Source organism: Pongo abelii, chromosome X (genome assembly GCF_028885655.2).
Source record: "Pongo abelii isolate AG06213 chromosome X, NHGRI_mPonAbe1-v2.0_pri, whole genome shotgun sequence".
NCBI lineage: Eukaryota > Metazoa > Chordata > Mammalia > Primates > Hominidae > Pongo > Pongo abelii.
In genome coordinates this window covers 49686839-49972941 of record NC_072008.2, presented here as the reverse complement: position 1 = coordinate 49972941, position 286103 = coordinate 49686839, and the positions used below count along the sequence as shown (strand labels likewise).

General features: G+C 45.7%; 13 protein-coding genes, 1 non-coding gene and 4 pseudogenes across 16 annotated transcripts in view; 7 read left to right on the top strand and 11 right to left on the bottom strand.

The window, feature by feature from the left end:
- PAGE1 (PAGE family member 1) overlaps window positions 1-12373 on the top strand; it is a 12438-nt gene extending 65 nt beyond the window's left edge. Inside the window, exons 1-6 of the mRNA XM_002831642.3 lie at window positions 1-50; window positions 1141-1211; window positions 1714-1816; window positions 4542-4667; window positions 10273-10398; window positions 12257-12373. The exon at window positions 1-50 is cut by the window's left edge and continues 65 nt beyond it. Of these exons, the coding sequence (XP_002831688.3) occupies window positions 1149-1211; window positions 1714-1816; window positions 4542-4667; window positions 10273-10398; window positions 12257-12279 (441 nt within the window). The 5' untranslated portion in view covers window positions 1-50; window positions 1141-1148 and the 3' untranslated portion in view covers window positions 12280-12373. The remainder of the gene's footprint in view (window positions 51-1140; window positions 1212-1713; window positions 1817-4541; window positions 4668-10272; window positions 10399-12256) is intronic.
- A 12527-nt stretch (window positions 12374-24900) lies between these two features.
- On the top strand, window positions 24901-25872 carry LOC129052856 (V-type proton ATPase subunit G 1-like; annotated as a pseudogene).
- A 4982-nt stretch (window positions 25873-30854) lies between these two features.
- On the top strand, window positions 30855-34495 carry LOC129052855 (sal-like protein 1; annotated as a pseudogene).
- Window positions 34496-66662: 32167 nt separating this feature from the next.
- Window positions 66663-68438, top strand: LOC100937949 (voltage-dependent anion-selective channel protein 1-like; annotated as a pseudogene).
- A 14493-nt stretch (window positions 68439-82931) lies between these two features.
- LOC129052927 (G antigen 2D) lies at window positions 82932-110428 on the bottom strand. 2 transcript variants are annotated; one of them, XM_054544553.1, is made up of 5 exons: window positions 110323-110428; window positions 109198-109286; window positions 108610-108730; window positions 105653-105778; window positions 82932-85480 (listed from the first exon to the last, which is right to left on the bottom strand). In XM_054544553.1, the coding sequence occupies exons 2-5, from the start codon at window positions 109276-109278 to the stop codon at window positions 85458-85460; spliced, it is 351 nt and encodes a 116-aa protein (XP_054400528.1). In that variant the 5' UTR covers window positions 109279-109286; window positions 110323-110428; the 3' UTR covers window positions 82932-85457. The 2 variants fall into 2 exon arrangements, with proteins under 2 accessions (XP_054400528.1, XP_054400527.1); XM_054544552.1 differs by lacking the exon at window positions 82932-85480 and adding an exon at window positions 103650-103766 and having other exon boundaries at window positions 110323-110427.
- On the bottom strand, window positions 85356-92472 carry LOC100434123 (G antigen 2D). Its single transcript, XM_002831638.5, has 5 exons — window positions 92368-92472; window positions 91244-91332; window positions 90656-90776; window positions 87699-87824; window positions 85356-85480 (listed from the first exon to the last, which is right to left on the bottom strand). The coding sequence occupies exons 2-5, from the start codon at window positions 91322-91324 to the stop codon at window positions 85458-85460; spliced, it is 351 nt and encodes a 116-aa protein (XP_002831684.2). The 5' UTR covers window positions 91325-91332; window positions 92368-92472; the 3' UTR covers window positions 85356-85457.
- LOC129052928 (G antigen 2D) lies at window positions 94675-101375 on the bottom strand. The gene is made up of 5 exons (XM_054544554.1): window positions 101343-101375; window positions 100219-100307; window positions 99631-99751; window positions 96664-96789; window positions 94675-94791 (listed from the first exon to the last, which is right to left on the bottom strand). The coding sequence occupies exons 2-5, from the start codon at window positions 100297-100299 to the stop codon at window positions 94769-94771; spliced, it is 351 nt and encodes a 116-aa protein (XP_054400529.1). The 5' UTR covers window positions 100300-100307; window positions 101343-101375; the 3' UTR covers window positions 94675-94768.
- A 2201-nt stretch (window positions 110429-112629) lies between the features above and the next one.
- LOC129052925 (G antigen 2D) lies at window positions 112630-119407 on the bottom strand. Its single transcript, XM_054544550.1, has 5 exons — window positions 119303-119407; window positions 118178-118266; window positions 117590-117710; window positions 114633-114758; window positions 112630-112746 (listed from the first exon to the last, which is right to left on the bottom strand). Exons 2-5 carry the CDS (start codon window positions 118256-118258, stop codon window positions 112724-112726), a joined length of 351 nt encoding a protein of 116 aa, XP_054400525.1. The 5' UTR covers window positions 118259-118266; window positions 119303-119407; the 3' UTR covers window positions 112630-112723.
- Window positions 119408-121609: 2202 nt separating this feature from the next.
- Window positions 121610-128302, bottom strand: LOC129052926 (G antigen 2D). Its single transcript, XM_054544551.1, has 5 exons — window positions 128270-128302; window positions 127146-127234; window positions 126558-126678; window positions 123599-123724; window positions 121610-121726 (listed from the first exon to the last, which is right to left on the bottom strand). The coding sequence occupies exons 2-5, from the start codon at window positions 127224-127226 to the stop codon at window positions 121704-121706; spliced, it is 351 nt and encodes a 116-aa protein (XP_054400526.1). The 5' UTR covers window positions 127227-127234; window positions 128270-128302; the 3' UTR covers window positions 121610-121703.
- A 2274-nt stretch (window positions 128303-130576) lies between these two features.
- Window positions 130577-137350, bottom strand: LOC129052923 (G antigen 2D). The gene is made up of 5 exons (XM_054544548.1): window positions 137246-137350; window positions 136121-136209; window positions 135533-135653; window positions 132580-132705; window positions 130577-130693 (listed from the first exon to the last, which is right to left on the bottom strand). Exons 2-5 carry the CDS (start codon window positions 136199-136201, stop codon window positions 130671-130673), a joined length of 351 nt encoding a protein of 116 aa, XP_054400523.1. The 5' UTR covers window positions 136202-136209; window positions 137246-137350; the 3' UTR covers window positions 130577-130670.
- A 2202-nt stretch (window positions 137351-139552) lies between these two features.
- LOC129052924 (G antigen 2D) lies at window positions 139553-146332 on the bottom strand. The gene is made up of 5 exons (XM_054544549.1): window positions 146228-146332; window positions 145103-145191; window positions 144515-144635; window positions 141556-141681; window positions 139553-139669 (listed from the first exon to the last, which is right to left on the bottom strand). Exons 2-5 carry the CDS (start codon window positions 145181-145183, stop codon window positions 139647-139649), a joined length of 351 nt encoding a protein of 116 aa, XP_054400524.1. The 5' UTR covers window positions 145184-145191; window positions 146228-146332; the 3' UTR covers window positions 139553-139646.
- A 2201-nt stretch (window positions 146333-148533) lies between these two features.
- On the bottom strand, window positions 148534-155323 carry LOC129052921 (G antigen 2D). The gene is made up of 5 exons (XM_054544546.1): window positions 155213-155323; window positions 154088-154176; window positions 153500-153620; window positions 150537-150662; window positions 148534-148650 (listed from the first exon to the last, which is right to left on the bottom strand). The coding sequence occupies exons 2-5, from the start codon at window positions 154166-154168 to the stop codon at window positions 148628-148630; spliced, it is 351 nt and encodes a 116-aa protein (XP_054400521.1). The 5' UTR covers window positions 154169-154176; window positions 155213-155323; the 3' UTR covers window positions 148534-148627.
- A 2061-nt stretch (window positions 155324-157384) lies between these two features.
- Window positions 157385-188122, bottom strand: LOC100435258 (uncharacterized). Its single transcript, XR_008518057.2, has 12 exons — window positions 186046-188122; window positions 184877-184965; window positions 184301-184424; window positions 177407-177567; window positions 175349-175481; window positions 171859-171947; window positions 171247-171370; window positions 168331-168878; window positions 162840-163137; window positions 160504-160591; window positions 159512-159637; window positions 157385-157635 (listed from the first exon to the last, which is right to left on the bottom strand). It is a non-coding gene; the product is annotated as an uncharacterized LOC100435258 (transcript).
- A 12397-nt stretch (window positions 188123-200519) lies between these two features.
- PPP1R3F (protein phosphatase 1 regulatory subunit 3F) lies at window positions 200520-218587 on the bottom strand. 2 transcript variants are annotated; one of them, XM_002831637.5, is made up of 4 exons: window positions 217137-218587; window positions 206529-206584; window positions 205919-206001; window positions 200520-202204 (listed from the first exon to the last, which is right to left on the bottom strand). In XM_002831637.5, exons 1-4 carry the CDS (start codon window positions 218135-218137, stop codon window positions 200948-200950), a joined length of 2397 nt encoding a protein of 798 aa, XP_002831683.2. In that variant the 5' UTR covers window positions 218138-218587; the 3' UTR covers window positions 200520-200947. The 2 variants fall into 2 exon arrangements, with proteins under 2 accessions (XP_002831683.2, XP_054400520.1); XM_054544545.2 differs by having other exon boundaries at window positions 205919-205998.
- Window positions 218588-221577: 2990 nt separating this feature from the next.
- On the top strand, window positions 221578-237690 carry FOXP3 (forkhead box P3). The gene is made up of 13 exons (XM_054544544.2): window positions 221578-221605; window positions 221755-223393; window positions 229649-229880; window positions 230408-230512; window positions 230611-230749; window positions 231164-231251; window positions 231321-231425; window positions 232327-232414; window positions 232620-232700; window positions 234066-234216; window positions 234931-235007; window positions 236367-236468; window positions 236649-237690. Exons 3-13 carry the CDS (start codon window positions 229671-229673, stop codon window positions 236796-236798), a joined length of 1296 nt encoding a protein of 431 aa, XP_054400519.1. The 5' UTR covers window positions 221578-221605; window positions 221755-223393; window positions 229649-229670; the 3' UTR covers window positions 236799-237690.
- Window positions 237608-253439, bottom strand: CCDC22 (coiled-coil domain containing 22). Its single transcript, XM_024241100.3, has 17 exons — window positions 253195-253439; window positions 251639-251816; window positions 246015-246147; window positions 245171-245277; window positions 244979-245045; window positions 244701-244879; window positions 241241-241435; window positions 240576-240638; window positions 240366-240485; window positions 239824-239943; window positions 239611-239727; window positions 239400-239501; window positions 239210-239317; window positions 238872-238967; window positions 238566-238625; window positions 238409-238483; window positions 237608-237980 (listed from the first exon to the last, which is right to left on the bottom strand). Exons 1-17 carry the CDS (start codon window positions 253431-253433, stop codon window positions 237867-237869), a joined length of 2073 nt encoding a protein of 690 aa, XP_024096868.2. The 5' UTR covers window positions 253434-253439; the 3' UTR covers window positions 237608-237866.
- On the top strand, window positions 253338-255073 carry LOC100432120 (heat shock protein beta-1-like; annotated as a pseudogene).
- Window positions 255074-255573: 500 nt separating this feature from the next.
- On the top strand, window positions 255574-283881 carry CACNA1F (calcium voltage-gated channel subunit alpha1 F). The gene is made up of 47 exons (XM_054544543.1): window positions 255574-255638; window positions 257199-257213; window positions 257580-257685; window positions 257898-258037; window positions 258277-258419; window positions 258514-258666; window positions 260484-260680; window positions 260792-260895; window positions 261804-261994; window positions 262229-262321; window positions 262429-262522; window positions 262688-262714; window positions 262863-263023; window positions 263946-264171; window positions 265808-266015; window positions 266106-266226; window positions 266341-266422; window positions 267874-267919; window positions 268428-268479; window positions 269177-269324; window positions 269483-269612; window positions 269981-270040; window positions 270187-270293; window positions 270380-270467; window positions 270917-271024; window positions 271115-271167; window positions 272411-272557; window positions 273395-273596; window positions 273694-273852; window positions 274667-274777; window positions 275034-275117; window positions 276141-276269; window positions 276628-276693; window positions 276947-277038; window positions 277454-277613; window positions 277843-277970; window positions 278249-278345; window positions 278532-278634; window positions 278891-278992; window positions 279174-279304; window positions 279542-279673; window positions 280263-280432; window positions 281845-281952; window positions 282102-282229; window positions 282334-282446; window positions 283140-283337; window positions 283586-283881. Exons 1-47 carry the CDS (start codon window positions 255574-255576, stop codon window positions 283814-283816), a joined length of 5709 nt encoding a protein of 1902 aa, XP_054400518.1. The 3' UTR covers window positions 283817-283881.
- Window positions 283882-286103: the final 2222 nt, after the last annotated feature.

The window sequence follows — 286103 nt, the reverse complement described above, 5'->3', positions numbered from 1 at the left end:
CTGAGACTCATCTGGTGGATCCGCAGGCCAGTCCTCCCGGGGGCTGAAGTGTGAGTGAGGGTGAGGAGGAGCCAGTGGGCTTCAGGCGGAGCCAGTGGGCTTAGGGCAGGTTCGGTGGGCCCCTCGGTCTGGTGGTGTGTGGCTTTTGAGGGAGAAGGGCCTCAGTGGCCTCCAAAAGAGAAGGGCCTCGAGCTCGTCCTCCTTCTCCTCACAGGCTGCGACGCCGCCATCGGCTTTGTGGTCGTGAAGGGGCCAGGACAGGGAGGAAAGTGGGCCGTGAGGGGGAAGCGGTCAGGGGCTCAGGTGAAAATGGGGCGAGTGCTGCGGGTGCTGTTGGAGGGGTCAAAGTCCCGAGGTGGTAGGAACCCATGACACAGGGCACATTCCTGAGTCCTGAATGGGGCCCTGGGGCGGGAGGTAGGTGGTGAAGATGGCGGTAAAGAAGGGGCCTGGAACCTGGGAAGGCTGTGGGCTGGTGAGCGTCCCCCAGCGGTGTGGAGTGGGGAGTGCCCAAGTGAGAAACACCCGAGTGAGAAGCGTGGCAAGGTCTCACCTCTGCCATGGAAGGTCCGGAAACAATGGGAAGGACTAGGAGAGGCTGTGTGGTCCAACCAAACTTGATTTGAGGGGGGTGAATGGCTCTAGTAAGTGGGAGTGTGCCAAAAGCAGCAGTCACGGGAATTGTGATTCACTAGTGTTTTCATGTGGAGTCCGCTTGTGAAACTAAACCTCATCAGAAACGTCCTCTGTCAGAGGGGCGCAGTGGTGCGCGCCTGTAGTCCCAGCTACTCCGGACGAGGCAGGAGGATCGCTTGAGCGGGAGGTCGAGGCTGCAGTGAAGTGTGATCACGCCACTGCATTCCAGCGTGAGCAACAGAGCGAGATTCTGTGTCTAAAAGAAATTTTAAAATAATGTCCTCTGCCTTTTGCCGCATGCCTTAAGATGACTGCTCTGCCAGCTTGGGGAGCATAAGTGGCTTTGCAAGCACTCAGAAAACGTACACACTTGCACTTAACTCTGGGACTTATTTTGAGAGTATTTTCAAAATTAAAATGACAAGTTAACATTTAGCCATGGAAGTGATCGAATATAGCTATCCTCTCAAGTGCATGTTCCCAATCACGGTTTTCTCTTTTCAGTGTGAAATATGGGTTTTCAAAGAAGATTAATCTATCGGCGTAGACCAATAATCTATATAGAATCTTCTGAGGTAATTGGGCCTATGCTGTTGAGTGCTTTAACGTTAATTCGATGTTTTCTATTAGCAGAAATTAATTTTTGTGATAGTGTTGTTGCATTAGTATAGATACACTAATAAAGGTAGTTCATGCTGATAAAAAAAATGATTCTGGCATCTCATGAAGCAAATATTGATTCAGGAGGATTTTTTTTTTCTCTTGTGTTCTCCAACTTTTGGCCATGACTTCCTTCTCATGCTTTGCTTGTGAATGACACATAGATTATACACATCTATTCCAACAGAGTGTAATAGCTTCCAAAGTCCTTGTGGGTAACTTTTCTCGCAGTAACCTTTCTGTGGGTAGAGTAGCCTTATTAACCATATAGAATAAAGTTGGAGAAATGTTTTTAGGTTCAGTTATGATCAGAAACATCTGTGCATTCTCTGTGTGTATACATATATATTTTTTGACATGTATTAATAACAAAACTTTTTGTCTTTGCACACTCACACACATATTCCCTACCACAAGGAGTCCAGTGATGAGCAACCTGACGAAGAGGAATCACCAACTCAAAGTCAGGATTCTACACCTGCTGAAGAGAGAGAGGATGAGGGAGCATCTGCAGCTCAAGGTAAAGGGAAAGGGAAGAAGAATGCCTGTTGGGGTGTGTCTGTCTCTGTGTGTGTGTGTGTGTGTGTGTGTGTGTGCCTCGTGCATTGTCACATACCAGGAACAGGAGGAATGAAAACCATGCAAACGATGCCTAGAAATTGACTGGAAAAGTGAAGAGGGTATAGTTTGCAGCTTACCTTAGGGAAATAAATCCCTCACTATGATAAAATTTCTCCACTTTATGAATGAGAGAATGGAGGCCCTGGGATTGTGTTTTGTCCAAGAACACTTGACTGGTGAATACAAAATTTGTGTTTTGTTCCAAAGTTTGTGTCTTCCTACCATCTATGTTGCTGTAACAATAGTAAATGATTTTGCTGAAAGTGCTTAAAACTCAAATGCTTTACTGTAATGTAGCTTAGTACTGGCCCAGGAATAGACCCAGTTCAGAGGAGCAGGAGCAACTCCAAAAACTGAGTTGCTGATTGCTGGCCACCATTTCCTTTGATATTTTTATGTGGTAAGTTTGTTGAAAGCTGGAGAATTCAGGATACTGCCATATAGGTAGCTGGTGCAGTATGATTTTTTAAGTGGCTTTTAAGAGGTGATTAAATCCTTTTATGGTTAGAAAAACCAAAAAAAGGAATTATCCTGAGATTAACATGAGATGGAAATAATTTCTCCGAGATAAAATATTTTGAAGCAAAACAATTACCTAACTCAGGTCATGGATTATTCTAAGGATTCACTGTTAAAGGTATCTAGAATAAGACTGACAACAATGCCCATTAATTGCTGTCCACCCATTCCTTTGTTCTCAGCGTGAGACAGTATATTTGCCGTAATTCACAAATAATGTAATTTTTGGTGCTTTGTTCTACATGGGGTTCATTTAGGGAATATTACATTTAGGACCTTTGGACCTAAATATAACTTTATTTGAACAAAGTTAAGTTTCTATTTACCCCAGTAGATAATGGGTGTCGTGACTGTAAGATTTTCCATAGTCCTCAAATCCATCCAGCTAATCAATCCTTCAGAAATTGACATTGTAATTGTAACTGAAATCCTATCCATGATGTAGACTTCAGATTTCTTAGCTGATGCACACTGCTCTTGGTACTCTATGGCTGAATATAAGCATTATACATGTCCTGTGGTTTATCCTTAGATTGTCATTTAGTAGAAAGGTCTCAAACTGGGCTTAGTGCCGTGCAATCATAGTCCCAGCTACCTGGGAGGCTGAGGTGAGAGGATTGCTTGAGCCTAGGGTTCAAGACCAGCCTGGGAAACATAGTGAGACCTCATCGCAAATAAATAAATAAATAAATAAATAAATGTTTCGTTATATAGGAAAACAAACATGTAAAGTTTGTTCTTAGTTGCTGGTAATGTTGCAAACATAACTCCTTACTGAACTATAACACTTAAAATTAGTTACCATGGTAAATTTTATGTTATGTGTATTTTTTACCACAATTAAAAAAAAAACTTCTGTCTTCCTAAAGTTCAGTGTAGTTGTCATATATTCTTACAAGTTTTTACTTTATATATTTTCAAGACATAACATTTGTAGAAAATTTGCAAGAATAGTACAATGAACTCATATACTTTTCCCTAGATTCACCAATTGTTAATAGCTTCTGCTCCATTGGTTTCACATCTCTTCCCTCCCTCTCTTACCCTGCTGCCCACACACTCACACACACACTTATGGATATTATGTTTACTCTTATTAATGCTGCATTGTTCAGATAAGGTTTCAGCTATTATGGCCCTTTACCCTAAGTACTTGAGAGTGTTTATATACCCTCAGAACAAAGAAAAAGTCATTCCTTGGATAATCACTGCACAATGATCAAACTCAGGACATTTAACAATGAGAACCTGCAGTCATTTAATATACAGAGTATACTCAGATTTTGCCAGTTATCCAGATAATTTTCTTTTTTCTTTCTTTTTTTTTTTTTTTTCATATGGAGTCTCACTCTGTTGCCCAGGTTGGAGTGCACTGGCAAGATCTCGGCTCTCTCTAACCTCCACCTCCCAGGCTCAAGAGATTCTCATGCCTCAGCCTCCTGAGTAGTTGGGACTACAGGCAATGGCCACCGCGCCTGCCTAATTTTTTTTTTCTTTTGTATTTTTAGCAGAGCCTGGGTTTCACCATGTTGGCCAGGCTGGTCTCTAACTCCTGACCTCAGATGATCCGCCCACCTTGGTCTCCCAAAGTGCTGGGATTCCAGGTGTGAGCCACCATGCCTGGCTGGCTGATACTGACATTTTTCAAGAGGATAGACCAGTTGGTTTGCGGAATGTTTAGCACTTTGGGCTTTTTCGTGTAGTTTCTGAAGACTGTTTTTTCACTCACCATTTATTGGTGCCTACTCATGCCATATAACTTGCTAGGTGCTAGGAGTCTAAATGCTAATGAGAGACAGGATGTCAGCCTTGAGTCATTTAATATGATAAGGACAATCAGAAATACAATAATAGATAAGTGCAAAGGAGGCAACAAAGTTGTCTGAGGGCAGTCTTCAGAAAGGAAGAGGGTAATATTTGGAAAACCCTGTTTTCCTGTTTTCTGCCAACAGACTCCTGAAATAATGTTCTTGGGATTCTTATCAACACATTTATTATTACAGTAGCTAAAGCTTTTATTTAATAAGACCAAGAGCATGAATATTATTTTCTTATTCATATTTCATGTGTTGCTGCTTAAAATGATAATTTTGTTTTATCTTAAGGGCAGGAGCCTGAAGCTGATAGCCAGGAACTGGTTCAGCCACAGATTGGGTATGAGCTTGGAGATGGTCCTGATGCCAAGAGGGTGTGCCTGCGAAATGAAGAGCAGATGAAACTGCCCGCAGAAGGTAGGTAGTCCATTAAGCATGCAAATTGTAGGGTGTCTGTTTCCACAGTATTATAATTTTCTTTCTTTTTCTGAGATGGAGTCTCACTCTGTCACCCAGGCTGGAGTGCAGTGGCTCAATCTTGGCTCACTGCAACATCCACCTCCTGGGTTTAAGTGATTCTCCTGCCTCAGCCTCCCGAGCAGCTAGGATTACAGGCGTGTGCCACCACAGGCACCTAATTTTTGTAATTTTAGTAGAGACGGGGTTTTGTCATGTTGCACAGACTGGTGTCGAACTCCTGACCTCAGGTGATCCACCCAGCTTAGCCTCCCAAAGTCCTGAGATTACAGCCCTGCCACAGTGCCTGACAAATAAATGTTTCTCTTTTTTTGTATTTTAGTAGAGACAGGATTTCACCACATTAGCCAGGCTGGTCTTGAACTCCCGACCTCAAGTGATCTGCCCACCTTGGCATCCCAAAATGTTGGTATTTAAGGTGTGAGCCACCATGCCTGGCCCAGATAATTTCCTTTGTAGAATTTCTTTTTCTGATCCAGAGTCCAGTTCAAGATCACGTCTTGCATGTGCTTCTCATGTGTTTTTACTTTCCTTTAATCTGTAACGTTTCCTTAATTTTTCTTTGTCATTCAGGATACGGACATTTTTTAAGAGGATAGACAAGTTGGTGTGCAGAATGTTCAGCATTTGGGGATTTTTCATGTATTTTTTAAAGAACTTTTTTCACTCAGCGTTTATTGGTGGCTACTCATGCCATGCAGGAGTCTAAGTGCCAGGAGTGTAAGTGCTGTGAGAGACAGGGTTTCAGCCTTGAGTCATTTAATATGATAAGGACAATCAGAAGTAGAATAACACAGAAGTGCAAAGGCAGCAACAAAGTTGTCTGAAGGCAGTCTTCGGAAAGGAAGAGGGTAATATTTGGAAAACCTTGTTTTCCTGTTTTCTGCCAACAGACTCCTGAAATAATGTTCTTGGGATTCTTATCAACACATTTATTATTACACTAGTGAAAGCTTTTATTTAATAACACTGAGCATGAATATTATTTTCTTATTCATATTTCATGTTTTACTGCTTCAATTGATTATATATATATTTATATATTTTTATATATTTTTATATATTTATTTTTCTATATATTTATGTATTTTTAATATATTTATATGTATTTATATATATTTATATATATTCATATATAAATATATATATTTATGTATATTTATATTTATATATATTATATATTTATATGTATTTTTATATATAATATATATATTATATGTATATATATACATATATAATATATATATTATATATATATTTATATATATATTATATATATTTATATATATATTTATATATATTTATAAACATATTTATATATATTTGTATACATATTTATATATATTTATATACATATTTATATATATTTATATATATTTATATATTTATATAAATTTATATATATATTTCTATGTTTATATATATTTACATACATATTTATATATATTTATATATATATATAAATATTTATATATATATATATTTATATATATATTTATATATATTTATATATATTTGTATATATTTATATATATTCATATATATTTATATATTTATATAAATTTATATAAATTTATATATATATTTCTATATTTATATATTTACATACATATTTATATATATTTATATATATAAATATTTATATATATTTATATATATATAAATATTTATATATATTTATATATATATAAATATTTATATGTATTTATATATATAAATATTTATATATATTTATATATATATATTTATATATATATTTATATATATTTATATATATTTGTATATATTTATATATATTCATATATATTTATATATTCATATATATGTTCATATATATTTATATATTTATATATATTTATATCTATTTATATATTTATATATTAATATATATATTTATATATATTTATATATTTATATATATTTATATATATATATATTTTTATATATATTTATATATCTATATTTATATATATTTATATATTTATATATATATTTATAAGTTTATATATTTATATATATTTATATATATATTTATATATTTATATATGTTTTTATATTTTTCATATATATTTATGTATTTATATATATTTATATATATTTATATGTATTTATATAAATATATATTTGTATATGTTTATATAAAAATTTATATATTTATATATATTTATATAAAAATTTATATATTTATATATATTTATATAAAAATTTATATATTTATATATATTTATATAAAAATATATATATATTTATATAAAAATATATATATTTATATAAAAATATATATATATTTATATAAAAATATATATATTTATATAAAAATATATATATATTTATATAAAAATATATATATATATTTATATAAAAATATATATATATTTATATAAAAATATATATATATATTTATATAAAAATATATATATATTTATATAAAAATATATATATATATTTATATAAAAATATATATATATATTTATATAAAAAAATATATATATATTTATATAAAAAAATATATATATATTTATATAAAAAAATATATATATATTTATATAAAAAAATATATATATATTTATATAAATATATATATATATTTATATAAAAATATATATATATTTATATAAAAATATATATATATTTATATAAAAATATATATATATATTTATATAAAAATATATATATATTTATATAAAAATATATATATATATAAAAATATATATATATATTTATATAAAAATATATATATATTTATATAAAAATATATATATATTTATATAAAAATATATATATATTTATATAAAAATATATATATTTATATATATTTATATAAAATTTTAAATATTTATATATTTATATATATTTATATAAAAATATATATTTATATATATTTATATAAAAATATATATTTATATATATTTATATAAAAATATATATTTATATATATTTATATAAAAATATATATTTATATATATTTATATAAAAATATATATTTATATATTTATGTATTTATATATTTATATAAAAATATATATTTATATGTTTCTATATTTATATAAAAATATATATATTTATATATTTATATATATAATATATATTTTTTATATTATATAAATAATTATATATATATTATATATATTATATATATATTATATATATTATATATAATTATAATATATTAATATATATTATATTATTATAATATATATTATATATATTATATATTATATATATTATATATATTATATATTATATTATATATAATTATATATATATTATATATATTGTATATATATTATATATATTATATATATTATATAATTATATATATTATACATAAATATATTAATTAATATAATATATTAATATATATTAATATATATTTCTTAATAATATATATTCATATAAAAATATATATATTCATATAGTCATATAAAAATATATATTTATATATTTATATAAATATATATTTCTATATATTTATATAAAAATATATATTTCTATATATTTATATAAAATATATATTTATATATTCATATAAAAATATATATTTATATATTTATATAAAATATATATTTATATATTCATATAAAAATATATATTTATATATTTATATATTTATATAAAAACTATATATATATATTTATATATTTATATAAAAATATATATTTATATATTTATATATTTATATAAAAATATATATATATTTATATATTTATATATTTATATATTTATATAAAAATATATAAAAATATATATTTATATATTTATATATTTATATAAAAATATATATTTATATAAAAATATATATTTATATATTTATATATTATATAAAAATATATGAAAATATATATATTTATATAAAAATATATATTTATATATTCATATAAAAATATATATATTTATATATTCATATAAAAATATATATTTATGTATTTATATAAATATACATTTATATGTATATATATAAATATACATTTATATGTATTTATATAAATATATATAAATATATATATATGAATATATAAATATATATTTATATATATGAATATATATTTATATATTTATATATATTTGTATATTTATATATATTTTTATATTTTTTAATATATTGTATATAAATATATATATTTATATATTCATATATAGTTATATATTTTTTATATAAATATATATATTTCTATATTTATATAAATACATTTAAATATCTATAAATATATAAATATATACATTTATATAAATATCTATAAATATATATAAATATAAAAATATATAAGTATATATTTTTTATATATTTATATAAAATATATGTATATAAAATATATATAATTTATATAAATATACATATTTATATAAAAAAATATATTTATATAAAGTATATATATTTATATATATTTACGTATATTAATATAGATATATTTACGTATATATTTATATATTTATATAAATATATATATTCATATATTTATGTAAATATTTATATATATTGATATATTTATATATATATTTATATAAATATATATTTTTATATATATATAAATATACGTTTATATATTTATATAAATATATACATTTATATATTTATATAAATATATACAGTTATATATATTTATATATTTATGTAAAAAATATATACATATATTTATATAAATATATATATATTTATATATATTTATATAAAAATATATTTATATATATTTATATAAAAATGTATTTATATATTTATATAAAAATATATATTTATATATTTATACATATTTATATATTTATATATTTATATAAATATTTATATAAATAAATATTTATATAAATATATTCATATAAATATATTTATATATATTTATATGAATATAATATGTATATTTCTATATATATTTATATAAAATAATATGTATATTTTCACATATTTATACATAAATATGTATATTTTTACATATTTATACAAAAATATGTATATTTTTACATATTTATACATAAATATGTATATTGATATATTTATACATAAATATGTATATTTCGATATATTTATACATAAATATGTAGATTTCGATATATTTATACATAAATATGTAGATTTAGATATATTTATACAGAAATATGTATATTTATATATTTATACATAAATATGTATATTTATACATAAATATGTATATTTATACTTAAATATGTATATTTATATATACTTATGTATAAGTATGTATATTTATACATATTTATATATTAATATGTATATTTTTATATAAATATGTATATTCATAGATATTTATATATAAATATGTATATTCATAGATATTTATATATAAATATGTATATTCAGAGATATTTATATATAAATATGTATATTCAGAGATATTTATATTTAAAATGTATATTCATAGATATTTATATATAAATATGTATATTCATAAATTTTATATATAAATATGTATATTCATAGATGTTTATATATAAATATGTATATTCATAGATATTTATATGTATATTTATAGATGTTTATATATAAATATATAAATAAAATATTTATGTATAAATATATATATATATATTTTTTAAGGGCCAGAGCCTGAAGCGGATAGCCAGGAACAGGTTCACCCGAAGACTGGGTGTGAGCGTGGAGATGGTCCTGATGTCCAGGAGTTGGGCCTGCCAAATCCAGAGGAGGTGAAAACACCTGAGGAAGGTAGGCAATCCATTAGGCATGCAAATTGTAGGGTGTCTGTTTCCACAGTATCATATTATAAGAATTATTATTTTTTTGAGACAGAGTCTCACTCTGTCAACCAGGCTGGAGTGCAGTGGTGCCATCTCGGCTCACTGGAACTTCTGCCTCCCAGTTTCAAGTGATTCTCCTCCCTCAGCCTCCCAAGTAGCTGGGATTACAGGCGTGCTCCACTGTGCCCAGCTAATTTTTGTATTTTTAGTAGAGACGAGGTTTTGCCATTTTGCATAAGCTGGTCTCAAACTCCTGATCTCAGGTGATCCACCCACCTCGGCCTCCTAACTCGGCCTGCTAAAGTGCCAGGATTACAGGCATGAGCCACTGCACCTGACCCAGTATTATGTTTTTAGTAACACAGGGGTAATAATACTGCCTCTTTAATAATAGAGTTCTTATATAAAGGTTATTTGAAACGTAGTTCAGGTCCCAGCAGCCAACTTATAGACTGTCAGATACAGAAACAAACTGAGTCAAAGCCATATTGAATTATAACTTTTGAGTATAAATCCTTAAACCAATAGCTCATGATTTTCAGATGCTTTTGTAAAGGTCTGCTTTTAATAAATACATAACACATTTGTAACACCCATCAGTTGGTGTGAAATATGCTGAAGCACTGATGCAGGTTCTAATACCAGCTCTTACAGCATTGGTGAGATTCTGAGCAAATCCCTTACCTTCTAAACCTATCTTTGGTCTTATAAAAATAGTGAGTTTAAGTCAGATATTTTAAAATCCTTTTCCATTCTGGTTCTTTCATACTTTGATCCTGTTGCGTAGAATGCATAGGATACAGAGATCATCTGTTTTACATGATTTGTTTATCATAAATCATCAAACCCTGGCCTAAGTCATCCGAAAACCTCCTAATTGAGATTTCATTGCTACTAAGAAAGGGAGCGGGCACTCTGCTTCGTGTTAGTTTTTCTGTGTGGAGACCTGAATTCCTATTCTTAGGTACTGTCAGTTTTTGAATTGTCACTCTGACAGAGTGACGAGTCTCACTCTGTCACCCAGACTGGGGTGCTGTGGTGTGATTTCAGCTCACTGCAACCTCGGCCTCCCAGGCTCAAGTGATCCTCCCAACTCAGCCTCCTGAGCAGCTGGAACTACAGGCACAAGCTGCCATGCCTGATTGATGTTGTTTTTTTAAAAAAAATTTTTTATACAGATGAGGTCTCACTATGTTGCCCAGGCTGGGATTCTCTGGCCCTTAATTGCTTTTTAAATCTTTCTCCAAGGAAACCTTGAGTGAGTGAATAATCAAATGGTGAGAGACCATTTAGTTTCTATTTTCTGTGGGATGTAGGTCAGTGATGCTCAGCATGGGTGTGAGTAAGATGCCTGTGCTATGCACATTCCCTGCCCCACTGTCAGTCTTCATGAGCCACTATTTCTAATAAGACTGTAGACACATACATGATCTCTAACCATATCAAATGTTGCATGTAGGTTTCAGCTTTTGAGGCATCAGTTGGTAAGATTTGAAGTTCAAAGATCATGACTCCAGTACTTTCTGAGTAATCCACTGAAGTATGTTCTACACGTGTTTTCCAAATTGCTGACTTAATTATAAGTGCTTCTGAATTTAAAAGAAGCACTTGATGTTTACGGAATTAATTACCTTTAAATTCTACAGGTCCACCCTCAAAGTTTATACAGAGGTTTACTTGGCTATAAGACACAGGACAGCCCTTAGGGTTCTATTTTTAGTCCATTTTATAAAACCCAAATTGTAGTGTCCTTTGTGTGTGCCTTTAGGGTCATCTAAATAATCTGCTGCTAAATCATGTTGCTAACAGTTATGCTTCTGTTACAGATGAAGGGCAATCACAGCCTTAAAAGAAGACACGCTGAAATGATGCAGGCTGCTCCTGTGTTGGAAATTTGACCATTAAAATTCTCCCAATAAAGCTTTACAGCCTTCTGCAAAGAAGTCTTGTGCATCTTTTGTTAATTTTATTTCCAGGTATTTGATGCTCTGAAATGTGTATCATTCTTTGACATTTTATATGCTAGCTGTTTGAGCTGGTATGTAGCGGCATAATTCCTACATATTGAGTTTCTATCCAGCAACCTTGTTAAATATGCTTATTATTTCTAAAAGTTTACTTCTAGATCCTTTTCAGTTTTCAACATACAGAATCATATCGTCTTTGAATAAGAACAATTTTGTTTCTGTCACTTTTTTTTTCTGTTTTCTTTTGTATTTTTTGTAGACACATGGTTTTGCCATGTTGCCCAGTTCGTTCTTGAACTCCTGAGCTCAAGTGATCCACCCACCTCGGCCTCCCAAAGTGCTGGGATTGCAGGCATGAGCCACTGCGCCCAGCCTGTTGCTGCCATTTTAAACACTTTTATTTCCTTTTCTCATTTTAGGGGCATTGGGCAGACCCACCTGGTATAATGGTGATAGTGGACATCCCTGTCTTATCCCTGATCAGAAATGGAAAAATTTCAACATTTCAACATAATATTTACCGTACTTTTTTTGTAGATTGACTTCAACAGTCAGTCATTCCACTCTGTTCTAGTTTGCTGAGAGTGTTCATTTTGAATATATGTTGAGTTTCATCAAATACTGCATCTATTGTGATTATCACTGCATTTTTTCATTAATCTGTTAAAGTAGTGAATTAGATTGATAAATTTGTACTTTTTTGTTTTATATTTTTAAAAATTGAGACAGGGTGTCACTCTGTCACCCAGGCTGGAGTGCTGTGGTGTTATCACAGCTCACTTCAGCCTTGACCTCCTGGGCACAAGGGATCCTCCCACCTCAGCCTCCTGAATAGGACTATAGGCACATGCCACCATGTCCAGCTAGTTTTTCTATTGTTTTGTAGAGATGAGATTTTGTCATGTTGCCCAGGCTGCTCTCGAACTTCTGATCTCAGGTGGTCTGCCCACCTCAGCCTCCCAAAGTGCTAGGATTACAGGTGTGAGCCTTGGCCTGGCCACATTTTTCTTATATAGGGATCTTGTCTGTGTAAAGATTCAACTTACCTGTATGTTTGTGCGGGTGGGCTAACAGCATGATGAAATTTATCATTCTATTGATTTAAAGAAAACTATCCTTGACTTTCTAGTGTGTAAGTACATCAAAGCATAACTATAATTATTTTGAAAGCATATATTGTTATGGGCGTTGGGACCCCTGCACTTTCCACTGCTGTGGGAGTATGTCCTTGTAGGTATCTGTATTCTGTTTTCTCAACTGCAAACATCTTAGGACCATGGGTTGTGACTGGCAAGGAATGTGCCTTGCTAATTTCAAGATGGAGTTGATTTTCAAGTGGTTTCACTCTGGCTGTCCTAGGCTTCTGTTTCCCTAACATTTTCACTTCTTCTGTGATTCTGATGCTACAAATGATAGATGTTTTAGTATTTTCTTACAGGTCCACGAGGTTGTATTCCTTTTTCTTTCAGTTTCTTTCTCTGACTTGTTCATATTGAACATTTTCTTTTTGTTTTGTTTTAGACACAGGGTCTCACTCTATTGCCCAGGCTGGAGAGCAGTGGTGAGAGGAGCTCACTGCAGCCTTGAACTCCTGGGCTCAAGGGATCCTCCTCCCTCAGCCTTCACAGTAGCTGACTACAGGCACGTGTCATCACACTCAAGCTATTTTTAATTGTTTTTTGTAAAGATGAGGTCTCACTGTGTTGCCCAGGCTGGTCTCAAACTGCTAGCATCCAGCCATCTGTTGTCTTACTTCAGCCTGCAAAAGTGCTAGGATTAGTGGTGTAAGTCACTGCTCTTGGCCAGATAGAACAATTTCTTTTTATCTATCTTTGTGTTCACTAACTCTTTGCTTGTCTCCATTCTGCTATTGAACCCATTCAGTGGGAATTTTTTCCTTGGTTATCATATCTTCCACTTCTAAAATTTCCATTTGTTTCTTCTTTAAATATTCTTTTTTTGTGGTGGGACTTTCTGTTTTTTCTTGTTGCAAAAGTGTGCATGATTGCTTGTTTAAGCATCTTTATTCATAATTGCCAAAACTTGGCAGCAAACAAAGTGTCCTTCAGTAAATGAATGGACTAATAAACTGTCTACAGATAGCCAGTGGAATATTATTCAGCCGTAAAGTGAAATGGATTATCAAGCCATGAAAAGACATGGAAGAAACTTTAATTTCTATTACTAAGTGAAGGTAGCCAGTCTAAAAAGGCTTACTTGGCTATGATTATATGCTGTATGATTCCAACTATATGATATTATGGGTAGGGCAAAACTATGGAGACAATAAAAAGATCAGTGGTTGCCAGGGGTTATAGAGCAGGAAGGGATGAATAGGTGGAGCATGGAGGATTTTTAGAGCAGTGAAACTACTCTGTATGATACTATAATGGTGGGTACATGTCATTATACCTTTGTCCAAACTTATTAAATGCACAACACCAAGAGTGAATCCTAATGTAAACTATGGACTGTGAGTGATAATGATGGGTCATTGCAGGTTCAATTGCAACAAATGTACCACTCCTTTGGGGGATGTTGATAATGGGGAGAATTGTGCATGTGTTGGGCCCAGGAGTATATAGGATATCTCTATACCTTCCTCGCAATTTTGATGTGGTCCTAAAACTTCTCTTTAAAAAAAATCTGTTAATTTTTTATAAAATTAATAAGTACTGAAAAAATTTAAATATTCGTTCCTGGGCCAATTAAAAGATAGAGATTAACAGAGTGGATAAAAAATAATCAAACCATATGCCATATACAAGAAACTCATTTCACATATGACCACATATGTAGATAGAAACTAAAAGAATGGAAAAACATATTCAATGCAAACATTAATTTTTAAAAAACTAGGAGTGGGCCGGGCGTGGTGGCTCATGCCTGTAATCCCAGCACTTTTGGAGGCCAAAGTGGGCGGATCACGAGGTCAGGAGTTTGAGACCAGCCTGGCCAATATGGTGAAACCCTGTCTCTACTAAAACTACAAAAATTAGCCGGGCGTGGTGGCGTGCACCTGTACTCCCAGCTACTCAGGAGGCTGAGGCAGAAGAATTGCTTGAACCCGGGAGGCAGAGGTTGCAGTGAGCCAAGATCATGCCACTGCACTCCAGCCTGGGTGACAGAGCGAGACTCTATCTCAAAAAAAAAAAACAAAACTGGGAGTGACTGCATTAATATTAGGTAAAGTAGACTTCAGAGCAAAGCAAATTACTAGAAATGAAGAGGGACATCACATAATAAAAAGATCAATCCACCAAGAAGAAATAATGATATCAATTAAGGCAGAAAAAGCATCTGCAAAATCCCACACCCACTCATGATTAAAAAAAAAACACTCTCAGCAAACCATGAATAGAGTGGAATTTCTTCAATTTGATACAGTTCATCTACAAAAAAACTAAAAATCATACTTAATTGTGAAAGACTGAATGTTTTCCCCCAACGCCAGGAAAAAGGCAAGGATGTATGTATCTCACCACTGTTATTCAACATACTACTGGAAGTTCTAGCGGAGGAATAAGACAAAAAAAAGAAAAAAGAAAAGAAAGAAAATAATGGATACAGATGGAAATGGAAGAAATTAAACTATCCCTGTTTGCAGATGGCTATATAGAAAATCCCGAAGAATATACCAAGAAATCCCCTCTATAACTAACATGTGAGTTCAGCAAGGATGCAGGATACAAGATGATAAATACACAAAAATCAATTGCACTTCTATATATTAACAACAAATTTGTGGAAACTGGAAATTAAAAACATAATACCATTTACAATTGCATTAAAGAAAGTGAAATACTTAGGTATAAATCTAAAAGCATGTACAAGATCTGTGTGCTGAAATTTGCAAGAGACTGATAAAAGAAATCAAAGACCTAAGTAAATGGAGTGACATACTGTGTCTGTGGATTGGAAGACTCAAAATAGTGGAGATGTCAAATCTCCCCAAATAGATCTTTAAGTTTAATGCAATTCTTATCAAGTTTTTTGTAGACATAGACAAGCTTATTCTAAAATTCATATGGAAAGGCACAAACCCTAGAATAGCTAAAACAATTTTGAAAAGAAGAATATATTGGGAGGAATTGCTCTACCTGATGACTTGCCATCTAGCTATAGTAACCAAAGAAATTATTACATTGTCCAAGAGATAGACATACATCAATGGAACAGAATTGAAAACCCATAAATAGACCCACACGACTGATTCTTTTTTTGATGGGGTCTTGCTATGTTGCCCACACTGGACTTGAACTCCTTGGCTCAAGTGATCCTCCCACCTTAGCCTTCCATGTAACTAGGATTACAGGCATGCACCACCACATCTAGCTTTTCAACTGATTCTTGACAAAGATGGAAATGCAATCCAATTTAAAAAGGAGAGCCTTTTCAACAAATTGTGCTGGAACAATTGAACATCCATAAGCAAAAAAAATTAAACCTTGACCTAAACCTCATACCTTATACAAAAATTGGTGCAAAATGAATCATGGACTTAATGCAAAATGTAAAACTCTAAGACCTTTAGAAACAAATCATAAGAGAAAAATCTTTGGGTCCTAGGACTAGGTGAAGAGTTCTTAGATTTGACACCAAAAGCCCAAACCTTAAAAGGAAAAATTGATGAATTGGACTTTATCAAAATCAAAGACATTTGTTCTGTGAAAGACCCCTGTTAAGAAGATGAAAAGGCAAGCCATATCACAGACTGGGATAAAATAATTGCCAACTACATATCTGACAAGGGCCCTATAGCTAGAATATATAAAGAACTCTCAGAACTCAACAATAAAAAAGCAAACAATCCAATTAGAAACTGGGCAAAAGGCATGAACATATATTTCACCAAAGAGAAGATGTGAATGGCAAATGAGCACATGAAAGGATGTTCAACATCAGTAGCCATTAGATAAATGTAAAATAAGAGCACGGGGAGATGTCATTATGCACCTATTAGAACAGTTAAAAAGTGATAATACCAAATGTTGATGAGGATGCACAGAAGGATGCATTGCTGATAGGAATGAAAAATGGTGTGGCGACTCTAGAAAAGAGTGGGGGAATGAATAAAAAGAGATAACATGAAGGGATTCTTGTGTGGTGATGAGCCAGTTCTATATCTTGATTGTGATAGTGGCACAGAACTACACCCACACACACACACACACACGAATGCAGTTTTCTTAAAATGGTAGAAATAGAACAGAATAGAGAACCCAGAAATAAATCCACACATCTTCGGTGAACTCATTTTCAACAAAGGTACCAAGAATATACATTGGGGAAAAGACAGTCTCTTCAACAAATAGTGCTGGGAAAACTGGATATCCATGTGCAAAGAATGAAACTAGGCCCCTATCTCTTGCCATTACAAAAATCAACTCAAGATGGATTAAAGACTTAAATCTAAGACCTCAAACTATGAAACTACTACTAGAAAACATTGGGAAAACTCTCCAGAACATTGGTGTGGACAAAGATTGCTTCAGTAATACTTCAAATGCACAAGCATCCAAATCAAGAAATGGATAAGTAGGATCACATCAAGTTCAAAAGCTTCTGCACAGCAAAGGAAACAATCAACAAAGTGAAGAGACAACCCACAGAATGGGAGAAAACATTTGCAAACTACCCATCTGACAAGTTGTTAATAACCAGAATATATAAGTAGCTCAAACAACTCAACAGGAAAAAGTCTAATAATCTGACCTTAAAATGGGCAAAAGATCTCAATAGACATTTCTGAAAAGACCTACAAATGACATACAGGTATATGAAAAGGTGCTCAACATCATTGATCATCAGAGAAATGCAAATCAAAACTAAAATGAGATATCATCTCTCCCCAGTTAAAATGGCTTTTATCCAAAAGACAGGCAATAATGAATGCTGGCAGGGATGTACAGAAAAGGCAACCCTCGTACACTGTTTATGGCAACGTGAATAAGTACAACCACTATGGAGAAAGGTTTGGGAGTTCCTCAAAAAATTAACAATAGAGCTACCATATGATCCAGCAATCCCACTGCTAGATATATACCCAAAAGAAAGGAAATCAGTATATCAAAGAGATATCTGCATTCTCATGTTTATTGCAGCACTATTCACAATAGCCAGGATTTGAAATCAACCTAAGTGTCCAGATGAATGGATAAAGAAAATATGGTAAATATACATAATGGAATATTATTCAATCATAAAAAAGAACGAAATCTTGTCATTTGCAATAGCATGCATAGAACTGAAGGTCATTATGTTAAGCACCATAAGCCAGGCACTGAAAGACAAATGTCACATGTTCTCACTCATACGTGGGAACTAAAAGCTAAAAAAATTGAACTCAAGGAGATAGTAAAATGATTGTTGCCAGAGGCTAGGAAGGGTAGCAAGGATAGGGGAGCAAGTGGAGGGGGGATAATATGGGGATGAGGGTATAAGAATATAGTTAGAATGAATAAGATCTAGCATTTAATAGCACAACAGGGTGACTATAGTCAACAATAATTTATTTTATATTTTAAAATCGCTAAAAGAGTTGGATTAGAATGTTCCTAACACAAAGAGATGATAAATGCTTGAAGTGATGGATACTCCAATTACCTTGATGTGATTATTATACATAGTATGCCTTTATCAAAACATCACATGTACCCCATAAGTATATATACCTATTATGTGTGCATAAAAATTAAAAATTAGAAAAAAAATGTTTTAAAGGCTCATGAGGGTCCCCGCCCCATTCTTTCCTGTACTCAAGAAGCACATGCTAATGAAGCCTTCTGTACATGCCTGAATGGTGGCAATGTGAATCTCCCCACTCTGGGTCTCAGGCATATGACTGATGAAAGCAGACAGTGTTGACCCAGGCCCACTACCCTCTGACTTTTCAGAGCTGCCTTATGTGAGCGGAATTTGATGCCAAAGTACTGAGACTCAGGTATCTCGGCTGCTCCAAAGAGGCAAATCATGGTGGGACCCACTAGATTTTGTGCCCTGCTTATGAGGTAGCAGACCAGCAGGACTTGTTTTCTGGTCACAACCCTGCTGACCAAAACAGGATCTGGTCCAGATGGGATAAAGTGAAGAAACGAGCAGGAACCAGCAGAAGGCAAAAGTGATCTTTAGTTGCTCTCATTGCTCATTGGCGTAAGACACTCCCACTAGCACCATGGCAGTTTACAAATGCCACAGCAATGACCCAGAAGTCACTACCTCTTTCCGTAACAATGGCTTGGAAGTTACCACCCTTTTCTTAGAAAGGTCTGAATAACCTGCCCCTCAATTTGCATTGACTGACCCCTTAATTTGCATGTGATTGAAAGTGGATTTATGTGAGTATTAATGCAGTTGCCAAGAGCCCCTAAGTTGCTGACTCTGGACCACACTGCCTGTGAGTTAGCCCTGCTAGGCAAGGAGCAGTACCATTCAATAGAAGATTGCCATGTAACACCACCACTTGGCCCTTGAATTCCTTCCTGGGCAAAGCCAAGAGCCCCCAGGGGCTAAGCCCCAATTTTAGCAGGGGGCTTCCCTGTCCTGCAACACTTAATACAGGCACAAGGATGAAAAGAAAAATCATCACTATTAAATGAAATAAAGTCTGTGTCTACAACCCTTAACAGCATCTAGCTCCTTAGAGGAAAATAGCCTCACATTTGAGGCTATATTTTATTTAGATTATTTTTGCTATTAGAGATGGATAACATAGTAAAAATAACCATTAGAGGATGCCAAGCTTATGGGGCAAGAAGGATCAGACCATAAGAAAAAGGAAGCTTACAATGTTGAAATGTGGTATTGGCTTGATTAATGTGGGAAATCCACCAACACTTTGCCTGCTTCCTCTATCCCATACTGGCCTCTCTCACTTGCAAAAAAAAACAACCAAACCCAAACAATCAAAGCATCAGACCCAAATAGATAAAGCTCTGGCATTAGAGAAACCAACCAGATACCTAACCCAACATTATTTTCTCCTACATCTACTCAAGGCTGTTGGTAATCACATGTTCTTTCTCTGTATAATCAGCAGGAAATTTGTACAGCTCTGAGATATGGTTTCTATGATGTTTCAGCTTGTGTTCAAGATTTGCACAGCTTTCAGAAACCACATAATGGAGAAGTATGGGTTTCGCTTTTTCCTGTCCTTGATAAATGACAATATATAGTGCAGCCTTTAAAATTGTGTTTTTATCCAATTTTGTAATGAGAGATAAATACAAAACACCAAAGCAACAGAAATTAACTTCTCTCCCTCCCATGTAATAAAACTGAATAATCTCTCCTTAGCTTTACTGTTGCTTGGGCTTCTTTTAAAAACAACAATAACAAACCTATAGTCAATATTTATAAAGTTGAGTTCAACTGTTTTTCAGTTAGCATTACAGAAGTCCTCAAAAAATGTCATTTGTTTCAACATTATTTTATTATTACCTTGATCAGGGAAAAAATCCATTCCCAGCAGGTCTATTGTCTGTGTGGAGTTTGCAGGTTCTACCCATGTCTGTATGGGTTTTCTCCAGTTACTCCAGTTTTCTCCCATATCCCAAAGCTGTGCACATTAGGTGAATGGGTGTGTCTACATGGTACCGGTCTAAGTGAGTGTGAGTGTCTGTGTAAGTGTGCCCTGCGATGGGATGGCATCTTGGCCAGGGTGGGTTCCTACCTTGCCCCTTGAGCTGCCAGGATAGGCTCTGGCCACCTGCCACCCTGAACTGGAATAAGCAGGTTGGAAAGCGAATGAATTCAAATTATTGTAAAATAAAATATTTTTAAGTAGACTATAAGCCTGCAGATGCATGACAATAAATGATGTAGTGCAAAAGCACTCAGCAAGCCCACAAAAAAAAAATGACACATTCTGACACACTTGGTTTTCATAGCGTTAAAAAGCATAGCATTAAAAAGTATCCAAATTGCAAGCTGGGATGATTGGAGCAGTTTGGGATTTCTGAGAGATGTAGGGACTGAGATTTTGACAGAAAAGCAACTGAACTGGATATGGATGTCTCTAAATTCTTCAGCACTCAACAGGCTCCTTCTGCCAGTCTGGATTTTTGCTCCAAAGACACATAGCTTTAGGAGTCACCGAGAAACAGGTCCTGTGCCAAACAGAAGCACACAGCAAACATCACCCCATTTTTCTTGGGGGGTACATCTGAAATGCCCAACATCAAGGCAGGAGAAACCCCATTTGGAGACAGAGACTACTGTTACAACTGAATGCCAGGGGTCAGGGATGTCAGTCTAATTGCTGACACACCCAGTTACCTCATCTACTGGGGTCAAAAACCAAGCCACACAGAATTTGGGGAGGGGACAAGAGTTTGTCTATGAAGATCAACGATGTTGGGCTGATGAAAGGGAAACAGGAGCGTCATCATGAGTAGGAAGGATGTTCTGGTGAGCAATGTTTCTTACACTCAAGTTGCTCTTGAGTTTTATAGAACCTGGTCATGAGGAGATCCTATGCAGGAAACAAGACAAGAGTGCTTGTGAAATAAGGCAAAAAGCTCTGAAACAAAAGATATCAATGGTAGCCTGGACGGACGTACTTGCTTACAAGTGGATGGATGCTTAGGAGTGCTGGCCCCTTCCTTCAACACTAACAGCAAAGTCATTGGTCTTAAGAAAAGGACACAAGAGAGGCAATTATGGCAAACATAATATTCAAGGAGTAGAAAGGATAGCATCAGTGTAAAACCCTGAAGTAACCATAGCCATAGTTCAGTGGAGCTAAGGACAGGTTGGCTCTTAGAAACTAGTGGAGATGAGGCTGCTGGTGGGAAAAGAAGAGAGCATTCAGTTTCTGGTTATGCAAGACTTATCTCCCAGAAACAGCTCAAATTTCCTGCCATGATTGAATTTAAGCCACAATACACAAACGTTTTAATGATAGTCCTTTCTAATGATACTACTGACTTGTAATGTATTTGTGTTGGTTTAGGGTTTAATTTCTGCCCTTAGATTGGCACATGGACGGTGCTTTTAGATAAAATGGCATCTCTCGTCAAAATGTGATTGTGAATTCTATTTGAATGTGTATGTGTCACTGTCCTTGGAGTGTGTCTATAGGGCGAAGGAGAGAAAGCCATCTTATCTGAAGAGAAAGAAGACTTCTGAAGAAGGAGCTGTGAACAGCTCCTGGGGTGAAAAGGTGCTCAGGGGAGAGGAAGGGAAGGGGAGGGGAAGGGAGAGGGGGGAGGGGAAGGGAGAGGAGGGGAGAGGAGGGGAGAGGAGGGGAGAGGAGGGGAGGGGAGGGGAGGGGAGGGGAGTGGAGGGGAGGGATGGGAAAGGAGCCTCATCTTGAGCTCCAAGCTGCTCAAGATGAATGCCAGAACCTAGGGTCCATTTACATGCAGATATGCAAATCCTCAGGCTGGCTCTTGGCCCAGGACCATGCTATAGGATAGGCCAGGGATATCCACTGGTTCTTGGTACCCCTCTTTGTGCCTTTCTTTGTGCTTTTTTTTAGGACCCTCCCATTTTAGGCTTCCGGACTTGTTCTCCAAAGTGTTCTATGGCCTGGGTCAGTGGGAATAGAACATTTTGAACAAACCCTTTCACACTGAGTTAAGACTCAGCATGATTCCTTAGCCCCACTCCCGCCTTATATTTTAACAAGGGATACTGAAGTGAGCAATGGATAACCCAAAGTGAGGTCTAGGCAAATATGCAGTACAGCCCCTTTATCCCCCTGACCCTTAAAATAGACATCTGACTGTTTCCATCTCAGCATCTATTTGCCCTTCTCTGGTAAGAGAACCCCTTTATCCTGCAGAGAACCCAATATTCTTGTAGTTTGTTTAGAATGAAACTATTTGCCCCTCCTGACCATTGGGCTGGGCCTCCTGTGATTTAGGCTAGCCAAGCAGCATCGACCATCCTCTTAAGCAGAGTGTTTGGATGAAAGGAGGGCACATTACACAAATCAACCAATCAGAGTCCTCCCTGGGACCTTTTTTGCATACCAGGGAAGGCACCATGGGGGAGCACTGATGAAGCTATTTGAGCCCCTGGATCCAGCTGTACCCCCAAAGCATAGAACCCTTTTGTGTAAGCCAATAAATTCTTTTAAATTCATATTATACACCTTGGTGTATAATAGGAAGGATCCAAAAGAAGTAATCATAATTACTAACTATATTTTCTTCCTCATTGCTGTGTCCTTCTCTCCAAGTCGCTCTGAGTCTTTGAAAACAAGTAGAAATTGAGGCCCACCCATTGGAGAGATTGGATGGAAATAATGATGACACACATCATCATGTGGGAGACATATTTGGGAGCAGATACTTTCTGTGAATCCCTGGAATTACACCATAAAGGAATCTATCCACCCAGTGCAGATATATGGTCCCTCTATCAATGAAATTCATTTCTGCCTAGGACAAATGCAACATGCATTTAATACAAGAAGGCAGGTGAACTCTTCAAAAAGCAGCAGGGCTTCCTGGCCCATGCTTGATTCAGGAATAGAGATGCTGGAAAGATCATTTTGTCCAGTCTCCTTTGATTTATTGTCACGGAAAATCAGGCCCTGAGAGGTAAAGTAACCAGAAGAAATCATGAAGGGAGTTGCCTCTGGTTAAAACCTTTTTACCGAATCATCTTCTAACAGTGGGCCAGGGTGCGGAACTACAATATCAGAGAAACTCCAGGTTGGATAGAATCAGTCATTCCTTCAAACACTTCACTTGTTTTCCATTGTCCACTACATAAACTTCAACCCCTTCGGCAGGCTTTCAAAGCCTTCCATTCTCATTGGTCTATGTAACCATACTACTTTGTCTCATTACTCACCTGCTTTAATTATTTGACTCATAATTGCCAGAATATCATCTGTGTTTTCCTATTTCCATGACCTTGCTTATGCCACCCTTTCCACCAGATGCCCTAATACCACCTCTATGTAAAGAATTCCTGCCAGTTCTTCAGTGCCATCCCATTTACAAAGTCATCCCCAATCTCACATGAAGACGTCTCTAGCTATTTTTGTGCTTGTACCGTTCAAACGGCTGTTAGCATATACCATCTTCTAAGATGGGCATTCTATAACTGTCTTATCTGTCTGAATGAAAGACAGGAATTCCTCCCTGTATATCTGGAACTCCTGCACTTCCCAGCATAGTAAATCTCGGTTATCTTAAATATCTGATGAATGAATGAAGAAACTAAGTGAATCTGAATTTATGTTGACAGAAAGGAAGAGAACAAATCATAGCAATGCAGTTCTGAAGTTTAGCATGGCTGGGGCAGGCTGCATAGGCCAGAGAAAAAGAGATAAGAAGGAGACTGTAGGGGAACCCATGATAAACTGCACAGTTGTCATGGAGTGAGGAGATAAAAGTAAGATCCGCGCCAGGCATGGTGGCTCACGCCTATGATCCCAGCACTTCCGGAGGCTGAGGCGGGCGGACCACCTGAGGTCGGGAGTTCGAGACCAGACTGACCAACATGGAGAAACCCCGTCTCTACTAAAAATACAAAATTAGCTCAGAATCGCTGCCGCCATGGCTAGTCAGTCGCAGGGGATTCAGCAGCTGCTGCAGGCCGAGAAACGGGCAGCCGAGAAGGTGTCGGAGGCCCGCAAAAGAAAGAACCGGAGGCTGAAGCAGGCCAAAGAAGCAGCTCAGGCTGAAATTGAACATTACCGCCTCCAGAGGGAGAAAGAATTCAAGGCCAAGGAAGCTGCGGCACTGGGATCCCGTGGCAGTTGAGCACTGAAGTGGAGAAGGAGACCCAGAAGAAGATGACCATCCTCCAGACGTACTTCCGGCAGAACAGGGATGAAGTCTTGGATAACCTCTTGGCTTTTGTCTGTGACATTCGGCCAGAAATCCATGAAAACTACCGCATAAATGGATAGAAGAGAGAAGCACCTGTTCTGTGAAGTGGGATTTTAGATGTCCTCACGAATATGAAGCTTAGCACAGCTCTAGTTACATTCTTATGAAATGGCATTAAATTATTTCCATATATTATATAATAGGTCCTTCCACTTTTTGGAGAGTAGCAAATCTAGCTTTTTTGTACAGACTTAGAAATTATCTAAAGATTTCATCTTTTTACCTCATATTTCTTAGGAATTTAATGGTTATATGTTGTCTTTTTTTCCTATGCCTTTTGGCTCAAGCAACATGTATATCAGTGTTGACTTTTTCTTTCTTATATCTAGTTTAAAAAAAAATACCACATAACAATTCTTTGAAGAAAGGAAGGGATTAAATAATTTTTTTCCCTAACACTTTCTTGAAGGTCAGGGGCTGTATCTATGAAAAAGTAGTAAATAGTTCTTTGTAACCTGTGTGAAGCAGCAGCCAGCCTTAAAGCAGTCCATTCTTGCTAATGGTTAGAACAGTGAATACTAGTGGAGTTGTTTGGGCTGCTTTTAGTTTCTCTTAATCAAAATTACTAGATGATAGAATTCAAGAACTTGTTACATGTATTACTTGGTGTATTGATAATCATTTAAAAGTAAAGACTCTGTCATGCAAAAAAAAAATAAAAAATAAAAAATAAAAATAAAAATAAAAATACAAAATTAGCCCGTCGTGGTGGCGCATGCCTGTAATCCCAGCTACTCGGGAGGCTGAGGCAGGAGAATCGCTTGAACCCGGGAGGCAGAGGTTGTAGTGAGCTGAGATCGCACCATTGCATTCCAGCCTGGGCAACAAGAGTGAAACTCGGTCTCAAAAAAAAAAAAAAAAAAAGGAAGATCCGGCCAGGCGCGGTGGCTCACGCCTGTAATCCCAGAACTTTGGGAGGCTGAGGTGAGTGGATCACGAGGTCAGGAGATTGAGACCATCCTGGCTAACATGGTGAAACCCTGTCTCTACTAAAAATACAAAAATTAGTTGGGCATGATGGCACATGTCTGTAGTCCCAGCTACTTGGGAGGCTGAGGCAGGAGAATCGCTTGAACCGGGGAGGTGGAGGTTGCAGTGAGCCAAGATAGCACCACTGCACTCCAGCCTGTGCAACAGAGTGAGACTTGGGAAAAAAAAAAAAGTAAGATCCAGACACTACTGTCCAGGAAGGGAAAGAGAAAACTGAAAAGGCATGTGAAGCCAAGATGTGAGACCTGAAGGAAATGAAGGATGAGATTTCAATGTTCGAGATTTAATATGGAGGTGTCCTAGACACAAAGAAGCAGACAGCAATTGCCAAACTGTTTTGTGTTTGTATCCTTTTTGATTAAAGTTCTGAGCTTTGTTGATAATCGTTCATTAAAAAGAAAAAATATTGTTTGGACCAGGCAAGGTGGCTCACACCTGTAATACCAGCACTTTGGGAGGCTGAGGCAGACCGAGTACTTGAGCCCAGGAGTTTGAGACCAGCCTGGGCAACATGGCAAAACCATCTCTACGAAAAAGTACAAAAATTAGCCGGGAATGGTGGCATGCACCTGTAGTCCCTGCTACTTGGGAGGCTGAGGTGGGAGGATCGCTTGAGCCTGGGAGGCGGAGGTTGCAGTGATCCGAGATCATGCCTCTGCACTCCAGCCTGGGTGACAGATCCAGATCCTGTCTCAAAAAAATTTTTTTTTGTTGGAAGGTGTTCTGTGGAGACATCTCAAGGCCACCAGGGCTGTCAAATGGCAGCCCAGGCAGGGCTCTGGAGCTCCAGCTAACCTCACTTCAAACACTCCACTGTGATGTATCTTGTATTTGGAGGTTTGCCATAAGACATATCTTGAAAAAAAGAACTTGCTGTTTAAAAAGTGTTTTATATGCCCCAGAAATGCGATTCCTTTCATTCAAGAGAAATGAAAATATGTCTGCACAAAAACTTGTATTTGAATGTTCATAGCAGTGTTACTCGTAATAGCCAAAAGATGGATACAACCCACATGTTCACCAACTGATGAATGGATAGACAAAATGTGGTTTATCCATGCAGTGGAATATTATTCAGTCATAAAAAGGAATAAAGTACTCATATGTGCTAAAAGTGAGTGAACCTTGAAAGCATTATGCTATGTGAGAGAAGCCAGTCACAAAAGACAACATATTGTATTATTTCATTTATATGAAATATCAAGAATAGACAAATCCACAGAGATAGAAGATAAATTAGTGGTTGCAGGAGTTGGGGGGATGAGGAGGGACTGTTAATGGGCACAGGATTTGTTTTAGGGAGGGCAAAAACATCCTAAAATTAGACTGTGGCAGTGGTTGCTCAACCATGTAAATACATTAGAAACCACTGAATTGCACACTTTAAAAGGGTGAATTGAATGGCATGTAAATTATATCTCAAGAAAGCTGGGGTTTTTTTGTAATACATGTATATCAGAATATTTTACTCTAAGGCAATGGTTCTCAAAGGGGAGCAGGGAAGAAATTTTGTCCCCCAGGGGAATTCAGCAATGTCTAGAGACTTTTCTTTTTTTTTTATAGAGACAAAGTCTCACTATGTTGCCCAGGGTGGCCTCGAACTCCTGGGCTCAGGCAATCCTCCCTGGGCTCTAGCAATCCAAAGTGCTAGGTTTACAGGTGTGAGCCACTGCACCCAGCCATCTAGAGACTTTTTTTTTTTTTTTTTTTTTTTTGAGGCAGAGTTTTGCTCTTGTTGCCCAGGCTGGAGTGCAGTGGCATGATCTCAGCTCACTGCAACCTCCACCTCCTGGATTCAAGCGATTCTCCTGCCTCAGCCTCCCAAGTAGCTGGGAATACAGGGGTATGCCACCACGCCTGGCTAATTTTTATATTTTTACTAGAGTCAGGGTTTCTCCATGTTGGTCAGGCTGGTCTCGAACCCCTTGACTTCAAGTGATCCGCCCACCTCAGCCTCCCAAAGTGCTGGGATTGCAGGTGTGAGCCACCATGCCCAGCGTAGAGACATTTTTGGTTGTTACAACTGGGGAAAGGATTACTGGCTGTGGTAGGTAGAGGTCACGGATGCTGCTAAAACATCCTACAATACACAGGCAGTCCCCACAACAAAGGATCATCTGGCCCAAATGTCAATAGAGCTGAGGTTGAGAAACCCTGTTCCAGAGTATAACGCTTTAAAATAACGATGATTGTTCCCAATTTTTTCTTTTTACTTTATTTGTTCATTTTTAAGACAGGGTCTTTCTGTCATCCAGGCTGCAGTTCAGTGGCATGATCACAGTTTGCTGCATATTCGACCACCCAGGCTCAATCAATCCTTCCACCTTAACCTCCCAAGTAGCTGGGACCACAGGCGCACGCCACCATACCTTACACATTTTTTCTATTTTTTGTAGAGAAAGAGTCTCACTTTACCAGGCTGGTCTCAAACTCCTGGGCTCAAGCGATCCTTCTGCCTTGGCCTCCCAAAGTGCTGGGTTAACAGGCTTGAGCCACCACACCCAGCCTGTTCCTGATATTTTTATCAGGGTGGTTGTTGTTGCTCTTTTATGGCATTTGCTACCCACCCTCATCCCCTATACACCTGTAGAACTCTGGAGTTGTTTCATATCTTTCATAATTGGCTTCTCAAGGCTAAAGTGGCCACTAGGACGTGTGAATCCTGGTGTCCATGTGTTTGTAGCAGCAGTCAGCTCCTCCTCTCTCGCAGTCATTAGAAATCACTTCAGGATTACAGTCAGAGCTCTTAAAAATATGCAACAAACAATTAATTTTTCAAGGTACTTAATGGTTCTACATAACAGGCAGGGGCTATCTTAACATTCTAAATAAAGTGTCTTCTTTTAGAAAGTAGAGAAACATTTATCTTTTATATTCTATAATATTTAAATCTGTGCTTTAAAAAGAGACCTTACATGCAATGCATACACAAACCAGCAAGTCAACATATATTTACATAAAAGGTACATCATAAAGTTAGGGGATCCTTGAGTCCAGGCAAGTACTTACAGCCCAGATCCAAAGGAAGCTAAATGTTTATGAAGAGATTTTTGCGACAGGCAAGTTGAAGTTCACGGAGAAAAGCCCTGTAGAGGGCCAGCTCTCTACAACATTGGAAGTTCTGAAACATTTGTTTTCAGGAGTTAGAACCTCCCTTGGCTGCTTTATTGGTTTCTCTCAAGGACACCTGTCAGATGCTAGAAGCATTATTCTTTCTAACTTAGCCCTACCAGACTTCTAACAAAACCTATTCTCAGAAAAACAATTCTGACAAGATCTTCACCAGAAAGTGTACATGTCTGATCATGTCTACATTTTACCTTTCTCGAGAGGGCATGTATTATAAAAGCTATCAGAGACTTTAGCCAAAAGAATGAGAGTATAAAATTGGAAACTTCAGACTTACTAGATGGGGCTATAAAGTTAGCACATTAAAGAAACCTTGAAACTAGCCCAAGTTTCCCATAAAACTGAAGCTTTAGAAACTTACATTTGTCTTGTCTGAGTTCCTTTCTCAGGAGACTGACCAATAGGCCCCTAGATGGTGTCAGTGGGGCTGGGGCTTTAGAAATCAACACATCCAGACAGTATGATACACCTGCTGCCTATTGACCAACTCCTCTTCCTTAACCCTCTCTAATTCCTGTTTTCCTTTCCTGCTATATAAACCCCTAACTTTAGTCAGCTGAAGGGACAGATTTCAGACTTGTCTCCCATCTCTTGGTTGACATCACCTGCAATAAAGCCTTTTTTCCTGGACAACACTTGTCTCAGTAATTGGCTTTCTGTGTGATAAGCAACTGGACCTAGGCCGAACCTCTGGTGTTTGGCAACAACATCATGAATGAATCTCAAAATAATTACGCTGCATGAATGCAGCCAGATGAAAAAGAGTATATACTGTATGGTTCCATTTTTATAAAATTCTAGGCCATACAAACAGAAAGCAGTCAGTGGTTGCACGGGGATGGGAAGGTAGGAGGAAGGGATGGGATGGAGGGATGACAAAGGGACATGAGGAGACTTTTGGAGGTGATGCATATGTTCACTATCTTGATTCTTGTGATGGTTTCTTGGGTGCATGCATATGCCAAAACTCATCATATTGTCTACACTTTAAATATGTGTAGTCTACTGAATAACAACTATAACTCAATGAAGTCATAGAAAAAAATTAAGCTGACAAGATTAAATAAAAAGTACTATGCAGGCCAGGCACAGTGGCTCACGCCTATAATCTCAGCACTTTGGGAGGCCAAGGCAGGTGGATCACTTGAGGTCAGGAGTTCAAGACCAGCCTGGCCAGCATGGTGAAGCCTCCTCTCTACTAAAAATGCAAAAATTAGCAGGGCGTGGTGGTAGGCGCCTGTAGTCCTAACTACTGGGGAGGCCAAGGCATGAGATTCGCTTGAGCCTGTGGAGACAGGGAAAAGGGTCAGTCGAGTCTCCCCACTAAGAGCAAGGACACCCACATCTGTGGCCAGTGCTGTGCCAAGTTCTTTGAATTATCACATCTTCTGCTCCACAAGAACTGTACTAAAAATCAATTAGTTTTATTCGTAAATGAAAATCCAGCCACCCCACCCAAAACCTTCTACCCCAGGCTCCCTCCCAATAATCCTGATGAACAAATGAATGAAACAGTTAACAAAACAGATCAAGTGGACTGCAGCGACCTTTCAGAACACAACAGACTTGACAGGGAAGAGTCCATGGAGGTGGAGGCCCCGGTAGCTAACAAAAGTGGCAGCAGCACTTCCAGCCGCAGCCACAGCAGTATTGCCCCAAGTGGCAGCAGCAGCAGCTCCCTCACAGGTACCTCAGTGATCACAACCTCTCTACCTCAACTCAGGGACCTGACAACACTGGGTAACTTCTCCGTGATCAACAGCAACATCAACATCGAGAACCTCCAGAGCACCAAGGTTGTGGTGTCCCAGTTCTCCCAGGAAGTGAGGTGCAGCGGGGCTTCCCGGGGCAAGCTGGCCATCCCAGCCCTCATGGAACAGCTCCTAGGTATGCAGCAGCAGGTCCACTAGCTGCAACTGATCAAATAGATTTGTCACCAAATATTGCTTTTGGCTTCTCAGAATGCAGACTTGCCAACATCTTCTCATCCTTCTCAAGGTACTTTACAAACATCTGCCAACCCCTTGTCCATGCTAAATTCCCATTTATCTCAGCAGCTGGCAGCAGCAGCTGGATTGGCACAGAGCCTCGCCAGCCAATCTGCTAGCATTAGTGGCGTGAAACAGCTACCCCAATCCAGCTACTTCAAAGTAGTTCTGGCAACACCATCATTCCGTCCAACAGTGGCTTTTCTCCCAATATGAACATATTGGTGGTGTCAGTTACCACCCCGTCCTTGGAAAAAGTGGCTTCAAGTGCTGCGGCCTCCCATGTCAGCAACCCAGCTGTCTCATCATCATCCTCATCAGCTTTTGCAATAAGCAGTTTATTAAGTCCTGCATCTGATCCACTTCTACATCAGTTGGCGCCCGCTAACTCAGTTTTCCCCAGCCCTTTGCCCAACATCGGAACAACTACAGAGGATTTAGCCTCCTTGTCTGCCTTGGCCCAGCAAAGAAAAAGCAAGCCACTAAATGTCACTGCCTTTGAAGTGAAAAGTACTTCCAATGAGGCATTCTTCAAACACAAGTGCAGGTTCTGTACAAAGGTCTTTGAGAGTGACAGTGACTTGCAGATCCACTTGCATTCCCATACTGGAAAGAGGCCATTCAAGTACAACATCTGTGGGAACGGGTTCTCCACCAAGAAGAATCTGAAACTCTACTTTCAGTGCCACAAAGAGAAATACACCCATACCCAGATGAACCCTTATCCTGTTCCTGAGCATTTGGACAATATCCCCATGAGTACCGGCATCCCATACAGCATGTCCGTCACTCCAGAGAAGCCAGTCACCAGCTGGTTAGACACCAAACCAGTCCTGGCTACTCTGACCACTGCAGTCAGTCTGCCATTGCCCCCAACCCTCCCAAGCCTCATACTCTTCATCAAGACGGAAGAGCCAGCCCCCTTCCCCGTTAGCCATTCTGCCACCAGTCCCACAGGTTTAGTCAAAAGTGACTCCAGGACCGCCGAGCTGGCCACAAGAAACCTAGGTGGGCTCCCAGAGGAAGCTGAAGGGTCCACTCTGCCACCCTCCAGTGGCAAAAGCAAAGAGAGTGGTGTGGTCACCAACTCTGTCCTGACGGCGAGCAGTAGTGCCCTGAGCTCCCCAGCAGCAGACTGGGGCCCCCTGGGGAAGCACTACCACCTTCACCAACCCTTTGTTGCCTCTCATGTCCAAGCAGTTCAAGGCCAAGTTTCCTTTTGGGGGGCTCTTGGACTCAGCCCAGGCATCAGAGACATCCAAGCTTCAGCAACTGGTAGAAAACATTGACAAAAGGCCACTGGCCCCAGTGAGTGCATCATCTGCCACCCAGTCCTCAGCTGTCAGAGTGCCTTGTAAATGCACCATTGGACACACATTAGGGAGAGGCCTTTTAAGTGTAAGATCTGTGGCCAGGTTTTCATCACAGAAAGGAATCTTAAAACCCACTACAGTGTCCATCGTGCTGTGCCTCTGCTCAGAGCCCAGCATTCCTGCCCCATCTGCCAGAAGTTGACAGACGAATGCTGTCATCCTGCAGCAGCACACTTGAATGCATATGGGAGGCCAGGTCTCCAACACCCCAGTCCCCAGCAGTTACTCTGAGTCCATGGAGTCTGACACAGGCTCCTTCTATGAGAAAAATTTTGATGACCTAGACAACTTCCCCAATGAAAAAATGGAAGACTGTCCTGAGGGCAGCTTCCCTGATATGCCCAAGTCTGCAGACGACTCCCAAGACAGCTTATCTTCTTCGCCTTTGCCCCTAGAGATGTCGAGCATCACTGCTTTGGAAAATCAGATGAAGATGATGAATGCCGGCCTAGTGGAGCAGCTGCGGGCAAGCCTGAAGTCAGTGGAGAATGGGTCCTTCGAGGATGATGTCCTGATCAACGATTCATCCTCAGTGGGTGATGACATGGAGCGCTAAAGTGCTAGCAGCCCAGCCATCTCAGAGTCTGCGTCTTCCATGCAGGCTCTGTCCCCATCCAACAGCACCCAGGAGTTCCATAAGTCACCCAGAGAAGAGGAGAAACCACAGAGAGTGGTCCCAAGTGAGTTTGCCAACGGTTTATCTTTCATTCCAGTGAATGGCGGGGCTTTGGATCTGACATCTAGTCACATAGAGAAAATCGTTGTAGAAGATTCTTTGGGGACCCTCTTCCCTTTCAGAGACCAGGGTAAATTTAAAAACACTGCTTGCAACATTTGTGGCAAAACATTTGCTTGTCAGAGTGCCTTGGACATTCACTATAGAAATCATACCAAAGAGAGACCATTTATTTGCAGTTTGCAATTGTGGCTTTTCCACAAAGGGTAATTTGAAGCAGCACATGTTGACACATCAGATGCAAGATCTACCATCACAGCTCTTTGAGCCCAGTTCCAATCTTGGCCCCAATCAGAACTCTGTGGTGATTCCCGCCAACTCGTTGTCATCTCTCAGCAAAACGGAGATCAATGGCTTTGTGCATATTTCTCCTCAGGACAGTAAGGACACCCCCACCAGTCACATCCCTTCTGGGCCTCTGTCTTTCTCTGCCACATCCCCAGTTCTGCTCTTGGCTCTGCCCAGAACTCCCAAGCAGCACTACTGCAACACATGTGGCAAAACCTCCTCCTCGTTGAGTGTCTGGCAGAACTCACACTGGAGAGAAACCATTTGCTGCACTATTTGTGGAAGAGCTTTCACGACAAAAGGTACACATGGGCACTCACATGTGGAATAGCACCCCTGTGTGACAGGGTAGGCAGCTCTCTGGGGATGGGCCCATGACATTTCTAGGAGGCAATCCCATCAAGTTCCCAGAAATGTTCCATAAGGATTTGGTGGCAAGATCAGGAAGTGGGGATCCTTCCAGCTTCTGGAATCAGAATGCAACACCGCATTCCAACGGGTTGGCGATGAAGGGCAACAGGATCTCTGTCATTCAGAATGGTGGCATCCATCCAATTCCTGGAAGCCTGGACACTGGGAACAGCTCACCTGTTAGTGGGCTGACAGGAAATCTGGAGAAGCTCCAGAAATCAGAACCCACTGCTTCTCTGGCCGTCCTGGGGAAAATGGCAAGCAATTAGAAGAGAACCAACTTCCGCTTCACCCGCTTCATGTAGGACAGCAAAGAGATCGTCGCAAGTTAAAGCAGCTTGGGCTGGAAACATAGCATACATTCCTGTTCAGAATACGACCTGTGGTGGCCTCCTACCCCTTGCCCCCATACCCGTTCCTTCTGGTTTCCCAGATCTATGAATTACAACATCATGAAGATATTCTTTTGTACCCTGTTCAACTTTGGAGTTCTAAGAAAGCTTATTTATTAGCGATACAACCTCGCTTTGCAAACGGAATGAAAGTATTAACTTTGGTCTTAATGTATTTTGGACTAAATACTAATTAGCTAGAGTGCTGTAAATTTGCTGTGATATGTATGGCAATTGCAAGTTGCCCTGCTAGGCAGTTGTAATCTGGCGTTAACTTATTTTTTCTATCCAGTTTAATACGAATCTGGTGTTGATGCAATGCCTCAGTGATGCATTAGATCTCTAATAAAGTCTGTACATAAATGTACACTTTGATTCTGCTGGAAATTTTTATCATCGAACACATTGTCTAATCTTTCAAAACAGATTTAAGGAAAGGACTGAAAGTACAGACTGAACAATGTGGTTGTTTGACAGTTTTGTTTTTTTATTTTTATTCAAAAAGTCAAACTTTTTTTGTTTTGTAGATTTATCCATTTCCTTTTTGAATTGCTATTTGTATTGTGCTTTTTACATGAGTCATCTTCAATATTAATACATTTCTGTAGAGTAATAAGCATGCAGAATTCTTTAGAGAAAACAAACAAGTGTTGTTTTGGTAGTTGAACTGAGACGTAACATTTTGCTGTATAGGTATATACATGATAGAAAATGTGTGCTGGAATTTCACAAGGCTGCTAAGTATAGCATCTTGAACAACATTCAGTAGAGAAAATGTAAATGCTCTTGTATATAAATAAGAAGTATCACTTTCATTCAAATGTACATATGTTCCTTACAAGAGCAAATGCTTCTTGATCAAGAGAGAAGGAATAGTGTTTATTTTGTATTAGGTATGGAAGAAAAAAAATGGACTGTTACATGCACTTTCATGGAAAGTTGAAAGGAAAGGGGAGGAGCTCAATTTCATTTAATACTTATTAACAACAGAGATACTGTAATTTTACTCAAGTAATAAAATACATTTTTTTGCAACAGAAAAAAAAAAGCCCTGTGCAGTTTCCAAAGGGAACTTAAACTTGCAGGTTATAGAGATATCAAAGTAAACCACAAAAATAATAAAATAAAATAAAAATAGGCCGGGCCCTGTGGCTCACGCCTGTAATCCCAGCACTTTGGGAGGCTGAGGCGGGTGGATCACCTAAGGTCAGGAGTTCTAGACCAGCCTGGCCAATATGGTGAAACCCAGTCTCTATTAAAAATACAAAAATTAGCTGAGCATGGTGGCGCGAGCCTGTAATCCCAGCTACTCGGGAGGCTGAGGCAGGAGAATCGCTTGAACCCGGGAAGCGGAGGTTGCAGTGAGCCGAGATTGCGCCACTGCACTCCAGCCTGGGCAACAGAGCAAGACTCCATCTCAAAATAAATAAATAAAAATAAAAATAAAAAATAGGGATGTCAAAGCAAAATTACATTCTAAAAATACACTGTTCTAAACTTCACCATAACTGGAAAAAAATGTAATCAGTATTTACACGGCAAGAGTGAAATGTAGTTCCGCATCTAGTAGGATTGGTTCAATAAAACTGAAGTAAACCTCGGGTGGAGGCTTGGGCCTGTTCCTTCCTTTGCTGGTTCACTGGGCTAACATTGGTCTCTTCTGAACCCGAAATCAGTGTGTTCCTTAAGTCTCTTCATTGATTCTCTGCTCTCTCCAAGATTCTTTATGCTCAGGCTGTGATTAGCCCAAGGACAGGACTACGTTTCTCTCCCAAACTCCCATCCTATATCACTACCTGGATGTTCCCATTCAGATGTCCTGAAATGACATTAAATGCAATATGTCCCCAAATCAGTTTCTTCTACAAAATTCCCCGGTTCCCAAGTTCTGCACACTCCAGTCTACTCTGTCCCCTGTTCCCAGGAGGCCATGATGAACTGGATGAAGATGGGGAGCTGTATAGGACAATGCCTATCATTGAGCAACTACAGTGTCCACAGCACACCTGGAAGGCCATCTGTCACTTATGCCACCTAGATGACAGCCCTGCTGTCTTAAAATCTACCTTCATGATTATCCTATAGATTTCATTCAGGAGGGTGGGAAACAGCAGGAAGAGAACACTGGTTTCAGATGGTAACAGTCTTGAGGCCACTGATGTTCTGGTCAATATACAGTTCTCAGCCCTGCTACAAACAGTTTCAAATGAAAGTAGGGAGTTTGGGGGCCTATTCTCATTTATGACCTGTATATTTGTGTGGTGCTTACCCAGGGCTCAGGGTGGGAGTACTGAGGCCTGAGGCACAGGGTCTCTCAGGCACCCCACTAACATGGGATCAGAAGGGATGACTGCTTTCCCTCGGCATCTGGACATGTACCCCTGTAAATCGCATGTTGGTGTGGGGTCCCTCAGTCTGGGGACAGAATTCCCCACACACAAACTTTTCATCAAGTGAAACAGGACCTTCAATGTCTGCAAAGCACCAGTGGGGCTGTACCAGTTCATCACACAGGCTCCTAGAGACATTTCTAACATTTTTTTCACAAGAGCTGGGGCGCTCCTGGCCTTACCAACAAGGAGCCTGGCCTCTGCAGGGCAGTGGCCCAGAACACAGAGTCTACCGCAGCCTGCAGTCCTGCAAGCATAGCCTTGGGGCTTCCAGGAGCTCTGTGAGTGTTAGGCTAATCCCTGAAGGGAGGGAAGAACAGAGGGAGGCCTCTCAGCCCACTGGTGAGGAGATTGGCCGGGGCAGCTGGCTTCATGGTGCATTTGGGTATACCCCAGCTGGGCCCACAGAAGGCACATTAGTTTATTGATGTATATGATGTATGCCCTATATTACCAAAGTAATTTATAGGTTGTAAAGCATACCATTTCATATATCGCTTCGTCTTCACAAACACTAGTGAAGTTGGAATCATTACTGTGATTTTTCAAATGAGGAAACAGGCTCAGAGAAGTTCAATGGCTTGTCCCTATCACACAGCCTGATGGAGAGAAGTCACGAAAATACCTTTACCTTCTCACTGGCCGATATGCTGATGCTACATTTGGTTCCCATTTGCGAGTTAATTAAATAAGGATAGCATTTATAATTGCACTATCACAGGCAATGAAGAGAAGCTTTGGGGAGAAAGTTGCCTTTCTAGATCTCTCTTTCTTTCCTTCTCTTTCTCTCTTTGCCCCTCCCTCCTCTACTTCCCACTGAACTACATAGCACAATTCGTTTCCTGCCCCAAAGTGCAGGAAACGAATTGTGCTATGAAGTGTTCTTAAATGCAAAGCAGACCTGAAGAAAAGGTTTGTTGGGTAAGGAAAAGGTTTAGTATGCACACAATGATACAGCTTCATGTCTATAACCACAATGCCTGAATTTCCACCATCATAAATTAAGGTCTTGGGATAAGAATTTTACACTGGCCCAATAATGTTATCTCCAGATTCAAAAATTGGTCTTAAAGGCCACATGTTTTCAGATATTATCAATCCCACATAGGTATGAAAGGGCTTATCTGTTTGTCAGCCTGAAAGTTAGTTGCAGAGAGAACTGGAAGGCCATGAGAGAAGGCTATAGCTGCCGGGAGGAAAAGAGAGTTCTAGACCTTGAATCCCAGCCCCAGGAGACCAGGCAGAACCACAGCAGTGGCAGGAGGCCATTGGATGCTGGCAGGCTCAGAGAGGAGAGACAGAGGAGGGATATAGGAAGACAGGTCTGTGTGGGGGCCACAGGCCAAGTGTTGTAGAGAACAGAGTCCACAACAGACCACCCTGAATTCAGGCTGAGGCTCAGTCACTTCTGCCTATGACACAGTCCTCCATCTCCACATCTGTTTCCATAAAGCTAAAATGAGGATAGTCAGTTAGATACTTATGAGGGTTATGGTATGGGTGAAATAAGATGCTATGTGTGGAAGTCATTTGAAAATTGTCAGATGGTCTGGGCACATTGGCTCACGCCTGTAATCTCAACACTTTGGGAGGCTGAGGCAGGCGGATCACCTGAGGTCAGGAGTTTGAGACCAGCCTGACCAACATGGTAAAAGCCCATCTGTACTAAAAATACAAAAATTAGCCAGGTGTGGTGGCACGCGCCTGTAATCCCAGCTACTCGGGAGGCTGAGGCAGGAGAATCACTTGAACCCGGGAGGCAGAGGTTGCGGTGAGCCGAGATAGCACCATTCTACTCCAACCTGGGTGACAAGAGCAAGACTCTGTCTCAAAAAAAAAAAAAGAAAGAAAAAATGAAAATTTTCAGATGCTCTACAAACACACATAGAAATAGTTGAATGACCGGGGCTTGCCAGAAGCCCCTGATCCCTGGTTGTGCATGCGTGCATGTGTGCGTGCGTGTGTGTGTGTGTGTGTGTGTGTTAGAGAGAGCGAGAGAGAGAGAGAAAGAAAGAGAGAGAGAGAGAGAAACTTCCACAGGGACCTGCATGCCATTCATTCCACAAGGATATACAGAAGCTGACCCCTGACCTGCTGGCCCAAGATGTCTGATGCTACACAGTTCAGAGTGTAACTTTGCCTTCTGGTGTGAGACCACACAAACAGCACCGGGCCTTGCAGAAAATACCAACAGGCCCTTGGAGTCACAGTCTCAATAGTTTCAAACACTCGTGCAGTGTGTCCTATGTACTCCAGTTTTAAAAATAGAGCCTTAACCTCTAAATTGGCTATACTAGACCCAGATTAAAGTGAGTGTTGTTTAGAATAAATACTTCAATCCTATCAGGATTGATAATATCTAACAATAGCCGAGGTGCTATAGTTGCAGCACTCTGGGCCAAGGTGGGAGGACTGCTTGAGCCCAGGAGTTGGAGGTTACACTGAGCTATGATCTCACCACTGCACTCCAGCCTGGACAACAGAACAAGACCTTGTCTCTAATACACATACATACATATAAACAAGTGGGCCAGAGGCAGTGGCTCAGGTCTTAATCTCAACACTTTGGGAAGCTGAGGCAGGTGGATCACTTGAGGTCAGGATTTCAAGACCAGCCTGGACAACATGGCAAAACCCTGTCTCTACTAAAAATACAAAAATTTTAGCCACAGGAGTGATGGCACGTGCCTGTAATCCCAGCTACTCAGGAGGCTAAGGCCCAAGAATTGCTTAAACCCGGGAGGCAGAGGTTGCGGTAAACCAAGATCATGCCACTGCACTCCAGCCTGGGCGACAGAGCCAGACCCTGTCTCAAAAAAAAAAAAAAAAAAAAATGTGGTGTGTCAGAATGATGTTTAAATTTTGAGATAACATTATTGGAAGAGTGCAATAATGACATTTGCAAACAATTGTGAGATGAAGTAGCAGGTGGAAGAATCCATGTTTGCTCATTTCTGCTTGCCAGCATAATTCCATAAAGCCCCTGACTCTGTGAGGTTGTGCAGCTCGCCAGAAAGATGTTTTGAAGACAAAACAGGTTAGAGTACATGGCCCACCATGTCTCTTCCCTGAGTCACTATATTCCGTAAAAGATAAGTAACCTCAATCCTTGCCTTTCCCCACACATAAGGTAATGTCTGAAGGAGTTAGTGATTATGCTTCTGTAATCTGTAACCAGATGTACACTTACGCCCAAACCTAGAGGTGATTCTGCTTCAATGTAGCTTCTGAGCAAGTTTGATGTACTCATTAATACATAACCTACTGACATTGAAAAGAACACTGATTTGTTTCTAAATCACAAAGTTTTATGGATTGTCTTGTGCATAAAACATTTTAGTGGCCAGGTGCGGTGGCTCACACCTATAATCCTAGCACTTTGGGAAACCGAGGCGGGCGGATCACTTGAGGTCAGGAGTTCAAAAGCAGCCTGGCCAACATGGCGAAACCCTGTCTCTACAAAAAATACAAAACATTAGCAGGGTGTGGTGGCCCACACCTGTAATCCCAGCTACTCTGGGGGGCTGAAGCAGGAGAATCGTTTGAACCCTGAAGGCAGAGGTTGCAGTGAACCGAGATCGCGCCACTGCACTCCAGCCTTGGTGACAGAGCGGGTCTCTGTCTCAAAAAATAATAAATTTTTTTAGCTTGTATGTTGTCATCTCTAGCCAATGATTGTAACCGCTGTATTGTAACCTCCAATGAAGAAGGACAACTCCAACTGAGAAATCCCCCTCCTTTCCCCTAAACTTTCTTATCAAAGCCTTCCAACTTGTAACAGACTGTTAACAACAACCTTTTGTTTTTGTGTCTTCCCAGGTCAGTCCTCACATTTGGCTTCCAATAAACCTCTGTGAAATTATTTCTGCCTCAACAGCCTTAATTTTGGTCAACACAATTATTATTAAACTGTCAAACAAAAAGAAGACTCCACTTTGTTACCAAAATCAAAATCAAGAGTTAAATTTGTGAGGGGGATGAGGGGAGGGGGGTAGCAGAGAGATCCAGCCACTCCTCTGAGATGCTGATGATGGTCACTGCTAGAGTCTGTACCTGCTGTACCTTTTGTACCCTCTGTACCAGGCGAAAACCAACCATGATATTCTGATATAATAGGAAATGCATATTTAGACTTCATCTCCAGTTCCTGGCACAGAGCTTCTAAAACCCTTTTAATTTCCTGAGTGATAAGAGTGGTAGAAGCGTCTTTTGCTATAATATTTGATCTTAGTCCCAGGTTCCTAACACAAGACTCTTGGAGTCTCTGGAGTGATGTGTCTTCTGTATGCTAATAATATGACTGGTGGCTGAGAGTGCTAGGTAGCTTCAGGATGGACTGGTCACCGGAAAACTATGGCAGGATTAGAGGGTTGGGACTTTCCTCCCCACCTACAACCTCTAAGGAGGAGAGAGGGGCTAGAGATTGAGTTGATCACCAATGGTCAACGGTTTAATCATAATGAAGCCTCCATAAGAACTCATAAAGCGTCACACTCCGGGGACTGTTGTGGGGTGGGGGGAGCGGGGAGGGATAGCATTAGGAGATATACCTAATGCTAAATGACCAGTTAATGGGTACAGCACACCAACATGGCACATGTATACACATGTAACAAACCTACACATTGTGCACATGTACCCTAAAACTTAAAGTATAATAATGAAATTTTTTTTAAAAAGTGCTGGGATTACAGGCATGAGCCAACATGTTTGCATTTATCTAGTTGAGGCTACAGGGAAGTAGGAGGGCCTAGTTGTCCTTGTTGTTTTGTTAGAGCAATAATTCTTGGATGCAAGGGCTAGACAATGGATTAATGTTATTAAGTATTGTTAAATATTAATAAGTTTATTAATCCATTAAGTATTGTTAAATATCAATAAATTATATTTATTAAATACTGTTAAAAAAAAAAAAGAACTCATAAAGCACCGAAAGACTTCCAGGGTTTTAATCCATTTCCCAACTATTTAACTTTGGGCAAGTTGCCTAAACTGTCTGTGCCTCAGTTTCACTCTCTGTAAAATGGGAAATAAAGGTACCTTCCTGACAGTGTTGCTGTGGAGATGAGATGATTTAGCACAGGTAAAGTGTCTGTAACAGAGCCCAGCTGCCCATTAAGAGTTAGCTCTTACTATTCACTAAGGCCCTCGGGACAATGGCTTCTGCCACAGATAGACAGGGTTTGAGCCTTCAATTCATTATCCACTAGTTGAGTGACCTGGAAGCAAGGTCACATATCATCTCTGTGCCCCAGTTTCTTTATCTGTAAAACAGAGGTCATAATGGGCCCAGCACCTCCTCAAAAGATATTGTGATAATTAAGTTAGAAAATTCCTGAAAAGCAGTTAGCACATCCCCAGCACTAAATACCTGAACAACACCAAGACTGTTCATAATTAATTAGCTAAACTGATGCTACCTGGTGAGCCCAGTATCTCTTCTTGGGTAAGTCAATGCTGTTCCACTTGCCTGGTGTCTTAGTGGTTTTGTGTTGCTATAACAGAATACTTGAGACCAGGTAATTTATAAAGAAAGGGAATTTATTTCTTACAGTCCTGGAGGCTAAGTTCAAGGTTGAGGGAGCACATCTGGTTAGGATGGTCTTGCTGGTGGGGACCCTCTGAGAGTCCTCAGGCAGTGCAGATAGGTATCACATGGCAAGGGGGCTAAGTGTGCTAGTTCAGGTTTCTTTTCCTCTTTTTATAGGGCCACCAGTCCCACTCCCATGGTAACCCGTTAATTCATTAACCCATTAATCCATTCATGACGGCAGAGCCTTCATGACCCAATCACCTTTCAAAGGTCTTACCTCTCCACACTACCAAATTGGGAATTAAACTTCAACATAAATTTTGGAGAGGACAAATACTCAAATCATAGCAGTGACCTTGGGGAATTCGCCTGTCCTCTCTGAGTCTCATTCAAATACCCACCTTGGAGGACATCTGTGCATCTTAGCGATGTTTGCAATGTGCCTGGCTCCCAGCCATTCTTCAACAAGAGTTTTCTGAGAATCTGCTATGTGCCTGAGTGCTGTTCTAGGTGCTAGGGATACAACAGAGAACAAAACCAACAAAGTCCCTGACTCACCCCAGAGGCTACAGTAAAACTCTGGGGCCCAGACCAAACGGGTAAAAGGTTAAGAATTCTTCCTGAACTCAGCATCCCAAATTTCCATGTGTAGACTATGGTCAAGACCAGGTGGTAAAAATTTCTCCTCTCCAAGTTTAGATTAACAGGAGAAAACATTTGTGTGAAGTTAGTTCTCTGGGTTTGTGTGACTCTGATCATTTCTTACTGATCCATCTCTCTCTCAAAGGGTAGCCACAATATTCTTTTGTCTCTGTCTTTTGTGTCATTTGTCATAAGAGGAAGAATCATAGGGTAAAATGCAGGCATATGTCCTATAAGCCTGTTGTTCAACCTCACAGATTGGTGAGTTTACAGTTCTCACCGGACCAGTTTCCATTTGAACCAACTTTGCTGTGGGTCACCAATTTTTTAAAAAGATGAGATTTTTCTTCCATCTTATCTTGTGTCTTGAGAGCTTGGCTTGGATCCATTGAGAGCACATTCCCGCCGGTTTTTCTGCTGGGGTTGCAGGTTGTTAGGCTTGCATCTGTAGGTGGTGAGCTATCAGGATGGGGACCCAAGATACTTTGCCTAGCAACTGTGCCAACTCTCAGAGCTGAGTCTGCGTCTTTTCTCTTTGCTGCCTTATATGTGCTAGGGAAATTCCTGTCCCAGTATTGCCTACCTGGTGTCACAGATTAGTGGGTTTGTGATTGAAGGTGTCTCACTTTTGTGGAAGACTGGAGTTTCCTTACCACTTGTGACAATGAATGTCTTCATATTCCATGTCTATCTTTGGGAGTGACCTATTTGGAATCACAGGGGCAACATCATCTGCACCCATTTCAGGGATGTCTCTTTTGGCCATGGTAAAAACTTACTCTCAGCCTGGAAATTTGCCTCTGGGTCTTTCCATCAAAAGGCTTTATGGTTTCTGCCACATTTGGAGTAGGTGTATCCTTCAGAGGTCCTATCCACTGATGGCCAGACACAGATCCTTTGGTTTGACATCTAAAATAATCTTTAGAGAGCTTTCATCCTAAATAAGTATCCTCTTGGTACCTATGGAAAGATCAGATGGAAAGAAGAATAAAAGAAATGGGAGAGTGCATTTCTGGGAGCAAAAACCCCCTTAACAAGATTAGGAGGCAGAGATCAGACTTAGAATAAAAGTCAAGACTTACAAAAGACACTTGGGCAGGTGTAGGACTTATACAAACACTGATAGCCAGCAACTAGCTTTAACAAAGCCACCCAACCTCTGACCCCCAAAAATACACAGCAAGACTGTTTTACTGCCCCTTACTCTATAACCATCAGCTCCAGGCACTCCCATGCAATTCCCTTTGCGGATGCATTTTGGACCCCCACCACAAAGAAATCTGCACTTTAAAAAAACGTAAATAACAATTGCCCTGGGTTTCCAACAGTAAGCAAATGTGCCTTCTCAGAGAAAATTTACAACCTTTCTCTGTCCCTTGGAGTTGTAAATCTTACCATATTTTAAAAATGTAAACATCCAGGCCTGACGCGGTGGCTCACGTCTGAAATCAGCACTTTGAGAGGCCAAGGCAGATTGATCCCTTGAGCCCAGGAGTTCGAGACCAGCCTGGGCAACATAGCGAAAAGTCCATCTCTACAAAAAAATGCAAAATTAGCCAGGCATGGTGGGGTGCACCTGTGGTCCCAGCTACTTGGGGAGCTAAGGTGGGAGGATTGCTTCAGCCTGGAGCATAGAGGCTGTAGTGAGCCAAGATCGCACCACTGCACTCGAGCCTGGGCGACAGAGTGAGATCTTGTCTCAAAAAAAAAAAAAAAAAAAAAAAAAAGATAGATAGATAGATAGCATAAAACATCCAAAGAGATCATTCTTGGCTAAAGCCACCATCTGCAACCACCTGAGACTGAAGAGGGAGAAAGAGGCTTTTGAAAACAAATTGCTACCTGGCATTTCCAGAGAGTCCTTTAACCAAAACTTGGTCTATTGTCATCATAAAATTATTTATCATGGGCAAATGAAAGTCCCAAAAGTCTCTTCCACAAATAGTAAAATTAGCCCTCATTAAACAGGTAACCTTAATTTGCCTATCTGCCAAAAACACAACTTGGATCTGACTATTGTAAATAAACTAGTGAGTTTTTTATTACTATGTTTGCCTAATTCATAGCTAAAAATTTTAAATGAAAGCTATAAGATCTCTATTTGCATTTGCCTGTACATTTGTACATTTGTCTATGTATGTATGTATATATTTTATGTATATGTGGTATTTTCTACCTTGCAATAGTACTGTCAAAATTAACTCATAAAGTCCTGTAAAAGAGCTCTGCTTTAATTGGTCTAAAATAAATTAAGCACTTATGTAAATTAAGTATTCCTAGAACTCTTAGAAAACTAGAATCCAATACAACTTTTTTTTTTGAATTCACATGATCTGGGATAATCTTTGGTAAATAAAGTTAAGATTGCTGAGTTAAGATTTTTGGTTAGGCTGGGTGCAGTGGCTCGAACCTGTAATCCCAGTATTTTGGGAGGCTGAGAAGGGAGGATCACTTGAGCCCAGGAGTTTGAGACCAGCCTGGGCAACCTAGTAAAATCCCATCGATACAAAACATACAAAAATTAGCCAGGCGTGGTGGTGGGAGGCTAAGGTGAAAGGATCACCTGAGCCCGGGAAGGTCGAGACTGCAGTGAGCCATAATTGTTACGCTGTACTCCAGCCTGCACGACAGAGTGAGACGCTGCCTCAAAAACAAAACAAAATAAAACAAAACAAAAAGATTGTTGGTTAAATAAAAACAGCATGTCTTCAGAGTTGACAGCATTAAATATTATACAGACGTGATTTTATTCTCTTGGGTTTACAAGTTAAATAATGTTACATTATCTGTACTAGGTGTTTAAGATTTTAAAATTAAAAATTTAAGCTAAAAACCAAATGTACAATAAAAACAAATTGCTGGTGGGTGGGGCAGGAGGATCACTTGAGGCTAGAAGTTCAAGGCCAGCCTGGACAACATGGTGAAACCCCCTGTCTACAAAAAATACAAAAATTAGCCAGGCGTGGTGGCATGCACCTGTAGCCCTAGTTACTTGGGAGCCTGAGGTGGAAGGATCACTTGAGCCCGGGAGGTGGAGGTTGCAGTGAGCCATGATGGCACCATTGCACTCCAGCCTGAGCAACAGAGAGAGACCCTGTCTCAAAAATAAATAAATAAATAAATTGCTTGTGTGTATGAAGTACACCAGTAAAAACAAATTTGGGGAGCCATGTGTTTAATTTTTCAGGTGCTTTGTTCTGTAATGTTTGATGCTTGCCTAATACACATGTTTTATAAAATTGTTCAGCAAGAAAAATAACTTAAGATGATGGCTAGCTTTGTTTAATGTCTCATGAAATTTTCATGAACAATTCATGCATAATTGTTAATAACAAGTGAATTAAATGAATGTAAATGGGCTAAAAGTTTATAAATGAACTTTCCAACAATAACTATTACATGTTTTATTTATTTATTTATTTATTTTGAGACAGAGTCTCACTGTCACCCAGGCTGGAGTGCAGTGGCACAATCTCAGATCACTGCAACCTGCACCTCCCGGGTTCAAGCGATTCTCCTGCCTCAACCTCCTGAGTAGCTGGGACTACAGGCACCCGCCACCAAGTCCAGCTGACTTTTTTGTATTTTTAGTAGAGACGGGGTTTCACCATGTTGGCCAAGCTGGTCTTGAACTCCTGACCTCAGGTCATCTGCCTGACCCGGCCTCCCAAAGTCTTGGGATTACAGACATGAGCCACCGCACCCGGCCTATTACATGTTTTATAATATGTTTGCTTGAAAATGGTTCCAAAATCTTTTTGGTAACTTGAAGCCCTAAAAGTATACTAAGTAACATTAAATGATAGATAGATAATCATCGAATATCTAGATCATTAACAAATAATATAAAATACTGCAACATCAATTGCTAAACGTAAGTTTAAATTCATCTACTTTTGGCTTCTTAATTTTTACAGAGATACTAAAGATATTGGGACCTGTTACTAAAAATATCCTTTGCCACATCAAAAAATTATACTACAAGGAAGCATATATCTCTAGGAATTATGAAAGGGTGTATCCATAAATTTGCTAATCTACTACAAAATGTTGGTATGTGACAGTTTACACTTCCTTGCTTTCTAATTTTAACTGAGAATGAAGATTGCTAAGGCTTAAGAATTCTAATCAATATATTTAACTACTAGGAATAATAAGGACAAAGGAAAAAATTCTATATGCAAAGTGTGCAAGGAAAATAAGATGTGCTTTGGTAAGAAAAGGTCTGAAGTATGAAGGGTGCATTTTTGTTAAGGGAAAAGGAGAGTAATTTTGTTCTAGTTTAGGGGTTATTTAAATTTTGTTTCAAAATGGGAAAGGGGAAAATAAAGGACAAAAACTGAAATGGATATAAAATGTAAAGAAAGAGACAGAGAGACACAGAGAGAGGGAATCTTATCTCCTGTGGTTGAACAGGCCTTAACCTGTCATTTTAGCGACAATTAAATTGTCATCTATTTTAATTGAATGAGTTTATTATAAGAGTTTTTAAAATGAGATTTAATATCAATAATGTACCTATGCAAAACTATAATTTGAATTTCTTTCTCTGTTAAAATGAAAAAATTGGATTATTGTAAGGGGGTTTTCTTTACCTATTGAATAAGTAATAGAAAACAAAGATTCTGTGTCTTTTCAAATAATTTCAAACATACAATTAGATAAAAGGAACAAGTTTTAGTGTTTGAATACACAGTAGGGTGACTATAGTTAACAATTTATTGTATATTTCAAAAGCAGCTAGAAGTGGCCAGGCATGGTGGCTCATGCTTATAATCCCAGCACTTTAGAAGGCTGACGTGGGAGGATCGCTTGAGCCCAGGAGTTCAAGACCAGCCTGGGCAATATAGTGAGACCTCATCTCTACAGATAATTTTAAAAGTTAGCTAGGCATGGTGGCATATGCCTGTGGTCCCAACTACTCAGGAGGCTGAGATGGGAGGATCACTTGAGCCTGGGCAGCCGAAGCTGCAGTGAGCCGTGATGGCACCATTGCACTCCAGACCGGGCAACAGATCAAGACCCTGTGTTAAGAAAAAAAAAAAAGCTAGAAGATTTGAAATATTCCTAACACAAAGAAATGATAAATGTTTGACATGATAAATGTCCTAAGTACCCTGACTTGAACTAAGTATGCATGTATCAAAATATCACCTGTACCCCCTAAATATGTGCACTTATTATGTATCAATAAAAAATTTTAAAAATAATTTTCTGTGCTTCATATTGTCTTTATCAAGCCTTTGATTATTTAATGAAATGGAATTTTCTCAATATTGAAAGAGCTAAGCAATTTTTTATACATACGTTACTTTCTATATTTGCCTTTGAAATCTTTTATTGTCATTTTGGTTTAAATAGATAACTAAGTATTGTCTCATAGTGTTCTTGATGTTATATAATCAGGTGTTCAAACCTTTCAACATTTTTTTTACAAACTTCCCCAAATGAAATTCTAAATGAAATCCTTTTTTGCCTCAAACTGACTGAGATTTCCCAGAGGGCCCCTGTAAAATCTCAAAGGACTTGTTCTCTCTATCACCTTGTAAAAGAGAGATGCTAAACTAATTAGATGTATTTAATATGTTAAATTATATAGGAATCATTGTGACATGTGAACTGATGCTTAACCTTCTTTAGGTTATATTTGTAAATATCTATGTTATTAATATAAGTGTTTCAGGCCGGGCATTGTGGCCTGTAATTCCAACACTTTGGGAGGCCCAGACAAGAGGATCACTTGAGGCCAGGAGTTCGACCAGCCTGGGCAACATAGTAAGACCTACGTCTCTATGAAAAATTAAAACATATATATGTATAAGTGTTTCAGAAATTGTATAATATTCCTAAAAATTTGTCATTGTCTTTACTGTCTATCTGTTCTGGTGTGATATTAGTCATAATTCCAGATATTATGTTAAAATATCCTATGTCACAGAAATAACCAAATTCCATCATCAATTGCATTATAATTAGTTACATCTTTAACCACGGCTATTTTAAGTATTTTGTCATTCACAGACAATTATTATTTTGGTTTTTATCTTACAATAAATCTTACAGGTTTTATACAATCACCTGTAAGCAAAAAACAAAAGTGCTCCATCTTTAAAAGGATTCAAACAAAAGACTCTGACAAGTATTCCAAAGTGCGGGTTTCCAATATCCTTAAGATCATACCACTGAACTTGGCCAGGCACTGTAGCTCACACCTGTTATCCCAGCACTTTGGAAGGCCGAGGCGGGCAGATCTCTTGAGGCCAGGAGTTCGAGACCAGGCTGGCCAACATGGTGAAACCCTGTCTCTACTAAAACTACAGAAATTATCCGGGCATGGTGGCGGGTGCCTGTAATCCCAGCTGCTCCGGAGGCTGAGGCAAGAGAATCGCTTGAACCCAGGAGGCGAGGTTGCAGTGAGCCAAGAATGTGCCACTCCACTCTAGCATAGGCGACAGAGCAAGACTCCATTTAAAAAAAAAAAAAAAAAAAAAAAGATCTGAGTAAAAATTCCCAGAACTCAGGTTTAAAAAAAACAAAATTCTCATGACTTTATAAAGCTGCTAACCCAAGATCAAGTGGGACAAAAATTAATTACATGGCCCTGAATAAACTGATGAAGATGATTATAATTTTTATGACTTTCTTTTTGAAACATTGTTGGTTCTTTAGTGTTTTATTTTCCAGATTTAAGAAAACCCTTTTTCTCTTTTCTCTTAAACTATTTATAACTTACAACAATTTGTTAGATTATACCTTTGTAAATGAAAATAAAATATTTATTTTTCTCCCTGTCTCATCCTTCCAGAATTCAGAAACTCTTATTAAATATTACTTTCATGGTAATATTGTTATTTGCATATCTTCAGTAAGGATCTTTTCTGTAACAGGATACATGGTAATATAGTTATTTGCATAAGTTCAATAAGAATCTGTTCTTAAAACAGGACAAAATTAGAAACGCTGGTTATATTACCAAGGATTTGAATGGAATGTCATATTTAAAAATAAGGAACATAGAATCAGATAAGACCAAACAGATATAAGGAACTAAGGTTGACTTTATGGAGCCAATGCTTACAAAGCCCTCTTGGAACTTCGGCTTGGTACCTAACTTACGGGATCCCTCTTCTTACAGATGAATAAGCAAGGCCACTTCCTGACAGGTCCAAGAATCTTAAAATATATTGGAAAACTTGCCAATATATTGGCAAGTATATTGGTGGCTCATGCGTGTAATCCCAGCACTTTGAGAGGCCGAGGGGGGTGGATCACCTGAGGTCAGGTGTTTGAGACCAGCCTGGCCAACATGGTGAAACCCCATCTCTACTAAAAATACAAAATTAACCGGGCATGGTGGCACATGCCTGTAATCCCAGCTACTCGGGAGGCTGAGGCAGGAGGATCGCTTGAACCTGGGAGGCGGAGGTTGCAATGAGCTCAGATCGTGCCATTGCACTCCAACCTAGGCAACAAGAGTGAAAATCTGCCTGCAAATATATATATATATTTGGTGCCACACACCTGTAATCCCAGCACTTTGGGAAGCCAAGGCCGGCAGATTGCTTGAGCTCAAGAATTCAAGACCAGCCTGGGCAACATGACAAAACCCATCTGTACCAAAAATACAAAAATAAGCTGGGCATGGTGGCACGTGCCTGTGGTCCCAGCTACTTTGGAGGCTGAGATGGGAGAATCACTCGAGCCCAGGAGGCGGAGGTTGCAGTGAGCCAAGATTGCACCACTGCACTCCAGCCTGGGTGACGGAGTGAGACCTTTCCTCAATCAATCAATCAATCAATGAAAGACTAATTTGAGATTCCTTATTAAGAGATCCAGCAAAGCAGACTTAAAAGAGTCTATATGGTCAGTCACTATTCTTGCTGCACTTATGCACTTATCAGGCCAAGTTTAATGAGACAAGACTTACTTTGTAAGCAAATTAGTCTTCCTTTGATGATCTTTGATAGAAATGAGAGTGATTTTAGAGAGAAAAATTCTGTTCCTCTGAGAAACTACAGCACACCCTTGTGGGTTGTCAAATTCTAGCCATGTTCACTATCTTTGAACATTTTGTTTTGTTTTGTCTTTTTACCTCTTTGTAAACTGGATCCTGCTGTTCTGTGCTTTTTGTCAGTAATTAACATTTCTAATTATTCTCTCACCCCTTCTGACTTGATGCCACTGAAAACTAAGATCTGACTGCCCGGGTCCTTATTGGGACTATCTAAAAAGCCCTGCAAGCTGAAGCTGGATCCGTTCATGCTCTGCTCTGAGAAAAAACCATGACTGTGACACTGCAAATCAGGAAAATCAGTGGATTGCCACTGCCTACTCCCACTCTATCATCTAAAGATGCTTCCAGTCCAGCACCTAAAAGCCTTGAATGACTGCCCTCTGGACTAAAAATCTGGGTGTAAAGTTTTTCTAACCATTAACTTTTTTCTTTTGTTTCCACAGACATGCCACTTCATAAATGCCTATTTTTAGGCAGTTAGGGGGAAGTAAAGAGCTTTTCCTGTATCTGCTGGTTATCAATGGTCTTTAGCACAAAATAATGTATATACCAGAGGCATACTTTGGAGTGGCATATTCTGGTACCCTTCAAAACTTTAATAACTGTGCAGGGGGAAATCCCACAAGAGAGATTTCTCATGTTCTAGCAGTACTCATCCTCCAGTTTCTCTCCCACTTGTAACAGTATTTTCATTTCAGAGGCCAACTCTATTTGACTTTATTGGGCATTCAGATTAAAATCTGGTGGAAGATGAAGCTGTTTGAGAGAGAACCAGAATCCTTGGATGGCTCAGCCAGAAGCCATGGGGGCTCAGGCCAGAAACTCTGCAAATATCAGGGTACTGAGGCTTCCTGCTTTTGTTGCTGATGTTGGAAGATAAAACAAGGGGACTGAAGGCTGTCAGCTTTAAGATTTCCCTAGTCTAGATATCTCACTCAACAAATGAGGAAACTGAGGCACATATGATGTGTAAAGCTTGCTCAATGTCATATAACCAGTTCTGTGGCCAAACTGAGGTTCCAGAGCTATTTTCTTTCTTTCTTTCTTTCTTTCTTTCTTTCTTTCCTTCTTTCTTCTTTCTTTCTTCTCTCTTTCTTTTTCTTTTTCTTTTTTTTTTTTTTTTTGAGACAGTCTCACTATGTCACCCAGGCCGGAGTGCAGTGGTGCAATATCAGCTCACTGCAACCTCCTTCTCCCAGGCTCAAGCAATTCTCATCCCTCAGCCTTCCAAGTAGCTGGGATTACAGGTACACGCCACTGTGCTAGCTAATTTTTGTATTTTTAGTAGAGATGGGGTTTCACCATGTTGGCCAGGCTGGTCTCAAACTCCTGGCCTCAAGTGATCCGCCCACCTTGGCCTCCCAAAGTGCTGGGATTACAGGCGTGAGCCACCATGCTCAGCTCCAAGAACTATTTTCAAATAACCTTAAGGATTCTTTAAATCCTGTGCTCTTACAGCCCATGTCCCCAAAGAAGATGCAGGTGAGTGCCTGAAAGAAATCTGACATCTTTGAACACAAAGAACTGATCATGCAGCCTCATATGAAATGTCTTGGGCTGATGGGCAGGAGAAAGAGAAGGAATCCTGGGTCTGGCTCCACTACCCACCACCACAGGGAAGAGAACCCACAAGCCCCTGTAATTTTCTCTGAGGGCAGCTTGCCCTAACTAGGATGTTCTCATGTGATTAAAGGTAATGTCTATAAATATTCATGAATAATTGGATGTGCTCTGAAACAGAAAGCTCAACTTGGACATTAATGGAATCAGGTCAAAAACATAAATGTTTACTATAGGAGGAAAGAACCAACCCTCACTTATACATCATATACCTATTGTGTCCCTAGGTTGGCAGTACACTGCACCAAGAGGGATGTAAGAAAAAGTAGGGACTTCAACACTATTTCCTGCTTTAAGGGAGCCCATACTCCAGCTGGCATAAGAAGATGAAGGAGCCTAGGATTTTAGGAAGCATAAGCAGGACTAGGTGGTTCTATTTACACTCCAGGTGCTAAGACTATCAGAGAGAGCCAGATGAACCAGAGCGACTATGATGGCAGCAGCAACCCATCTGGAGCAGCTGCTGCCAAGATGCTGGCTACAGCCAGGAGGCACAGGGCTGCAAGCTACAGGGAGCTGTGGGAGCCAGGGACAAGCAGGAGCCGCACCCCTTCCAAGTTGGTGGGGAGGGAGCTGCTGCAGCTGCCCTGCCATGGCTCCAGACCCAGGCCTCCCTGTGCTCTTGGGAGCTGAGAGCAGGCGGGAGCCCCACCCTCCTGGGCATAGCTGCAACCACCCAAGCCACAGCTGCAGACCTGGGCATCTCTGCACTCTCAGGGTCCCGGGAAGACCCCCGTCCCCTCACAGGCTCAGAGGGGTCTGCTCCTTCTGCCTGGCTTCTCCACACTCCCAGTGCCCACTCCAATCTCAAAGTAAGGTTGGGGCCAAGCCCAGGTGCTATCACAGCCTGACCGTGTGTGCGCACACTCTAGGCAGTGCTGACATGCCAGCCCCCTGCCGCCTCAGCCCCCTCCAGACTTTGGGCACTGACCAGCACAGGAGGGAGGCCTAGGGGGTGCTGAGGGCAGCTCCACACTGGCCTACAGGCACTCCTTGGCACAAACAACTTGGGCACCATAGAAAGCCATAAGAGACAGGCTCTGGGGTAGAAAGCAGTGGGTCCCCAGTGAAGCCCTACCTTCAGGCTGGGGAAGGCCTGAAGCCTGGAAGCCAGGCCTCCAGTCCTGCTGACCGGAGGGGGAACTGGTGATGTTTTTCCTGGGCCCACCCATGGCTGCCCATGGACCAATCAGCACACACTTCCTCCCCTCTGAGGCCCATGAGAACCCTGGACTCAGCCAGACTCTGGGAGACATCACCATAACGTGCCTGCAGAGAAGAGCTACCCACTTCAGGGCTTCCTCTCTGCTGAGAGCTGAACACTCTCATCTGAAGGATGACCTGCCTTCAGAGAGGAGCTACCCACTCCAGGGTTTCCTTTGGGCTATTCGGTCAGTCAGTAAATCTCCTCTTCACCTTGCTCACCATCCACTTGTCCACATACCTCATTCTTCCTGGACACAAGACAAGAACTCGGGAGCTGCCAAACAGCAGAGCTGAAAGAGTTGTAACACAAACAGGGCTGAAACACACCTCTTGCTTGACACGTTGCAGGCAAAGAAGGAAAGAAGAGCTGCAGCCCTTCAGGGAACCCAGATGTGGGTGCTCCCTGAGCCAGGTCTGTGACTTCCTCTTTGGGGTCCTGTGGTTCCTAGAGTCTCCAAGCTTCCAGGCACCACTGTTCCCTAGTGCCAGCCATGGAAGCTGCTTGTGGTGTGCCTGGTCCAGCTGCAGCCTTGCAGTGAGCCAGCATATATGCTGGCACCTGGAGCTGCCTGTCCCACTGCAGCAGCCAACATGCTTGACTGTGTGCAGTGGCTGGACCCCATGCTCACTTGCTCACACACCCTTCACTGTTCCATGCCTGGCTTGCCCTTGGCAGGTGTGGGGTCCAGGGCAATAGCATGAGCCAAGCACAGCCTGCCAGGCTGAGTGGGTGGAACCAGCCCAGCGGGCCTGAGCAAAACTTGGGCAAAGGCGCCACTGGCCGCAGAGGTTTCCAGCCAGAAAAGCAACACCCCAGGAATCCTGTGACAGCTACAGAACTAATCCACTGACAAGTTAACAGAAGTGGTTGTGGAGCCCCTTCTTTGGAGTGATTCAGAGATGAGATGGGTGTTGTTGATGAAAAGAGTCAAACTCTGTAAAGTATTTGAAAATAAATATTCAGAGCCAAATATGTGACCAATTGTCTGACACAGCCCTCAGGAGATCCTGAGAACATGTGCCCACGGTAGTTGGGGTACAGTTTGATTATATACATTTTAGGGAGACATAAGACATCAATCAGCACATGTAAGATGTACATTGGTTCGGTCAGAAAAGACAGGACAACTCCAAGTGTGGGGGTCCTTCCATGTTACAGGTAGATTCAAAGATTTTCTGATTGGCAATTGGTTGAAAGAGTTAAGTTATTGTCTGAAGACCTAGAATCAATACAAGGGAATGTCTGGGTTAAGATAAGGGGTTGTCCCGTCTGGGAGGAAGTGAGGAGCGTCTCTGCCCGGCCGCCCCATCTGGGAAGTGAGGAGCGCCTCTGCCCGGCCGCCCGGTCTGGGAAGTGAGGAGCGCCTCTGCCCGGCCGCCCCCTCTGGGAAGTGAGGAGCGCCTCTGCCCGGCCGCCCCGTCTGGGAGGTGAGGAGCGCCTCTGCCCGGCTGCCACCCGGTCTGGGAGGAAGTGAGGAGCGCCTCTGCCCGGGCGGCCCGGTCTGGGAAGCGAGGAGCGCCTCTGCCTGGGCGGCCCCGTCTGGGAAGCGAGGAGCGCCTCTGCCCGGCCGCCCCGTCTGGGAGGAGAGGAGCGCCTCTGCCCGGGCGGCCCCGTCTGGGAAGCGAGGAGCGCCTCTGCCCGGCCGCCCTGTCTGGGAGGTGTACCCAACAGCTCCGAAGAGACAGCGACCATCGGGAGCGGGCCATGAGGACGATGGCGGTTTTGTTGAAAGGAAGAGGGGGGGAAGTGTGGGGAAAGGAAGGAGAGATCAGATTGTTGCTGTGTCTGTGTAGAAAGGGGTGGGCATAGGAGATTCCATTTTGTTCTGACTAGGAGAAATTCTTCTGCCTTGGGATGCTGTTGATCTATGGCCTTTCCCCCAGCCCCATGCTCTCTGAAACATATGCTGTGTCAACTCAGGGTTAAATGGATTAAGGGCGGTGCAAGATGTACTTTGTTAAACAGATGCTTGAAGGCAGCATGCTCTTTAAGAGTCATCACCACTCCCTAATCTCCAGTACCCAGGGGCACAAACACTGCAGAAGGCCGCAGGGTCCTCTGCCTAGGAAAACCAGAGACCTTTGTTCATGTGTTTATCTCCTGACCTTCTCTCCACTATTATCCTATGACCCTCCCATATCCCCCTCTCCGAGAAACACCCAAGAATCATCAATAAATACTTCATAAATTAAAAAAAAAAAAAATAAAAAAAATAAAATAAATGAATAAATAAAAATTTTAAAAATGAAAAAAAAAAAAAAAAAAGATAAGGGGTTGTGAACACTGGGGCTTCCATTATGCGGACAGAATCAATAGAAAGGAATGTCTGGGTAAAGGAGGAGTTGTGGAGACCAAGGTTCCCATTATGCCAATGAAGCCCAGGTAGCAGGCTTCAGAGAGAATAGATTGTAAATGTTTCTTACCAGAGTTGGATCTCTCCTGGATCAGGGAAAAGGCCTGGAAAAGGAAGGGGATTCTCTTCAGAGTGTAGATTTTCCCCATAAGAGACAGCTTTGCAGGACTATTTCAAGATATGGCAAATAAACATGATTTCGGGTAAAATATTTTGATTTATTTCAGGGCATGCTATCTGTCGTGTGATGCTATACTAGAGTCAGGCTGGAATTTGATATCTTCTTATTACAAAGACTCTGCTTTGTCAGCCTTAAGGTCTGTTTTAATGTTAATACTGGTCAGCTGTGCCAGAATTCTAAAAGGGAGGAGGGCATAATGGGGCATGCCCTACTCCTCCTTCCCATCATGACCTAAACTAGTTTTTCAGGTTAACTTTGGAATACCCTTAGCTAAGAGAAGGGGTCCATTCAGATGGGTGGGGGGCTTAGAATTTTAGTTTTGGTTTACAGAGTTGACAAAGAATTACCAGATGGAACAGCATAAATGGTCAATATTAGGAATGACAGAGGTAACATCACTACTGATTCTATTAAAAGGATAACTAGGAGTATATTATGATATTAAAATTATATTCAAAGGTGATTCAAGGGAATATTGTAAACTTTACACCAATAAATTTGAAAACAGCCAACACAGCTTTGAAAAAGAGGAAAAAGGTGGGCTAACACTACCTGATTTCAAGACATGATAAAGCATATTAATTTGTATTCGTGCCATAACAAATTACCATAGACCTTTAAAACAACACAAATTTATTAAGTCACAGTTCCTGTAAGTCAGTAGTTCAGTTGGGTAATCCACTTACAGGGTTATTCAGGATGTTGACGGAATTTAGTTCCTCGCAGTTACAGAAATGAGGTTCTTGTTGCCTTGCTGGCTGTCAGCTGGAAGCCACTCTTTGCTCCTAGAGTCCTCTTTGGTCCTTTCTGTGGACTCCTCCATCGCAGAGACAGCAACAGTGTGTGGAATCTTTCTTACTCTTGGGATCTCTCTGATTTCTCGCATCTGTCTGCTGCATCTCTCCTACCTGACTCTATCGCCTTACCTTTCTGACTTCAGCTGCAGAAAGCTATATGCTTTAAGGGTTCATGTGATTATATTAGGCACACCCAAATAATCCAAGATAATTTCCCTATTTTAAAGTCTGTAACTTTATTTACATCTGCAAAGTCCTCCTTGCCAGCAAGGTGCAGTGGCTCAGGCCTGTAATCCCAGCACTTTGGGAAGCTGAAGTGGGAGGATCGCCTGAGCCCAGGAGTTTGAGACCAACCTGGGAAACATAGCAAGACTCCATCTGTACAAAAAAACAAAAAAAGTAGCCAGGGGTGGTGGCACGTGCCTGTAGTCCCAGCTACTCGAGAGGCTGAGATGGGAGGATCACTTCAGCCTAGAAGGTCGAGCCTGCAGTGAGCCAAGATTGTGCCACTGCCCTCCAGCTTGGGCAACAGAATGAGACTCTGTCTCAAAAAATAAATAAATAAAATAAATAAATTTTTTAAAAAGTCATTTTTGCCAATGTAACACAACAAATTCACAGGTTTCAGAGATTACAGCATGGATATCTTTGGGGAGCCATTCCACCCATAACATAAAGTTATAGTAACTAAAAGAGTGTAGTTTTGACATCAAGGTAGACAAATAGACCAACAAAACAGAATACAGTCAAGAAATAAACCTACACATATATAGATCACTGATATTTCACAAAGGTAGAAAAGAAACACAGTAGAGAAAGGATAATCTCAACAAATAAATGGTAATAAAACAATTGGATATCCATATGTGAAAAAGAGAACAAAGAACCTCAAGCCATACTTTCTACCATGTGCAAAATTACCTCAAATGGATCATTGACCTAAACATAAAACCTCAAACTATAAAACTTGTAGAACAAAACCTTTGTGATGTTGGATTAGGCAAAGTTTTCTTAGACATGACAGCAAAAGAACAAGTCGAAAAGAACAAATTAATAAATTTGACTTAATCAAAACTAAAACGTTTCTGCTTTTCGAAAGACAGGAGAATAAACTGACGAGCCGCAGACAAGGAGAAAATATTTGCAAAGCATGTATCTGATAAAGGACTTTTATCTAGAATTTATAAAGAATGCTTAAAACTGAAAAATGAGAAAACAAGCAACCAAAAAAAAAATAGGCAAAGAATTTGAACAGACACTTCACCAAAGGAGACACTCAACTGGCAAAGAAGCACATAAAAAGATGCTCAACATTATTAGTCATCAGGGAAACGCAAAATAAAACCACAATGAGGTACCATTCTACAGGCACACACCTATTAGAATGGCTAAAATTTTTTAAAAGCTGACCATACTATGTGCTGATGAGGATGTGAAGAAACTGGAACCCTTATACACCACTGGTAAGAATGTAAGATACAACCACTTTGGAAAATTATTTGGCAGCTTCTTACAAAGTTAAACATATACATATAATCCAGCCATTCCACTCCTAGGTATTTACCCCAAAGAAATGATAGTATAAGTCCACACAAAGACTTGTACACAAATGTTCAGAGCAGCTTCATTTGTAATAGCCCACAGCTGGAAACAACCCAAATGTTCATCAATAGTTAAATAGATAAATTGTGTTATATTTACACAATAAAATACTACTCAGCAATGAAAATAAATGACCTATTGAAACATGCAACAATTTGGATGAATCTTACAGTAATATGAGTAAAAAAAGACAAAAAAGAATGCATACTATATGATTCCATTTATATAAATTATAGAAAATGCAAAATACCTATACTGACAGATAGCAGATCTCTGATTTTCTGAGGAGGTGGTGGCAGGGAGGGCCCAGAAGGAGGGATGACAAAAGGGCATGAGGACACTTTCAGGGGTGATGAATATGTTCACTATATTGATTGTGGTGATGGTTTCATAGTGTAAACATATGTCAAAACTCACCAAATTGTACAGTTTAAATGTGTGCCATGTACTGTATGTCAATAAATGTACCTCAATAAAGCTATAAAAAAAATTGTAAAGGACACAATTACTACCCTCAAAGAGCACACAGTGTCCTTGGGGAAATGTTACTCATGGAGGAGATGAAACTGAAACTTGATGGATGAGGAGCATTTGCACGGATACGGAGAATGGGTGTAGGGGATAAAGTGGTAAGAAAATATTGATAGGAAGAAACATAAAAAACTTAGAAGATGACAAATGCAAAAGGTGTTCAGGCCAGGCGCCGTGGCTCACACCAGTAATCCCAAAATTTCGGGAGGCTGAGGTGGGTAGATCACCTGAGGTCAGGAGTTCAACACCAGCCTGGCCAACATGGTGAAACCCCATCTCTACAAAAAATACAAAAATTAGCCAGACATGGTGGCATGCGCCTGTAATCCCAGCTACTCGGGAGGCTGAGGCACGAGAATTGCTTGAAGCAGGAGGTGGAGGTTGCAGTGAGCCGAGATTGCGCCACTGCACTCCAGCCTGGGTGACAGAGTTAGACTCCGTCTAGTTTGAAAAAAAAAAAAAAAAAAAAAAAAAAAAAAAAACGGAGTTTGGAGAATTAGACGTACCATAAGTAAGGATTCACGAAGGGCTGTTCTATGGGCAAGACTACAGATACGACTTTTGAGAGGATAAAGGACGATAAAGGAGCTATACAAGAAATTTCTTCAGATTTCCAAAAAGATTACTTTCTGACTAAGGAGAAGTAGGGGTCCATCTGAGGGTCTACCTTAGCCACCATTTTTGCCTTGGAAAATAGAAGTTTTCTGATAAAAATAGTAAGTTGCAATCACTAGAAAGGAGGCTTAGCTTCAAGGTGATTGCTAAATTTTAAGAAAAGGAGACAAGGAAACCATGGGCAGCAATTGTATTCAACTCTTCAAAGCTCCTGGAAGTCAGTAACCAGTTCCTGACAAAACGAAGATCCAATTCCAAGGACAAATGTAAAAGGTGAGGGGGAAGAGGCTGGTTGTTCAGCACCAGAGGGGGGACGCTCTGCCTTAGAGATAAGAAAATTTATCCAAAAACTTGGAAATAGAGCAAGTGGAGATCAGTGTGTCTTCTTTATTTATTTATTTAGAGATGGAGTCTCGTGCTGTTGTCCAGGCTGGAGGGCAATTGTATGATCATAGCTCACTATAACCTCAAACTCCTGGGCTCAAGCAACAGCATGTCTTTTTAATGTCATATTGGAGCACTGTTTAACAGGCTCGCCCAGGAACTACTGAATTCTGTAGGTAGAATGTGCCTTTCTTTGATACACTGTCTACTATTGATCAAAAGCCTAGACTCTGTGAAGTTTTCTATTAACTTGCAGATGTTTCTCCAGTAGAGAAACAAATGATTTTTGTTCTGTCAGAAAGATAACTCCAAAGGATATGGTTTCATTGCCCTGTGACACATTAATCAGTTTTGTACCTAACCTAACAGTATTAATCTAATATTCTTTTTTATAAAGGATTATATAAATCCAGGTCCTCAAATGCCCTCGGAACCAGCATTACTATACTGCTGTTTCCTCAATAATAAGTTTAATAAAATATTTGACGCTTTGAGGTAAACATAGAGATGCACCACCTAGACCACCTTTCAAGGAAACACTCACTGTGCAGCTGCAGGGAGTGCAGTGGGCAGGCAGCCTCCAGTTGTCAGCTCCATCAGGGTTCGCTCCAGCTGCAAAAAGCTACCTCTCGAAGGTCGTGCCTTTTCCCCAAAACAGGGGACGCTCTACTGCGCTGTCCCTGCTCCAGAGCTCCCCACTGGGTTGGCCAAGGCTTTGTGTGGCCTGCATCCCACTCAGCTCTCCCTCTGCCTGATGCTGTTTACTCACCCCTTCCTTTCATATCAATTGATCCCCAATCTTGTACCCAAAACTCCATCTTAGCAACTGCCTCAGGAAAACCCATCCTGTGATAGATAATACTGGGAGGAGCCTAAGAAAGTAAGAGATGGCCGGGCACAGTGGCTCACGTCTGTAATCTCAGCAGCTTGGGAGGCCAAGGTGGGCAGATCACGAGGTAAGGAGATCGAGACCATCCTGGCTAACATGGTGAAACCCCGTTTTACTAAAAATACAAAAAATTAGCCAGGTGTGGTGGCACGTGCCTATAGTCCCAGCTACTTGGGAGGCTGAGGCAGGAGAATCGCTTGAACCTGGGAGGTGGAGGTAGCAGTGAGCCGAGATTGCACCACTGCACTCCAGCCTGGGTGACAGAGCGAGACTCCAAACGAGAGAGAGAGAGAGAGAGAAAGAGGAAGGAAGGAAGGAAGGAAGGAAGGAAGGAAGGAAGGAAGAGTAAGAGATAAGATGGGCATTTGGAGCTGGATCATTCACCATCAGCTGGCAATGAGGACCCCATCCTTGACAGCAGATGGAGCACAGACAGCCCCTGGTACAAAATAGGGGTTTGGCTGTTAAAGCTTTCACTGCTTGTGAGTTGGGAGGCTATACAGGTGGGAAAGAATGCATGACTGGACAAGATGTATCAGGCGTTAGAGATATATGGGGGAAACAGTAGATGAAAGGATCTAAGGATAAAAGCATTGGATGGCTATTACAAGTACCACTGATGCTTTACAAAAAGATGTTATTCAGACAACTGGACTGTGACAAATGACTGAAAGCCAGATGTGAACACCAGAGGGCCTCCTTATTGCATTCAGAATCACAGCTCATGACCGGCAGCTCCAGATGCATGATGTCTCAGTGCTCCATGGCCAAGCATTCCATCTCTACCACAGCCCAGTAACACATCAGGGCCTTTATATATATATATATATATATATATATATATATATATATATATATATACACACACACACACATATATGTATACATACATATATATGTGTGTATGTATATATATATATGAAACAATGCTCACCATTTTTATTTGTAAGATTCTGAATCTCTTCTTTGTTACCAACTTAACCATTTCCAAGTGTATGGTCCAGTGGTGTTAACTCGATTCACATTGTTGTGAAACAGATCTCCAGAACCTTTTCATCTTGCATAACTGAAATTCTTTTCTTTTCTTTTCTTTTCTTTTCTTTTCTTTTTTGAGATGGGATCTCGCTCTGTTGCCCAGGCTGGAGTGCAGTGGTACGATCTCGGCTCACTGCAACCTCCGCCTGCCTCCCAAACTTAAGTGATCCTCCTACCTCAGCCTCCCAAGTAGCTGGGACCACAGGACTGCGCCACCACACCCAGCTATTTTTTTGTATTTTTGATAGAGACAAGGTTTCGACATATTGCCCAGATTGGTCTTGAACTCCCATGCTCAAGCAATCCACTCACTTCGGCCTCCCAAAGTACTGGGATTACAGGCGTGAGCCACTGCACCAGCTACATAACTGAAATTCTGTACTCATTAAACAACTCCCCATTCCCCACTCCCCTCAGCCCCTGGCATCCCCCATTCGGCTTTGTCTCTGTGGTTTTGACTACTCTAGGTACCTCATTAATATGTGGAATTATATAGTATCTGTTCTTTTGTGACTGGCTTATTTCACTTAGCATAATGTCCTCCACGTTCATCCATGTTGTAGCCTGTGTCAGGATTTGCCTGGGCCTTTTTTAAAAAAAACAATTCACACATTGTCTAGCTATGTTGCCCAGGCTAGAGTGCAGTGGAGTGATCATGGCTCACTGCAACCTCGGCCTCCCAAAGTACTGGTATTACACGCGTGAGCCACCATGCCCTTCCCAGGGCCAATTTTTTAAAAATGTATAATTCTCCACTGTACACGTCATGGGCCTGCTCCAGAACCTCAGAAGTCTGAGCTTGGATATGCCCACTGGGGCTTACTACAAATTCTATACCATCTTTTCCCACCACTGATACTTCCAACACTCTAGTGGTTGCCAGGTCACATGGCCCAAGCAGCAGAGCTGTTTGAACTGCATCCTGAACCTGCTATGAGGCCCTCTCCTGCTCTGGGTTCCATTCAAAGCTGGTAGCCTTCTATGTCATGTGGTATATGGGCCAAAGCAATATTCCCAGGTGTCAAATATGCTGCCTGCAGAATCTGATGAAGCCGACCAGGAATTGTCCCTCCTTCATGGTGGGAGATGCAAGATGCAATCATCTGTCCTTTACTTTGTGGATTTTTTTGTTTTTTTGGTTTTCGTTTTGAGACAGAGTCTCACTCTGTCGTCCAGGCTGGAGTGCAGTGGCGCAATCTCAGCTCACTGCAACCTCCGCTTCCTGAGTTCAAGCAATTCTCCTCCCACAGCCTCTCAAGTAGCTGGGATTACAGGCGTGCACCACCATGCTCGGCTATGGGATTTCACCATGTTGGCCAGTCTGGTCTTGATCTCCTGACCTCAAGCAATCTGTCTCCTTTGGCCTTCCAAACTGCCAGGATTACAGGCATGAGTTACCGTGCCTGGTTTGTCCTTTACTTTGGAGGGAACGTTCTAGGACTGAAATCCAGACCACTGAACTCCTAACATTTGTAGGCACGTGGCAGTTTCCTGAATTTTCAGTGTTCATCTCCCACCCTCTGGAGCCCATGTGTCTTACCAAGTCCTTCATTGTGCTGGCCCCCTCTTACATAATGTAATCGATATCATGACTTGATGTGATGTTCTGTGGGGTATCCAGACTGTCCAGATTCCCTTTTACTAATTATGACAGAAGGCAGGAGAGTTAAAATACCTTTGGGACAAAACTATAAATGAATATTGTCTCCCATTCTGTGTGATTGTAAACTGTTTTTGATCTTATTTTCTGATAGGGATAGAAAAGCATGCATTCGACAAATTGAGGGCCACATACCATGGACCTGAGGCCAGGTTAAGCTTCCCTAGAAATGATACAACATCTGGCTGCCACTGGGGCTGCTGTTATTTGGTTGAACTGTGGCAGTCCGCTGTCAACCTTCAGGATCCAGCCAGTTTCTGAAGGAGCCAGACTGACAAATTAGATGGAGACACGATGAGACTCACCATCCCTGCATCTTCTAGATTCTTAAGGGTGGTGCTAATCTCAGCCATACCCCCAGGATCCAAAATTGCTTTTGATCCTCTGCTGAGTGGTGGGTAGTGTTATGGGTTGAATAGTGTTCCTCCACCCCACTGCAATTCAGATGTTGGAGTCCTAACCCCCACTACTTCAGAAAGTAATCTTATATGGAAATAAAGGCATTACAGATGCAAATTAGTTAAGTTAGGATGAGATCATACTAAAGCAGGTAGGCCCCTAATCCAATATGACTGGTGTTCTTATAAGAAAGGGAAATTTGGACACAGACACACAGACACATAGACACACACACACACACACACACACACACACACACACGCCACGTGAAAATGAAGGCAGAAATTGGAGTTATGCTTTTACAAGCCAAGGAAAGCCAAAGATTGGCAGCAAACCACCAGAAGCTAGGGAAGAGGCAAGGAACAGATTCTCCCTCGTAGCCCTCAGAAGGAATCAACCCTGACAACACCTTGATTTTAGACTTCTGACCTCCAGAACTGTAAGATGATGAACTTCTGTTATTTAAGCCACCCAGTTTTTAATACTTTGTTATGGCAGCCCCAGGAAACCAACACAGGCAGTTCCAGAGGCTTCCACTTAGCCTTCCCCACATCCCAGCTTTTACCCCACAGGCCAAGGAACCAATGTAGGAGTTACGCTAACTGCCAATTTGTCAATCCCAATTATGCATTCAAAGACCAGTAAAATGACAACCAGTTGGGGCCTTGGCCCCATTGCCCCACTGTAAGCACCATAAAGTCCCACTATAAGGTGGACTTGGGCCAGGACTCTACTTATTATCTGGCCTTTGTACACGCCACTCTAACAGAGGGGCCACAATGACACTTTGCGTCTCTAGATATCAATGTCAACTCAGACCCTGTGTCCAACAGTCCTTGAAAAGTCTGGATATTTTTCTTTTCCTAGTGCAGTTGTCTAAGACCAGCTCCAATGGCAAGGGTTATGATTCATCCCACTAATTGCCCTCATTAAGTTACCCTGAAAGAACAGCAGCCCACCAGAATTTTAGAGGAACAGCTCCCTGATTATATGTAGAGGAATAGACCATGCAAACATAAACCCATACCACCCAGGCCCCTTCAAGTTCTTTCAGGGCCTGCCTCAGCTTCAGAGAGCTGCCTGGGCTGAGGTCACATGCTTCCTAGGATGGCCCACAAGCAGTGACTCAGTGAGGCCATGGGGGAATAAAGGGCCGGCCATCTTGGCCCAACACAAGACACTCAGGTGAACAGTACTCACTGCAATGGACTGAATGTTTGTTCCCCTACACTCCCCACTCCACTGAAATTCACATGTGGAAACCCTAATCCCAATGTGACAGTGTTAGGAGGTGTGGCCTGTGAGAGGTCATGAGGTCATGAGGACTCTGCTAATGGGATTAGTGCCTGCTAATAGGATTAGAGCCAGAGAACTAGCTAGCATTCTTTCCACCATGCAGGGACACAACATGAAGTAGGCATGTCTGCAACCGGAAGAGGGCCCTCACCAGAACCCAGCCATACTGGCACCCTGATTTTGGACTTCCAGCCTCCAGAACAGGGAGAAATAAACACTTTGTGTTTGAGCCTCCCAGTCTATAGTTAATGTGTTCCAGTAGCCCAAGCTAAGACACTTACTCCAGAACTCCCGTCCAGATTAGCTGGCCAGGGCTTTGTTGGGCTCTCTATTGTAGTTCCGTTTGTTCCTCTGCCCAGTTATAATTCTGTCCCCTCCCTTTTACAGGGCTGATGCTTACTAAAGGTCTTGTCAGGCTCAGTGGCTCACACTTGTAATCCCAGAGCTTTGGGAGGCCAAGGTGGAAGGATCGCCTGAGGCCAGGAGTTCAAGACCAGCTTGGGCAACATAGAGAGACACTCATCTCTGCAAAAAAAAAAAAAAAAAAAAAAAAAAAAAAAAAATTAATTAGCCATCATGTCATTGCACTCCTGCCTGGATGACAGAGCAAGGCCCTGTCTCAAAAAAGAAAAAAAAATTAGCCGGCCGTGGTGGTGCACACCTATAGTCCCAGCTACTTGGGGGCTGAGGCGGGGGGACCACTTGAGCCCAGGAGTTGGAGGCTGCAGTAAGCCAAGATTGTGCCACTGCACTCTGACCTGGGCAACATAGTGAGACCCTGTCTCTAAATAAATAAGCAAAGTCTTGCCAACAAACCTCATCTCAGCAACAGTTGCCAGAGAATGTACCTTGTGATACATGTTCACTCCATATTTGTATCACGACCACGCTTGTGACTTTTTGAAAAGTGCACTTCAACAGGTATCACAGGCAGCATAGAAATGTTACAAGGGCCCGCCGTAGCCGCCTCTGAGCCCGCCGCCACCGCCTCTGAGCAGAAGATGGCTGTGCCACCCACGTATGCCGATCTTGGCAAATCTGCCAGGGATGTCTTCACCAAGGACTATGGATTTGGCTTAATAAAGCTTGATTTGAAAACAAAATCTGAGAATGGATTGGAATTTACAAGCTCAGACTCAGCCAACACTGAGACCACCAAAGTGACGGGCAGTCTGGAAAACAAGTACAGATGGACGAGTACGGCCTGACGTTTACGGAGAAATGGAACACCGACAATACACTAGGCACCAAGATTACCGTGGAAGATCAGCTTGCATGTGGACTGAAGCTGACCTTTGATTCATCCTTCTCACCTAACACTGGAGGGGAAAAAATGCTAAAATCAAGACAGGGTACAAGCAAGAGCACATTAACCTGGACTGCGACATAGATTTTGACATTGCTGGGCCTTCCATCCGGGATGCTCTGGTGCTGGGTTACAAGGGCTGGCTGGCCGGCTACCAGATGAATTTTGAGACTGCAAAGTCCGGAGTGACCCAGAGCAACTTTGCGGTTGGCTACGAGACTGATGAATTCTGGCTTCACACTAATGTGAATGACGGGACAGAGTTTGGCGGCCTCATTTACCAGAAAGTGAACAAGAAGTTGGAGACCGCTGTCAATCTTGCCTGGACAGCAGGAAACAGTAACACGCGCTTCGGAATAGTAGCCAAGTATCAGATTGACCCTGATGCCTGCTTCTCGACTAAAGTGAACAACTCCAGCCTGATAGGTTTAGGATACACTCAGACTCTAAAGCCAGGTATCAAACTGACACTGTCAGCTCTTCTGGCTGGCAAGAACGTCAATGATGGTGGCCACAAGCTTGGTCTAGGACTGGAATTTCAAGCATAAATGAATACTGTACAATTGTTTAATTTTAAGCTGTTTTGCAGCATAGCTATCTTCAGAATTTAATGTATCTTTTACTGTTGTATGTCTGGGATGCAAGTATTGCTAAATATATTAGCCCTCCAGGTTAAAGTTGATTCAGCTTTAAGATGTTACCCTTCCGGAGGTACAGAAGAAACCCATTTCCAAAAAAGGTCCTTTCAGTGGTAGATTCGGGGGGAATTTGGTGGCCCCTTTGAGATGCCAGGTTTCTTTTTAATCTAGAAATGGCTGCAAGTGGGAGCTGATAATATGTAGGCACTTTGTAAATTCATATTGAGTAAATGAATGAAATTGTGATTTCCTCAGAATCGAACCTTGGTTTCCTAACCCTAATTGATGAGAGGCTCACTTCTTGATGTTGTGTACAAACTCACCTGAATGGGACTTTTTTAGACAGATCTTCATGACCTGTTCCCACCCCAGTTCATCATCACCTCTTTTACACCAAAAGGTCTGCAGGGTGGGGTCACTGTTTCTTTTGTGCCATTTTGGGGTGGAGAAGGTGGATGTGATGAAGCCAATAATTCAGGACTTATTCCTTCTTGTGTTGTGTTTTTTTTTTTTTTTTTTTGCCCTTGCACCAGAGTATGAAATAGATTCCAGGAGCTCCATCTATAAGCTTGGAAGTGTCTGTGTGATTGTAATCATATGGTGACAACACTCAGAATCTAAATTGGACTTCCGTTGTATTCTCACCACTCAATTTGTTTTTTAGCAGTTTAATGGGTACATTTTACAGTCTTCTATTTTGTGTGGAATTAGATCCTCCCCTTCAAATGCTGTAATTAACATCACTTAAAAAAAACTTGAATAAAATATTGAAACCTCAAAAAAAAAAGAAATGTTACAAGGGCAAGCGCCTGGATAGGACAGAGAATCAGTTATTTATTAAGAGCTGTGTGACATGGACGCAGGGAGGGGAACATCACACACTGGGGCCTGTCAGAGGGTGGGGGGCAAGGGGAGGGAGAGCATTAGGACAAATACCTAATGCATGCGGGGCTTAAAACCTAGATGACGGGTTGACAGGTGCAGCAAACCATCATGGCACATGTATACATATGTAACAAACCTGCACGTTCTGCACATGTATCCCAGAACTTAAAGTAAATAAAAAAAAAAACAAGACCTGTGTGAGGTTAATTGATATCTTTACTATTATCTCAACAAAACTGCTATGTTCTGGGTACCCTGCCTTGGGAACACGTTGAGGCTCTCTAACAGTGAAAGGGCAGTGCATACACTAAAAGATGTAAAGGAAAGGGAACGTTCTCAGTAACATTGTAAACAGGGTGTGTTTCTTCAGGGTTTTCCCTTTTTCCTTTTGGCATCCCCTTTGCACTCTCTTCCTTCTCCTCTATTATCCATGCCAATTGCACTGCACCCTGTGTCCCCAGAAAATCTCCAGGACCTTTTCCTCCATCCCCTTCCCCTCTCCACCAAAAGGGACCCATGCTTCATTACCCCTCTGGTAATGTCTCATTCCCTTAGACACTTGCTAAGTGACTCATTCATCTGGTCAATCAGGCTGTTAATAGCTGCTAATAGCACTGTGAACAGTCCCATTTCTATGCTTTTTCCAGGAGAGAAGTATAACATGGGGTTTTAGAGCCATATTAGGGCCAATAGGACAGACAGTTGCAAGTAGAAGCAGCCACAAATCATGACTTCTCAACAACCACGTTGATATGAAAAGACAGAGTTCAGAGTAGGATCTTAGGAAAGGGACAGTGACAAGCATGGCCTTCAGCAGCCAGAAACAAGTGGCCCGGACTACTCCAGGGACTGCAGAAGTGAAGGGACCAGGGAGAAGAGTGAGACTGCTCCAGCTACCTTCTTGTGAGTTCTGACTTGTATTCAGAGGCAATTCCCAACAAAGAACTGATTTAAAAACAGTCCGGGTTGTTTGCTAACAGTTTGCTGCCCTTGTCCTGGAGAAATTTGGCTTCAGGTAAATGTCAACATCCTGATTAAAAGAAACAGGAAGCATTCAGAACTCTTGACAAAAAGAAAATAAAATTGAATAATGAAGGCTGTGCACATGGAGCCCTTCCTCTGTGATAAGACTGACACAGCCAGGAAACTATATTCAAAGTTGTCTGGAAGAATACTTTACCCTGTGGGTTACGGTTTTGATTAAGAGTTAGGTTCATTTGCGTATGCTTGTATTCACTTTTGGGTGTTGCTTTTTTCCTCCCATTTACATTTACTTTTTTTTTTCCCCCACTAGATGGCTTTTTCTCATTTTCCTATGCATCACAAGAGGAAATCTTGGAAACATACACTGCGAACAGAAGAATTTTTAATTGCCTTTAGATAAAGATTTATGTTGTGTAGATTGCTGGGCCTGGCAAGGTGGCTCACGCCTGTAATCCCAGCACTTTGGGAGGCCGAGGTGGGTGGATCACCTGAGGTCAGGAGTTCAAGACCAGCCTGGCCAACATGGAGAAACTCCGTCTCTACTAAAAATACAAAAATTAGCCTGGCATGGTGGTGCATGCCTGTAATCCCAGCTACTCGGGAGGCTGAGGCAGGAGAATCGCTTGAACCTGGGAGGCAGAGGTTACAGTGAGCGGAGATTGTGCCACTGCACTCCAGCATGGGCAACAGAGCAAGACTCTGTCTCAAAAAAAAAAAAATACTAGATTGCTGTACCATCTCAAGATATTAAACCTGGCTCCAGGTCCTTAATGTACTTCTGGAATTAACAGCAAAAAGAAAACCCAAGAAGAGCAAAGCTGGAGGCATCACCCTACCTGACTTCAAACTATACTACAAGGCTACAGTAACCAAAACAGTATGGTACTGGTACCAAAACAGATATGTAGACCAATGGAACAGAATGGAGGATTCAGAAATAACACCACACAGCTACAACCATCTGATCTTTGACAAACCTGACACACACAAGCAATGGGGAAAATATTCCCTATTTAATAAATGGTGTTCAGAAAACTGGCTAGCCATTTGCAGAGAACTGAAACTGGACTCTTTCCTTACACCTTTTACAAAACTGAGCTCAAGATGGATCAAAGACTTAAACATAAGACCTAGGACCATAAAAATCCTAGAAGAAAACCTGGTCAATACCATTTAGGACATAGGCATGGGCAAAGACTTCATGTCTAAAACACCAAAAGCAATGGCAACAAAATCCAAAATTGACAGATGGGATCTAAGTAAACTAAAGAGCTTCTGCACAGCAAAAGAAACTATCATCAGAGTGAACAAGCAACCTCCAGAATGGGAGAAAATTTTTGCAATCTGTCCATCTGACAAAGGGCTAATATCCAGAATCTACAAAGAACTTAAACAAATTTACAAGAAAAAAACAAAAAACCCCATCAAAAAATGGACAAAGGATATGAACAGACACTTCTCAAAAGAAGACACTTACGCAGCCAGCAGACATATGAAAAAATGCTCATCATCACTGGTCATTAGAGAAATGCAAATCAAAACCACAATGAGATCTCACGCCAGTTAGAATGGCAATCATTAAAAGTCAGGAAACAACAGATGCTGGAGAGGTTGTGGAAAAATAGGAATGCTTTTACACTGTTGGTGGGAGTGTAAATTAGTTCAACCATTGTCGAAGATAGTGTGGCAATTCCTCAAGGATCTAGAACTGGAAATACCATTTGACCCAGCAATCCCATTACTGGGCGTATACCCAAAGGATTATAAATCATTCCATTATAAAGTTACATGCACACGTATGGACACAGGAAGGGGAACATCACACACCAGGGACTGTTGTGGGGTGAAGGGAGGGGGGAGGGATAGCATTAGGAGATATACCTAATGCTAAATGACGAGTTAATGGGTGCAGCACACCGACATGGCACATGTATACATATGTAACAAACCTGCACGTTGTGCACATGTACCCTAAAACTTAAAGTATAATAATAATAAAATTTAAAAAAAAAGAATGGATAGGACCTGTGTGTGCCTGCGGGGCACAGGGGGCGAGGGAATGCCTTTTACAGGACAACACTGTAAGCAGGGTAAAGTGGATGGTTGTGTGTGTGTGTGTGTGTGTGTGTGTGTGTGTGTGTGTCCAATCCCAACAGGCTAGTGCCTCATCCCAACAGAAGGAGGGGAAGACAGAGCTTTGTTAACCTGAGGTCTGGCCCCGCACCACTCCATAGGCTGTGTCAGATGGGTGGACTTGGGGAGGGCTGACTCAGGAGCTTGGGAGATGGTAAGCCATCTCTTTTTGCTTCATTTGGTCACTCTTCATTCACTCACTGACAAATACCATGGGCTGACATTAACCTTTATGACTTGGATGAAGATACAATGAGGCTCATTCAGACTGACAATGAGAGGACAAGAATTCCTAGATCCTAACAGTGGGGAGGAGACAGACCTCCTCCAGGGAGCCCGGTGTAAAGTCCTGAAGCCCAGCTGGACTTCAGGCAAGGAAAGGGGGCTCCATATCAGTTCGGAAAGGGCCAACCAGTTCAGTTGGGAGCCACAGGGAAATCTCGGAGCCTGGAGCCGCAATAACAAAAGTGGCATCCAGAATGGAGGAGGGGGACAGGGCTTCTACTAAGGGATGGAGAGTTAATACTATGACTACATGTTCAGAAAGACGTAATGAAATAAGCACAGCAAACTTTGGAGGGTAGTGCTTTTAGCATCCCCACTTTACATTATGTTCTCTTCCCATGTCCCTTCTTGATCTTCCATGGGCTGCATTTCTTTTTTTTTTTTCAGACAGAGTCTCTCTCTGTTGCCCAGGCTGGTGTAGTGGCCTGATCTCAGCTCACTGCAACCTCTGACTCCCAGGTTCAAGTGATTCTCCTGCCTCTGCCTCCGGGGTAGCTGGGATTACAGGCGTGCACCATCACGTCCCACCAATTTTTGTATTTTTAGTAGAGACGGGGGTTTCACCATGTTGGCCAGGCTGGTCTCGAACTCCTGACCTCAGGTGATCTGCAAGCCTTGCCCTCCCAAAGTGCTGAGATTACAGGCATGAGCCACCGTGCCCAGCCTCATGGGCTGCACTTCTAATTCAATGCTTTAAAGTGTTTTCATTAGCAAGCACGTATTGAACATTTAATGTTATGTCAGGACCCATTCTAAGTTCTTCACAAATATTAACTCACCTAATAGTCCTCACAATAACTGAACGAAATAAATAATGTTGTTTCCTCCATTTTACAAATGAGGCACCTGAGAAACAGAGAAGTTAAGTAACCTGCCAGAGATCACACAGCTGGGAAATCATGGAACCAGGATTTGAACCTAGTCCATCTGGATCCAGAGTTCCATCCTCGTAACTACCTACTGCTATGCCTTTTCCTTTTCTTTTTATTTTTGTTGTGCTTGTGTGTGTCAGCCTCCCTCACCAGACTGTGAAACCTGAGGATTTGTGTGATGCTTGTGTGACTGCCAGGTTTCCAGCAGTCAGGATGCACCTGACATTGTGTGGGCATCCTTGGACAGATGCTGAATCAGTGGATTAACTTCTCTCCCTTCCATCCCAGCCTGGGCATCCATCCTCAAAGTGGGCACCATGGGGTGTGATTGTGTATCTGCCCCCAGGAAGGTCCTTCTGGGCAGTTGGGAGAGGCTGAGGGGCCAGGCGTGCCCTGAGGCGTGACTTCAGCAGTGGTTCCTGAACTCCAGTCACTCACTTCCCACCTGAGGGGACTGCCCTGTCACAATCCCATTCAGACTAGTAGAGCCATCTCAAAGTTTCCCTAAGGTCAAATCGCTTTTATTCTTAAACGAAATGTTTTGAAAAGGTTCTATCACTATACAAAATTAGAAACAATTGCCACAGAAGGTAACTGTAAAATTAAACAATGAAAAATGTCCTATTTTATCAATTCTAAAATGTACTTTAAAATATATTTTTATATTATACATAAATATATGTATTTTAAGACAGGCTCTCACTCTATCACCCAGGCTGGAGTGCAGTGCCATGATTATAGCTCGCTGCATGTCAAACTCCTGAGCTCAAATGATCCTCCCACCTCATCCTCCCAAGTAGCAAAGGCTACAGGCATGCACCACTATGCCTGGCTAGTTTTTTACTTTTTTGTAGATATGGGGTCTCTCTATGTTGCCCAGGCTGGTCTGGAACTCCTGGGCTCAAGTGATCATCCTGCCTTGGCCTCCCAAAGTGCTGCGTTTACCAGTATGAGCCAGTGCACCCAGCCTTAAAATATTTTAATGTATCTGAAATCAGGAATGCATCGTACAGTCACTGAGTTGAGAAGCCAACAGGTCAGAGTTCAATTAGTAGCATTCTTTCTTTCTTAGGGTTACCTACAATAAGAGTGTGACACACAATCTATAGCATCTGAGATTTGATGAAATATAGTAAAAGTGTCATGAAGCTTTCAATCTTAAATTTATTTTTTAATTAATTAATTTATTTTTTCTGTGAGCCGTAACAAGAAAGTATCAGTCTTAAATTTAAAGAACACTTTGTTTTAGGTAATCACAGATCTGACTTGCAGTATCCTAAGCCCTTCTTATGTGCTATCTCATTTAATTCCCACTAGGACCCTTGGAAGAAAACCCTGTCACCTCTGTCGCAGATGAGGACACTGAGGCACTGAGAAGGCAGGTCCCTGGCTCAGGCCCTCCAGCTAGGGTGGGGCAGAGCTGGGGCCAGATGCCAATGCCAGGATGACCGCAGTTGGGGCACTCCCTATGCTCATGCTGCTCCTGTCCCTCCCAGGGTCCCTTCTCTGTCCTCACAGACCCAGCTCTGCAGTGTCCTCCCATCTCCTGAGGTGACACTCACCCCAGTGCCTCCTTCAGGAATACCCCCCCACCTCTTCCAGCCCTAGGCGAATTGCCCTGGACTCTCAGTCTGGATCTGGAGTTTCATCTGGATCTGGGAGACATTTCCAGTTCTGCCCTAACAGGGATGTTGTGACAGGCCCCAGTAGCCAGCAGGCATAGGGATTTGGGGAAAGATATAGTGAGGTGTCCCAGAAGTCCTGGTCCAGATACCTGCACCATTCACAGTCTGCTGCTCACCCATTCCCAAGATGCCCACAGGAAACTAACTCCCCCTAACTGCCTCCTGCTGACCTTCAACAACAGAGGCCACTTTAATGGGAGACAGGGCTGTGGGTGTTTCTACACTAGCTGCAGAGTTTTGTGTAAGGCAGGCCGCCATGTGTGTTGAGGGTCATGATTCCCACCCCACTCATAAGTAACCCTGAGTAATAGAGGTTAAACCATGAATATAAGACACCATGGTGGGTGGGTGTGTGTGTGTGTGTGTGTGTGTGTGTGTGTGTGTCAGAGAGAGAGAGAAGGAGGAAGGGGGAGAGAGACAGAGAGAGAGAAAGGTGGAGTCAAACAGCCTCTTTGCAGGTCCAGAAGTGTTAGCTATTTGGCCACTAGCAAATTCCTAAAATCCATCCTACAGTTCTAGCTCCGTAAATGATCCACTCTGAGGAGGCCTCCCCCCAACTCCTCAGGGGTAATGACTTGAGGTAGGGCTTGGGGCACAGGCTACAGAGAAAGTCTGAGCACTAACCCTGGCTCTTCTGCTGCCTGCCATCTGTGTGACACCAGGCACATCATAGAGCCTCCCTGGACCTCAGATTTCTCATTGTAGAATGGGGATGGTGGCACCTGTGATCCCTGCAAAGCGATGGCACATGCCAAGCCTGAGGTAAACGGTAGCTGTTATTATCAACATTGTCATTATTATTATTCCTAGTGGCTGTCAACCACTGCTGTATTTTTCTCCTTGCTATTCACAGAGCTAGGCCCTATCCGTGTCCACCTCTGTGGTCCAATGCGGGGACAGTGACAGTCACTACAAAGGCTTAGGGAGGGAAACGGGGTGTGGTATGAAGAATATGGCCCACAAAGATGCCCATGTCCTAATTTCCAGAATCTGTGAATATATTATCTTACACGGCAAAGGAACTTCGAAGATGTGATTAAGTTAAGCATCTTGACATGGGGAGATAATCTCGGATTATCTAGGTCATAACAAAAATCTAAACAAATTCAAAAGAACTGAAATAGTGCACAGGATGTTTTCTAACTATAATGAAACTAAACTAGAAATCAATGACAAAAATATCTAGAAAATCTCCAAATATTTGGAAATTGAACATACTTATAAATAACCTATTTATAACCAAATAATAAGTAGCAAAGCAGTCTAGAAAATAGTTTGAATTAAATTACACCAAAAACACAACACATCAAAATTTGTGACATAAAGCAGTGCTTAGAGGAAAAATTATAGCATGAAGTGCTTACGTTAGAAATGAAAGCTTGGGTTTGGACAATGGGAAGAAAAAATAGAAATAAAAGCCTCACATCTAAGCTTCCACCTTACAAAATGAGAAAAAGACAAATAAACCTAAAACAAGCTGATGGAAGAACATAATAAAGATAAGAGAAGAAATCAAGAAAATTGAAAATGAATAACAATAGAAAAAAAAATCAATGAAACCAAAAGCTAGTTCCCTGGAAAGATCAATAAAATTGATCTAACTAGCCAGACTGACCAAAAATACAAACAAACAAAAAACAAAGAGAAGACATAAAACCAATATCAGGAGTGAAAGAGGGAGAGAGAAGAGTAAATAGAGAGTTATGGTTTAATAGGTACAGTTTCAGTTTTGCAAGGTGAAAAAGTTCTTGAAAATGATAGATGATGTAAATGTGCTTAATGCTACCGAACTGTACACTTTAAAATGCCTAAAATGGGCTGAGCTTGATGACTTACACCTGTAATCTCAGGGATTTGGGAGACTGAGGCAGGAAGATTGCTTGAGGCCAGGAATTCAAGACCAGCCTGGGAAACATAGCAAGACCCCATCTCTAAAAAACAATTTTTAACTTACCTGGGCATGGCAGCTCATGCCTGTAGTCCCAGCTACTCAAGAGGCTGAGATGGGAGGATCACTTGAGCCTAGGAGTTTAAGGCTGCAGTGAGCTATGATTGTGCCACTATACTCCAGCCTGGGCAAAAGGGCAAGACACTCTCTCAAAAAAAAGGAAAAGAAGAAAAAGCAATGATGGTAAATTTTATGTTATATGTATTTTATTACAATTTTAAAATAAATAAACTTTTAAAACTAATCAATGGCTGTTACCAGTATATCAAAGCAGACAGTTTTGGTGAAGGAGGAGGAGGTGCCACAACTTCTGCAAACACTCATCCTGCGAGTTCTGGAATTTCAGATGCCTGTAGCCCTCATTGACCTGAGACTGTTGGCCTGAGCAGCCTGGTGGAGCTGGTACCTCTCTTCGGAATTCATCGTGGATGTCTCAGTGTCATGACACCCAACAGACAAGTCTGGGGGTGGGGCAGGGTTGTGGTCTTCCTGAGGCCTTCATTCCCTGTGACATAGACCAGTTTGTGTATAATAACTATGTACCTTACCTGGGACAATAATCCCAGTAGCCTAGGTTAATATGTCCTCTGCCAGGTGCCCTGGCTGATGGGGGCTAGAACCTGTCTTCTGCATGGCTTCTGATGCAGCCACACAGTTCCTGACAGAGGTCTGTGATCCAAAGCCTGAACAATAAGAAGACAATTCCAGACACCTTTAATGGGTAGACTGGAGTCTAAAGAAACCAAACCTTATGGGTCTATCTTTTTCTGTAAGAAAAAAAAAAAAAAATCTTCCCACCTTTCGTCATTGCCCACAATTTCCATCTTCCCTTCAAGTGCCTCCACACTCAAATTTCTGAATCAAAGACAATCATTGAGCAACAGGGAGAAAAACAGGCATCAGCCAGTTTCCCTGACTTTCAGTTTGCCCTAAACTGAGCTTAGCTCAGTGAAAGCACTCCCATGTTGATACAACTGAAAAATCCCTGTCTCCACGGGCCATCGTTTATCCTTTTCAAAAACAAAACAGAATAAAAACATTTAGGTTGTTGTCAAGGCTGAGGAATGTCAGGGCATGAAAGTCTATGGGCACCATACAACTCCAGGGCTATGTGAACCCTTCCACTGGGGGAGGGAAACAATGACTTTCCATTATTTTGTAGGAAGTTGCCATGATACTGGTATCAGAACTCAACAAGGAGAGTTTAATTGGGTAAGCTGTACGTCTATGTTTTAGGCATCCATTAAGTCAGAAAAAGTAGAATTATTTTTGCTTTTTATTTTATTTTTACTATTTAATATATTATATTATATATAACTATATATATTATATATATATATAGAGAGAGAGAGAGAGTGAGTCAGACTCTCGCTCTGTCACCCAGGCTGGAGCACAGTGGGACCATCTCAACTCACTGCAGCCTCCACCTCCTGGGTTCAAAAGATTCTCTTGCCTCAGCCTCCCAAGTAGCTGGGATTACAGGTGCCCACCACCACACCTGGCTAATTTTTTTTTGTATTTTTAGTAGAGACAGGGTTTCGCCATGTTGACCAGGCTGGTCTCTAACTCCTGACCTCAAGTGATCTGCCCACCTCAGCCTCCCAAAGTGCTGGGATTACAGGCATGAGCCACTGTGCCCAGTCTTGCTTTTTACAAAGGTGAAACAAAAGTAGATTTCTAAAAATTTCCTGGAAATCAGGTAGTTAATAAAAAGCATTCAATGGGAAGACTTGAAAAAGCCAGGTGAGCAAACCTTCCAGAAAGTTGAATAAATAGGCAAAAGGAGTGAAACAATATAAAAATAAAGTCTTAATAAAAATGGTCTAGAATTAGATTAAGAAAATTTCCTGTAATCCCAGCACTTTGGAAGGCTGAGGCCAGCAGATCACATGAGGTTAGGAGTTCAAGACCAGCCTGGTCAACATGGCGAACCCCGTCTCTACTAAAAAAATACAAAAATTAGCCAGGCGTGGTGGTGCACACCTGTAATCCCAGGTACTCAGGAGGCTGAGGCAGGAGAATTGCTTGAACCCGGAGGCAGTGGTTGCGGTGAGCCAAGATGGTGCCACTGCACTCCAGCCTGGACAACACAATGAGACTCTGTCAGAAAAAAAAAAAAAAAAAAGAAGAATAGAAAAGAAAATTCCCTGGCAAAGAAAATTCCCTGGCTGGGTGCGGTGGCTCATACCTGTAATCCCAACACTTTGGGAGGCCAAGGCTGGCAGATCTCTTGAGCTCAGGAGTCCTAGACCAGCCTGGCCAACACGGCAAAACCCTGTGTTTGCTAAAAATACAAAAATTAGCGGGGCATGGTGACACATGCCTGTGGTCCCAGCTACTTGGGAGGCTGAGGCAGGGAGAATCACTTGAGCCCAGAAGGCAGAGGTTGCAGTGAGCTGAGATCGTGCCGCTGCACTCCAGCCTGGGTAATAGAGCAAGACTCAAGGAAAGAAAGAAAAAGAAATGAAAAGAAACGAGAAAGAAGAGAGACAGAAAAAAGAGAGAGAGAAAAAAATAAAATATGTTCAACGTGTTGAAATGCAAATTAAAACTGCAAGGAGGTACGACTACACACCTATTAGAATGGCTAAAATGTAAAAAACTGGTAGTATCAAGTGTTCATGGAGATGTAGAGCAAATGCAGCCCTCATACACTGCTGGTAAGAGTGCAAAATGTCTCAGCCTCTGAAAAATATGTTGGCACTTTAGCAATAAAGCTGTAAAATAAAAAGGAGCTTTGGGGGCAAGCTGAGCAAGGAACTGTATTTATGGCGAATGTGAATTAAAACAGAAGACAATATTCAGAGCACAAAAAATGCTTATAATGAAAAGTACATGGGTGTTCCAAGAGTCCTAGGTTGAAAATTGGCTGCACCAGGGACTACTGACTTGACCATGAATGAGATACTTATCTTCTCTGATCTCGTTACCTCATCTATAACATGAGAATAATTGAGCAGTGAGATTTTTATTTTTTTAATGAAAAGGGGGATAATGAACAGAGATTAAAAGTTATTTACCGACCTGGCACAGTGGCTCATGCCTGTAATCCCAGCACTTTGGGAGGCTGAGGCGGGCGGATCACCTGAGGTCAGGAGTTCAAGACCAGCCTGGTCAACATGGCAAAACTCCATCTCTACTAAAAATACAAAAATTAGCCAGGCGTGGTGGCAGGTGCCTGTAATTCCAGCTACTCGGGAGGCTGAGGCAGGAAAATCCCTTGAACCCGGGAGACGGAGGTTGCAATGAGCCGAGATCACGCCTCTGCACTCCAGCCTGGGTGACAAGAGTGAGATTCTTGTCAAAAAATAAATAAAATAAAATAAAATAAAAGTTATTTACTGGCCGGGCGACGTGGCTCGCGTCTGTAATCCTAGCACTTTGGGAGGCCAAGGCAGGTCGATCGCTTGAGGTCAGAAGTTGGAGACCAGCCTGGCCAGCATGGTGAAACCCTATCTATTAAAAATACAAAAACTAGCCAGGCAAGGTGATGAGCACCTGTAATCCCAGCTACTCGGGAGGCTGAGGCAGAAGAAACGTTTGAACCTGGGAGATGGAGGTTTCAATGAGTCAAGATCGTGCCAGTGCACTCCAGCCTGGGTGACAGTAAAAATAAATTTATTTATTTATTAATAAATAATAAATAAATAATAAATAAAAAAAGTTATTTACAGTGAAGCAGTACCTAGAACACACATCATCCCCTGGAAGTAGACTCTGAGCTCTGTGATAACTCTTATCCTGCATGAATCATTCCTCGATCCTCAGAGTCTTTTTAGCCCAGAGCACAGAGCCTGATTCCCAGCAGCTGATTCTCAGACAAGTTTTTGTTGTTGGTTTTTGCATTGTTTCGTTGTTGCTGCTGTTGTTATTGTTGGGAGAGAGAGAGATGATGACATGCTCCTTGCTTTCTTAAGTGTAGCCATCATTAAACTAGTAATTTGCTTACTGGAAATAATACATTGCAGATGAGACATCACAGGAAATCTCTCTTTGCAAACTTCTGTTCTCTTAGAGGAGGTTGTGCAGGAAAGGATTAACTCAGCAGGACTGCCTGATAAGAGTGTTTTTTATGCCTGAGTCTTTGGGCCACACTGTTAACAGTGGGATCCAATAAGTTTGTTTAACAATGTGATTTATGGTGAATGTTTGTTTTTGCTCGGGAAGGCTAGAGTCTGAGTAGCTGAGGTCAGTTACACAAGCTTTGCATGCTTACATGACTCCCAATAAAAACCCTGAACACCAAAGTCAGGTGAGCTTCCCTGGTTGATAATACTTCACGTGTTGTCACACATCATTACTGGGACAGTATATAAACGTGTCCCTGTACCACTCTACCGGGAAAAAACACCTAAAATCTTGCCCCCAGTCTCTCCTGGATTTCACCCCATGCTTTTACCTTTGCTGATTCTAATCTGTATCCTTTCACTTTAATAGATTATAACTGTGAGTATAACAGCTTCTGAATCCTGTGCATCTGGAAGATCATCAAGCTGAAGGTTGTCTTGGGAATCTGTCACAGAGGGCTTGTGCCCTTCACCACACACTTTGCCCAGAAGCATCTAGTACCAATGTATTACCTTTTATACTTTTGTATTTATAGTGAATATATAATATTTTATAAATATTAAACACTTTTACATTTATAATGAATCTGGGACACTGCTACTTTCTTAGATCATTTCTCAGTTAGGGGCAACATTGGCTAATTTGCTGATGTCTTCTCATATATAAAGGAGCTGATAAAGAAACAGCCCTCAATAAATACTTTTTGAATAAGCACAATACTGCCATTCTGGTTATTTTAGTTTTCAAGTGTGAGGCACAGATGTCACTCAGCCTTCAAAAAATAAACAGGCCAGGCGTGGTGGCTCACGCCTGTAATCCGAGTACTTTGAGAGGCCAAGGCAGGCAGAACACTTGAGGTCAGGAGTTCGAGACCAGCCTGGCCAACATTGTGAAAACTCATCTCTACTAAAAATACAAAAATTAGTCAGGTGTGGTGGTGTGCACCTGTAATCCCAGCTACCTGGGAGGCTGAGGTGGGAAAATCGCTTGAGCCCGGGGGGCAAAGTTTGCAGTGAGCCAATATTGTGCCACTGCACTCCAGCCTGGGCAACAGAACGAGACTCTGTCTCAAAAAAAAAAAAAACAGGGTCTCGCTCTATTGCCCAGGCTGGTCTTGAACTCCTGGGCTCAAGCAATCCTCCTGCTCAGGCTCCCAAATTGCTAAGATTACAGGTGTGAGCCTCCATGCCTGGCCGTCATTCAGCCTTATATCAACAGAATCAAGTAGATGAACCCAGCGATCAGTGGATATGAGAAGTCCAGTAGATCTCTTTCACTCTCACAAGGCTTTTCTCCTTGTTTTTCTCTTGCTTCTTAGCTACCCCGTTCACTGTTGGGGTGTGTGTGTGTGTGTGTGTGTGCACCCCAACTGCTCTTCTGTTTATGTGTCTGTCTGCCCGACCAGAACATATCCCTCATGGGAAACACCATATGTATTGGCATCTCATTCTTCATAGCAATCATTTAGTGTAAATATTTTAATTTGTGCTTTAGAAATGGGGAAACAGGCCCAAAGAATGTAAGAACCTTTACCACCATTTCACCATTGCAAAGTCAGTGTGTCAGAGCCAGGATGGAAACCCATGGCTATTTCATGCCATTGCCTATAAGGAGACAGTGTAAGTAGGACCCAAGTAATTTTACCTAAGCAAATTTTCCTGGTTGCTTTCCCTTTTCTTCTATACAAGTTCTAATCCTTTCTGCCACCTCCACAACCAAGGGACCCCTCATGTATATGGGGTAAATTGAGATACCCTGCATTTAGCCTCTCTCTTTATTTGAACCATAGATTTTCAGTCCTCTTGGATCAGGAAATATTTTTAAGCGTCTGCAAGAGAGAGAAATCATCGTTGTTTATAATCCCTTGTCATTCCCTAAGCAGGGTAGATTCTGAATAGGATTTTTTTTTTGGCAGAACTGTTTTCTTGGGGTGGGGGGTGCTGTGAAGATGCAAACAAGACCTCAGAGGTGTAACCTTTGTGTATAGTAATAGCGGTAGAGGTCTGGAATCGGGCAGCAAGGGGGGCTTCTGAGTGAGATCTCTTGACTATCAAGCCAACAGAGGATTTTGTGGAAGAAAAAAAGAGATTTGTGGCTGCTCCCTCCCCACCTGTGAGTAACTTCGAAGGACAGGTGTGTTTGTAGGAGATGTTGTGGCATTTTGCCATGCGATTTGTGACACACGTTCTTAACTTTCTCCCCACAAACTGTTGCAAATGGCTTTAGTATTATATTTTCTGTAACATAATAAGCACATTATAATGAAAAAAGTTTTTAAATGTTTGTTTTTGTATTAATGATTTTATCCAGCCAAATCCGCGGCTGGAGCAGGAAGCAGAAGTAGGAGAGTTCCCACAAGGTAGTGCCCCAGACCGACTAGAGATTGGGCCTGTCAAGATTTCCAAGGAGCACTAAACATCAGTGTGATCAGTCCAAAGCATTTATTGGGAGAACTTACAGAGTAGGCTAAAGCATCTTTGCAACAGGCAACAAGGATGTCATGCCTAGGTATATCCGCAGTGAGGGGGTCAGGTTATGGAGTTTTATAGGAGAGTTTAAGGGATTTGGTTCAAGGCCAGAGCTAGTTTCTTTCCATATTTTTAGCAACAACTTAAACACCTTTATGTTCAAGGCTCCAGCTTGGGTTCAAGCATGCTGGGTAAACATGCAGCTGGCTGGGTCACAGCACAGTCAAAGCACTTTGTTTTTCAGTCAGAACAAGAGAAAAAGCAGGGGAAATGTGGGGTAGGAGGCCCTAGAGACACCATGTAAGGTCTGTGCACCACATTTTGGTAGGTGCTTCCTTTAAGGGAAGAGCAAAGCCTTTTAAGTAAAACACTTTTGTATATGTAAATTTTTTAAGAAAACAACAGATTACAACTAAAGTCATCATATACACCATCAGTTCGTGTACATTTAACACTTTCAAAAGCTTTACTTTGAGAAAAGTGCAAGGGCTTTGAGCTTAGAAATTGAAATCCCCCCAAATCTGCTTCTTACTGGAGTCAGTCCTCAATTTCATGAAAATTCTGCCTTATCTTGTGAGGATCTAAAGAGGTCATACATGTACACAACCCAGCACGAAGAAGTAATTCATAGATAGTACACATCCAGTAAATAGGAATTTTATAATAATTCCTCTTATTATTTTAAAAATAAATGGAGCCATTGTCATAATTATACACAGATCTAGGGTCAGTCAGCCCATTCTCAGCCACATAGCACAGATCAAAATCTAGGGAAATTAATAACCAGTGACGTTTAACTTTCTGTGCACAGAGAGTTAATATCAGCAGAGAAACAGGAACAGATAGCTTTCAAATTGAAGAGGCATCTTCAGAGAACATGACCCTCAAAGTTTGAGGGGATAGGTACCTGGAGCTGCCCGTTTGGTCACTGGTGTTTAAGTAGGGTCCAAATCTGAGAGAAGCATTCTAGAAAAGCTCATTATGGGAAAGCCTAGCCCTGCATTACTCACAGCCTTGAGGAGACTTGAGTTCCAGTGAATGGAAAAAGAGGTTTTACATCCCAACCCGTTTTATGAAGCTAGAGGAACCTTGATAACAACGTCCAACAAATGAGCATATGAAATAAAAGTACAGGTAATGTCACTCATGAGGATATACATAAAAATCCTTAAATAAATTATTAAGACATAGACTACCCATGGCCAAATTGTTGGTTTAAATGTACAAACTTGCCAGGCACAGTGACTCATTCCTGTAATCCCAGCACTTTGGGAGGCCAAGGCTAGCGGATGGCTTGAGATTAGGAGTATAAAACCAGCCTGGGCAACATGAAAAAATACCATCTCTAAAACAGAAAAATTAGCTTGGCATGGTGGCATGTACCTATAGTCCTAGCTACTCAGGAGGGTGAGGTGGGAGGATCGCTTGAGCCCAGGAGGTTGAGGTTGCAGTAAGCTGTGATCACACTACTGCAGTCAGCATGGGTGACAGAGTGAGAGCTGTCTCAATTGTTAAAATTGAAAAAGTACAGATTTATCAACGTAATTGACTACATAAACAGATTACTGGGGAAAAAAACCCTGTGCTAATCACAATAGATGATTTCAGTTTTCAACATACAGAATCAAACATGAAGCAAAATGTTTTTCATGCAACATGACAAAGGCAAACATGAAGCAGAGTGCCCGCTCACTTTCTTAGTAGCAATGAAATCTCAGTTCACTGTTTTAAGATGACTCAGGTCAGTGTTTGATGAAATTCAACATATATTCAAAATGAACACTCTCAACAAACTAAAACAGAATGGAATGACTTACTCTGAAAAAGTCCATCTACAAAAAAAGTACACTAAATATTGTCATGAAATGTTGAAATTTTTCCATTTCTCATCAGTAATAACACAAAAATTTCCACTATCACAATTGTATCCGGTGGATCTGCTCAATGCCATAAAATCAGAAAAGAAAATAAAAGTGTTTAAAATGGCAAAAACAGGACCAGCACGGTGGCCCATACCTGTAATCCCAACACTCTGAAAGGCCAAGGAAAGTGGATTACTTGCGCTCACGAGTTCAAAACAAGCCTGGGCGACAGGCCAAAATCCCGCCCCTACGAAAAATGCAAAAGAAAAAACAAACAAAAAAGGCAGAAACAAAATTGTTCTTATTCAAAAATGATACGATTCTGTATGTTGAAAACTGAAAAAAATCTAGAAGTAAACTGTTAAAATTCATAAGCGTATTTAACAAGGTTGCTGGATAGAAAATCAATATATGAGAATTATGCCTCTACACACAGCTCAAGGAGTTAAAATACAAAATTTCAAAGAATGGTACATTTCACAGCATCAAATACCTAGAAATAAAATTGACAAAATATTCACAAGACTTCTTTGCAGAAGGCTGTAAAGCTTTATTGGGAGAACTTCAATGAAAAATTTTCCAACATAGGAGCAGTCGGCATCATTTCAGCATGTCTTCTTTTAACACTGTGATTGCCCTTCACCTGAAACAAAAACAAAACAGTTCGGAACATTACTGAGCAACAGATTATTATTATTATTCTTAATATATTATTATTATTATTATTATTTTAGATGGAGTCTCACTCTGTCACCCAGGCTGGAGTGAAGTGGTGCAATCTGGCTCACTGCAACCTCCGCCTTCTGGGTTCAAGCGATTCTTCTGCCTCAGCCTCCTGAGTAGCTGGGACCACAGGCACGTGCCACCACACCCGGCTAATTTTTTGTATTTTTAGTAGAGACGGGGTTTCACCGTGTTAGCCAGGATGGTATCGAACTCCTTACCTCATGATCCACCTGCCTCGGCCTCCAAAGGGCTGGGACTACAGGAGTGAGCCACAGCACCGGGCTGAGCAACAGATTATTTAGATGACCCTAAAGGCATGCAAAGCACACTACAGTATGTGTTTTATTAAATGGACTAAAAACAGAACGCTAAGGTAATCCTCTATCTTACATCCAGCTGAACCTCGTTATACACTTTGAAGGTAGCCCTCGAGAATTTACAGGCAATTTCTTCCCTAACAATTAAGTGCTTCCTTTCAATTCACAAGCACTCACAATTCACAGTCAGCAATTTGGAAAACACATGTGTGAAACATACTTCAGTTGATTACTCGGGAAGTACTAGAGTCGTGGTCTTTCAACTTTAAATCTTATCAATTCATGTCTCGAAAGCTGAAACTTACATGTAACATTTGATATGGTTAGAGATGATTATATCATATGTGTGTCTACAGTTTTATTAGAAATAGTGGCTCATGAAGACTGACAGTGGGGCAGGGAGCATGCATAGCACAGGCATCTTACTCACACCCATGCTGAGCATCACTGACCTACATGCCACAGATGATAGGAGCTAAACGGTCTCTCGCCATTTGATATTTCAGTCACTCAAGGTTTCCGTGGGGAAAGATTTAAGAAGCAATTGTTCATTAAAAGCCGGAGAATCCCAGCCTGGGCAACATAGTGAGACCCCATCTCCACAAAAATGAAAAAAAAAATGTAGTCAGGCACGGTGGCTTGTGCATGTAGTTCCAGCCACTCAGGAGGCTGAGGTGGGAGGACTGCTTTAGCCTGGGAGCCAGAGGTTGCGGTGAGCTGAAATTGCACCACTGCACTCCAGCCTGGGTGACTCCAGCCTGGGTGACAGACTGAGACTCTGTCTCAAACAAACAAACAAACCAAGAAGAGGGAGAATTCACAATTTCACAAGATCTTACGCTACATATTCAGCTCTCCACACGGAAAAACTAGGATGAAGCAGAGTGCCCGCTCACTTTCTTACTGACAATGAAATCTCAATTCAGAGATTTTCAGATGACTCAGGCCAGCGTTTCATGATTTGTCATCAACAAATCACGCGAAGCAGATGATCTGTGTATCCCATGCATTCTATGCAACAGGATCAGAGTATGAAAGAACCAGAATGGAAAATGGTTTTAAAATCTCTGACTTAAACTCACTACTTTCATAAGAACCAAAGATAGGTTTAGAAGTGAAAGGACTCACTCAGAATCTCGCCAAGGCTGTAAGAGCTGGTATTAGAACCCGCATGAGTGCTTCAGCATTTTTCACACCAAGTGATGGGTGTTACAAATGTGTTACGTATTGATGAACAGCAGACCTTTACAAAAGCATCTGAAAATTATGAGCTACTGGTTTAAGGATTTATACTCAAAACTTTTAATTCAACATAGCTTTGACTCAGTTTGTTTCTATATCTGACAGTCGATCAGTCGGGTGCTGGGGCCTGAACTACGTTTCAGATAACCTTCATCTAAGAACTCTGTTACTAAAGAGGCAGTACTGTTACCTCTCTGTTATTAAAAATATAATGCTGGGTCGGGCACGGTGGCTCTCGCCTGTAATCCCGGCAATTTCAATGGTCGAGGCAGGTGGATCACCTGAGGTCAGGAGTTCGGGAAGAACCTGTGCAACATAACGAAACCCTGTCTCTACTAAAAATACAAAAATTAGCTGGGTGCGGCGGAGCATGTCTGTAAGCCCGGCTCCGCCAGAGGCCCAGGCAGGAGAATCACTTGAACCCTGGAGACAGAATTTCCAGTGAGCCGAGATGCCACCACTGCACGCCAGCCTGGTCTTCAGAGCGAGACTCCGTCTCAAAAAAATAGTAGGAATTATAATATGATACTGTGGAAACAGACACCCTACAATGTGCATGCCTAATGGATTGCCTACCTTCTTCAGGCGTTTTCACCTCCTCTGGATTTGGCGGGCCCACCTCCGGCCCATCAGGACCATCTTCACACTCACACCCGGTCTTTGGGTGAACCTGTTCCTGGCTATCAGCTTCAGGCTCCGGCCCTTAAAAATAAAAAATACATATCAATTTAAGCAGTAAAACATAAAATATGAAGAAGAAAATAATATTCATGCTCTCGGTATTATTATATAAAAGCTTTAGCTAACGTAATAATAAATGTGTTGGTAAGAATCCCAGGAACATTATTTCAGGAGTCTGTTAGCAGAAAACAGGAAAACAAGGTGTTCCAAATATTACCCTCTTCCTTTCCGAAGACTGCCCCCAGACAACTTTGCTGCCTCCTTTGCACTTCTCTGTTATTCTACTTCTGATTGTCCTTCTCGTATTAAATGACTCAGGGCTGAAATCCCGTCTCTCACAGCACTTACACTCCTAGCGCTTAGACTCTTATATGGCATGAGTAGCCACCAATAAACGCTGAGTGAAAAAACTCTTTAAAAAATACATGAAAAAGCCCAAACTGCAGAATATTCTGCAAACCAACTGGTCTGTCCTCTTCAAAAATGTCCGTTAGCATGAATGACAAGAAAAATTAAGGAAACGTTACAGATTAAAGGAAACTAAAAACACCTGAAAAGCACATGCAAGGCGAGATTCTGAACTGGACTCTGGATCAGAAAAACAAATCCTATCAATAAAATTATCTGGGCCGGGCGAGGGGTCTCACGCCTGCAATCCAAACATTTTGGGATGCCAAGGTGGGCAGAGCAGGTGAGGTCAGAAGTTCAAGACCACAGTGGCCGGCGCCTGTAGTCCCAGCTACACGGGAGGCTGAGGCATGAGAATCCCTAGAACCTGCGAGGTGTAGGTTGCAGTGAGCCGAGATCGCACTACTGCACTCCAACCTGGCCCACAGAGAGCGACTCCGTCTCAACAAAGGAAAAAAAAAAAAAAGGAAAAAAGAAATTTTCTGGGGAACTGGCAAAATTTGAGTATGCACTGTGTATTAAATGACTCCATTTTCTCATTGTTAAATTTCCTGATCTTGATCTTTGTGCAGTGATGATCCAAGAAATGACTTTCTCCTTGTTCTGACGATATACACACCCTCAAGTGCATAGGGTAAAGGACCATCATACCTCAAACTTTATCGAAACAATTCAGCATTAATAACAGTAAACATATATCCGTATGTGTGTGTGTGTGAGTGTGTGGGCAGCAGGGTGAGAGAGGGAGGGAAGAGATATGAAACCTACAAAGCAAAAGCTATTAACAATTGGTGAATCCAGGTGAAAACTATATGAGTTCATTGTACTGTTCTTGCAAATTTTCTATAAATGTTATGTGTTGAAAATAGATACAGTAAAACTTTAAAAGAATATATGACAACTACACTGAACTTTAGGAAGAAAGGAATTTTTAATTGTGGTAAAAAATACACATATCCTAAAATTTACCATCTTAACTATTTTTAAGTGGTACAGTTCACTAAGGAGTTATGTTTGCAACATTACCAGCCACTAGGCACAAACTTTACATCTGTGTTTTCCTATACCATGAAACCTTTATTTGCTTATTTGTTTATTTATTTATTTGTTCATTTATTTACTTATTAGCGATGAGGTCTCGCTGTGTTTCCCAGGCTGGGCTTGAACTCCAGGGCTCAAGCAATCCTCTCACCTCAGCCTCCCAAGTAGCTGGGACTATGAGTGCATGGCATTCAGCCCAGCTTTAGACCTTTCTCCTAAATGACAAGCTAAGGATAAACCACGGGACATGTATAATGCTTATATTCAGCCATAGAGTACCAAGAGCAGTGTGCGTCAGCTGAGAGATCTGAAGTCTGCAACATGGATAGGATTTCAGTTACAATTACAATGTCAATTTCTGAAGGATTCATTAGCTGAATGGATTTGAGGACTATGGAAAACCTTACAGTCACGACACCCATTACCTATTGGGGTAAACAGAAACTTCACTTTGTTCAAATAAAGTTATATTTAGGTCCGAAGGTCTTAAATGTAATATTCCATAAATGAACCCCATGAAGAACAAAGCACCAAATATAACATTGTTTGTGAATCACAGAAAATATACTGTCCCGCACTGAGAATAAGGGAGTGGGCGGACAGCAATTAATGGGCATTGTTGTCAGTCAGATTCTAGAAACTTTTAACAGTGCATCCCCGGAATAATCCATGACCTCGGTTACATAAGTGTTTCCTTTCAAAACATTTTATCTCGGAGAAATTATTTCCATCTCACGTTAATCTCAGGATAATTCCTTTTTTGCTTTTCTAACCATAAGAGGATTTAATCACCTCCTAGAAGCCACTTAGAAAAATCACTAAACCAGCTACCTGTATGGCAGTATCCTCATTTATCCAGCTTTTATCAAACGTACCATATAAAAACATCAATCAAAGGAAACGGGGGCCAACATTCAGCGACTCGGTTTTTGGAGCTGCTCCTGCTCCTCTGAACTGGGTCTATTCTTGGGTCAGTACTAAGCTACCTTACAGTAAAGCCTTTGAGTTTTAAGCATTTTCAGCAAAATCACTTCCTTCTTTACAGCAACATAGATGATAGGAAGACACAAACCTGGGAACACAGTACAAATTTTGTATTCACCAGTCAAGGGTTCTTGGATAACACACAATCCTGGCACCTCCATTCTCTCATTCATAAAGTCGAGAAATTTTATCATAGTGAGGGATTTGCCTAAGCTAAGCTGCAAACTACATAGCCTCCTCGCTTTTCCAGTCAATTTCAGGCATTCTTTCCATTGTTTTCTTTCCTCCTGTTCCTGCTACGTGACAATGCCTAACACACACACACACACACACACACAGGCACGCACACACACACACACACGAACACACACACACGCACACACACACACCAGCGGACGTTCTTCTTCCCTTTCCCTCACCTTGACCAGCAGATGCTCCCTCATCCTCTTCCTCCTGAGCAGCTGCAGGATCCTGATATTGAGTTGCTGGTTCCCCTTCTTCAGGTTGTGGTGGTTCCACTTCATCACTGAACTGCTCGGGCTGGGGAATATGTGTGGGTGTGCAAATAAAAAAATAAGTTTTGTTATTGATACAAAATTTTACATATATACACAGAATACATAGCTATTTCTGGTCATAACTAAGCCTAAAGACATTTCTCCAACTCTATGCTCTATGCCCAATAAGGTTACTCCACCCACAGGGAGGTTACTGTGAGAAAAGTGACGCACGAGGACTTTGGAAGCTATTATACTCCGTGTTGGAATACGTGTGTGCAATCTGTCATTAACAAACAAAGCATGAGAAAGAAGTCATGGGCAAAAGCTGAAGAACACGAGAGGAAAAAAACAAATCCTCCAGAATCGATGTTTCCTTCATGAGATGCCATCATCATTTTTCATGAGCAGGAAAGACCTTTATCAGCATTTCCACACTAATGCAACAACACTATCACAAAAATTAATTTCTGCTAATAGAAAACATCGCATTAACGTTTAAGCACTCACCTGCATAGGCCCAATCACTTCAGGAGGCTCTACATAGCGTCTTGGTCTAGGCCGATAGGTCGATCTTCCTCGCCAACTCATATTTCACACTGAAAACAGACAACCGTGATTGGGAACGTGCGCTCGAGAGGGCTGCTATATTCGATCACTTCCATGGATAAACGTTAACTTGCCATTTTAATTTTGAAAATACTCTCAAAGTAAGTCCCAGAGTTAAGCATACGTGTGTACGCTGTCTGAGTGCCTACAAAGCCATTTATGCTGGCCAAGCTGGCAGAGCAACCATCTTAAGGCGTGCGGCAAAAGGCAGAGGACATTTTTTTCTCAGTTTCTTTTGGACACGCGGTCTCGCTGTGTTGCTCAGGCTGGAGTGCAGCGGCGTGATCACAGCTCACTGCAGCCTCGACCTCCCGCTCAAGGGATCCTCCCACCTCTGCGTCCCGAGTAACTGGGACTACAGGCGAGCGCCACTGCGCCCCGCAGACAGAGGTCATTTCTGATGAGGTTTAGCTTCACAAGTGGACTCCCCACGAAGACCCTAGTGAATCACAATTCTCGTGATTGCTGCTTTGGGCACACTCCCACTTCCTAGAGCCATTCACCCCCCTCACAACAAGTTTGGTTGGACCGCACTGCCTCGCCCACTCCTTCCCACTGTTTTCGGACCTTCCATGGCGGAGGTGAGACCTTGCAGTACTTCTCACTCGGGCGCTCCCCACTCCACACCGCCGGGGGACGCTCACCAGGCCGCAGCCTTCCCAGGTGCCAGGCCCCTTCTTTACCGCCCGCCTCGCCCCCGCCGGGGGCCCCATTCAGGGACTCTGCCCTGTGTCGTCGGGGGTTCTCGGCACCTCGGGACTTCCATCCCCCAACAGCACTCACCCCATCTTCACCTGAGCCCCTGACCGCCTCCCCTCCACGGCCCACCTTCCTCCCTGTCCAGGCCCCTTCACGACCACGAAGCCGCTGGTGGCCTCGCAGCCTGTGAAGGGAAGGAGGACGACCTCGTGGCCCTTCTCCCTCAGAGGCCACAGACCAGGAAGCGGGACCCGCCTGGGCCACCCAAGGCCCTCTTCACCCTCACTCACACTTCAGCCCCCGGGATGACTGGCCTGCAGACCTACCAGATGAATCTCAGTAGAGGAAAAAGAGTCCGGACGGCAGGAACCAGACGGCACTGCCTCACAGCTCCCTGGCGTTCTTCACGTGGGTGAAGGGGCGGGGCAGAAGGCGCCCAGTGAACATGCGCACTGAGGCGGGAGCCCAGGGAGCATGCGCGGCTGTGGGCTGGGGAGGGCTGCCGTTCCCAGCGCCACGCCCCAAACCCTCGATTCCCATCCTCACTGAGGATAGGGGAATCCCACCTCCCTCTGCTGGTTCCTTATGCCTCTGGGACTCAAGTGGTGCTCCCCTCAAAACTCACCCCATCTTCAACTGAACCCCACCCCCAACCCAGGGCCCTCTCTTGCCCTGGCCCCACCATGGGGACAAGGACCACTGTGACTGCCTGGGAAGACAGGTCAACCACCTGCGAAAACAGAAATAGCAACCTACCCCAAAAGGAAATTGTTCAATGTGAACAAGTCCGAGAAAGAGACTGAAGGAAAAATGAATACAATCGCTAGGACCCGTAAGAAAATACTAAAACGATATCTATCATTTGTAGCATCAGAATCGCAGAAGGAGAAGTGACAGTATTAGGGAAACAGGACAGCCAGAGTGACACCACGTGAAAATAAACTCCGTCTTGAAAATAGCAAGATACGTGGTCCTACCAGTCACAACCCATGGTCCTAAGATGTTTGGAGTTGAGAAAACAGATGAAAGGTACCTCCAAGGACGTGCTCCCACAGCAGCGGAAAGTGCAGGGTTCCCAACACCCATTAACAATATATGCTTTCAACAGAATTATGCTTTCATGGACTTACACACTGGTAAGTCAAGGATAGTTTTCTTTAAATCAATAGAATGATAAATGTCATCATGCTCTTAGCCCACCCACACAAAGGCACACATTAAGTTTAGACTTTATATAGATAACACCCCTATAATAAGAAAAACCAGACCAGGCCAAGGCTCACGCCTGTAATCCTAGTATTTTGGGAGGCTGAGCTGGCCAGATCACCGGAGCTCAGGACTTCGAGGCCAGCCTAAGCAACATCAGAAAATCTCATCACTACAAAAAACAAACAAAAAGCCATGGAAAAATTCGCTGGGCATGGTGGCATGTACCTATAGTCACAGCTACTCAGGAGGCTGAGGTGGGAGGAGCGCTTGAGCCCAGGAGGTCAAGGCTGCAGCGAGCTCTGATAACACCACCGCACTCCAGCCTGGGTGACAGAGTGAGACCCTGTCTCAAGTTTTAATAATTGAACCTAAAAACGGACAAATTTATCAATCGAATTCACTATATTAACACATGAATGGGAAAAAAATGCTGTGGTAATCGAAATAGATGCACCGTTTGATGAAAATCAACATATATTCAAATCAATACTCTCAGCAAATTTAGAACAGAATGGAATGACTTACTCTGATAAAGTCCGTCTACAAAAAAAGGACAGTAAACAGGATGGTGAAATGTTGAAATTTTTCGGTTTCTCATCAGGGATAAGACAAGGATGTCCACTGTCACCATTGTAACAGGTGGGTCTGCGCAATGCCATAAAATCAGAAAAGGAAATGAAACTCTTTACAATGGCAACAACAGGCCCGGCACGGTGGCCCACGCCAGTAGTCCCAGCACTGTGGGAGGTGAGGCGGGTGCATCACTCGCACTCAAAAGTTCAAGAACAGCCCGGGAAACATGGCAAAACCCCGTCTCTACAAAAAATACAAAAGGAAAAAGAAAAAAAAATGGCAGAAACAAAATTGCTCTTATTCAAGGATGATATGTTTCTGTATGTTGAAGACTGAAAATGATCTATAAGTAAACTTTAGAATTCATAAGCATATTTCACAAGGCTGCTGGATAGAAAACCAATATATAAGAATTATGTTGTCTCCGCCGGGCGCGGTGGCTCACGCCTGTAATCCCAGCACTTTGGGAGGCCGAGGCAGGTGAATCATGAGGTCAGGAGTTCAAGAGCACCCTGGCCGAGATGGCGAAAGCCCATCTCTAGTAAAAACACAAAACTTAGCCAGGCGTGCTGGTGGGTGCCTATAATCCCAGCTACTCGGGAGGCTGAGGCAGACAATTGCTTGAATCCGGGAGGCGGGGTTGCAGTGAGCAGAGATCGCGCCACTGCACTCCAGCCTGGGCGACAGAGCAAGACTCCGTCTCAAAAGAGAACAAAGAAAGAAAGAAAAAAAGAAAAGAACGATGTCTCTACATACCAGCTCAAAGAGTTACAATACACGATTTCAAAGAATGATACAGATTTCACAGCTTCAAAAAGCTAGAAGTAAAATTCACAAAAGATGCGCAAGACTTCTTTGCAGAAGGCTGTAAAGCTTTATTGGGAGGATTTTAATGAACAAATTTCCAACATAGGAGCAGCCTGCATCATTTCAGCGTGTCTTCTTTTAACACTGTGATTGCTTTTCACCTGTAACAGAAACATAACAATTGGGAACATGACTTAGCAACAGATTATTCAGATGACCCTAAAGGCATACAAAGCACACTACAGTTTGGGTTTTATTAAATGGACTAAAAACAGAACCCTATGGGTGATCCTGTGTCTTACAGGCAATTGAACCTCTGCATAAACTTTGAGCGTAGACCTGCAGAATTTAAAAGTAATTTCCTCCCTGAACATCAAGTGCTTCCTTTCAATTCAGAAGCACTCACGATTCACAGTCAGCAATTTGGAAAACACATGTGTGAAACATACTTCAGTTGATTACTCGGGAAGTACTAGAGTCGTGGTCTTTCAACTTTAAATCTTATCAATTCATGTCTCGAAAGCTGAAACTTACATGTAACATTTGATATGGTTAGAGATGATTATATCATATGTGTGTCTACAGTCTTATTAGAAATAGTGGCTCATGAAGACTGACAGTGGGGCAGGGAGCATGCATAGCACAGGCATCTTACTCACACCCATGCTGAGCATCACTGACCTACATGCCACAGATGATAGGAACTAAACGGTCTCTCGCCATTTGATATTTCAGTCACTCAAGGTTTCCGTGGGGAAAGATTTAAGAAGCAATTGTTCATTAAAAGCCGGAGAATCCCAGCCTGGGCAACATAGTGAGACCCCATCTCCACAAAAATGAAAAAAAAAAATGTAGTCAGGCACGGTGGCTTGTGCATGTAGTTCCAGCCACTCAGGAGGCTGAGGTGGGAGGACTGCTTTAGCCTGGGAGCCAGAGGTTGCGGTGAGCTGAAATTGCACCACTGCACTCCAGCCTGGGTGACAGACTGAGACTCTGTCTCAAACAAACAAACAAACCAAGAAGAGGGAGAATTCACAATTTCACAAGATCTTACGCTACATATTCAGCTCTCCACACGGAAAAACTAGGATGAAGCAGAGTGCCCGCTCACTTTCTTACTGACAATGAAATCTCAATTCAGAGATTTTCAGATGACTCAGGCCAGCGTTTCATGATTTGTCATCAACAAATCACGCGAAGCAGATGATCTGTGTATCCCATGCATTCTATGCAACAGGATCAGAGTATGAAAGAACCAGAATGGAAAATGGTTTTAAAATCTCTGACTTAAACTCACTACTTTCATAAGAACCAAAGATAGGTTTAGAAGTGAAAGGACTCACTCAGAATCTCGCCAAGGCTGTAAGAGCTGGTATTAGAACCCGCATGAGTGCTTCAGCATTTTTCACACCAAGTGATGGGTGTTACAAATGTGTTACGTATTGATGAAAAGCAGACCTTTACAAAAGCATCTGAAAATTATGAGCTACTGGTTTAAGGATTTATACTCAAAACTTTTAATTCAACATAGCTTTGACTCAGTTTGTTTCTATATCTGACAGTCGATCAGTCGGGTGCTGGGGCCTGAACTACGTTTCAGATAACCTTCATCTAAGAACTCTGTTACTAAAGAGGCAGTACTGTTACCTCTCTGTTATTAAAAATATAATGCTGGGTCGGGCACGGTGGCTCTCGCCTGTAATCCCGGCAATTTCAATGGTCGAGGCAGGTGGATCACCTGAGGTCAGGAGTTCGGGAAGAACCTGTGCAACATAACGAAACCCTGTCTCTACTAAAAATACAAAAATTAGCTGGGTGCGGCGGAGCATGTCTGTAAGCCCGGCTCCGCCAGAGGCCCAGGCAGGAGAATCACTTGAACCCTGGAGACAGAATTTCCAGTGAGCCGAGATGCCACCACTGCACGCCAGCCTGGTCTTCAGAGCGAGACTCCGTCTCAAAAAAATAGTAGGAATTATAATATGATACTGTGGAAACAGACACCCTACAATGTGCATGCCTAATGGATTGCCTACCTTCTTCAGGCGTTTTCACCTCCTCTGGATTTGGCGGGCCCACCTCCGGCCCATCAGGACCATCTTCACACTCACACCCGGTCTTTGGGTGAACCTGTTCCTGGCTATCAGCTTCAGGCTCCGGCCCTTAAAAATAAAAAATACATGTCAATTTAAGCAGTAAAACATAAAATATGAAGAAGAAAATAATATTCATGCTCTCGGTATTATTATATAAAAGCTTTAGCTAACGTAATAATAAATGTGTTGGTAAGAATCCCAGGAACATTATTTCAGGAGTCTGTTAGCAGAAAACAGGAAAACAAGGTGTTCCAAATATTACCCTCTTCCTTTCCGAAGACTGCCCCCAGACAACTTTGCTGCCTCCTTTGCACTTCTCTGTTATTCTACTTCTGATTGTCCTTCTCGTATTAAATGACTCAGGGCTGAAATCCCGTCTCTCACAGCACTTACACTCCTAGCGCTTAGACTCTTATATGGCATGAGTAGCCACCAATAAACGCTGAGTGAAAAAACTCTTTAAAAAATACATGAAAAAGCCCAAACTGCAGAATATTCTGCAAACCAACTGGTCTGTCCTCTTCAAAAATGTCCGTTAGCATGAATGACAAGAAAAATTAAGGAAACGTTACAGATTAAAGGAAACTAAAAACACCTGAAAAGCACATGCAAGGCGAGATTCTGAACTGGACTCTGGATCAGAAAAACAAATCCTATCAATAAAATTATCTGGGCCGGGCGAGGGGTCTCACGCCTGCAATCCAAACATTTTGGGATGCCAAGGTGGGCAGAGCAGGTGAGGTCAGAAGTTCAAGACCGCAGTGGCCGGCGCCTGTAGTCCCAGCTACACGGGAGGCTGAGGCATGAGAATCCCTAGAACCTGCGAGGTGTAGGTTGCAGTGAGCCGAGATCGCACTACTGCACTCCAACCTGGCCCACAGAGAGCGACTCCGTCTCAACAAAGGAAAAAAAAAAAAAAGGAAAAAAGAAATTTTCTGGGGAACTGGCAAAATTTGAGTATGCACTGTGTATTAAATGACTCCATTTTCTCATTGTTAAATTTCCTGATCTTGATCTTTGTGCAGTGATGATCCAAGAAATGACTTTCTCCTTGTTCTGACGATATACACACCCTCAAGTGCATAGGGTAAAGGACCATCATACCTCAAACTTTATCGAAACAATTCAGCATTAATAACAGTAAACATATATCCGTATGTGTGTGTGTGTGAGTGTGTGGGCAGCAGGGTGAGAGAGGGAGGGAAGAGATATGAAACCTACAAAGCAAAAGCTATTAACAATTGGTGAATCCAGGTGAAAACTATATGAGTTCATTGTACTGTTCTTGCAAATTTTCTATAAATGTTATGTGTTGAAAATAGATACAGTAAAACTTTAAAAGAATATATGACAACTACACTGAACTTTAGGAAGAAAGGAATTTTTAATTGTGGTAAAAAATACACATATCCTAAAATTTACCATCTTAACTATTTTTAAGTGGTACAGTTCACTAAGGAGTTATGTTTGCAACATTACCAGCCACTAGGCACAAACTTTACATCTGTGTTTTCCTATACCATGAAACCTTTATTTGCTTATTTGTTTATTTATTTATTTGTTCATTTATTTACTTATTAGCGATGAGGTCTCGCTGTGTTTCCCAGGCTGGGCTTGAACTCCAGGGCTCAAGCAATCCTCTCACCTCAGCCTCCCAAGTAGCTGGGACTATGAGTGCATGGCATTCAGCCCAGCTTTAGACCTTTCTCCTAAATGACAAGCTAAGGATAAACCACGGGACATGTATAATGCTTATATTCAGCCATAGAGTACCAAGAGCAGTGTGCGTCAGCTGAGAGATCTGAAGTCTGCAACATGGATAGGATTTCAGTTACAATTACAATGTCAATTTCTGAAGGATTCATTAGCTGAATGGATTTGAGGACTATGGAAAACCTTACAGTCACGACACCCATTACCTATTGGGGTAAACAGAAACTTCACTTTGTTCAAATAAAGTTATATTTAGGTCCGAAGGTCTTAAATGTAATATTCCATAAATGAACCCCATGAAGAACAAAGCACCAAATATAACATTGTTTGTGAATCACAGAAAATATACTGTCCCGCACTGAGAATAAGGGAGTGGGCGGACAGCAATTAATGGGCATTGTTGTCAGTCAGATTCTAGAAACTTTTAACAGTGCATCCCCGGAATAATCCATGACCTCGGTTACATAAGTGTTTCCTTTCAAAACATTTTATCTCGGAGAAATTATTTCCATCTCACGTTAATCTCAGGATAATTCCTTTTTTGCTTTTCTAACCATAAGAGGATTTAATCAGCTCCTAAAAGCCACTTAGAAAAATCACTAAACCAGCTACCTGTATGGCAGTATCCTCATTTATCCAGCTTTTATCAAACGTACCATATAAAAACATCAATCAAAGGAAACGGGGGCCAACATTCAGCGACTCGGTTTTTGGAGCTGCTCCTGCTCCTCCGAACTGGGTCTATTCTTGGGTCAGTACTAAGCTACCTTACAGTAAAGCCTTTGAGTTTTAAGCATTTTCAGCAAAATCACTTCCTTCTTTACAGCAACATAGATGATAGGAAGACACAAACCTGGGAACACAGTACAAATTTTGTATTCACCAGTCAAGGGTTCTTGGATAACACACAATCCTGGCACCTCCATTCTCTCATTCATAAAGTCGAGAAATTTTATCATAGTGAGGGATTTGCCTAAGCTAAGCTGCAAACTACATAGCCTCCTCGCTTTTCCAGTCAATTTCAGGCATTCTTTCCATTGTTTTCTTTCCTCCTGTTCCTGCTACGTGACAATGCCTAACACAAACACACACACACACACAGGCACGCGCACACACACACACACACACGAACACACACACACGCACACACGCACACACACACACCAGCAGACGTTCTTCTTCCCTTTCCCTCACCTTGACCAGCAGATGCTCCCTCATCCTCTTCCTCCTGAGCAGCTGCAGGATCCTGATATTGAGTTGCTGGTTCCCCTTCTTCAGGTTGTGGTGGTTCCACTTCATCACTGAACTGCTCGGGCTGGGGAATATGTGTGGGTGTGCAAATAAAAAAATAAGTTTTGTTATTGATACAAAATTTTACATATATACACAGAATACATAGCTATTTCTGGTCATAACTAAGCCTAAAGACATTTCTCCAACTCTATGCTCTATGCCCAATAAGGTTACTCCACCCACAGGGAGGTTACTGTGAGAAAAGTGACGCACGAGGACTTTGGAAGCTATTATACTCCGTGTTGGAATACGTGTGTGCAATCTGTCATTAACAAACAAAGCATGAGAAAGAAGTCATGGGCAAAAGCTGAAGAACGCGAGAGGAAAAAAACAAATCCTCCAGAATCGATGTTTCCTTCATGAGATGCCATCATCATTTTTCATGAGCAGGAAAGACCTTTATCAGCATTTCCACACTAATGCAACAACACTATCACAAAAATTAATTTCTGCTAATAGAAAACATCGCATTAACGTTTAAGCACTCACCCGCATAGGCCCAATCACTTCAGGAGGCTCTACATAGCGTCTTGGTCTAGGCCGATAGGTCGATCTTCCTCGCCAACTCATATTTCACACTGAAAACAGACAACCGTGATTGGGAACGTGCGCTCGAGAGGGCTGCTATATTCGATCACTTCCATGGATAAACGTTAACTTGCCATTTTAATTTTGAAAATACTCTCAAAGTAAGTCCCAGAGTTAAGCATACGTGTGTACGCTGTCTGAGTGCCTACAAAGCCATTTATGCTGGCCAAGCTGGCAGAGCAACCATCTTAAGGCGTGCGGCAAAAGGCAGAGGACATTTTTTTCTCAGTTTCTTTTGGACACGCGGTCTCGCTGTGTTGCTCAGGCTGGAGTGCAGCGGCGTGATCACAGCTCACTGCAGCCTCGACCTCCCGCTCAAGGGATCCTCCCACCTCTGCGTCCCGAGTAACTGGGACTACAGGCGAGCGCCACTGCGCCCCGCAGACAGAGGTCATTTCTGATGAGGTTTAGCTTCACAAGTGGACTCCCCACGAAGACCCTAGTGAATCACAATTCTCGTGATTGCTGCTTTGGGCACACTCCCACTTCCTAGAGCCATTCACCCCCCTCACAACAAGTTTGGTTGGACCGCACTGCCTCGCCCACTCCTTCCCACTGTTTTCGGACCTTCCATGGCGGAGGTGAGACCTTGCAGTGCTTCTCACTCGGGCGCTCCCCACTCCACACCGCCGGGGGACGCTCACCAGGCCGCAGCCTTCCCAGGTGCCAGGCCCCTTCTTTACCGCCCGCCTCGCCCCCGCCGGGGGCCCCATTCAGGGACTCTGCCCTGTGTCGTCGGGGGTTCTCGGCACCTCGGGACTTCCATCCCCCAACAGCACTCACCCCATCTTCACCTGAGCCCCTGACCGCCTCCCCTCCGCGGCCCACCTTCCTCCCTGTCCAGGCCCCTTCACGACCACGAAGCCGCTGGTGGCCTCGCAGCCTGTGAAGGGAAGGAGGACGACCTCGTGGCCCTTCTCCCTCAGAGGCCACAGACCAGGAAGCGGGACCCGCCTGGGCCACCCAAGGCCCTCTTCACCCTCACTCACACTTCAGCCCCCGGGATGACTGGCCTGCAGACCTACCAGATGAATCTCAGTAGAGGAAAAAGAGTCCGGATGGCAGGAACCAGACGGCACTGCCTCACAGCTCCCTGGCGTTCTTCACGTGGGTGAAGGGGCGGGGCAGAAGGCGCCCAGTGAACATGCGCACTGAGGCGGGAGCCCAGGGAGCATGCGCGGCTGTGGGCTGGGGAGGGCTGCCGTTCCCAGCGCCACGCCCCAAACCCTCGATTCCCATCCTCACTGAGGATAGGGGAATCCCACCTCCCTCTGCTGGTTCCTTATGCCTCTGGGACTCAAGTGGTGCTCCCCTCAAAACTCACCCCATCTTCAACTGAACCCCACCCCCAACCCAGGGCCCTCTCTTGCCCTGGCCCCACCATGGGGACAAGGACCACTGTGACTGCCTGGGAAGACAGGTCAACCACCTGCGAAAACAGAAATAGCAACCTACCCCAAAAGGAAATTGTTCAATGTGAACAAGTCCGAGAAAGAGACTGAAGGAAAAATGAATACAATCGCTAGGACCCGTAAGAAAATACTAAAACGATATCTATCATTTGTAGCATCAGAATCGCAGAAGGAGAAGTGACAGTATTAGGGAAACAGGACAGCCAGAGTGACACCACGTGAAAATAAACTCCGTCTTGAAAATAGCAAGATACGTGGTCCTACCAGTCACAACCCATGGTCCTAAGATGTTTGGAGTTGAGAAAACAGATGAAAGGTACCTCCAAGGACGTGCTCCCACAGCAGCGGAAAGTGCAGGGTTCCCAACACCCATTAACAATATATGCTTTCAACAGAATTATGCTTTCATGGACTTACACACTGGTAAGTCAAGGATAGTTTTCTTTAAATCAATAGAATGATAAATGTCATCATGCTCTTAGCCCACCCACACAAAGGCACACATTAAGTTTAGTCTTTATATAGATAACACCCCTATAATAAGAAAAACCAGACCAGGCCAAGGCTCACGCCTGTAATCCTAGTATTTTGGGAGGCTGAGCTGGCCAGATCACCGGAGCTCAGGACTTCGAGGCCAGCCTAAGCAACATCAGAAAATCTCATCACTACAAAAAACAAACAAAAAGCCATCGAAAAATTCGCTGGGCATGGTGGCATGTACCTATAGTCACAGCTACTCAGGAGGCTGAGGTGGGAGGAGCGCTTGAGCCCAGGAGGTCAAGGCTGCAGCGAGCTCTGATAACACCACCGCACTCCAGCCTGGGTGACAGAGTGAGACCCTGTCTCAAGTTTTAATAATTGAACCTAAAAACGGACAAATTTATCAATCGAATTCACTACATTAACACATGAATGGGAAAAAAATGCTGTGGTAATCGAAATAGATGCACCGTTTGATGAAAATCAACATATATTCAAATCAATACTCTCAGCAAATTTAGAACAGAATGGAATGACTTACTCTGATAAAGTCCGTCTACAAAAAAAGGACAGTAAACAGGATGGTGAAATGTTGAAATTTTTCGGTTTCTCATCAGGGATAAGACAAGGATGTCCACTGTCACCATTGTAACAGGTGGGTCTGCGCAATGCCATAAAATCAGAAAAGGAAATGAAACTCTTTACAATGGCAACAACAGGCCCGGCACGGTGGCCCACGCCAGTAGTCCCAGCACTGTGGGAGGTGAGGCGGGTGCATCACTCGCACTCAAAAGTTCAAGAACAGCCCGGGAAACATGGCAAAACCCCGTCTCTACAAAAAATACAAAAGGAAAAAGAAAAAAAAATGGCAGAAACAAAATTGCTCTTATTCAAGGATGATATGTTTCTGTATGTTGAAGACTGAAAACGATCTATAAGTAAACTTTAGAATTCATAAGCATATTTCACAAGGCTGCTGGATAGAAAACCAATATATAAGAATTATGTTGTCTCCGCCGGGCGCGGTGGCTCACGCCTGTAATCCCAGCACTTTGGGAGGCCGAGGCAGGTGAATCATGAGGTCAGGAGTTCAAGAGCACCCTGGCCGAGATGGCGAAAGCCCATCTCTAGTAAAAACACAAAACTTAGCCAGGCGTGCTGGTGGGTGCCTATAATCCCAGCTACTCGGGAGGCTGAGGCAGACAATTGCTTGAATCCGGGAGGCGGGGTTGCAGTGAGCAGAGATCGCGCCACTGCACTCCAGCCTGGGCGACAGAGCAAGACTCCGTCTCAAAAGAGAACAAAGAAAGAAAGAAAAAAAGAAAAGAACGATGTCTCTACATACCAGCTCAAAGAGTTACAATACACGATTTCAAAGAATGATACAGATTTCACAGCTTCAAAAAGCTAGAAGTAAAATTCACAAAAGATGCGCAAGACTTCTTTGCAGAAGGCTGTAAAGCTTTATTGGGAGGATTTTAATGAACAAATTTCCAACATAGGAGCAGCCTGCATCATTTCAGCGTGTCTTCTTTTAACACTGTGATTGCTTTTCACCTGTAACAGAAACATAACAATTGGGAACATGACTTAGCAACAGATTATTCAGATGACCCTAAAGGCATACAAAGCACACTACAGTTTGGGTTTTATTAAATGGACTAAAAACAGAACCCTATGGGTGATCCTGTGTCTTACAGGCAATTGAACCTCTGCATAAACTTTGAGCGTAGACCTGCAGAATTTAAAAGTAATTTCCTCCCTGAACATCAAGTGCTTCCTTTCAATTCAGAAGCACTCACAATTCACAGTCAGCAATTTGGAAAACACATGTGTGAAACATACTTCAGTTGATTACTCGGGAAGTACTAGAGTCGTGGTCTTTCAACTTTAAATCTTATCAATTCATGTCTCGAAAGCTGAAACTTACATGTAACATTTGATATGGTTAGAGATGATTATATCATATGTGTGTCTACAGTCTTATTAGAAATAGTGGCTCATGAAGACTGACAGTGGGGCAGGGAGCATGCATAGCACAGGCATCTTACTCACACCCATGCTGAGCATCACTGACCTACATGCCACAGATGATAGGAACTAAACGGTCTCTCGCCATTTGATATTTCAGTCACTCAAGGTTTCCGTGGGGAAAGATTTAAGAAGCAATTGTTCATTAAAAGCCGGAGAATCCCAGCCTGGGCAACATAGTGAGACCCCATCTCCACAAAAATGAAAAAAAAAATGTAGTCAGGCACGGTGGCTTGTGCATGTAGTTCCAGCCACTCAGGAGGCTGAGGTGGGAGGACTGCTTTAGCCTGGGAGCCAGAGGTTGCGGTGAGCTGAAATTGCACCACTGCACTCCAGCCTGGGTGACTCCAGCCTGGGTGACAGACTGAGACTCTGTCTCAAACAAACAAACAAACCAAGAAGAGGGAGAATTCACAATTTCACAAGATCTTACGCTACATATTCAGCTCTCCACACGGAAAAACTAGGATGAAGCAGAGTGCCCGCTCACTTTCTTACTGACAATGAAATCTCAATTCAGAGATTTTCAGATGACTCAGGCCAGCGTTTCATGATTTGTCATCAACAAATCACGCGAAGCAGATGATCTGTGTATCCCATGCATTCTATGCAACAGGATCAGAGTATGAAAGAACCAGAATGGAAAATGGTTTTAAAATCTCTGACTTAAACTCACTACTTTCATAAGAACCAAAGATAGGTTTAGAAGTGAAAGGACTCACTCAGAATCTCGCCAAGGCTGTAAGAGCTGGTATTAGAACCCGCATGAGTGCTTCAGCATTTTTCACACCAAGTGATGGGTGTTACAAATGTGTTACGTATTGATGAAAAGCAGACCTTTACAAAAGCATCTGAAAATTATGAGCTACTGGTTTAAGGATTTATACTCAAAACTTTTAATTCAACATAGCTTTGACTCAGTTTGTTTCTATATCTGACAGTCGATCAGTCGGGTGCTGGGGCCTGAACTACGTTTCAGATAACCTTCATCTAAGAACTCTGTTACTAAAGAGGCAGTACTGTTACCTCTCTGTTATTAAAAATATAATGCTGGGTCGGGCACGGTGGCTCTCGCCTGTAATCCCGGCAATTTCAATGGTCGAGGCAGGTGGATCACCTGAGGTCAGGAGTTCGGGAAGAACCTGTGCAACATAACGAAACCCTGTCTCTACTAAAAATACAAAAATTAGCTGGGTGCGGCGGAGCATGTCTGTAAGCCCGGCTCCGCCAGAGGCCCAGGCAGGAGAATCACTTGAACCCTGGAGACAGAATTTCCAGTGAGCCGAGATGCCACCACTGCACGCCAGCCTGGTCTTCAGAGCGAGACTCCGTCTCAAAAAAATAGTAGGAATTATAATATGATACTGTGGAAACAGACACCCTACAATGTGCATGCCTAATGGATTGCCTACCTTCTTCAGGCGTTTTCACCTCCTCTGGATTTGGCGGGCCCACCTCCGGCCCATCAGGACCATCTTCACACTCACACCCGGTCTTTGGGTGAACCTGTTCCTGGCTATCAGCTTCAGGCTCCGGCCCTTAAAAATAAAAAATACATATCAATTTAAGCAGTAAAACATAAAATATGAAGAAGAAAATAATATTCATGCTCTCGGTATTATTATATAAAAGCTTTAGCTAACGTAATAATAAATGTGTTGGTAAGAATCCCAGGAACATTATTTCAGGAGTCTGTTAGCAGAAAACAGGAAAACAAGGTGTTCCAAATATTACCCTCTTCCTTTCCGAAGACTGCCCCCAGACAACTTTGCTGCCTCCTTTGCACTTCTCTGTTATTCTACTTCTGATTGTCCTTCTCGTATTAAATGACTCAGGGCTGAAATCCCGTCTCTCACAGCACTTACACTCCTAGCGCTTAGACTCTTATATGGCATGAGTAGCCACCAATAAACGCTGAGTGAAAAAACTCTTTAAAAAATACATGAAAAAGCCCAAACTGCAGAATATTCTGCAAACCAACTGGTCTGTCCTCTTCAAAAATGTCCGTTAGCATGAATGACAAGAAAAATTAAGGAAACGTTACAGATTAAAGGAAACTAAAAACACCTGAAAAGCACATGCAAGGCGAGATTCTGAACTGGACTCTGGATCAGAAAAACAAATCCTATCAATAAAATTATCTGGGCCGGGCGAGGGGTCTCACGCCTGCAATCCAAACATTTTGGGATGCCAAGGTGGGCAGAGCAGGTGAGGTCAGAAGTTCAAGACCGCAGTGGCCGGCGCCTGTAGTCCCAGCTACACGGGAGGCTGAGGCATGAGAATCCCTAGAACCTGCGAGGTGTAGGTTGCAGTGAGCCGAGATCGCACTACTGCACTCCAACCTGGCCCACAGAGAGCGACTCCGTCTCAACAAAGGAAAAAAAAAAAAAGGAAAAAAGAAATTTTCTGGGGAACTGGCAAAATTTGAGTATGCACTGTGTATTAAATGACTCCATTTTCTCATTGTTAAATTTCCTGATCTTGATCTTTGTGCAGTGATGATCCAAGAAATGACTTTCTCCTTGTTCTGACGATATACACACCCTCAAGTGCATAGGGTAAAGGACCATCATACCTCAAACTTTATCGAAACAATTCAGCATTAATAACAGTAAACATATATCCGTATGTGTGTGTGTGTGAGTGTGTGGGCAGCAGGGTGAGAGGGGGAGGGAAGAGATATGAAACCTACGAAGCGAAAGCTATTAACAATTGGTGAATCCAGGTGAAAACTATATGAGTTCATTGTACTGTTCTTGCAAATTTTCTATAAATGTTATGTGTTGAAAATAGATACAGTAAAACTTTAAAAGAATATATGACAACTACACTGAACTTTAGGAAGAAAGGAATTTTTAATTGTGGTAAAAAATACACATATCCTAAAATTTACCATCTTAACTATTTTTAAGTGGTACAGTTCACTAAGGAGTTATGTTTGCAACATTACCAGCCACTAGGCACAAACTTTACATCTGTGTTTTCCTATACCATGAAACCTTTATTTGCTTATTTGTTTATTTATTTATTTGTTCATTTATTTATTTATTAGCGATGAGGTCTCGCTGTGTTTCCAGGCTGGGCTTGAACTCCAGGGCTCAAGCAATCCTCTCACCTCAGCCTCCCAAGTAGCTGGGACTATGAGTGCATGGCATTCAGCCCAGCTTTAGACCTTTCTCCTAAATGACAAGCTAAGGATAAACCACGGGACATGTATAATGCTTATATTCAGCCATAGAGTACCAAGAGCAGTGTGCGTCAGCTGAGAGATCTGAAGTCTGCAACATGGATAGGATTTCAGTTACAATTACAATGTCAATTTCTGAAGGATTCATTAGCTGAATGGATTTGAGGACTATGGAAAACCTTACAGTCACGACACCCATTACCTATTGGGGTAAACAGAAACTTCACTTTGTTCAAATAAAGTTATATTTAGGTCCGAAGGTCTTAAATGTAATATTCCATAAATGAACCCCATGAAGAACAAAGCACCAAATATAACATTGTTTGTGAATCACAGAAAATATACTGTCCCGCACTGAGAATAAGGGAGTGGGCGGACAGCAATTAATGGGCATTGTTGTCAGTCAGATTCTAGAAACTTTTAACAGTGCATCCCCGGAATAATCCATGACCTCGGTTACATAAGTGTTTCCTTTCAAAACATTTTATCTCGGAGAAATTATTTCCATCTCACGTTAATCTCAGGATAATTCCTTTTTTGCTTTTCTAACCATAAGAGGATTTAATCAGCTCCTAAAAGCCACTTAGAAAAATCACTAAACCAGCTACCTGTATGGCAGTATCCTCATTTATCCAGCTTTTATCAAACGTACCATATAAAAACATCAATCAAAGGAAACGGGGGCCAACATTCAGCGACTCGGTTTTTGGAGCTGCTCCTGCTCCTCCGAACTGGGTCTATTCTTGGGTCAGTACTAAGCTACCTTACAGTAAAGCCTTTGAGTTTTAAGCATTTTCAGCAAAATCACTTCCTTCTTTACAGCAACATAGATGATAGGAAGACACAAACCTGGGAACACAGTACAAATTTTGTATTCACCAGTCAAGGGTTCTTGGATAACACACAATCCTGGCACCTCCATTCTCTCATTCATAAAGTCGAGAAATTTTATCATAGTGAGGGATTTGCCTAAGCTAAGCTGCAAACTACATAGCCTCCTCGCTTTTCCAGTCAATTTCAGGCATTCTTTCCATTGTTTTCTTTCCTCCTGTTCCTGCTACGTGACAATGCCTAACACACACACACACACACACACAGGCACGCGCACACACACACACACACACGAACACACACACACGCACACACACACACCAGCAGACGTTCTTCTTCCCTTTCCCTCACCTTGACCAGCAGATGCTCCCTCATCCTCTTCCTCCTGAGCAGCTGCAGGATCCTGATATTGAGTTGCTGGTTCCCCTTCTTCAGGTTGTGGTGGTTCCACTTCATCACTGAACTGCTCGGGCTGGGGAATATGTGTGGGTGTGCAAATAAAAAAATAAGTTTTGTTATTGATACAAAATTTTACATATATACACAGAATACATAGCTATTTCTGGTCATAACTAAGCCTAAAGACATTTCTCCAACTCTATGCTCTATGCCCAATAAGGTTACTCCACCCACAGGGAGGTTACTGTGAGAAAAGTGACGCACGAGGACTTTGGAAGCTATTATACTCCGTGTTGGAATACGTGTGTGCAATCTGTCATTAACAAACAAAGCATGAGAAAGAAGTCATGGGCAAAAGCTGAAGAACACGAGAGGAAAAAAACAAATCCTCCAGAATCGATGTTTCCTTCATGAGATGCCATCATCATTTTTCATGAGCAGGAAAGACCTTTATCAGCATTTCCACACTAATGCAACAACACTATCACAAAAATTAATTTCTGCTAATAGAAAACATCGCATTAACGTTTAAGCACTCACCCGCATAGGCCCAATCACTTCAGGAGGCTCTACATAGCGTCTTGGTCTAGGCCGATAGGTCGATCTTCCTCGCCAACTCATATTTCACACTGAAAACAGACAACCGTGATTGGGAACGTGCGCTCGAGAGGGCTGCTATATTCGATCACTTCCATGGATAAACGTTAACTTGCCATTTTAATTTTGAAAATACTCTCAAAGTAAGTCCCAGAGTTAAGCATACGTGTGTACGCTGTCTGAGTGCCTACAAAGCCATTTATGCTGGCCAAGCTGGCAGAGCAACCATCTTAAGGCGTGCGGCAAAAGGCAGAGGACATTTTTTTCTCAGTTTCTTTTGGACACACGGTCTCGCTGTGTTGCTCAGGCTGGAGTGCAGCGGCGTGATCACAGCTCACTGCAGCCTCGACCTCCCGCTCAAGGGATCCTCCCACCTCTGCGTCCCGAGTAACTGGGACTACAGGCGAGCGCCACTGCGCCCCGCAGACAGAGGTCATTTCTGATGAGGTTTAGCTTCACAAGTGGACTCCCCACGAAGACCCTAGTGAATCACAATTCTCGTGATTGCTGCTTTGGGCACACTCCCACTTCCTAGAGCCATTCACCCCCCTCACAACAAGTTTGGTTGGACCGCACTGCCTCGCCCACTCCTTCCCACTGTTTTCGGACCTTCCATGGCGGAGGTGAGACCTTGCAGTGCTTCTCACTCGGGCGCTCCCCACTCCACACCGCCGGGGGACGCTCACCAGGCCGCAGCCTTCCCAGGTGCCAGGCCCCTTCTTTACCGCCCGCCTCGCTCCCGCCGGGGGCCCCATTCAGGGACTCTGCCCTGTGTCGTCGGGGGTTCTCGGCACCTCGGGACTTCCATCCCCCCAACAGCACTCACCCCATCTTCACCTGAGCCCCTGACCGCCTCCCCTCCGCGGCCCACCTTCCTCCCTGTCCAGGCCCCTTCACGACCACGAAGCCGCTGGTGGCCTCGCAGCCTGTGAAGGGAAGGAGGACGACCTCGTGGCCCTTCTCCCTCAGAGGCCACAGACCAGGAAGCGGGACCCGCCTGGGCCACCCAAGGCCCTCTTTACCCTCACTCACACTTCAGCCCCCGGGATGACTGGCCTGCAGACCTACCAGATGAATCTCAGTAGAGGAAAAAGAGTCCGGACGGCAGGAACCAGACGGCACTGCCTCACAGCTCCCTGGCGTTCTTCACGTGGGTGAAGGGGCGGGGCAGAAGGCGCCCAGTGAACATGCGCACTGAGGCGGGAGCCCAGGGAGCATGCGCGGCTGTGGGCTGGGGAGGGCTGCCGTTCCCAGCGCCATGCCCCAAACCCTCGATTCCCATCCTCACTGAGGATAGGGGAATCCCACCTCCCTCTGCTGGTTCCTTATGCCTCTGGGACTCAAGTGGTGCTCCCCTCAAAACTCACCCCATCTTCAACTGAACCCCACCCCCAACCCAGGGCCCTCTCTTGCCCTGGCCCCACCATGGGGACAAGGACCACTGTGACTGCCTGGGAAGACAGGTCAACCACCTGCGAAAACAGAAATAGCAACCTACCCCAAAAGGAAATTGTTCAATGTGAACAAGTCCGAGAAAGAGACTGAAGGAAAAATGAATACAATCGCTAGGACCCGTAAGAAAATACTAAAACGATATCTATCATTTGTAGCATCAGAATCGCAGAAGGAGAAGTGACAGTATTAGGGAAACAGGACAGCCAGAGTGACACCACGTGAAAATAAACTCCGTCTTGAAAATAGCAAGATACGTGGTCCTACCAGTCACAACCCATGGTCCTAAGATGTTTGGAGTTGAGAAAACAGATGAAAGGTACCTCCAAGGACGTGCTCCCACAGCAGCGGAAAGTGCAGGGTTCCCAACACCCATTAACAATATATGCTCTCAACAGAATTATGCTTTCATGGACTTACACACTGGTAAGTCAAGGATAGTTTTCTTTAAATCAATAGAATGATAAATGTCATCATGCTCTTAGCCCACCCACACAAAGGCACACATTAAGTTTAGTCTTTATATAGATAACACCCCTATAATAAGAAAAACCAGACCAGGCCAAGGCTCACGCCTGTAATCCTAGTATTTTGGGAGGCTGAGCTGGCCAGATCACCGGAGCTCAGGACTTCGAGGCCAGCCTAAGCAACATCAGAAAATCTCATCACTACAAAAAACAAACAAAAAGCCATGGAAAAATTCGCTGGGCATGGTGGCATGTACCTATAGTCACAGCTACTCAGGAGGCTGAGGTGGGAGGAGCGCTTGAGCCCAGGAGGTCAAGGCTGCAGCGAGCTCTGATAACACCACCGCACTCCAGCCTGGGTGACAGAGTGAGACCCTGTCTCAAGTTTTAATAATTGAACCTAAAAACGGACAAATTTATCAATCGAATTCACTATATTAACACATGAATGGGAAAAAAATGCTGTGGTAATCGAAATAGATGCACCGTTTGATGAAAATCAACATATATTCAAATCAATACTCTCAGCGAATTTAGAACAGAATGGAATGACTTACTCTGATAAAGTCCGTCTACAAAAAAAGGACAGTAAACAGGATGGTGAAATGTTGAAATTTTTCGGTTTCTCATCAGGGATAAGACAAGGATGTCCACTGTCACCATTGTAACAGGTGGGTCTGCGCAATGCCATAAAATCAGAAAAGGAAATGAAACTCTTTACAATGGCAACAAAAGGCCCGGCACGGTGGCCCACGCCAGTAGTCCCAGCACTGTGGGAGGTGAGGCGGGTGCATCACTCGCACTCAAAAGTTCAAGAACAGCCCGGGAAACATGGCAAAACCCCGTCTCTACAAAAAATACAAAAGGAAAAAGAAAAAAAAATGGCAGAAACAAAATTGCTCTTATTCAAGGATGATATGTTTCTGTATGTTGAAGACTGAAAACGATCTATAAGTAAACTTTAGAATTCATAAGCATATTTCACAAGGCTGCTGGATAGAAAACCAATATATAAGAATTATGTTGTCTCCGCCGGGCGCGGTGGCTCACGCCTGTAATCCCAGCACTTTGGGAGGCCGAGGCAGGTGAATCATGAGGTCAGGAGTTCAAGAGCACCCTGGCCGAGATGGCGAAAGCCCATCTCTAGTAAAAACACAAAACTTAGCCAGGCGTGCTGGTGGGTGCCTATAATCCCAGCTACTCGGGAGGCTGAGGCAGACAATTGCTTGAATCCGGGAGGCGGGGTTGCAGTGAGCAGAGATCGCGCCACTGCACTCCAGCCTGGGCGACAGAGCAAGACTCCGTCTCAAAAGAGAACAAAGAAAGAAAGAAAAAAAGAAAAGAACGATGTCTCTACATACCAGCTCAAAGAGTTACAATACACGATTTCAAAGAATGATACAGATTTCACAGCTTCAAAAAGCTAGAAGTAAAATTCACAAAAGATGCGCAAGACTTCTTTGCAGAAGGCTGTAAAGCTTTATTGGGAGGATTTTAATGAACAAATTTCCAACATAGGAGCAGCCTGCATCATTTCAGCGTGTCTTCTTTTAACACTGTGATTGCTTTTCACCTGTAACAGAAACATAACAATTGGGAACATGACTTAGCAACAGATTATTCAGATGACCCTAAAGGCATACAAAGCACACTACAGTTTGGGTTTTATTAAATGGACTAAAAACAGAACCCTATGGGTGATCCTGTGTCTTACAGGCAATTGAACCTCTGCATAAACTTTGAGCGTAGACCTGCAGAATTTAAAAGTAATTTCCTCCCTGAACATCAAGTGCTTCCTTTCAATTCAGAAGCACTCACGATTCACAGTCAGCAATTTGGAAAACACATGTGTGAAACATACTTCAGTTGATTACTCGGGAAGTACTAGAGTCGTGGTCTTTCAACTTTAAATCTTATCAATTCATGTCTCGAAAGCTGAAACTTACATGTAACATTTGATATGGTTAGAGATGATTATATCATATGTGTGTCTACAGTCTTATTAGAAATAGTGGCTCATGAAGACTGACAGTGGGGCAGGGAGCATGCATAGCACAGGCATCTTACTCACACCCATGCTGAGCATCACTGACCTACATGCCACAGATGATAGGAACTAAACGGTCTCTCGCCATTTGATATTTCAGTCACTCAAGGTTTCCGTGGGGAAAGATTTAAGAAGCAATTGTTCATTAAAAGCCGGAGAATCCCAGCCTGGGCAACATAGTGAGACCCCATCTCCACAAAAATGAAAAAAAAAATGTAGTCAGGCACGGTGGCTTGTGCATGTAGTTCCAGCCACTCAGGAGGCTGAGGTGGGAGGACTGCTTTAGCCTGGGAGCCAGAGGTTGCGGTGAGCTGAAATTGCACCACTGCACTCCAGCCTGGGTGACTCCAGCCTGGGTGACAGACTGAGACTCTGTCTCAAACAAACAAACAAACCAAGAAGAGGGAGAATTCACAATTTCACAAGATCTTACGCTACATATTCAGCTCTCCACACGGAAAAACTAGGATGAAGCAGAGTGCCCGCTCACTTTCTTACTGACAATGAAATCTCAATTCAGAGATTTTCAGATGACTCAGGCCAGCGTTTCATGATTTGTCATCAACAAATCACGCGAAGCAGATGATCTGTGTATCCCATGCATTCTATGCAACAGGATCAGAGTATGAAAGAACCAGAATGGAAAATGGTTTTAAAATCTCTGACTTAAACTCACTACTTTCATAAGAACCAAAGATAGGTTTAGAAGTGAAAGGACTCACTCAGAATCTCGCCAAGGCTGTAAGAGCTGGTATTAGAACCCGCATGAGTGCTTCAGCATTTTTCACACCAAGTGATGGGTGTTACAAATGTGTTACGTATTGATGAAAAGCAGACCTTTACAAAAGCATCTGAAAATTATGAGCTACTGGTTTAAGGATTTATACTCAAAACTTTTAATTCAACATAGCTTTGACTCAGTTTGTTTCTATATCTGACAGTCGATCAGTCGGGTGCTGGGGCCTGAACTACGTTTCAGATAACCTTCATCTAAGAACTCTGTTACTAAAGAGGCAGTACTGTTACCTCTCTGTTATTAAAAATATAATGCTGGGTCGGGCACGGTGGCTCTCGCCTGTAATCCCGGCAATTTCAATGGTCGAGGCAGGTGGATCACCTGAGGTCAGGAGTTCGGGAAGAACCTGTGCAACATAACGAAACCCTGTCTCTACTAAAAATACAAAAATTAGCTGGGTGCGGCGGAGCATGTCTGTAAGCCCGGCTCCGCCAGAGGCCCAGGCAGGAGAATCACTTGAACCCTGGAGACAGAATTTCCAGTGAGCCGAGATGCCACCACTGCACGCCAGCCTGGTCTTCAGAGCGAGACTCCGTCTCAAAAAAATAGTAGGAATTATAATATGATACTGTGGAAACAGACACCCTACAATGTGCATGCCTAATGGATTGCCTACCTTCTTCAGGCGTTTTCACCTCCTCTGGATTTGGCGGGCCCACCTCCGGCCCATCAGGACCATCTTCACACTCACACCCGGTCTTTGGGTGAACCTGTTCCTGGCTATCAGCTTCAGGCTCCGGCCCTTAAAAATAAAAAATACATATCAATTTAAGCAGTAAAACATAAAATATGAAGAAGAAAATAATATTCATGCTCTCGGTATTATTATATAAAAGCTTTAGCTAACGTAATAATAAATGTGTTGGTAAGAATCCCAGGAACATTATTTCAGGAGTCTGTTAGCAGAAAACAGGAAAACAAGGTGTTCCAAATATTACCCTCTTCCTTTCCGAAGACTGCCCCCAGACAACTTTGCTGCCTCCTTTGCACTTCTCTGTTATTCTACTTCTGATTGTCCTTCTCGTATTAAATGACTCAGGGCTGAAATCCCGTCTCTCACAGCACTTACACTCCTAGCGCTTAGACTCTTATATGGCATGAGTAGCCACCAATAAACGCTGAGTGAAAAAACTCTTTAAAAAATACATGAAAAAGCCCAAACTGCAGAATATTCTGCAAACCAACTGGTCTGTCCTCTTCAAAAATGTCCGTTAGCATGAATGACAAGAAAAATTAAGGAAACGTTACAGATTAAAGGAAACTAAAAACACCTGAAAAGCACATGCAAGGCGAGATTCTGAACTGGACTCTGGATCAGAAAAACAAATCCTATCAATAAAATTATCTGGGCCGGGCGAGGGGTCTCACGCCTGCAATCCAAACATTTTGGGATGCCAAGGTGGGCAGAGCAGGTGAGGTCAGAAGTTCAAGACCGCAGTGGCCGGCGCCTGTAGTCCCAGCTACACGGGAGGCTGAGGCATGAGAATCCCTAGAACCTGCGAGGTGTAGGTTGCAGTGAGCCGAGATCGCACTACTGCACTCCAACCTGGCCCACAGAGAGCGACTCCGTCTCAACAAAGGAAAAAAAAAAAAAGGAAAAAAGAAATTTTCTGGGGAACTGGCAAAATTTGAGTATGCACTGTGTATTAAATGACTCCATTTTCTCATTGTTAAATTTCCTGATCTTGATCTTTGTGCAGTGATGATCCAAGAAATGACTTTCTCCTTGTTCTGACGATATACACACCCTCAAGTGCATAGGGTAAAGGACCATCATACCTCAAACTTTATCGAAACAATTCAGCATTAATAACAGTAAACATATATCCGTATGTGTGTGTGTGTGAGTGTGTGGGCAGCAGGGTGAGAGGGGGAGGGAAGAGATATGAAACCTACGAAGCGAAAGCTATTAACAATTGGTGAATCCAGGTGAAAACTATATGAGTTCATTGTACTGTTCTTGCAAATTTTCTATAAATGTTATGTGTTGAAAATAGATACAGTAAAACTTTAAAAGAATATATGACAACTACACTGAACTTTAGGAAGAAAGGAATTTTTAATTGTGGTAAAAAATACACATATCCTAAAATTTACCATCTTAACTATTTTTAAGTGGTACAGTTCACTAAGGAGTTATGTTTGCAACATTACCAGCCACTAGGCACAAACTTTACATCTGTGTTTTCCTATACCATGAAACCTTTATTTGCTTATTTGTTTATTTATTTATTTGTTCATTTATTTATTTATTAGCGATGAGGTCTCGCTGTGTTTCCAGGCTGGGCTTGAACTCCAGGGCTCAAGCAATCCTCTCACCTCAGCCTCCCAAGTAGCTGGGACTATGAGTGCATGGCATTCAGCCCAGCTTTAGACCTTTCTCCTAAATGACAAGCTAAGGATAAACCACGGGACATGTATAATGCTTATATTCAGCCATAGAGTACCAAGAGCAGTGTGCGTCAGCTGAGAGATCTGAAGTCTGCAACATGGATAGGATTTCAGTTACAATTACAATGTCAATTTCTGAAGGATTCATTAGCTGAATGGATTTGAGGACTATGGAAAACCTTACAGTCACGACACCCATTACCTATTGGGGTAAACAGAAACTTCACTTTGTTCAAATAAAGTTATATTTAGGTCCGAAGGTCTTAAATGTAATATTCCATAAATGAACCCCATGAAGAACAAAGCACCAAATATAACATTGTTTGTGAATCACAGAAAATATACTGTCCCGCACTGAGAATAAGGGAGTGGGCGGACAGCAATTAATGGGCATTGTTGTCAGTCAGATTCTAGAAACTTTTAACAGTGCATCCCCGGAATAATCCATGACCTCGGTTACATAAGTGTTTCCTTTCAAAACATTTTATCTCGGAGAAATTATTTCCATCTCACGTTAATCTCAGGATAATTCCTTTTTTGCTTTTCTAACCATAAGAGGATTTAATCAGCTCCTAAAAGCCACTTAGAAAAATCACTAAACCAGCTACCTGTATGGCAGTATCCTCATTTATCCAGCTTTTATCAAACGTACCATATAAAAACATCAATCAAAGGAAACGGGGGCCAACATTCAGCGACTCGGTTTTTGGAGCTGCTCCTGCTCCTCCGAACTGGGTCTATTCTTGGGTCAGTACTAAGCTACCTTACAGTAAAGCCTTTGAGTTTTAAGCATTTTCAGCAAAATCACTTCCTTCTTTACAGCAACATAGATGATAGGAAGACACAAACCTGGGAACACAGTACAAATTTTGTATTCACCAGTCAAGGGTTCTTGGATAACACACAATCCTGGCACCTCCATTCTCTCATTCATAAAGTCGAGAAATTTTATCATAGTGAGGGATTTGCCTAAGCTAAGCTGCAAACTACATAGCCTCCTCGCTTTTCCAGTCAATTTCAGGCATTCTTTCCATTGTTTTCTTTCCTCCTGTTCCTGCTACGTGACAATGCCTAACACACACACACACACACACACAGGCACGCGCACACACACACACACACACGAACACACACACACGCACACACACACACCAGCAGACGTTCTTCTTCCCTTTCCCTCACCTTGACCAGCAGATGCTCCCTCATCCTCTTCCTCCTGAGCAGCTGCAGGATCCTGATATTGAGTTGCTGGTTCCCCTTCTTCAGGTTGTGGTGGTTCCACTTCATCACTGAACTGCTCGGGCTGGGGAATATGTGTGGGTGTGCAAATAAAAAAATAAGTTTTGTTATTGATACAAAATTTTACATATATACACAGAATACATAGCTATTTCTGGTCATAACTAAGCCTAAAGACATTTCTCCAACTCTATGCTCTATGCCCAATAAGGTTACTCCACCCACAGGGAGGTTACTGTGAGAAAAGTGACGCACGAGGACTTTGGAAGCTATTATACTCCGTGTTGGAATACGTGTGTGCAATCTGTCATTAACAAACAAAGCATGAGAAAGAAGTCATGGGCAAAAGCTGAAGAACACGAGAGGAAAAAAACAAATCCTCCAGAATCGATGTTTCCTTCATGAGATGCCATCATCATTTTTCATGAGCAGGAAAGACCTTTATCAGCATTTCCACACTAATGCAACAACACTATCACAAAAATTAATTTCTGCTAATAGAAAACATCGCATTAACGTTTAAGCACTCACCCGCATAGGCCCAATCACTTCAGGAGGCTCTACATAGCGTCTTGGTCTAGGCCGATAGGTCGATCTTCCTCGCCAACTCATATTTCACACTGAAAACAGACAACCGTGATTGGGAACGTGCGCTCGAGAGGGCTGCTATATTCGATCACTTCCATGGATAAACGTTAACTTGCCATTTTAATTTTGAAAATACTCTCAAAGTAAGTCCCAGAGTTAAGCATACGTGTGTACGCTGTCTGAGTGCCTACAAAGCCATTTATGCTGGCCAAGCTGGCAGAGCAACCATCTTAAGGCGTGCGGCAAAAGGCAGAGGACATTTTTTTCTCAGTTTCTTTTGGACACACGGTCTCGCTGTGTTGCTCAGGCTGGAGTGCAGCGGCGTGATCACAGCTCACTGCAGCCTCGACCTCCCGCTCAAGGGATCCTCCCACCTCTGCGTCCCGAGTAACTGGGACTACAGGCGAGCGCCACTGCGCCCCGCAGACAGAGGTCATTTCTGATGAGGTTTAGCTTCACAAGTGGACTCCCCACGAAGACCCTAGTGAATCACAATTCTCGTGATTGCTGCTTTGGGCACACTCCCACTTCCTAGAGCCATTCACCCCCCTCACAACAAGTTTGGTTGGACCGCACTGCCTCGCCCACTCCTTCCCACTGTTTTCGGACCTTCCATGGCGGAGGTGAGACCTTGCAGTGCTTCTCACTCGGGCGCTCCCCACTCCACACCGCCGGGGGACGCTCACCAGGCCGCAGCCTTCCCAGGTGCCAGGCCCCTTCTTTACCGCCCGCCTCGCTCCCGCCGGGGGCCCCATTCAGGGACTCTGCCCTGTGTCGTCGGGGGTTCTCGGCACCTCGGGACTTCCATCCCCCCAACAGCACTCACCCCATCTTCACCTGAGCCCCTGACCGCCTCCCCTCCGCGGCCCACCTTCCTCCCTGTCCAGGCCCCTTCACGACCACGAAGCCGCTGGTGGCCTCGCAGCCTGTGAAGGGAAGGAGGACGACCTCGTGGCCCTTCTCCCTCAGAGGCCACAGACCAGGAAGCGGGACCCGCCTGGGCCACCCAAGGCCCTCTTTACCCTCACTCACACTTCAGCCCCCGGGATGACTGGCCTGCAGACCTACCAGATGAATCTCAGTAGAGGAAAAAGAGTCCGGACGGCAGGAACCAGACGGCACTGCCTCACAGCTCCCTGGCGTTCTTCACGTGGGTGAAGGGGCGGGGCAGAAGGCGCCCAGTGAACATGCGCACTGAGGCGGGAGCCCAGGGAGCATGCGCGGCTGTGGGCTGGGGAGGGCTGCCGTTCCCAGCGCCATGCCCCAAACCCTCGATTCCCATCCTCACTGAGGATAGGGGAATCCCACCTCCCTCTGCTGGTTCCTTATGCCTCTGGGACTCAAGTGGTGCTCCCCTCAAAACTCACCCCATCTTCAACTGAACCCCACCCCCAACCCAGGGCCCTCTCTTGCCCTGGCCCCACCATGGGGACAAGGACCACTGTGACTGCCTGGGAAGACAGGTCAACCACCTGCGAAAACAGAAATAGCAACCTACCCCAAAAGGAAATTGTTCAATGTGAACAAGTCCGAGAAAGAGACTGAAGGAAAAATGAATACAATCGCTAGGACCCGTAAGAAAATACTAAAACGATATCTATCATTTGTAGCATCAGAATCGCAGAAGGAGAAGTGACAGTATTAGGGAAACAGGACAGCCAGAGTGACACCACGTGAAAATAAACTCCGTCTTGAAAATAGCAAGATACGTGGTCCTACCAGTCACAACCCATGGTCCTAAGATGTTTGGAGTTGAGAAAACAGATGAAAGGTACCTCCAAGGACGTGCTCCCACAGCAGCGGAAAGTGCAGGGTTCCCAACACCCATTAACAATATATGCTCTCAACAGAATTATGCTTTCATGGACTTACACACTGGTAAGTCAAGGATAGTTTTCTTTAAATCAATAGAATGATAAATGTCATCATGCTCTTAGCCCACCCACACAAAGGCACACATTAAGTTTAGTCTTTATATAGATAACACCCCTATAATAAGAAAAACCAGACCAGGCCAAGGCTCACGCCTGTAATCCTAGTATTTTGGGAGGCTGAGCTGGCCAGATCACCGGAGCTCAGGACTTCGAGGCCAGCCTAAGCAACATCAGAAAATCTCATCACTACAAAAAACAAACAAAAAGCCATGGAAAAATTCGCTGGGCATGGTGGCATGTACCTATAGTCACAGCTACTCAGGAGGCTGAGGTGGGAGGAGCGCTTGAGCCCAGGAGGTCAAGGCTGCAGCGAGCTCTGATAACACCACCGCACTCCAGCCTGGGTGACAGAGTGAGACCCTGTCTCAAGTTTTAATAATTGAACCTAAAAACGGACAAATTTATCAATCGAATTCACTATATTAACACATGAATGGGAAAAAAATGCTGTGGTAATCGAAATAGATGCACCGTTTGATGAAAATCAACATATATTCAAATCAATACTCTCAGCGAATTTAGAACAGAATGGAATGACTTACTCTGATAAAGTCCGTCTACAAAAAAAGGACAGTAAACAGGATGGTGAAATGTTGAAATTTTTCGGTTTCTCATCAGGGATAAGACAAGGATGTCCACTGTCACCATTGTAACAGGTGGGTCTGCGCAATGCCATAAAATCAGAAAAGGAAATGAAACTCTTTACAATGGCAACAAAAGGCCCGGCACGGTGGCCCACGCCAGTAGTCCCAGCACTGTGGGAGGTGAGGCGGGTGCATCACTCGCACTCAAAAGTTCAAGAACAGCCCGGGAAACATGGCAAAACCCCGTCTCTACAAAAAATACAAAAGGAAAAAGAAAAAAAAATGGCAGAAACAAAATTGCTCTTATTCAAGGATGATATGTTTCTGTATGTTGAAGACTGAAAACGATCTATAAGTAAACTTTAGAATTCATAAGCATATTTCACAAGGCTGCTGGATAGAAAACCAATATATAAGAATTATGTTGTCTCCGCCGGGCGCGGTGGCTCACGCCTGTAATCCCAGCACTTTGGGAGGCCGAGGCAGGTGAATCATGAGGTCAGGAGTTCAAGAGCACCCTGGCCGAGATGGCGAAAGCCCATCTCTAGTAAAAACACAAAACTTAGCCAGGCGTGCTGGTGGGTGCCTATAATCCCAGCTACTCGGGAGGCTGAGGCAGACAATTGCTTGAATCCGGGAGGCGGGGTTGCAGTGAGCAGAGATCGCGCCACTGCACTCCAGCCTGGGCGACAGAGCAAGACTCCGTCTCAAAAGAGAACAAAGAAAGAAAGAAAAAAAGAAAAGAACGATGTCTCTACATACCAGCTCAAAGAGTTACAATACACGATTTCAAAGAATGATACAGATTTCACAGCTTCAAAAAGCTAGAAGTAAAATTCACAAAAGATGCGCAAGACTTCTTTGCAGAAGGCTGTAAAGCTTTATTGGGAGGATTTTAATGAACAAATTTCCAACATAGGAGCAGCCTGCATCATTTCAGCGTGTCTTCTTTTAACACTGTGATTGCTTTTCACCTGTAACAGAAACATAACAATTGGGAACATGACTTAGCAACAGATTATTCAGATGACCCTAAAGGCATACAAAGCACACTACAGTTTGGGTTTTATTAAATGGACTAAAAACAGAACCCTATGGGTGATCCTGTGTCTTACAGGCAATTGAACCTCTGCATAAACTTTGAGCGTAGACCTGCAGAATTTAAAAGTAATTTCCTCCCTGAACATCAAGTGCTTCCTTTCAATTCAGAAGCACTCACGATTCACAGTCAGCAATTTGGAAAACACATGTGTGAAACATACTTCAGTTGATTACTCGGGAAGTACTAGAGTCGTGGTCTTTCAACTTTAAATCTTATCAATTCATGTCTCGAAAGCTGAAACTTACATGTAACATTTGATATGGTTAGAGATGATTATATCATATGTGTGTCTACAGTCTTATTAGAAATAGTGGCTCATGAAGACTGACAGTGGGGCAGGGAGCATGCATAGCACAGGCATCTTACTCACACCCATGCTGAGCATCACTGACCTACATGCCACAGATGATAGGAACTAAACGGTCTCTCGCCATTTGATATTTCAGTCACTCAAGGTTTCCGTGGGGAAAGATTTAAGAAGCAATTGTTCATTAAAAGCCGGAGAATCCCAGCCTGGGCAACATAGTGAGACCCCATCTCCACAAAAATGAAAAAAAAAAATGTAGTCAGGCACGGTGGCTTGTGCATGTAGTTCCAGCCACTCAGGAGGCTGAGGTGGGAGGACTGCTTTAGCCTGGGAGCCAGAGGTTGCGGTGAGCTGAAATTGCACCACTGCACTCCAGCCTGGGTGACAGACTGAGACTCTGTCTCAAACAAACAAACAAACCAAGAAGAGGGAGAATTCACAATTTCACAAGATCTTACGCTACATATTCAGCTCTCCACACGGAAAAACTAGGATGAAGCAGAGTGCCCGCTCACTTTCTTACTGACAATGAAATCTCAATTCAGAGATTTTCAGATGACTCAGGCCAGCGTTTCATGATTTGTCATCAACAAATCACGCGAAGCAGATGATCTGTGTATCCCATGCATTCTATGCAACAGGATCAGAGTATGAAAGAACCAGAATGGAAAATGGTTTTAAAATCTCTGACTTAAACTCACTACTTTCATAAGAACCAAAGATAGGTTTAGAAGTGAAAGGACTCACTCAGAATCTCGCCAAGGCTGTAAGAGCTGGTATTAGAACCCGCATGAGTGCTTCAGCATTTTTCACACCAAGTGATGGGTGTTACAAATGTGTTACGTATTGATGAAAAGCAGACCTTTACAAAAGCATCTGAAAATTATGAGCTACTGGTTTAAGGATTTATACTCAAAACTTTTAATTCAACATAGCTTTGACTCAGTTTGTTTCTATATCTGACAGTCGATCAGTCGGGTGCTGGGGCCTGAACTACGTTTCAGATAACCTTCATCTAAGAACTCTGTTACTAAAGAGGCAGTACTGTTACCTCTCTGTTATTAAAAATATAATGCTGGGTCGGGCACGGTGGCTCTCGCCTGTAATCCCGGCAATTTCAATGGTCGAGGCAGGTGGATCACCTGAGGTCAGGAGTTCGGGAAGAACCTGTGCAACATAACGAAACCCTGTCTCTACTAAAAATACAAAAATTAGCTGGGTGCGGCGGAGCATGTCTGTAAGCCCGGCTCCGCCAGAGGCCCAGGCAGGAGAATCACTTGAACCCTGGAGACAGAATTTCCAGTGAGCCGAGATGCCACCACTGCACGCCAGCCTGGTCTTCAGAGCGAGACTCCGTCTCAAAAAAATAGTAGGAATTATAATATGATACTGTGGAAACAGACACCCTACAATGTGCATGCCTAATGGATTGCCTACCTTCTTCAGGCGTTTTCACCTCCTCTGGATTTGGCGGGCCCACCTCCGGCCCATCAGGACCATCTTCACACTCACACCCGGTCTTTGGGTGAACCTGTTCCTGGCTATCAGCTTCAGGCTCCGGCCCTTAAAAATAAAAAATACATATCAATTTAAGCAGTAAAACATAAAATATGAAGAAGAAAATAATATTCATGCTCTCGGTATTATTATATAAAAGCTTTAGCTAACGTAATAATAAATGTGTTGGTAAGAATCCCAGGAACATTATTTCAGGAGTCTGTTAGCAGAAAACAGGAAAACAAGGTGTTCCAAATATTACCCTCTTCCTTTCCGAAGACTGCCCCCAGACAACTTTGCTGCCTCCTTTGCACTTCTCTGTTATTCTACTTCTGATTGTCCTTCTCGTATTAAATGACTCAGGGCTGAAATCCCGTCTCTCACAGCACTTACACTCCTAGCGCTTAGACTCTTATATGGCATGAGTAGCCACCAATAAACGCTGAGTGAAAAAACTCTTTAAAAAATACATGAAAAAGCCCAAACTGCAGAATATTCTGCAAACCAACTGGTCTGTCCTCTTCAAAAATGTCCGTTAGCATGAATGACAAGAAAAATTAAGGAAACGTTACAGATTAAAGGAAACTAAAAACACCTGAAAAGCACATGCAAGGCGAGATTCTGAACTGGACTCTGGATCAGAAAAACAAATCCTATCAATAAAATTATCTGGGCCGGGCGAGGGGTCTCACGCCTGCAATCCAAACATTTTGGGATGCCAAGGTGGGCAGAGCAGGTGAGGTCAGAAGTTCAAGACCGCAGTGGCCGGCGCCTGTAGTCCCAGCTACACGGGAGGCTGAGGCATGAGAATCCCTAGAACCTGCGAGGTGTAGGTTGCAGTGAGCCGAGATCGCACTACTGCACTCCAACCTGGCCCACAGAGAGCGACTCCGTCTCAACAAAGGAAAAAAAAAAAAAAGGAAAAAAGAAATTTTCTGGGGAACTGGCAAAATTTGAGTATGCACTGTGTATTAAATGACTCCATTTTCTCATTGTTAAATTTCCTGATCTTGATCTTTGTGCAGTGATGATCCAAGAAATGACTTTCTCCTTGTTCTGACGATATACACACCCTCAAGTGCATAGGGTAAAGGACCATCATACCTCAAACTTTATCGAAACAATTCAGCATTAATAACAGTAAACATATATCCGTATGTGTGTGTGTGTGAGTGTGTGGGCAGCAGGGTGAGAGAGGGAGGGAAGAGATATGAAACCTACAAAGCAAAAGCTATTAACAATTGGTGAATCCAGGTGAAAACTATATGAGTTCATTGTACTGTTCTTGCAAATTTTCTATAAATGTTATGTGTTGAAAATAGATACAGTAAAACTTTAAAAGAATATATGACAACTACACTGAACTTTAGGAAGAAAGGAATTTTTAATTGTGGTAAAAAATACACATATCCTAAAATTTACCATCTTAACTATTTTTAAGTGGTACAGTTCACTAAGGAGTTATGTTTGCAACATTACCAGCCACTAGGCACAAACTTTACATCTGTGTTTTCCTATACCATGAAACCTTTATTTGCTTATTTGTTTATTTATTTATTTGTTCATTTATTTACTTATTAGCGATGAGGTCTCGCTGTGTTTCCCAGGCTGGGCTTGAACTCCAGGGCTCAAGCAATCCTCTCACCTCAGCCTCCCAAGTAGCTGGGACTATGAGTGCATGGCATTCAGCCCAGCTTTAGACCTTTCTCCTAAATGACAAGCTAAGGATAAACCACGGGACATGTATAATGCTTATATTCAGCCATAGAGTACCAAGAGCAGTGTGCGTCAGCTGAGAGATCTGAAGTCTGCAACATGGATAGGATTTCAGTTACAATTACAATGTCAATTTCTGAAGGATTCATTAGCTGAATGGATTTGAGGACTATGGAAAACCTTACAGTCACGACACCCATTACCTATTGGGGTAAACAGAAACTTCACTTTGTTCAAATAAAGTTATATTTAGGTCCGAAGGTCTTAAATGTAATATTCCATAAATGAACCCCATGAAGAACAAAGCACCAAATATAACATTGTTTGTGAATCACAGAAAATATACTGTCCCGCACTGAGAATAAGGGAGTGGGCGGACAGCAATTAATGGGCATTGTTGTCAGTCAGATTCTAGAAACTTTTAACAGTGCATCCCCGGAATAATCCATGACCTCGGTTACATAAGTGTTTCCTTTCAAAACATTTTATCTCGGAGAAATTATTTCCATCTCACGTTAATCTCAGGATAATTCCTTTTTTGCTTTTCTAACCATAAGAGGATTTAATCAGCTCCTAAAAGCCACTTAGAAAAATCACTAAACCAGCTACCTGTATGGCAGTATCCTCATTTATCCAGCTTTTATCAAACGTACCATATAAAAACATCAATCAAAGGAAACGGGGGCCAACATTCAGCGACTCGGTTTTTGGAGCTGCTCCTGCTCCTCCGAACTGGGTCTATTCTTGGGTCAGTACTAAGCTACCTTACAGTAAAGCCTTTGAGTTTTAAGCATTTTCAGCAAAATCACTTCCTTCTTTACAGCAACATAGATGATAGGAAGACACAAACCTGGGAACACAGTACAAATTTTGTATTCACCAGTCAAGGGTTCTTGGATAACACACAATCCTGGCACCTCCATTCTCTCATTCATAAAGTCGAGAAATTTTATCATAGTGAGGGATTTGCCTAAGCTAAGCTGCAAACTACATAGCCTCCTCGCTTTTCCAGTCAATTTCAGGCATTCTTTCCATTGTTTTCTTTCCTCCTGTTCCTGCTACGTGACAATGCCTAACACACACACACACACACACACAGGCACGCGCACACACACACACACACACGAACACACACACACGCACACACACACACCAGCAGACGTTCTTCTTCCCTTTCCCTCACCTTGACCAGCAGATGCTCCCTCATCCTCTTCCTCCTGAGCAGCTGCAGGATCCTGATATTGAGTTGCTGGTTCCCCTTCTTCAGGTTGTGGTGGTTCCACTTCATCACTGAACTGCTCGGGCTGGGGAATATGTGTGGGTGTGCAAATAAAAAAATAAGTTTTGTTATTGATACAAAATTTTACATATATACACAGAATACATAGCTATTTCTGGTCATAACTAAGCCTAAAGACATTTCTCCAACTCTATGCTCTATGCCCAATAAGGTTACTCCACCCACAGGGAGGTTACTGTGAGAAAAGTGACGCACGAGGACTTTGGAAGCTATTATACTCCGTGTTGGAATACGTGTGTGCAATCTGTCATTAACAAACAAAGCATGAGAAAGAAGTCATGGGCAAAAGCTGAAGAACGCGAGAGGAAAAAAACAAATCCTCCAGAATCGATGTTTCCTTCATGAGATGCCATCATCATTTTTCATGAGCAGGAAAGACCTTTATCAGCATTTCCACACTAATGCAACAACACTATCACAAAAATTAATTTCTGCTAATAGAAAACATCGCATTAACGTTTAAGCACTCACCCGCATAGGCCCAATCACTTCAGGAGGCTCTACATAGCGTCTTGGTCTAGGCCGATAGGTCGATCTTCCTCGCCAACTCATATTTCACACTGAAAACAGACAACCGTGATTGGGAACGTGCGCTCGAGAGGGCTGCTATATTCGATCACTTCCATGGATAAACGTTAACTTGCCATTTTAATTTTGAAAATACTCTCAAAGTAAGTCCCAGAGTTAAGCATACGTGTGTACGCTGTCTGAGTGCCTACAAAGCCATTTATGCTGGCCAAGCTGGCAGAGCAACCATCTTAAGGCGTGCGGCAAAAGGCAGAGGACATTTTTTTCTCAGTTTCTTTTGGACACGCGGTCTCGCTGTGTTGCTCAGGCTGGAGTGCAGCGGCGTGATCACAGCTCACTGCAGCCTCGACCTCCCGCTCAAGGGATCCTCCCACCTCTGCGTCCCGAGTAACTGGGACTACAGGCGAGCGCCACTGCGCCCCGCAGACAGAGGTCATTTCTGATGAGGTTTAGCTTCACAAGTGGACTCCCCACGAAGACCCTAGTGAATCACAATTCTCGTGATTGCTGCTTTGGGCACACTCCCACTTCCTAGAGCCATTCACCCCCCTCACAACAAGTTTGGTTGGACCGCACTGCCTCGCCCACTCCTTCCCACTGTTTTCGGACCTTCCATGGCGGAGGTGAGACCTTGCAGTGCTTCTCACTCGGGCGCTCCCCACTCCACACCGCCGGGGGACGCTCACCAGGCCGCAGCCTTCCCAGGTGCCAGGCCCCTTCTTTACCGCCCGCCTCGCCCCCGCCGGGGGCCCCATTCAGGGACTCTGCCCTGTGTCGTCGGGGGTTCTCGGCACCTCGGGACTTCCATCCCCCAACAGCACTCACCCCATCTTCACCTGAGCCCCTGACCGCCTCCCCTCCGCGGCCCACCTTCCTCCCTGTCCAGGCCCCTTCACGACCACGAAGCCGCTGGTGGCCTCGCAGCCTGTGAAGGGAAGGAGGACGACCTCGTGGCCCTTCTCCCTCAGAGGCCACAGACCAGGAAGCGGGACCCGCCTGGGCCACCCAAGGCCCTCTTCACCCTCACTCACACTTCAGCCCCCGGGATGACTGGCCTGCAGACCTACCAGATGAATCTCAGTAGAGGAAAAAGAGTCCGGATGGCAGGAACCAGACGGCACTGCCTCACAGCTCCCTGGCGTTCTTCACGTGGGTGAAGGGGCGGGGCAGAAGGCGCCCAGTGAACATGCGCACTGAGGCGGGAGCCCAGGGAGCATGCGCGGCTGTGGGCTGGGGAGGGCTGCCGTTCCCAGCGCCACGCCCCAAACCCTCGATTCCCATCCTCACTGAGGATAGGGGAATCCCACCTCCCTCTGCTGGTTCCTTATGCCTCTGGGACTCAAGTGGTGCTCCCCTCAAAACTCACCCCATCTTCAACTGAACCCCACCCCCAACCCAGGGCCCTCTCTTGCCCTGGCCCCACCATGGGGACAAGGACCACTGTGACTGCCTGGGAAGACAGGTCAACCACCTGCGAAAACAGAAATAGCAACCTACCCCAAAAGGAAATTGTTCAATGTGAACAAGTCCGAGAAAGAGACTGAAGGAAAAATGAATACAATCGCTAGGACCCGTAAGAAAATACTAAAACGATATCTATCATTTGTAGCATCAGAATCGCAGAAGGAGAAGTGACAGTATTAGGGAAACAGGACAGCCAGAGTGACACCACGTGAAAATAAACTCCGTCTTGAAAATAGCAAGATACGTGGTCCTACCAGTCACAACCCATGGTCCTAAGATGTTTGGAGTTGAGAAAACAGATGAAAGGTACCTCCAAGGACGTGCTCCCACAGCAGCGGAAAGTGCAGGGTTCCCAACACCCATTAACAATATATGCTTTCAACAGAATTATGCTTTCATGGACTTACACACTGGTAAGTCAAGGATAGTTTTCTTTAAATCAATAGAATGATAAATGTCATCATGCTCTTAGCCCACCCACACAAAGGCACACATTAAGTTTAGTCTTTATATAGATAACACCCCTATAATAAGAAAAACCAGACCAGGCCAAGGCTCACGCCTGTAATCCTAGTATTTTGGGAGGCTGAGCTGGCCAGATCACCGGAGCTCAGGACTTCGAGGCCAGCCTAAGCAACATCAGAAAATCTCATCACTACAAAAAACAAACAAAAAGCCATCGAAAAATTCGCTGGGCATGGTGGCATGTACCTATAGTCACAGCTACTCAGGAGGCTGAGGTGGGAGGAGCGCTTGAGCCCAGGAGGTCAAGGCTGCAGCGAGCTCTGATAACACCACCGCACTCCAGCCTGGGTGACAGAGTGAGACCCTGTCTCAAGTTTTAATAATTGAACCTAAAAACGGACAAATTTATCAATCGAATTCACTACATTAACACATGAATGGGAAAAAAATGCTGTGGTAATCGAAATAGATGCACCGTTTGATGAAAATCAACATATATTCAAATCAATACTCTCAGCAAATTTAGAACAGAATGGAATGACTTACTCTGATAAAGTCCGTCTACAAAAAAAGGACAGTAAACAGGATGGTGAAATGTTGAAATTTTTCGGTTTCTCATCAGGGATAAGACAAGGATGTCCACTGTCACCATTGTAACAGGTGGGTCTGCGCAATGCCATAAAATCAGAAAAGGAAATGAAACTCTTTACAATGGCAACAACAGGCCCGGCACGGTGGCCCACGCCAGTAGTCCCAGCACTGTGGGAGGTGAGGCGGGTGCATCACTCGCACTCAAAAGTTCAAGAACAGCCCGGGAAACATGGCAAAACCCCGTCTCTACAAAAAATACAAAAGGAAAAAGAAAAAAAAATGGCAGAAACAAAATTGCTCTTATTCAAGGATGATATGTTTCTGTATGTTGAAGACTGAAAACGATCTATAAGTAAACTTTAGAATTCATAAGCATATTTCACAAGGCTGCTGGATAGAAAACCAATATATAAGAATTATGTTGTCTCCGCCGGGCGCGGTGGCTCACGCCTGTAATCCCAGCACTTTGGGAGGCCGAGGCAGGTGAATCATGAGGTCAGGAGTTCAAGAGCACCCTGGCCGAGATGGCGAAAGCCCATCTCTAGTAAAAACACAAAACTTAGCCAGGCGTGCTGGTGGGTGCCTATAATCCCAGCTACTCGGGAGGCTGAGGCAGACAATTGCTTGAATCCGGGAGGCGGGGTTGCAGTGAGCAGAGATCGCGCCACTGCACTCCAGCCTGGGCGACAGAGCAAGACTCCGTCTCAAAAGAGAACAAAGAAAGAAAGAAAAAAAGAAAAGAACGATGTCTCTACATACCAGCTCAAAGAGTTACAATACACGATTTCAAAGAATGATACAGATTTCACAGCTTCAAAAAGCTAGAAGTAAAATTCACAAAAGATGCGCAAGACTTCTTTGCAGAAGGCTGTAAAGCTTTATTGGGAGGATTTTAATGAACAAATTTCCAACATAGGAGCAGCCTGCATCATTTCAGCGTGTCTTCTTTTAACACTGTGATTGCTTTTCACCTGTAACAGAAACATAACAATTGGGAACATGACTTAGCAACAGATTATTCAGATGACCCTAAAGGCATACAAAGCACACTACAGTTTGGGTTTTATTAAATGGACTAAAAACAGAACCCTATGGGTGATCCTGTGTCTTACAGGCAATTGAACCTCTGCATAAACTTTGAGCGTAGACCTGCAGAATTTAAAAGTAATTTCCTCCCTGAACATCAAGTGCTTCCTTTCAATTCAGAAGCACTCACAATTCACAGTCAGCAATTTGGAAAACACATGTGTGAAACATACTTCAGTTGATTACTCGGGAAGTACTAGAGTCGTGGTCTTTCAACTTTAAATCTTATCAATTCATGTCTCGAAAGCTGAAACTTACATGTAACATTTGATATGGTTAGAGATGATTATATCATATGTGTGTCTACAGTCTTATTAGAAATAGTGGCTCATGAAGACTGACAGTGGGGCAGGGAGCATGCATAGCACAGGCATCTTACTCACACCCATGCTGAGCATCACTGACCTACATGCCACAGATGATAGGAACTAAACGGTCTCTCGCCATTTGATATTTCAGTCACTCAAGGTTTCCGTGGGGAAAGATTTAAGAAGCAATTGTTCATTAAAAGCCGGAGAATCCCAGCCTGGGCAACATAGTGAGACCCCATCTCCACAAAAATGAAAAAAAAAATGTAGTCAGGCACGGTGGCTTGTGCATGTAGTTCCAGCCACTCAGGAGGCTGAGGTGGGAGGACTGCTTTAGCCTGGGAGCCAGAGGTTGCGGTGAGCTGAAATTGCACCACTGCACTCCAGCCTGGGTGACTCCAGCCTGGGTGACAGACTGAGACTCTGTCTCAAACAAACAAACAAACCAAGAAGAGGGAGAATTCACAATTTCACAAGATCTTACGCTACATATTCAGCTCTCCACACGGAAAAACTAGGATGAAGCAGAGTGCCCGCTCACTTTCTTACTGACAATGAAATCTCAATTCAGAGATTTTCAGATGACTCAGGCCAGCGTTTCATGATTTGTCATCAACAAATCACGCGAAGCAGATGATCTGTGTATCCCATGCATTCTATGCAACAGGATCAGAGTATGAAAGAACCAGAATGGAAAATGGTTTTAAAATCTCTGACTTAAACTCACTACTTTCATAAGAACCAAAGATAGGTTTAGAAGTGAAAGGACTCACTCAGAATCTCGCCAAGGCTGTAAGAGCTGGTATTAGAACCCGCATGAGTGCTTCAGCATTTTTCACACCAAGTGATGGGTGTTACAAATGTGTTACGTATTGATGAAAAGCAGACCTTTACAAAAGCATCTGAAAATTATGAGCTACTGGTTTAAGGATTTATACTCAAAACTTTTAATTCAACATAGCTTTGACTCAGTTTGTTTCTATATCTGACAGTCGATCAGTCGGGTGCTGGGGCCTGAACTACGTTTCAGATAACCTTCATCTAAGAACTCTGTTACTAAAGAGGCAGTACTGTTACCTCTCTGTTATTAAAAATATAATGCTGGGTCGGGCACGGTGGCTCTCGCCTGTAATCCCGGCAATTTCAATGGTCGAGGCAGGTGGATCACCTGAGGTCAGGAGTTCGGGAAGAACCTGTGCAACATAACGAAACCCTGTCTCTACTAAAAATACAAAAATTAGCTGGGTGCGGCGGAGCATGTCTGTAAGCCCGGCTCCGCCAGAGGCCCAGGCAGGAGAATCACTTGAACCCTGGAGACAGAATTTCCAGTGAGCCGAGATGCCACCACTGCACGCCAGCCTGGTCTTCAGAGCGAGACTCCGTCTCAAAAAAATAGTAGGAATTATAATATGATACTGTGGAAACAGACACCCTACAATGTGCATGCCTAATGGATTGCCTACCTTCTTCAGGCGTTTTCACCTCCTCTGGATTTGGCGGGCCCACCTCCGGCCCATCAGGACCATCTTCACACTCACACCCGGTCTTTGGGTGAACCTGTTCCTGGCTATCAGCTTCAGGCTCCGGCCCTTAAAAATAAAAAATACATATCAATTTAAGCAGTAAAACATAAAATATGAAGAAGAAAATAATATTCATGCTCTCGGTATTATTATATAAAAGCTTTAGCTAACGTAATAATAAATGTGTTGGTAAGAATCCCAGGAACATTATTTCAGGAGTCTGTTAGCAGAAAACAGGAAAACAAGGTGTTCCAAATATTACCCTCTTCCTTTCCGAAGACTGCCCCCAGACAACTTTGCTGCCTCCTTTGCACTTCTCTGTTATTCTACTTCTGATTGTCCTTCTCGTATTAAATGACTCAGGGCTGAAATCCCGTCTCTCACAGCACTTACACTCCTAGCGCTTAGACTCTTATATGGCATGAGTAGCCACCAATAAACGCTGAGTGAAAAAACTCTTTAAAAAATACATGAAAAAGCCCAAACTGCAGAATATTCTGCAAACCAACTGGTCTGTCCTCTTCAAAAATGTCCGTTAGCATGAATGACAAGAAAAATTAAGGAAACGTTACAGATTAAAGGAAACTAAAAACACCTGAAAAGCACATGCAAGGCGAGATTCTGAACTGGACTCTGGATCAGAAAAACAAATCCTATCAATAAAATTATCTGGGCCGGGCGAGGGGTCTCACGCCTGCAATCCAAACATTTTGGGATGCCAAGGTGGGCAGAGCAGGTGAGGTCAGAAGTTCAAGACCGCAGTGGCCGGCGCCTGTAGTCCCAGCTACACGGGAGGCTGAGGCATGAGAATCCCTAGAACCTGCGAGGTGTAGGTTGCAGTGAGCCGAGATCGCACTACTGCACTCCAACCTGGCCCACAGAGAGCGACTCCGTCTCAACAAAGGAAAAAAAAAAAAAGGAAAAAAGAAATTTTCTGGGGAACTGGCAAAATTTGAGTATGCACTGTGTATTAAATGACTCCATTTTCTCATTGTTAAATTTCCTGATCTTGATCTTTGTGCAGTGATGATCCAAGAAATGACTTTCTCCTTGTTCTGACGATATACACACCCTCAAGTGCATAGGGTAAAGGACCATCATACCTCAAACTTTATCGAAACAATTCAGCATTAATAACAGTAAACATATATCCGTATGTGTGTGTGTGTGAGTGTGTGGGCAGCAGGGTGAGAGGGGGAGGGAAGAGATATGAAACCTACGAAGCGAAAGCTATTAACAATTGGTGAATCCAGGTGAAAACTATATGAGTTCATTGTACTGTTCTTGCAAATTTTCTATAAATGTTATGTGTTGAAAATAGATACAGTAAAACTTTAAAAGAATATATGACAACTACACTGAACTTTAGGAAGAAAGGAATTTTTAATTGTGGTAAAAAATACACATATCCTAAAATTTACCATCTTAACTATTTTTAAGTGGTACAGTTCACTAAGGAGTTATGTTTGCAACATTACCAGCCACTAGGCACAAACTTTACATCTGTGTTTTCCTATACCATGAAACCTTTATTTGCTTATTTGTTTATTTATTTATTTGTTCATTTATTTATTTATTAGCGATGAGGTCTCGCTGTGTTTCCAGGCTGGGCTTGAACTCCAGGGCTCAAGCAATCCTCTCACCTCAGCCTCCCAAGTAGCTGGGACTATGAGTGCATGGCATTCAGCCCAGCTTTAGACCTTTCTCCTAAATGACAAGCTAAGGATAAACCACGGGACATGTATAATGCTTATATTCAGCCATAGAGTACCAAGAGCAGTGTGCGTCAGCTGAGAGATCTGAAGTCTGCAACATGGATAGGATTTCAGTTACAATTACAATGTCAATTTCTGAAGGATTCATTAGCTGAATGGATTTGAGGACTATGGAAAACCTTACAGTCACGACACCCATTACCTATTGGGGTAAACAGAAACTTCACTTTGTTCAAATAAAGTTATATTTAGGTCCGAAGGTCTTAAATGTAATATTCCATAAATGAACCCCATGAAGAACAAAGCACCAAATATAACATTGTTTGTGAATCACAGAAAATATACTGTCCCGCACTGAGAATAAGGGAGTGGGCGGACAGCAATTAATGGGCATTGTTGTCAGTCAGATTCTAGAAACTTTTAACAGTGCATCCCCGGAATAATCCATGACCTCGGTTACATAAGTGTTTCCTTTCAAAACATTTTATCTCGGAGAAATTATTTCCATCTCACGTTAATCTCAGGATAATTCCTTTTTTGCTTTTCTAACCATAAGAGGATTTAATCAGCTCCTAAAAGCCACTTAGAAAAATCACTAAACCAGCTACCTGTATGGCAGTATCCTCATTTATCCAGCTTTTATCAAACGTACCATATAAAAACATCAATCAAAGGAAACGGGGGCCAACATTCAGCGACTCGGTTTTTGGAGCTGCTCCTGCTCCTCCGAACTGGGTCTATTCTTGGGTCAGTACTAAGCTACCTTACAGTAAAGCCTTTGAGTTTTAAGCATTTTCAGCAAAATCACTTCCTTCTTTACAGCAACATAGATGATAGGAAGACACAAACCTGGGAACACAGTACAAATTTTGTATTCACCAGTCAAGGGTTCTTGGATAACACACAATCCTGGCACCTCCATTCTCTCATTCATAAAGTCGAGAAATTTTATCATAGTGAGGGATTTGCCTAAGCTAAGCTGCAAACTACATAGCCTCCTCGCTTTTCCAGTCAATTTCAGGCATTCTTTCCATTGTTTTCTTTCCTCCTGTTCCTGCTACGTGACAATGCCTAACACACACACACACACACACACAGGCACGCGCACACACACACACACGAACACACACACACGCACACACACACACCAGCAGACGTTCTTCTTCCCTTTCCCTCACCTTGACCAGCAGATGCTCCCTCATCCTCTTCCTCCTGAGCAGCTGCAGGATCCTGATATTGAGTTGCTGGTTCCCCTTCTTCAGGTTGTGGTGGTTCCACTTCATCACTGAACTGCTCGGGCTGGGGAATATGTGTGGGTGTGCAAATAAAAAAATAAGTTTTGTTATTGATACAAAATTTTACATATATACACAGAATACATAGCTATTTCTGGTCATAACTAAGCCTAAAGACATTTCTCCAACTCTATGCTCTATGCCCAATAAGGTTACTCCACCCACAGGGAGGTTACTGTGAGAAAAGTGACGCACGAGGACTTTGGAAGCTATTATACTCCGTGTTGGAATACGTGTGTGCAATCTGTCATTAACAAACAAAGCATGAGAAAGAAGTCATGGGCAAAAGCTGAAGAACACGAGAGGAAAAAAACAAATCCTCCAGAATCGATGTTTCCTTCATGAGATGCCATCATCATTTTTCATGAGCAGGAAAGACCTTTATCAGCATTTCCACACTAATGCAACAACACTATCACAAAAATTAATTTCTGCTAATAGAAAACATCGCATTAACGTTTAAGCACTCACCCGCATAGGCCCAATCACTTCAGGAGGCTCTACATAGCGTCTTGGTCTAGGCCGATAGGTCGATCTTCCTCGCCAACTCATATTTCACACTGAAAACAGACAACCGTGATTGGGAACGTGCGCTCGAGAGGGCTGCTATATTCGATCACTTCCATGGATAAACGTTAACTTGCCATTTTAATTTTGAAAATACTCTCAAAGTAAGTCCCAGAGTTAAGCATACGTGTGTACGCTGTCTGAGTGCCTACAAAGCCATTTATGCTGGCCAAGCTGGCAGAGCAACCATCTTAAGGCGTGCGGCAAAAGGCAGAGGACATTTTTTTCTCAGTTTCTTTTGGACACACGGTCTCGCTGTGTTGCTCAGGCTGGAGTGCAGCGGCGTGATCACAGCTCACTGCAGCCTCGACCTCCCGCTCAAGGGATCCTCCCACCTCTGCGTCCCGAGTAACTGGGACTACAGGCGAGCGCCACTGCGCCCCGCAGACAGAGGTCATTTCTGATGAGGTTTAGCTTCACAAGTGGACTCCCCACGAAGACCCTAGTGAATCACAATTCTCGTGATTGCTGCTTTGGGCACACTCCCACTTCCTAGAGCCATTCACCCCCCTCACAACAAGTTTGGTTGGACCGCACTGCCTCGCCCACTCCTTCCCACTGTTTTCGGACCTTCCATGGCGGAGGTGAGACCTTGCAGTGCTTCTCACTCGGGCGCTCCCCACTCCACACCGCCGGGGGACGCTCACCAGGCCGCAGCCTTCCCAGGTGCCAGGCCCCTTCTTTACCGCCCGCCTCGCTCCCGCCGGGGGCCCCATTCAGGGACTCTGCCCTGTGTCGTCGGGGGTTCTCGGCACCTCGGGACTTCCATCCCCCCAACAGCACTCACCCCATCTTCACCTGAGCCCCTGACCGCCTCCCCTCCGCGGCCCACCTTCCTCCCTGTCCAGGCCCCTTCACGACCACGAAGCCGCTGGTGGCCTCGCAGCCTGTGAAGGGAAGGAGGACGACCTCGTGGCCCTTCTCCCTCAGAGGCCACAGACCAGGAAGCGGGACCCGCCTGGGCCACCCAAGGCCCTCTTTACCCTCACTCACACTTCAGCCCCCGGGATGACTGGCCTGCAGACCTACCAGATGAATCTCAGTAGAGGAAAAAGAGTCCGGACGGCAGGAACCAGACGGCACTGCCTCACAGCTCCCTGGCGTTCTTCACGTGGGTGAAGGGGCGGGGCAGAAGGCGCCCAGTGAACATGCGCACTGAGGCGGGAGCCCAGGGAGCATGCGCGGCTGTGGGCTGGGGAGGGCTGCCGTTCCCAGCGCCATGCCCCAAACCCTCGATTCCCATCCTCACTGAGGATAGGGGAATCCCACCTCCCTCTGCTGGTTCCTTATGCCTCTGGGACTCAAGTGGTGCTCCCCTCAAAACTCACCCCATCTTCAACTGAACCCCACCCCCAACCCAGGGCCCTCTCTTGCCCTGGCCCCACCATGGGGACAAGGACCACTGTGACTGCCTGGGAAGACAGGTCAACCACCTGCGAAAACAGAAATAGCAACCTACCCCAAAAGGAAATTGTTCAATGTGAACAAGTCCGAGAAAGAGACTGAAGGAAAAATGAATACAATCGCTAGGACCCGTAAGAAAATACTAAAACGATATCTATCATTTGTAGCATCAGAATCGCAGAAGGAGAAGTGACAGTATTAGGGAAACAGGACAGCCAGAGTGACACCACGTGAAAATAAACTCCGTCTTGAAAATAGCAAGATACGTGGTCCTACCAGTCACAACCCATGGTCCTAAGATGTTTGGAGTTGAGAAAACAGATGAAAGGTACCTCCAAGGACGTGCTCCCACAGCAGCGGAAAGTGCAGGGTTCCCAACACCCATTAACAATATATGCTCTCAACAGAATTATGCTTTCATGGACTTACACACTGGTAAGTCAAGGATAGTTTTCTTTAAATCAATAGAATGATAAATGTCATCATGCTCTTAGCCCACCCACACAAAGGCACACATTAAGTTTAGTCTTTATATAGATAACACCCCTATAATAAGAAAAACCAGACCAGGCCAAGGCTCACGCCTGTAATCCTAGTATTTTGGGAGGCTGAGCTGGCCAGATCACCGGAGCTCAGGACTTCGAGGCCAGCCTAAGCAACATCAGAAAATCTCATCACTACAAAAAACAAACAAAAAGCCATCGAAAAATTCGCTGGGCATGGTGGCATGTACCTATAGTCACAGCTACTCAGGAGGCTGAGGTGGGAGGAGCGCTTGAGCCCAGGAGGTCAAGGCTGCAGCGAGCTCTGATAACACCACCGCACTCCAGCCTGGGTGACAGAGTGAGACCCTGTCTCAAGTTTTAATAATTGAACCTAAAAACGGACAAATTTATCAATCGAATTCACTATATTAACACATGAATGGGAAAAAAATGCTGTGGTAATCGAAATAGATGCACCGTTTGATGAAAATCAACATATATTCAAATCAATACTCTCAGCGAATTTAGAACAGAATGGAATGACTTACTCTGATAAAGTCCGTCTACAAAAAAAGGACAGTAAACAGGATGGTGAAATGTTGAAATTTTTCGGTTTCTCATCAGGGATAAGACAAGGATGTCCACTGTCACCATTGTAACAGGTGGGTCTGCGCAATGCCATAAAATCAGAAAAGGAAATGAAACTCTTTACAATGGCAACAAAAGGCCCGGCACGGTGGCCCACGCCAGTAGTCCCAGCACTGTGGGAGGTGAGGCGGGTGCATCACTCGCACTCAAAAGTTCAAGAACAGCCCGGGAAACATGGCAAAACCCCGTCTCTACAAAAAATACAAAAGGAAAAAGAAAAAAAAATGGCAGAAACAAAATTGCTCTTATTCAAGGATGATATGTTTCTGTATGTTGAAGACTGAAAACGATCTATAAGTAAACTTTAGAATTCATAAGCATATTTCACAAGGCTGCTGGATAGAAAACCAATATATAAGAATTATGTTGTCTCCGCCGGGCGCGGTGGCTCACGCCTGTAATCCCAGCACTTTGGGAGGCCGAGGCAGGTGAATCATGAGGTCAGGAGTTCAAGAGCACCCTGGCCGAGATGGCGAAAGCCCATCTCTAGTAAAAACACAAAACTTAGCCAGGCGTGCTGGTGGGTGCCTATAATCCCAGCTACTCGGGAGGCTGAGGCAGACAATTGCTTGAATCCGGGAGGCGGGGTTGCAGTGAGCAGAGATCGCGCCACTGCACTCCAGCCTGGGCGACAGAGCAAGACTCCGTCTCAAAAGAGAACAAAGAAAGAAAGAAAAAAAGAAAAGAATGATGTCTCTACATACCAGCTCAAAGAGTTACAATACACGATTTCAAAGAATGATACAGATTTCACAGCTTCAAAAAGCTAGAAGTAAAATTCACAAAAGATGCGCAAGACTTCTTTGCAGAAGGCTGTAAAGCTTTATTGGGAGGATTTTAATGAACAAATTTCCAACATAGGAGCAGCCTGCATCATTTCAGCGTGTCTTCTTTTAACACTGTGATTGCTTTTCACCTGTAACAGAAACATAACAATTGGGAACATGACTTAGCAACAGATTATTCAGATGACCCTAAAGGCATACAAAGCACACTACAGTTTGGGTTTTATTAAATGGACTAAAAACAGAACCCTATGGGTGATCCTGTGTCTTACAGGCAATTGAACCTCTGCATAAACTTTGAGCGTAGACCTGCAGAATTTAAAAGTAATTTCCTCCCTGAACATCAAGTGCTTCCTTTCAATTCAGAAGCACTCACAATTCACAGTCAGCAATTTGGAAAACACATGTGTGAAACATACTTCAGTTGATTACTCGGGAAGTACTAGAGTCGTGGTCTTTCAACTTTAAATCTTATCAATTCATGTCTCGAAAGCTGAAACTTACATGTAACATTTGATATGGTTAGAGATGATTATATCATATGTGTGTCTACAGTCTTATTAGAAATAGTGGCTCATGAAGACTGACAGTGGGGCAGGGAGCATGCATAGCACAGGCATCTTACTCACACCCATGCTGAGCATCACTGACCTACATGCCACAGATGATAGGAACTAAACGGTCTCTCGCCATTTGATATTTCAGTCACTCAAGGTTTCCGTGGGGAAAGATTTAAGAAGCAATTGTTCATTAAAAGCCGGAGAATCCCAGCCTGGGCAACATAGTGAGACCCCATCTCCACAAAAATGAAAAAAAAAATGTAGTCAGGCACGGTGGCTTGTGCATGTAGTTCCAGCCACTCAGGAGGCTGAGGTGGGAGGACTGCTTTAGCCTGGGAGCCAGAGGTTGCGGTGAGCTGAAATTGCACCACTGCACTCCAGCCTGGGTGACTCCAGCCTGGGTGACAGACTGAGACTCTGTCTCAAACAAACAAACAAACCAAGAAGAGGGAGAATTCACAATTTCACAAGATCTTACGCTACATATTCAGCTCTCCACACGGAAAAACTAGGATGAAGCAGAGTGCCCGCTCACTTTCTTACTGACAATGAAATCTCAATTCAGAGATTTTCAGATGACTCAGGCCAGCGTTTCATGATTTGTCATCAACAAATCACGCGAAGCAGATGATCTGTGTATCCCATGCATTCTATGCAACAGGATCAGAGTATGAAAGAACCAGAATGGAAAATGGTTTTAAAATCTCTGACTTAAACTCACTACTTTCATAAGAACCAAAGATAGGTTTAGAAGTGAAAGGACTCACTCAGAATCTCGCCAAGGCTGTAAGAGCTGGTATTAGAACCCGCATGAGTGCTTCAGCATTTTTCACACCAAGTGATGGGTGTTACAAATGTGTTACGTATTGATGAAAAGCAGACCTTTACAAAAGCATCTGAAAATTATGAGCTACTGGTTTAAGGATTTATACTCAAAACTTTTAATTCAACATAGCTTTGACTCAGTTTGTTTCTATATCTGACAGTCGATCAGTCGGGTGCTGGGGCCTGAACTACGTTTCAGATAACCTTCATCTAAGAACTCTGTTACTAAAGAGGCAGTACTGTTACCTCTCTGTTATTAAAAATATAATGCTGGGTCGGGCACGGTGGCTCTCGCCTGTAATCCCGGCAATTTCAATGGTCGAGGCAGGTGGATCACCTGAGGTCAGGAGTTCGGGAAGAACCTGTGCAACATAACGAAACCCTGTCTCTACTAAAAATACAAAAATTAGCTGGGTGCGGCGGAGCATGTCTGTAAGCCCGGCTCCGCCAGAGGCCCAGGCAGGAGAATCACTTGAACCCTGGAGACAGAATTTCCAGTGAGCCGAGATGCCACCACTGCACGCCAGCCTGGTCTTCAGAGCGAGACTCCGTCTCAAAAAAATAGTAGGAATTATAATATGATACTGTGGAAACAGACACCCTACAATGTGCATGCCTAATGGATTGCCTACCTTCTTCAGGCGTTTTCACCTCCTCTGGATTTGGCGGGCCCACCTCCGGCCCATCAGGACCATCTTCACACTCACACCCGGTCTTTGGGTGAACCTGTTCCTGGCTATCAGCTTCAGGCTCCGGCCCTTAAAAATAAAAAATACATATCAATTTAAGCAGTAAAACATAAAATATGAAGAAGAAAATAATATTCATGCTCTCGGTATTATTATATAAAAGCTTTAGCTAACGTAATAATAAATGTGTTGGTAAGAATCCCAGGAACATTATTTCAGGAGTCTGTTAGCAGAAAACAGGAAAACAAGGTGTTCCAAATATTACCCTCTTCCTTTCCGAAGACTGCCCCCAGACAACTTTGCTGCCTCCTTTGCACTTCTCTGTTATTCTACTTCTGATTGTCCTTCTCGTATTAAATGACTCAGGGCTGAAATCCCGTCTCTTACAGCACTTACACTCCTAGCGCTTAGACTCTTATATGGCATGAGTAGCCACCAATAAACGCTGAGTGAAAAAACTCTTTAAAAAATACATGAAAAAGCCCAAACTGCAGAATATTCTGCAAACCAACTGGTCTGTCCTCTTCAAAAATGTCCGTTAGCATGAATGACAAGAAAAATTAAGGAAACGTTACAGATTAAAGGAAACTAAAAACACCTGAAAAGCACATGCAAGGCGAGATTCTGAACTGGACTCTGGATCAGAAAAACAAATCCTATCAATAAAATTATCTGGGCCGGGCGAGGGGTCTCACGCCTGCAATCCAAACATTTTGGGATGCCAAGGTGGGCAGAGCAGGTGAGGTCAGAAGTTCAAGACCGCAGTGGCCGGCGCCTGTAGTCCCAGCTACACGGGAGGCTGAGGCATGAGAATCCCTAGAACCTGCGAGGTGTAGGTTGCAGTGAGCCGAGATCGCACTACTGCACTCCAACCTGGCCCACAGAGAGCGACTCCGTCTCAACAAAGGAAAAAAAAAAAAAAGGAAAAAAGAAATTTTCTGGGGAACTGGCAAAATTTGAGTATGCACTGTGTATTAAATGACTCCATTTTCTCATTGTTAAATTTCCTGATCTTGATCTTTGTGCAGTGATGATCCAAGAAATGACTTTCTCCTTGTTCTGACGATATACACACCCTCAAGTGCATAGGGTAAAGGACCATCATACCTCAAACTTTATCGAAACAATTCAGCATTAATAACAGTAAACATATATCCGTATGTGTGTGTGTGTGAGTGTGTGGGCAGCAGGGTGAGAGAGGGAGGGAAGAGATATGAAACCTACAAAGCAAAAGCTATTAACAATTGGTGAATCCAGGTGAAAACTATATGAGTTCATTGTACTGTTCTTGCAAATTTTCTATAAATGTTATGTGTTGAAAATAGATACAGTAAAACTTTAAAAGAATATATGACAACTACACTGAACTTTAGGAAGAAAGGAATTTTTAATTGTGGTAAAAAATACACATATCCTAAAATTTACCATCTTAACTATTTTTAAGTGGTACAGTTCACTAAGGAGTTATGTTTGCAACATTACCAGCCACTAGGCACAAACTTTACATCTGTGTTTTCCTATACCATGAAACCTTTATTTGCTTATTTGTTTATTTATTTATTTGTTCATTTATTTACTTATTAGCGATGAGGTCTCGCTGTGTTTCCCAGGCTGGGCTTGAACTCCAGGGCTCAAGCAATCCTCTCACCTCAGCCTCCCAAGTAGCTGGGACTATGAGTGCATGGCATTCAGCCCAGCTTTAGACCTTTCTCCTAAATGACAAGCTAAGGATAAACCACGGGACATGTATAATGCTTATATTCAGCCATAGAGTACCAAGAGCAGTGTGCGTCAGCTGAGAGATCTGAAGTCTGCAACATGGATAGGATTTCAGTTACAATTACAATGTCAATTTCTGAAGGATTCATTAGCTGAATGGATTTGAGGACTATGGAAAACCTTACAGTCACGACACCCATTACCTATTGGGGTAAACAGAAACTTCACTTTGTTCAAATAAAGTTATATTTAGGTCCGAAGGTCTTAAATGTAATATTCCATAAATGAACCCCATGAAGAACAAAGCACCAAATATAACATTGTTTGTGAATCACAGAAAATATACTGTCCCGCACTGAGAATAAGGGAGTGGGCGGACAGCAATTAATGGGCATTGTTGTCAGTCAGATTCTAGAAACTTTTAACAGTGCATCCCCGGAATAACCCATGACCTCGGTTACATAAGTGTTTCCTTTCAAAACATTTTATCTCGGAGAAATTATTTCCATCTCACGTTAATCTCAGGATAATTCCTTTTTTGCTTTTCTAACCATAAGAGGATTTAATCAGCTCCTAAAAGCCACTTAGAAAAATCACTAAACCAGCTACCTGTATGGCAGTATCCTCATTTATCCAGCTTTTATCAAACGTACCATATAAAAACATCAATCAAAGGAAACGGGGGCCAACATTCAGCGACTCGGTTTTTGGAGCTGCTCCTGCTCCTCCGAACTGGGTCTATTCTTGGGTCAGTACTAAGCTACCTTACAGTAAAGCCTTTGAGTTTTAAGCATTTTCAGCAAAATCACTTCCTTCTTTACAGCAACATAGATGATAGGAAGACACAAACCTGGGAACACAGTACAAATTTTGTATTCACCAGTCAAGGGTTCTTGGATAACACACAATCCTGGCACCTCCATTCTCTCATTCATAAAGTCGAGAAATTTTATCATAGTGAGGGATTTGCCTAAGCTAAGCTGCAAACTACATAGCCTCCTCGCTTTTCCAGTCAATTTCAGGCATTCTTTCCATTGTTTTCTTTCCTCCTGTTCCTGCTACGTGACAATGCCTAACACACACACACACACACACACAGGCACGCGCACACACACACACACACACGAACACACACACACGCACACACACACACCAGCAGACGTTCTTCTTCCCTTTCCCTCACCTTGACCAGCAGATGCTCCCTCATCCTCTTCCTCCTGAGCAGCTGCAGGATCCTGATATTGAGTTGCTGGTTCCCCTTCTTCAGGTTGTGGTGGTTCCACTTCATCACTGAACTGCTCGGGCTGGGGAATATGTGTGGGTGTGCAAATAAAAAAATAAGTTTTGTTATTGATACAAAATTTTACATATATACACAGAATACATAGCTATTTCTGGTCATAACTAAGCCTAAAGACATTTCTCCAACTCTATGCTCTATGCCCAATAAGGTTACTCCACCCACAGGGAGGTTACTGTGAGAAAAGTGACGCACGAGGACTTTGGAAGCTATTATACTCCGTGTTGGAATACGTGTGTGCAATCTGTCATTAACAAACAAAGCATGAGAAAGAAGTCATGGGCAAAAGCTGAAGAACGCGAGAGGAAAAAAACAAATCCTCCAGAATCGATGTTTCCTTCATGAGATGCCATCATCATTTTTCATGAGCAGGAAAGACCTTTATCAGCATTTCCACACTAATGCAACAACACTATCACAAAAATTAATTTCTGCTAATAGAAAACATCGCATTAACGTTTAAGCACTCACCCGCATAGGCCCAATCACTTCAGGAGGCTCTACATAGCGTCTTGGTCTAGGCCGATAGGTCGATCTTCCTCGCCAACTCATATTTCACACTGAAAACAGACAACCGTGATTGGGAACGTGCGCTCGAGAGGGCTGCTATATTCGATCACTTCCATGGATAAACGTTAACTTGCCATTTTAATTTTGAAAATACTCTCAAAGTAAGTCCCAGAGTTAAGCATACTTGTGTACGCTGTCTGAGTGCCTACAAAGCCATTTATGCTGGCCAAGCTGGCAGAGCAACCATCTTAAGGCGTGCGGCAAAAGGCAGAGGACATTTTTTTCTCAGTTTCTTTTGGACACGCGGTCTCGCTGTGTTGCTCAGGCTGGAGTGCAGCGGCGTGATCACAGCTCACTGCAGCCTCGACCTCCCGCTCAAGGGATCCTCCCACCTCTGCGTCCCGAGTAACTGGGACTACAGGCGAGCGCCACTGCGCCCCGCAGACAGAGGTCATTTCTGATGAGGTTTAGCTTCACAAGTGGACTCCCCACGAAGACCCTAGTGAATCACAATTCTCGTGATTGCTGCTTTGGGCACACTCCCACTTCCTAGAGCCATTCACCCCCCTCACAACAAGTTTGGTTGGACCGCACTGCCTCGCCCACTCCTTCCCACTGTTTTCGGACCTTCCATGGCGGAGGTGAGACCTTGCAGTGCTTCTCACTCGGGCGCTCCCCACTCCACACCGCCGGGGGACGCTCACCAGGCCGCAGCCTTCCCAGGTGCCAGGCCCCTTCTTTACCGCCCGCCTCGCTCCCGCCGGGGGCCCCATTCAGGGACTCTGCCCTGTGTCGTCGGGGGTTCTCGGCACCTCGGGACTTCCATCCCCCCAACAGCACTCACCCCATCTTCACCTGAGCCCCTGACCGCCTCCCCTCCGCGGCCCACCTTCCTCCCTGTCCAGGCCCCTTCACGACCACGAAGCCGCTGGTGGCCTCGCAGCCTGTGAAGGGAAGGAGGACGACCTCGTGGCCCTTCTCCCTCAGAGGCCACAGACCAGGAAGCGGGACCCGCCTGGGCCACCCAAGGCCCTCTTCACCCTCACTCACACTTCAGCCCCCGGGATGACTGGCCTGCAGACCTACCAGATGAATCTCAGTAGAGGAAAAAGAGTCCGGACGGCAGGAACCAGACGGCACTGCCTCACAGCTCCCTGGCGTTCTTCACGTGGGTGAAGGGGCGGGGCAGAAGGCGCCCAGTGAACATGCGCACTGAGGCGGGAGCCCAGGGAGCATGCGCGGCTGTGGGCTGGGGAGGGCTGCCGTTCCCAGCGCCACGCCCCAAACCCTCGATTCCCATCCTCACTGAGGATAGGGGAATCCCACCTCCCTCTGCTGGTTCCTTATGCCTCTGGGACTCAAGTGGTGCTCCCCTCAAAACTCACCCCATCTTCAACTGAACCCCACCCCCAACCCAGGGCCCTCTCTTGCCCTGGCCCCACCATGGGGACAAGGACCACTGTGACTGCCTGGGAAGACAGGTCAACCACCTGCGAAAACAGAAATAGCAACCTACCCCAAAAGGAAATTGTTCAATGTGAACAAGTCCGAGAAAGAGACTGAAGGAAAAATGAATACAATCGCTAGGACCCGTAAGAAAATACTAAAACGATATCTATCATTTGTAGCATCAGAATCGCAGAAGGAGAAGTGACAGTATTAGGGAAACAGGACAGCCAGAGTGACACCACGTGAAAATAAACTCCGTCTTGAAAATAGCAAGATACGTGGTCCTACCAGTCACAACCCATGGTCCTAAGATGTTTGGAGTTGAGAAAACAGATGAAAGGTACCTCCAAGGACGTGCTCCCACAGCAGCGGAAAGTGCAGGGTTCCCAACACCCATTAACAATATATGCTTTCAACAGAATTATGCTTTCATGGACTTACACACTGGTAAGTCAAGGATAGTTTTCTTTAAATCAATAGAATGATAAATGTCATCATGCTCTTAGCCCACCCACACAAAGGCACACATTAAGTTTAGTCTTTATATAGATAACACCCCTATAATAAGAAAAACCAGACCAGGCCAAGGCTCACGCTTGTAATCCTAGTATTTTGGGAGGCTGAGCTGGCCAGATCACCGGAGCTCAGGACTTCGAGGCCAGCCTAAGCAACATCAGAAAATCTCATCACTACAAAAAACAAACAAAAAGCCATCGAAAAATTCGCTGGGCATGGTGGCATGTACCTATAGTCACAGCTACTCAGGAGGCTGAGGTGGGAGGAGCGCTTGAGCCCAGGAGGTCAAGGCTGCAGCGAGCTCTGATAACACCACCGCACTCCAGCCTGGGTGACAGAGTGAGACCCTGTCTCAAGTTTTAATAATTGAACCTAAAAACGGACAAATTTATCAATCGAATTCACTATATTAACACATGAATGGGAAAAAATGCTGTGGTAATCGAAATAGATGCACCGTTTGATGAAAATCAACATATATTCAAATCAACACTCTCAGCAAATTTAGAACAGAATGGAATGACTTACTCTGATAAAGTCCGTCTACAAAAAAAGGACAGTAAACAGGATGGTGAAATGTTGAAATTTTTCGGTTTCTCATCAGGGATAAGACAAGGATGTCCACTGTCACCATTGTAACAGGTGGGTCTGCGCAATGCCATAAAATCAGAAAAGGAAATGAAACTCTTTACAATGGCAACAACAGGCCCGGCACGGTGGCCCACGCCAGTAGTCCCAGCACTGTGGGAGGTGAGGCGGGTGCATCACTCGCACTCAAAAGTTCAAGAACAGCCCGGGAAACATGGCAAAACCCCGTCTCTACAAAAAATACAAAAGGAAAAAGAAAAAAAAATGGCAGAAACAAAATTGCTCTTATTCAAGGATGATATGTTTCTGTATGTTGAAGACTGAAAACGATCTATAAGTAAACTTTAGAATTCATAAGCATATTTCACAAGGCTGCTGGATAGAAAACCAATATATAAGAATTATGTTGTCTCCGCCGGGCGCGGTGGCTCACGCCTGTAATCCCAGCACTTTGGGAGGCCGAGGCAGGTGAATCATGAGGTCAGGAGTTCAAGAGCACCCTGGCCGAGATGGCGAAAGCCCATCTCTAGTAAAAACACAAAACTTAGCCAGGCGTGCTGGTGGGTGCCTATAATCCCAGCTACTCGGGAGGCTGAGGCAGACAATTGCTTGAATCCGGGAGGCGGGGTTGCAGTGAGCAGAGATCGCGCCACTGCACTCCAGCCTGGGCGACAGAGCAAGACTCCGTCTCAAAAGAGAACAAAGAAAGAAAGAAAAAAAGAAAAGAACGATGTCTCTACATACCAGCTCAAAGAGTTACAATACACGATTTCAAAGAATGATACAGATTTCACAGCTTCAAAAAGCTAGAAGTAAAATTCACAAAAGATGCGCAAGACTTCTTTGCAGAAGGCTGTAAAGCTTTATTGGGAGGATTTTAATGAACAAATTTCCAACATAGGAGCAGCCTGCATCATTTCAGCGTGTCTTCTTTTAACACTGTGATTGCTTTTCACCTGTAACAGAAACATAACAATTGGGAACATGACTTAGCAACAGATTATTCAGATGACCCTAAAGGCATACAAAGCACACTACAGTTTGGGTTTTATTAAATGGACTAAAAACAGAACCCTATGGGTGATCCTGTGTCTTACAGGCAATTGAACCTCTGCATAAACTTTGAGCGTAGACCTGCAGAATTTAAAAGTAATTTCCTCCCTGAACATCAAGTGCTTCCTTTCAATTCAGAAGCACTCACAATTCACAGTCAGCAATTTGGAAAACACATGTGTGAAACATACTTCAGTTGATTACTCGGGAAGTACTAGAGTCGTGGTCTTTCAACTTTAAATCTTATCAATTCATGTCTCGAAAGCTGAAACTTACATGTAACATTTGATATGGTTAGAGATGATTATATCATATGTGTGTCTACAGTCTTATTAGAAATAGTGGCTCATGAAGACTGACAGTGGGGCAGGGAGCATGCATAGCACAGGCATCTTACTCACACCCATGCTGAGCATCACTGACCTACATGCCACAGATGATAGGAACTAAACGGTCTCTCGCCATTTGATATTTCAGTCACTCAAGGTTTCCGTGGGGAAAGATTTAAGAAGCAATTGTTCATTAAAAGCCGGAGAATCCCAGCCTGGGCAACATAGTGAGACCCCATCTCCACAAAAATGAAAAAAAAAATGTAGTCAGGCACGGTGGCTTGTGCATGTAGTTCCAGCCACTCAGGAGGCTGAGGTGGGAGGACTGCTTTAGCCTGGGAGCCAGAGGTTGCGGTGAGCTGAAATTGCACCACTGCACTCCAGCCTGGGTGACTCCAGCCTGGGTGACAGACTGAGACTCTGTCTCAAACAAACAAACAAACCAAGAAGAGGGAGAATTCACAATTTCACAAGATCTTACGCTACATATTCAGCTCTCCACACGGAAAAACTAGGATGAAGCAGAGTGCCCGCTCACTTTCTTACTGACAATGAAATCTCAATTCAGAGATTTTCAGATGACTCAGGCCAGCGTTTCATGATTTGTCATCAACAAATCACGCGAAGCAGATGATCTGTGTATCCCATGCATTCTATGCAACAGGATCAGAGTATGAAAGAACCAGAATGGAAAATGGTTTTAAAATCTCTGACTTAAACTCACTACTTTCATAAGAACCAAAGATAGGTTTAGAAGTGAAAGGACTCACTCAGAATCTCGCCAAGGCTGTAAGAGCTGGTATTAGAACCCGCATGAGTGCTTCAGCATTTTTCACACCAAGTGATGGGTGTTACAAATGTGTTACGTATTGATGAAAAGCAGACCTTTACAAAAGCATCTGAAAATTATGAGCTACTGGTTTAAGGATTTATACTCAAAACTTTTAATTCAACATAGCTTTGATTCAGTTTGTTTCTATATCTGACAGTCGATCAGTCGGGTGCTGGGGCCTGAACTACGTTTCAGATAACCTTCATCTAAGAACTCTGTTACTAAAGAGGCAGTACTGTTACCTCTCTGTTATTAAAAATATAATGCTGGGTCGGGCACGGTGGCTCTCGCCTGTAATCCCGGCAATTTCAATGGTCGAGGCAGGTGGATCACCTGAGGTCAGGAGTTCGGGAAGAACCTGTGCAACATAACGAAACCCTGTCTCTACTAAAAATACAAAAATTAGCTGGGTGCGGCGGAGCATGTCTGTAAGCCCGGCTCCGCCAGAGGCCCAGGCAGGAGAATCACTTGAACCCTGGAGACAGAATTTCCAGTGAGCCGAGATGCCACCACTGCACGCCAGCCTGGTCTTCAGAGCGAGACTCCGTCTCAAAAAAATAGTAGGAATTATAATATGATACTGTGGAAACAGACACCCTACAATGTGCATGCCTAATGGATTGCCTACCTTCTTCAGGCGTTTTCACCTCCTCTGGATTTGGCGGGCCCACCTCCGGCCCATCAGGACCATCTTCACACTCACACCCGGTCTTTGGGTGAACCTGTTCCTGGCTATCAGCTTCAGGCTCCGGCCCTTAAAAATAAAAAATACATATCAATTTAAGCAGTAAAACATAAAATATGAAGAAGAAAATAATATTCATGCTCTCGGTATTATTATATAAAAGCTTTAGCTAACGTAATAATAAATGTGTTGGTAAGAATCCCAGGAACATTATTTCAGGAGTCTGTTAGCAGAAAACAGGAAAACAAGGTGTTCCAAATATTACCCTCTTCCTTTCCGAAGACTGCCCCCAGACAACTTTGCTGCCTCCTTTGCACTTCTCTGTTATTCTACTTCTGATTGTCCTTCTCGTATTAAATGACTCAGGGCTGAAATCCCGTCTCTCACAGCACTTACACTCCTAGCGCTTAGACTCTTATATGGCATGAGTAGCCACCAATAAACGCTGAGTGAAAAAACTCTTTAAAAAATACATGAAAAAGCCCAAACTGCAGAATATTCTGCAAACCAACTGGTCTGTCCTCTTCAAAAATGTCCGTTAGCATGAATGACAAGAAAAATTAAGGAAACGTTACAGATTAAAGGAAACTAAAAACACCTGAAAAGCACATGCAAGGCGAGATTCTGAACTGGACTCTGGATCAGAAAAACAAATCCTATCAATAAAATTATCTGGGCCGGGCGAGGGGTCTCACGCCTGCAATCCAAACATTTTGGGATGCCAAGGTGGGCAGAGCAGGTGAGGTCAGAAGTTCAAGACCGCAGTGGCCGGCGCCTGTAGTCCCAGCTACACGGGAGGCTGAGGCATGAGAATCCCTAGAACCTGCGAGGTGTAGGTTGCAGTGAGCCGAGATCGCACTACTGCACTCCAACCTGGCCCACAGAGAGCGACTCCGTCTCAACAAAGGAAAAAAAAAAAAAAGGAAAAAAGAAATTTTCTGGGGAACTGGCAAAATTTGAGTATGCACTGTGTATTAAATGACTCCATTTTCTCATTGTTAAATTTCCTGATCTTGATCTTTGTGCAGTGATGATCCAAGAAATGACTTTCTCCTTGTTCTGACGATATACACACCCTCAAGTGCATAGGGTAAAGGACCATCATACCTCAAACTTTATCGAAACAATTCAGCATTAATAACAGTAAACATATATCCGTATGTGTGTGTGTGTGAGTGTGTGGGCAGCAGGGTGAGAGAGGGAGGGAAGAGATATGAAACCTACAAAGCAAAAGCTATTAACAATTGGTGAATCCAGGTGAAAACTATATGAGTTCATTGTACTGTTCTTGCAAATTTTCTATAAATGTTATGTGTTGAAAATAGATACAGTAAAACTTTAAAAGAATATATGACAACTACACTGAACTTTAGGAAGAAAGGAATTTTTAATTGTGGTAAAAAATACACATATCCTAAAATTTACCATCTTAACTATTTTTAAGTGGTACAGTTCACTAAGGAGTTATGTTTGCAACATTACCAGCCACTAGGCACAAACTTTACATCTGTGTTTTCCTATACCATGAAACCTTTATTTGCTTATTTGTTTATTTATTTATTTGTTCATTTATTTACTTATTAGCGATGAGGTCTCGCTGTGTTTCCCAGGCTGGGCTTGAACTCCAGGGCTCAAGCAATCCTCTCACCTCAGCCTCCCAAGTAGCTGGGACTATGAGTGCATGGCATTCAGCCCAGCTTTAGACCTTTCTCCTAAATGACAAGCTAAGGATAAACCACGGGACATGTATAATGCTTATATTCAGCCATAGAGTACCAAGAGCAGTGTGCGTCAGCTGAGAGATCTGAAGTCTGCAACATGGATAGGATTTCAGTTACAATTACAATGTCAATTTCTGAAGGATTCATTAGCTGAATGGATTTGAGGACTATGGAAAACCTTACAGTCACGACACCCATTACCTATTGGGGTAAACAGAAACTTCACTTTGTTCAAATAAAGTTATATTTAGGTCCGAAGGTCTTAAATGTAATATTCCATAAATGAACCCCATGAAGAACAAAGCACCAAATATAACATTGTTTGTGAATCACAGAAAATATACTGTCCCGCACTGAGAATAAGGGAGTGGGCGGACAGCAATTAATGGGCATTGTTGTCAGTCAGATTCTAGAAACTTTTAACAGTGCATCCCCGGAATAATCCATGACCTCGGTTACATAAGTGTTTCCTTTCAAAACATTTTATCTCGGAGAAATTATTTCCATCTCACGTTAATCTCAGGATAATTCCTTTTTTGCTTTTCTAACCATAAGAGGATTTAATCAGCTCCTAAAAGCCACTTAGAAAAATCACTAAACCAGCTACCTGTATGGCAGTATCCTCATTTATCCAGCTTTTATCAAACGTACCATATAAAAACATCAATCAAAGGAAACGGGGGCCAACATTCAGCGACTCGGTTTTTGGAGCTGCTCCTGCTCCTCTGAACTGGGTCTATTCTTGGGTCAGTACTAAGCTACCTTACAGTAAAGCCTTTGAGTTTTAAGCATTTTCAGCAAAATCACTTCCTTCTTTACAGCAACATAGATGATAGGAAGACACAAACCTGGGAACACAGTACAAATTTTGTATTCACCAGTCAAGGGTTCTTGGATAACACACAATCCTGGCACCTCCATTCTCTCATTCATAAAGTCGAGAAATTTTATCATAGTGAGGGATTTGCCTAAGCTAAGCTGCAAACTACATAGCCTCCTCGCTTTTCCAGTCAATTTCAGGCATTCTTTCCATTGTTTTCTTTCCTCCTGTTCCTGCTACGTGACAATGCCTAACACACACACACACACACACACACAGGCACGCGCACACACACACACACACACACGAACACACACACACGCACACACACACACCAGCAGACGTTCTTCTTCCCTTTCCCTCACCTTGACCAGCAGATGCTCCCTCATCCTCTTCCTCCTGAGCAGCTGCAGGATCCTGATATTGAGTTGCTGGTTCCCCTTCTTCAGGTTGTGGTGGTTCCACTTCATCACTGAACTGCTCGGGCTGGGGAATATGTGTGGGTGTGCAAATAAAAAAATAAGTTTTGTTATTGATACAAAATTTTACATATATACACAGAATACATAGCTATTTCTGGTCATAACTAAGCCTAAAGACATTTCTCCAACTCTATGCTCTATGCCCAATAAGGTTACTCCACCCACAGGGAGGTTACTGTGAGAAAAGTGACGCACGAGGACTTTGGAAGCTATTATACTCCGTGTTGGAATACGTGTGTGCAATCTGTCATTAACAAACAAAGCATGAGAAAGAAGTCATGGGCAAAAGCTGAAGAACACGAGAGGAAAAAAACAAATCCTCCAGAATCGATGTTTCCTTCATGAGATGCCATCATCATTTTTCATGAGCAGGAAAGACCTTTATCAGCATTTCCACACTAATGCAACAACACTATCACAAAAATTAATTTCTGCTAATAGAAAACATCGCATTAACGTTTAAGCACTCACCCGCATAGGCCCAATCACTTCAGGAGGCTCTACATAGCGTCTTGGTCTAGGCCGATAGGTCGATCTTCCTCGCCAACTCATATTTCACACTGAAAACAGACAACCGTGATTGGGAACGTGCGCTCGAGAGGGCTGCTATATTCGATCACTTCCATGGATAAACGTTAACTTGCCATTTTAATTTTGAAAATACTCTCAAAGTAAGTCCCAGAGTTAAGCATACGTGTGTACGCTGTCTGAGTGCCTACAAAGCCATTTATGCTGGCCAAGCTGGCAGAGCAACCATCTTAAGGCGTGCGGCAAAAGGCAGAGGACATTTTTTTCTCAGTTTCTTTTGGACACGCGGTCTCGCTGTGTTGCTCAGGCTGGAGTGCAGCGGCGTGATCACAGCTCACTGCAGCCTCGACCTCCCGCTCAAGGGATCCTCCCACCTCTGCGTCCCGAGTAACTGGGACTACAGGCGAGCGCCACTGCGCCCCGCAGACAGAGGTCATTTCTGATGAGGTTTAGCTTCACAAGTGGACTCCCCACGAAGACCCTAGTGAATCACAATTCTCGTGATTGCTGCTTTGGGCACACTCCCACTTCCTAGAGCCATTCACCCCCCTCACAACAAGTTTGGTTGGACCGCACTGCCTCGCCCACTCCTTCCCACTGTTTTCGGACCTTCCATGGCGGAGGTGAGACCTTGCAGTGCTTCTCACTCGGGCGCTCCCCACTCCACACCGCCGGGGGACGCTCACCAGGCCGCAGCCTTCCCAGGTGCCAGGCCCCTTCTTTACCGCCCGCCTCGCTCCCGCCGGGGGCCCCATTCAGGGACTCTGCCCTGTGTCGTCGGGGGTTCTCGGCACCTCGGGACTTCCATCCCCCCAACAGCACTCACCCCATCTTCACCTGAGCCCCTGACCGCCTCCCCTCCGCGGCCCACCTTCCTCCCTGTCCAGGCCCCTTCACGACCACGAAGCCGCTGGTGGCCTCGCAGCCTGTGAAGGGAAGGAGGACGACCTCGTGGCCCTTCTCCCTCAGAGGCCACAGACCAGGAAGCGGGACCCGCCTGGGCCACCCAAGGCCCTCTTCACCCTCACTCACACTTCAGCCCCCGGGATGACTGGCCTGCAGACCTACCAGATGAATCTCAGTAGAGGAAAAAGAGTCCGGACGGCAGGAACCAGACGGCACTGCCTCACAGCTCCCTGGCGTTCTTCACGTGGGTGAAGGGGCGGGGCAGAAGGCGCCCAGTGAACATGCGCACTGAGGCGGGAGCCCAGGGAGCATGCGCGGCTGTGGGCTGGGGAGGGCTGCCGTTCCCAGCGCCACGCCCCAAACCCTCGATTCCCATCCTCACTGAGGATAGGGGAATCCCACCTCCCTCTGCTGGTTCCTTATGCCTCTGGGACTCAAGTGGTGCTCCCCTCAAAACTCACCCCATCTTCAACTGAACCCCACCCCCAACCCAGGGCCCTCTCTTGCCCTGGCCCCACCATGGGGACAAGGACCACTGTGACTGCCTGGGAAGACAGGTCAACCACCTGCGAAAACAGAAATAGCAACCTACCCCAAAAGGAAATTGTTCAATGTGAACAAGTCCGAGAAAGAGACTGAAGGAAAAATGAATACAATCGCTAGGACCCGTAAGAAAATACTAAAACGATATCTATCATTTGTAGCATCAGAATCGCAGAAGGAGAAGTGACAGTATTAGGGAAACAGGACAGCCAGAGTGACACCACGTGAAAATAAACTCCGTCTTGAAAATAGCAAGATACGTGGTCCTACCAGTCACAACCCATGGTCCTAAGATGTTTGGAGTTGAGAAAACAGATGAAAGGTACCTCCAAGGACGTGCTCCCACAGCAGCGGAAAGTGCAGGGTTCCCAACACCCATTAACAATATATGCTTTCAACAGAATTATGCTTTCATGGACTTACACACTGGTAAGTCAAGGATAGTTTTCTTTAAATCAATAGAATGATAAATGTCATCATGCTCTTAGCCCACCCACACAAAGGCACACATTAAGTTTAGTCTTTATATAGATAACACCCCTATAATAAGAAAAACCAGACCAGGCCAAGGCTCACGCTTGTAATCCTAGTATTTTGGGAGGCTGAGCTGGCCAGATCACCGGAGCTCAGGACTTCGAGGCCAGCCTAAGCAACATCAGAAAATCTCATCACTACAAAAAACAAACAAAAAGCCATCGAAAAATTCGCTGGGCATGGTGGCATGTACCTATAGTCACAGCTACTCAGGAGGCTGAGGTGGGAGGAGCGCTTGAGCCCAGGAGGTCAAGGCTGCAGCGAGCTCTGATAACACCACCGCACTCCAGCCTGGGTGACAGAGTGAGACCCTGTCTCAAGTTTTAATAATTGAACCTAAAAACGGACAAATTTATCAATCGAATTCACTATATTAACACATGAATGGGAAAAAATGCTGTGGTAATCGAAATAGATGCACCGTTTGATGAAAATCAACATATATTCAAATCAACACTCTCAGCAAATTTAGAACAGAATGGAATGACTTACTCTGATAAAGTCCGTCTACAAAAAAAGGACAGTAAACAGGATGGTGAAATGTTGAAATTTTTCGGTTTCTCATCAGGGATAAGACAAGGATGTCCACTGTCACCATTGTAACAGGTGGGTCTGCGCAATGCCATAAAATCAGAAAAGGAAATGAAACTCTTTACAATGGCAACAACAGGCCCGGCACGGTGGCCCACGCCAGTAGTCCCAGCACTGTGGGAGGTGAGGCGGGTGCATCACTCGCACTCAAAAATTCAAGAACAGCCCGGGAAACATGGCAAAACCCTGTCTCTACAAAAAATACAAAAGGAAAAAGAAAAAAAAATGGCAGAAACAAAATTGCTCTTATTCAAGGATGATATGTTTCTGTATGTTGAAGACTGAAAACGATCTATAAGTAAACTTTAGAATTCAAAAGCATATTTCACAAGGCTGCTGGATAGAAAACCAATATATAAGAATTATGTTGTCTCCGCCGGGCGCGGTGGCTCACGCCTGTAATCCCAGCACTTTGGGAGGCCGAGGCAGGTGAATCATGAGGTCAGGAGTTCAAGAGCACCCTGGCCGAGATGGCGAAAGCCCATCTCTAGTAAAAACACAAAACTTAGCCAGGCGTGCTGGTGGGTGCCTATAATCCCAGCTACTCGGGAGGCTGAGGCAGACAATTGCTTGAATCTGGGAGGCGGGGTTGCAGTGAGCAGAGATCGCGCCACTGCACTCCAGCCTGGGCGACAGAGCAAGACTCCGTCTCAAAAGAGAACAAAGAAAGAAAGAAAAAAAGAAAAGAACGATGTCTCTACATACCAGCTCAAAGAGTTACAATACACGATTTCAAAGAATGATACAGATTTCACAGCTTCAAAAAGCTAGAAGTAAAATTCACAAAAGATGCGCAAGACTTCTTTGCAGAAGGCTGTAAAGCTTTATTGGGAGGATTTTAATGAACAAATTTCCAACATAGGAGCAGCCTGCATCATTTCAGCGTGTCTTCTTTTAACACTGTGATTGCTTTTCACCTGTAACAGAAACATAACAATTGGGAACATGACTTAGCAACAGATTATTCAGATGACCCTAAAGGCATACAAAGCACACTACAGTTTGGGTTTTATTAAATGGACTAAAAACAGAACCCTATGGGTGATCCTGTGTCTTACAGGCAATTGAACCTCTGCATAAACTTTGAGCGTAGACCTGCAGAATTTAAAAGTAATTTCCTCCCTGAACATGAAGTGCTTCCTTTCAATTCAGAAGCACTCACAATTCACAGTCAGCAATTTGGAAAACACATGTGTGAAACATACTTCAGTTGATTACTCGGGAAGTATTAGAGTCGTGGTCTTTCAACTTTAAATCTTATCAATTCATGTCTCGAAAGCTGAAACTTACATGTAACATTTGATATGGTTAGAGATGATTATATCATATGTGTGTCTACAGTCTTATTAGAAATAGTGGCTCATGAAGACTGACAGTGGGGCAGGGAGCATGCATAGCACAGGCATCTTACTCACACCCATGCTGAGCATCACTGACCCACGTGCCACAGATGATAGGAACTAAACGGTCTCTCGCCATTTGATATTTCAGTCACTCAAGGTTTCCGTGGGGAAAGATTTAAGAAGCAATTGTTCATTAAAAGCCGGAGAATCCCAGCCTGGGCAACATAGTGAGACCTCATCTCCACAAAAATGAAAAAAAAAAATGTAGTCAGGCACGGTGGCTTGTGCATGTAGTTCCAGCCACTCAGGAGGCTGAGGTGGGAGGACTGCTTTAGCCTGGGAGCCAGAGGTTTCGGTGAGCTGAAATTGCACCACTGCACTCCAGCCTGGGTGACAGACTGAGACTCTGTCTCAAACAAGCAAACAAACAAACAAACCAAGAAGAGGGAGAATTCACAATTTCACAAGATCTTACGCTACATATTCAGCTCTCCACACGGAAAAACTAGGATGAAGCAGAGTGCCCGCTCACTTTCTTACTGACAATGAAATCTCAATTCAGAGATTTTCAGATGACTCAGGCCAGCGTTTCATGATTTGTCATTAACAAATCACGCGAAGCAGATGATCTGTGTATCCCATGCATTCTATGCAGCAGGATCAGAGTATGAAAGAACCAGAATGGAAAATGGTTTTAAAATCTCTGACTTAAACTCACTACTTTCATAAGAACCAAAGATAGGTTTAGAAGTGAAAGGACTCACTCAGAATCTCGCCAAGGCTGTAAGAGCTGGTATTAGAACCCACATGAGTGCTTCAGCATTTTTCACACCAAGTGATGGGTGTTACAAATGTGTTATGTATTGATGAAAAGCAGACCTTTACAAAAGCATCTGAAAATTATGCGCTATTGGTTTAAGGATTTATACTCAAACTTCTAATTCAACATAGCTTTGACTCAGTTTGTTTCTGTATCTGACAGTCGATCAGTCGGGTGCTGGGGCCTGAACTACGTTTCAAATAACCTTTATATAAGAACTCTCTTACTAAAGAGGCAGTATTGTTACCTGTGTTATTAAAAATATAATGCTGGGTCGGGCATTGTGGCTCTCTGGTGTAATCCTGGCAATTTCAAAGGTTAAGGTAGGTGGATCACCTGAGGTCAGGAGTTCGGGAACAACCTGTGCAACATAATGAAACCCTGTCTCTACTATAAATACAAAAATTAGCTGGGCACGGTGGTGTATGTCTGTAAGCCCCGCTCCGCAAGAGGCTCAGACAGGAGAATCACTCTACCCAGAAGGGAGAATTTCCAATGAGCCAAGATGGCACCACTGCACTCCAGCCTGGTGGACAGAGTGAGACTTCGTCTCAAAAATGTAATAATAATTATAATACGATACTGTGGAAACAGACACCCTACAATTTGCATGCCTAATGGATTGCCTACCTTCTTCAGGCATTTTCATCTCCTCTGGATTTGGCAGGCCTGTCTCCTTCCCATCAGGACCATCTCCACACTCACACTCAGTCTTTGGGTGAACCGGTTCCTGGCTATCAGCTTCAGGCTCCAGCCCTTAAAAATAAAAAATACATATCCATTTACACAGTAAAACATGAAATATGAATACGAAAATAATATTCATGCTCTTGGTGTTATTATATAAAAGCTTTAGCTAGTATAATAATAAATATGTTGATAAGAATCCCAGGAACATTATTTCAGGAGTCTGTTAGCAGAAAACAGGAAAATAAGGTATTCCAAATATTACCCTCTTCCTTTCCGAAGACTGCCCTCAGACAACTTTGTTGTCTCCTTTGCACTTCTCTGTTATTCTACCTCTGATTGTCCTTCTCGTATTAAATGACTCAAGGCTGAAATCCTGTCTCTCACAGCACTTACACTCCTAGCACTTAGACTCTTATATGGCGTGAGTAGCCACCAATAAATGCTGAGTTGAAAAAAGGTCTTTAAAAAATACATGAAAAAGCCCAAACTGCAGAACATTCTGCCAAACAACTGGTCTATCCTCTTCAAAAATGTCCGTATCATGAATGACAAAGACAAATTATGGAAACATTCCAGATTAAAGGAAACTAAAAACACCTGAAAAGCACATGCAAGATGTGATCCTGAACTGGACTCTGGATCAGAAAAACAAATTCTATCAATAAAATTATCTGGGTTGGGTGTGGGGTCTCACTTCTGTGGGATAATTAAGGAATCAAAGAGACCGAGGAGTTGAGGAGGAAGTATTTAATTATTTAGGTGCACCGACCCAGTCGGATTAACATCCAAAGGACTGAGCCCCAAACAAAGAGTGACGCTACCTTTTAAGCATTTCGTGGGGTGGGGGGAGATCTGTGCAGGGGGAAGCGTATTACAGAAGCAAGAAACAAAGACAGTTATTCAATTAAGACATACATTACATCATTTCTTACCTTTCAAGGAACAACATGTTTTACGACTTGAGATTATCTGTCTAGTGACCTTACTGCTGCACAGCTAGAGAAACAGTCTTCACAATGCCTGGGAAAGGGAGAGATAAGGCTCACTAGCCACAGAAGGAAAAACAGGCAGTTAATTTTAAAGGACTCCAGCTCTTTCTCTTCCTCGGGGGAGTTGGGTTTTCTTACAAACAACTGAGTTTTTGCTTACACATTCTTTAATTTCTTCTAATTCCTGTTTCATTTCCCCCCTTTGGTGCTTTTTATAACAAAGGTGTTCATAGAAAGCACCACTATTTCCACCTCTTCGCAGAGCTGAGCTGCTTCTTCTACTGGCAGCAGCTGATGTTTGGTTAATGCCATCAACTGTGCGGTAATGTGTCGGGTTACTATTGCCTTTATAGTTGACTGAATACTCCTAATAAACAGGGGTAAAATAAAAGGGAGGATGAGGCAGATGCCAAGAGTAAATAAAAACCCACCAATGAGAGTTTTGAATCCTCCAAAGGTTGAGAACCATCCTCCAAACAATGAATCCGAGGACCATCCGGACCAAGTCTGAACTGGAACATGGGCCAACTTGTGCATTCTAGCTGTGATTTCCATGAGAGCTCAGCCATTATCATCGATTTCTAGGCAACAGTTGGTTAAATTAAATTTTCCACATACTCCTCCTTCTGAGGCTAAGAGGTAATCTAAAGCCAATCTATTTTGATGTATAGCATTTCTCATTTGTGTTGCTTGTATTGCCAATAAATCTAGTGCCCTTGACGCTTCATTGGTTATAATTTCAAGGACTGCCTGCAACCTTATGATGCAGCTGAGCATATAGATTGAGGTGCGATATCCCCATGACCCATCTTGTGCCCAGGTAGCTGGCCCATAATATTTAGTGATTCCTTCACGAGGCCATTCATTATCCTTCCAGTCTCCTATGTCTACATCCTTTTTGATATTTGTGTCTATTTTTGTGATTACGTTTCTTCTAGTTCTTCTTTTATTTTCATCATAAACTGGATACCCTAAGAGTTCCCTTTGCTTTAGAGGAATTAGAAAGAAGGATGGCTTGATTGTTCCTAACACACACGCCCCTGTCCATTTAGCCAGCAGTTGCCGATATGCCCACGCTCCACAGATCCAATATAGGCCAGAGGGTGCTTTCCAAACATTTGGAGCCTCTAGAGATGCCAAGAGTGGCTTAGAGTAGAGAACCGAGAGAAAGGGTTTGGATCTGGTAAGTAGGAGTCGTTCTGGGCGTTTCTCCATAGAGTTTTGTTTTTAGTCTTATCATAATACTGTTGCCCTAGGCAAGTTGTTTCTCCTACTCCCTCTGTGAAAGCCTTTCCCCAATGGGCAATACAGTATTTTCCAATTATGGAGGTTTTTAACAACCAAACATTGGCTGAGGCTGTTGGTTCACTGGCAAGGTTAGGCTAAGTGAAGTTATCTTGTGGCATTAATTCCTTTGCCTCCCATGGCCACTGGTCCCCCATATTATTTCTTCCACATACATAACATGAGGAAATTCCTAAGCTGCCAGCTATGTTTGCAGCTGGTTGGACAAATAAGTTTTTGGTTGATGGGGGAAGCTCAGGCACTGACTGATCAAAATGCTTATAGAATGACTTACGGACCCGAAATTGTGGGGTTGGACGCATTTGAGTCCTTCTAGTCTTTTTGACAATTAGTAGTGGAACTCCAAGGCCTGCTTCTTGTCTGTTTACCTGTAATAGTGCTGTCTGTCCTGTAGACCAGAAAGGTAGCTCTGGCTTTAAGATAGTAAAATTTAAAGGATTGCATGTCCTTGTCTTACAATTTGGTTTGGTTGACATACTCCTTAGCAGAGCAGTCCTTCCTGAATGTAAGTGTTGGAGCTGTGTTAGTGTAGACCACTGAATGTCACAGTCAGGGCATCTGATTTGTGGTTCTCCGTACAGATGTTTAGGGCTGCTCCTGCTAAGCCTCTCTTGTGTTAAACCATTGCAGACTGTTTCTGGTTGTATGTGTAGGTTCTTAACTTGGTTCTTGTACATTTATAGTAGGTATGGTACGGTAGAATTTTAACTATGGTATTTTTTACCCAGGTAGTGTGTACACAATGTGGGCAACCTTCTCAAGATTTCTCCCCTTTTAGTATAGGCAGAAATGGTAACAACATCAGTGTATGTAATAGAAACATGCTTACACTACACATGGGCATGGCAAACCTTCTTCTACACATGGGCATGGCAAACCTTCTTCTGAGCATAGACATTTGCAGCATTTGCAGTAATAACAACAGAACAATCAGTATTGACAGAATTATAACTAGGCTTATAAATTGTATTTACATTTAATTATCCAGAGATGGTCCTCTTAGCTTTGGCTGTGCATAGACTAGTCAGCTTCCAGGATGTGACTAGAGCAGAGCTTGTAGGATCCTCAAGCTTCAGCCGTGTGTAGACTGATCAGCCTCTGGTGTGGTCAGAGCAGAGCAGTCGTCCTTCTTACTGGTGGTTGGGTTTCACCGTAGGATCATTCGGGTGGGGCAATCTGGGTCTTGTTGGCTAATCCACTGGTCATCGTCAGGAGTCACTGCTGCCAGTGGTTTCAGCCGGCTATGGTGAATCCAAGGTGTGACACCTGCAACTTTAACAGCAGTGGAAGTAGACATGATCACAATATGGGGCCCATCCCATAAGGGCCCCAAGGTTGTTGGATTCCACCTTTTAACCCAGACAGAGTCCCCTGGCTTATGTGGATGCACTGGGTCTGTTAGACTTATAGGTATCCTTTCCCTTACCCAGCTTTGCACCTCCTACATTGCCACTCCTAAAGCCTGCATCTGTCTCTAAAGGGTTAACTCTCCTAACTCCTTTAAATCCCCTCTAATTTGATTAATGATTGGGGGTGGCCTTCTGAACAATATTTCATAGGGCGAATACCCAGTTTGTTTTGTAGGTGTACACCTGAACTGGAGGAGGACCATGGGCAAGACCTGATCCCATCGTGAGTTTCCTGGCTAAACTTTTTTAGTAGCTGTTTGAGTGTCCAGTTCATCCATTCCACCTTCCCTGAACTCTGTGGTCAGTAGGCTGTGTGCAGTTTCCATTTGATCTTTAAAAGTTGAGTCAGCTGTTGTACTACTTCTGCCACAAGTGCAGGACCACTGTCTGATCCTAGGGTTAAAGGCAACCCAAATCTTGGTATGATGTCTTTTAGTAGCACCTTTGTCACCTCTCATGCCTTTTCAGTTCTGGTGGGGAAGACCTCAGCCTACCCTGAGAAGGTGTAAACAAACACTAGCATATACCGGTAACCTCCTGCTCGAGGTAACTCAGTAAAGTCTACAAGCAGGTTCTCACAAGGAACAGTTCCTGCTTCCTGAATTCCGGGAGGTCGAGTAGGTCCTTGTTTTGGATTATTCCGGGCACAGGATAGACATTGTTCAAAAACAGCACGGGTGATGGCAGAGAGCCGTGGCACATAGAAATGCCAACCTATCAGAGTTTCTAGTCGTCCTTCCAATGTGTGTTCCTTGATGGATCTGCTTCACAAACCTTGGGGCTTTTGTTTCTGGGACAGCTAGCCTCCCGTCAGAGAATAGCCACTATCCATTTTTAATATATTTTCCTGTTTCCTGACCAAACCAAGCTTTTTCCCTTGAAGAGTAATTGGTTACCTGCAGTAAAGGGGGCTCTATAAGGAGAGGCATTGCTAGAATTCTTTCTTCAGGTAAAGCCTTGCTCATTGCTGCCTGTCTAGCCTCTTGGTCTGCCTTTCTGTTGCTCCGTGCCTCATAGCTTTTCCCGATTTGGTGTCCTTTGTAATGAATAACAGCCACCTTCTCTGGAGCCCATATGGCTTCTAATAATTGCAAAATTTCCTCTTTATTTTTTATTTCTTTTCCTTCAGTAGCCAATAGTCCTCTCTCTTTGTATACTGCCCCATAGGCATGCAGGGTTGCAAAAGCATATCTTGAATCATTATATATCTTTACTTTCTTCCCCTTGGCCAATAACAGTGCTCTGGTTAATGCTATTAATTCAGGCTTCTGAGCAGAAGTCCCAGAAGGTAAGGCTTGAGCCTCAACCACCGAGTATTGGATCACTACTGCATACCCTGCATATCACACCTCATCTGTTATGAAACTGCTACCATCAGTGAAGTATTCAACATCTGGGCTCTCCAAGGGGGTATCTCTGAGATCTTCCCGGCTCGTTCACCGTATTTATGCAACAGTGGGGAAGGTCCTGCCAGCAGTGAGGTAACCCACCATCCTTCCAATCGGGTTCCTCCACAGGCAGTATTTACAGTTTCCAGTGTTATCTGGGGATTTTCACACAGAAGCCCTTGATACTTTAGCATTCTAGAGTTGGACAGCCAACGATGTCCTCTTTGCTCCATTAAGGTGACTACAGCATGTGGCACCCGGACTATTATCTTCTGACCTAGGGCTAGCTTGTTGGCATCTTCTATAAGGATTGCAGTAGCTGCCAGCGCCCTGAGGCAGTGGGGCCAACCTAAGGACACCAAGTCCACTCTCTTGGATAAGTATGCTACCGGCCGATGTCAAGAGCCCCACAACTGAGTGAAGACTCCAACTGACATTCCCTTCCGTTCATCCACATACAAAAAGAAGGGTTTTTTTACATCTGGCAACCCTAGCGCCGGGGCTTGGATGAGAGCTTCCTTTATATCTTTGAAGGCCTTTTGCTGTTCCTTTTCCTATACAAGGGGCTCTCTTTCTTTTCCTTTGGTAGCCTCATATAAGGGCCTTGCTGTAAGGGAGAAGTTTGGAATCCAGATTCGGCAGAATCCCGCTGCACCCAGAAATTTCTTGACCTGCTGCCTTGAAACTGGGGTGGGCAATGCACATACAGCCTCCTTGCATGCACTTCCAAGCCTGCGCTGGCCTTGGGATACCATGAATCCTAGATATCCAACCTCCCGAAAACAGACTTTTGCCTTGTCCCTGGGCACTTCGTAAACTGGCCTGTATTCACCATTTGGCTTGCGCACAGGCAGCAGAGGAGTATTCCAGGAGGACTTGCATTTCACTATAATCCTATGTTCATAGAGCCGATTTAAATGTTTTGTTATGCCATCAATTCCCTCTCTAGGTAGGGGTATTGATGGACTCGTACTGGGGCAGCATGAGGGTTAAGCTCTACTACCACCAGGGGTCTGTTTGCAGCAAGTCCAGGGGGGTTGTCCTCAGCCTATACACCTGGTTCCTTGAAAAGCATTCCCCACTTAATTGTGTAGGTCCGGCTCCGGTAGCCTTCTGGCACACAGTTCATAGAGCCGCCATTCCTCAGCCTTTGTGACAGTTAGAGGCAACACCATTGCCTTAGACTTTCCAAACTCCAGTGTCATATTCCCTTTAGGTGTAAAGGAAATTTGTGCCTGCAGTTTCTGGAGTAAGTCTCTTCCTAACAAGGGCACTCGACAATTTGGCATATATAGAAACTCATGCTGCACTTCTTGTCCCCTAATAACACATCTCCTGGATTTGCAAAAAGGTCTCTTTTCTTTGGCCCCTGTACCCCCTACGATAGTAGCACAGTTCTTTGTGGGGGCGCTAATTGGGTGGGTTACCACAGAGAAATCGGCACCAATATCGACAAAAAAAAATCCATTAATCGGCCCCCTACTTCCATAGAGACCATAGGCTCCCCGGGGCCTAAAAGGATGCAGCCCGGTCTGTCTCAGTCTGCTAAATTCTCGGCCCCCGCTAAGCCGATCAGATCAGGATCTGCCTTGGAAGCACCACAACTAGCAACCGAATGCCGCTCTTGGGTGTTAGACCATTGACCATTCTCTTTATTCTTTTGGCATTTATCCTTCTAGTGTCCTTTCCTTTTGCACCATGCACATTAATCTCTCTCTAGCCTCGGCCGGCTTTCAAACTCCTGTCCAGACTAGCCTTTTCCATGACTGCGTTCACGCCCGCGTCCATGTCTCCTTGCAAAGAGCCAGCTTCTCTTCCTGTAAGGGCTGCTGCTAGTAAATGAGCCTTTCTTAAGCCTCCGATCAGCTTTCTTCTTTGCCTCTTGATCTCAGTTAATGTACACCTTGGTAGCCACTTTAATAAGCTGAGTAGCATTCACACCTACAGAGCTTCTAACTTCTGCAATTTATGCCTAATATCTCCTTGGCCCTGACTTACAAATGTTGTATTCACCATGGGCTGATTTTCAGCAGCCTTGGGGTTAAACAGAGTGTACACCCAAAATGCCTCACAAAGTCTTTCTTAAAACTGGCTGGTGCTTTTATCTGCGCCCTGGAGCACCTCTGAGATTTTTTACATTGGTTGTCTTTTTCTTTTACCATCCTTTAGCCTTTGCAGAAGTGTTTCTCAGCACCTTCGTAGGTGTTGAAGCCAGATTGCGTCATCTGGGTCCAAATGGGGGTCCTTTTGTCCTCGTAAGAGGCATAAGCATAACTTCGGCACGGCCAGACCTGAGACGGCCTGCCTGACTTTTCTAGCTTTTCACTTTAACTTCCTGGAGCTCTGATTTCTCCTTCTCCTGTGAGACTGGGAGCCTGTATCTCTTTGAACTTAACTCCTTAGGGGCAGTTAGCCTTGGTAAAGGTGGGTAGATTGGAATGTAGGGAGGAGGGGTCTCTATTCCCTCCTGTGGTTCTTGCAAAACTGGTTTTCTCCTTCCTCAGACTTTTCTTTTGTTTCCATAGCTGCCAGGGCAGCTGATTTTTACTTTCACTTTTGGCTTTTACTTTTCACTTTTTACTTCTGGAGTTACAAGCCTCTGTGACTTTCCCTTTAACTCTCTAGCCGCCAGAGCAGCTGGTTTCTCTCAGCGTGAGCTGCGAGCATTCTACAATAAACTGCTAGGCAGGGCTGCATTCATTTAGTCATCAATCAATGTAAAGACGAGGTCTCAATGCCCTGGCTGTCCTCTGACCCTAGTCACCACCTTAAAACACATGGCCAATTTCTCTGTAGTGCCTTCGGCCAGCCATCCAAAACTAAAAGAGGGCTATTCTAATTCACAGTATGTCTTTAACTTTTGAGCATCCAGTTTCATCCCATAATCACCTCTAAATCCTTTTTTAAATTTTTTCATCATGCACTCCAAAGGAGTTGGTTTCAACACTTTTCCTGCCATTTCCTCCCTTGTGGCGCACTTTCGCTCTCGGGTCCACCAGACTGGGTCCTATTATGGGAGTTTCAGAGGCTGCTTAGCCAGGAACGTGCCTTCCCCTCTCATAGCCTGCTGTGGCCGTGGAGCTGGTCCTATCAGCTGTACACAACGTCCTAGGTCTGATTTCCCCCGCACTTGCCTCAGAGCACGCAGCCTGCGCTAAGGGATCTGTGCTTCCCCACGTCACTCCCCGCATTGGCCTCTCCCAAGACCGTCTCTTTCACACATTTTCACACATGTCCCCTGACCCAGGACTCCTCATCGGGCGAAACGGGCCTCTCCCGTGTCCTGGGTGAGCCTAGTTAGGCTCCCACATTCACACACATACACACCACTCCTACCCCAGGACTCCTCATCAGACGAAACAAGCCTCTCTCGTGTCCTGGGTAGGTCCACACACACACCCACACACTCCCAGTTGGGGTGGCAAGCCACTCTTGCACCCTGCCAGCAAGCTCTTCCTTGCTGCACTTGCTACTCTATCGGCCCATTTTCTCCACCACTGAACCACTTTCACTTTATTAGGGGGACACGAAGTTCATCCAAATTGGCACGCCACTCCTGCTGCCCCCAGCCACTCTGGGTTGAATTAGAGGTCGGTCCCCGAGAGGTGATCAAGCTCCCCTTCGTCCCTATGGGACAGGCTTTCCTGCCTTGGGCCCTTTCTCCTTACTGTGGTTCCTGAAGTGCTGGTATCATGCTGCAGCCCCGTCTCCAGTTCCGTTGTGCAGCCAGCTAGGCCACTGGGATGCAGGGAGAGCCAGTCTCCATCCAGGTGAAGCTCCCCTACAGCACGCCTTGGATACGAGGTCTCCCCCGGCCCTGGGGCTCTAGTCCCACAGGCAAAGGAGACAGTAAATCTGTCATCTCCAATCCCCGTCCGGGTCACCAGAAATGCTGCAGGATAATTAAGGAATCAGAGAGACCGAGGGGTTGAGGAGGAATTATTTAATTATTTAATGCACCGACCTAGTCGGATTAACATCCAAAGGACTGAGCCCCAAACAAAGAGTCAAGCTATCTTCTAAGCATTTCGTGGGGCAAGGGGAGATCTGTGCAGGGGAAGTGTATTACAGAAGTGAGAAACAAATACAGTTACTCAATTGAAACATGCATTACATTATTTCTTACTTTTCAAGGAACAACATGTTTTACGACTTGAGATTATCTGTCTAGTGACCTTGCAGCCGCACAACTAGAGAAACAGGGTCTTCACAATGCCTGGGAAAGGGAGAGATAAGACTCACTAGCCACAGAAGGAAAAACAGGCAGTTAATTTTAAAGGACTCCAGCTCTTTCTCTTCCTCAGGGGAAATTGGGTTTTCTTACATACAACTGAGTTTTTGCTTACACATTCTTTAATTTCTTTTAATTCCTGTTCTATCACACCTGTAATCCAAACATTTTCAGATGCCAAGGTGGGCAGATCAGGTGAGGTCAGAAGTTCAAGACCAGCCTGGACAACAGGGCGAACCCTATCTCTACTAAAAATACAAACAAAAAAAAAAAGGAAACATTACGCAGGCACGGTGGCCGGGCCCTGTAGTCCCAGCTACATGGGAGGCTGAGGCATGAGAAACCCTTCAACCTGGGAGGTGTAGGTTGCAGTGAGCCAAGATTGCACTACTGCACTCCAACCTGGGCAACAGAGAGAGACACCGTCTCAACAAAGGAAAAAAGAAATTGTCTGCAGAACTGGCAAAATTTGAGTATACACTGTGTAATAAATGACTGCATTTTCTCATTGTTAAATTTCCTGATTTTGATTTTTCTGCAGTAGTGATCCAAGGAATTACTTATTCTTTGCTCTGATGATATACACACCCTCAAGTACTTGGTGTAAAGGGTCATAATACCTGAAACTTTATCGAAACAATTCAGCATTAATAACAGTAAACATATATCCGTATGTGTGTGTGTGTGAGTGTGTGGGCAGCAGGGTGAGAGAGGGAGGGAAGAGATATGAAACCTACGAAGCGAAAGCTATTAACAATTGGTGAATCCAGGTGAAAACTATATGAGTTCATTGTACTATTCTTGCAAATTTTCCATAATGTTATGCCTTGAAAATAGATACAGTAAAAATTTAAAAGAATATATGACAATTACACTGAACTTTAGGAGGACAGGAGGTTTTTTTAAATTATGGTAAAAAATACACATATCCTAAAATTTACCATCTTAACTATTTTTAAGTGATACAGTTCACTAAGGAGTTATGTTTGCAACATTACAAGCAACTAGGCACAAACTTTGCATCTGTGTTTTCCTATACCATGAAACCTTTAGTTATCTGTTTGTTTGTTTGTTTATTTATTAGTGATGAGGTCTTGCTATGTTTCCCAGGCTGGGCTTGAACTCCAGGGCTCAAACAATCCTCTCACCTCAGCCTCCCAAGTAGCTGGGACTATGCATGCACAGCATGCAGCCCAGCTTGAGACTTTTCTCCTAAATGACAATCTAAGGATAAACCACAGGACATGTATAATGCTTATATTCAGCCATAGAGTACCAAGAGCAGTGTACATCAGCTAAGAAATCTGAAGTCTACAACATGGATAGGATTTCAGTTACAATTACAATGTAAATTTCTGAAGGATTGATTAGCTGAATGGATTTGAGGACTATGGAAAATCTTACAGTCATGACACCCATTACATACTGAGGTAAATAGAAACTTCATTTTGTTCAAATAAAGTTATATTTAGGTCCAAAGGTCCTAAATGTAATATTCCATAAATGAATCCCATGAAGAACAAAGCACCAAATATAACATTGTTTGTGAATCACAGAAAATATACTGTCCCACACTGAGAATAAGGGAGTGGGTGGACAGCAATTAATGGGCATTGCTGTCAGTCAGATTCTAGAAACTTTTAACAGTGCATCCCTGGAAAAATCCATGACCTCAGTTACATAAATATTTTGTTCGAAAATATTTTATCTAGGAGAAATTATTTCTATCTCAATGTTAATCTCAGGATAATTCCTTTTTTGCTTTTTCTAACCATAAAAGGATTTAATCACCTCCTAAAAGCCACTTACAAAATAACTAAACCAGCTATCTGTATGGCAGTATCCTCATTTATCCAGCTTTTATCAAATGTATCATATAAAAATATCAATCAAAGGAAACGGGGGCCAACATTCAGCGACTCGGTTTTTGGAGCTGCTCCTGCTCCTCTGAACTGGGTCTATTCTTAGGTCAGTACTAAGCTACCTTACAGTAAAGCCTTTGAGTTTTAAGCATTTTCAGCAAAATCATTTCCTTTTTTACAGCAACATAGATGGTAGGAAGACACAAACCTTGGAACAAAATACAAATTTTGTATTCACCAGTCAAGGGTTCTTGGATAAAACACAATCCCCGCGCCTCCATTCTCTCATTCATAAAGATGAGAAATTTTATCATAGTGAGGGATTTGCCTAAGCTAAGCTGCAAACTACATAGCCTCCTCGCTTTTCCAGTCAATTTCAGGCATTCTTTCCATTGTTTTCTTTCCTCCTGTTCCTGCTGTGTAACAATGCATAACACACACACACACACACACATGCACACCAGCAGACATTCTTCTTCCCTTTCCCTCACCTTGACCTGCAGATGCTCCTTCATCCTCTCCCTGCTGAGCAGGTGCAGGATCCTGACTTTGAGTTGCTGGTTCCCCTTCTTCAGGTTGTGGTGGTTCCACTTCTTCTTCACTGAACTGCTCGGGCTGGGGAATATGTGTGGGTGTGCACATAAAAAAAAGTTTTGTTACTAATACATGATTATATATGTATATATACATATATATGCATATATATATGCACAGAATACATAGCTATTTCTGATCATAACTAAGCCTAAAGACATTTCTCCAACTCTATGCTCTATGCCCAATAAGGTTACTCGACCCATAGGAAGGTTACTATGAGAAAAGTGACGCACGAGGACTTTGGAAGCTATTATACTCCGTGTTGGAATAGATGTGCACAATCTGTCATTAACAAACAAAGCATGAGAAAGAAGTCATGGGCAAAAGCTGAAGAACACGAGAGGAAAAAAAATCCTCCAGAATCAATGTTTCCTTCATGAGATGCCATCATCATTTTTTATGAGCAGGAAAGACCTTTATCAGCATTTCCACACTAATGCAACAACACTATCACAAAAATTAATTTCTGCTAATAGAAAACATCGAATTAACGTTTAAGCACTCACTCGCATAGGCCCAATCATTTCAGGAGGCTCTACATAGCGTCTTGGTCTAGACCGATAGGTTGATCTTCCTCGCCAACTCACATTTCACACTGAAAACAGACAACCGTGATTGGGAACATGCCCTCGAAAGGGCTGCTATGTTAGATCACCTCCATGGATAAATGTTAACTTGTCTTTTTAATTTTGAAAATACTTTCAAAATAAGTCCCAGAGTTAAGCATACGTGTGTACGTTTTCTGAGTGCCTACAAAGCGACTTATGCTGGCCAAGCTGGCAGAGCAATCATCTTAAGGCGTGTGACAAAACGCAGAGGACATTTTTTTTCTAAATTTCTTTTGGTCCCGCAGCCTCCCTGTGTTGCTCTGGCAGAGTGCAGCGGCGCGATCACAGCTCACTGCAGCCTCGACCTCCCGCTCTAGGGATCCTCCCACCTCAGCGTCTCGAGTAACTGGGACTACAGGCGCCCACGGCGCCCCGCTGACAGAGGTCATTTCTGATGAGGTTTAGTTTCACAAGTGGACTCCACATGAAAACATTAGCGAATCATAATTCTCGTGATTGCTACTTTGGGCACGCTCCCACTTACTAGAGCCATTCACCCCTCTCAAATCAAGTTTGATTGGACCACACAGCCTCTCCCAGTCCTTCCCACTGTTTCCGGACCTTCCATGGCGGAGGTGAGATCTTGCGATGCTTCTCACTCGGGGCTCCCCACTCCACAAAGCTCAGGGGCACTCACCAGCCCGCAGTCTTCCCAGGTGCCAGGTCCCTTCTTTACCACCTTCCTCGCACCTGTCCGGGACCTCATTCAGGGATCTCCCGTGTCGGGTATTCCTGGCACCTCCGGACTTCCATCCCTCTGACAGCACACCCAGCAATCGCCCCTTCTTCACCTGAGCCCCTGACCGCCTCCCCTCCGTGGCCCACCTTCCTCCTTGTCCTGGCCCCTTCACGACCACAAAGCGGATGGTGGCCTCACAGCCTTTGAGAGAAGGAGGACGACCTCAAGGCCCTTCTCTTTCAGAGGCCAGGAGCCCCTTCCCTTTCAGAAGCCTCGAGGCCCTTCTCCCTCAGAGGCCACAGACCACGAAGCAGGACCCGACGGACCCACCTGAAGCACACTGCCTGCTCTTCACCCTCACTCACACTTCAGACCCCGGGAGGACTGGCCTGCAGACCTATCAGATGAATCTCAGTAGAGGAAAAAGATTCCAGACGACAGGAACAAGACCACACACCCTCACAGCTCCCTTACTTTACCACACACCCTCACAGCTCACTTTACCACGTGGGTAAAGTGGCTGAGCAGAAGACGCCCAGTGAACATGCGCACTGAGGCGGGAGCCAATGAGCATGCGCAGCTGCAGGCTGGGGAGGGCTGCCGTTCCCAGCCCCACGCCCCAAACCCTCGATTCATATCCCCACTGAGGATAATGGAATCCGACCTCCCTCTGCGGTTTCCTATGCCTCTGGGACTCAAATACCTCAAATAGTGCTCCCCTCAAAACTCACTCCATCTTCAACTAAACCCCCCTCCCCTCCAGGGCCCTCTCTTGCCCTGGCCCCACCATGGGGACAAGGACCACAGTGACTGCCTGGGAAGACAGGTAAACCACCTGCGAAAACAGAAATAGCAACCTACCCCAAAAAGAAATTGTTCAATGTGAACAAGTCAGAGAAAGAGACTGAAAGAAAAATGAATACAATCTCTAGGACTCGTAAGAAAATACTAAAACGATATCTATCATTTGTAGCATCAGAATCACAGAAAGAGAAGTGCCAGTATTAGAGAAACAGGAAAGCCAGAGTGACACCATGTGAAAATCAACTCCATCTTGAAACTCGCAAGACACATTCCTTACCAGTCACAACCCATGGTCCTGAGATGTTTGGAGTTGAGAAAACAAACGAAAGGTACCTCCAAGGACACGCTCCCACAGCAGCAGAAAGTGCAGGGTTCCCAACACCCATAACAATATATGCTTTCAACAGAATTATGCTTCCATGGACTTACACACTGGAAAGTCAAGGATAGTTTTCTTTAAATCAATAGAATGATAAATTTCATCATGCTCTTAGCCCACCCTCACAAAGGTACAGATAAGTTTAGTCTTTACATAGAGAAGACCCTTGTATAAGAAAAACCGGCCAGGCCAAGACTCATGCCTGTAGTACTAGTATTTTTGGAGGCTGAGCTGGGCAGATCGCCTGAGCTCAGGTGTTCGAGACCAGCCTAAGCAACATGAGAAAATCTCATCACTACAAAAAAAAAAAAGAAAAGAAAAGAAAAATTAGCTGGGAATGGTTACATGTACCTATAGTCACAGCTACTTAGAAGCCTGAGGTGGGAGGATCGCTTGAGCCGAGAAGGTCAAGGATGCAGTGAGCTCTGATAACACCACTGCACTCCAGCCTGGGTGATAGAATGAGACCCTGTCTCAATTTTTAAAAATAGAAGAGAAAAATGTACAAAGTTATCAAATCTAATTCACTACATTAACAGATGAATGGGAAAAAAATGCTGTTATAAACAAAATAGATGCACTGATGAAACTTAACATATATTGAAATGAATACTCTCAGCAAATTTAGAATAGAATGGAATGACTTACTCTGATAAAGTCCGTCCACAAAAAAAGGACAGTAAATAGAATGGTGAAATGTTGAAATTTTTCGGTTTCTCATCAGGGATAAGACAAGGATGTCCACTGTCACCATTGTAACAGGTGGGTCTGCACAATGCCATAAAATCAGAAAAGGAAATGAAACTATTTACAATGGCAACAACAGGCCCAGCACAGTGGCCCAGAGCAGTAATCCCAGCACTGTGGGAGGTGAGGCAGGTGCATCACTTGCACTCAGAAGTTCAAGAACAGCCCGGGAAACATGGCAAAACCCCGTCTCTACAAAAAATACAAAAGGAAAAAGAAAAAAAAATGGCAGAAACAAAATTGTTCTTATTCAACGATGGTATGATTCTGTATGTTGAAGACTGAAAACCGTCTAGAAGTAAACTTTTAGAATTCATAAGCATATTTCACAAGGCTGCTGGATAGAAAACCAATATATAAGAATTATGTCTCCGCCGGGCGCGGTGGCTGACGCCTGTAATCCCAACACTTTGAGAGGCCGAGGTGGGTGGATCACAAGGTCAGGAGTTCAAGAGCACCCTGGCCAAGATGGTGAAACCCCGTCTCTACTAAAAATACAAAACTTAGCTGGGTGGGTGGTGGGCTCCTATAATCCCAGCTACTCGGGAGGCTGAGGCAGAAATTGCTTGCATCCAGGAGGCGGGGGTTGCAGTGAGCAGAGATCACGCCACTGCACTCTAGCCTAAGCAACAGAGTGAGACTCCGTCTCAAAAGAGAAAAAAAGAAAGAAAAAAAAAAAAAGAATGATGTCTCTACATACCAGCTCAAACAGTTAGAATATAAAATTTCAAAGAATGATACATATTTCACAGCTTCAAAAAGCTAGAAATAAAACTCACAAAAGATGCGCAAGACTTCTTTGCAGAAGGCTGTAAAGCTTTATTGGGAGAATTTTAATGAACAAATTTCCAGCGTAGGAGCAGCCTGCATCATTTCAGCTTGTCTTCTTTTAACTCTGTGATAGCTTTTCACCTGTAACAGAAACAATAACAGCTGGGAACATTACTTAACAGCAGTTTATTTATATGATTCTAAAGGCACGTAAAGCATACTACAGTTTGGGTTTTATTAAATAGACAAAAAACAGAACCCTAAGGGTGATCCTGTGTCTTACATCCAATTAAACCTCTGTATACACTTTGAGGGTAGACCTCCAGAATTTAAAGGTAATTTCTTATCTATACATCAAGTACCTCCTTTAAATTCAGAAGCACTTATAATGAATGGTCAGCAATTTGGAAAACACATATGTAAAACATATTTCAGTTGATTACTCAGGAAGTACTAAAGTCATGATCTTTGAACTTCAAATCTTATCAACTCATGTCTCAAAATCTGAAACTTACATGTAACATTTGATATGGTTAGAGGTGATTATATCACTCCATCCACAGTCTTATTAGAAATAGTGGCTCATGCAGACTGACTGTGGGGCAGGGAGCATGCTTAGCACAAGCATCTTACTCACACCCATCCTGAGCTTCACTGACCTTCATGCCACAGAAAATAGAAACTAAACAATCTATCACCTTTTGATTATTCACTCACTCAAGGTTTCCTTTGTGAAAGATTTAAAAAGCAATTATTTATTAAGAGCCAGAGAATCCCAGCCTGGGCAACATAGTGAGACCTCATCTCTACAAAACTTATATTAAAAAAACAAACTTAATCAGGCACGGTGGCTTGTGCCTGTAGTTCCCGCTACACAAGAGGCTGAGGTGGGATAATCACTTGAGCCTGGGAGTCAGAGGTTGCAGTGAGCTGAAGTTGCACCACTGCACTCCTGCCTGGGTGACAGAGTGAGACTCTGTCTAAAAAAAAAAAAAAAAAAAAACAGAAAAAAAACAAAACAAAACAAAGAAAACGACAGCAATATGGCCAAATAGTAATACTTCTGGTCTGCAGCTCCCAGCGAGATCAAGGCAGAAGGCGGGTGATTGCTGCATTTCCAGCTGAGGTACCCGGCTCATCTCACTGGGACTCGTTAGACAGTGGGTGCAGCCCATGGAAGGCAAGCCAAAGTAGGGTGGGGCACTGCCTTACTGGGGAAGCACTAGGGGTCGGGGAACTCCTTCCCCTAGCCAAGGGAAGTCATGAGGAACTGTGCTGTGAGGAATGGTGCATCCAGGCCCAGACACTATGCTTTTCCCATGGTCTTCTCAACCCACAGACCAGGAGATTTCCTCCTGTGCCTACGCCACCAGGGCCCTAGGTTTCAAGCACAAAACTGGGCGACCATTTGGGCAGATATGGAGCTTGCTGCAGGAGTTGTTTTTCATACCCCAGTGGTGCCTGGAATGCCAGCAAGACAGAACCGTTCACTCCCCTGGAAAGGGGGCTGAAGCCACGGAGCCATGTGGTCTAGCTGAGCAGGTCCCACCACCACGGAGCCCAGCAAACTAAGATCCACTGGCTTGAAATTCTTACTGCCAGCAAAGCAGTCTGAAGTTGACCTAGGATGCTCAAGCTTGGTGTGGGGAGGGGCGTCTGCTATTACTGAGGCTTGAGTAGGCAGTTTTCCCCTCACATTATGAACAAAGCCTCCGGGAAGTTCAAACTGGGCAGAGCCCACGGCCGCTTGGCAAACCCGCTGTAGCCAGACTGCCTCTCTAGATTCCTCCTCTCTGGGCAGGGCATCTCTGAAAGAAAGGCAGCAGCCCCACGCAGGGGCTTATAGATAAAACTCCCATCTCCCTGGGACAGAGCACCTGGGGGAAGGGGCGGCTGTGGGTGCAGCTTCAGCAGACTTAAATGTTCCTGCCTGCAGGCTCTCAAGAGAGCAACGGATCTCCCAGCACAGCACTCAAGCTCTGCTAAGGGACAGACTGCCTCAAGTGGGTCCCTGACCCCCATGCCTCCTGACTGGGAGACACCTCCAAGCAGGAGTTGACACATACCTCATGTACGAGAGCTCCGGCTGGCATCTGACAGGTGCCCCTCTGAGACGAAGCTTCCCAGAGGAAGGAACAGGCAGCAATCTTTGCTGTTCTGCAGGCCTCTGCTGGTGATACCCAGGCAAACAGGGTCAGGAGTGGACCTCCAACAAACTCCAGCAGACCTGCAGCAGAGGGGCCTGACTGTTAGAAGGAAAACTAACAAACAGAAAGGAATAGTATGAACATCAACAAAAAGGACGTCTACATAAAATCCCCATCTGAAGGTCACCAACATCAAAGACCAAAGGTAGATAAATCCACAAAGATGAGGAAAACCCAGCACGAAAAGGCTGAAAATTCCAAAACCCAGAACGCATCTTCTCCTCCAAAGGATCACAACTCCTTGCCAGCAAGGAAATAAAACTGGACGGAGAATGAGTTTGACGAATTGTCAGAAGTAGGCTTCAGAAGGTGGGTAATAACAAACTCCTCCGAGCTAAAGAAGCATGCTCTTACCCAATGCAAGGAAACTAAGAGCCTTGAAAAAAGGTTAGAGAAATTGCTAACTAGAATAACTAATTTAGAGAAGAACATAAATGACCAGATAGAGCTGAAAAACACAGCACGAGAACTTCATGAAGTATACACAAGTATCAATAGCCAAATCGATCAAGCGGAAGAAAGGATATCAGAGACTGAAGATCAACTTAATGAAATAAAGCATGAAAACAAGATTAGAATAAAAAGGAACGAACAAAGCCTCCAAGAAATATGGGACTATGTGAAAAGACCAAACCTACATTTGACTGGTGTACCTGAAAGTGACGGGGAGAATGGAACCAAGTTGGATAACACCCTTCAGGATATTATCCAGGAGAACTTCCCCAACCTAGCAAGACAGGCCAAGATTCAAATTCAGGAAATACAGAGAACAGCACAAAGATACTTCTTGAGAAGAGCAACCCCAAGACACATAATCATCAGATTCACCAAGGTTGAAATGAAAGAAAAAATGTTAAGGGCAGCCAGAGAGAAAGGTCGGGTTACTCTCAAAGGGAAGCCCATCAGACTAACAGCTGATCTCTCCACAGAAACTCTACAAGCCAGAAGAGAGTGGGGGCCAATATTCAACATTCTTAAAGAAAAGAATTTTCAACCCAGAATTTCATATCCAGCCAAACTAAGCTTCATAAGTGAAGGAGAAATAAAATCCTTTACAGACAAGCAAATGCTGAGAGATTTTCTCGCCACCAGGCCTGCCTTACAAGAGCTCCTGAAGGAAGCACTAAATATGGAAAGGAGAAACCAGTACCAGCCACTGCAAAAACATACCAAATTGTAAAGACCATTGACACTATGAAGAAACTGCATGAACGAACGGGCAAAATAACCAGCTAGCATCATAATGACAGGATCAAATTCACACATAACAATATTAACCTTAAATGTAAATGGGCTAAATGCCCCAATTAAAAGACATAGACTGGCAAATTGGATAGAGTCAAGACCCATCGGTGGGCTATATTCAGGAGATCCATCTCACATGCAAAGACACACATAGGCTCAAAAATAAAGGGATGAAGGAATACTTACCAAGCAAATGGAAAGCAAAAAAAAAAAAAAAAAAAAAAAAAAAAGCAGGGGTTGCAATCCTAGTCTCTGATAAAACAGACTTTAAACCAACATAGATCAAAAGAGACAAAGAAGGGCATTACATAATGGTAAAGGGATCAATGCAACAAGAAGAGGTAACTATCCTAAATATATATGCACCCAATACAGGAGCACCCAGATTCATAAAGCAAGTTCTTGGCCAGGCACGTTGGTTCACACCTGTAATCCCAGCACTTTGGGAGGCCGAGGCGGGCAGATCACAAGGTCAGGAGATCAAAACCATCCTGGCTAACACCGTGAAACCCTGCCTCTACTAAAAAATACAAAAAATTGGCCAGGTGCGGTGGCTCACGCCTGCAATCCCCGCACTTTGGGAGGCCGAGGCGGGCGGCCTCATGAGGTCCGGAGATCGAGACTGTCCTGGCTAACACGGTGAAACCCCATCTCTACTAAAAATACAAAAAAATTAGCCAGGTGTAGTGGCAGGTGCCTGTAGTCCCAGCTACTCAGGAGGCTGAGGCAGGAGAATGGCGTGAACCCGGGAGGCGGAGCTTGCAGTGAGCCAAGATCGCGCCACTGCACTCCAGCCTGGGTGACAGAGCAAGACTCTGTCTCAATAAATTAAATAAATAAATAAATAGAAATAAAGCAAGTTCTTAGAGACCTACAAAGAGACTTAGACTCCCACACAATAATAGTGGGAGACTTTAACACCTCACTGTCAATATTAGACAGATCAATGAGACAGAAAATTAACAAGGATATCCAGGACTTGAACTCAGCTCTGGACCAAGCAGGCCTAATAGACATCTACAGAACTCTCCACCCCACATCAACAGAATATACATTCTTCTCAGCGCCACATCTCACTTATTCTAAAATTGACCACATAATTTGAAGTAAAACACTCCTCAGCAAATGCGAAAGAACAGAAATCATAACAAACAGTCTCTCAGACAACAGTGCAATCAAATTAGAACTCAGAATTAAGAAACTCACTCAAAACCACACAACTACATGGAAACTGAACAACCTACTCCTGAATGACTACTAGGTAAATAATAAAATTAAGGCAGAAATAAAGTTATTTGAAACCAATGAGAACAAAGACACAATGTACCAGAATCTTTGGGACACAGCTAAAGCAGTGTTTAGAAGGAAATTTATAGCACTAAATGCCCACAGGAGAAAGCGGGAAAGATCTAAAATCAACACCCTAATATCACAATTAAAAGAACTAGGGAAGCAAGAGCAAACAAATTCAAAAGCTAGCAGAAGACAAGAAATAACTAAGATCAGAGCAGAACTAAAGGAGATAGAGAGGCGAAAAACCCTTCAAAAAATCAATGAATCCAGGAGCTGGTTTTTTTAAAAGATTAACAAAACAGATAGACTGCTAGCCAGATTAATAAAGAAGAAAAGAGAGAAGAATCAAATAGACACAATAAAAAATGATAAAAGGGATATCAGCACTGATCCCACAGAAATACAAACTACCATCAAAGAATACTATACACACGTCTACACAAATAAACTAGAAAATCTAGAAGAAATGGATAAATTCCTGGATACATACACCCTCCCAAGACTAAAGCAGGAAGCATTCGAATCCCTGAATAGACCAATAACAAGTTGTGAAATTGAGGCAGTAATTAATAACCTACCAACCAAAAGAAGCCCAGGACCAGACGGATTCACAGCCACATTCTACCAGAGTTACAAAAAGAAGCTGGTACCATTGCTTCTGAAACTATTCCAAACAATAGAAAAAGTGGGACTCCTCCCTAACTAATTTTATGAGGCCGGCATCATCCTGATACCAAAACCTGGCAGAGACACAACATAAAAAGAAAATTTGAGGCCAATATCCCTGATGAACATTGATGCAACAATCCCCAATAAAATACTGGCAAACCGAATCCAGCAGCACATCAAAAAGCTTATCCACTACGATCAAGTCAGCTTCATCCCTGGGCTGCAAGGATGGTTCAACATACACAAATCAATAAATGTAATCCATCACATAAACAGAACCAATGACAAAAAACCACATGATTATCTCAATAGATGCAGAAAAGGCCTTCAATAAAATTCAACAACACTTCATGTGAAAAACTCTCAATAAACTAGGTATTGATGGAACGTATCATGCAGATGACATGATTGCAATCATGCAGATGACATTATTGTATATTTAGAAAACCCCATCGTCTCAACCCGAAATCTCCTTAAGCTGATAAGCAACTTCAGCAGTCTCAGGATACAAAAATCAATGTGCAAAAATCACAAGCATTCCTATACACCAATAATAGACAAACAGAGAGCCAAGTCGTGAGTGAACCATTTACAATTGCTACAAAGAGAATAAAATCCCTAGGAATACAACTTACAAAGGATGTGAAGGACCTCTTCAAAGAGAACTACAAACCTTTCCTTGAGCAGTGGCTCAAGGAAATAAGAGAGGACACAAATGGAAAAACATTCCATGCTCATGCATAGGAAGAATCAATATCATGAAAATGGCCATACTGACCAAAGTAATTTATAGATGCAATGCTATGCCCATCAAGCTACCATTGAGTTTCTTCACAGAATTAGAAAAAACTACTTTAAATTTCATATGGAACCAAAAAAGAGCCCATATAGCCAAGACAATCCTAAGCAAAAAGAACAAAGCTGGAGGCATCATGCTACCTGACTTCAAACTATACTACAAGGCTACAGTAACCAAAACATCATGGTACTGGTACCAAAACAGATATATAGACCAATAGAACAGAACAGAGGCTTCAGAAATAACACCACGCATCTAAAACCATCTGATCTTTGACAAATCTGACAAAAACAAGCAATGGAGAAAGATGCCCTATTTAATAAATGGTGTTGGGAGAACTGGCTAGCCATATACAGAAAACTGAAACTGGACCCCTTCATTACACCTTATACAAAAATTAACTCAAGATGGATTATAGACTTAAATATAAGACCTAAAACCATAAAAACCTTACAAGAAAACCTAGGCAATACCATTCAGAACATAGGCATGGGCAAAGACTTCATGATTAAAACACCAAAAGCAATGGCAACAAAAGCCAAAATTGACAAATGGGATCTAATTAAACTAAAGAGCTTCTACGCAGCAAAAGAAACTATCATCAGAGTGAACAGGCAACCTCCAGAATGGGAGAAAATTTTTGCAATCTATCCATCTGACAAAGGGCTAATATCTAGAAACCACAAGGAACTTAAACAAATTTACAAGGAAAAAACAACCACATGAAAAAGTGGGTGAGGAATATAAACAGACACTTCTCAAAAGAAGACATTTATGCAGACAACAAACATGAAAAAAAGCTCATTATCACTGATCATTAGAGAAATGCAAATCAAAACCACAATGAGATACCATCTCACGTCAGTTAGAATGGCAATCATTAAAAAGTCAGGAAACAACAGATGCTGGAGAGGATGTAGAGAAATAGGAATGTTTTTACACTGTTGGTGGGAGTGTAAATTAGTTCAACCATTGTGGAAGACAGTGTGGCAATTCCTCAAGGATCTAGAACCCGAAACACCATTTGACCCAGCAATCCCATTACTGGGTATATACCCAAAGGATTATAAATCATTCTACTATAAAGACACATGCACACATATGTTTATTGCAACACTATTCACAATAGCAAAGACTTGGAACCAACACAAATGCCCATCAATGATAGACTGGATAAAGAAAATGTGGCATATATATACCATGGAATACTATGCAGCCATAAAAAGGATGACTTCATGTCCTTTGCAGGGACATGGATGAAGCTGGAAACCATCATTCTCAGCTGGAAACCTCAACTAACAGAGGAACAAAAAATCAAACATCACATGTTCTCACTCACAACTGGGAGTTGAACAATGAGAACACATGGACACATGGAGGGGACCATCACACACTAGGGCCTGTCGGGGGTAGGGGGCTAGGGGAGGGATAGCATTAGGAGAAATATCTAATGTAGATGACGAGTTGATGGGTACAGCAAACCACCATGACACTCATATACCTATGTAACAAACCTGCACGTTCTGCACATGTATCCCAGAACTTAAAATATAATTTTAAAAAAAAGCAAGAGAATTCAGAATTTGATAGAATCTAAGAATAGACATTCAGGTCTCTATGCAGAAAAACAAACATGAAACAGGGTGCCCATTCACTTTCTTAGTAGGAAAGAAAGCTCAATTCAGATGTTTTAAGATGACTCAGGCCAGGGTTTAGTGATTTATGATAAACAAACCATGCAAAGCAGAATCCTATGCATTCTATCCAACAGGATCAGAGTATGAAAAAAAAACAGAATGGAAAATGATTTTTAAAATCTGACTTAAACTCACTTTTTTTTTTTTTTTTTTAGACGGAGTTCTGCTCTTGTTGCCCAGGCCAGAGTGCAATGGCGCAATCTCAACTCACGGCAACCTCTGCCTCCCGGGTTCAAGCGATTCTCCTGCCTCAGCCGCCTGAGTAGCTGAGAATACAGGCACATCCCACCACGCCCAGCTAATTTTTTGTATTTTTAGTAGAGACGGGGTTTCACCGTGTTAGCCAGGAAGGTCTCAATCTCCTGACCTTGTGATCCGCCCGCCTCGGCCTCTCCAAGTGCTGGGATTACAAGCGTGAGCCACCATGCCTGGCCTCTTTTCTGGTTTTTCTAGCCATAAAAGGATTTAATCACCTCTTAAAAGACACTTTAAAAATCATACTAAACCAGCTACCTGTATGGCAGTATCCTGATTTTTCCAGCTTTTATCAAACTTACCATATAAAAATATCAATCAAAGGAAATGATGGCCAACATTCAGTGACTCGGCTTTTGGAGTTGCTCCTACCCCTCTGTAATGGGTCTATTCTTGGGCCACTACTAGGCTACCTTACAGTAAAGTATTTGAGTTTTAAGCATTTTCAGCAAAATCAGTTACTTTTTTTACAGGAACATATGTGGTAGGAAGTCACAAACTTTGGAACAAAATATAAATTTTGTATTCACCAGTCAAGTGTTCTTGGATAAAACACAATCTCCGAGCCTCCATTCTCTCATTCATAAAGTGGAGAAATTTTATCATAGTGAGGGATTTCCCTAAGGTAAGCTGCAAACTATACCCTCTTCACTTTTCCAGTCAATTTTCAGGCATTCTTTCCATTGTTTTCTTTCCTCCTGTTCCTGGTATATGACAATGCATCACACACACACACACACACACACACACACACACACACACCCCAACAGACATTCTTCTTCCCTTTTCCTTCACCTTGAGCTGCAGATGCTCCCTCGTCCTCTCCCTCCTGAGCAGGTGCAGGATCCGGACTTTGATTTGCTGGTTCTCCTTCTTCAGGTTTTGGTGGTTCCCCTTCTTCATCACTGAACTGCTCGGACTAGGGAATATGTATGTATGTGCAAATTTAAAAAAAAAAGTTTTGTTAATACATATCAATTATATATACACAGAATACATAGATGTTTCTGATAATAACTAAGCCTAAAGACATTTCTCCAACTCTATTCTCTATGCTCAATAAGGTTACCCTACCCACAGAAAGGTTACTCTGAGTAAAGTTATCCACAAAGACTTTGGAAGCTATTACACTCTATGTTGGAATAGATGTGTACAATCTGTCATTAACAAGCATGAGAAGGAAGTCATGGGCAAAAGCTGGAGAACACAAGAGAAAAAAAAAAATCCTGAATAAATGTTTCCTTCATGAGACACCATATTCATCTTTTATCAGCATGAAAGACCTTTATCAGTGTATCTATAGTAATGCAACAACACTATCAAAAAGATTAATTTCTGCTAATAGAAAACATCGAATGTTAAAGCACTCACCAGCATAGGCCCAATCACCTCAGGGGGTTGTGCATAGCTTCTTGGTCTAGACCGATAGGTTGATCTTCCTCGCCAACTCACATTTCACACTGAAAAAAGAAAACTGTGATTGCAAACATGCACTTGAGAGGATAGCTGTATTCGATCACTTCCATGGCTAAATGTTAACTTACCATTTTAATTTTGAAAATACTTTCAAAATAAGTCCCAGAGTTAAGCATATGTGTGTACGTTTCCTGAGTGCTTGCAAAGCCACTTATGGTGGCCACGCTGGCAGAGCAATCATCTTAAAGCGTGTGACAAAAGGCAGAGGACATTATTTTAAAATTTATTTTGGACAGGGGATCTCACTCTGTTGCTCGGGCTGCAGTGCAGCACCGTGATCACAGCTCACTGCAGCCTTGACCTCCCGCTCAAGCGATCCTCCCGCCTCAGCGTCCCGAGTAGCTGGAACTACAGGCACACGCCACTATGCCCCGCTGACAGAGGACATTTCTGATAAGGTTTAGTTTCACAAGTGGACTCCACATGAAAACACTAGTGAATCACAACTCCTGTGACTGCTGCTTTTGGCAACCTCCCACTTACTAGAGCCATTCACCCCCTTAAATCAAGTTTGGTTGAACCACACTGCCTCGCTCAGTCCTTCCCATTGTTTCTGGACCATCCATGGCGGAGGTGAGACCTTGCAATGCTTCTCACTCGGGCGCTCCTCACTCCACGCCACTAAGAGGTGCTCACCAGCCTGCAGCGTTCCCAGGTTCCAGGCCTCTTCTTTGCGGCCCACCTCGCCCCTGCCAGGGGCCCCATTCAGGATTCAGGAATGTGCCCTGTGTCAGGGGTTCCCGGCACCTCGGGACTTCCATCCCTCCAACAGCACCCCCAGTACTCACCCCATCTTCACCTGAGCCCCTGACAGCCCCCCCTCCACGGCCTACCTTACTCCCTGACCTGGCCCCTTCACGACCACGAAGCTGATGGTCTGCTCGCAGCCTGTAAGGAGGAGGATGACCTTGAGGCCCTTCTCCCTCAGAGGCCACCAGGCCCTTCTCCCTCAAAGGCCATGGACCATCATGCCGCGGGACCCACTGGACCTGCCTGAAGCCCACTGGCTCCTCCTCTCCCTCACTCACACTTCAACTCTTGGGAGGACTGGCCTGTGGACCTACCAGATGAATCTCAGTAGAGGAAAAAGTGTTCAGACGGCAGAAACGTGATGGCACATCCTCACAGCTCCCTGGCGTTCTCCACGTGGGCTAAGGAGCAGACGGAAAGACGCCCAGTGAACATGCGCACTGAGACAGGTGCCCAAGGAGCATGCGTGGCTATGGGGGCGAAGAGGGCAGCAGTTCCCAATCCCACATCCAAAACCCCCGATTCCCATCCCCATTGAGGTTAATGGAATCCGACCTCCCTCGGCTGTTACCTATGCCTCTGGGACTCAAATACCTCAGATAGTGCTCCCTTCAAAACTCACTCCATCTTCAACTGAACCCCCTTCCCCTCCAGGGCTCTTTCTTGCCCTGGCCCCACCATGGTGATAAGGACCATAGTGGCTGCCTGTGAAGAGAGGTAGACCACCTGCTAAAACAGAAATACGAACTTACCCCATAGCATTTACACAAGATCAAGAGTCTCATAACCTGATATTCAAAATGTCCAGCATGTAAATTGAAATTACTCAGAATATGAAAAACCAGGAAAATAGGGGAACTCAAATGGGGAAAGACAACACCGACACCAATGTTAAGATAGAAATGTTGGGATTATCTGGCAAAGCCTTTAAAGATGCTATTTTAAAAATGCTTAAACAAGCAATTATGAACACTTTTGAAACAAGTAAAAACAGAAAGTCCTGGCACAAAAAAAGAATATTTAAAGAAGAAACAAATGGAAATTTTAGAAGCGGAAAATATAATAACCAAGGAAATAAATTCTCACTGAATGGATTCAATAGCAGAATGGAGGCAAGAAAAGAGATTGTGAACTCAAAGAGATAAATAGAAATCGTTCTATCTGGCCAAGGGCAGTGACTTATACCAGTAATTCTAGTACTTTTGCAGGCTGAAGTAAGAAGATAGATGGCTTGAGGCTAGGCATTTGAGACCAGCCTGGGCAACACAGTGAGACTCGTCTCTACAAAAATAAAAAAATTAAAAAATAAACAACAGCCCAGGTCCAGTGGCTCACGGCTGTAATCCCAACACTTTGGGAGGCCAAGGCGGATATATCACCTGAGGTCAGGAGTTCGAAACCAGCCTGGCCAACATGGTGAAACCCTGTCTCAACAAAAATTACAAAAATTTAGCCAGGCATGGTGGTGGGCACCTGTAATCCCAGCTACTCGGGTGAATGAGGCAGGAGAATTGCTTGAATCCTGGAGGCGGAGGTTGCAGTGAGCTGAGATCATGCCGCTATACTCCAGCCTGGGCGAAAGGAGCAAGACTCTGTCAAAAAAAAAAAAAAAACCCTTAAAAATAGCTGAATGTGATGATACATGCCTGTAGTCCTAGCTACTGTGAATGCTGAGAAGGGAGGATCCCTTGAGCCCAGGAGTTCAAGGCTGCAGTGAGCTATGATTACACCACTACACTCCAACGTGGGCAACAGAGTGAAACTCTGTCTCTAAAACAAAACAAAAAGAAATTGTTCAATATGAACAAGTCAGAGAAAGAGACTGACAGAAAAATGAATACAACCTCAAGGACCTGTAAGAAAATACTAAAACATCTATCATTTGTAGCATCAGAATCGCAGGAGAAGTGAAAGTGTTACGTAACCAGGAGCCTAGGACAGCCAGAGTGACACCATTTTAAAATCAACTCCACCATGAAACTAGCAAGGCACATTCCTGGCCAGTCACAACACATGGTCCTAAGATATTTGTAGTTGAGAAAACAGACAAAAGATACCTACAAAGACATACTCCCACAGCAGTGGAAAGTCCAGGGTTCCCAACATCCATAACAATATATGCTTTCAAAATAATTATAGTTATGCTTTGATGTACTTACACACTAGAAAGTCAAGGACAGTTTTCTTTAAATCAATAGAATGACAAACTCGTCATGCTGTTAGCCCACCACACAAAGGTACAGATAATTTTAGCCTTTACATAGACAAGACCCCTATATAAGAAACACACTAGGCCAAGGCTCACGCCTGTAATCCTAGCACTTTGGAAGGCTGAGGTGGGCAGATCGCCTGAGCTCAGGAGTTCGAGACCAGCCTGGGCAACATGACAAAATCTCATCTCTATAAAAAAAAAATAGAAAAATTAGTGGGGCATGGTGGCATGCACCTATAGTCCCAGCTACTCAGGAGGCTGAGGTGGGGGGATCACTTGAGCCCAGGAGGTCAAGGCTGCAGTGAGCCAAGATTGCACCACTGAACTCCAGGCTGGGGGACAAAGCAAGATCCTGTCTCGAAAAGAAAAGAAAAACTTAAAACAAAGATAGTGCATTCCTCTGCTTCCTTTCTGGGGACACCCTCCTCTGTAATGGACTAGCTTTCAATATCTCTTTTTTTTTTTTTTTTTTTTTTTTGAAAGGAATTTGGCTTTTGTTGCCCAGGCTGGAGCACAATGGCACGATCTCGGCTCACTGCAACCTCCACCTCCCAGGTTCAAGCGATTCTCCTGCCTCAGCCTCCCAAGTAGCTGGGATTACAGGCACCTGCCACCACGCCCAGCTAATGTTTTTGTATTTTTAGTAGAGACGGAATTTCACCATGTTGGCCAGGTTTGTCTCGAACTCCTGACCTCAGGTGATCCACTCCCCTCATCCTCCCAAAGTGCTGGGATTACAGGCGTGAGCCACCACGCCTGGCCAACTATCTCTTCCTTCACTGTAGTCTGCGACTCTCCTCGAATTCCTTCCTGTTCAAACTCCAAGAATTCTCTCTTGGGGTCTGGATCAGGACCCCTTTTTCTGGTAATGCAAGTATTTGATTAAACATACATATATTTGGCCAGGCATGTGGCTCACACTTTTAATCCAAGCACTTTGGGAGGCTGAGGCAGGATGATTACTTGAGCCCAGGAGTTCAAGACCAGACTTGACAATAAAATGAGATCCCATTTCTATAAAAGAAAAAATTGATTGGGCGCAGTGGCTCACGCCTGTAAACCCAGCACTTTGGGAGGTTGAAGCGGGCAGATCATGAGGTCAGGAGATCGAGACCATCCTGGCCAACATGGTGAAATCCCATCTCTACTAAAAATACAAAAATTAGCCGGGCATGGTGGTGTGCACCTGTAGTCCCAGCTACTCAGGAGACTGAGGCAGGAGAATCGCTTGAACCCGGGAGGCGGAGGTTGCGCTGAGCCAAGATCACGCCACTGCACTCCAGCCTGGGCAACAGAGTGAGACTCCATCTCAAAAAAAAAAAAAAAACTAAAAATAAAAATAAATACAAATATATATATATATACACACACACACATATGCACATATATACATATATACACATATATACGCATAAGTATATTTGATGTAATAATTGGTAGAAATACCATAAAGTTGGTAAGAACATAAACCTACAGATTCAACTGGCTCAGCAAACCCCAGCTAGAGTAGACCCAAAGAAATCCATGCCCAGACATACCATGATCAAACTGCTGAAAACTAAAGACAAAGAAAACAAATCTTGAAAGCATCCAGAGAAAAAGGATGCCTTACTTTTGGGAAAACCATGAGTGAAATCGCTGTAGAATTTTCATCAGGAACCATGGACGTGAGTAGGAAGTGTCTTGACATTTTTTTTTTTTTTTTCTGAGATATGGTCTTATACTGTTGTCCAGTCTGGAGTGCAGTGGGTGCAGTCTTAGCTCACTGAAGCCTCAAACTGGGTTCAAGCGATCCTCCCGCCTGAGCCGCCCAAGTAGCTGGGACTATAGGTGCGTGCCAGCATGCCTGGCTAATTTTTTTTTTATTTTTGTAGAGCCGAGGTCTCACTATGTTGCCCAGGCTGGTCTCAAACTCCTGGGTTCAAGCGATGCTCCTGCCTTGGCCTCCCAAAGTGCTGGGATTACAGGCCTAAGCCACCATGTTCAGCCTATCTCAACACTGTTTAAGTGCTGAAAGAAAAGAACTGTCAGCCTAGATCCAACAAAGTATCCTTCAGGAATGAAGGTATAAATAAGATAGTCACAGATAAAGGCAAACAAAGAGAATGTGCTGTTAGCAGACCTAAAAGAATTGCAGTGGAAGTTCTTCAGACAGAAGGAAAATGATATGAGAAGGAAACTTGGAACTTCATGAATGAAGAAAGAGCAACAGAAATGGTAAATATTTGGCCAAATGTAATAGACTATTATTCTCCTTTCGAATTAATTAAAACATACTTAAGGCTGGAAAGGAAAAATTAAAAATTAAAACACAGACCAGGCACGGTGGCTCATACTTGTAATCCCAGTGCTTTGGGACGCCGAGTTGGATGGATTGCTTGAGGCCAGGAGTTCACAACCAGCCTGAGGAATACAATGAGACCCCCATCTTTACAAGAATATAAAAATTGCCCAGCTGCAGTGGCTCATGCCTATAATCCCAGCTACTCAGGCAGGAAGCTGAGGCAGGGGAATTGCTTGAACCAGGGAGGTGGAGGTTGCAGTGAACAGAGATCATGCCACTGCACTCCAGCCTGGGCGACAGAGCGAGACTCTGTCTCAAAAATAAAATAAAATAAAATAAAAAAATATATATATATATACACATGTGTGTGTGCGTATATATATTCATTCATTAAAGCATTGTGTGATGGGATTTCAAGGTATGTGGATATAATGTATAAGATAATTATAATATAATTACATATATATATATATAAAGGCAGGAAGACTAAAGGGACCTATATGATGGTAAGGTTTCTAACTTCCAAGTGAAATAGTAAAAGATTTATTCTAAGTAGTCAATGAAGAGTTAAGTATGTATATTTTAATTCCTAGATGATGAATCACATTAAAAAGTATACAAAAGGATAGCGTCAAAACACAATAGATAAAATAAAAAGAAATACTTCAAAATGTTCAGGCCAGGTGTGGTGGCTCACACCTCTAATCTCAGCACTTTGGGAGGCTGAGGTGGAGGATTGTTTGAGCCCGGGAAGTTGAGGTTGCAGTGAGCCCTGATCATGCCACTGCACTCCAACCTGGGCAACAGAGCAAGACCGTCTCTCAAAAAAAAAAGTGCACAATTGTAGATATTTTTATTAAAATGTTTAAAAAGAAAAGAAAAAATGTTCAAATAACCCAAAGGAAAGCAAGAAAGCAGAAGAAACAGATAGTCTGAATAGATTTGTATCTAGTAAAAACTGAATTCATACTTGAAAACCTTTTTTAAAAAAGAGAGAAGTTGCTGAATGTTGCTGGCCCCAGAAAGAAAAATTTAAACAGAAAAAGAAAAAAAAAAAGAATTTGCAACAATGAGATACCACTATACACCTAGTAGAATGGCCAAAATCCAGAACACTGACAACACCAAATGCTGGCGAGGATGTGGAGCAACAGGAACACTCATTCACTGCTGGCAAAATGCAAAATAGTACAGTCACTTTGGGAGACAGTTTGGTGGTTTCTTTAAAAACTAAACATAGTCTTACCATACCATACAGGAATCATGCTCATTGGTATCTACTGAGAGGAGCTGAAAACTTATGTCCACACAAAAGCCTGCACATGGATGTTTGTTTATTTATGTTTCACCTTCTAGTCTATACCTTTGCAAACACACAGATGTTTGAAGTAACTTTATTCATAATTGCCAAAACTGGGAAGCAATCAAGATGACCTTCAGTAGGGGAATGGATAAGTAAGATATGGTACATCCAGAGAATAGAATATTATTCAGCACTAAGTAAAAATGAGCTATCAAGCCATGAAAAGACATAGAGGAAACTTAAATGCATATTACTAAGTGAAAGATACATACTATATCATTCCAACTATATATGACATTCTGGAAAAGGCAAAACTATGGAGACAGTCAAAAGATCAGTGGTCGCTGGGAGTTAGAGGGGAGGGAGGGATGAATAGGCAGAACACAGAGGATTTCAGGGCAGTGAAATTACTCTGTATTATACTATAATGGTGAAAACATGTCATTATACAGTTAAGCCAACCCATAAAATGTACAACACTAAGAGTGAACCCTCATGTAAACCGTGGACTTGGGGTGATAATGATCAATTGTAACAAATGCACCATGCTTGTGAGGGTTGCTGATAATGGGGAGGCTGTGCATGTGTGGAGGTGAGGGGTATATGGGATATGTCTGTACCTTCCTCTCAGGTTTACTGTAAACCTAAAACTGCTCTTCAAAAAAAAAAAAAAAAAAAAAAAAGTCTTTTTTAAAAAGAAGAAGAAGATAAAGTTGCCAGGTCCAGATGGTTTCACTGGCAAATTGTGTCAAACATCTAAGAAGAAATAATACCAATTCTACAAAATCTCTTCAAAAAATAAAAGACAGGGACACTTCTCAAATAGCATTACCCTGATACCAAAACCAGAAAAAAAGAAAGTATGGGAAAAGTACAGCCCAACTTCCTTCATGAACATAGATGAAAAAAAAATCCTCAACATAATATTACCAATTCAAATCCAATGTACAAAAATAAGACACCATGACCAAGTGAGGCTTATACTGGGGATGCAAAACTGACACAATATTCAAAAATCAATCAATGTGGCCGGGTGCAGTGGCTCATGCCTGTAATCCCAGCACTTTGGGAGGCTGAGGTGGGGGGATCGCTTGAGCCCAGGAGTTCGAGATGAGCCTGGCCAACATGGGGAAACCCCATCTCTGCTAAAAACGCAAAAATTAGTCAGGTGTGGTGACACACGCCTGTAGTCCCAGCTACTTGGGGGCTGAGACACGAGAATTGCTTGAACCCGGGAGGCAGTTGCAGTGAGCTGATATGGCACAACCACACTCCGGCCTGGGTGACAGAGAGACTCTGTCTCAAAAAAGTAAAACAAATTAAAATAAAATAAAATAAAAATCAATAAATGCAATCTACCATATTGACATTCGAAAGTAACTGAACCACATAATCATATAATGTCATGCAGAAAAAGCTTCTGACAAAATTCAACGTTGATTCATGATCTTAAAAAAAACTCTTAGCAAACAAGAAGATAACTTTCTTAACCTGATATAAAGCATCCACCAAAAAAAAAAAAAAAAAAAAACCTACAATTTAGATGATACTTTTTTTTTTTTTTTTTTTTTTTTTTTTTTTTGAGACAAATTCTCACTCTGTTGCCCAGGCTGGAGTGCAGTGGCGCGATCTTAGCTCACTGCAAGCTCCACCTCCCGGGTTCACGCCATTCTCAGCCTCAGCCTCCGGAGTAGCTGGGACTACAGGCACCTGCCACCACGCCCGGCTAATTTTTTTGTATTTTTAGTAGAGACGGGGTCTCACCGTGTTAGCCAGGATGGTCTCGATCTCCTGACCTCGTGATCCACCCCCCTCAGCCTCCCAAAGTGCTGGGATTACAGGCATGAGCCACTCTGCCTGGCTTAGATCATACTTAATAGAGAAAAACTAAATGCTTTCTCCCTAAGATCAGAAATGAGGCAAGAATGTCCACTCTCACTCCTGCTATTCAGCAGGAGTGGCTGCTGCAGTGGCTCAGCTGCAGTGGCTCACGCCTGTACTCCCAACACTTTGAGAGGCCGAGGTTGGCGGATCACTTGAGCTCAGGAGTTCGAGACTCCTGGCAACACAGCGAAACCCCATCTCTACAAAAAATATAAAATTTAGCTGGGTGTGGTGGCACATGTGTCTGTAGTCCCATGTACTCGGGAGGCTGAGGTGGCAGAATCACTTGAGCCCAGGAGGTCAAGGCTGCAATGAGCCGCTATCTCAAAAGAAAAAAAAAAAAATGTAGTGATGGAGTGTTGCGTGGGTGAGGGGGTGAGGGGGTGAGGGGAGGGAGTGACTATAAGGGGAGGCACAATGGAGTTCTTTAGGGTGATAGAACTGTTCTGAATACTAATTACAGTGGTGGTTACATGAATCTACACATATTAAAATTCATAGAAATTCCCCCAAAGTCAATTCTACTGTGACAATTTTTTAAATAAATTTTTTAAATGGTATCAATCAAGCAGTTGAAAATCCTTGTGTGGGGTTTTGCTTGTTTGGTTGTTTGTTGTTGTTGTTTTGAGACAGGGTCTCGTACTTTCACCCAGGCTGGAGTGCAATGGCCCGATCTTGGCTCACTGCAACCTCTGCCTCCCAGGCTCAAGTGATCCTCCCTCCTCCGCCTCTGAGTAGCTGGGACTATGGGCGCATGCCACCATGCCCAGCTAATTTTTGTATTTTTTGTAGAGATGGGGTTCTCCATGTTGCTCAGGCTGGTCTCAAACTCCTGGACTCAAGTGATCCTCCCACCTCGGCCTCCCAAAGTGCTGGGGTTTCAGACATGAGTCACCGCGACTGGCCAGAATTCTTGTTTTCTGTAAAACTGTTTTAACACAGGTGTATGTATGCCTAAATACTAGTTTTGTTTGGTTTTGAGCCATATATGAAAAGCATATATCGTCTCCTCTTTTGTATCTGGCTTCTTTCACGTAACATTGTGTCTTTGTGTACCTTAGTTCACTCCATCTCATAGCTGTGTAGTATTCCATGATGTCAATACAGCACAATTTACTTATGCATTTCCTGATGATATATAATTGGGTTGTTTCCAGTATTTTGCTATTACAAATAGTTTTACTATATAAACATTCCTGTGTCTCTCCCAAGTTTACATGTATGGGAAACAATGCTCACCACAGATAGTTTATAGTGGCAAAAAAGTAAATCGAACACCACCTAAATATCCAATAGGAGTATAATAATAAATGACGGCATATCATGCAAATCACATCAGAACAGGTGAGTCGTTATTTGGATAAATTATCCAAGTGTTAACCTGGTGGCTGTTGTGATGATGACACACGACTCTAATGACTGCATGTGGGTCGCAGTAACTCACATGAGCTCACTGTGAGCTCTTGGAGCATCTTGGGGCTCCCTGTGGGCAGAGATGAGGACAAACAGGAAGGAACAGTGGCACAGTGGCTGGCCACCCCAGAACACTACAGAGACAACCTCACCTGGTCCCCAGCCCACGGTTCTGCTCACAGACTCAGAACTTCCCCCACCTGACTGTCCTGAGCACTTTGAGGAAGGCAGCCCCTGGCCATGCCTGAGGTGGCCGCATCCGTCCTTCCCCACCAACCCTGACCTGCTCCTCCTACTCTTGAGCCAAATCTACTTTCTCAACGCCTCAGCTCCCCTCCATTCATGAGCATCCCCTGCACGTTGGGGGTGTAATGATGCCCATTGCACAGGTGAGGAGACTGAGCCCCATAGAGGGCAGCAGCTGGGCCTGCAGCTGCACAGCAGGTCAGTGGGCCTTTGCTAGGTGGGGTGTGCCTCACCCAACAGCTGTGCACCCCCTCAAGCCGTACAGAGATAGTCTCCTGCCTCCTCTTTTGAGGGATCCTCCCGGCCCGTGTCTCCCCCAGACCACCAGGCCTGGAGCTTCTAGACCCGGCATTCAGGCCCTGGGAGAGGACTGGGTGGAGGCGGAGCTGGCAGCCGGCCAGGATCTGGCTAGGGGGTTGGTGGCCTTTTCCTGAGCCCCAGGCTCTGTTGGGGCTGTCTCCAGTGTCTTCAGGATCCAGGCTGGTGCCCTCAGCCAACCTGGCCAACCTGGCCAACCTATAGCCTGACCTGCCCTGGGCACAGGCCTCAGAGCCAGTGCATCTTGTGGAAAAATCCTATAATGGACCCTTTAAGTGAGATAAAGAGGACTGAAAATATGAGAACCTCTCTTTAGTGATGGAAATGAGTTCCTGATAGAAGGAAAAAGAGGAAGAGGAGGAGGAGGAGAGTCATCTGTAGAAGACCCCGAACAACAGTAAAAGCCAGGCCTTTGGCTGCCCCCACCTGTCCACATGCAGAGAGGGAGGCTCCAAGGGACACCCAGCCTGGAGCTCATACACCCTGAGGCCTGTGACCCTACAAGCAGTTAACGTTTAAGACTGTTCCTGTCTTCTCTGAGGCTTTCCCTGTCTTGGAGATAAGATGCCCCCTGCTGGCAAAGGCAGGTATCGCTGTAGGGTGGCCGTCCATGGCTGCGCTGTTCCTGGAGACACCAAGACCTCACCGTGGGACCAGAGGCTTCAGTCAGGCTTCCCTGACTGAAAGGAAAAAGTCACTTTGACTTAGCAGGAAGCTCAGGTTTGGACTTGGTCTCATCCTGGACAAAAAACACTGAAGAGGGGAAGCAGAGGGGTTGTAGGATGCGGGTGCGTGATAACAGGGCTGAAGGCTGAGGACAGAGAGAGAAGGGGCCACTGTGAGACTAAGATGCTGGCCCTAGTCACAAGGAGGAGGGAGAGGCGGACCAGGAAGGCCTTGGCAAAGGGCTGAGCTGGGGGCCGATAAGAACATGGAAGGCCCTCACCTGTAAATGGGTGATAAAAATAGAGTTTATCTAGTAACTGGCCACTAAAATTTTAAAAAAGAAAAGTAGGGCCAGGCGCGGTGGCTCATACCTGTAATCCTAGCACTTTGGGAGGCTGAGGCGGGTGGATCATCTGAGGTCAGGAGTTTGAGACCAGCCTGGCCAACATGGCGAAACCCTGTCTCTACTAAAAACACAAAAATTAGCTGGGCATGGTGGCGTATGCCTGTAATCCCAGCTACTCGGAAGGCTGAGGCAGGAGAATCTCTTGAACCCAGGGGGCAGAGGTTACAGTGAGCTGAGAATGCGCCACTTCACTCCAGCCTGGGAGAAAGAGTGAGACTCCGTCAAGAAAGAAAGGAGAGAGACAGACAGAGAGAGAGAGAGAGAAAAGTAGGCTGGATGTGCTCATGCCTGTAATCCCAAAACTTTGGGAGGCTGAGGCAGGTGGATTGCTTGAGCTCAGGAGCTCGAGACCAGCCTGGGCAACATGGCAAAATCCTGTCTCTAGTAAAAATATAAAAATTAGCTGGGCATGGTGGCATGCGCCTGTAGTCCCAGCTACTTGGGAGGCTGAGGTCGGAGGATCACTTGAACCCAGGAGGTTGAGGCTGCAGTGAGCCGTGATTGTGCCACTGCACTCCAGCTTGGGTGACAGAACAAGATTGCATCTCAATTTTAAAAGATAGATGTACAAACTTATCAATGTAATTCACCACATTAACAGATTAATGGGAGAGGGCAGGGTGGGGGCATAACAGTGATTGTAAGAGCTCCAGCCAGGGGGGATGACAACGGGCGTGTACTCAGTCTTGCCCTGTGCCTGGCACTGCTCAGTGACTGAAGAGTCATCTCACCTCTTCCTCACTTAACCCTGTGAGGAGGAAAAGTTATTACCCTGATGACAGACGAGCAAAGGGAGGCACAGATAGCTGAAGCCACTTGCCCACTGTGTGACCCTGGGCAATTTAGTCCCAACCTGTGTCACTCCAGCCCCTGCTGCCTCCACCCTCCTACCCTGCCTTGACTATAAGACCTGTCTAACATTGGCTCAGGAGGAGGGCAGTACACACGTTTTCCCCAAAGCTTGCACCTACCCTGCTTGATGGGCATTAGCCCCCTTTATGAATGGGGAACTGAGGCTGGTCTAGGACAGGTGACTTGCCCAAGGTCACACCACCAGGGCTTGGGGTTCCAGGCTTTTATGAGGCCCACCAGGCCCCAAAGCCCATGTGTCCTGGGCTATTGTGGGTGTGAATGAGGCCTGAGGGGAGATGGACCCCAACATCTGAGGACAAAATAAATGGGCAGGTCCTGTCCATCCCGAGAGGCCCCGCTCTATGGCTGGTGTCAGGGGCACACGATAGAGGATTCCCCACCAGGCGATCTCCACAAACAGAAGGCAAGACCCGGAGCCCAGGGATTGTTCTGCAGGAAGGAGGCTGCCTACACTGTGTGGTTCACCCCAGGAGGCTGGAGTCTCTGCAAGCCTGTGTGCAGGAGTCTCGGACACTCATGTTACTCCCACTTTCCACTGCACTCTCCTTCACTTGTGAGGTCTGTGCATTAAGAGTGTATAAAACCTAAATGTATGGGGGGGGTTGTTTTGTTTTTTTGAGACAAGAGTCTCGCTCTGTTGCCCAGACTGGAGTGCAGTGGTGCGATCTCGGGTGGGCCACTGCAACCTCCACCTCCTGGGTTCTAGTGATTCTCCTGCCTCAGCCTCCCAAGTAGCTGGGATTACAGGCGCCCACCACCATGCCCGGCTAATTTTTATACTTTTAGTACAGACGGGGTTTCCCCACGTTGGCCAGGCTGGTCTCAAACTCCTGACCTCAAGTGATATGCCTGCCTCAGCCTCCCAAAGTGCTGGGATTATAGGTGTGAGCCACCGCGCCCGGCCCATAAGTCTGTTTTAATGACGATGAATAAATTGCACATCCATGAACAGTCTCCCAGGTCAAGCAGTGAACCATTATTGACACCCCAGAAGTCCTCTGGGCCCCTTCTCAGCCACATCCCTCCCTCTGCCAGAGGTGAACACTATCCTGACTCTGGTAATCAGCCCCTCGCTTTTCTTTACAATGTCACCACTTAGGTGGTAATTCATGAGTTTTGCCTGCTTGTGAACTTTGCATAAATGGATCAGTGTGGAAGCTTTTGTTTGGCTTTTTGTGATTCATCTGTATGCTTTCTTGCAGTTATGGATCTTCCATTCTCATTATACAATATTCCATTCTGTGAATATACCACAATTTATTTAGATGCTTATTGGCATCTAAGGTTTGAGCCCTTCATCAGTTGTATGTGATTCCATTATCTCCTCTCAATTTTTCACTTGTATTTTCACTCCTTTTTGTTTGTTTTGCTTTTATTCATAGCAACCTACTACATAAGGTTTTCACTCTCTTTGTGGTGTCTTTTGATCAATGGACAGTCCTAATTTTAAGGTCACTGAATGTTTCGTAATTTTCATTTATGGTTAATGTTTCTGTGTCATGATGAAGAAAAACTTTGCTACCATGAGTATACGAAGGTATTTTGCCTTGTTTTTTGTTTTGTTTTGTTTTGTTTTTAAGATGGAGTCTCTATCTGTGGCCCAGGCTGGAGTGCAGTGGTGCCATCTCGGCTCACTGCAACCTCTGCCTCCCGAGTTCAAGCGATTGTCCCGCCTCAGCCTCCCAAGCAGCTGGGACTACAGGTGGATGCCCAGCTAATTTTTGTATTTTTAGTAGAGACGGGGTTTCACCATGTTGGCCAGGCTGGTGGTCTCAAACTCCTGATCCGCCCATCTCGACCTCCCAAAGTGCTGGGATTACAAGAGTGAGCCACAGCACCCGGCCCTGCCTCATTGTATTCTTAAAGCGCTTTGGTTTTGCCCTTTGCATTTAGGCTTTAAACCCACCTAGAATTATTTTTATTTGTGTTGTAAAGTAGGGATCCAAGTTCATATTTTTCAATGCAGATAACCAATTTTCTATTTATTCAAAATCCAATCATTTCCCCACTGGTCTAACACACTTCCTTGGTCACCAGTTCTGCGTCTACACATGAGTGTGTCTACACTGTTTCTGAGATCACTATTCTTTTATTGGTCGATTTGTCTACTCTTGCAAAGATATCGTGCCATCTGAATATACCATTACAATAAGTATCAGTGTCCTGGCTAGTCTTGGCACTTCTACATAAATTTAAGAATTAATGTGTCATGATCTACACACAGGCAAAACTCTACTGGAATTGTGGTTAGATTTGCATTGAACCTACAGAGCAGTTTCAAGAGAACTGACAGCTTTGCACAGTGGCCAGTGACGAAGAAGGGAAATGAGGAGACTGTGGTGCCTTGGAAACCAAGTGAAGAAAGGGTTGCAAGGTAAAGATGATCAACTATGTCAAATGCTGCCAATATCCCAAGTAAGATGACGTCTGAGACTTAACCATGGCTATAACAATGTGAATATCTTCAGCAGTTTTGCTGAAATGGTTGGGCAAAAAAGATCTGATTGCGGCTATTTCAGAAAGGCATCATAGAAGAACTGAAGAAAGCTCATATAAATATTTCTTCCAATAGGTTTTGCTGTAATGGGAAGTAAATAAATATGTGGTGTTTTATTTTGTTGAGCAGTTTTTTATTTGCATGCAATAAATATATCTTTCTTTCACAGCTTCTGGGCTTCCTGTTTTTGGTAGAAATGTGATGTCTGTGGACAGCAACTGTGCTACAAAGTACTGCAGTACATTAACTCCTCTTTCCTTTCTGAGGCCTTCCTTATCTCGGGGACTAAGGGGTCTCCCTGCTGGTGTCAAAGGTTGTTTTTTCAGTAACCTCAAAACCTTGTGGCTGATTCACAACTGATGTCCCCACATGCACAGGAGACCACAGCTACCACTGCAACCATGTGACCGACAGCAAACCCTCATGTGGCTGCCACTCTTCCTCCCTGGCTCCCAGCACCACCATCCAAATACACGCCTGTAGGGCCCCACAGGCAGAATGTGGAAAAGACAAAGCACCATGTGGATTAGGACCACGAGGCGAGGAGACACAGATCTTCAAGGACAGACATGTTGAAGCAGCAGCAGGCGACCATGTCCCACCCCCAACTCCCCACTGTGATCCTCCCACAGAAAGTGACCACCCTGCACACTCATGCCCAAACAGGAGAACACTACACCGCAAGACACTGTTTCTCATAGAGCTCTATTGTGGCATATAATAATAGGTACTCTATATAAATTAAATTAAAAATAAAGCTCCAGCAGGTTGCACAGGTTGGCTGTTAATAAATATATCTCTGGGTAATTGTGCCCCAAGACCAGCTCACGACCACTCTCCCTCGTCCAGAGAATTATACAAAAATAAATACAGGCTCGGGGGGTAGGGGAAGGACATGCCCAGTTCCACTCTAAAAGTTCCCCTCATTCACACCATCTACCCGTTCCCTCATCTCCACTTGTGTCACCACAGGGAGCCCTGTGTTGACTGGAGAGCTTGGGGATGAGAAGGCCTCTCTTTCAGTTGAGCATTCTCAGAAGCAAAGGACCCAGGTCCCCTCACTGCACAGACCATGTATCCCATCTTAAGCCTCTGCTGATCCCACAAGCAGAGCCTACGAGAACCAAGCCAGAGAGAGGCACAGCGCAAGCACCAGGAGGGACACACCACTGTTCAGAGCCACAGGGACCACCACTAGCCCGGCCAGGACCCCCAGAGTCTGGGTCAAGGGCCCCCGGAGCTGAGGAGGCAGTGCACACACACATTCTGCAGGGACTGCTAGGGTGGGAGACCTCTTTGGGGGTTCAAGGCTTGGGCCTGCATCCTTTTCATCCTGGGAGTTCACATGAGGCCTGGCTACACTAGAGAGACAGACTTCAGCCCCCAAGGGACTGAGGAGGGTGGGATTTTGCCCCTGCAGAAGGACGGGAGAGGCTGGCTCCTTGCCAGATATGGGATTCAAGCTGCCTGCCCACTCACTGGTGACCTCTATCTGGGCTTCTGTCCCGGCCTCCCCCAGGGACTCGGTCACCCCAGCTATCACCCTATTCATGTGCAAAGAGCTGGTGTCCTTGCCCACCCCTTTCTCAGGATCCCCAGTGAACTGACCCTCTGTACCCAGAACCACAGGGCCATCACATCCTGAGCCCTCTGCCCATGGGAGCCACACATCTCCCATAGTGGCTACCACAGAATGGGCCCCAGAGAGGATTTCCGGAGGCGATTCCTTGGGGCTGTCCCCTTCTGGGCTGGAGGGTGTGACAGAGAGCCCCTCTTCACCCTCCCCTTCATCATCAGGGTCTTCGGTGTCCTTGATGAGCTCCACGCCACGCCCCAGCCGGGCATAGTGCAGCGTGATCTCCTCAGCCAGGGCGCTGTTCAGGGCCCGCTCAGGGCCAGGCCACTTCAAGATCAGGTCGCGGTCCGTCAGTATGCCCAGGGGATGGCTGGGGGATATCCCTCCATCTGTGGAGCCCTCCCCACCACCCCCTGCCCCACCTGCAGCCACAGCAGCCCGTAGGCGGCTCAGGTGAGACAGGTAGAGCTGCTCCAGCTCCTGGTCGATGGTGTCCTCACCGAGCAGCTCCTCCGACCCACTCACAGCCTCCAGCCCCCCTCCATTCTCGCTCGATACTCCCCATGTGGCCTCTGCCTGCTGCTGACTGGGCTCCAGGAAAGGCCCGGTGGCCCCCTCGCTCACATCGGGCCCTGAGGCCTGGTCTCTGGGGGAGCCACCCAGGCCACAGAGAGGGGAGGAGGGGGGAATCCTGATGGCCGGTGCCTGGAGGACCTCTGTAAAAGCCACAGGTGGACTGCTTCTGGGGACGTCACCTTCTTCTGCGGGGTTGCCAGTCATCGGAACGTCAGAAACCTGGAGCCATGGCCGGGGCGAGGGGGCAGAGAAAAAGCAAGGGAATGAAGCAGAGGAGGGGATGGAACAAGCAGAGACAGTAAGAAGTGTGACAGCCCACAGCCAGCCCCACAGGGGTTTCTATATAAAAACGCCTTAAAGCGCCCTCTGTCACTGTCTAGACTCGAAAGACTGTCATTTATGGTAAAATAACACAACTGGATGCAGTAAAACGGGGCTTCTTGCAGATTATAAAGCTGAGGAATTCGGTGGGTGTGAATATTTGGTGAATGATCATGACTAAATACTGCTGGCTTACCTTCAAAACAGAGCCAGTTAAAATAACTAAAAGTGTAAGTAGCCAGGCCCAGTGGCTCTCACCTGTAATCCAAGCACTTTAGGAAGCCAAGGCGGGCAGATCACATGAAGCTAGGAGTTCGAGACCAGCCTGGCCAACATGGTGAAACCCCGTCTCTACCAAAAATACAAAAATTAGCTACGCGTGGTGTTGCGCGCCTGTAATCTCAAGAGGCTGAGGCAGAAGAATCACTTGAACCCAGAGGGCAGAGATTGCAGTGAGCCGAGACTGTGCCACTGCACTGCAGCCTGGGCGACAGAGAGAGACTCTGTCTCAAAAAAAAAAAAAAAAAAAAAAGAGTGTAAGTGGATTGTTTGTAACACAAAGGATAAATGCTTGAGGAGATGCATACCTCATTTTCCATGATATGATTATTACACAATGCATGCCTAATCAAAACATCTCCATAAATATATACACTTACTATGTCCCCTCAAAAATTAAAAATTAAAAAAATTTTAAAAAATAAAAATAAAATGCAAAAAAATCCCAAAACATAGCCGGGATGTCCACATGAACCCATGATGTATCATCTTCTCCTTAAAAAAACAATTATTTCCTAGCTCCATCTTTTGAAACGGCCTAGAAACAATGACCAATCTAGTAGCAGCAAGCATGCCGAGCCCCCAAATCTTGGCCTTTGAATGCCACTCTCCACTGAAAGGAATCAGTGCTCTTTAAAGAAATAGCTGTTTCTGGCCAGGCTCGGTGGCTCACGCCTGTAATCTCAGCACTTTGGGAGGCCAAGGCAGGTGGATCACCAGGCAGGTCAGGAGTTCGAGACCAGCCTGGCCAACATGGTGAAACCCCGTCTCTGCAAAAATACAAAAATCAGCTGGGTGTGGTGGCATGTGCCTGTAATCCCAGCTACTCAAGAGGCTGAGACAGGAGAAACGCTTGAACCCAGAAGGCAGAGGTTGCAGTGAGCCGAGATTGCACCACTGCACCCCAGCCTGGCAACAGAGAAAGACTGACTCAAAAAAAAAAAGAAAGAAAGAAAGAAAGAAAGAGAGAGGAAAGAAAGGTAAGAAAAATAAAGTAAAAGAAAAGAAAGAAAAAGAGAGAGAGAGAAAGGAAAGGAAAGAAAGAAACGAAAGGAAAGGAAAGAAAAGAAAGAAAAAGAAAAAGAAAATAAAGAGAAGAAAAGCAAGAAAGAAATGGCTGTTTCCAGGCTTGGGGCAGGGAGAGTACAGGATGAGCCTAGCACATATTGTCATGGAAGATGTGAGAAAGGCTCACAGAATGATAAGGGCATGTCAAAAGGACAGAGGAGCCCATCTCAATAAGCTCCTACTAGCCAGGGATAGTTCAATTTAAGCATCAAAAAAAGCAAACAAATAAGTGCAATGGATTAAAACTCATCAAATATGTTTAGAATTCATGAGTTCATAATGACACAAAACCAAAAATCCTTTTATTGGTCAACTTTGTAGTAGTATTTCTCTGAAAACTGGTAAATAAAATGGAAAAAAATAAATATTTACACTGCTTTTTCTGCACAAACTATATCTCAAAGTAGCCAAATAGCTGGTGTGGGACAGTTTTCCTTTAGAGAAGAATTCTAGCTAACAAAGGAAGTGGGAATAATAGAATTAAATAGAGTTAATTCTAGTTAATTTAATAATAAAAGATTAAATACATTCATTTAATACAATTTGATAAATTAAATTAAATAAATTTAATAAGACTACATTAATAGAATTAATAAATTAATAAAAATGGAGTAAGAAATGTATTTCCACCTGGATGTAATCAGCCAGACCCAGACTGGAAAATTCTACAGGACAAGCAAAGTTTCTTCAACCAACAAATTGCAAAGAAACAAAGTGGGGGAGATTTTAAAAATCTAAAGAGACACATCAATCAAATGCAACATGTCAACCTTGTTTGGATCCTAAACACTTATGAGAGAAGGAAACTTGAACACTGACCAAATACTTGATGATACTAAGGAATTACCGTTTATTTTCTAAGGTGTGATGATAGTATTATGGGGTTAAGAATTCTTAATTTTCTGGCCAGATGTGATGGCTCGCACCTGTAATCCCAGCACTTTGGGAGGCCAAGACAACAGATCCTGTCTCTACTAAAAATACAAAAATTAGCTGGATGTGCTTGCTTGAACCCAGGAGGCAGAGGTTGCAGTAAGCCGAGATCATACCACTGCACTCCAGCCTAGGTGACAGAGTGAGACTCTGTCTCAAAAAAAAAAAAAAAGAGTTCTTAATTTTCTGAGATACAAACAGAAGTATTTATGGATGGGATGATGTCTGGATGTCTTCCAAAATAATTCCAGAGGGAATGGGAGGGAGGAGATGGGGTACAGATAAAATAAGAATGGGCATGTGTTGATATTTACTGAAGCTGGGGGATGGTGTATGTAGACTCGTTATACTATTTTACTTTTATATGTTTGAAACTTTTTGTAATTAAAAAGTTCACACACACACACACACACACACACACACACACACCCCCTCCAAAATGTCTCTACCTCCCCTACCTACCATCACGCTCGCCTGGACCACTGCAGCGGCCTCCCCTTCATGGGTCGCCTGTTTCCACCCTTGCTCTGACAGTCTATTTTCCAAGCAGCAGCCAGAGGGAGCCTGTTAAATCCTGAATCAGATCACGTCCCTCCTCTGTCCACAATGCTCTTGCGGCTCCCCCTTACTCAGAGTAAAAGCCAAAGTCTTCACCATGGCCTGTGAGGTGCCACCCAATCTGTCCTCAGCCACCTCTCTGCCCTCACCCTGCACCACTCTCCCCTCCCTCGTTCTGCCCCTGCTGCGCTGGCTTCTACACTGTCCCTCACACACGTTAGTCATGGCCTCACCTCAGGAACTTCACACTCGCCTGGGATGTTCTTCCCTTAGTTATCCACGTGGCTCACTCTCTCACCTTCCTCAGATCTTCGCTCAGATCTCACTAATCACTAAAGCCTTCCCAGGCTACCCAATCTAAAGTTGCAACCACCCCCCGCCCACAACACACACACACAGAGTCTCTCACCCACTCCCTATCCCTATTTTTCCTTATCACTCATCATCACCTAAAGTACCATATATTACATTATTTTCTCATGTCTCACCCTACTAACACATAAGCCCCCTCAAAGAGCATTTTTGCATGTTTATAACAGTGCTTGGCACAGAACAAGCACTCCATAAATTTTTGCTACATTAACAAATGACATTTCTACACACCCAGGTGAGTAACTGCATTCTCCCCCTCCCCCATCAGGTTCTGAGTTTTCTGCCCTCCCTCCAACCCAGGGAGGACGCAGAGCTAGTGGGCCCCACCACCCAGCCCAGCAATAGTCACACTGTGAGCCTCCTATTGGGCTGTCTACTCCAAGGCCGCAAGGACCCACTTACCTGAAGTGTCATCTGGGGCCACGGACGGAGAGGGGTGGGGGCTACCAGTGGACCCACTGACTCCTGGACATCAGGATGCTCTGCTAGAGGGAAGAGAAAGGCAGCATTGGGCAAGACAGGCATACAAGTAGGTATGGTTTTGTTAAGAAAATCTGCCATCCTAGCCAACCAGCAGTTTTGCCTCTGAAGCTTTCTGTGACAATCTAAAGCAGAGGGTGCCCCTTCATTTTATTTTATTTTTTTGAGATAGGGTCTCGATGTGTCACCAAGGCTGGGGTGCAGTGGACAATCATGACTCACTGCAGCATCAACCTCCCGGGCTCAAATGATCCTCCCACCTCAGCCTCCCGAGTAGCAGGGACTACGGGTGCATGCCAGCATGCCCGTCTTTTTTTTTTTTTTTTTTAAGAGATGAGGTCTCACTATGTTGCCCAGGCTCATCTCGAACTCCTGGCCTCAAGCAATCCTCCTGCCTCAGCCTCCCAAAGTGCTGGGATTACAGGCATGAGCCACTGAGCCCAGCCTTTTTCATTTTTATAGAAAGAAAAACAGTAGGAAGAAAGACATGGAAAATACAAGCTAAAACTTCTGAAGCTTGCCAATTGCTTACCCACGGCAGAGGTGTTATCATCCATGTTCTTCGTCTTCAGTTCCTCCTCGGCAGGCCTGCAGGGCAGAGGAGAGAGTACATGGATCTAATACCCTGAGAGGTCACTTCTGCCACCCACTGGCACCTTCTGAGCCTCTGTGCTAGCCCACCTTCACCTGACAGCTGCTGTTTTCTCTTCTGCTGCCTTTGTTTATCCCCTCATCCTAAAAGTCCTACAGCCTCATTATAGAAAATTCACAAAATACAGGAAAGTCTAAAGAAGCAAGAAAAACAATCACACATCAGCCAGAGACAACTACTGTTACCATTCTGGAAAATTTCCTTCCAGATATTCTATGAAATCATTTAGATTCTACAGACATAATTTCACAGCTAGCTTTGTCCATTTAACAGTAAGAAACATCATTATGTACTTTTGCAAACATTTCAAATGGCTGCTTAATACTCATATCATACCATTCCCTTCCTACTGAGCAGCTAAGTTCTTTCATTTAGAGGTTGCAAAGCAAACCAGCAAACAGCATTGGGCATAGTTTTATCGACACTTGTATCATTTCTTTAGGATATATTCCTGGCTGTGGATATATTCCTGGCTGTGGAAAGAGAAAAGATAGAAGAACCCATCTTTTCAGCTGGGCGTGGTGGCTTACACCCATAATTCCAGCACTTTGGGAGGCCGAGGCAGGGAGACCATTTGAGGTTAGGAGTTCAAGACCAGCTGGGCAACATGATGAAACCCTGTCTCTACTAAAAATACAAAAAATTAGCCGGGCATGGCGGTGCACGCCCATAGTCCCAACTACTTGGGAGGCCGAGGCAGGAGAATCATTTGAACCCGGCAGGCAGAGGTTGCAGTGAGCCAAGATCGCGCCATTGCACTCCAGCCTAGGGGACAAGAGTGAAACTCAGTCTCAAAAAAAAAAAAAGAGGCCAGACGTGGTGGCTCACATCTGTAATCCCAACACTTTGGGAGGCCGAGGCAGGTGGATCACCTGAGGTCAGGAATTCAAGACTAGCCTGGCCAACATGGTGAAACTCTGTCTCTACTAAAAATATAAAAATTAGCTGGGCGTGGTGGTGGGTGCCTGTAATCCCAACTACCTGGGAGGCTAAGGCAGGAGAATCGCTTGAACCCAAGAGGCAGAGATTGCAGTGAGCCAAGATCGCACCACTGCATTCCAGCCTGGGCGACAGAGTGAGAGATTATCTCACAAAAAAAAAAAAAAAAAAAAAAAACACCACCTTTTCTAAGAAAGGGCAGGCAGACAAGACTGTGAGGCAGAGGAAGGAACGCAAATGGAGACTGGGAGGGAGGTCACAGAGGCCTGGGTCCCTATGCTAGCCCTCTCGTCCCCATATCAGCCTGGCAGGTCGCTTCACCTCCTCACTCATAAAACAGAGCTGCGGGGAGTCAGGATGTGCACTAAGCACAGGGCAGTCAAGAGGAATGAGGATGGACAGCCAGAAATCAGGGCCTGACACACAGCTGGGATTGAATCAACTGTAGATATTTATGGGTCTTGCTCCTCCTTCACCAGGCCAGTCAGATCCCTGAGTGGCATAAGCCAAGTGCATTTCAGGTGGGTCCTCCCAGGGGTGGGATCTCATCATGGAGAAGTCACTGTTCTTATTCTGAAAATGAGTATCAAGTGTCTACAGATTAAGGCAAATGAGGGAAGCACTGACTAAAACCTGAGAGGAGCTGGGGCGAATGCCCACACCTTTTTCTTCCTAAGAGGCAATGTGACATTCTTGATACTTCTGGCAATGGTTGAAAAAAAATTTTTTTGAGATGGAGTCTCGTTCTGTCGCCAGGCTGGAGTGCAATGGCATGATCTTGGCTCACTGCAACCTCCGCCTCCCAGGTTCAGGTGATTCTCCTGCCTCTGCCTCTCGGGTAGCAGGGATTACAGGTACCCACCATCACAGCCAGCTAATTTTTGTATTTTTAATAGAGACGGGGTTTTGCCATGTTGGCCAGGCTGGTCTCGAACTCCTGACCTCAGGTGATCTACCCTCCTCGGCCTCCCAATGTGCTGGGATTACAGGCATGAGCCACCGTGCCCGGCCTGGTTTAAACTTTTTGAAAACCCATAACCAATTACCTTCACAGAAACAGAGTATCACCATCTGACCCATACATGGTACCTACTATGGCATTACACACTGTTCTAAGTGCTTCACATTTTTTTAAACAAGTTTTTGGGGTTTTTTGGTTTTTGTTTTTTTTGTTTGTTTGTTTTTTGTTTTTTGTTTTTAGAGATGGGGTCTTGCTATGTTGACCAGGCTGGTCGTGAACTCCTGGACTCAAGCGATCCTCCCATCTCAGCCTCCCAAAGTCCTAGGACTACAGGCATGAGCCACGGTGCCTGGGCAACATGTATTAATTCAATCATCACAATCACCCTATGAGACAGGTACTTGTAATCCTCTGAAGCAGGCAGTACTATTGTCTCCATTTTACAGAGAATAAAACAGAGGCTGAGTAAATGGCTCAAGGTCATACACTTCACATCACAACCCAGGCCTTTTGGCTCTCACCCAGTCAGCTGCTGCTTCTTGGATGACGGAGACTGGGGTCTTACCCAACCCATCTCCATCCTTTCTAGAAGTAGATAGAGGGAGGCATCAATACTAGACAAGATCCCTCCCTCCTCCTTCATGCAGGCTTTTCTTTGGACCTGCCTTTGCCCACATATTCATTCCCCATTTACCTACCTCCATGGGCCTAGGACATGTGTGGCTAGGAGGCCACTAGACACAGAATGGCTGCAAGAACTGCTTTCTATAAACACCCTCGGGGAAAACGCTTGAACCATATATATGGATCTAGAGTCTAGAAGGGACTGTCTGTCTTTCTCTACTGTCTAGGACTCACAAATCCCACCAGAGGTACTTGAATCAGAATACTACAGGGCCTAGGGTGGGTGACTCTGGGAGCCCAGCTGCCACCTCCCACACATCACAGATGAGAAAGAGAGATTCAGAGCAAACCAGCTTGGTCCCACACCAATCCCCTCCGCGGTCCTAAAATCCAGGTCTTTGGACTTTTGTCTCAACACGATTTCTGCCAGGCTGCACTGACTTACTTCTTTTTGCTACCACAGTCCTTCATGACAGAAAACATCCTCCTCCTAGGATCTTCTAAACCAAGCCTCTTCAAGAAGGCCCACAGACAGACAGAAAACCAGCCCTCCCAACTGTGTGCAGTAGCAGGCAAGCCTTCTCCTCCATCTGGCCTAGTCCAGACATATATTACAAACAGGCTTCTAAAAGCCACTACAGAGTCATAGATGTGAGAGAGAAAAAGGAGAACACTCAGGAAGCAGCCAGCCAGCAGGAAAAGGATTCCACAATTCAGTTGGAGGAAGGAGAAAGAAAAACAAATACACAATCAATCCTTCAGCCCCCAGAGCACCCTTTCCATGGCTGAGGAGGGCGAGAACATCCAAAAAGCAGGTCACGCCATTGAGCCAATCCCAAGATCCACAACATCGGCAGAAGCAAACAAGTCGTTCTCCAAAGTCAAATATGAAAGCAGAAAGCACAAGCATGTATTGTTCACCTCCTCCACCATGGGCCCCTCTCATTGACACACCAAGGCATTTGAAAACCTTCACATCTATCCTTCAAAACAACACCCTTCCTTTTTACAAATGCAAAAACTAAAACTCAAGGAACTGCGTCTCTACACTCACTGACTACACAACCACGCTAGTAACAAACATCCCAGGAGGGCTCCACTTTGAAGAGAGTTTGAAATTGTGGGCTTAAAAAGAAACAAGTATCTTTGAACCGTCTTTCACAGTAAAAACTCAAGGGCAGCTATGACTTCAATCAACATGAGGACAGTAAGAGAAATCAAGTACAAATGTATACTGACTCACTGAGCAGTAACAGAGAAGAGGGGTTCTTAGAAAAATGGGGAGGGAGATTAAGAACAAAACTGTACCTGCAGTATGCCTGCTCGTTTTCAAGAAGGAAACCTGTTCTTTTGGCACCAGCCCCACAAGTACCACGTGGCATCCCCTCAAGGGCACTGAGCCGTAGGGGCCAGGGCACACAGATCTGGAAAATCTTGGACATGCATCATTTGGGTGCTAGTGAGCACTAGTCAAGCTGGTGTCGCCTAAAAGGGGACATCTCAGGCCTGCACGCCAGTCTCCTGGGCGTGCAAATTCCTCCAGCCATCAGGAAACACAATGGCTGCCAAGCTGATAGTCCCCAAGGAGACCAGAGGGTGAGGATTTGGAAAGAGGTGGTGTTGGCCCCAGCCTAAGCCAGCCGAGAAAGAACAGAAAGGTGAATCGCCAGTCACAGAGTGAGCGAGCGGGTGAGGGCTGACAAGCCCTGTGGAGAAAAGCAAAGCAGACTTTCAGAGCAGTCACAGACTGCCATTGCCACCACCACCCGAGTCCTCTGGAGCACCCCCAGCATTCATGTTTTCAAAGAATTTTGCCAGCCCAAAGTGGGTCAGGCACTGAAACCCAAAGGGAAACTCAGCAGACCCCGGCTCCCATGTAGTCAACCTGAAGATAATGCTGACTTTCCGGGGGGATGAGTGGCTTCAGAAACCTGCCCCACGATACTCAGAATTGCAGTTACCCTGAGCCATCTGCTTTCTGAAAAGAACAGGGTTTGAAGGTGGCTGTGAAAGCCACCAAGTTATGTGGGGCACTGCTTTGCCTTCCCCAACAAGTGTGTCAGCCTCAACTCTGGGACTTGCGGGTGATCCAGTGGGGTAGAGGGAGAAGAGCAGTTTCTCGTGCCATGAGCTTCTTCAACAGCCATGACTTCATCTTTGGCCACGACCCATAGTAAGAAATCCATTCTACATCATAACCCAGCACACCCACATGTGTAAATAGACATATAAATAACTGAAAAACGGTTGTTCTTTGAGTGAAACAATACTTACCTTTACTGCATGTGGTGATACACTGGCATTTCTTATGCTATTTCCTTTTACTTTTTAATGCTTGTTGAAACCCAGTAAATTGACTTCACAACTCAATAAAGGGTTAGGATATGCAATTTTGAACAATTCCAGCTCTGCCACCTATCAGCTGTGTGACCTGGGGCAAGTTACTTAACCTCTCTGTGCCTCAGTTACCTCATCTCTAAGGAGGGGATGATAATACCTACATCAGTGAGTTGTTCAGCAGATCAAAGAAATATTTGAAAAGTACCTATAAAGCACTTAACAGTAACCCCCTCCAAATTTCCACTGAGGGAAACTGAAGCTCTGAAAGGAAAGCAACTTTCCCAGTGTTGCCCTGCTGGTAAAATGCATCACCCAGCCTGGTACAGTAGCTAAGAGCTGGAGCACTAGAGCAGGACCACACAGGCTCAGATCCCAGCTCTGCCACTTTCTTAGCACGTGGCCTCAGGCCTATGTCCTCAACCATAATGCCCTACCAAATTTTCTGTGGCATAAAAGAGGATCACGTTCACATTAATTCCTCACTCTACAGACAACTAAGATGCCCCCTGACTTGTCCCGTTCAACTCTGGTTATTCTGGTTTCCCCTGAGGCTGCCAACTCGGATAGCAGGTTGGATCCCCATCCTTTCAGTTATAGGTGCACTGAAAGACAATGGGCCTTCCTGTGCATCAGCCCCAGTGACGGACCCTGCAGACATCATGGTGAGCAAACCCAACTAGGAAGCTTACAATTCAGTATGGAGGAAGACATTAAAAAAATACTCAAACTCATTATTTCAACAAACATTTATTGAGCACCTGCTAAGTGCCAGGCACTGTGGCAGGCCTGCAGGAATACAGTGGTGAATGAAAGCAGACCACGTCCCTACCCCTCACGGAGCTTACAGTCTAGCAGGGCAGCGAGAGTCATCCAGCAACCCCCTAATAAAGGTATAACTATAAACTGCGATCAGTGCCTTTAGAAAAGAAAAGAATGCCCTAGAATAAGGGTCCCTGGCCCAATCTGCAGGGTCAGGCAGGGCTTAAGGATGCTGAAAAGCAAAACGAGCAAGTGGGGAGGTAGGGGAGTGAGAGGCTGCTTGGGAACACTGTGGGAGAGGTGATGAATGCAGTCCCCGACAAGGTGAGTTTGAGGAATTATTTGGGCCATCAGTCAGTGGAGACGCCGAGTTTGGACACATGAAGCTAAGGGAAGAACCAGGAGAAAGAGAAGGGCCAGAGAGTTAAGAGGAAAACCAGCAGAGTGTGGTCTCAAGGCAAGGGAAGACAAAGTGTTTTAAGTAGGAGTGGTCAACCACTTCAAGAGGAAAACTAAAAAATCACCTGCAGAATCTGGCAGATGCCAGGGGCTAACACTTACGTGGGGTGAGCAAGTGCAGAAGGCAAGTGCAGGCAACTCTTTGCAGGGGTCGGCAGTGAAGGGGAGGGTGATGAGATGCTGGCCAGAAGCAGGAGGGAGAGAAGGTGGGGTCAGCGGAGACAGAAGGGATGCTGGCACAGGTAAAAGTGAATAGAGGATCAAGCAAGGAGGGCAGCAGAAAACCTGCCAGGAGAGAAAAGGTGACTGATGATGTCAGATTCTAGAGCAAACAGCAGAAACTGGGACCCAGAGCACAGGAGGGAGAAGTGGCCTGAGCAAGAAGGGACTCCTCCTCATCTGTAACAGAGGGGAGGGAAATCAGGGTGCAGACTTGGGGGCCGCAAGTTATAGGGAGTTCCATTCTTATGGTTTCTGTTTTGTTTTTTGAAGCAGGAGAGAAAGTCTGAAGGTAAAGAACATTTGAAAGAGTCACTTCAGAGGAGAAACGAGTGGATCAGAAAAATACAGTAGAACTGCTAGGCAGGGTGGCCGATGACCCCTCGACTGGTGGCGATGTTCATCTGCTCTGCCACGTGACATTCTCTAACCAAGCTTAGCACCTGCTGGGCTGATGAGTGCCATGCAAAAAGCTGGGGGCCCGAGGACATTGGGGTGGACAGGCTCTCCTGGGGAAGTCCTCTTAGAACTGTGGGATCAACACTGGAGGAGACTGCAAGGGGTACGGGATAAATGTTCCTGGTGAAGGAAACAGCAGGGGCAAAGGCCCTGCAGCAGAAAGGAGCAAGGCCCTTTGGAGTAACAGAAAGACCATGGTGACAGGAGCTCAGAAGGACCACTGGTGTAAGACTAGAAGCCAGTGCAGGCCAGATTGGGGAATGGGATGGGAGGGTGCTTGAAGACCATGGTGAGGCTTTCTTGGTCTTTACTTTTAAGAGGAATAGGACACTTCCGAAGGGTACTGTCAAGTGCCAAGGAAGATCAGGAGGGCTTTTCCCCACACCAGCCCTAGGACTTTGGACTCTGGGAGCCTCAGTTTGCTCATCCAGGAAAGAGAAATTTAAAACCCTCTACTTCACAGGGAATGCTGTTGGGATTAAACCAGACCTTGCATGAAAATACAGTACTCAGTGAAGTGCCTGGCGAAGAGCAGGGCCTCAGCCAGGTCTCATACAACAAATGCTCTGTACTCCACCCCACAAGCCCTGTGACATCTTAGGATCACTCTGCATCTCTTTCCCTGCTGGAACCTAGCACTGTGCCCAGCACACAGTAAGCAGTCAATAAATGCTTGTTGATGAATCATCTCTAAGCTTTAGAGTTACCAAATGCCTGGTCCAGCAACCCAGGGAAAGCAGCCATTTGGGTTTCTGAACTCTATCCTGATGGCTACCACGGACTTCTCCCATGCCCTCACCTGATGTGGCTGTGCTCAGTGCACAGAGGGCCTGCAGCCAACATTTCCTAAACAGGAAGCCCTCTATGATAGGGCTTCCACAGGTAAGGGATATACCCTGAGACCCTCCACCATTTCCCAAGAGGGCTAGGTCGCAAAGGGTGGCTAGTCTTCAACAGCGCTGCAAGTCACTGGCAGCACACAGGTTCTAAAACAATAATATGTTGAAATGTACTCACCAAGAAAGCCACCGACCTACAAAGAAACCCTTATCGCTGATCTTGCAATGAGCACCAACCTCCCCTTTGCAAGAGCTGAGATCGAAAGATAAAGAAGCTATCAAAAAGCCATCTGCCCACTTAAAATAATATCACAAGTCATGTTAGGAACCACAGACCTGGGGCCAGATACCAAAACAATTGTCTGAACAGGCTGCTTCAATTTCTCCTTAAAACCGCCCATGTATGTTAAAAGAAAAACACCCTCTCCACCCACCTTGGCCCTGCAAGGTTTTGATTTCTCTGTTCTCTGCCTTTCACACTCTTTAAAATGACCAAACTCCTTTACCCAAACTGTTGCATCTTACAGACAGGGTTCCCATGACAGCTGGCGGGGATGACAGCTTGGGAAAGTGATAGAAATGAAGGTGGCTCTGGGGCACTGGGCCTGCTCAGTATCTTCATCTGGGTGGTGGTTACACAAGTGCATACATATGTACAAATCCACTGGGCTATACACGGAATAACAGTACAGTTTATGTAGGTATACCTCGATAAAGCAAAAAAAAAAAAAAAGTAAAAGGAAAGCATGACATGCTAGGAAGACCAAGAGTGAAATCCAGAATTTGCCCTGAATCATGCCAGGCTTTCTAGAGGATCAGTTTAAAAAAAAAAAAAAAAAGATGGAAAAAAATAAACGTCCCAAGCATTTCTTCCCTGGCCCTGTCACTCACTAGCTGAGAGGCTTTGAGCAAGCTGGCTCACCTCTCTGAGCTACCTGTGTTCTCTCTACTAAATGGGGATAATCATAGCACCTACACAACATAGCACGCACAGCAGGCCTCACGGAGAGAATGGATCTGATGTTCATAGCACAGAAATCAGTAAATTCTGGCCAGTTATCTTTTGCAGTTACCACCATGCTTCAGTTACCTTGCCCATGTTTGTTGCATTCAATCCAACCATGCAAAGTGACTGTCATTCCCCTTAGCAGAGGAGGAAATGGAGGCAAGGCCACACAGCTGATGGGCGGAGCCGAATTTAGGAGAGGAATCCAGGAAACTGTAGGTGTGGCTCCCTAAATACTGACACTAGCTAACACCTGTATACTACTTTGAGCCAGACTCGGTTCTGAGCACCTTTACTCTTATCCCGTAAAGTAGGTGCTATAATTCTGTTTTACAAGTGAGGGTCCTGAGGCATGGTGTAGTTAAATACGTTGGCCAAGGTCACAAGGCCAGTAAGTGGCAGCGCCAGGATTTGAACCCAGGTAATCTATGCCAGAATCCACACTCTTAATGCTGTAAGAAAAACCATGCTGCCTGCCCCCTTTAAATGAAGTCTCAGATTATGGTGGGGCTCACAGGTGGGCGAGTGGGTACCTGCCTGCCTGCTCAGTTACCCAGGCACATCTGCCCACCAGCCCGGAGCTAGACCTTTCTGAACCACTCACAGCCTAAGGCCTTACCAGAACCAGCAGAACCCACAAATGTCTCACTGCAGCCAGGGGCTTCTGACCAAGCATATACATACAAGGTCCAAAAAGCATTTTCCCATTTCCATTTCCAGTCCTCCCAGGAACTGGGAAATGTATACATTTTAGGGAGAATCTAGTGATCCTGGGCCAGACTTAGGTGACCGCAAAAAGAATCAGGCCTAGCTGCTGCCCTTAAATCATAGCTTGATAGAGGAAACCTAGGGAAATCTTCTACCGGGGCCCCCTGGGGTATAACTGATTATTTCTCCTTGTCCCTGAATGATCACAGGTGGTGTGGCAAAAAAACAAGGGACAAAAACTTCAAGTCCAGTACCCATCTGGTTCTGTCTCTCTGCCAGAGCCACTGCTTTCTTGTGAGAGCATGGGCTCAGCCCCTCGCCTCCATAGGACTCAAAGTAGATTACAGCATAACAGTAGAGTGCACAGGCTTCAAGGTCAGGCATGGGTGAACTGGAAGAGCCAGGTGCCATCACTGCCTCAACCAGTTTCTCCACCTCTGGAATCCTGGTTTCCTGCTCTGTCAGAAAGAGAATCTGCTCTACCCCAACTGGCAAAGCCCTTGGTCCACACTATGTCATTGCAGTTCTCTCCACTCCAGCACACTGCTGATCATTCACACCAAGCTCATTTCCACCCCAGGACCTTTGCACTTGCTGTTTCCTCTACCTAGAACACCCTTGTTCCATATATGCACATAACTGTTCTTCATCATTCAGGACTTAGTTTAAATGAAACCTCCTCAGAAAAGTCCTCCCTGTTCCTTTTCCTACAAACTCTCCCCCACCTCCCCACCATATCTGCATAACTCTTCATCATCATTCGGGACTCACCTCCTCAAAGGCCCTCCCTTTAACAGCATGTCTGACACAGTCATTCCCTCCCAATCTATCCCCTTACTCCCTTCAGCAGCTAACTTTGTCCCTATTTATCCTATCTGCTTGCTCGCTTGTTTTTTCAAACTGTCTCCCATAGGAGCCTGTATGAATCTTTGAGGGTAGGGTAGATGTCTGTCTTGTTCAGGGCTTTACAGTGGAACTCAATAAATGAATGAATAAAACTCCAGTTAAAACAGTGCCTAGCACATGATTGACCTCCATCACTCTTTGACTGACTGACTCAATGCACCCTCCTCCCTGTCCTGGAGAGCAGGCCTGAGGGGTTCCTGGGCCGGAATGCTTGTCCTCCATCCCAGACACAGCCCTGCGTTGGCGGAGGTGGCGCTGGCTGACATTACCTGCGCCTCACCGGCTTCATGCAGCTCTTCAGCTGCCTGGCCTCAGCCTCCACGGGACCCTGGCACTCGGGCTGTGGCTCCAGCTGCGGCAGCTGCTGCTGCTGGGGCAGCCCTTCGGCATCAGTGGGTGTGGGAGCGGGTGCGATCCGGAGCAGGACTGTGTAGTTGCGGCCGTGGTTGTTGGCCCAGAAAGTGCCCTCGGGGGTCTCATAGCGCACCACGAAGTCGAGGCGCGCCCCATCGCCCGCGCCCTCAGCAAAGGGCAGCTGGAAGGCAAAGCGGTCGGTGCGGCCGCCGTCGTCGGGTGAGGAGGCGGACGCCTGGCCGGGGCCCAGGCCGAGCCCCGGATCCAGGATGGGATCTCCTGCTCCTGTTCCTCCCGCTCCTGCCCACGGCGGGCTGCGCGGAACGTAGCGCGCTGGGTGGTCGCAGAAGGAAGCCCAGCCGTCGTGTGAGGCCCGCACGTGCACCGCCTTCTCGAAGGAGCGGTTCAGCACGCGTACCAACCCGCGCAGCACCGGTGGGCGGCCCCCAGGCACCCACACCCCGGCACCCCCGGGGACCGCGCCGGGAGGCGGCAGCAGCGCCTCCAGCTCCACCATGACGCGCCCCAAGCGCTCCAGACGGCCCGGCGCGGGCGGCAGCGAAAATGTGGGGACCAGGTAAAACCCCCCGCCAGCGGGGACGGGGCACAGCGGTAAAGGCTCGGGGCAAGCCTCCTCTTCCTCCTCCCCTTCATCCCCATCCTCGCCATCGTCGTCCTCGTCGGCCCCGCCGCCGCCGCCATCTTGCCCGGCCGCCGCCGCCATCTTGCCCGCCCCGGGCCCGCCCCACGGCCGGTAGCGGCGCAGCTGCGCCAGCGGCAGCCCCAAGGCCTCATCGGCGAACAGCACTCTCCGCGGGGCCACCGCCGCCTCGACCGAGGTGCGGGGCTCACCCGCGGCCGGCGAGGGGGGCGCGGAATGCCGCAACGGGGGCTCCACAGGGGCCGTACGCGCCATATCGGCGGCGGCGGCGGCGGCGGCACCGACGGCACCGGCGGCGGGACCGGTGGGGGCAGGGCCTGAAGGGGCGGGCAGCCAATGGGAAGGCCAGCGCGGAGGGGTACGGCTCAGGGGGGCGTAGGCGGTGAGATGAAGACAAGTATAGCAGAGGGCCAATGGGCAGCCATGCGCGGATGACGTAGTAGCGAATTGAGAGCCGGAGAAGCACGCAGCCAATGGGGATGCCTGGGAGTGGGCGGGGTAGGGGGGGCGGGATGATCGAGGAATCAATGGAGAGGCCGGAATGGGGGTGGTGCGAAATCCAGGATGAAGAAAACAGAAGCAGACAGCTAATGCGGAAGTTTGAGAGAGAGAGGCATGTGGGCGGTGGGAAAAATGGAATGGCTACAGGCGATGAGGACAGCCGGGAACGAACGCAGAGGCCCAAAAAATGGGAGATTCCCGCGGGTTGCGTAGGCGGTGGAACGGAAGCTAGAGAGAGAACAGCCAATGGAGAGCCGCGCGTGGGATGACGACAATGGCTGCAGCGAGCCAATGGGGAGGCTTGTGAGCGTGTACTGCGGCTTTGAGGGGCGGTGCCAAGGTGGAGCTAGCCAATACGAAGGCTAAAAGGAGACCAAGGGGCGGGTGTGTAGGGAGCCGAGCCAATGGAGGCAGAGGCTGAAGGCGGGATCGAGGACGAGAGATGGCGGATAGCCAATGAGGGAGCCAGGGTAAGGCGGAGAGACCTCAAAGGGCAGTACTAGTATGGGATGAACCAATGCCGAGGCTAGAAAGTGCAGCGGGACGGAGGGAGGACTTGGAGGCAGGACTTGGAGGCAAGATGGGGAAAAAAGCAGAGCCGACGCAGGAAGTGTAGGTGGTGTGAAGGGAGGCATGAGTAGCCAATAAGGAGGCTGGAGAGGAGGACGCTGTGTAGGCAGAGTCTGAGCTATTGGGTGGCCGGACAGCAGGGCCATAGAACGCAGGCAGCCATTAGGAAAAATGTGCTTCTCAGGGATGGGGTTACCCTCTCCCTAACCCTCCGTGACTCCCCATTGCCCCAGGAATACCCAGAGCCCCTGAAGGCCTAGACCACACCTTGGTGTGTGAACTAGGAAAGTGAAAATGACTCTCCTGTTGCAGTTAGTTACTTACTGTGTCCTCCCTGCCCAACTCCAACCTTTGCTTGAGCAGTTCCACAAGCCAAGAATGTCCCTGATGATTAGCCGCAAGCACTCTCCAGGACTTGATACTATTGTTGAATGAATGGCCGAATAGGAAATTTAACTTTCTGAAGGATTCACTTTTTTAAATTTCAGCTCAGCAAACACTGACCTGACTGTGTGCTACCAGAAGTTGATTGGGCATGTGGGTAGCTTCTGACTAATGGAATCACAATCAAAGCCCTGTCCTTCTTGCCCAACCTGACACTCCACACCCCACAGGGGCCTCACCTCCCTTCTTTCTGTACCCCCGTCTCTGCTTCTACTGTTCCCTCTCCCAAGAGTGCTGTTCCTTCTGTTGTTTCCATCTAGTAAACTCCTTTCACTCTCCCTTTGCGATCTCACCTTCTGTGGGAACTCAACTGCAGCTTTTGTCCGCTGAACACATCCATTCATACATTCCTTCTCCATCCTGGGAAGATTTACTGAACACCTACTGAGCGCCAGGTTCTGAGCATGCTGTTATCTCATTAGAACCTCACAGCATCCTAGGAGGGAGGTGATCCTTCCAGCAGCCCCTCTCCCCAGGTCTCCATGTCCAGAATGTCCATGAGTTAGAAAGGAATATGTTCAGCTGCAAGTAACAGAAAAATCATAAAATAATGGGGGCTTAAGCAAGACAGAACTTTATTTTTTTCTCACCTAAAAGTCCAAGCTGGCAAATAGTCCAGGGACTCCTTCCTGCCCATCTGGTTTGGGCATTGTCTGTCCCGATCTGGCTCCAAGACTCTCAGTCTTCAACAAATCCTTTTGGCTGTCTATTAAAAATATTTACCAAATCCATCCTCTTCTCACCACCTCCACTGTCAGCACTATCACCAGTCACCTAGACTACTGCAGTAGCCAGCTCCTTGCTGGTCCCCTGCTTCCACATTCAGGCCCTAGACCCCATTGTACACTCAGCAGTCAGGGGCTTCCTGTTAAATCCTAACACAGTTTATGTTTCTCCTCTGCTTGCAACCCTGTCATGCCTTCCTCCTCACTCAGCGTTGAAGCCAAAGTCCTTACCATGGCCTACAAGGTCCTGTGTGGTCTCTAACCTCCAAGTCCCCTTTCTGACCTCACCTCCAACTTCTCTTCTTGCTCTCTCCACACTAACCACACCAGCCCCCTTGTAGACTTTGAACAAATCAGGTACACTCCCACCTCAGGACCTTTGCCCTGGCTGTTCCCTTTGGAGTTCCTCAGATATCTAGCTGGCTCCCTCCCTCATCTCCTTCAAGTCTTTGTCAGGGGCCCCTGTCTCTGGGGACTTTTCCTGACCCGTTTAATCTTGCCCACTCACCCGCAACTCCCAGCGCTCCCAGTCTCCTTCCCGAGAAGCCCTCCATGAGAGAAGATATAGTCCAGTATAGAGGGGAGGTAGCGACCTCTACCCCTGTCTGCCCTCCTGACCCCAGCCCCCATTCTGCAAGGATCTTGGCTTTCAGCAGCTGTAGCATTTCCCTCTCACACCCTGGGCCCTGCCCAAGGGGCCAGCTGACATTCTCGGCCACCACCCTCACTCCGTTTGCCTCCTATCTCTCTGGCCACTCTCTTTCATGGAGTGAGTGACAGTAAGGGACAGATGGTCTGGGGAAGGTATAAGGAGAATGCAGCCCACACCTCTGATCCTGAGAGAGAAAACTAGCCCCCTTTTCCAGGAGAGGGACAGGTACTGGGGCAGGGAACAATGCCTCCGCTGATAGAACTGGCCTGGTTTATAATTACACAGGTGGTGTAGGGAACATTCTGACCCAAGTCTGCAGGGAGCAAGGGGTCATTAACCATGGGAACATCAGTGCAAGGGATCATTAACCTTAGGACCATCACTGCAAGGGGTCATTAACCTTGGGACCATCACTAGAATCAGCTCCCCAGGACTCCTTCCTGACATGCATGCTCCTCACCCCCTCCCTTGCTGCCTCCCACATGCCGTGACATCTGTTAAACACCTGCTGTTCACAGGGTCCCTGCAGGCCTCCAAGCAGGGGACCTTATCCCACCTTGGTGCCTCCCCTGGCTGTCCAACACACCCAAGCCATTTTTTGGGTCTCAGATGTGTCCCACCAACTCAGAAGCCTCAACCAGCGAAAGTTTTGTTTTGAACTAATGGTAGGGAGGGCTGGGAGGTGTTTTTTTGTGTGTTTTTTTTTTTTTTAAATTGTTGTTGGCTGATTTTTTTAAGGTCTTTTTTTTTCTGTTCTTTTTTTTTTTTTTTTTTTTTTTCTTGTCTTCACAAAGCCAGGCCATCAGGCCCACTCTGGGCTTTTCCAGAAGGGTGAGTCTGAGTTGAGGAAAGAGGCCCTCCTTTTTACGAGGGCTTAGAAGGTTGGGGGAGGAAAGGGGGCAAAGGGGTGAAGGGGTGGGTCTTGGCCACCAGATTTGTACCATGTAAATAAAAAGCCCTTTCCAATTTCTCTTCCCCAGGACTGAAGCCAGTCTTGTACAGGGCTGGAGTGGACGTTGGACGACTAGAACCCTGGGCTTTGCAGGGTGCTGGGAGCTGGAAGTCTTCACCATGGCCTGTCAGGAGAAGCCCCTGGAGGCTGGTCTACCATGCTGACCAGTGGTTGGATAGAGTGCCTGCTGAGGTCAAGAAATGCAGCCGCCAATTCCTGGACAACCTAAAAACCTCACAAGCTTCAAGTCTCCAAGGACTCTCCAAATCCCAGGATCTCCCTGCCATCACATCCTAGAATTTAAAACCTGAGACCATCAAGTTCAGGAAAGCTTGGGGATTTCAAAGCCCAGCACCAAAGAAAGCGGGACCCACACTCGCCAGCTCTGTGATCTTGGGCAAGTTGCTTGACTACTTGTGCCTCTGTTTCCCTCATCTGTATAACAGCAATACAATAATGATGAGATGGAGCTCAAGGGGCCATGGTGAGGTTTGAACATGATCACTTGTGAGACATGTTCAGCACTGTATCTGACCCATGGAAAATTCAAGATAAACATCAGCTACTGAGATGATGGCGGATATTTGGAATCCTAAATCCTTGGAAACTGGGGCTTTTCGAAGTAAAAGATCCCAAAGGCTGAGGACCTCAGAAGCATCAGGCCATGATGTTCCTGAAACAAGAGGGTCAGGGTCCCAGTGGGCTTCTGGGCTTCTTCGTGAGGATGGATGCACTAATATTGGGGACCTGCTAGGGACCTTCCCAGTGGGACAATGGCTGGGTCAGGGCACTCAAGCCCTAAAACGTGATGAGGCGAGACTTTTCTCTCTTTCCTCATCCAGTAACTGTCAGTAGATTCTGGGAGCCAGGGATTCTCCGACTCTTCGATTCCATGAATTTTAGGGGATGACGGTGGGCTCTCCGCTTTCTCCTCCATGAAGTAACTTACATGCCCCTCACCCTCTGTGGGAGGGGTGTTGCAGAGGGTGCAGAACTCCCCTCGCTGGGTAGTTCAAGCAATGGGGACCATATCAATTCCATCTATAAGGAAACTGAGGCCTGGAGTAGGGCGAGGCCTCTGGGAACCCAGCCCTATTCTGTCTCTTTCCCTGGCATTTCCCATCCACACATAGAGCTTCAGATTCTCTCTTTCTTTCCCCAGAGACCCTCAAATATCCTCTCACTCACAGAATGGTGTCTCTGCCTGCCTCGGGTTGGCCCTGTGATTTATTTTAGTTCTTTTCCCTTGTTTTTTTTTTTTTCAAACTCTACACACTTTTGTTTTAAAAACTGTGGTTTCTCATGAGCCCTATTATCTCATTGATACCTCTCACCTCTGTGGTGAGGGGAAGAAATCATATTTTCAGATGACTCGTAAAGGGCAAAGAAAAAAACCCAAAATTTCAAAATTTCCGTTTAAGTCTCATAATCAAGAAAAGGAGAAAGAGAGAGAGAGAGAGAGAAAACTATGAGAACCCCCCCCACCCCGTGATTATCAGCGCACACACTCATCGAAAAAAAATTTGGATTATTAGAAGAGAGAGGTCTGCGGCTTCCACACCGTACAGCGTGGTTTTTCTTCTCGGTATAAAAGCAAAGTTGTTTTTGATACGTGACAGTTTCCCACAAGCCAGGCTGATCCTTTTCTGTCAGTCCACTTCACCAAGGTGAGTGTCCCCGCTCTCCCCTACCAGATGTGGGCCCCATTGGAGGAGATGGCAGGGAGGTAGGCACGGGGGGGTGGTGTCAGGGGCCCTCTGGTACAGTGGGATGTACCCAGCTACCGTGATTCCAGCCAGGTAAGGTCTTTAAAAAAATAATAATAGAATAAATGGCAGAAGACTTAAAGGTGAAGTACTTAATCAATGCATGGGCAGGGGCAAAGATAAATGAATTCATCAATTGATACGTAGATGGATAGGATTTTTAAAATATGTCAGCTGCCAGTCTTTATGGATTTCAGAGCTTTGAACAACTTGAAATGCTGTCCAGGTGCAACTGAAAATTTCAACTGCATCTCTCTCATCTCTTTGTCTCTTAGCTCTTGATGCCTCTCATCCTTCTCTGTCTCTCTGCTCACCCTGTCTTGCTCTTTTACATGTTTCTCTGCCTCTCTTTCTCCCGCCATCTGTCTGTCGCTACACTCAGACTCTCTTTCCCCGCATCTCTCCTGGCCTCTGACCATCTCCCCTATCTCTGTCTCCTCCATCTTGACCACACTCCATCAATCTCCTTTCCTCCATCTCTCCCACTCTCTTTTCTTGCCTTCCCCCACCTGCCTTCCCAGCCAGCATCCAGCCTAGAGCTTTGTACACAGCTGGCGTTTAATAATAGTAATGTTGCCGAGGACCTTTACATTTTATGAGAGTGAGCATCAGTTCTGTTCACCCTGGTAGCAGGAGGATTGCAAGGTGCCGGGGCAAGCTGAGCACTTAACTGAACTTTGCTTGTATCGCTTTAGAGGAGACCCTTGGGGCGGGGGGGGCAGGGAGCACTTCACGCCATTGTCAACCGTAGTTTAGCCGTGTGGACCTACCCCAGGACTGCATGTGTGTGACCAGAGTCCATATTCAGGAAGCAAACAGGTTGTTCAGGGCTGGGGTGAGCTCGATTCTGCAGGCTTAGCACAGTGTTTGGCACACAGTAAGTGCTCACGAAGTGTTAGCTATTAGTATTTCTGTAACCAAATTAGAATCATGCTATATATTGGTTTTGTTCCTGCTTTATTCAATTAATAGTAGTGTTTTTGAAGCTTACTAAAAATTGTTTGAACACATGATCTTTCATGATGGACAAGACTGTCCTCACATCAGCATGAACTTTGATTGATTTGACCAAGTGCCGATTGTTGGACATTCCGGTTGTTTCTCGTTTTTTTCTATAAACATCCCTGACTGCTTCCTTGGATTCCTGAAAAGGGAGTTGCTGGGGCAAAGGGGACGTGCATTTTTAAAGTTTATGACCCTCTCTGCAAATTCTCCTTCCAAAAGTTGTCCTATTTTATGCTCCTTCTACTTAAGCTAACCCTAGGTGAGTATTATTATTTTTTAATTATTTCCCAACATGACAGGTAAGAAAAACACATTATCACATTGTTGAAATTTGCATCTTGTGATTACTTTTACTGTTTATTGGCCATTCGTGCTTTTTTTTTTTTTTTTTTTTTTGGTTGTCTGGTCATGTCCTTGCTCCTAATAGGGTGTTCATCTTATTTTTCTCTTATTGATTTGCCACAGCTCTTTATTTGGAATGGTTATTAACCTTTCATCAGCCACACATATATAGCAAATATTTTCCCCAATTCATCATTTGTTTTTTTCTATTTGTTTATGGTGTTTTTTGTGATGCTTATGATGGTTTTATATAGTCAAATAGGTTAGTCTTTTTTTCTGTGGCTTCTGTCTCTGGTTTTGTGCTTAGAAAGCCCTTTCCTACTTGAAAATGAGATAAATGTTCACCTATGTTGGCTTCTAGCCTCTTTTATGGCTTCATTTTTTCCATTTACTATAGAGGTTAAGAGTGTGGGTACTGGAGCCAGACTGTCTGGGACAAACCCAGCGTCACCCCAAGCCCTATATGTGATTTTTAGCCAGGCACTTAACCTCTCCATACCTCCATTTCCTCATATGTACTGCAATGATTATAATAGTACCTTCCTCAGGAGTCTTTGTTCAGATTAAAATTTTTAACCACAGTAAATACTTAGCACAAGGCCTGACACACAATAAACCCAAGATCAGCATTAGGTATTAAAACTTATATCTTGAATGGATCTGGGTATTTTAGGGTATATGATGATGGTGACATTTCAAACTGGGCAGGGAGGGGTTGTTGGGATAATGGACTGACTATTCACTCAATAACTTTATCTTCTCTCTAATTATCTCAGACACATTTGTTAAACAATCCATCCTCCATGGTCCTCCAGTTTGAAATGCCACATTCATCACAAATTCAGTTCTGTCCATATGTGGGTCCATGTCCAAGCTTTCTATTCTGTTCTCTTCCCCAGTATCTGTTCTTATACCAGGGCCACACTGTTTTGCTGATTGTTGCCTTGCAATACAATTCAATACCCAGCCATGGGCGTCCCTGGCACCTTGCCCTTCTTTATTCTTTATTATTTCAGGCAGCATCAGTTGAACCAGCCAGAGACCAGCAAATGTTCTTATTTGAGGCAATCCTCTTGCACACATGCACTCTGCCTCTCCAAGCATGTCTCCATTTCTCTCAATGTCTCTCACTATCTCTTGTTCTCTCTTGCTCGCTCTTTGTATGTGTCTCTTTGTCTCTATGTATCCCTATCTCTCGGCCAGTCCCCTGGATAGAGGGGCACTTGTCAACTTGAAGCCCTGCAGACACCTAATGACTTAACCAGACACAGCGTAGAAGGGCCCTGGCCCTTGTCTACTCCACGCCTCTCCGTGCTCAGTGTAGAAGGGCAAATTGAAGACCAGAGATCTCAGGGCCTCACCAAAATGCAGCGGCAGAGTTGAAATCCAAGCCTAGATCTCAGGACTCTAGGTGGGACCCTGGCTCTGGCTCTCTCCCCAACTGCAGGCCTCAGTTTACCCCTCAGCACCCAGAAGGGGGAAGGGGAACCTGGGCTACCATTGCCCCTTCTGCCTTCTCACACGTTGGACCCCAACTCCTCACAGGTTGGACGATCCACGATCACAGTGTGGAGCCCAGCCTCACAAGAGCTGGGCTAGGTGAGGCCCCGGATTCCATAGGTCAGGAGGCCTAGTTGGCCAGAGCGTGGTGATGATGGAGGCATGTCAGTCAGTCAGACCGTGTGTCCCCAGAGCTGGTGCTGGTCCCCGAAAACCTTGATTGTGGGGCCCCTCTAGAGAGTCTGGTGATGGGCTCTGTATTGGCAAAGGCTGAGGCTTTTCCAGCTCCCCCCATGAGGCCCAGATCAAAGGCACACCAGCCTCAACCTCCTCCTCCCCCTGTTGCCATCTCTGGCGGAGTGGCCATGTATTTGGGAATGTTGTTCCAGAGTAGACAGGGAGACTGAGGCCCTGGGGAGGCTGGCTGTGGTTCCAGGCCTGGTAGGCAAGAGGCCCTATGAAGCAGCAAGCTGCCTGACTTTCAGGTGGTTCCAGGGAGTTTGGACACCAGGGACACTGGCCTACACATACTGAGACATTGGGACCGTAGACCCCACAGTCTGTGGTTTTGAGATTCTAGGATCCTTTAAATCTAAGAAATGCTGCTCTATGATTCTGAGGTCCTAGTGTTATACTATTTGAAGACCCCAGGGGTCCCAGTATCTGTGGAGCCTGCCTGGCACTCTCAGAGCTTCAAACCTGGGTCCTCTCCACAACCCAAGAAGGGCCAGGTCTTCAGAGCTAGGGGCTTGTCACAATGGCCAGATGGACATCACCTACCACATCCACCAGCACCCACGTCACCCCACCTGGGCCAAGCCTGCTGCAGGACAGGGCAGCCAGTTCTCGGAACGAAACCTGTGGGGTGGGGTATCTGCCCTCTTCTCTTCCTCCGTGGTGTCGATGAAGCCCGGCGCATCCGGCCGCCATGACGTCAATGGCGGAAAAATCTGGGCAAGTCGGGGGCTGTGACAACAGGGCCCAGATGCAGACCCCGATATGAAAACATAATCTGTGTCCCAGAAACATCCCCCATTCAGCTTCTGAGAAACCCAGTCAGAAAGGGACGTCCCAACAGACAGTGCAGGAAGCCGGCTGCCCAGCCCGGCCCTCTAGGTCCCCTACCCCCAGACAGATCATCTCCACGTCCCTGTCTGAGAATGTATCTATGCTTCGCTGAGTCAGGCCATCCCACATGTGTTTGGGGAGAATTCTTAGCTCTGGCCAAGTGTCCAGGCAGCTTCAGAAGTGATCGCAGGCCAGCCACGTGGGCCAGGCCAGAATGGTGGAAAACATCCATTTGCACCGAAATCGGTATTAGTTTGTTCTGGCTGCTATAACAAAGTACCACAACTGAGTGGCTTCAGCAACAGAAATTGATCATCTCACAGTTCTGGAGTCCAGAGTCCAAGATCAAGGTGTTGCCAGGGTTGGTTCCTTCTGGAGGCCATAAGGGAGAAGCTGTTCCAGGCCTCTCCCCCAGCTTCTGGTGGTTGCTGGCGATCTTTGTTATTCCTTGGCTTGAAGGAGCATCACCCCATCTCTGGCTTCATTCATTCACTCACCTTCTCATCTCACCAGTGCTCTCCCAGGCCCTTGTTTGGAGCCTCCACAGACCCACAGTCCTGTTTCTCACGCAGTAATGTTCTAAGCCCCCAGGAGACTAAGAACTTAATACCTGGATTCTCACACTCATCTCCCTCAGCACCACAGCTCTGACAGCTCCCAGGAGGTGACAGCAAAGAAAGGAAGGAGCAACTGCTCCCCCAGAACCCTTTTATACTCCCCCGGGCTGCTCTCAGCAGCTGTGTGCCCAACTCAGTGCTGTGAGGTGGAACGGGGAGATGGAGACAGACACACAGACACAGACACACACACACACACACACACACACACACACACACACACACACACACACACACACACACACACACACACACACACACACACACACACACACACACACACACACACACCCCAGAGAGTTTATAAAATGTGCACACGGAAACACTTCCTAAAGAAAGAAGTGGAGTTCTCAAGTCGCTATGGGACTACGGAACTCGGCATCTGAGCATCCCCTTCTGTATAGTGGGGTTGGCTGGGCAGTCCCTTCCAGCTCTGGCTTCCTCTCAGACCAGGATTACAGGATCCTGAAAAGCCAATGCTTCCCTCAGGGAGTGGAAGGTTCTGGGGCTCAGCAGAGGGGCCTGGAGCCATTGTGGAGGGCTTTCAAGGTGAGGACAATAGAAGAGCAGGCCTTGCGTGGCTTGGACAGGGGAAGAGGAGAAGGAGTGGGCATTTGAGGCAGGGGGTGTAGCATGAGCCAGGCTTGAGGGCCAGAAATTGGGGTGAACTCTGATGGGGGCTGGGTAGAGAAGCTTCTACAGACCCCAGCTCAAGAGACCCCATCTCTCCTCCTCTCTGTCACTTGCCATGCTGGATCCGTGCGTGATCATACTCCTGCACTCGCCTCCTTGCCCTGAGGTCCAGACCCCCGTATTCATCTGCCCCCTCAGCTCCTCCACTCACACGTTTAATGCCAGACTCTTCATGTCTATCCACACCTGCACTTTTGCACCCAATCCAACTCCCCGCCATGTCCCCCATCTCAGGTAATGTCAGCTCGGTCCTTCCAGCTGCTCAAGCTAAAACCCATGTCACTTTGACCCTCCCTCTTATCCACTACATCCAAGCTGCTAGCACTGCTCCTGATCCAGCTTCAGATTAAGTCTCAGAATCTACCCACTTCTCACCTTCTCCACTGCCACCAGCCCATTCTGTGCCAGCATCATCACTTGCCAGGACTGTTACAATAGCCTCCTCACTAGCCCCACTCACAGCAGCCAGATGAATCTTTTGAGTCCGTGCCTAGTCACTGGGGCAAAATAGGACTCCCAGGAGAAAGTCCGAGACCAGCTCCGGCAAGATGAGCAAACACAGCCTGTGCAGGGTGCAGGGAGGGCCGGAGGCCTGAGGCTTGAAACAGCTCTCAAGTGGAGGGGGAAACAACCATTGCCCTTATAGAGGACACATCCACACCAGGGCTGTGCTAGCGTGGGCAGGCAAGCCAGGTGCTGGACCTCTGCACGTGGGGCATGTGTGGGTATGCACATGTACCTGTGTTCTTGGTGTGTGTGTGTGTGTGTGTGTGTGTGTGTCCCCAGAGCTGGGGTGCAACTGTGGGGCCCCTCAGGACATGTCCCAGCCAATGCCTGCTCTGACCAGAGGGGTGTCCACGTGGTTCAGGTGGTCGAGTATCTCATACCGCCCTAGCACACATGTGACTCCTTTCCCCTATTGTCTACACAGCCTGCCCTTGGACAAGGACCTGATGCCCAACCCCAGGCCTGGCAAGCCCTCGGCCCCTTCCTTGGCCCTTGGCCCATCCCCAGGAGCCTCGCCCAGCTGGAGGGCTGCGCCCAAAGCCTCAGACCTGCTGGGGGCCCGGGGCCCAGGGGGAGCCTTCCAGGGCCGAGATCTTCGAGGCGGGGCCCATGCCTCCTCTTCCTCCTTGAACCCCATGCCACCATCGCAGCTGCAGGTGAGGCCCTGGGCCCAGGATGGGGCAGGCAGGGTGGGGTACCTGGACCTACAGGTGCCGACCTTTACTGTGGCACCGGGCGGGAGGGGGGCTGGCTGGGGCACAGGAAGTGGTTTCTGGGTCCCAGGCAAGTCTGTGACTTATGCAGATGTTGCAGGGCCAAGAAAATCCCCACCTGCCAGGCCTCAGAGATTGGAGGCTCTCCCCAGCCTCCCAATCCCTGTCTCAGGAGAGGAGGAGGCCGTATTGTAGTCCCATGAGCATAGCTATGTGTCCCCATCCCCATGTGACAAGAGGAGAGGACTGGGGCCAAGTAGGTGAGGTGACAGGGCTGAGGCCAGCTCTGCAACTTATTAGCTGTTTGATCTTTAAAAAGTTACTCGATCTCCATGAGCCTCAGTTTCCACACGTGTAAAAGGGGGATGATCGTAGCATCTACCATGTGGGCTTGCAGTGCAGAGTATATGAATTAGACACAGAACAGTGAGGATCAGGATGGCCTCTCACCCACCTGCCTTTCTGCCCAGCTGCCCACACTGCCCCTAGTCATGGTGGCACCCTCCGGGGCACGGCTGGGCCCCTTGCCCCACTTACAGGCACTCCTCCAGGACAGGCCACATTTCATGCACCAGGTATGGACGGTGAATGGGCAGGGAGGAGGGAGCAGGTGGGAGAACTGTGGGGAGGGGCCCCGAGCCAGGCTGAACCACAGCCCACATGTGCCCCCCAGCTCTCAACGGTGGATGCCCACGCCCGGACCCCTGTGCTGCAGGTGCACCCCCTGGAGAGCCCAGCCATGATCAGCCTCCCACCACCCACCACCACCACTGGGGTCTTCTCCCTCAAGGCCCGGCCTGGCCTCCCACCTGGTAACACCTCAGCCCATACCCCATGGCTTCACAGAACCCCCAAGTCCCCAGATCCTTGGCTGTGAGCAGTGTAGGCTATTCTGAATTGCAGTCCTCTGGGGGTCAAAGGTGTCAGGTCTCAGAGGCTTGGAAACTCCAACCTCCAAAAAACGTCAGGTGCAGAACCTTAAAGATGCAGAATGTCAAAATCACGAAACCACAGAGCTTTACAAAGCTAGTCAAAATGTCAGCACCTGCGAATGGCCGTCTTTAAGCTTCTCTGCCAGAAGCCTGGGACTTTGGGGACAGCAGAGCCCCCTGGGAGTCAGGGTTTTCAAGGTTTAGGAGGGTGGGAAGCTCAAAATGAGAGGCCTTGTGGGCCAAGCTCCAGAGCCCAGCCCACAGCCTCCAGAGGTGCCCTGTCCCCACCCACAGGGATCAACGTGGCCAGCCTGGAATGGGTGTCCAGGGAGCCGGCACTGCTCTGCACCTTCCCAAATCCCGGTGCACTCAGGAAGGACAGGTCAGTGGACAGGGCTGGGAAGGATCTTCGCCCTCCTATCCCCTCCCCTGACACCCTCTGTCCCCCCAGCACTCTTTCGGCTGTGCCCCAGAGCTCCTACCCACTGCTGGCAAATGGTGTCTGCAAGTGGCCCGGATGTGAGAAGGTCTTTGAAGAGCCAGAGGACTTCCTCAAGTGAGTGGCCCAGGCCTGTGCCAGTCCACTGGCCCTGGCTTGTGGGGAGAGGTCTGGGGTGCAGATCTCAGCTCAGGCTTCATCCCAATAAGTAGTAAGATGCAAGAGCTAAACTCTGAGACTGTGGGTTCAAATCCCAGCTCCATCCCTGACTGGCTGTGTGACCTTGGACAAATTACTTAGCTTCTCTGGACCTCAGTTTCCTCGTATGTATAATAAGAAACGTTTGTGCTGTTATTTACCCCCATTTTACAGACAAGGAGACTGAGGCCAAAGAGGTTAAGTGTCTTGATCAAAATCTCCCAGTTCCTGAGTGACAGAGCTGGGATTTGAACCCATGCAGCCAGGCTCTAGAATCTGCACTCCTAACTGCTTTGCCCTGCTACTCCCCATGCCAACATGCCAGCCTTATTCCACTGTCCCCAAAGTTCTAGCTCCTCTAGATGGCTTCTGCTGCCTCCCCTCAGTCCCCCTATATGTCTCTCTCTCTCTCTCTCTCTCTCACACACACACACACAAATACCACACTACACACAACCCTTAGCAGCAACCCCACGTCCTGTCCTCCTTGCAGCCAGGCCTTTGCACAGGCCATCCCCTCCACCCAGAATGCCTTGCCCACTCTCACCTCCCTGGCCCATTCTCAACTCACCACACTTCCAACATTATCTCCAGCACTCTGGCCAGGCTGAAGTGGTGAGCTCAGGCCTGACATGCAGTAGGTGCTGAGTGGCATGTGTTAAAGGAATGAGGGGTGTGAGAGGGAGACTGAGGAAGAGAGGGGAGGGGAGCTGGGGCTCAGAGAAGAGAACTCCCAGAGGGTCTGGGCCCTCCCCATTCAGAGCATTGAGCCAGACCAGGCCTGTCGTGGTCACCTGCATGGAATCTTCTCCCTACTTAGGCACTGCCAGGCGGACCATCTTCTGGATGAGAAGGGCAGGGCACAATGTCTCCTCCAGAGAGAGATGGTACAGTCTCTGGAGCAGCAGGTAATGCCAGGGCGGTGGAGGGTAGGGGATAGGGATAGTGCGCAAAACCTTCTGTCCACCATGTGCCAGAAACCAAGTTCACCTGGGATGAGGGCTGGTATAAAGGAAGGAAGAGGAGCGGGCACTCCCAGGGAAGACCATAGCCTGGGCAAAGATGTGGCAGAGAAGGGCCAGGCTGAGGCCTCATGTTTGTGCCATTTCACAGCTGGTGCTGGAGAAGGAGAAGCTGAGTGCCATGCAGGCCCACCTGGCTGGGAAAATGGCACTGACCAAGGCTTCATCTGTGGTGAGCGACCCTAGGACTGGTGGTGGCAGACTCAGACTGCTGGGGGGCAGGGAGGAGGTCTGCAGGGTGCAGGGAACCTAACCTCACATGCAGGTCCTGAGAGCTAGGGGCCCCTGTCCCCAGCTCCAAACATGCCCAGACCTGGAAATCTGTCCCCCTCTACTTACAAACCCTCTGACCCCGGCTGGGTGTGGTGGCTCATGCCTGTAATCCCAGCACTTTGGGAGGCTGAGGCGGGTGGATCACGAGGTCAGGAGTTCAAGACCAGCCTGGCCAAGATGGTGAAACCCTGTCTCTACTAAAAGTACAAAAAATTAGCCAGGCGTGGTGGCGGGCGTCTGTAGTCCCAACTACTCGGGAGGCTGAGGCAGAGAATTGCTTGAACCTGGGAGGCGGAGGTTGCAGTGAGCCGAGATCATACCACCGCACTCCAGCCTGGGTGACAGAGCAAGACTCCGTCTCAAGGAAAAAAAAAAAAAAAAAAAAAAACCCTCTGACCCTAAGATCCCCAAACACTGTGATCCTGAGTTGTTAAAGCAAATGCAAATAGCCAGACTTGCCAGATGCAAGCTGTGTGCCAGCAGGACCTATGTAACCTGCAGGGCCCCTTGTTCAGATTTCAAGATGGCGACCACAGAGCATTAAACAAAGCACAGGGTGCCACATAACCACATAGGTCACACGCCCATGAAGCCAGCCCTGGAGGCCAGGCACTGTTTCTGAGCGCTTTGCTGGTGGTAATTTATTTCTTATGATGCGAATGTACAGATGAGGAATATTGAGGCCAGGGGGGTTTAGGTGACTTTCCCAAGGTTACGGTTGGGTGGTAAAGAGCCCTAGTCAACCCCAGTTCATGGTCCCAGCATCAGTGGCCACATACGACATCCACACCTGCGCTCTAATAAATACGGCTCATGCTGTTTTGTGGGATTCCACCTCAGACTGGAATTTAGAAGAGGGCGTCCTTGCTTTGAAAAACACTGATTTAAAAATAAAGTGGGGCCAGGCGCAGTGGCTCATGCCTGTAATCCCAGCACTTTGGGAGGCCGAGGCGGGTGGATCACATGAGGTCAGGAGTTTGAGACCAGCCTGGCTAACATGGTGAAACCCCATCTCTACCAAAAATACAAAAATTAGCTGGGCGTAGTGACGGGCACCTGTAGTCCCAGCTACTCGGGAGGCTGAGGCAGAAGACTTGCTTGAATCTGGGAGGTGGGGGTTGCAGTGAGCCGAGATTGCACCATTGCACTCCAGCCTGGGCGACAGAGCAAGACTCAGTCTCAAAAAAAAATTAAAAACATAAAATAAAAAGTAAAAAGTGGGAAGTTTAAGCCTCTGGGTCACCAGCCTCTCCCCCTCCCCCAGGCATCATCCAACAAGGGCTCCTGCTGCATCGTAGCTGCTGGCAGCCAAGGCAGTGTCATCCCAGCCTGGTCTGGCCCCCGGGAGGCCCCTGACAGTCTGTTTGCTGTGCGGAGGCACCTGTGGGGTAGCCATGGAAACAGCACATTCCCAGGTAAGAATGGTCCTTGCACTACACGGTGCCCCCAAGCTCCTAATCCTGACAGGCTCTGGGTGGAGGGTGCAAAGGAGCTCCATGCTGCCCCTTCCCACCATCACCACTACCGCAGCTGCCGCCACTCAGCCTTTGGGAAAATGCATCCGCTCACAAAAGCTTCCTTTCAGGATGTCCATGGCCTGAAAGCCCCCCATATGGTCTTGAGTGTCAGGCCCCTAGCCCTGACTCCCTTGGGGATTGGGGCCATGCCTCACCCACTCTGGACTCCAGCTACTATATTCAGCCATCAGAAGGGAGGGACCCTGCTAAGTAATTCCAGGAGCACCTCCTTTCCTCCCCTGACCAAGGAAAATCGGGGTGGATTTGCCCGAGCTCACCTATCCACTGCTCTCCACCAGGCCTGGCCTGTGGGCTTAGCAGGGATCAGAGACCTTGACTGTCATCCTGGCTCTGCCATTTAACCTCTTGCATCCTTTGGTGTGCAAGTTACTCCGCTTCTTTTCAACCTCAGGGAGAACTATTTTGGCAGAAGTGGTGCAAAGAATAAATGATACAACTTATGTCAGGTGCTCAGCAAACGGTACCTGTGCCTGTGGTCATGGGTGTTGATGGTGAGATCTCAGGCCTGTAGACTCACCTTGTAGGGGGAGGGGACAGGGAGCTAGCTAGGAGGTCCTGCATGGGGCTTGATTCATCCCCACCCTCTGACAGAGTTCCTCCACAACATGGACTACTTCAAGTTCCACAACATGCGACCCCCTTTCACCTACGCCACGCTCATCCGCTGGGTAAGCAGGGCAGCTCGGCCCCAAGGAGGAGGAAGACAAAGATGGGGTGGGGGACCTGCCTCCTAAACTCCTGTCTCCCTCTGAGTGCCCTCAGAGTGGGTTCCTCCATTCCCAAGCCCCAGCCCCAGGGAGCCCCAAGCTGTGCCTCAAATGTGACCCCTCATGCTGGCTTCACCCCAAACCTGTCCACGAATCCAAACCTAAACCACCATCCAGGCCAGAGCATACCAAATTCTGACCCTAAACCTACCCCTTTCCAGATGTCCACCTCAGCCCCATACCTAACTCTCTCCTGGACCCATAAAATAGCCTAAAGCTAACCCCATCTCTGCACCTTGCCCTAAACGTACCCCAGCTCTTACTCTAACTCCTTCCCCAGCCTTTATGCCAACCCAACCCCATCTCCTTCCCTGGCCCCAACGTACCCCAGTATGTCAATACACCCCCAACTGGGCACCATTCCCAACCTTTCCTTGTAACACCCATCTGACCCTTAACTTCATCACCCCATCCCAACTCCTTCATCTCAGCCTCCCCAATGCCTTCTCAGAACCTTCATCCTAGCGCCACACCTAACCCCAAACCTGAACCTCACCCCTACATGATACCAGATATTCCCCGACTGTCTCTGAACTGAAACCCTGCCCTAGCCCCATCCTGACTGATAGCCTCACTGCAATCATCGCTGACTCTGTAATCCTATTCCTGAATCCAAACTGATCAAATTCCCTGACCCTCAGCCTCACTCCACACCGAACCCCACAACTAACCTCATCCTTGCCCTGAGCCTAACCACCTAACCATGTCCCTGACATGTAAGATACTCAATAATTCAAACCATCTCTGGCTCCTGACCTAAAGCCAAGTCATCCCATCCCTCACCCCTAAGACCCCCCCACCTGAGTCCACCCCAGCCTGACTCTTAACCCACCCCTTCCCTGACCCTTAAGTTGGCCTAGCCCTTTACCCCTTCCAAATCCTTGACCCCACTTCTGACCCTTCACCTTCCCAGACCCTGAAATGTCACCTCCACAGAGAACCCCAACTCCAACTCCATCCCAGACCTTTCACCTCACTTCAGCCCTAGCCCTGAACAAGACCCCACTCCCAACCTCAGTCCTGATCCCTTACCTAATCCCAGAACAATCATACCCACACCCATCTAACCCTGCCTGACCCGACACTTCACCCCTTTTCTAACCCCATCTTTGACCCCATGCTTCACCCCACATCTAGTCCTGTCCCTGATTACCTGCCCCTACAATTCCGCCCCCATGTCAGATGGCTCAGGGTAGGTCATAGCCCCTCTAAACCCCAACTTTGGGGAACGTGCCCCTTACCCCACTCCCCAACTTCCAGGCCATCCTGGAGGCTCCAGAGAAGCAGCGGACACTCAATGAGATCTACCACTGGTTCACACGCATGTTTGCCTTCTTCAGAAACCATCCTGCCACCTGGAAGGTGAGCTCCTCTGAGGTGGCGGTGGCTGGGATGGCCTCAAGTGCCATCACAGCTCAAAGTGGGCAGGCCTGGGGCTGGGCTCATAGGCACATTAGGGAGGAACGGGATGTGGGTTGTTGGTGGTGGCTGCTGGCCTCAGAGGTTGACGCCCACCTGCTCCCTGTCCCCGGCCTTCTACAGAACGCCATCCGCCACAACCTGAGTCTGCACAAGTGCTTTGTGCGGGTGGAGAGTGAGAAGGGGGCTGTGTGGACCGTGGATGAGCTGGAGTTCCGCAAGAAACGGAGCCAGAGGCCCAGCAGGTGTTCCAACCCTACACCTGGCCCCTGACCTCAAGATCAAGGAAAGGAGGATGGACGAACAGGGGCCAAACTGGTGGGAGGCAGAGGTGGTGAGGGCAGGGATGACAGGCCCTGGATGTGCCCACAGGGACCAAGAAGTGAGGTTTCCACTGTCTTGCCTGCCAGGGCCCCTGTTCCCCAGCTGGCAGCCACCCCCTCCCCCATCATATCCTTTGCCCCAAGGCTGCTCAGAGGGGCCCCAGTCCTGGCCCCAGCCCCCACCTCCGCCCCAAACACACCCCCCAGTCGAGCCCTGCAGCCAAACAGAGCCTTCACAACCAGCCACACACAGTCTGCCTCAGCTGCTCGCACAGATGATTTCAGGGCTGGAAAAGTCACAGACACACAAAATGTCACAATCCTGTCCCTCACTCAACACAAACCCCAAAACACAGAGAGCCTGCCTCAGTACACTCAAACAACCTCAAGCTGCATCATCACACAATCACACACAAGCACAGCCCTGACAACTCACATACCCCAAGGCATGCACCCACAGCCGGCCTCAGGGCCCACAGGGGCACTGTCACACAGGGGCATGCCCAGAGGCCTACACAGAAGCAGCGTCAGTACCCTCAGGATCTGAGGTCCCAACACATGCTCGCTCACACACACGGCCTGTTAGAATTCACCCGTGTATCTCACGCATATGCACATGCACAGCCCCCCAGTGGGTCTCTTGAGTCCCGTGCAGACACACACAGCCACACACACTGACTTGCCAAAAATACCCCGTGTCTCCCCTGCCACTCACCTCACTCCCATTTCCTGAGCCCTGATACATGCCTCAGCTTAGACTGCAGAGGAACTACTCATTTATTTGGGATCCAAGGCCCCCAACCCACAGTACCATCCCCAATAAACTACAGCCGAGCTCCCCACATGCTGGACTATCACCCCATATAAGGGTTGCGGTCAGCGGGCAGGGGTCTGGGTGCAAGGCCGCAGAAGGAGGAACTGGGCAGCAGAGGAAGTAGCTAGGGCATGTGCTTGGCCACTGCCTCCAGCACCCCAAATCCCTGCCTGAGGCTGGGGAGAGACCTCTGCCGGCGGCTCCTCAGGCCTCCCGGACCCGGCCTAGGAGGCCAGCGTTCTCCTGGCGGAGGGCTCGGTAGTCCTCCCGGATCTTCTCCAGGTTGCTGAGGGTCTTCTTGCCCAGCTCTGTCTCGATCTGAAGCAACGTGAACACATGCCCCCTCAGCACACACAGCCCCTTTCCCAGCTCCTGCTCACCAGCCCCCATCACAGCCACGCTGGGCCCCTCCCACCACCTCCAACAGCTTGCTCTGTCCCACGGCCAGGCCTCGTGTGGTGTTCCCTCTACCCAAAGCATCCTTCGCCATGTGACAGGATTCCTCCTACATCTTTAAGCTGAAGCCTCTGCCCATGGCCCTGGGAGGCAGGCAGGAGGGCCCTTGGGATGGAAGCTGGGGCTCACAGTAGGCCACTTGCCTATCCCAGGTCACAGGCACAGGCACTAAGGGGCAGGGCTGGGTGTCCAGCCATAGGCTGTGTCTGGCTCCACGGCGTCTCTCAGCATAACCTGAGGAACTGTCCCCCCGGCCTGCCTTGGCTCCCCATCCTGCCCCCAGGCCTCACCTGCTCCTCGAGGTCTCGAACCTCCCGCATGATGGTGCCTGTGTCCTCGATGGTCTGGATGAGCTGGCTGCAGTTCTGGGGACAACAGGAGCAGAAGGCTTGCACCCAGTCCCACCCACCCCCAGCAGCCCCACCCCAGGCACATGTCTCCCCTCACCTCGTGCAGGGCAGCTAGATACTTATAGGCCTTCCGAACAGCATCGTCCTTCTTGGCATCCTGACCAAACACAGGGACCTCAAAAGTATCAGTGGGCTGCCCTTGACCATCTCCATGCCCTAAGAAGGCCACCCTCTCCCACCACCCCACTAGCTTCATCCTCCATGAAACAAAGCCAGCCCTGGGTATCAGTGCACCTCCAGCCTTGCACAGGGCCTGGGTCTGGACCCCAGCCAGCCCATTAGCAGATGCACAAGGCAGCAGCCCAGCCTCACCCCACTCACCCCCGCCCAACCTGCCCCACACCTTGAACACAAGCTCATCAGTCACCGCAAACGTCCGGTCCAGCTTCCCAGATAGGGAGTTGATTTCCTTCTGAAGCTCCTTCGTATCAGACAAGATCTGGCAGACACCATGGCGGCCATGAGCCCCTGCCTGGGGCAGGTTGGCTGGCAGTGGAGGGTCCTCATGTGCACCAGACAGGGACTGTGTCACTGTGTCAGGGGTGACTGGGATGGATTGTGTGTGACTATTCTGTGTTAGAGTGTGACTGGACAGCTCTGCCTGAGGGTGTGAGGTCCCTGTGCGGCCACACTATGCCTGACAGCCCACATGACCCACCCTCCATGGCCCTGGCAGTGTACCTTGGTGATCTCTTCCTTCTGCTTCCGGATGTTGCCCACGATCTCCAGGATGCGCTGGGTGTAGGCCAGCCGGGACACATCTCTGGGCAGAGTCTCCAGCTCTGACACCTAGGCAAGGATATAGCAGGCACTACCCCAGGACCCGCCCCCCACCCTCCTAAGCTACCTAGGTCCCTCACACAGGCCTTACCAGCTGCTTATAGACCTCCTCCTTCCTGCGGGCCTCTTCAGCAGCCGCCCGGACACTCTGGTGCAGTTCTTGGATCTCTGCCAGCCGTCGAGAAGATTCCAGCTGCCAGGAGCCCACAGGCAGAAGACAGTGAGCAGAGCATAGGGATGGCCCCCTAGAGAGGGTCCGAGCCTGCCCCGGCCTGCCCACAGCCCAGGGCCCCACTGCTTACCTCTCTGCAATCCTGCAGCTTTCGGAGGTGGCGGTACTCAGCGAGGAGTGGGACCCGGTGCTTCTCCCACTGACCCGCCAAGTGGATGACCCGCTGGGCACTATTCTCCACCACAAGCTGGTGGGGGATGGGTACGTGTCACACAGGCTGGGCCCTCCAACCCCGCCCCGCCCCACCCTGCCCCTCCCCGCCCAGCCACAGCCCCAACCCCACCTGCAGCTTGGCAAGGTTGGCAGCCCCATCGGGTAGCAGCTCCACCGCGCGGCTCTTCAGGCGCAGGGCCTGCTCACGCTCTGCTGTGCTGAGCTTGCTGTGCCGGCACTCAGACTCTGCCTGGCCCGCGGATACCCAGTCACATGCCACAGCCCCCATGGAGCTCCACAGATGACTGTACACCCCTGTGGCCCCCACAGGCCTCTCTAACAGCTCCACGCTGGTGCCAAGGACCCCGAGGACCCCCTAATCCCCTGTCCACGCAGACCCGTGGGTGCCCCACAGATGCCCACAGACCCTCCGAGGACCCCTCAATCCCCTGCCCATGCAGACCTGCGGTGCCCCATAGATGCCCACAGACCCTCACCCTGGCCTGATTCTCATAGCCACCCTCAAGAGGCCCACAGATCCCCAACGGCTCCCAGGAACCCTTCTGCCATGTGCAGACCTCTACAGAGCACCTCTTGCCCCGTCTAGTCCCTCACACCCCGAGGCCCTCCTTCTGACCTAGCCCAATGCACAGCCCCTCCCCCGCCCCTCACCTGCGCAAAGCTGACGCCCAGGGTCTTCATGTCGGCCTCAACCTCCTCAATGCTGCGGTTCACTCCTTCCAGCTGCTCCCGAAGAGACTCGAGCTCCTGTTCCTGAGCTGCCCACGTGACCTGGGAGGCCCAGGCCAGTCAGGGTTGGGGTGTCAGGCCCAGTAGACAAGCAAGGGCCTGGGACACCCCCCTCCAACCCACTCTGCTCACCTGTTCAGGCCGCCGGGAGGTGGCTGGCACATCTGACACCTGAGTGGCCTGGGCCTGGGGCTCCTAGGGGAGTGATGAGGGGTATCCTGGCTGCCAGGGAAGGCCCTTCCTCACGTGTCCCAGCCTCAGCCTCCCCTGAGAACTGCCCCCAGTGCAGCATGCATGCCCACTGAAGCACTGATGGTGGCTAGACTGTGACTATGTGGGTAAAGGCACCATCTGCAACCTCAGGCCAGAGTGCTTGCTCGTGGAGAGAGCTCCCTGACCCTGACACAGCTCCTACCCACCTGCCCCATCTCTCAAGCCTCAAATGCCCATGAGAAGGATGAGGGGCCCTCAGAGTGAACATCTTAGGACAGAAGATATGCTCAAAGGAAACTGCCTGAGGAAAGGGGGTATTGCCCCAAGAACACCCCCACGCCCTTGCATGGTTCCCACCTATCCACATTTTCTCCAGTCAAGTCCCTAATAAGCTAGGGGATCCCTCTGGGTACCCACCCCACAGTGGCAGGGCTGGGTGTGCGAGGGACAGGCAGGGACAGGCGAGGGCCTGTCCAGTGGGAACACAGGAACCTGTGTGGATAAAGGTGTGGTGCTGACACAAAAAGCCATCCTCCAAGCCTGCCACGCCCATCCACACATCTCATGTCCTCAGGTGCACCCACCAGATGGAAGGTGAACTTCTCTGAGTGCGTGAAGCGGGAGCCCTTAGGAGCACCAGTCTTGGCCCCAGCACCCCAGGCCTGCAGCAGCTCTCCCAGGTCCCGGGCTTGTATGGGGGCCCCAAGCAGGCCCCAGCTTTGGCGCAGATGCTCAGTCAGTTGCTTCTGCAGCCGCTGCCGCTGAGCCCGTGTGTCCTCCTGGGGAGAAAAGGCGGAGGAAGCAGGAGGGTGTAGGGGCCCACCTAGCACCCAAGGCCCTGCCTCCTCCAAGGACCCCCTGACAAGAGTATACAGACAAGTCACCCCCACCCTCCAGCCTTCCCACTAAGGCAGGCCCTGCTCTACTCTCCTGCTCCACCAGCCTGGGATCTCCTCGAGGACAGGGGTCTCCTCTTGCTCACAGACATACTTCTCTCCACTCACTAGATCCCCATGCTGGAGAAGGATGTGGGAAGAGAGGGGGGTGAGCCTAGAGCCCCCAAATCCAAGAGAAGCATAGACAGGATATCGGGGGACAGGGCAGAGACAGGGAATCAAAGGTACCAGGCACAGAAAGAGGCAGAGAGAGAGAGGCAAGAGAGGGACAAGAACAGAGTTTCAAGATAACTGGGAAAATCTGATTATGAACTCAAGTATTGGATGGTATTAAGATATCATTGTTGGCTGGGTGCGGTGGCTCATACCTATAATCCTAGCCCTTTGAAAGGCCAAGGTAGGTAGATCACCTGAGGTCAGGAGTTCAAGACCAGCCTGGCCAACATGGTAAAACCTCGACTCTACCAAAAATACAAAACTTAGTGCGCTCCTGTAATTCCAGCTACTTGGGGGTTGAGGCAGGAGAATGGCTTGAACCCAGGAAGTGGAGGTTGCAGTGAAGCGAGATGACACCATTGCACTCCAGCCTGGGCAACAGAGCGAGACTCCGTCTCAAAAACAAAACAAAACAAAACAAACAAACAAAAAAAAAACCCACAAGATATCACTGTTAACTTCATTAGCCATGAAAATGGTCCAGTGGTTACCGTGAAAACTGAATGTCCTTATGAGTTAAGAGATGTAGTCCTAAGTATTTAGAACTGAAATGACATGATGTCTGAGATTTGCTTTAAAATAATACAGCAACAAAGAAAAAGTTGGGAGAGAAAAATGAAGAAAAGTTGGCAAAATGGTACATAGGATTCACTAGAATATTCTCTCTACATTTATGTTTGAAAATTACTATAGATATAAAAACAAAGACAGACGGCCAGGCGTAGTGGCTCACACCTGTAATCACAACACTTTGGGAGGCCGAGGCAGATGGATCATGAGGTCAAGAGATCGAGACCATCCTGGCCAACATGGTGAAACCCTGTCTCTACTAAAAATACAAAAATTAGGTGGGCGTGGTGGCGCATGCCTGTAGTCCTAGCTACGTGGGAGGCTGAGGCAGGAGAATCACTTGAACCCAGGAGGCAGAGGTTGCAGTGAGCTGAGATCGCGCCACTGTACTCCAGCCTGGGCGACAGAGCGAGACTCCATCTCAAAAAATAATAATGATGATGATAAAAAAATAAAAATGTAAAAAGACACAGAGGTGAAGACAGAAAGAGAGGACAGATAAAAAAGTGGACAGACCAGGAGGGGGCCGACACAGAGGTGGAGAAAAAGAGGGACAGACAGAGATGTGGGCACAGAGGAAGAGGAGACAGATAAAGAGGCAGACAGAAGGGGAGGGGGGCCAAATACAGAGGTGGACAGAGAGGAAGAGGGGACAGATATAAAGGTGGACAGAAGGGGAGGGGTACTGATACCTGGGTGAACACAGAGGAAGAGGGGACAGAAATAGGAGAGCAGAATGGAGGGAGGGAAAAAGAGAAGTGGAGAGAGAGGAAAAGGGGACAGATAAAGAAATGGACAGAGGGAGAGGGGTGACAGGTGGACAGAGAGAAGGAGGAGACAGATGCAGAGGTGGACAGAGGAAGAGGGGACAGATAAGTGGACAGAAGGGAAGAGGGGACAGATACAGAGATGGATAGAGAAGAAGAGGGGACAAAGAGGTTGATAGAGAAGAAGAGAGGGCTAGGCATGGTGGCTCATGCCTGTAATCCCAGCACTTTGGGAGGCCAAGGTGGGCGGATTGCTTCAGGTCAGGAGTTCGAGACCAGCCTGGTCAATATGGCAAAACCCCATCTCTACAAAAAATACAAAAATTAGCCAGGCGCACGCACCTGTAGACCCAGCTGCTCAGATGCCTGAGGTGGGAAGATTGCTTGAGCCCGGGAATTTGAGGCTGCCTTGAGCCCTGATCATGACATTGTAGTCCAGCCTGGGTGACAGAGCGAGACCCCGTCTCAAAAAAAAAGAAGAAGAGGTGACAGATAAAGAGATGAAGAGATGGACAGAAGGGGAGGAGGGACAAATACAGAGGTGGACAGAGAGGAAGAAGGGAAAGATAAAGAAGGGGACAGAGGGAAGGGGCAACAGATACAGAGGTGGACAGAGAGGAAGAGGAGAGAGATTAAGAAGTAAACAGAGGCAGAGGGGTGACAGATATATAGGTGGACAGCAAGGAAGGGGACAGATACAGAGATGGACAGAGCAGAAGGGGACACAGATAAAAAGGTGCACAGGGAAGAAGAGGGGACAGATAAAGAAGTGGACAGAGGAGAAGGGGGAACAGACAGGTAGACAGAGCAAGAGAGGAATTCAGTACAGAAATGAGACAGAGAGAGAGGTAAGAAAGAGGAGTGGCAAAAACACAGAACTAGAATAATGGGGACAGGCAGAAATTGTGCAAAAACCTAGAAACCAGAAAAATGAACATCAGTGACAAGTGCAGAAACAGAGAAAGATTAGGGCCGGGCGCGGTGGCTCATGCCTGTAATCCCAACACTTTGGGAGGCCAAGGTGGGCGGATCACCTGAGGTCAGGAGTTCGAGACCAGCCTGGCCAACATGGCAAAACCCTGTCTCTACTAAAAATATAAAAATTAGCCAGGTGTGGTGGTGCAAGCCTGTAATCCCAGCTACTTGGGAGGCTGAGGCAGGAGAATCGCTTGAACCTGGGAGATGGAGGTTGCAGTGTGCCGAGATCACGCCACTGCACTCCAGCCTGGGTGACAGAGCAAGACTGCAAATGAATGAATGAATGAATGATGAAGGCAGGTAGCCAATCCGGATTGCTCCAGTTGCCAGGAATCTCACGCACATTATTCAGTCTAACTACTGCCCTGAGAGGAGAGCACTATTACTACCCGATTTTTTAGCACAGGAAACCAAGGCTCTGAGGAGGGATACTGACTTGTCCCAGGTTCTCCTTTTTTCTGACTCCAGTGTTCTTTCAGGTGGGGAGCTAGGTAAGCACACACAGAGGGGAAACAACGGAAGGGAGGGACAAAGTGGGGAAGGAGAGGAGCAGAGGACCAGCAGGAGCGTCAGTGAGCAGCAGCCCAGACAGCAGGGAGCCAGACATCCGGCTGTACCTGGGGTGGGAGGCGGGATGTCCGGCGGACCCAGTCCTCATCCCCTGGCAGGTCCCGGCCCGTCTGCTGGCAGAGCTGCAGGGCATGGTGTTCAAGGAGCGAGGCCACCCTTCCAACAGGCTGAGGCACCTGGGTAGGGACTGGAAGCAGCAGGGGACTCGCCTGGAACTCCCGTGGCTCTGGAGGCAGGAACAGAGTCAGCTGGCCCTGCCGCATGGCAACGCTATGAGGGTCCCCCCGACCTTCCTCCTCACCCCTCCCCACAGCCTCATGCTCACCGCCTCTGGAACTCAATTCTGGCACAACCAGCCTGCTGGCATGGAAAGGCTTCTGGAGGGCCGAGCCCTGGTGGGAGAGCAGGCTCAGAACCTCCAGGGTGAAGTGGGATGAGGGTTGCCAGGGGTAGGGGGCCAAAACCCTGGGCACCCAGACGGGGGTAAGAGAAGATCCATGGGAGTCAGGGGTCTCACCTGGAGGTGCTGCAGCTTGGGAGTGCGAAGGAGGGGCGGGACCCAAGGCAGTGCCAGCTGGTCCCGAATTTGGCTCCCAATGGCCCGGAGGAGAATAGCTGAGTCACCTATGGGGGACAGGGAGGAAGTGAATCAGGTGACAATGTTGCAAATACAAAAGGGCATACCCTAGGAGACCAGCCTCCACTCCTGACCCCCATCCAGAGATACACATCTATCCAGCTTGTGTTCTCACGTTCAGTCATTCAGCAAACACTGAGCACCTACTATGTACAGGTCGCTGTTCTAGACACTAGGGCTACTTCGTGGAACAAACTGGATAAAGGTCCCTGCCCTCAGGGAGCCAACAAGCTAGCAGAGGAGAGAGATCATGAATAGGATCCTGAACACCATCCCGACTGCAGCCAGGCGGAGATCAGGAGAGGGCTGCGGAGAGGAGGTTAACCTCAAAGAGGTAAGGGAGTGAACCATGAGGGTACCTAGGGGAAAGGTAACCAACGATACAAAGGTGCAGAAGCGGGAGTGTACTGGGGTATGTTTGAGTAGCACCCAGGAGGCCCATGTGGTTAGAGCGAAGTGAGAGAGAGGGAGGGCACAGGGGTTGAGTCAGGGAGGCCCCTCCCAGCACCAACGCACCACTGGGGTCAGCTCAACCTCAGCCCCCTGCCCTCTGCCCTGCAGCCCCTCTCTGATGCCTAATCCTCCCGCCTAGCTCTCCTGAAGGCACATACCACCACCCCTACCCATCAACCTTTTTACCACCTCTACCTCTCTCAGCCCTACAGCCCCCAGAAGGCCCTCATCTCCCCTCACCGCCCCCGCCCACACCCCAGACACCCAGTACCTGCAGGCTGGTCTGCATCCTCAGAGGCATCGGTGGGCAGACGCTCAGCCAAGAAGAGAAGCAGGTCTCGGAGGTCAGGCTCACTGGGGTAGAGGAAGTTCTGATAGCCAAGCTCCAAGGGATAGCCCAGGTCCTGAGGGTTGGTGGGGGGCTATCAGGAAGCAGGCAGTGTCCTCCTGCCCTGGGAGACTTGGGCCTAAGCTAAAAACGCTCCCACTTTCTCACTAACCACCACCCTCCCAACCTCCCCCGGCTCCCCAAGGCCTCTGGGCCCTGGGGGGAGCCACAGAGTGATGACAGTCAACGCTACAGAGAACAAGAAACAAGGTTAAAGCTCTGGCCTCTCTATGACTCAAAATCCAGAGGCCATAAAAGAAAAAATGGGTACTTTTGAATACATGAAAAGAAAGAAAATATTTAAAGAAAAATATAATAAGCAAAGTCAAAAGTTAATGACAAGTTGGGAAAAAATATTTGGAGCCCATATCACAGGTAAAGAGCAAATCTACCTATTATAGAAAGAGTGCCTAAAAATAAACAGGCCAAAAAGACCAGAAGCACAATAGCTCAGAACAAAAGGACTCACGAGGGTTCTAGATGGAGACTGAGGAAACAGGCCAGGAGAGAAAGAAAGCCTTTTTCCCTTTTTTTTTTTTTTTTTCCTGAGACAGGGTCTCGCTCTGTCGCTCAGGCTGGAGTGCAGTAGCGTGATCTTGGCTCACTGGAACCTCTGCCTCCTGGGCTCAAGTGATCCTCCCACTCAGCCTCCCAAGTAGCTGGGATTACAGGTGCGTGCCACCACACCCGGCTAATTTTTACATTTTTAGTGCAGACAGGGCTTCACCATGTTGGCCAGGCTGGTCTCAAACTCCTGGGCTCAAGCAATCTGCCCACTTTGGCCTCCCAAAGTGCTGGGATTACAGGTGGGAATCACCACACCCGGCCTAGGAAAGCCTTTTTCTTCCAGAGTTGCCACTGCTTTGGAACTGCATAGACTCTGAAAGCAGACTTCCTGGATTCAAACCCAAGCTTTGCCTCTTACCAACTATACGACCTCAGGCAGATCACTTAACCCCTCTGTGAAAGCAGACTTCCTGGATTCAAACCCAAGCTTTGCCTCTTACCAACTATACGACCTCGGGCAGATCACTTAACCCCTCTGTGCTTCACTTTCTTCATCTGAAAGAGGGTATACCAACAGTACATACAGCAGAAGGTTGTCCTGAGAATTAAATGAGTTAACACCATGTTACTTACCACAGGGCCTGGCACAGAGTACACTTAGAAGCCATCATTATTCTATACTTAGGAGTATACTGGGTCACAATGCAAGATATATTTATTTTGGAGGCTCAAGGTCAAATAAGTATGAAAACCACTGGCTTCTAAGGTATTTTACTTTGGATTTTTTCCAACATATGCAATCAAAGAGCTGTGACTGATATAGAAACTCATCCCAGGAGTGGGGAAGGTGCCAAAATATGGAGGTGGCTAAGGTGCAGAAACTGTTGCCAGGAGAGGGCATATGAAGAGGAAGATGCCAGAACATGGCAGTGCTGAGCTGAGGGGGGGCTATAGGGACAGCACACAGCTGGATTAAGAGAACCCCTTTTGCCTGCTGCTGGTAAACCAAGGCTGCTGGGGGCCAGACAACCATATGTACCTGTTTTTTATTTTTTTGGAAACAAGAGCCTTGCTCTGTCGCCTAGGCTGGAGTGTAGTGGTGCAACCTCAACTCACTGGAACTTCCGCCTCCTGGGTTCAAGCGATTCTCCTGCTTCAGCCTCCTGAGTAGCTGGGATTACAGGCACGCACCACCACACCCGGCTAATTTTTGTATTTTTAGTAGAGACGGGGTTTCGCCATGTTGGCCAGGCTGGTCTCAAACTCCTGACCTCTGGTGATCTGCCCGCCTCCACCTCCCAAAGTGCTGGAATTACATGAGCCACCGTCCCCAGTCTTTTTTTTTTTTTTTTTTTTTTTGGAGATGGGGTTTCACTCTGTTTCCCAGGCTAGAGTGCAGTGGCGCAATCACAGCCCACTGCAGCCTGGACCTCCCAGGCTCAAGCAATCCTCCTACCTCAGCCTCCCACGTAGCTGGGACCACAGGCGTGTGCCACCATACCCAGCTATTTTTTTTTTATTTTTTGTAGAGATGGGGGTCTCACTGTGTTGCCCAGGCTGATCTCGAGCTCCTGGGCTCAACTGATCCTCCCACCTCAGACTCCCAAAATGCTGGGATTACATGCAAGAGCCAATGTGCCCAGCCCACATGTACCTCCTGGCCACTGGAAAAGCCATAGTCACTAATCCCCACTAAAATCAATGTAAGCAAAAGCAGGTAAACAAAATCCAAGAGAGACAGCACTGAGAGAAGAACAGAGAACTGCGGGAAGCCTGAGCCCCCACCTCAACACCTCCTGCTGTGTACTCTCCTCTGCAAACAGAAGACATAACTTCCCCCCTATTAAGTGCTAACCTTAAGAATACATACAGTCCTGGGCCAGGGGACAGGCTGCCTGCCTCATAAGGCCACCAAGAGCCCCAGAGAGAACAATGTGACAACTCCTGAGAGCTGGGTGAACCTGAGAGCGAAGGGATGGATGGAGCTCTGAGACCTGTTGCTAAGAGACAGAGACTGCACAAGCAAGGCCCAAATTTAACAACTCTAGCCACCCAGTCCCCTACATCTAAATGAAAGTTTTCACAGTAGTCACTCTATCATCCCTCCACCACCATATACTTCCTGGGTCAGTTCAAAGTGTTTCCATTCACCATGTAGCCACAGGTTCCAGATCAGACCTACCCAATAATAGTAATCCCATTTATGCAAAGCTTATTATAACCAGCTTTTCACACATTAACTCATGTTTAATCCTCACAGCAACCCTATACAGTAGCTACAATTCTTATACCCATTTTACACATGTGGAAACTTAGCTTCAAAAAGGTTAAGAGAGCCAGGCACAGTGGCTCACACCTGTAATACCAACACTTTGGGAGGCTGAGGCAGGTGGATCACAAGGTCAGGAGTTTGAGACCAGCCTGGCCAAGACGGTGAAACCCCGTCTCCACTAAAAATACAAAAAAATTAGCTGGGCACAGTGGCAGACACCTGTAATCCCAGCCACTCGAGAGGCTGAGGCAGGAGAATTGCTTGAGCCCGGGAGGTGGAGGAGGTTGCAGTAAGCCAAGATTGCGCCACTGCACTCCAGCCTGAGCCTCAAAAAAAAAAGACTGGCCCAAAGTCACAGAGTGAGTGAGCCAGCGGGAGTGGCATTACTTGGAGCTCTTGAATACAGGAACTGGACTCCTGGACTCAGCTCTATACTGGGGATGGGTGAGTGTTTCATCAGAATGGCTCCTTACCAGGCACAGTGGTGCACGCCTGTAGTCCCAACTACTCAGGAGGCCAAGGCGGGAAGATTGCTTGAGGCCAGGAGCTTGAGACCAGCCTGGGCAACATCTCTACAAAAGCGAGACCCCGTCTCTACGAAAAATTTAAAAATTCTCGGGCAGGGTGGCATGTGCCTATAGTCCTAGCTACTTGTGAGGCAGAGGCAGGAGAATCTCTTGAGGCCGGGAGTTCAAGACCAGCCTGGGCAATATAGCAAGACACTTACCTCTAAAAAAATTAAAATATTTTTAAAAAGAAAAGCACTTTATTTATTCTGTCACAGAGACATTTTTGGAATTGCTCTTAGCAGAGGCAGGATATGTGGTTCCCACAGAGGTAATGTAGCAGACACTCTTTTAGGTAACCAGCATGCCTTCCTTTGGGTAATCATCCTTACCCCAACTCCATGGGACCCTGAAGGAGTGGCTAATCACAGTGCCCTATAGGAATGACCGTGTCGGCCGGGCGCGGTGGCTCACGCCTGTAATCCCAGCACTTTGGGAGGCCGAGGCGGGCAGATCACGAGGTCAGGAGTTCAAGACCAGCCTAGCCAACACAGTGAAACCCCGTCTCTACTAAAAATACAAAAATTAACCGGGCATGGTGGTGCATGCCTGTAGTCCCAGCTACTCGGGAGGCTGAGGCAGGAGAATCACTTGAACCCAGGAGACAGAGGTTGCAGTGAGCCGAGATTGCGCCACTGCATTCCAGCTTGGGTGACAGAGAGAGACTTCATATCAAAAAAAAAAAAAAAAAAAAAGAAAGAAAAGAAAAGGCTGGGCACAGTGGCTCACTCCTGTAATCCCAGCACTTCGGGAGGCCAAGGCGGGTGGATCATGAGGTCAAGAGATTAAAACCATCCTGGCCAACATAGTGAAGCCCCGTCTCTACTAAAAACACAAAAATTAGTTGGGTGTGGTGGCACACGCCTGTAGTCCCAGCTACTCAGGAGGCTGAAGCAGGAGAATCGCTTGAACCCGGGAGGCAGAGGTTGCAGTGAGCCAAGATCGCACCACTGCACTCCAGCTTGGGTGACAAAGTGAGACTCCATCTCAAAAAAAAAAAAAAAGGAATGACCATGTCATCCAGACTGGGCCAATCAGAGCACAGAGTGATTAGTTTAGGAGTATATGACCCAGACAGAGTATTTTCTGGAACTAAGAAATGGATACTATGCTATTGTAAATAATGCCGCAATAAACATACGTGTGCATGTGTCTTTATAGCAGCATGATTTATAGTCCTTTGGGTATATACCCAGTAATGGGATGGCTGGGTCAAATGGAATTTCTAGTTCTAGATCCCTGAGGAATCGCCACACTGACTTCCACAAGGGTTGAACTAGTTTACACAATAGCAAAGACTTGGAATCAACCCAAATGTCCAACAATGATAGACTGGATTAAGAAAATGTGGCACATATACACCATGGAATACTATGCAGCCATAAAAAATGATGAGTTCATGTCCTTTGTAGGGACGTGGATGAAATTGGAAATCATCATTCTCAGTAAACTATCGCAAGAACAAAAAACCAAACACCGCATATTCTCACTCATAGGTGGGAATTGAACAATGAGAACACATGGACACAGGAAGGGGATCATCACACTCTGGGGACTGTTGTGGGGTGGGGGGAGGGGGGAGGGATGGCATTGGGAGATATACCTAATGCTAGATGACGAGTTAGTGGGTGCAGTGCACCAGCATGGCACATGTATACATATGTAACTAACCTGCACATTGCGCACATGTACCCGAAAACCTAAAGTATAATAATAATAAATTAAAAAAAAAAAAAAAGAAATGGATACTATGGGGTAGGGGTGGTATTTTGCAGCTAAATTTAAAACATAGAAGCCAGGAGCAGCCCAGGTGCAAACTGGATAAACTCATTTGCTCCTCATAACAGCCCTACATTTATCATCTCCATTTCACAAATAGGAAAACTGGGGCCCAGAAGGGTTAGGGTCACACAGTTACCAAGTGGTGGGGCTAGGATCTAAACTACTCAGGCAGTTTGACCGTACAGTCAGCAGCCTTAACCACTAATTAAAACTAAGCCGCAGGAAAAGTGACAGAGGAAAGGCAAGTGTTGCAGAGGAAAGGCAAGTGTTGCAGAGGAAAGGCAAGTGTTGCAGAGGAAAGGCAAGTGTTGCAAAGGAACTTGGTTACTTTGGAAAAGAGGAAGGAAGAGGATGTGTGCATTAGGAGGAGGGCCACTCACCATGCAGGCCTGAGCCAGGCTCATGGCCAGGCGGAACCGGGCAGACATGGCAAGAGGCAGCAGAGGGCTGAGGCCAGAGCCCACGGCAGGGTTGATCACACGCAGGCAGCGGACCACAGCCTCTACAACCAGCTCAGTGGTGAAGGCGCGCAAGGTCTGCACATCTGGAGGAACTGCCCTGAAGAAGGGGACTGGCTTGATCGCAGGAATAGTCAGGCAACAGGGATCAGGCTGAGCCCTGCAGCCTTTTGGAAACACTAGTACCAGGGTAGGGGCAGGGAGGATGCCTACAGTTCAGACAGATCCTGGATGTTGGTGACTGTGACTTCCATTTGGAAAACCAGGAACTAGGGAAATCCTCAGGTCCTAAGATCTTAGAGTAGGAGAACAGTGGGTGGAAGAGAACTCAGTTTAGAAAAATATCAAAATTTGGGAGTCTGGGAAGGTAAAAGGGTCCAGGTGGCACAATCTCTGAGTTTCTTGGTTCCCAGATAGTATGTTCTTTGCATACATATTGAGCTGCTAGAGTTTTGAGAAGACTAGATTTTAGGAGGCTGCTGTTTTCAGAAGTTCTAAATGTCAGGGTCCCTGGGTATCAAGATCCCTGAATATCAAGACCACCTAGTTTCAGGCAATACAAAAAGACTCCCTAGATGTTGGCATCGTGGGTTTTTAGGGCCCCTGAATGGTGGAGTCTTCGTGCGTCAGGGTGACCAAATGCTGATGTCAGATTTTAGAATCCTGGGTTTTTTTGGCTGGGCGCGGTGGCTCACACCTGTAATCCCAGCACTTTGGGAGGTGGAGGCGGGCAGATCACTTGAGGTCAGGAGTTGGAGACCAGCCTGACCAACATGGTGAAACCCTGTCTCTGCTAAAAATACAAAAATTAGCCAGGCAAGGTGGTGCACGCCTATAATACCAGCTACTTGGGAGGCTGAGGCAGGAGAATCACTTGAACCTGGGAGGCGGAGGCTGCAGTGAGCTGAGATCACGCCACTGCAGTCCAGCCTAGGTGACAGAGCGAGACTCCATCTCGGAAAAGGAAAAAAAAAAAAAAAAAGAATCCTGGGCTTTTTTAAGCCCCAGGTGTTTGGGGAACTGGAGTTTGAAGGATCCCAAGTATCTGGTCCAGGGATTTTTTTGGAGTCCCCGAGTGCCAGGGTCCTGGGGTTTTACGCTCCCTGGTTCTTAGGGCACAGGTGTCTTAGGGTCTCTAGATAACAGGGTCTCAGGGTACTGATGTTAAGATTCCCCAGATTACAGGGTTCCGGGTCTTGAGGTTTCAAGGTTGTAACGTCTCAAGGTGTCTGGGTCCCAGAACTTTGGGTGTACAAAATATCATGGTCAAAGGATTTGGGAGGCCTCTGATGTCGGTGTCAGGGACGGCGGTGTGTGTGTGTGTGTGTGTGTGTGTGTAAGGGGGTGAGGGTCTTAGGATCCTGGAGTTGGAGCCCTGAATGTCAGGATCCCGGGTTTTAAGGCTCCCGGGAAACGGGGTCCTGGGCTTTAGAGTCCCGGATGTGGGCTTCGGGGGTGGGCGGGGGCTCTGTCCTTACGTGCCGGCCTGGCGCAGGGAATGGATGAGGATTCGGTCCGCCTCCTCCATGGTGGAGCCGTGTCGGGGTCGGGGGCTGGGTCCAGGACCGGGTCCGAGAAAGTGGGGAGCAGCTGTAGAAACTCTGCTCCGTGCTCGCGGTCCACAGAGTGTCACGGGTCGTGTGGGGAGAGTTGGAAAGTGTAGTTCTGTGAGCGAGCACGGCGCATGCCGGATGTGAGGCCTGGGGTGAGTGTGCATGGAGGTTGAGCTTGCAATAGCTGCTGGGAGTTGTAGTTCTTCCACCTGCAGTCCAGTGGGCTCTTCCAAGGGAAAAGGGAACAACCCGTGTGTTGGGGAGTGGAGGGGCCCGACAGAAAGGGGCTTCCTGACTCATTCGTTTAAGGCGGCATTCATCTTCTAGGCTATAAAAGTGTACACATTAAGGGCAGAATTTTAACACAAAGCGACTACTTCCCTATGTCTTAGTCTCCTCATCTGTAAAATGGGACTATTGACAGTACCTGCTTTTTAGGATTAAAACAATTAATTTATATAAAGCACGTTGTACTATGTGCCTGACACATAAGATAAGAAAGCACTATGTAAGTTATAGTTACTAGTGTTCATGCATTCAATAAATGCTTTAATATGATACACATTTGTACACTCCAAAGAATAATTACACAGCAAATATCTATGTAACCGGCTGGGTGCAGTGGCTCACGCCTGTAATCCCAGTACTTTGGGAGGCCGAGTCGGGTGGATCACCTGAGGTCAGGAGTTCCAGACCAGCCTGGCCAACATGGTGAAACCCCCTCTCTACTAAAACGAGAAAAATTAGCCAGGCATGGTGGCACATGCCTGTAGTCCCAGCTACTCGGGAGGCTGAGGCAGGGGAATCACTTGAACTGGGGAGGCGAAGGTGGCAGTGAGCTGAGATTGCACCATTACACTCCAGCCTGGGCAACAGAGCGAGACTCCGTCTCTAAATAAATAAATAAAGCAAAAGAAATCTATGTAACCATTTCTTGAACAGCCGACGCGCGCCTGCAATCCCAGCAGTTTTGGAGGCCAAGGCGGGAGGATCGCTTGAGGTCAGGAGTTTGAGACCGGCATGGGCAATACAGCAAGACACCATCTCTTAAAAAAAAAAAAAAATTGACACTTGTCCAAGCAGACGTCCCCAGCAGAGCCAGCCAGCATGACTGAGTGCCGCGTCCGCTTCTCGTTCCTGTGGGACCCCAGCTGGGACCCCTTCTGCGACTGGTACCCGCACACTCGCCTCTTCGACCAGGCCTTCGGGCTGGTCGCAGTGGTTCGGCACCAGCGGCTGGCCCGGCTACGTGCGCCCCCTCCCCCCGCCGCGGTCTAGAGCCCCGCGGTGGCCGCGCCCGCCTACAGCCACGCGCTCAGCCGGCAGCTCAGTAGCGGGGTCTCGGAGAACCGGCCCACAGCGGACCTCTGGCGAGTATCCCTGGACATCAACCACTTCGCCTCCGACGAGCTGACGGTCAAGACCAAGGATGGCATGGTGGAGATCACCGGCAAGCACGAGCAGCGGCAGGACGAGCGTGGCTCCATCTCCAGATGCTTTACCCGGAAATACACGCTGCCCCCCGGTGTGGACCCCACCAAGGTCTCCTCCTCCCTGTCCCCTGAGGGCACACTGACCGTGGAGGCCCCCATGCCCAAGCTAGCCACGCAGTCCAACGAGATCACCTTGGATTCACGGGCCCAGCTTGGGGGCCTAGAAGCTGCGAGATCCAACCAGTCTGCAGCTAAGTAAAAGCCTTAGCCCGGATGCCCACCCTGGCCGCCGCCACTAGCCGTGACCCCACACCCACCTGTATGTTCTTTTGATACGTTTATCTTCTGTTGTTCTCAAATAAAGTTCGAAGCAACCCAAAATTAGAAAAAAAAAATTAGTTGGGCATGGTAGTGCACACCTGTAGTCCCAGCTACAGAGGCTGAGGCCAGAGGATCACTTGAGCACAGGAATTCAATGCTACTGTGAGCTATGATCAGGCCACTGCACTCCAGCCTGGGTGACAGAGCAAGACCCTGTCTCTAAAAATAATAATAATAATTGATAATATTTGATCTTTTTTCCATAGAGATATTGCACATATATTAGGTTTTTCCTACATACTTCGAATTCCATATACTATTGGAAAATAACATCGTTTTTCTTATTTTAGTTTGACTGTTTGCTGCAGGTATATATTTGGTAAACATTTCATCTGTTGCCAGGCTCTGGCCCACAAACGTCCCATTTGCACCACCACCACCACCCTCCCATACGACACTGTTATCGCCCCGCCCTGTGGCCTTAATCCCTCCAAAGCTGGGGGAAGAGAGGGGGGTTGTGCGCAGATGGCCCTTCAATCTCGAAAGGAAGATGTCGGAATCTGAAGGCGGGAAAGGTGAGAGAATCCTTCTATCCCTGCAGACCCTTGGAGCAAGGTAGAGCCCCTCTGACCCACCCACTGCCCACCCAGACCCCACCCCCAGAGAGCCTCTAGGGGACAAGAACCACATCACCCTGTTCCCCAACCCAGCCAGCCCCAAACAGCCTCTCTGCCACCAGAGCCCTAACAGCCTGACCCAGACACCACCCCCCATGGCCTCTCAGCCTCATCCACAGCCTTAGTTCCCAAAGGAAACCCAACCTCAATCCTGGCTCTGACCCCTATCCAAACGCCCACCTGAAACCTAACACAAACTCTACCAGCCAGAAGGCAAACCCCTGTTAGAGTCTAAGCCCCACCCCAGATACAGACCTAAAGTCACCTAACCTCAACCTCAACCCCGGGATGTCAATACTGTTAGTGATTGCAGTCTCTGACTTTCCAGAAAGTGCACAGACCCTTTAAAAAAAAAACAAAAACAAAAACAAAAGAGAGAAGGAGAGAGAACACATACTTGGTGGTGGTAGTAAGCCATGAGGGCTCTAGAGTTAGACTGGGTGTGACTCCCCATTCAGCCACTTCAGCAAGTCACTTAACCTTTTCTTCTCAATTTTCTCATCTGCAAAATGGGAATAACACTATGTGCCAGGCATTCTTTTGATTCTGAACTCATTTAATCCTTATAACACCGCTATATTTTAGGTACTGTTATTATCATCCTTATTATACAGATAAGGAAACTGAGGCTCAAAGAGATTACATAATTTGCCCAAGGCAACACATAGCTACCAAGTGGTAAAGTCAGGATTTAAATTCAGGCAGCTTGTTTCCTCCAAAGCTGGGAATCTTAACCAGGCCAATCTACCGCCCCTCTGAGGCTGAAACGAGACCATGGGAACTGGGAGTGGCCTTAGCTGAAAACCCCAATGCAAAATTCAAGTCCCACTCAAAACTCAACTTCGACCCTAACCTGTATCCTAATTCTAATTCCAATTCAAAATACCCAGTCCTAACCCTTAGACAAAACTCCACTCCTACCTATATTTAAACCCATCCCCACCCTAACCCAAAACCAACCACTCAATTTTAACCTTAAATTCGCCCACCCCATGGCAATTTAAACTCTACCCCCAACTTAAACATCAAACCCTACTTCACTTGGAAATGTAATCTCACCTTCACTCCCCTATAAACTCTCACTCTAGCCCTAATCTTAATTCGAACACTCTTACTTCCCAGTCCTTAACCCAGCTACTCCCAGTTCTCCCCAATTTTCCATGCTCTTCTCTCCTTCCTTCAAACAGAGGGACAGGATCAGGTAGGAAGCAGCCACAATTGCCCCAATACTCTGTCCCTCCCTGACGCAGTTTCTCCATATAGACACCACCCCAGAGCCCAGTCCAGCCAATGGGGCAGGCCCTGGTCCCGAATGGGGGCTATGCCCCGGGCCCCCAGCTGTGGAAGGTGAAAGCAGTGGAGCATCAGGCCTAGGGACCCCTAAGCGAAGAAACCAGCACAGCAAGCACAAGACAGTGGCAGTGGCCAGTGCCCAGCGGTCACCTCGGGCACTCTTCTGCCTCACCCTGGCCAACCCTCTGCGACAGTCATGCATCAGCATCGTGGAGTGGAAGCATCCTGGAAGGCAGGGGCGGGGCCCGGGGTAAAGGTCATCAGGATACCAGGAGTAAAGAATTGGGTCAGGGCTGGAATAGAGGAGGGCTGAGGTCATCAGGGTCAAGTCAAGAACTAGATTGGGGGGCGGGTTCAGAAAGGCAAAGGTCAGCAGGGTTCAACAGTCAAGGACTGAATCACAGCAAGAGTTGGGGATGGTTAAGGTTTCCAGGAGGGACAAAGTCAAGGCCTTGTCAGGGCAGGGGTCGAGAATGCCAGGACCTGTCACCTTGGGCGTCAAGGGTCAGCACTGGGTGGGAGGTCCCCAAGGGAGTGGGGGGTTCCAATGCCACTCTGCCAGGGTCCTTGACTGTGTCCACCTGAGGCCCTTCGACATCCTCATTCTGCTGACCATCTTTGCCAACTGCGTGGCCCTGGGAGTTTACATCCCCTTCCCTGAGGACGACTCCAACACTGCCAACCACAACCTGGTAAGGCCCGCCCCGCCCCAGCCAGTTCCCAGCCAGATAGAGCCCCAGTAGAGCTCACTCCTTCCAGCCAGACCCCGCCCCCTCTCTGACCCGGATGGCCCTGCCTGGCTCAGCCCCACCCTCAGTCCTGACTATGCTCCCCACGCCCCCGTCAAACCCCGCCTTCAAATAACTCCCCGACTTCCCGCCCCACCCCCCGGTCCCACCCCCAGGAGCAGGTGGAGTACGTATTCCTGGTGATTTTTACTGTGGAGACGGTGCTCAAGATCGTGGCCTACGGGCTGGTGCTCCACCCCAGCGCCTACATCCGCAATGGCTGGAACCTACTCGACTTCATCATCGTCGTGGTCGGGTGCGCGTCTGCGGGAGTCACCCCACCCTAGTCGCCTTCCTACCGTCAGGCCCGCTGAATTCTGGGCTCAGGAAAGCGACTCTTTCAGACCGCCCCCATTCGGCAGCCAGAATCAGGAATATTATTAAAACCCATTTCTATTTCTAGTTACAGGGACTTGTGCTTTTCTGAGAAGGTTAGGGTGGAGGGGGAAATCCCAAGGCTGACCTCCGCCTCCCTGCCCGGTGCTCCCCCATCAGGCTGTTCAGCGTGCTGCTGGAGCAGGGCCCCGGACGGCCAGGCGACGCCCCGCACACCGGGGGAAAGCCAGGAGGCTTCGATGTGAAGGCATTGAGGGCGTTTCGGGTGCTGCGGCCACTGAGGCTGGTGTCTGGGGTCCCGAGTGAGTGGCACATCCCCCAAGGTCGGAGGTGGAGGGTGGGGGTGGGGCTGAGCTGACCACGCCCTTATTTCTGCCTCCCCCTCCCTCCCCACAGGCCTGCACATAGTGCTCAATTCCATCATGAAGGCTTTGGTGCCGCTGCTACACATTGCACTGCTCGTGCTCTTCGTCATCATCATTTATGCCATCATTGGGCTCGAGCTGTTCCTTGGACGAATGCACAAGACGTGCTACTTCCTGGGATCCGGTTAGTCGGCCCGCCCTTCCTAGGCAGAACATGCCCCCTCCTCTGGTTCCTAGATCCAATACTGCACTCAGGGAAACCCACTGAAATGCACAAGATTCCGCCCCCAGGCTCAGGTTCCATCCCCAGATAACCAAGTCCCACCCATATATTCAAGACTCTGCCCTAAATCAGACTACAACCCCACCTTGCTAATAGCTCCGCCCCATCACAAGACTGTACCCACAGGCTAAGGTCCTGCCCCGCACTTAAGACTTAAGTGCAAGTGCCCCGCACTTAAGACAAGACTCTGCGCCTGTAATCCCGGCACTTTGGGAGGCCGAGGCGGGCGGATCACGAGGTCAGGAGATCGAGACCATCCTGGCTAACACGGTGAAACCCCGCCTCTACTAAAAAAAAAAACAAAAAATTAGCTGGGCGTGGTGGCGAGCGCCTGTAGTCCCAGCTACTCGGGAGGCTGAGGCAGGAGAATGGCGTGAACCTGAGGCTGAGGCAGGAGAATGGCGTGAACCTGGGAGGCGGAGCTTGCAGTGAGCCGAGATGCGCCACTGCACTCCAGCCTGGGCGACAGAGGGAGACTCCGTCTCAAAAAAAAAAAAACAAACCAAAACAAAACAAAACAAAACAAAAAAAACCCTGCACCTTGGCTCGCGCCTGTATTCCTGGCATTTGGGAGGCCGAGGCGGGAGGATCACTTAAGCCAAGGAGTTCGCGACCAGCCTGTGCAAAATAGTGAGATCCGGTCTCCAAAAAATAATAATAATAACAAAATAAAAACAATTTTAAAAAACTTTATCCTTGCCTGGGCGCCGTGGCTCACGCCTGTAATCCCAGCACTTTGGGAGGCCGAGGCAGATGGATCACTTGAGGTCAGGAGTTCGAGACCAGCCTGGCCAACATAGTGAAACCCTATCTCCACTAAAAATACAAAATTGAGCCGGGCGTGGTGGTGCACGTCTGTAATCCCAGCTACTCGGGAGGCTGAGGCATGAGAATCACTTGAGCCTGGGAGATGGAGGTTGCAGTGAGCTGAGATCGGATCGCACCACTGCGCTCCAGCCTGGGCGACGGAGTGAGACTCGGTCTCAAAAACAAAACAAAAACAAAAACAAACCAAAAAAAGCTTTATTCTCCACGACTGGTCTCATACACTCAGACCATTTACCCAGACTCCAGCCCATGCCTTGCCCCTCCCCTATTTTCAAGAGACCGGTCCAAATTCACAAGACTCCGCCCCCAGGCTCTTGCCTTATTGTTATTTACAAGACTCCAGGCCAGGATTTAAATCCCTGTTGGTGGGATCCCTAGCTTCCCAGTGGTTCAGAATACGGAGCTCGCAGGGTTCTGCCCTAGAAGTGGAGCTAAGTGTTGCCTTAGAAAAATCTAGGACTGGCCGGGCACGGTGGCTCATGCCTGTAATCCCAGCACTTTGGGAGGCCGAGGCGGGCAGATCACAAGGTCAGGAGTTCGAGACCAACCTGACCAATATGGCGAAACCCCGTCTCTACTAAAAATACAAAAAAAATTAGCCGGGTGTTGTGGCACACGCCGGCAATCCCAGCTACTCAGGAGGCTGAGGCAGGAGAATTGCTTGAACCTGGGAGGTGGAAGTTGCGGTGAGCCAAGATCGTGCCACTGCACTCCAGCCTGGGTGACAGAGGGAGACTCCATCTCAAAAAAAAAAAAGAAAGAAAAGAAAGAAAGAAAAAGAAAAGAAAAATCTAGGACCCAAGTCGAGCTTCCTAAGTGGGCGGGGCTTCAGGGTGGCAGCGACTGAGAGTGGGCCTGCTTCGAAGCCCCAAGCTCCAGCCTTCCTGCAGACATGGAAGCGGAGGAGGACCCATCGCCCTGTGCGTCTTCGGGATCGGGGCGTGTGTGCACGCTGAACCAGACTGAGTGCCGCGGGCGCTGGCCAGGGCCCAATGGAGGCATCACCAACTTTGACAACTTCTTCTTCGCCATGCTGACAGTCTTCCAGTGCGTCACCATGGAAGGCTGGACCGATGTGCTCTACTGGGTGAGGTGGACTGTGGGCACAGAGCTCAGAGGCTGCACCTGCCTTTCCTCCCTGACACTCACGCAGGAGTGTCTGCCTACCCTGAGGGATGCATGCCTTTTCTCTCCCCAGATGCAAGATGCCATGGGGTATGAACTGCCCTGGGTGTACTTTGTGAGCCTTGTCATCTTTGGGTCCTTCTTCGTCCTCAATCTTGTGCTTGGCGTCCTGAGTGGGTGAGGGACCTAGACACTCCCTGCTTCCCACCCCTCAGCCACTGCCCACTTCTTTGTGCCTGGCAAACTTCTAGGCATCCTTCAAAACCCATCTGAAATACTCCTTCATTCAATCATAAGTATCTATTGTACATGAGGCACCATTTTAGGAATGGAACAAAAGACAAAAATCTCTGCCTTCCTGGTATTACATTCTGATGGGGAGAGACAGAAAGTAGCAACGTATGCAATAAAATAAGTGTGTGCATTTATATATTGCCACACACATATATGTAGTGTTTTATATGGAATGTGTACTGTGGAAAGAAAGGAAAGATAAAAGATAAGAATGGAGAGATCTTGTGATTATAAATAGGGATGTCAGGAAAGGCTGTCTTGACAAGGTGTTATTTGAGTAAAAATGTGAAAGAGGCCAGGTGCAGTGGCTCATGCCTGTAATCCCAGCACTATGGGAGGCCAAGGCAGGAGGATGGCTTGAGGTCAGGAGTTTGAGACCAGCCTGGGCAACATAGTGAGACCTCATCTCTACAAAAAATGAACAAAAATAGCTGGGCATGGTGGCGCATATCTGTAGTCCTAGCTACTCAGGAAGCTGAGGTGGAAGGATTCCTTGAGCCCAGGAGGTTGAGGCTGCGGTGAGCTATGGTCACACCACTGCACTCCACCCTGAGTGAGAGTGAGACCCTGTATCTGGGGAAAAGAAAAAAAAAAAGAGATGAGGTGGGTGCACCATGTGGTTATCTGAGGGAAAAGCATTCCAAGCAAAGAGAATGGTCAGTGCAAAGGCCCTGAGGCTAGAATGTGCTTGGCATATTCAAAGAGTAGCTAGGAGGCTAGTGTGGCTGGAGTGATGAAAGCAAAGTGTTCAGATTGGCTCCTCCCCCTAGCCCTCTATCCTCCTCCCTCAGGGAGTTCTCCAAGGAGAGAGAGAAAGCGAAAGCTCGAGGGGACTTCCAGAAGCAGCGGGAGAAGCAGCAGATGGAGGAGGACCTGCGGGGATACCTGGACTGGATCACTCAAGCTGAAGAGCTGGACATGGAGGACCCCTCTGCCGATGGCAACCTTGGTTCTATGGCTGAAGAGAGCCGGGCGGGCCATCGTAGGCAACTCCAATCTGGCCCATTCCCTGCATGCCTTAGATGTGGTCTGCCCTCCTGAGACCCACCCAGGCCTGATCTGCAACAACTCTAGCCCCAGCCCCCAAGTTATGGCTCAAAATGCAGAATCAAGACCAGCCTCAGCTATAAAGACTCCAAATGACACCCCTACCCTAGACATGGCCCTAACCCTGCCCCCAGTATGTCCTCCCTAATTGTCCTTTCTCTCCCTGCAGGGCCACAGCTGGCCGAGCTGACCAATAGGAGGCGTGGACGTCTGCACTGGTTCAGTCTTTCTACTCGCTCCACACACTCCACCAGCAGCCATGGTGGGGGTCCAGCCAGGCTGGGATGGGGGTGGGTAGGCAGAGGTGAAAGCCAAAGGTTGGACCTCGGGGTCTTCAGGTCCTGACCACTATCCCCACCTTGCCTACAGCCAGCCTCCCAGCCAGTGACACCGGTTCCATGACAGAGACCCAAGGCGATGAGGATGAGGAGGAGGGGGCTCTGGCCAGCTGTACACGCTGCCTGTGAGGGCCCCCAGCCCCTGACCCAGCCCAGAAGCCAGTCCAAACCCTGACTCTAGTCCTTTCTTTAGCCTCAAGCCTCGATCTCAGTCCTTGACCTCTGGCTCCAGCCACTGACACCCCTTCTGCCCTTTATGACACCCACCTCCCATCCCCCTTCTTTTTCAGAAACAAGATCATGAAAACCAGGGTCTGGTGAGTTGGGAAAGTTGTGTGAATCCTTGACTCCATAACTTTGAAACCCCCCACCTCCAAGCCCTCATGACCTTTGGGATCCCCCACCTGAGCCGCCCAGGGCAGGCTTAGGTAGGTGATCTCAGCCTGTGGGCTCCCCTTCCCCCAGCCGCCACCTCCGCCGAGCCAACCGGGTCCTTCGGGCACGCTGCCGTCGGGCTGTGAAGTCCAATGCCTGCTACTGGGCTGTGCTGTTGCTCGTCTTCCTCAACACATTGACCATCGCCTCTGAGCACCACGGGCAGCCTGTGTGGCTCACCCAGATCCAGGGTACACCCCCAGCCTGCCAGTCGTCTCCCCCAGCCTCCTATTCCTTCTACCCCAGAAGCTTAAATCCAAGACCTCTAGGGCGCCTCAGTCCCCAAGACACTGCCTTCCCCCCTACCCAAATAAATCCAGAGCCCTTAGCCTGTCCCATCCCACCTTGTAGCTTACACAGGTAGCACTTGCTGTGTGCCTCAAGCTCCTTTCTCAGCACCTTTCTTTGTGTGTACTGACAATTTCTTCACCACAACCTTATGCGAATTAAATACTAAGGCATAGAACACTGAGCACCAAGGCACTGAGGGGTTAAGCGACTAATCTCGGGACCCAGCTAGTGAGTGGCAGAGCCAGAATTAGAACCCAGGCAGCCTGGCTCCAGAATCCAGGCTCTTATCATCACACTGTCTGGAAAAGTTCTCCACATCTACAAAATGGAGATGATAGATAGTAGTATCCACTTCATGAGGCAGCGAAGAGGAGTAAATGACGTAAAGTGAAAAGTGCTTAGGACATTGTATGGCCCACCATATAGCTAACACTTTATAAGTGTCAGCTCTTACTATTATTCATTATAATCTCAGCCCCAGCCTGAATACTGAGCACATTTCTAAACCATAACCCACAAACCAGCCCCAGTCCCAAAGAAACCCCAGACTCTAACTCTACTTGTGAATTTGGGTCTTCTGGACTCATAGGCACTGACTCTGGCCCCCACCCCGACTCTGCCCCTCATCCCCATCTCCAAGCCTCTCAAAACTTCACCTACTCTGACCTGCAAACTCACCCCAATCCCTAGCCCTAAGCCTTCCCTCAGCCAGCACCTGGCCTGATACCAGCTACCCCGGGTCACCCTATGGTCCCTAGTTACCTCCCCACATGTCACCACAGAAACTGGCCAGCCCGATCATCCCTGCCCCTCTCCCCACAGAGTACGCCAACAAAGTGTTGCTCTGTCTGTTCACGGTGGAGATGCTTCTCAAGTTGTACGGTCTGGGCCCCTCTGCCTATGTCTCTTCCTTCTTCAACCGCTTTGACTGCTTCGTGGTCTGTGGGGGCATCCTAGAGACCACCTTGGTGGAGGTGGGCGCCATGCAGCCCTTGGGCATCTCAGTGCTCCGATGTGTGCGCCTCCTCAGGATCTTTAAGGTCACCAGGTTTGTATTAGGGGAGGGGGAAGACTAGGTCCCCAAACACAGCCTCAACGCCCCCACCCAAGCTCCAATGATAACTTCATCTGCTTCACCATTCATTGAGCAGACATCCACGGAGTGCCTGCTGTGTGCCAGGCACCCTACCAAGCCCTAGGGAAACACCAGGAATCAAAGCAGACACAAGTTCCTGTCTTCATCCACTGGGGAGAATGTCTACTCCATTTCCATCGCCTTCCTCAACCTCAACTCCTACTCTAACGTTTTTCCCCAACCCTGTCTCCGATTTCAATGGCATACTCATTCCCAGCCCAAACCCCATCCCAACCCCCAACCACAATACCATCTCTGATCCCAACCCCCAACCACAGGTCACCTATGAGCCCATTTACAACACTAACACCCATTCCCAAGCCCAACCCCATCTCCCACCTCATCCCTAACTCCCAGCCCCATCCCTGTCACTAACCACCAACCATAATACCATCCTCAACCCCCAAAGAGAACTCCCACGTCCTTAACCCTTAACCATCACTCTATCTTCAATTGCAACTCCATTTCCAGCCTCAGCCCCAGTCTCATCCCATCCCCTCCTCTATCCCAGCCCTCAACCACAACTTATCCTTAACTCCATCTCCAACCCCAAATACATCACAACCCCATCCCCAACACCAGGCCCAGTCCCAACCTGAAACCCAATTCTAGCTTCACCAACTTCCATTAAACCTCCATCCTAGGCTGGACGCGGTGGCTCACGCCTGTAATCCCAGCACTTTGGGAGGCTGAGGCGGGTGGATCACGAGGTCAGGAGTTCAAGACCAGCCTAGCCAACGTAGTGAAACCCCGTCTCTACTAAAAGTACAAAAAAATTAGCCGAGCGTGGTGGCAAGTGATTGTAGTCCCAGCTACTCGGGAGGCTGAGGCAGGAGAATCGCTTGAACCCGGAAGGTGGAGGTTAACCTGCAGTGAGCCGAGATTATGCCACTGCACTCCAGCTTGGGCAACACAGTGAGACTTCATCTCAAAAAAAAAAGAAAAAAAAAAAAACTCCATCCTAACCTCATCTCCCAGTCTCCCATTACACCCCTAACACCAACCCTAACCCCAGACCTCTCAACTTTCCCCTACCTCTTTACTTCTTTTTTTTTTCTTTTTCTTTTTTTTTTTTTTTTTTTTTTTTTTTTGAGACAGAGTCTCTGTCTATCTCCCAGGCTGGAGTGCAGTGCAATCCTGGCTCACTGCAAGCTCCGCCTCCCGGGTTCACGCCATTCTCCTGCCTCAGCCTCCTGAGTAGCTAGGACTACAGGCACCTGCCACCATGCCGGGCTAATTTTTTTTAGTAGAGACAGGGTTTCACCGTGTTAGCCAGGATGGTCTCAATCTCCTGACCTCATGATCCACATGCCTCGGCCTCCCAAAGTGCTGGGATTACGGGCGTGAGCCACCACAGGGCCCAGCCTCCCCCACTTCTTACTCTCATCTCACCCCAACTCCAAAATCATTTCTAACCCTAACACCAAAGCCTATTTGAGCCCAACCTGCCGAGGTGCATCTCAAGCTGGAGCCCTGCCCTGGCTCCTGATGCTCCAGCCATGTCCAGTGGACATGGCATCGACCCTGCCCCCTCCCATTTCTGCTGCAGACACTGGGCTTCTCTGAGCAATCTGGTGGCATCCCTGCTCAATTCAATGAAATCCATCGCATCTTTGCTGCTTCTCCTCTTCCTCTTCATCATTATCTTCTCCCTGCTTGGCATGCAGCTGTTTGGGGGCAAGTTCAACTTTGACCAGACCCACACCAAGCGAAGCACCTTTGACACATTCCCCCAGGCCCTCCTCACTGTCTTTCAGGTGGGATCTGGAGACCATGGGATGGGTGGGTCGGGGAGACCCTGGAGTTGGAGGGGGTCCAAGAGCTCCACGGTGACTTCCCACCCCCAGATCCTGACAGGCGAGGACTGGAACGTGGTCATGTATGATGGTATCATGGCATATGGTGGCCCCTTCTTCCCAGGAATGCTGGTGTGCATCTATTTCATCATTCTCTTCATCTGTGGCAACTGTATCCTTGGAGCTTTGTGGGGCTGGATGATGGTGGAGTCGGGGTGGGTAGGGGGAACTGGGTGGTCTATAGGCAGGGTGCTTCTCCATTCTTTGCAGCCTAAGCTCATCCCAGACATCCTGTTGAACGTGTTTCTTGCCATTGCTGTGGACAACCTGGCCAGTGGAGATGCAGGCACTGCCAAGGACAAGGGCGGGTGAGATCTGTCTCCACCCCTAACACAGTCTCTCTCTGGGATCCCTGACCGGGAACCCCTCAGACACCCCCCACCACCAGAGATGCCTCTAGTCACCCTGGTAATCCCCATCTCCAGATACCATCTGCCAGTCCTCATTCATTCAACATGCATCTATTGAGTGCCTACTGTGTGCCAGGTCCTGTTCTAGATGCTGAGGAGACAAGAGGGGTCAAGGCAGACAGAGTCCTTGCCTTCATGGAACTAACATTCTAGTTGAGGAAGGCAAGAAAAATATAAACAAATGAATATATAATATATGTTAATAATATGTAATAAAGAGAAATAAAACAGAATGAAAGGATAGCAAGAAATGAAGATTGCTCTTTGGGGTTAAGGTTGGCAAGGAAGGTCTCTGTGAGGAAGTGACATTTTACCAGAGACCTGAATGAAGTGAGGGAGTGAGCCATGCAAATATCTTGGGGAAGAGTATTCAAGGAAGGGGAGTGGCAAGTGCAAAGGTCCTGGAGCGCTAATGTTCTTAGCACTTTTTTTTTTATTCTGAGATGGAGTTTCACTCTTGTCGCCCAGGCTGGAGTGCAGTGGTGCTATCTCAGCTCACTGCAACCTCCGCCACCCAGGTTCAAGCAATTCTCCTGCCTCAACCTCCTGAGTAGCTGGGATTACAGACGTACACCACCACGCTCAGCTAAATTTTTTTGTATTTTTAGTAGAGATGGGGTTTCACCATGTTGGCAAGGCTGGTCTTGAACTCCTAACCTCAGGTGATCCACCTGCCTCAGCCTCCCAAAGTGCTGAGATTACAGGCGTGAGCCACCGCACCTGACCACATTCTTAGCACTTTCAAAAAATACCAGCGATGCCCAGGCGCAGTGGCTCACGCCTGTAATCCCAGCACTTTGGGAGGCCGAGGAGGGTGGATCACCTGAGGTTAGGAGTTCGAGGCTAGCCTGGCCAACATGGTGAAACCCCGTCTCTACTAAAAATACAAAAGAAAATTAGCTGGACAAGCTCGCTTGAACCCAGGAGGTGGAGGTTGCAGTGAGCCAATATCGCACCACTGCCCTCTAGCCTGAGCAATAGAGTGAGACTCTGTCTCAAAAAAATAAAAATAAAAACAGTGAGGCTGGAATGGAGTGAGGAAGGAGGAGAGTGGTATGGAGTGAAGGTCAGTGGAGGAAATGGGGGGCCAGATTGAGGGCATTCTGGGCCAGGGTGAGGACTGCAGTTTTTCCTGAATTAAGGAGTCGTGGGAGGGTTGTGGGCAAAGTTGGGATGTCTCAGACAGGGTGTAACAGGCTCCCTCTGGCTGCTTTGAGAACGGACTGTTGGGAGGGGCAGCGGGGAAGAGCAGAAGCAAGAAAGTTCTATGGGACCCAAGAAAGGTCTGTTCTGACTGTAGTGATCCCCCTTAGCCCATCTGCAGCAACCACCCCTATTTCCTCGCACAGGGAGAAGAGCAGTGAGAAGGACCTCCCACAGGAGAATGAAGGCCTGGTGAGTTAGATGCCTGGGCACTGTCTACACCTCCCACTCCCACCACTACCTGTCTATGTGTGCATATCTGTTTTTTTGTTGTTGTTGTTTTATTTTGAGATACAGTCTCACTCTGTCACCCAGGCTGGAGTGCAGTGGTGCCATCTTGGCTCACTGCAACCTCCGCCTCCTGGGTCCAAGAGATTCTCCTGCCTCAGCGTCCCAAGTAGCTGGGATTTACAGGTATGTGCCACCACACTCGGCTAATTTTTGTTATTTTTGAAAGAGACAGGTTTTCACCATGTTGGCAAGGCTGGTATCGAACTCCTGACCTCAAGTGATCCACCTGCCTCAGCCTCCCAAAGTGCTGGGATTACAGGCGTGAGCCACTGCACCCAGCCATGTGCATGTCTTTAACCTTCATCCTCTGCCTATGCATTCCCCTATTATTACATTTCTTCCATGCCTCCCCTGTGTCCATTCCCTGTGTCTCCCTCACCATTGATGACTCCCGTCTTCCTGTCCTCAGGTGCCTGGTGTGGAGAAAGAGGAAGAGGAGGGTGCAAGGAGGGAAGGAGCAGGCAAGTGGGCAGGGCCAGGTGGAGCAGGTGTGGGACCTTGGGGAAAGAGCTCAGGCAGACAGCTCCTGACCCCTGAGACCCTCCTCTCCAGAGATCAGCCTTTTCCAAGATCATCCTGAAAATAACAGACTTGGTATGTGGTCAGCAACATTTGGGAACATTGAGGTTAAAGAAGGGAAATGCAGCCTGGGCAACATAGCAAGACCCCATCTCTAAAAAAGAAATTAATTAGCCAAGCATGATGATGCAAGCCTGTAGTCCCAGCTACTCAGGAGGCTAAGGTAGGAGGATTGCTTGAGCCCAGGAGTTCAAGGTTGCAGTGAGCCATGATGGCACCACTGAAGTCCAGCCTGGGGGAGCAGAGTGAGACCCTATCTCTAAAGAAAAGCAAGAAGAAAAGAAACACATTTTGTTTACTGCTGAACTTCTCAGAGCCTTTATTATAAAATAGTCTGTATATACAACATTCTTTCAACACACATTTACTGAGCTCCTAATGTGTCCCAGGCACTGTTCTAAGTGCTGTGGACATAGCAGTGTACAAAACAGATTAAAATACCTTCCTGGAGGAGCTGACATTCTAGCAGGGAAATGGGAAGAATTGACCATGTGGCAAACACTGTTCTGGGTGCTTTACATCAACTTGCTCAATTAATTTTTTTTTTTTTTTTTTTTTTTTGCTTTTCTCTGGTGCCAGACATGGAGGAGGAGGAGGAGGAAGAAGAAGAGGAAGAAGAGGAAGAGGGTGCAGGGGGTGTGGAACTCCTGCAGGAAGTTGTACCCAAGGAGAAGGTGGTACCCATCCCTGAGGGCAGCGCCTTCTTCTGCCTCAGCCAAACCAACCCGTGAGTGCCGGAAGTGGCAGGGGGTGAGGCAGGAGGGGCTAGGGCAGGTGGAGCATGGAGCAGCCAAGGTGGGAGTGGGGGCATGGGTGTTGTGTCAGGGCCAGAGCTGTATCCTCTGTGGTCCTGAGTTCTGACCATGGCCCACTCCCTCTCCACAGGCTGAGGAAGGGCTGCCACACCCTCATCCACCATCACGTCTTCACCAATCTTATCCTGGTGTTCATCATCCTCAGCAGTGTGTCCCTGGCCGCTGAGGACCCCATCCGAGCCCACTCCTTCCGCAACCATGTGAGCCTTTGGCTGGGAGCTAGGAGCTGAGGGGACACTCCCAGGGGTGTCCTAGTGGGCACAAGCTGGGTCAGGGTGGAGATAAGGAGAAGAGCCCTAGGTGAGCCGAGAGAGGGGCTCATTAATGGCAGCTGATGCAGTGCCAGCCTTTACGGCATGTGCAACACACGGGGAAGCACCAGGGAGGAGATCAATATTTGACTGAGGAGGAAGCTGTGCTCAGAGAGGTTAAGCAGACCAAAGGCGCTGGGTAGAGGCAGGAGTCCAAATTTGAACCCTAATCTTTCTGATGGTCAAGCCTTTTGAGAAGTCACCTAGGATCCCCTCAGCCGTGACTCAGTGGCTCCCCGCTCTTTCTCACACCCCAGATTCTGGGTTACTTCGATTATGCCTTCACCTCCATTTTCACTGTGGAGATTCTACTAAAGGTGACTAATGGGACCCCAGTCCTACCCTCAGTTGCCCCGGCACTCTCCCCACCAGTCCTTGCAGCCCACCTCTCCTGTCCACATCCCCACCTCCCCCAACCCCCACCATCCCTAGGTCTGAGTTTAGCCTCATGTCCTGTCCCCAGATGACAGTGTTTGGGGCCTTCCTGCACCGCGGCTCCTTCTGCCGTAGCTGGTTTAATATGTTGGATCTGCTGGTGGTCAGTGTGTCCCTCATCTCCTTTGGCATCCAGTAAGTGACAGCTCCCCAGCCCACCCCATTCCTCTCACAGCCAGGGCCCAGCCAGGGCCAATGCCTGAGGATTGCCCCTTCCCCAGCTCCAGCGCCATCTCGGTGGTGAAGATTCTGCGAGTACTCCGAGTACTGCGGCCCCTCCGAGCCATCAACAGGGCCAAGGGACTCAAGGTAACCCCACCCCACCCAAACCCACAGGACCCAGGCCCTGCCCTGCCCCTGGGGCCAGGATCACTGATCAAACTGACCATTTGCACGGATGCATGACCATACGGCTGGACCTGACACATAAACACACATCTCTGACCACTAGCCATGTGGCCTGACCCATGTTCCTTCCAAGTGACCATATGTTTCTACCAGTGGCCACATTTCTCAGACCCAGCTCCCTGACAGGTGGCCACAGATCCCCACCCGGGAAACACTTATTCCTGGTGGATGCCCACACGTCTCTAGCCCGTAACACTGCCTCTTGAACACATGTTGCTAACCATACATCCCTGACCCATCACCACATGTCCCCAACCCAAGTCCCTGAGCTGCATCTATGACCAGAGTCCCTGCCCCCATGACCACTGTGGCCTGTAGTGTTCAGTAGCCATATGCTTGGGTGCCCGCAGCATGTGGTGCAGTGTGTATTTGTGGCCATCCGGACCATCGGGAACATCATGATTGTCACCACACTTCTGCAATTTATGTTCGCCTGCATCGGGGTGCAGCTCTTCAAGGTGGGGCAAACACTGGAGGGAATGCCAGGCAGGGGTCCGGGCGGGAGCGTGATGAAGGGTGAACCTACTTGACAGACATCCTCTCTACAGGGGAAATTCTACACCTGCACGGATGAGGCCAAACACACCCCTCAAGAATGCAAGTGAGTGCCCAAGACTCTGCCCTCCACGGAGCTCAGGACCCCTCCCAAAGACTTTAGAGCCCCTAGATCTCACCAAGGCCCAAAGATATAGTCCCAGAATTGTCCCAAGAACTGCAGAGGCCCTCAGATCTCACCAAGTCTTTGGAGGTTCCCCTGATACCTCCCCTAGATCCCTCTCCGCATTCCCCAAGTGACCTACATTCCACTCCAGACCCCTTAGCAATCACCACCCCCACCCTGAGCCCCCAGCTTCCATCTTGAGACTCCTGTAGAGGGTAGTAGTTAAAAGCCTGGGCTGTGAAGTCAGACATTACTGGTTCAAATCCACTTCATGAGACTTAGGTACATTTCTTAAACTTACTCAGCTCCATTTCACTCAACTGAAAAACGGGGCTAAACAGTGCCTATCTCACAAGGCTGTTGTAAAGAGTAAATGAGCTACTACATGGAAAATGTACTTTGTACAATGTAAAGTTGCTACACAGAAAACCTAGCTTGGGCCGGGCGCTGTGGCTCATGCCTGTAATCCCAGCACTTTGGGAGGCCAAGGCAGGCAGATCACCTGAGGCTGGGAGTTCGACACCAGCCTAGCCAGCATGGTGAAACCCTGTCTCCACTAAAAATACAAAAATTAGCTGGGCTTGGTGTTGTGCGCCTGTAATCCCAGCTACTCGGGAATATGAGGAGGGAGAATCGCTTGAACCCGGGAGGCGGAGGTTGCAGTGAGCTGAGATCATGCCACTGCACTCCAGCCTGGGCAGAGCCTTTTTTGAGACTCCGTCTCAAAAAAAAAAAAAAAGAGAAGAGAAGGGAAGAGAAGAGAAGAGAAGAAAAAGAAAATCTAGCTCAGTGCCTGGCATATAGTTAGTGCTAATAAACGTTGGCTATTATTCGTTTCACTTTTTCCTGGTGGGCGATGATGAGGATGATGATGGTGATGATGAAATGATGCCAACTATGTGCCAGACACTAGTCTCATTTATTGACTTGTGACATTTATTAATCCTTGTGACAAGCCAGGAAATCAATTCTGTTATTATCCTTATTTCTTAGAATAGGGAAACAGAAGCACAGAAAGGGTAAATGCGCAAGGTCACCCAGCCAGGACATGGAGGGACAGGATTTGAACCCAGACCATATTGCTCCACCACTATGTCCTGCTGCCTCCATGCTGGAGACCCCAGATCCTTTCCCCAGTTCCTCACCCCTCCTCACCCATCTAACCTGTTTGCAACATCCACAGGGGCTCCTTCCTGGTGTACCCAGATGGAGATGTGTCACGGCCCCTGGTCCGGGAGCGGCTCTGGGTCAACAGTGATTTCAACTTTGACAATGTTCTTTCAGCCATGATGGCCCTGTTCACTGTCTCCACCTTTGAAGGCTGGCCTGCGTGAGGGACAGGGCCCTGGGATTATCAGGGGATGAGGCAGGGGTCTCTGCAGGATTGGGTTGGGATCTCCTGGAAATGGGTGGGAGTGTACCTTGGGGATGTGACAAAGGTCTCTCGAGACTGGATAGGGTTTTCTGGAGAGTGGTGGGTGTATCAGAGGACTGTAGAGGTGGGGTTCCCAGAAGCTGGGTGGGGGTTCTTTGGGGACTTGAGTGAGGGGTCTCCAGGAATTGGACAGGGATCTCTAAGGGACTAGGTAGCTAGACAGAAGCCTAGAAAGGATTGGAGATGGCTTGGGGGGACAGAGTGGAGGTCTCAGGGGACTGGGATTGGTCTCTGAAGAGATGAAGCAGGGATTCAGGGATTTCTAGAAAGCTGTGCAGGTCTTTGGGATACTCATTGTGGGGCTCTGTGGGGAGATGGAGTGGGGATTCAAGTTGATGGGACAGGGATAAATTTACAGATTGTTGGGGGCTTGTGTGGAACTTCTGGGGAGGCACATGGGGGTCTCCAGGTGGTTGGAGAAGGGGATTTGAAGGTCTGTGGAAACTTAGGGGATTTCTGGGTCTTTGAGGTTCTGAATGGAGATTCTCTGGAGGACTCTATGGGGGTTTCTGAGGGCATGAGACAGAGGATTTAGATTCTTTGAGGGCCTGGCAGGGGTCTCTTAGAGTATGTATGGAGGTCCCAGGTAGTTAGGTCAGGAGATTTAGCGGTCTTCGGGGTGCCAGGCAGGAAACTCTGGGGTGTCTGTGATAAGTAGACTGGGGGCAGGTCTGAGGGGGCTGGGATATCCCCTCACCTGCCCCCACCTCTACCCCCCTCTGGCTCCCACAGACTGCTATACAAGGCCATCGATGCATATGCAGAGGACCACGGCCCCATCTATAATTACCGTGTGGAGATCTCAGTGTTCTTCATTGTCTACATCATCATCATTGCGTTCTTCATGATGAACATCTTCGTGGGCTTCGTCATCATCACTTTCCGTGCCCAGGGCGAGCAGGAGTACCAAAACTGTGAGCTGGACAAGAACCAGGTGACCTCTGACCCCTGACCCCCAATGGATGGTCACCAACCCTTCCCTCCTTGCCTCAGGACCCCACTGCTCACTCATGCCCTGCCCTGGTGTGCAGCGTCAATGTGTGGAATATGCCCTCAAGGCCCAGCCACTCCGCCGTTACATCCCCAAGAACCCGCATCAGTATCGTGTGTGGGCCACTGTGAACTCTGCTGCCTTCGAGTACCTGATGTTCCTGCTCATCCTGCTCAACACAGTTGCCCTAGCCATGCAGGTCTGAGATCCCTGTCTGACCCCCGCCAGACTCCTGACCCTATTATCTCCACATAATCCCTTGGGAACCATTAGGAACACTTAAGGCTGCAAATAACAAACCCCCTGCCAACTAAAAGCAACTTAAGCTATAAAGACATTTGCCACATTTCTTCAAGTCTATGGCCAGTACTTGTAAGTTGCATCCTGATTTCGGAGATGTAAGAATGTGAAAAAAAAAAAAAGTAGCCACTGGCCATTGTAAGTTGCCATTTGTTATAAAATGCACCCCAATTTCAGAGATTCTAAAATGTAAAAAGATGTGCATCCTGGAGTCAATGAACTGTGGTAATTACCTCATGTATTGAGAAGTGCAGAGGTAGGCTGTTTGTTCATTGTTCATCCGGGACCCATGCTCTATCTTTCTGCTTCACCATTCTTAGCAAGTTGGCATTCATTCTCATGATTGTTGTTTCATGGTCACAGCTCCAGGAATCAAAACCACACTCAAGGCAGGGAGAGTTGCACCTGGGCCCTCTCCTTATTTGATCCTTTCATCGGAAAGCAAAATTTTTTTTACAGAAGCTGCTAACCAACAGCAGATTTATGTTTATGTCTCATTAGTCAACCTGGCCTTGCCTAGCTACAAGAAAAGCTAGGAATCAAGAACTAAACTTTCCAGTATCCATAATGGGAGGCAGACAGTGCAAGGGGTTTGGCCAATACACAGTGCGATCAAGTCCCCAGACTTGCCTCAGCCCAGGCCAGGGAATATTTGGTTGGGTGTGGCGGCGTCTCTGCCTCAGGCTCCATCTCAACCTGATTTTGTCCTGCAGCACTATGAGCAGACTGCTCCCTTCAACTATGCCATGGACATCCTCAACATGGTCTTCACTGGCCTCTTCACTATTGAGATGGTGCTCAAAATCATCGCCTTCAAGCCCAAGGTGGCCCCCCTGCTCTAGCCCCACCCACCAGTGGATGAATTCCTTGGGAGTGGAGCTCATTGCAGAGCTCTGGGGTTGGGGATGCGGGCAGCAACCAGGGAGTGTGAGTCTAGGGAGTGAGAGGGACTCAGGTGCAGGCCTGTCATGTGATCCAAGCCAAGCCCTGCCCCCCTCCAGCACCCCCTACTACTACTGGCCCCCTACTCTGGCTTGCGAGCTTTGAGAAGACAGGGCACTGCTTTTCTCCTGCTTGCAGCATTACTTCACTGACGCCTGGAACACGTTTGACGCTCTTATTGTGGTGGGCAGCGTAGTGGATATTGCCGTCACTGAAGTCAATGTGAGAACTGGCCTTTCCACTAATCCACTCTCACCCTATACACCTTCCCTCACCTCTATCGCGGGGCTCCCTTTCACGTGGGTGGGTGGCTCCCACGCACATCCTCCCTACTCCTGGAGATGCAGTCCTCATTCTAGCTCTATCTCTTCTGAGTCCCTGTTGGGTTCAGCCAAAGTCCCCCTCTACTGGCTTTCTCATTCCATTTTGTAATCTATCTACTGGCTCCACCATCTCCTGAAATGCCTCTCCTGTTATTTCTGTTATCTCTTACATTGCCTCTACATCCCCCATCCATTGGCTCCGTCATGTCCACTGACTCCTGCTTTGGCTCCATCTTTTCTGATGACTTCATTGGCTTCATTTCTCCACCAACTTCATCGTCTCTGACACTGGCTCTTTCATGGCTCTGTCATCACTATTGACTGTATCATTGGTTCCATCACCTCCATTGGGTACTACATGGTTCTGTCACCTCAACTGACAACGTCGCTGGTTCCCTATCTCCATCACTGGCTTCTCCATTGGCTCCTCCATCGGTTCTCTCATCTCCGTCATCTCTATGACACCACTGGTTCCATCATTTCCTCTATTGGCTCCAATGTCTCTGATCCATCACCTCCTTTACTCTCTCCTCTCCCTTCCATTCCCATTACCCACTTTTTCCTAATCCTAATCCACTACCATATAAACTTTCCCATTGTCCCCTGTATAATGACCCCACCATCACCCCCTATATCTGCTCCATCATTTCTCACCTTGTTCATTTGGGCCTATGATGTCATCATCTCCTGTATCACCTTTTTCTTGGCCATATCTCCCTCCAGAATGGTGGCCACCTTGGCGAGGTAGCCCACCCTAATAACAGGGACTCTCTGCTTCTTTTCCCATGTCCCTCTGTCCCTCCATCCCTCCAGATTACCCTGGGGCCTGAGTGATTTGGGTACTGGGAGGGCCAAAGCATGAGATAGGGAGATAGCTGGAGTAAATGCAAACTGAGCATCCCTACTGCACCCCTCACCCCAGAGCTCTGAGGACAGCTCTCGCATTTCCATTACCTTCTTTCGCCTCTTCCGAGTCATGCGGCTGGTCAAGCTTCTCAGTAAGGGTGAAGGGATCCGCACATTGCTCTGGACATTCATCAAGTCCTTCCAGGTAATCCCCTACCCCATCCCTTTGACCATACCTCGCCCCCATTTCACACTTCTCAGCCTGCCCCTTTACCACCCTCAGAACTACATCTCCCGACATGCCATACCCATTTCCAAATTATTATTCCAATTTTCTCTCTTTTCTGGGCTCTCAATTTCCAACACACCTCTGGTCTCACTGACCTTACTCTATCTACTTAACACTATGTTCACATTTGAGAGACACCGCAGTCCTTGGCACTTTGGAGATGGACTGCAACTCCCAGTAGGCCCAGGCCAGGGAAAGCAGTGCATTCTGGGGCTTATAGTTCTTTGCCTAAGCCTGTGCATCTATTCTCTGCCCCCCTCCCCCGTCCCTATAGGCCTTGCCCTATGTGGCTCTTCTCATCGCAATGATATTCTTCATCTATGCCGTCATTGGCATGCAGGCAAGTGGGGACCCTAGGAAGCATCCCTTAGGCCCTCCTCTGCTGGCAGGGGATGGGTTAAGAATAGCCCCAAAGTAGGGGTGGTGGGTAGACAGACAAGCTGGACGGCCCTGGGTCAATCTACACATCTGTGAAATGAGATCAGCAGTGATGCCCTTTTTGTCAGGGTTATGAGGCTCCTTTAGGTATTAGGAGGTATGAAATGGGTGGGGCATGGGTTCACCCCACTGACACAGCCTTGATGTGTCCACAGATGTTTGGCAAGGTGGCTCTTCAGGATGGCACACAAATAAACCGAAACAACAACTTCCAGACCTTTCCACAGGCTGTGCTGCTTCTGTTCAGGTGACATCTACTCACTCCCCTGCCACCTTATGCCCGTGGGTGCCCACCCACCCTCTCTGAGCCCCAGACTGCTTGAGCTATGGGAATAACATGGCAGCGTGGGGCTTCATACAGCCCGAGATGTTTCCTGGCTATGATGTGAGGAGTCTGTTAGAGTATTCTAGCCTCAGCCATTTTCTTTCTGGCTGTAAGACGCATCCCCTTCTCGGTCTCAGTGCCTCATCTGTAAGATGCAAACACGACCGTCATCAACATGGCCACACTGGCTGTTAAAATATTGAAATGTTATCTGTGCCAGATGGAGCCCCTGGTGAGAAGTAGGTCATCTCCTCATTCCCCAGTCCTCCCCCAACTCCATTTACCATGACTTCATAGCCTCCCCTTCAGGATGCTACCCCTGTGTGACCCCCACCAGGTGTGCCACTGGTGAGGCATGGCAGGAGATAATGCTTGCCAGCCTTCCCGGAAATCGGTGTGATCCTGAGTCTGACTTCGGCCCTGGTGAAGAGTTTACCTGTGGTAGCAATTTTGCCATCGCCTATTTCATCAGCTTCTTCATGCTCTGTGCCTTCCTGGTGAGAACCATTTCCTCACAACCACCACCACCGTCATGGGGGCTGGCCCTGAGGGGCTCAGGGATGTGACGTAGGCAGCCCAGATCTTCATAGTGGGTGAGAGGGCTGGTCTGATGACAAGATCAATCCAGAGACTCATGACCATATAAGCCCACCCCAGCCTCCCACCATCCCTCCATGACAGTGTTCTGCCCTTCACCTAACTGCTCCCCTGCTCACTGGCCCACAGATCATAAATCTCTTTGTGGCTGTGATCATGGACAACTTTGATTATCTCACCAGAGATTGGTCCATCCTGGGCCCCCATCACCTTGATGAATTCAAGAGGATCTGGTCTGAATATGACCCTGGGGCCAAGTATGCCCTCTATACCCTTACCTAGAATCCAGGGGACAATGTACTGCCCTACACAGTCACCTAGCCCCCAAACTTCCGACTGCTGCATCCCATTACCCAGTCAATAGATGCCCCAAAGTTTCCACTGCCCCGTCCTCTGCCCTCTTTGACTGCCCTCCAGTTCTTCCCTGGAAAGCTCTGGGGTATTGGTAGGAGGAGGTAGTGATGAGCTGGTGGGGCCTTGAGAAAGGGCTAGTGGGGGCATGGCCAATCCAGTGGTACCTCCCCAACTCCTCCAGGGGCCGCATCAAACACTTGGATGTGGTTGCCCTGCTGAGACGTATCCAGCCCCCTCTGGGATTCGGGAAGCTGTGCCCACACCGAGTGGCCTGCAAGGTCTGTGCACCTGCCCACCCCCAGGCCCCTGAGAGAACTGTCTATCACATGGCAAGGGTGGGAAGAGATCTGCCTTGGGTGGGGAGGGGTGTTTGATCACATCCTCAGAGGTTTCTGCCCCTTGACATTCGTTCCTGCATACCCGGAATTTTCCCAGAGTGGGTTTCATGTCTCTGGTGTTCGCAGAGACTTGTGGCAATGAACATGCCCCTCAACTCAGATGGGACGGTGACATTCAACGCCACACTCTTTGCCCTGGTCCGGACATCCCTGAAGATCAAAACAGAAGGTGTAGGGGAGGGGCAGGAGTGGGATCCTTCCTGGGGAGGGTGCAAGGAGCAAACTCATTGAATCATGGGCCCCACTCCTAGCTCTGAACCTCAGAATGGGTGACCAGATTCTCCAGGCCTGTTTCCCCCCACCCCGTCCAATGGGGGCGGTGTGCATCTGCAGTAGCAGCTTGTGAAGTCCCCCCTCCAACAGTGAGGGGGCAGCTGTGGAGGCTCTTCCTATTGGCTCATGCCCCACATCCTCCTCCAACGCAGGGAACCTGGAGCAAGCCAACCAGGAGCTGCGGATTGTCATCAAAAAGATCTGGAAGCGGATGAAACAGAAGCTGTTAGATGAGGTCATCCCCCCACCAGACGGTGAGCTATCCCCGCCCCAGTTCCCCGCGCCAGCCCCTGAATGGCAGATGATCGCTCTCCACCACAAAACCAGCGCTGGGCAGAGGGCGAGGGGAAGTCCATGCTGGTGGGTAGAGAGGTGGCGAGGCGGGCTGGGTCAGAGGGCCCCTGTGTGATCTTGCCTTCTCTCCCTTGCCCCTAGAGGAGGAGGTCACCGTGGGCAAATTCTACGCCACATTTCTGATCCAGGACTATTTCCGCAAATTCCGGCGGAGGAAAGAAAAAGGGCTACTAGGCAATGAGGCCGCCCCTAGCACCTCCTCCGCCCTTCAGGTCTTCGGGGCAGGGCCTAGTGTGGATGGGCGTGTGTGGCAGTGCTGTGGCTGAGGCTGACCCTCATTTTGATCTTGTGAAACCCATGTCACAGATAAGGAAACTGAGGCCCCAGGCCTCAGAGAGGGCCAGGGTGGCTGAAGGACTCCTTCCCCCACCCTACCCGCCTGCATGGGAAACAGAGAGGGAAAGTTCAGACCCTGAGCTGCCTGCTTACCTATTTCTCCACCCCCACAGGCTGGTCTGCGGAGCCTGCAGGACTTGGGTCCTGAGATGCGGCAGGCCCTCACCTGTGACACAGAGGAGGAGGAAGAAGAGGGGCAGGAGGGAGTGGAGGAGGAAGATGAGAAGGACTTGGAAACTAACAAAGTGGGGACAAGTTTTCACTCTCCCAGGAACTTGATTGTAAAATACTTCGTCAATCCCCTGAGTGATTTTGACACTGCTTCTGGGAAGAAGCTCCCCCAGAGAAGCCCCCTCTGCAATAGAAAAATATTTATTTGAGGCTGGGAGCGGTGGCTCCTGCCTATAATCCCAGCACTTTGGGAGTCCAAGGTGGGAGGATCGCTTGAACCCTAGGGTTCAAGACCAGTCCTGGCAAGATAGTGAAACCTCCTCTCTACAAAAAAATTTAAAAATTAGCTAGGAGTGGTGGTGCAAGCCTGTAGTCCCAGCTACTTGGGAGGCTGAGGCGGGAGGATTGCTTGAACCTGGGAAGATGAGGCCACAGTGAGCTGTGATCATGCCACTGCACTCCCGCCTGGTGACAGAACAAGACCCTATCGCAAATATTTATTTATTTATTTATTTATTTATTTACTTATTTATTTATTTGATATTTACCACTGCTGTTGGAGGGCAAGGCCTACATTCATGGACCTGTGGGGGAGACACGCTATATGACCAAATGACTTAGCCACAAAGTAGATGCAACACTCAGTCCTGTGACTCTCCACAGGCCACAGTGGTCTCCCAGCCCCCAACTCGCCGGGGCTCCAGGATTTCTGTGTCTCTGCCTGTCGGGGACAGACTTCCAGTTTCACTCTCCTTTGGGCCCAGTGATGATGATAGGGGGACTCCCACCTCCAGTCAGCCCAGTGTGCCCCAGGCTGGATCCAACACCCACAGGTATTGTCAAGTGTCTGGAGGTAGATTGTGAGGGAAGGCAAGGACTAGACACTGGATGGAGGCAATTCAGGAGGCAGGAAGTCGAGGGGGGTGGGAGGGAGGGCCTAGAGGCCTTCAAGCAGAAATTTGGGAAGAATGGAGGTGTTTCAAGGGCTCAGGTAAGAATAGGGGGTGATAAGAGACTCATATGAGAAAGGCAATACAAAGGTTTAATGCAAAAAGCACATTATGTGAAACCAACAGTTTCAGTTCAAATTCTGGCTCTGCCATTTGCTAAGTGACCTTGAGCTAATCACTCTTTTTTTTTTTTTTTTTTTGAGACAGAGTCCTGCTCTGTCTCCCAGGCTGGAGTGCAGTGGCACAATTTCGGCTCACTGCAACCTCTGCCTCCCGGGTTCAAGCGATTCTCCTGCCTCAGCCTCCCGAGTAGCTGGGATTACAGGCGGGCGCCATAATGCCGGGCTAATTTTTTTTTTTTTTTTTTTTTTTTTTTTTAGTAGAGACGAGGTTTTGCCATGTTGGCCAGGCTGGTTTCAAACTCCTGACCTCAGGTGATCTGCCCACCTCAGCCTCCCAAAGTTATGGGATTACAAACTTGAGCCACCGTGCCCTGCCTAGTCACTTCGTTTTTATGAGCCTCAGTTTCCTCACCTGTTTAAGGGGGATGATAAAGCACTTACTTCACAGGGATAAAGAAAGGATGAAATGAGGTAATGCATATCAAGCACTTAGCTTTTAGACAATACATAAGCAGAGGAAAGAAAAATTTAAAAAAAATTTCAGAGTGTCTAGCTTGCCTAGGCACGGTGGCTCACACTCGTAATCCCAGCACTTTGGGAGGCCAAGGTGGGAGGATCGCTTGAGCCCAGGAGTACAAGACCAGCCTGCACAACATAATGAGACCCCGTCCATACAAAAAATAAAAAAATAGCCGAGCATAGTGGCGCATGCCTGTAGTCCCAGCTACTTGGGAGGCTGAGGTGGGAGGATAAATTGAGCCTGGGAGGTTGAGGCTGCAGTGAGCTGAGATCATGCCACTGCACTCCAGCCTAAGTGACAGAGTAAGACCTCGTCTCAGAAAATAAAAAACAGAAATAAAAAAATAAAGTGCCTAGCTTTTACAGGCTCCCCCCACTCCTAATACATGCCCAGTTTTGCGTTCAAGGTGTCTCTCTACAGGTCAACTTTGATTTTTTTGAAACTTTCAGTCCTAATGAGATGAACATCTATTAAACAAAAGCCCATGGTCACTTTAAAATGGTTAATGGTTACTTTTATGTGACTCGTCCTCAACAAAAAAATCCAAAAGCCCAGTGTTTCTGTAAGGGTTGGGGCATAGGATGAGAGGAACCAGGGGTCCAGGGCCACATATTGAGGGATCTGGTCTGTCTAACGTGCCTTCCTTTCCCCAGGAGAGGCTCTGGGGCTCTCATTTTCACCATCCCAGAAGAAGGAAATTCTCAGCCCAAGGGAACCAAAGGGCAAAACAAGCAGGATGAGGATGAGGAAGTCCCTGATCGGTACACTGGCCATGCCACATGGGATGAACCCATGAGCTGGGGTGGGGGAGGGGTGGGAACTGGGTTGGGGAGGACTGTTGGTGCCCCATCTCCCAGGCCCAGGTCCAGGCCCAGACCCAAGTTCACCCCCAGCCCTCCCACCCACACAGGCTCTCCTACCTAGATGAGCAGGCAGGGACTCCCCCGTGCCCAGTCCTTTTGCCACCTCACAGAGCTCAGAGATACATGGATGGGCACCTTGTACCACGCCGCCGTCTGCTGCCCCCCACACCTGCAGGTGAGAGCAGGGATGGATCCAAGGGGCCCCCACGGGCCTGCAGGAGAGAGATCTGGGGAAGCACTGACATTGCTATTTGCCCCTGGTGCCCCACCCACCCCCAGGTCGGAAGCCCTCCTTCACCATCCAGTGTCTGCAGCGCCAGGGCAGTTGTGAGGATTTACCCATCCCAGGCACCTATCATCGTGGGCGAAATTCAGGGCCCAATAGGGCTCAGGTGAGGCTGTGGAGGTGGTGCTGGGGTCTGGGGTGTGGAGAGATGGGGGCAGCCTAGGCTGAATTTCTCAAACACAGCACATATCAGGCCCCTTTTTTTTTTTTTTTTTTTTTGAGACAGAGTTTTTGCTCTGTTGCCCGGGTTGGAGTACGGTGTTGAGATCTCGGCTCACTGTAACCTCTGCCTCCCGGGTCCAAGCAATTCTCCTGCCTCAGCCTCCCAAGTAGCTGGGATTACAGGTGCCCACCACCATGCCTGGCTAATTTTTGTATTTTTAGTAGAGATGGGGTTTCACCATGTTGGCCGGGCTGGTCTCAAACCCCTGACCTCAGGTGATCTGCCTGTCTCAGCCTCCCAAAGTGCTGGGATTACAGGCATAAGCCACCGCGCCTGGCCTCAGAGCCTTCTGAAGAACAGGACACATATGAATGAATGCACACAATGCTCACTGTACTTGTGAGGAAACTGAGGTCCAGAGAGGTTTACCCCAGATCATGTAGCTAGTAAGTGGCAGAGCTGACATTTAAACCCAGGCCTTCTGCGCTCTTACATAAATAAACTCAAGCCTGACTTATACCCATTCAGTTTCACTCCAGTTGTATACTGAGGGAAATAAGTAGGCACAGCAGTGAGTCCTAGACCCTCATACCCTACTCATCCATCCCTGCCCCTCTGATGTTTATTCTGGCTCAGGGTTCCTGGGCAACACCACCACAGCGGGGTCGGCTCCTGTATGCCCCGCTGTTGTTGGTGGAAGAGGGTGCAGCGGGGGAGGGGTACCTCGGCAGATCCAGTGGCCCACTGCGCACCTTCACCTGTCTGCACGTGCCTGGAACCCACTCGGACCCCAGCCATGGGAAGAGGGGCAGTGCCGACAGCTTGGTGGAGGCTGTGAGTCCAGAGGGCGTATAGACAAGACGGATGGGGGAGAAGGGGAGGAGGTGGGTACTGGAGGAGGAGGGAAAGGAGTCCCCGGGTCCTGTGTTGTGCATGTAGATATCCCTTTGCCCTACGACCTCTGCTCACCCCTGTCCCCCACTGACTTCCCTACATGCCCGCATGGGCACGTCATTTATCCACACTGAACCTTCTGTGCACACTGTGCTGTCAGTCAACACTGATCCCACCTGTGCCCCCAGGTGCTTATCTCAGAGGGTCTGGGCCTCTTTGCTCGAGACCCACGTTTCGTGGCCCTGGCCAAGCAAGAGATTGCAGATGCGTGTCGCCTGACGCTGGATGAGATGGACAATGCTGCCAGTGACCTGCTGGCACAGGGAAACAGCTCTCTCTATAGCGATGAGGAGTCCATCCTCTCCCGCTTCGATGAGGAGGACTTGGGAGACGAGATGGCCTGCGTCCATGCCCTCTGAATTCCCACCCCTCCCCAACTGCTCAATAAACCTCCTGCCCTCCCCTCCCCAGCAGGAGACAGTTATGGACCACATCCCTGGATTTTGTTGTCTTTGCACTGGGGGTCTGGGGCTACCCAGGGGCCCCAATCCATCCATCCCCTGTTCTAGCCCTGAGCCACTGCCCACACACGGGTATTTCCAGAAACCAGGACAGCCAGGCCTGATTATTCAGCGTCAGGGAAGGAGGGAGGAGGAGGAGGAGGAAGAGACAGCAGCCAAAAAAAGCTGGAGGCAGAGTGGAGGAAGGGGGAGGGGGAGGGCACTGGACAGAGACGGAGGAAAGGGGAGAGAGAGGGTGTGAGGGGTGCTTGGACCCAGAGAGGAGGAGAAGCAGAGATTTCACCAGGGCTCAGCCAGGTCAAACTAGGAAGGGTAGACGGATGAGAAGGAAAGGACAAGGAAACCCAGAGAAGAATCCTGCCAGGGGAGAGGCCTGGAGGTTGGAATCGGCCTGGTATGTGATGCGTCTTAGGCAGAGGGGTCCTCTGACGGCAACAGGAATTTTAGGGTGGCTAAATTGAGATCGCTCTGTCTCCCATCTCCCACTTTCTGCCTGAGAAAGAAAAGAAAACCTAAATCCATCAGTAGACAACATAGGTGACAGCAAAGGGCAGGGCTCCCAGCCCTGGGGAACCCACTCAGGGCCCACCTGGCTTTCCTGAGACCACCTAAGAGTAACCTACTCTTATCCCACACAGATCCCAGAGGTCCTCTCTGCTTCTTGCCCCAGCTTTACTCCTCACCCAGACTTTGGGGTTACATTCGCTGTGAAGGCTTATCAGGCATTTACTATGTGCCAGGCACCAGCTCTGGGTTTCTCTCAGGGCAAACTGAACTGGTTGAAACACGGGACAGGTCTCATCCAAAGTGGGAGTCAGCCCCACTCCAGAGGAATTGAAGGTAGCATTGGGAGTGGTGCAGGATGAGACCACCAGGCAGGGAGGAACTATTCCCAGCTCCCAGAGCAGGGGTTTCTCATTTGTATAATTTGCACCAATCAAGCCAGGACTGAAATTTGAGGGAAGCCAGAATTGGAGACTAGAACTGAGAAGATTGAGTTACATTAGGCCTTGAAACAAAGGCTTAAAGTGGTTGGACTGGAGTTAGGTGGGAACAGCAAGTCATGGGCAGGGCACAGAGAGTGAAGGGAGACTGTTGAGGGATGAGGTGGGAGAAGCCACTGAGGCCAGATCAGGCGGAGCCTTGAATGCCAGGTCTCAAACTCTGGGATTTTTCCTATAAGCAGTGGGGAGCCATGGGAGGGATTTGAGTAGGGTAGTGACATAGTTAACATTGCATTTTAAATAGATGTTCTGACGGCTGTGCTGAAAACAGAAGGGAGGGGGAAGAGACTGGAGATGCTAAAATTGGCAGGAATGATGGTCGCCTTAGCCAGGGGAGGTGGCAGAGGAGATGGTGAGAAGTGAGTGGATTCCAGAGATGTGTAGGAGGTAAAATGAACCATTTATTGGGCCCTGTGCTAACTGCATTACAGTGATTATCTCGTTGAATCAGTGCAACAACCTTATAGGTATCATTTTAAACCCTCTTACCTGTCCAGGGTCAAACAGGAAGAAGTATCAGAGGTGGGATTCAAATTCAAGCAGTTTGATGCCAAGATCCATGCTTTTAACCCCTTCTGTGTACTGCTTCCCCAATAAGGCAACAACTGGGAAGTATCCATTACATATATGTGTGAATTTTCATGTTTAAAAAAACAGGTATTGAGCTGGGCATGGTGACTCATGCCTGTAGTCTCAGCACTTTGGGAGGCTGAGGCGGGAGGATCACTTGAGCCCAGGAGTTCAAGACCAGCCTGGGCAACAAAGTGAGACCTTGTCTCTACAAAAGAATTAAAAAATTAGCTGGGCATGGTGTCTCACGCCTGTGGTCCCAGCTACACAGGAGGCTGAGGCAGGAGGATCGCTTGAGCCCAGGAGGTCGAGGCTGCAGTGAGCCATATTCATGCCACTGGACTCCAGCCTGGGCAACACAGGGAAACCCTGTCTCAAAAAAAAGATATTCATTCAGATGGTTCAGAATTCAAAAGGTAGGCCAGATGCAGTGGCTCACACCTGTAATCCCAGCACTTTGGGAGGCCAAGTGGACAGTGGATCACTTAAGGTCAGGAGTTCACAACCAGCCTGGCCAACATGGCAAAACCCCATCTCTACTAAAAACACACACACACACAAAAATTAGCCAGATGTGGTGGTATGTGTTTGTAATCCCAGCTACTCAGGAG

Coding starts and splice junctions, on each gene's coding strand:
- LOC129052926 (XM_054544551.1), bottom strand. CDS start 127,226: ATGAGTTGGCGAGGAAGATCGACCTATCGGCCTAGACCAAGACGCTAT. Junction 126,679..127,145: donor AAGTGATTGGGCCTATGCGG/GTGAGTGCTTAA, acceptor CATATTCCCCAG/CCCGAGCAGTTCAGTGATGA. Junction 123,725..126,557: donor GGGAGCATCTGCTGGTCAAG/GTGAGGGAAAGG, acceptor TTTATTTTTAAG/GGCCGGAGCCTGAAGCTGAT.
- FOXP3 (XM_054544544.2), top strand. CDS start 229,671: ATGCCCAACCCCAGGCCTGGCAAGCCCTCGGCCCCTTCCTTGGCCCTT. Junction 230,750..231,163: donor CCGGCCTGGCCTCCCACCTG/GTAACACCTCAG, acceptor CCCCACCCACAG/GGATCAACGTGGCCAGCCTG. Junction 231,252..231,320: donor GGTGCACTCAGGAAGGACAG/GTCAGTGGACAG, acceptor CTGTCCCCCCAG/CACTCTTTCGGCTGTGCCCC.
- PPP1R3F (XM_002831637.5), bottom strand. CDS start 218,137: ATGGCGCGTACGGCCCCTGTGGAGCCCCCGTTGCGGCATTCCGCGCCC. Junction 206,002..206,528: donor TGATAACACCTCTGCCGTGG/GTAAGCAATTGG, acceptor TCTTCCCTCTAG/CAGAGCATCCTGATGTCCAG. Junction 202,205..205,918: donor GGCCCCAGATGACACTTCAG/GTAAGTGGGTCC, acceptor CCATGGCTCCAG/GTTTCTGACGTTCCGATGAC.
- LOC100434123 (XM_002831638.5), bottom strand. CDS start 91,324: ATGAGTTGGCGAGGAAGATCGACCTATCGGCCTAGACCAAGACGCTAT. Junction 90,777..91,243: donor AAGTGATTGGGCCTATGCAG/GTGAGTGCTTAA, acceptor CATATTCCCCAG/CCCGAGCAGTTCAGTGATGA. Junction 87,825..90,655: donor GGGAGCATCTGCTGGTCAAG/GTGAGGGAAAGG, acceptor TTTATTTTTAAG/GGCCGGAGCCTGAAGCTGAT.
- LOC129052923 (XM_054544548.1), bottom strand. CDS start 136,201: ATGAGTTGGCGAGGAAGATCGACCTATCGGCCTAGACCAAGACGCTAT. Junction 135,654..136,120: donor AAGTGATTGGGCCTATGCGG/GTGAGTGCTTAA, acceptor CATATTCCCCAG/CCCGAGCAGTTCAGTGATGA. Junction 132,706..135,532: donor GGGAGCATCTGCTGGTCAAG/GTGAGGGAAAGG, acceptor TTTATTTTTAAG/GGCCGGAGCCTGAAGCTGAT.
- LOC129052928 (XM_054544554.1), bottom strand. CDS start 100,299: ATGAGTTGGCGAGGAAGATCGACCTATCGGCCTAGACCAAGACGCTAT. Junction 99,752..100,218: donor AAGTGATTGGGCCTATGCGG/GTGAGTGCTTAA, acceptor CATATTCCCCAG/CCCGAGCAGTTCAGTGATGA. Junction 96,790..99,630: donor GGGAGCATCTGCTGGTCAAG/GTGAGGGAAAGG, acceptor TTTATTTTTAAG/GGCCGGAGCCTGAAGCTGAT.
- CACNA1F (XM_054544543.1), top strand. CDS start 255,574: ATGTCGGAATCTGAAGGCGGGAAAGGTGAGAGAATCCTTCTATCCCTG. Junction 257,686..257,897: donor ACACTGCCAACCACAACCTG/GTAAGGCCCGCC, acceptor TCCCACCCCCAG/GAGCAGGTGGAGTACGTATT. Junction 271,168..272,410: donor CACACCCCTCAAGAATGCAA/GTGAGTGCCCAA, acceptor CAACATCCACAG/GGGCTCCTTCCTGGTGTACC.
- LOC129052921 (XM_054544546.1), bottom strand. CDS start 154,168: ATGAGTTGGCGAGGAAGATCGACCTATCGGCCTAGACCAAGACGCTAT. Junction 153,621..154,087: donor AAGTGATTGGGCCTATGCGG/GTGAGTGCTTAA, acceptor CATATTCCCCAG/CCCGAGCAGTTCAGTGATGA. Junction 150,663..153,499: donor GGGAGCATCTGCTGGTCAAG/GTGAGGGAAAGG, acceptor TTTATTTTTAAG/GGCCGGAGCCTGAAGCTGAT.
- LOC129052925 (XM_054544550.1), bottom strand. CDS start 118,258: ATGAGTTGGCGAGGAAGATCGACCTATCGGCCTAGACCAAGACGCTAT. Junction 117,711..118,177: donor AAGTGATTGGGCCTATGCGG/GTGAGTGCTTAA, acceptor CATATTCCCCAG/CCCGAGCAGTTCAGTGATGA. Junction 114,759..117,589: donor GGGAGCATCTGCTGGTCAAG/GTGAGGGAAAGG, acceptor TTTATTTTTAAG/GGCCGGAGCCTGAAGCTGAT.
- LOC129052927 (XM_054544553.1), bottom strand. CDS start 109,278: ATGAGTTGGCGAGGAAGATCGACCTATCGGCCTAGACCAAGACGCTAT. Junction 108,731..109,197: donor AAGTGATTGGGCCTATGCGG/GTGAGTGCTTAA, acceptor CATATTCCCCAG/CCCGAGCAGTTCAGTGATGA. Junction 105,779..108,609: donor GGGAGCATCTGCTGGTCAAG/GTGAGGGAAAGG, acceptor TTTATTTTTAAG/GGCCGGAGCCTGAAGCTGAT.
- LOC129052924 (XM_054544549.1), bottom strand. CDS start 145,183: ATGAGTTGGCGAGGAAGATCGACCTATCGGCCTAGACCAAGACGCTAT. Junction 141,682..144,514: donor GGGAGCATCTGCTGGTCAAG/GTGAGGGAAAGG, acceptor TTTATTTTTAAG/GGCCGGAGCCTGAAGCTGAT. Junction 139,670..141,555: donor GGTGAAAACGCCTGAAGAAG/GTAGGCAATCCA, acceptor TTTCTGTTACAG/GTGAAAAGCAATCACAGTGT.
- CCDC22 (XM_024241100.3), bottom strand. CDS start 253,433: ATGCACACTCACCCCAGGCCTCACATCCGGCATGCGCCGTGCTCGCTC. Junction 245,278..246,014: donor GGATGCAGACCAGCCTGCAG/GTACTGGGTGTC, acceptor TGTCCCCCATAG/GTGACTCAGCTATTCTCCTC. Junction 245,046..245,170: donor CCAAGCTGCAGCACCTCCAG/GTGAGACCCCTG, acceptor CTCTCCCACCAG/GGCTCGGCCCTCCAGAAGCC.